The 272,165-nt window shown below is 45.3% G+C and overlaps 1 protein-coding gene across 1 annotated transcript; it reads left to right on the top strand.

Moving 5' to 3' along the window:
• The first annotated feature begins 58,911 nt into the window (after positions 1-58,911).
• Positions 58,912-242,216, top strand: CLN8 (CLN8 transmembrane ER and ERGIC protein). Its single transcript, XM_085610809.1, has 3 exons — positions 58,912-59,237; positions 112,081-112,729; positions 235,235-242,216. The coding sequence occupies exons 2-3, from the start codon at positions 112,184-112,186 to the stop codon at positions 235,556-235,558; spliced, it is 870 nt and encodes a 289-aa protein (XP_085466935.1). The 5' UTR covers positions 58,912-59,237; positions 112,081-112,183; the 3' UTR covers positions 235,559-242,216.
• The last annotated feature ends 29,949 nt before the right edge of the window (positions 242,217-272,165 follow it).

Below are 272,165 nucleotides of genomic sequence, written 5' to 3' on the forward strand. Positions count from 1 at the left end.
AGTATAGTGTTGTACAGTGGCATAGAGCATAGTACAGTGTTGTAGAGGGGAGTTGATTAGAGTATAGTAGAGCATTGTATAGTGAAGCGGCATTGAGTGGAGTGTCCTACAGTGGCACTGAGTGGGGTAAAGTGTTTTACAGTGGAGTCTAGTGGAGTGGCATAGCATAGAGTGAAATAGAGTGTCATAGAGTGGAGTGCCATGCCATACAGTACAGTGCCATAGAGTACAGTGGAGTGACGTAACATAGAGTGTAGTAAAGTGTCATAGAGTGGAGTGGTGTGGCATGTCATATAGACTAGGAAACTCATAGAGAGGAGTGGCATAGAGTCTAGTCTTGTAGAGTAAAGTGATGTTGAGTAGAGTACAGTGTGGTGGAGTGTGGTACAGTGGAGTTGCATAGAATGTCTTAGAGCTGAGTGGCATAGAGTGGCATGGAGTGGCATTGAGTAGAGTAGTACAGTGGAGTAGTGTGTCATTGAGAAGCATGGAATAAATTGGGTCGGAGTGGTGTAGAGGGAGTGAAAGATAGTGGAGTAAAGTGTGGTAGAGTGGCATACAGAGGACTACAGTGATCTACATTGACATACACTGGAGTACAGTATTGTACAGTGGAGTAGCATACAATGGAGTATTTTGTGGTAGAGTGGAGGGGCATAGAGTGTCAGAGTGTAGTAGAGTGGTGTAAAGTGACATAGAGTAAACTACTGTGGTGTGCACTAGGATAGACTGTAATACAGTGTTGTACACTGGAGTAGCATAGAGTTGAGTTGAGTTTGGACATCAGGTGGCAGACTCCCACATCCTTAAGGCTACTCAAATGAACAGCATGATAAACCAGGATGGTGAATATATGGCTTTGTCAGTTGCAGACTCCATGTACCACTACAGCAGTGATGATGGCTCTCACAGGTTGTACCACAAATTGGGCAGCAACTGGACAAGCGCCTCAGGCACACTGCAAGACTGCTGGTTAGCACACCGTTGGCTGTCTTGAAGTTTCTTGATGCGATTCCACACAAGTCGCACTGGGAAACAGTTGACATCACACAACTTCAGACAGCACAGGCTTGGCTTCCAGTGTCATTCAGCCTCTTTTGGTCTTCTCCTCCTGGACAGCCTCTCCTCCAGTATGGCTAGGTCTAGGCTCTCTCCTTCACTCTCTGAGCAGCCATACAGTCTTCCTAGTGCTAGGCGGACCCATGGCTTCTCCAGCTAGTTTTAAAGACTTCTGGTGATACAGACTCAACTCTGGGAGACTGGGAGACATGCAGATACCAGCCCTGCATCATAGCACCTCTGTGAGTACTCTGGAAAACTTTCTCTTTCATGGTCAAGAGGAACTGGAAACTACATACATGTTTTTTGGACACAACCATTATACTCATTTTCCAGACAGGACGTGGATCTACTACCTAAGGTGTTCCTTTTTTGATGTCTTCTTTGACTGTAGTACAGGCAAAAATGCAGATACCACATAGCCTTTGTTGAAGGTAATGTCTCTCACAACACGTAGTTAAGATGCTGGATCAAAGCAGCAGTATCCAATACACTGGCATCGTGAAGTCTGAAGTCTCTTCACCTGGCTATCATCCATCATCCTCTTTCCTGAAATAGCAATAAGGACATACAAAAAGGCAGACCCGGCCTTGAAACGTGCTCACCTTTAGAATCTCCTGGCACACTTCTTCTCCCCTACTAACCATCAAATAGTAGTATCCAGGATGAGCAACCCCTTCGTAAAAGGTCCTCATAAAATTTCCATGGGTATCTCAGTCTCCATCCTCCCACGTGTCATTGTGTGGGTCTGCACTCTCCAGCCTCATTAATGCAGGCAATACACTCAAGCAAGTACATTTTGCCCCAAACTTTTCTGTGAACTCCTCTTCCTTTACTCTGTGCCCTATAACCTGGTTGTCCAACTAACTAGTTGCCGTGAATAAGGCCCTAACTAGAGTCACGTTCTATACCAGTATTGGATACTGGTCTGCAGCTGAAAGATGAGTGCAGATTGAAGAGAGAAGAAGGGATTATTGCCCCAGGTTTCTGATAAAACTGGCCCACATGACAAGTCAGGAAAACAATTCCTCACCAGCTCACTTCATATCCGAAATTCTAGTTTAATTTCACCTTCCTCCATACATTCTCAAACATAAAAGAAACTAGGCTGTGTTATGCAACTTTCATCCTGTATTCTGCCAATAGTTTTTCCATTTATGTTATACATTTTGCATGCCATACACTACATTTTTGCTTTATCATTTACAGACATTTTCTTTAAATGACTCTGATAAATCGAATGCAATATAACTTAAATTGAAATTCAGTGAGAGATGCTTCCACTTATGCACCCACAGTTGTCACGTGTACCCATGTCATTGATTTTACTTAGCAGAAACAAATTATTCCAGGGGCCACATTGTACAAAGTGCCCCAGGGGAGCAACGTGTGTTTGCGCCAGGGGACTTTGGTATTACAGAAGGGGCCACAGACAATTGTGCGGCCCCTTCTGTACCACAGATAGCCCAGGTGCACATATAGCGCCGGCGCTATCATCAGAGGGCTATCTCTCATTTGCATTTGATGGGCATCCCCAAATGGGACTAAGGGTCCAACCCTGTGCTATTTTTTTAAACATGGTTGGCGCAAGAAGTGGCACCTGTGAAACTATAAGCTCAATACATTGTGGAGCACGCCGATCGAGTGGCGGCGCGGTGACCGCCACCACAAGCTGCTCCCAGGCCGGTGGTGGCCAGACTTATGAACTACAGTGATATAAAGGCCATTCAAAGAGCAGTAGGGCCACAGAGCGATTATTCTATGACAACATACGTATATTCCTGTTCCCAGATCACACTCTAGCCATCTAGTGACGTAGGGCCTCCTTCCTGGGAGTAAAGAAATGCTTGAAACAGGCGGGACTGGGCTACTCGCTATTCTTCCCAGCAAAATTAAAGATAATGGTGAGCAACGCCAACTATTTCTTCACTGAAACAGCCAATGCTGGGGACTTGGTGGAGCAGATTCTTATATTACTAACTATCACTAAGCTGCAATGGGTCACTGTACCACCATGATGGCGAGCTGATTTTTGTATGTACTGTATCTGATCACGGTATGCCAATCGCCCCCTAGGCACTCTCCTTAAATATAAGTTTGCATTCCAATATGCCACAAGGATAATCCCAACTGTGGGTCCGTTTGTTGTTTGTTTGGACAGTTGGGGTTGGGATTTAGTGGTTCTAGTTTACTTGTTTGCAAGGTCACATAATGCGTACTGCCTTCCTCACATACTACCAACCACCATAATTATGAGGGGACCCTCATTCCACTGGTCGGTGCCTCCCCTCCATTTTTATCGTTTGACAGAGACGGATACACAGAGAGGGCAGCAGACGGACACATGCGGGGAGCTTCAAGTAAACTGGGAAGTTGCTTCCCCTTGTAAGCTATTGTTAGAACTCTTGAATTTACCTGGGCCCTTTCATCGTTTTCAATATTTATGATTGATTTCCCTGCATTATGGAGTGATTTACAGCAGGGTGGAACCTTCAAGAATTATATCCAGTGCCATCCTTTTGTTCTCTGACCTTGGAGCTAGTGAGCCCGCCTACCATTTCCACGCCATCCATTTGTGGTTAGCACATCCTCTTTGTCCCCTCGCCCTGACGCCGTTTGGCGTGCCCTGGGGATCTCAGGAGTTGAACTATCGGTGAGTGTCCACAGCCCCCCCCCCTTCTTCTTAGGCAGGGCTGCTAAGCCCGGCCATCGCCTCGGCTGCAGTCTGTCTTGGGAGGGTGGGTAAGTCAGCTCCCGGGGCATATGGAGCCGTGGGCCCTTTCGGGGTAATGGCCAAAGCAACCAGGATCCCCTCTGCCTCCCCGAGGCGATGGCAGCAGAGTCGGATCCAGGGCTCCGGCCCGCTTGAGCCGGATGTTGCCTGGGTTGGGGAGGGCTAGACACCCCCTCTCCGCTGCCATCGCCTCGGGGATTGCCCTTGGGCTTAGTCGGGGTAGGCCCCATGTCGGGGTGGGGGGAGAGCTGCAGGCTCTGCGAAGCTCCCCCTCACCTGGGACTGCAAACATACACAAGCCTCGCAGCGACGGGGAGAGGGAGCAACCGCGTCACAAGGCCCTGTACAGATCCCGTGCCAGACACGCCGTCGTGTGGGGTCGTCCAGCCTCTCCGTCGTGTGGGGTTGTCCAGCCTCTCCGTCGTGTGGGGTTGTTGCGCGTCGTCCGGGCCTGAGCCACTCACAGTGGAATACTGATGGTGAGTCGTCTCTGGAAGTGATGGGTATCCCCCCTCGGGCATGCTCCGCTCCCGGGAGTTCCTGGTGAATGTGTGGGCAACGGGGGCGTGGGATCGAGATGGCTGTCCAGTGGCACCTGGTAGACTTGGGGGCATGTGATCTCAGGCCAATCCTCTGCTGGTCGGCATGTTTGGCCTGTGAGCTTAGCGGCCCGGTACAGGGGGGGGGGTGACCCAACCAGAACCCCGCCCCCCCTTATGGGTCTACCTGCTCTCAAGCAGCTCAACGGGATCCTATAGTGCTTCATACCCTGTGGGGTGGCTGCAGCAACCTGGGTTCGGACCCCAGTCACGGCATTGTCAAGGGCTATGTCATGGCAGTAGGGCACCTTTCTCGGTCGCACTCTCAACTTTTACATGTGGGGAGCGAGGTTAGTTGCAGTCGTTAGGGCCGGGGCATGTCACGCTGAGGCACGATTGTGGCGTAGGGTTAGCGCTACCGCCTTTTGAGCCTGAGATGCAGGTTCAAGCTCAACATTTGCAATATCAGGGGAATTAAAGAATGTTTACATCTGGATGTACTGGAAAAGGGGCTCATGTGTGGGATAAATTTAAAAGTCGATTCACTTTGAAGTTACAACAAATGCACGGCGAGTGCTTCTATTTTCCAATCGCCCTCCCCCTTTGTTCTTGGCATAGGGGGCCTTTTGCTCGACGAGGAGCCATGGCTGGTTCACAGTGCACCGTCAATTGATAACATTCAGGAAATAGGGGACGGTTGTTTGAAACAGAGAGGCCGTATCCTGTGTTTGTTTTGTGCGTGAGTGTAAGCTGTAAACACACGGGTTAAAAGTCCTGGTCTGCTTTCACTCTGACCCCTCCAGCTGGGCTTACACAGCGCACGTGGCTCCATGGACAGTTACCCTGGATTCTGGCAGACTGCTGTGCTGCACACCGATGGCTATCTCTATTATTATGTGAACAGTGACTGGAGGCTTGGTTGCAGAAATCACGCCAAGACTCTTGCCAAAACCAGTTTTATCCCCCGGTCTAGCTCTTTTGTTTTGCTTCTTAGGTTCCCACTACGGGTATAGGACATGGCGTAATGGCCAGAGCTGCAGTCCTTGAAGCAGAAGAACCGAGTTCAAATCACCCACCCCCATGTGCCCACTAAAAATGAATGTGTGCTCGTGTGAAGTGCTCCAATCCAGTCGGGGCGAGTTAGCGCTATACATTTTCTTTGTTTAAAAAATTGCCCAGGGTGCAATCGTGTTAGCAGAGTTCACCGCTGCCCCCCTCCTCCCGCCTCTGTTGCGAATAAAGTTACCCGGGTGAGGGGGACAATGTGCCGAGTTAGGGTAGCGGGCCGTGTGTTGCCACTAGCGCAGGTCTGAGGCGTCATTGCTGACAAATGCAGGGGTGTCTGGCCTCGCCAGTAGCCAACCGTCTCGGGGGTATTGGCGCCTCATGACCCAATTCAGACTATGATCCTCCCGCTTTTCTAGGACCTGCTCTGGGTAGTTTACAGACCTGGCCCTCCAACTGGTTGGGCCGTCTCCGTGTCATGGTCCTGGGTCCTGGTACCGCAGGCACCTGGTTACCTTGGTGGGTGCGGCTTTGGTGAGAGGGCATCGGAGGGGGGGCATTGAGCAGGGAGATTCGGCAGCAGTTTTTGTGCCTCCCGGTACGACAGCGGGGGTGCAGGGTCACGGCAGTGGGGGGATTTGGAAGTTCGGTGTGCGTGCTTGGCATCGGAGGCCCGCTCCAGCCGACCCACGCCGCACGATTTGGGGACCAAGATCCTTTTCTTTGACCGAGTGTGACCCCCGCTGATATCCCCCTCCCAAGCACCTTCTATTACCACATGGGCAGGGAGCAAGCCCCATTTTCAATGAAATCTTAAGCAAGCGGCCAGGCAGCAGTAATATCGGATGCCGCTGCTGCTGGCGGTGCGTGACTACTGGTACAGCAGTTACGCTTGTTTTGGAGACAAGATGGGGGCACTAGCACCCAAACAGGTGAGTTTGGAACTGCGAAATCTTTATTGAATCCCGGCTCTACATCTAGTGATTCGGTGTAAATCACTTATTTCCCCTAGCAAATTCGAATCGTATCTGGCAGTGCGCCTGATCCGATTTGCATTGCAACCGGGACTTATTATTAAAGTGCTCCAATCGGCTTGACGGCGTTTGTGCTTTTAAACCTGCCAATAGTAAGCACTCTGGGGGATCAGACTGATGACCTCTTGATGGACTTTGCCAGGTTATCCCCTTCCATGGCGCCATCAGTCAGGTTGATGCTCCTTGCTGTTCTGAGCTGGCTCAGTGCTCCTAAAAAACAGAAGCACCCAGCTCAGAGGGAAGAATTCATAGTGCCTGTTCCCCCTTTATCGCGCCAAAAGGTGTAACTCTAAGGTATCTTTGCAAAGGTGGCATCACAGGACAATGGGTGTGCATCAGAGCAGGGGTGCTCTGGATAGGAAAGTTGCGGACGACACAGACCATTAATTTGGGTGCCGCACCAGAGATATTTACATGTTGTTCTCTCCTCTGAAGTAATTCTGCAAGTTTTAGGTCGCACCGGACCTGCCAGGACCGACTCGCGCCGCCGGGCAAAGCGAACGGTAAAAGCATTAAGTAGGGCAGTGCTGTCCATGCCAAAGGGGCAGAGTGTCTAGTTTGGGATAGCAAACCAAGGGTGGGTCTCCCTGGTGCAGTCAGCTTGGTATGCCTTACAGGGGGGCATTAAGGGTCGGATGACTGGGCGAGTAAACCTTGGTCCGTGATGCGGGCCCGAATAATTAGGCATTGTGTGGCTGTACTAAGTACCTTTAAGCGGTCAGGGGTACATTAGGATAGTTGTGCTCAATATGTAATGTAACTGGTGTTCATGTACAGCGTTTCAATACCTTTGCATTCACATACACGTTACATTTGTATAGCACCAGTGTGCTGGTGGCCGGTCTGAATGCCATAGTCATTGCCTGAGCAAGCTGGGAAGCCCTGCAAATTAGTTTTAACTCTTAAACAAAACAATCTTTGAAGCTTGCTCAGGGCTCCCTCAGATCTGTTGGTGTCTTTTATATTGGCCAGGTCCTTCTGGAACTCTTCACCGCTGTGTCCGGGACCAGGTGGAAGGTGTACACATCGCCTTTATCACCTATGCTAAGCAAAGATTTATGCTTAAGTGTTGAGGGTGATATGATGTTCCCTGGTCTTTCTGAGGGGCTCCAATAGGGTAGGATGACCCAGCGGCAAGGGGAAGCTAGGGTTATGTGTGCTTTATAGACCATGAAGCCAAGTATGCATCGCGGGGCTCTGCTCACACTAAAGTAGGCCAAGATCACACAAAGCATAGGATGAGAGTGCGGTGTCAGTCATATATGGCTATTTATGAGAATATGCCAGAGGTAGCGACTATGACATCACGGACTTGATCAATGATAAAATCATGGTTCATCTTTTATACGAATATAGAAAATAGTTACGGACAGGCTCTCTTTCGCACAGATTAGTTATTTTGTCTCATTCGAGTGCCGCACGTGCCTCTTTCGCAGTATAACGAGGACTGACTCTTTAAAAGGATGAACCCTTCCCCCCTCCTGGGGCATGCATCACCAGAGGAGTCCTCTGTCCTGAGGGAGACCCTGGCGTAAGGATCTAAACAGCCTACTTGATTTGGGGGTCGAAACGTCGACATACATTCCTTTGTGTGCCATTCTAACCCACAATTTGTTCGACTGTCCTACTAAAAACAAATGGCCTTGTATTCATTATTTGTTTAACTGTGAGGCTAAGGAAAGCCCTCTTTTTTACTGTAAATAATGGTTATGATATATTTAATGTCACCGTCTTTCTCTTTTGACTCTATCCTCACTTGATGCACAATACTCTTTCCCCTTCTTCTCCTATTTGGTGGGGCACTTGCGTGATACATATTTGTATTTTTTCCGTTGATATATGAACCTGCGTTCAATGTGATTAAATAACAGTGAACCTTGAGTTATCCACCGAAAGTAACAAGTTTCTATTTTTTTTTTTGACAAATGTACTAGTTAGAATTGTTTCACTGGGACCAGCTTCCCTAGTGTACTATGTAATACCCAGGTCCCAGTGACTTTGTTTGGGTTCACCCTATTTCTATAACCCCCCTCCATTGCCTACACATTGTGCTATGGTCAGACTGCGTATCCTAACATGGAATGTCCGAGGTATGGGGACAGCAAGCAAGTATCACACAGTACAAAAATATATTAGAAGGTGTGAAGTCCAGATAGCCTTTTTTTGAAGAAACCCATAATGCAGGAGGGGAAGACGCGTGTATCCAGAAACATTGGTGTGGTCAATGTTACAGCACAACATATTCAGGCTTTATAGGGGTTAGTTCTGCAGTTCCCTTTCTATGCATGGCCATGGAAATAGACCTTGAAGGGCGATATGTTCTGGTGGAGGGACAGGTAGATGGCAGGCCCCTTTTATTAGGCAGTATGTATGTGCCGAACATAGCACAGCAAGCCTTCTTGGCCAACCTCACTGTCATCCATACCCGATTTGAGCATATCCCTTGGATTATTAAGGGTGATTTTAACTGTATCTTAAACCCACAATTAGATGGCTCTAACCAGAAGTGTAATTCTTTAGTTATAACTGCATACCAAATGTTGCGCTGGAAAATTGGAAGTTGAGGCACGCCCACTGGGACGGCATCCTGTAGCTCCTTATAGCTTCAGAGACTCCTGTGCCTAGCGCAGTAAATTTCAAATACTATGTACATGAGAGGTGAAAATGATGTCCAGTTTTAAACACAAGGGACATAAGGGATTGAAAGCTTTTGGGCAAAAGTTATGCCCTATACGCATATCTAAATTGTTCACGCTATGGTGATTAGGTCTCATGAAATTATGAGCAAGTGCAGTTGGCAGACGCCACCAGACATGTCAGCATGACATTAGGAATTGCCATTACTTCATACCACAAGAGAGATAAATGTTCAATTTGCATTTATAGTATTTATTGTGAGATGTCACTCAAAATGGTACTGCATTTGTTTTCTAAATGAAACGCGATGGGAAGCTTGCATTATTTTCATTATGTTATGGCTTAGATCACACTTATGTTAAAATAGTGCCCATACTTGCAGACCCTCATATACACTGAGTGCTCTTTCGATGTGAATTGTAAATCAGTGAAAGGAATAAGTAACAAGCAGAGTGTCTGCTTCCTGACGTGTGAGCAAGGAGACTGATGTCTCAGAAACGTGTTGGGATATTCGTGTATATCCTGAATAAACTGTTGAACAGCAAAGTAGACTTGTGGATTATTGTTGTGCGATGCAGCACTAAGGACTGGTATAATATATATTACCTACTGGCGGTTGCCAATAGGTAGTTATAGTTAGGACCTTGTTTCTATTCAAGAAGTGTTTTTTCTTTTGCCAATATCTTTGGCGCCGTTTGACGAATCTTCATGAAATTTTCAAAACTAATTGGACGCTCCGGTCGGCTCATGTCTTGAAAGTTTTAGGGTTAATCGTCATGGGAGGGCCGAGATAAAAAAGGGGGGTCCCAAAATGCGTTTTCTCCATGTTGATTTCCATAGGAACCTTTAGACAAGGCTACAGCCCGAACTGCTGAACGGAATTACACCAAGTTTGGCAAAAAGGTAGCTCTATGTTCAGAAAGCGACCTTTTTGTTAAATGGTGTAAATTCGTTCAACAGTTCCTGAGAAATTCATATATTTAGAAATATTAGTATCTGGTGACCGCGGTGGATCCGCGAACGCTCCCGATCTCGAGCTTGACTCTATATTTCAAACCAGGAAGTGTTGGCAACCATCTTGTGACTCGGTTAAACCGAGTCACAAGAAAAAAGGTAAAAACACAAGAAGAGGGGGCAGAGTAGGTACACCCTGACCCCCTAGGCCTGCTCAGGGGATCCCACATGGACCCCGAGGGCCAAAAAAAGGTTCTTTTTTTCTGGCGGGATTCACGTAGGGTCGGCAAATCGTGCCGAATATTTTTTTTAAAAAGAAGTGCGATCTCCCGCGCATTGTTCATTAATCTCCTGGGTGGGCTAGGACCTGGGGGCAATGCCAAAATAGGATGCAGGGGCCTGCTGGGCCCCCACAGCCCCAGGGACAACTACCTCCCTGGGGCAGCTTTAATGATATGCTGGGTGCAATCGGGCCCCCGCAGCCCTGGGGACTGCCACCTGCCTGGGGCTTTTTATTAAAAAAGGGCATGGGGGCTCCTGCCCGCCCCCACGCTGCCCCAGGGACTGCCACCTCCCCCGGTCTCTCATCGTCAAATGCGGGAGGCCTCTCTCCCCTGCCACCTCCCCAGGGCTTTTTTAAAATAAAGGTTGTGGGGGGCTCCTGTCTCCCCACACTGCCCCGGGGGCCACCAAATCCCCGGGGCATAGATTATGTAAATGCGGGGGTTCGTTGCGGGCCCCAGAGACCCCCACCTCCCTGGGGCTATGTAAATTCCCCACATGGCCCTAGATGACCCTGTGGACTGTGACCAACACAGGGCTGGCTCCAGTAATGTCCCAGGGTAGCCACCCCCGGGACATTGCAGTTTGCTATGGCAGGAAAACTGCTCTCACTTCCATGAAGCAAAGCAGAATTGCTTTTGGGAAAGGGGAGCTGCAAACAAGCAGCTCCCTTTACCCAAAAGCAATGTCGGCTTCCGCAGGAGGCGAGGAGCTGGCAGGGACTGCAGGGGCATTGGGGCTCCCCCTGCGGTTCATCAGCATGGCCTTGCTCTGGGGGATGGGGTACCCAGGGCCAAAATTGGCCTGAGGTGGAGGGCCACGCTGCCCACCTCCACAAATTAGTTTTTTTAAAGCAGGGCAGGCCCGGGGGATGGGATACCAGGGGCCAAAAGTGGACCAGGGAAGGGGGACCATGCAGGCCCCTTCCATAAAAAAGTTTTTGCTGGGCCCCTGAGGATGGGGTCCCTGGGGCCGAAATTGGCCTGGGGAGGGGGGCTGTGACCCCCCTCCCTTTTCAATAATATATATATTTTTTTAATGGCTCATCCCATCCCCGGGGCCCAAAAGGGTCAAGGGAAGGTGGGCCACACAGCCCCCTTCCTAAAATAAAAATAGAATAAAAAAAAACAGCAACTCACTGGAGGCCCCGCCCCCTCCCTGCACCACTCTGCAAATATGCCTCCTGGTGCGCTCTAGGTTGGGGGATGAAGTCGAAGTCCCCTTCGCTGGTGTGGGTGCTTAGGGGTCAACTAACCCACCAGGTACCTCCAATAAGCCCCACACAGTGGGATTGCTGAGAGGTGGTCCGAGACCATGTCCCTTTTTACACCACTCTGCAAACGTGCCTCTTGGTGCACTGCTGGTGGGGCGATGAGGTCCCCTTGTGTCCTGAGGACTTTAGGACTATAGTGGACTTCATCCCCCAGGCAGCAGTGTACCAGGAGGCATGTTTGCAGGGTGGTGTAAAAAGGGGGCATGGCCTCTGACCACTCTCAGCAAACCAGCTGTGTGGGGCTTACTAGAGGTAACAGGAGGGCTAGTTGACCCCCAGGGACCCTCAGGAGGCAAGGGGACTTCACCCCCCAACCAAGAGAGCACCAGGATGTGCGTTTGCAGAGTAGTGGAGAAAGGGAGCATGTCCTGTGTCCACCTCTCAGCAATCCCACTGTGTGGGGCTTATTGGAGGTAACAGGTAGGCTAGTTGGCCCTTAAGGACCCCCAGCAGCGAAGGGGACTTCAATCCCCATCCAAGAGCGCGCCAGGGAGCACATTGGCAGAATGGTGGGCAAAGGGGGAACAGCCTGCTATGAGAACTAAGCAATTCTGATGTGTGGGACTTACTGGAGGTAATAGAAGGGTTAGTTGGCCCCAAAGGATGTCCTTGGGGGCCAACTACCCCTCCTGTTACCTCCAGTAAATCACACACAGTGGGATTGCTAAGACGTCTTTGGAGGCCACGCCCCATTTTCTCCACCACTCTGCAAATGTGCCTCCTGGCACATTACTGGTTGGAGGATGAAGTCCACTTTACTCCTGAGGGGCTTAGGGGGCCAAGAAGCCCTCCTGGTACCTCCTGTAAGTCCTACGCATCACAGTATTGATGTCAGCAGTGCATACCTGCCTTTCACCAAGGAACATCATAATTTTGTAATCCCATTGGTAAATTGTGATCTAGGGCAGCTGATGGCTGTGCTGGGAGATGGGCAGGCTAACAAAGTTCAGGACAAACTTTAGAATGTCGTGGAGTAAATTAAAAGTGCATAGCCTAATGTTTTTATCAGTTTTCACTGAACTGAAACCAATAAGTCTGGGCAATGAACTCTGCGGAGTATGCAGATTTTTCTGCACTCCGTGTTACGCTAAAAACGGAGTGCAGCAGAGCAGAGTTTTTTTCCTTGCTCACATTCATCAACATCAAGTTAGCGACTGCGAGCGAGGAAAATCCACCTCCTGGCGAGATTTTTCCTTATTTGCGATCGTCAACATCAAGTTGGCGATTGCGAGCGTGGAAAATTAACCTCCCAGCGAGATTTCTCAACGCAGGCGGTCAGATTTTTCATTGCGAGTGGTCGCGCATGCTCGTGACGGCTCGCACTGAGAAACGGTCCGTTCACTTTGAGAAAGTTGCCGCTCGAGTTAAAAAATATACTCGAGCAGCAGAAAGGAAGCAGGGCCCGGTTTTTTGCACTTTGCGGAGTTCCACGTAGGGGAACTCCGTGAACTCTGCCCAGGCTTAGAAACCAGTTGAAGCTGTCTATAACACTGCCTTTACGTGCTTGTGCCCTGGGCCCACCACAAACTACAGTCACTGTCAAACTCGGTGCACATGTGCTGCTCTGCACTGCCACTGTCGAAAAACTGCTAGCACTCTAAGTGCTGTGCTGCGTGAGCCTGGCAGTGGCAGCATGATGGAAAGCAAGCACAGCAAGCCAAGCAGAACTGTAGACAGTAGCAACCGCCTGCCTGGCCGCCACAGATTAGAGCATGATGGTGATCTGCTGTGACCAGCCAGCACCACATCATCCCTCTTCACTGAGCAGGTAAGTGGAGGTGGATAGGTTATTGGGGGATGGTGTGTGTATGTGTATGTGTAATTTGCCGATCCCGTAAGGCGGGGCATGTATGTGTGTATCCTCACCCTAGATTGACATTAGCAAAGTGCATTTCCCCTTGGTAGTGTCTGCCATCTACTTTTTTATGTTATGTTTGTATTTACTATCTTTAAAACACCCCTTACTATGCACTTTTGCAATGTTACTACCCATTTATAACTTTATGTCTAAGTTGGCCCATTTTCGTAGCTTATTGAGCCACAAAAAATAAAAAGAATAAGCGAGTACTTCGAATGCTGCCAGGCATGAGCAAGAGTACGTACTAGAGCAACTGGCTCTAATCCAGCACGGGCACCGAAAAGAGGCTTTACAGCATATCTATTAAAGCAAACTTTTGTTGTGCAACTGGCCAGCCAAAATCCCTGCCAACCACTCTCATTAGATCACGCCTGCAAGGGATGTGTCTTCAAGTCATGAGGAACTGTAACTAGGTTATCCATGTGTCCCTTTTCATGCAGCACTGTAAATCTCCCTACCAACCTCCCCTCCTGGCCATATCATCAAAAATGTATGCTGGCACAACTCAACAACCATATTGAAAAATACAACCTGCACAACACCTTCCAATCAGGGTTCACGAAATGCTGCAGCACAAAGACTGCAATACTGAACATTGTAGATGACCTACACAGATCACTGGATGAAGGCCAGAACTGCCTCCTAGTCCTAGTCCTCCTGGACCTCCCAGTGGCCTTTGACTCTGTCAACCATGACATCCTCCTTAAACTCCTCTTACAATGTGCAGGTATCAATGACACTGTCCTTCAGTGGTTTGCTTCCTCCCTGAATGAATACTCACAGTTAATCAAATAAAATAACTCCATCACAAAAGTAACACCAGTCTCACAAGGAGGTCGGCAATGGTCAGTCCTGTCTCCTGCCCTATTCAACCTCTATATGGAACCCCTTGCAATGATCCTGAAACAAGCCAGAATTGCCCACCACCTCTAAGCATATGACACTCAAATCTACAATAAAATCTCATAAATTAAAGACATCCAGCATTTGGACAGCACTCTCTCTATGGTTCAATCCTGGCTGCCCAACAACCATTGTAAACTTAATCCCAGCAAAACCAAACTACTGTTCATACAGCCAAAAGAAAAGTCATTCCCTGTTGATATCTGGTTCGACAGCCTCACCGCATTAAACTGCAACATATCCATCTCCAACTCTGTATAGTCTCTCGGGATTAAACTTGACAAAAACCTGACCAGGAAAGAGCATATTAACGCCTCAGCTAAAAGTTCCTTATATATGTTAAATCACGTAAAAAAATAAAAACCTTTCATCCCCATTGAATACCTAAAGACTGTGGTACAATTCTTAGTCCTCTCCAAACCGGACTATGGTAATGCAACGATCACAGATACCTCAAACACACACTTAGCCCCTCTGAAAGCTACACTCCTGTTGGGGGATAGCCGATTAGACCACATCACAGTACCTCAACTGGCTGCCAATCGAGTCAAGATGTACATTCAAAATTGCTTGAACAATGCTCAAAGCTTTCTACACTGAAAAAACGGTTTACCTTGCAAACAATCTATCAAAAGCCAGCCAAAAGAGACCTCTTTGAAGCTCCAACAGTTTACTCCTGATTTCGCCCAAATTCAAGAAAGAACAATTATGCACCTGTTTATTCTCTGCTAATGCTCCCAGAATCTAGAACTCGTTGCCTCAGGATTTACATGACAATCACTCATTCCCTCACTTCAAGAAGAAACTTAAACTTCTTCTTATTAATAAATACCTAAACCGTCCCCACTAAACGATTTGATTGGCCTAATGCTCCTACCCCACAACCGCCATTGAAATATTAGTACCAGTGCCTTGGGCAAAAACTGTTTCTCTATTCTCTCCATCTTCGCAACACCATACCATAACTACCTCATAACTATATAATTTGCATATCCTACTGCCTAGTATATATATTTTTTAATATGGTTACTATGCACTTCTTACTCTTTTTATGTAACTCGGGTAATTGCCGCTATATCATTCACATATTCTACTGTGTATTGTATACCTCTTTTTATACGGTTATCATGTTATTATGTATGGTTATTTACTTTTTATGTAACTTGTGTAATTGCTGCTATGTCATTCACATATCCTGCTGTCTATCGTATGCTACATTTTATATAGTTACTATGTGCTTTCATTTGCCTTTTATGTAACTCATGTAATTGCTGCTGTGCTAACTCTGTAAAGCATTCAGATGCCTTTGGGTCAGGTTCGTGCTGTACAAAACTCAATAAATAAATAAATACATTCTAAAGTTGGACTGGGAGTATTTACCCGCTTAACCGTAGCGCAAATTTGGGCTGGGCCGTGTCGGCCAACGGACATGAGCAGCACTAGCCAGGTAGTGCTTGCGACGGCCGTTGGCCAACGGGAGCACGGAAGGGGTTAACATCCATTTTTAGCACTATACTGTTATACTTGGGGTCTCTAGTTGGCCCAGCTATGCACTTGTGACAAATAGGGACCCTTGCCTCTAGTCAGGGTAAGGGGGTACACTCCTAAAACAACCCCTGCTCACCCCCTTGGTAGCTTGGCACGAGCAGACTGGCTTATCTCAGAGGCAGTGTGTAAAGCATTTGTGAACACATACAGTAACCCAGTGACAACACTACAGATGGACACCACACAGGTTTTATATCAAAAATAAGTATTCTTTATATAGATTTACCACAAGACCATAAACGAAAAAAATACACAATACTGTTACTTTAGATGGTAGAATTTAGCTTTAGTTCTCCTTAGTTCTTAAATGCAACACTTTAAGTCAATGTACCTTTTAGATGCGACACGCAGGGCAACGAAAGTGTTGCAACGATGTTGATGCGTTGAAGATTTTGGTGCAAAGAAATAAAGACGTGAAGATCTTCCAGATGTGGCACGCTTCTCCGATGTTGCGAGAAGACTCGACTCGATGCGTCAGCTACAGCGGCGACATCCCTTTACGTGATGCGACGACAGCGGCCTTGGCGGCGACACTCTTCTCCGACGTTGTGAGACGCTTCCGCTCGATGCGATACTGTAGCGGCGACACCCCTTTACGCGATGCGACAGCAACAGCTCCGACGGCGGCATGCTTCTCCATGGATGCGAGGCGCTTTTCTTGATGTGATGCAATGCGAAAGCTACGATGGCTGCGATGGCGACACGCTTCTTTCTCGATGCAAGACTCTTCTCTTGATGCGGTGCAATGCGTCAGCTACGATGGCTGCGATGGCGACACGCTTCTTCGGCATTTCGAGACACTTCTGCGATGATGCGAGACGCTTCCGCTCGATGCGACAACTGCAGCGGCGACACCCCTTTACACGATGCGGCGACAGCGGCTCCGACGGCGGCAGACTTCTCCTTCTTGAGTCGCGCTTCCAGCTCCTTGCGACACGCAGTCCCTCAGAAGGCCCCAAACCAGCAGCAGGCACTTCTAAAGAACTCTGGGGAGCTGGTGGTTGAAGTCTGTTGTCCCTGAGACTTCAGCAGGAGGCAAGCTCTTTTCCAAGCCCTTGGAGATCCTTCGCAAGTTGAGCAAAAGTACACACAAAGTTCCTTTCTCCTCTCTTTGACAGTAGGCAACCCCTGCAGGCCAATCCCCCAGTTTCAGGGATAGTCTCGCCTCAGTTTCGTCTTGTTTCCTCTCCTCAGCAGAGGTTTCTTCTTGTTTTCCCAAAGTGATCTAAATTCTTGGGATCAGGGTCCCAATACTTACACCCCAAAATCCTTTGTCCTCTGAGGGCAGAGGGACCTTTGCCTTGTTCAAACCAGTTCTGGTCAGTCCTGGAGCACTTTGTTTACCTGACTCCTTCTTTCCTTTCAGAGTGCAGGGCAGAGACATCAGACGCACCACAGGGGGCGGAGCCAGCATTGTGGAGGGAAGGCACAGCCCTGTTCAGGTCCCAGGTGCAACTTCTCCCACCCATCTAGATGCAGGTCTCTCTATTCACCACTGGGCCACCTCACCCTGTCTCCTGGAATTCCCCCGCCATGTTACTCAAGCTCCAGACAAGGAATACACAGTCTAGCAGAGGCAGGTTTGAATGGTTAGACAAGAAAATACCTACTTTCTAAAAGTGGTATTTTCAAACACAGAATGTTAAAACCAACTTCACTAAAAGATGTATTTTATCATTCTGAGTTCAGGCATACTGAATTCGAATTTCTACCATGTTCCCTGAGTCAGTTAAGATTATAAGATGGAATAATCAAACTGCCCATTCTGGCCTATGGAGAACAGGTAGCCTTGCAATAGTGAAAAACGAAAATGGTTGTAATTCACTATTAGAAAATGCCACACACACCAGGGCATGTCCTACCTTATCCTCACAATGCACCCTGCCCTTGGGCCTACCATAGGGGTGTCTGATATGAAGAAAAGGGAAGGTTTAGGGACTGGCAAGTGGGTGCACTTGCCCAGTCAGCATGACAGTACCAGACTGCACGCAGGCTCTGCAATGGCAGACCTTAGACACACTTTTAAAGGCTGCTTCTGTGGGTGGCACAACCAGTGCTGCAAGCCCACCAGCAGCATTTGGATTTTCAAGCCCTGGGCACTCCTAGTGCACTATACTAGGGTCTGACAGGTAAACCACATCAACCAATCATGGAATCACAAATTCATACATCAATTTGCAATAGGGAGCACTTGCACTGTGGCACTGGACAGCAGTGGCACAGTGCCCTGAGCAACTAACACCAGCAAAAACACATGAGGCAACAGAAAAAAATGGAAGGGAGACCCACGCCAAGGTGCCAGGTCTAACATATACCATCAAAGTCCCTGCTGTGAATGAAGCGCCACAAAGTCACCTAAGCAAGAATTGTTTAAAGCAGCTGGTTCTGGCCAGGGGAAAGGACATGCTGCAGGGAGTTGGCCATTGAATGAGGATGTGCTGTTGTCGTGTAGTTCCTATACGACCTATATAGGATCTGCGCGTTTAGACAACATACACTGTAGGATTGGTGCCAGACTTATTCTGAGAACCCCCACCGGGTATGTTAGCTTGTATACCAGCTAGCTCACAGTGCCACAAGAAACTCTTATTACCAAGGAATAGTTATTGGCAACTCTCGAACATAACTACCCTGATCCCTCAGGACCGTGGAAACAGTGTACTACTTTTTACTCAATCACTCGCGCTCACTTAGTCTCAGAGGGATACACAGAATAAACGGTAGGGACGTTTTCAATAAGTATTTATTGAACAGTCATTATTCTACTGTAAAATAGATGTGCTGTAACAATTATTAGACAGCAGATATAAATGACTAGAAACATTAAGAAAGTAAAAGGATGGTAGATTTCTACCATTCTGCTATAATCTTGAATACAGGCAAGTATATAAAATACATGAGAAAAAAAGTGTACTCCTACGATGCAATCCTAACTAGATGTATCTAGGTGTACCTAGCATGTATGTAGGTGTTAAGCCAAGAATCCCTCTAGGATAAAGTCAACCCCCAGTACCTGAAGTGTTAGACTGTGGGACCCCATCCTGGTCTCAGGTTGGACACCCCGCAAAGGATGTCAGACCACTGCGAGCTGGAGTATCTGCATGCAGGGAGCTTCAGCGTCTCGCATCAGTGTGATGGCATGGAAGTCCTGATCTCCTCTCTTTGTCTCAGCAAGATGTGGTGTTTTTATACCCAAAGGTCTCCCCGAGGGTTCTACCTTGCTGTTTCAGTGTTGGACTTAGGATGACGTCGGGAATTAACTTTATACATAGTTATTATGCAGGAGATGAGCCCTGCCTAGTTTCCAAGAATCCTCATGCATAATGTATGAGGCTGCAACAAGGGAAACCCCACGTTCTGTGTGCAGGGTCGTATCGAGGTAAAAGGTCAATCCCCCAAGAACCGTTGTGTATGTAATATAGGGGAAAATATAGGTGAAAGTTGAAATGTTACCTGAGCCTATATCTAGGTACCTATATGGAATATAACAATGTGTGTTCGACAATAAATGATTGTGTGCACAGGATCAAACTTTTTAGTAAAGTTAAAAGTCAAACACAGATCTAGCTCAGCCAGGGCATATAAACATTGTGCCGTTGGGGTATTTTTTACAAACGTTTAGCCCCAAAACCTTGGAGACTCAATCAAATACAACCACACAGCCACTACCAATACACCGCTCAGCTGTCACATGGGAATAGGTTTCAAGTTCTATCTGGCTTGGTAGATAACGATTGACAACTGATGGGGAAGTGTGACCTGGCTACTGTTCAGATTAGCGGGGGCTTCGTACGACAATCTTGGACTCCACCTAGAGTGCCCCCTGTTACAAGTCCCCGAACAAGTATTAATAATATAGGGCTATCCCAAGAAGTGCTGACTCTTTCACCTACGGGCGACCTATTCAGAGGCTCTCAATCCTCTGGATGTAAGAGTATTATGATACAGCTTTGGGCCCCTGCTCATCCATTTTTAGTTTTGATACACAGTTTGATGATTGTTTTGCGCCCTGGTACCATCCATACTAACTGGGTCAGCTTGAATACTCACAACTTATCTACCCACTCCCAAATTGACAATGTTGGCATACCAGTGTTTTTCTGTGCTGGTCATGATTCTCCAGTTCTTCAAGTCTCAAATAGCATACTCACTGATTTCGAAGGCACTTTGTCCCTGCCCAAGAGCTCCATTAAAAATCATGACTTACCTTTGATCTCCATGGTTTCTTGGAATGTGGCTGGCCTCAAAGCCAAGATGATGCAGCCATTGTGGGGTAAATTCATCGACAAGTATGACTTATGCCACTTCCCAGAAACTTGGTCAATAGAATCTCTACATAAAGTGGGGTACTTGTCCATTCAATTTCCAGCTAAGCCTAATAAGTTTGAAATACTTATGGGTGGTCTAACAATATGGGTGAATTCCTTCCTAAATTGTAAGATTTGCCAATTAACAATTGATTGTACTGACATACCCGGAATTGAAGTAAGTAGGGCGAGGGACCATAGTGTGATGATCTTCAACATATATGCCAAAGTTATACCAGTATATATGAAGGGCGAGAAGACTTTACCTGCCTATTATAGGTTCATTAGCCTCATTGATTGTGTCCAAAAAGTCTATTCTTATTTGGTCTGGTATAAAATCAAACGTGGATTTGAGGTTGGGATATTATAAGCCAACTTCAAGCGGGATTTAGAGCCAAAACCTCTACGATAGACCAGGTATTTAGGTTTATCCTAATTTTCTGATCGGCAGGGGCAACTTATTTGTTGCTTCTGAAATCTGCCTTTGACCTGGTTCCATGCTTAGGGCTGTAGCAGGTTTTGAAGGTGATGGGTATGCCTCACAATATTCCGTCACTACTGATTAAGCTACATGAGAATAACTTCCCTTGTGTCAGATGGGGGTAACAGGGCCAACTGATCGACAAGATCCCAGTGCTGAAAGGTGTTCTGCAAGGGTGTGCACTAGTCCCCACTCTCTTCACTATGTATCTAAATGGATTGGGTAACTATATTTCTGACTGCCCAGTGGTTGTCCCAGTTATAGCTAACAGCAAAATCACTATATTGCTATTTGCAGATGACACTCTTTTAATATCGAAATCTCTGAGTGGCCTGAAAATTCTTCCTAACAATTTTGCTGCTTTTTGTCATGTTCGTGGCTTAGAAATCAATGCAGGCAAAACAAATTTATGCTGTTTAGCAACCATAAAAAAGTTAAGGGAAAGATGATGCAAGGGGATAAGGCCCTAGAGCGGGTTGATTCATTTGATTACCTAGGGATCAAATTGTCAGCCAATATGTCATGGAGTCCACACATCAATAGCCTTTGCTTGAAGCACAGACAGACTATTGGCACCATCCTGAAAGAACATCAGGCTTCTTTCACTAAGCCAAAAGTGCCAGCTCCACAGGTGTATGAGCCCAAGGCCTTTGGCTCAGCACTAAAGGGTGCTGAGCTGTGGGGCTTTGGTGACATCTCTGTGTTGGAGCAATCGGAGAACAGTTTTTTAAGATCAATGACCTCCCTTTCACAAAGTACACCATTGCGCCTTCTATTTTTGGACATGGGAGTTAGAAAGGTAGCCCTAATGTCCCCCTATAGTCCATGCTATTCAGACTAAGGTCATGGGCTACCCCAGTGCTCTCCCAGTATGCTGCTGCCTTACAAGACATCATTAAGTTAGATAGATTTCAAACAACCCTCTGGTTGACCTCAACCAAAAAAGTGTCCGTTTATTTAGGCTTTGGGGATATTTGGCACCACCCTACTGACCATAAATACCCTCCAAGGAGACACTAAAAAATAGTATTGGACATTTATGCTGCAGAGGGAGGAGCAAAATGTTGCAGGCACTTCACTGACGGGTGGATTTTTGATGTTTAAATTGGTGTATGGCCTAGAGAAGTACTAGTACTTAATTATGGGGCCTTTAGACACAATCACTTTAAAGTAGGGACGCTCCATCTAAAATCATTCACTACAAAATGGTTGGAACCTGTCTCTGGGAATTGCCTTTTCTGTCTTGATCAAAACGAGTCTTTACCACATGTGCATGCTCGTCTTATGTCCAGTCACACTCTGCATGTCTGTCACCCATTTGCAGACAACTGGGCACATCTAGCCACTGTACTGCTTTGAGGCTATTGAGATCGGACCCTTCCATACTGTATACCTGTGCAGTAGCAACATTGTTGGGGCTGATGTGGGAGAAGAGAAGAACAGTCATAAAATGATGATGTCTTTTATATTGACTTTAGGATAGTGATGTACTGGTACTGGTTTTATCAATTTTTGAATGTCATGGTCTTTTTAACAGATTGTGTGTTCCGCTGTTGATATTAACTTGGCATTCTAACACTTCCTCATTAAAAATGTAAAAATGTGTTGCACTTTTCTTTACCTATATATTTATTTTATTTTATCAAACTTGTATAGCTTTTCCAAAATAGAGTTATATTTGACTTGAAAAGTCAGGTTTACAACTGAGGTGATCTCTCACAAAGAAGTGACTGTTAACCTTATCACTGACAGAAATGATGTGATACTGTTGATTATTGAGATTTTGTATTGAGTATTGATCACTTCGTATTTCCTGTTTGATGAAAAAACAGAGCAAAGGCAGAGGATCTGGCATTACATCATAGTACTGACTTTGCAACTGTGAACCAGCTGCGGGTCTTGGCATCATTGCACACCCTCCTGTGATTCTAGGCACATCTCTTAATCTACCAGTGCAACCTCTCCCCCCAAAAAAATGTAATTGGGTAATACAGATGGAGTTTACGCTACTTAAAACTGCCAGAATAAAAATAAAAAAATTAACGACATTGGAAGTGGTTTACAACTGCAATATCAGTAATTGATGCCTGGCTGTAACTTAAGGTCTATAAAATACATTGGAATACCCTCAGTTACCAGATGTTTTTCATGTCTGAGCATCATCTCAAGTCTCTTGTTTCATGCGTTTTGTCTTTGGCATTCTGATATAAGTTTTCAGGATAATGATTTGCACAGAAACCTACATCATTTATTTTTACGGAGGTAGGTTTGTTTTTGCCCGAATATAAAGGCTCTAAGCTACAATATGGGAAGTTTTACCAACAGCACTTCATGGTTGATGGGGGATGGGCCACGTAACACCTGGATATCTTTGGTGAGCTTACTGCTCACAGAAGGTGACCAGTTATAATACTAAGGAAAGAACTACTCGAGGACTCGGTGAATATGTTTTCTCAAATTGCTGGTGAGAACAAATGAAAGTTGAGATAATGTATATTGTAGGTGGTACCAATTGCACATTGCAATGCAGAAAAGAAAAGACAATTAAACAAAGTGGAAGCTGTTTATTATTAAACAGTTTGAGAACTCTCTCTTTTGATATCCCAGGATGAGAAAGTGAATGGCAGGTGTAGGAAGGTAGGATCTTTTTGCATGTGTACCCCGACTTTTTGCCTGGTGCTGTGCTGGTTTTTGTCTAGTCTGACTGGAATCCTGCCAATCAGGACCCCAGTCTATCTGCTTTCTCCCTAAATTGATTGTATTGAGTACTTAGGTACACTCCAGATTGAATACTGAGGTACCCTTGTCAGTCCCTAGTATATGGTACATATGTACAAAGGGCAGAGGCAACCGCAGAGGCCTCCCATGGGCTAAAGCATGTATTATGCCACCCATACAAAATGGAACTACAGGCCTGCCATTGCAGCCTGTGTAAGTTGGTGCATGCACCACTTACTTGAGATATAGGTTTACTCTATCTAAGGGTCACTACACTTAAAACCTATAAGTCACCCCACAGCAGGCCTTAACAATGCTAAAGGCAGGGTGCTTGGTTCTAGGTGGGAGGGTGCCAATGCATGAGCAGGACACCCCTGCAGCCTACAAAGTCCATTCTCCCGGGTTGTTAGTGCTGCAGCCATTTACAACATATAGAGAGGCATTAGGTCGACCGCGTAATGACCAACTCTAAAATGGCTGAAAGTAACCCTATCGTGTTTGGTGTCAAACATCGTGGAATCATACCCCCACACTGGTAACTGGTGTGGGAAGTATGATTCCACGCCTCAGAACCGAGCTTTGTGAGGTCCCTGGTGTTCCTGGTACCAGCCTTCTAGTCCCAGGTAGCCCAAAAGGGTTGCTGCCGACCAGAGCCACATTTCTGCCCTCCTTCTGCTGAGCCAAGCTCGAGCAGGGGAAGGCCGAACAATAGGCATCCTGTCACAGGGAGGTGTGGCCACCTCCCATACAGAATTTAGTGTATTAGGCCTGGGTGGGTGCGCTTGCCAGCGACCGATAGTCTGCATGGGGGCACATTTGGTGTCCCTGTGCATAGTCCAGTTCAAACCAGTCCTGGGAGCCGTTGGCTCCTGCTCTGGTACAAAACTGGACAAAGAACATGGGAGTGACCTCCCCACTGTCCAAACCCTCTCCTGAGGGTCCCCTGAATCTGTCCAACCCTCTCCCATGGGTATTTAAGGGTTTACCTTGCTGTAGGACCCTAGATTCGATGTGGACAAGATTCTGATCAAGAAACCACTGAACTTCGACCGTCTGGACACTCTGGACTTCGCTGGACTTCGTTTGGGCCTGACTTCGTCTCCCTCTCCATCCAAAGCATCGTCTGTGCCCATGCACCATACAGGCTCCATGCTGGACCTGTGGAGCATCAAGGACAACTGAAGACATCTTCCTTGGAGTGAAGGATTCACTCCCCTGCAACCGCAGGCATCACATCTCAACTGACTGGTGTGCTGCTCCTGAGCTCCTATGGACTCTGAAGACTCCAGCAACACAGGCAGTGGGTTTTCAAGTCCCTCTAGGCCCGAGCTGCCCTCCTACCAAGTTTGAGGTCAGAATCCCTCATGGGGGCTGCAGTATCTGTACCCCTGTGCACCGTGCACTTTTAAAAGTGCATTTGCTTGTTGGCATTTCCAATGCAAGTGCAATGGTCTCCGAGTAGCCCCAACCACTGGCACCATTTCCACCAAAGAACTTTGGCCTCCTCACACCGAGTGCTCCGTTGGCTGTTGCTTTGCAAAACTACTCGTGGTCCCCTTGTGATTCCTGTGCCTCCGGCCTGCAGGTCCTCTTGAGGGTCAACACTGCTTTTCATGGGCTCCCCTGGTTGCTCCAGGCCTGCCCTGACATCCCTGTATTTGGTAGGTCTCCTGGACCTTGCTGGTCCAAACAGTAACCACCCTTGATCTTCTGCGTGGGTTGCCACTGCCAAGGCTTGTTGGTGCTTTGGCTGGACACCGACCCCTCAGCACTCGACATCCCTTGTAGGACAGCTCGTATCCAACTCGTATCCAGCTCCTGTTTGTCCTCAACATCTCCTGGTCCCTGGGGCTGAAAAGTTAAAGACCCCCTCAACGCACCTGAAGCACCCGACATCAGTGGGCATTGGTCTAGCCGATGCCACTTCAGATGTATGCACCCGGCTTCCCTGGGATAGGTAACTCTGGTACAACAGTATCCATGGGTGGGGTGGCTCTCCAACCTCCTAAGTTCCACAGGGTTTAATTGAAGTCCACTTAGTAGGGTCCTTAAACTCTAAAACTTCAACCTCGACTTCCCCATAGAATTGTACGGAGCACGCGGCCGTATTCCCACACTGCACCCGTCCTCCGTGGGGTCCCTACTTACTCACCTTGGATGGTTCCTTGGGGTCCCAGCAATTCTACGTACTCTAGACACTGTCTCGACTCAAGTTGTGGTTCTTATCCCACTATTTTAGTATATCGTCTGGTCTCCCCCTGGAGCCCACTGTGTTAGTGCTATTTACTATTATTTACTATTGTTTCTTTGCTACAGTATTGTGTGCTTTGTGATTATCTGTGTGTGGTTGATACCTTATTGTACTAGAGAGTGTTCTATGATTAAATACATGTTTTTATAACTACTGTGTAGTTCTCCTTTCATTTAAGCAATACTATACGGCTGCATTCTTGTAAAACAAGCTGCTTAACATTCCTTCAAGACTAAGCCTGAAGGCTGCTCTCCACAGCTACCACTTGGATAGCTTTCTAAGGTTATCTTTGACCTCTTACATCACCATAAGGGTTGTTTGGACTGGTGCAAGGTGTCCACTTTCATTAGTGGACAGCATATACCTGGCCAACTTCTCACAGCAGGGAAAGCGCAGTGCATGCCCCAGTGTGAGATTCAGACCCTGACTGAGTTCCAGTCTGTACCCAGCAATGCCTGCTTTCTCAGCCTTCCAGTCTCTAGTTCCTCTCTCCCCACCAGTGGTTGCTCTCACTCTCTCCATTCTCTGCCGTCCTGGACATTCTTTTTTCAGCAGTCATTGCTCTCCCTCTTCCTCCCAAAATTCTCGCTAACTAACCTCCTGCTCTAATCCCTTTCCTCCCTTTGACCCCTCTCTCCACATCAGCGCATGCTCTCTCACTATCCCTCCCCCTGGCCGCTCAGTTCTCATTATTGTGTTCTCTTAACCCCTGTCCTCTCAACAGTGCTTTCTTTCTATCCTGTCCCTTCTCCTGGGCACTCCTTTCTCTAAAGCTTTTCTCTACTTTGTAAAAGAGGGTGTTCCACTTTTTTCTGGTGAGACTGACCACAGCAGCATCCCAGATCTTGGTGTCGCATATCTACTAGATGAAAGTTATATGACTGTTGTGGGAAACTGGGTTGCTGGTTGAGGGGAAGGGAGGTGAGCCCTTCTGAAGGAACAGTCAAAATACCTGTCAGAGTGAACCTTAAAAGGTACTAAATTAATCTGTTTTAATCCACTGGTAGCTTGTCACAAAAGCAGTTAGGCTTAACTTCGAGGCAATATGTAAAGTATTTATGCAGTATACAAACAGTAATAAAGTGAAACACAACATAAGAAAAATCCCAACCCAATTTAGAAAAATAAGATACATTTTAATAAATGTAATAACACCAAAACAAATCCAATCAGTACAACTGAAGTTATTATTTTTAAAAGTTTTCAGTAAAATCTAGAGCCTAAAAGATCACTGTTTTTTGGTTGCGCAAGACCGGTACAAAGTCAAAAGTTATGGTGTACTGCAGTGCTGCACAAGTCAGATACAAAAGGTGTATTAGGCCTGGTCTTGGCTTACCTTTGGACTGAGAAGAAATTTAGAAGAAAAGAAGAAGGAGAAGGTAGAGCTCAAAAGGCAAGGCAGCAGGCTGTGCCCAAAGAGGATTCATCATCGCTGGGGAGTGCTGGACGAAGTCTTGGTATAGCAAATGTCAATGGCAAGGAAAAGCTCTGAACAGAAAAAGCAGATTTTCCAGGCTGATGAGTTTGTCATTGTTGATGGGGAGCTGGTCGACATTGAGCCCGGTGAAGACTTTTTCTGTTCAACTTAGACAATCTTTTGGGAGTCGAAAACCTCCAGAGGGCTCCACAAGGCCTGATGCCATCACTGAGAGGTACCGGTGAACAGGATATACTGCTGTGGTGAAGACCATAGCTGGAGCTACTGCAAAGTCAGACCAACTGCAATGCACCTTTGGCAGATCATATGGCAGGTAGGTTCCAGTCTTCTGGCACTTTTTGGTGAACGTTTTTTGAAGTCCAAAGATTTAAGGGTAGGTGGGAGCAGCACCTATAACACCACTTCCAAAGGTGCAGGATGGGGGGGCAGCATTTTGAGGCTGTAATGACTAACTCCAGCAGAGTGACCGGGTGCAGGGTTCAAGGTCTCTGGAGGTTGTTATGCTCCTGTATCTTATATAGGAGGCCAGCCAGTTAGCCCTTACAGTCACACCTGTTGGTCCTGCTTTCAAGGAGATGGTCCAGTTCTCTACTATCAGAAAGGTTGGGCTCTAGAAGCAGGGCAATCTTCTGGGGAGCAAAGTGGGTCTCAACCAGCAGGGCAGTCCCCTGGGGACCAATGCAGGCTTCAAGCAGCAGGGCAGTACTCTGGAGGTCCATGAAATCCTTCTGAAGCCTTCCACGGGTTCAGAAACGTACTGAAAAGATGATCCAATGTTCTAATAGTTATACCTGGTGCCGGATTTTGAAGTGGAGGCATTTCCTATGTTACCCATACATCTGGTTCTAAGGCTCTAAGAATTCTGGGGTGAAAAAGACTCAGGCCAGTCAGGTTTCATTGTGTGTGTATGTTGGAGGCAGTCCTTTTGAAGTATAGGTGGGGCAGGGAACAGCTCGACCCCCAGCAATCCCAGCAGCAAGGCACAACCTGACAAACACCTAATCCCTTTTTGTCTCACTCGGAGGAATATACAAAGCTAAACAGCTAAACTACTCACAGTCTTGTGACCCAGTACACTGGCAGAAGACACCAAATGGTCAGGACAAGAAAATGTCATCTTTCAAAAAGTGGCTGTCTGAATTTTAACTTAAAATCAAACGTTACCATTAAAGAGGTGTTTAAGTTACAATTCGTTTGTGTCCAAATTTGACATCATTATCTGTTCCCAATCGAAAGTTAACATGTAAATGTAATACAGTCAAACAATGTTATCCAATGGGAGAGAAAGGCCTAATAGTAGTAAAAAATGAATTTAGGAGTTTTTCCCTACCAGGACATGCAAACTTAAAAACACATGCCCTTCTTTTTATTAACAATGCACTGTGGGCTTTTTAGGGACTAGACAAGGAAGGCAATAGGTTTTAAAAAAGAAGGTTTAGGCCTGGCAAAACATGTATTTTTCCAGGTCGGATTGGCAGTTGAAACTGCAATGGCAGGCCAGAGATGTGTTTTAAAGTGCTTCTGTATTGGGTGGCACAAGGAGTGCTGCAGGCCCACTAATAGCATCTTGGGATAGATTTCTCAAAATGTTATGCAACGCAGTGGAGCAAGACACCTTGCAGTGCTGCGTGACAGGTAGGCGACAGGAATGCACCATATTTAACATTATATTGCGCATTCCTGTTCTTTCCTTGCGCTGGTGCACTTGTGGCTGTCTAGCACAAATGCAGATACTCTTGCGCCATTGTGCAAAGGGGCCTGCCCAGCAAGCAAGATTGTTTTTGTGCAGGTGGGGACATCTTCCTGCATAAAAACAATACTGTGAGGCTTATTCCAGATTTACCAAGTCACTCAGGGTCACCAAGCTGACCTTGCATGGCTTCATAAATATATATATTTTTTTTGTTGTGATTTTTCTTGTTTTATTTATTTAGAAATCTGTTTATTAGAGTTTAGATGATGACATATGTCATACCACGAAGCAGGATAATGTACAGTTACAATTGGTGTACATGAGAATGCACATGCTAATACAACGTTGACTGCAATGATGGGGAGCAACTCTTATTCCATGTCCATACTGAAGGCCCCAACGGCCATGGTCACATTTGTTAAATCGCTATGTATCTCGGGACCACCCCCCATGTGGAGAACTATCATGTGGAGGCATTACATCTGCATTTACAGTCCCACAGTTGTCCATCATAAACAGAAAAACAATTTTTTTTATGAAGAACAAAACTACGCAGTCGGGAGACTAACACCCCTGCAGAAAAACAACAATAGAACTCGATAGCAGCGCTCGGTGTTCATCCAGGCATCCCCCTCCCGCCACCTCCCGGAGCCCTCCCCCAGCCCCCCATCCTCTCTTCAAGATAGTACACAACCAGCAGTGCTTGCGTTCCTATGGCTCACCAACACTGCCCGAGGTATGACATCAAATATTGCTGCACCTTGTCAGGCGGGGCAACCCCTCGCCAGCTAGCGTGACTTCTCCAAGTCACCCCCCATTTTCCTCTGCGACAGTCTCTCCCAGTCGCATCATGGACTGTACCAGTGACTCCCACTGTGCCGCTATGGGGGTCGCCCTGAGCCCTAATGTTTCCTCTCTCTGGAGGGCTACGCCCTCCGCCTTCGCCCAGACCAGGAAGGAGCCGCGCCACGCCTTCACATGTGGGGGGGCGTCTGCCTTCCAGCACCTAGTGAGAAGTTGCTTTGCCACCACCAACCCCAGATCAAGAAATCTAGAGGTGACCTTTGTAGAGGGCGTTCTGTGAAAAAGATGTAGCAAGTGGGATGACCACTTGAAGGGGATATCACGCCCTGTGCATTCGCGGAGCGCGTCTCGTATCGCCTGCCAGAAGACGCCCAAGACGGGGCAGCTCCACAACATGTGGATCAGGTCAGCGTCCAGTTCCGCGCAACGGGGGCAACAAGCATCCGCGCAACGAAAGTATCTGTTGATAGAGGCAGGTGTAAGGTATGCCCGGTGTAAAATGAAGAATTGGATTTGTCGAAAGCGCATGTTTCGGGGGAACCCTTCTCGGACCCTGTAGCACCCTATCCCACTCATTGTCGGTCATGGGACGGTCTAAATCCGCCTCCCACTTTCCCCGCAGTGGGGCCAAGCTCACTGCCGCGTGCGCTCGTAAAGCCGAAGCAAACCACCTGACCAGGCGCCTCCCACGCAACATCATGTGAAGGTACTGTATCACTATATGCTGTTCTGGCTCCTCCTTTAGGTCTCCCCACCGCCCTGCCAGTGTCTCCACCAAGGCCCGGTGTCAAAGGAACTGACCAGGGGCCAATCCCGTTTCCTCCACCAGAGCGGTGAACGAGAGAAGACCCCCATCCCGATAAAGGTCCCCTAAAGTGCACACGTCTACTGCGGTCCAGTCCTCCAGCTCCGAAACCCCAAGCACCCCGCGTCCACCAGGGGAGCACTGCAATGGTAAGGCCGGTGCATAAGGGACCCCCGGACCGGGTGAGACGAAGACATCGGCGAAAACATTTGTAGGCCACCGCCAGTAGGAGTGGTGCAGGCCTCTCCACCTCCGCCGCCGGGTGAAAGAGCCCGAGAAGGTTAGTCAGCGAACGAGGGGGGGTCGTCGCAGTTGCGGTATCCTCGCGACCTCTGTCTGCCAACCAGCGTGCTATCCATTGAAGCTGCGCCGCTAGATAGTAATGTTCAAAACATGGCATAGCAAGTCCCCCCTGTCCGACGGGGAGGTACAATTTGGGCAGCGCGACCCTGTGCCCGCAGCACCCCATAGGAAGTCTCGATGGGAGCGCGTTAAGCCCGTGAAAAAGGATACCGGGACATAGATGGGGAGGTTAGCGAAATAATACAGTAGTCGGGACAGGATCACCATCTTAACTAACGCTATTCGGCCAGTAACCGAGAGGGGGAGGGTACTCCAGAATTTCATCTGGGCCCTGACTCCAGCTACAGCCCTCCCCAGGTTGCCATCCAGGAGATCCGCCGGTTGGCGGTATACCTGGATACCCAGATAGCGAAAGGTGTCCGGTCGCCACTGCACCCGTACTCCTCCAAGGTGATAACTGGGATCTGTGACGTCCGCACCGAACGCGTAAAGACAGGACTTGGCGGCGTTCACCCGGAGCCCTGAAAGTCTCTCAAATTCGCACTAAATGCGCTCCAGCTCAACAGGGATTCCGGCCACGTCCCTGACAAAGATCAACAGGTCATCCGCATAGAGGGACACTTGGTGCACCGCATCCCCTAGCGGGATGCCATCGGTCAGCCCTTTGCGAAGCGCACCCGCCAATGGCTGCATTGCGAGCGCAAACAAGAGGGGTGACAGTGGACACCCCTGCCTGGTGCCGCGACCAACCGGAATGGCGTCAGAGATGTACGGTCCAGTCCGCACCCTCACTGTGGGCCTCTTGTACAAAAGGGCTGCCAGCTGAAGAAAGCCGAGGCCCAGTCCAAAGTGCGATAGTGTTGCCACCAGGTACCCCCACTCTAGACAGTCAAATGCCTTTTCAAGGTCCAGGACCAAGCAGCCCGCCCTGGGCCAGGGCCGAACACTGTCCTCTGCCACTCGGAAGAACCGTCGCAGGTTAAGAGAGGTGCTACGTTTGGGTACAAAACCATTTTGGTCGGTATGTATCATTGCTGGTACCGCCAGCGCCAATCGCTCCTCCAACACCTTCGCCAGGATTTTGTAATCCGTATTGAGTAGGGCAAGGGGGAGGTAGGACCCCAACTGGGTGGGATCCTTCCCAGGTTTGAGTAGGGATACCAGGTAGGCTTCTCGCATTGACCCGGGTAGAGCGCCTTCCTGAAGGGCGGCCAGGTAAAGAGTGTGGAGTTTGGGCACTAACGTTTCTTTGTAGGATTTACAGTATTCTGCCGGGAGCCCATCTGGACCCGGCGCCTTCCCAGTGGCCAGAGCGGTGACCGCATCTCTGATCTCCTCTGCTGTGAGGGGCCCCTCAAGTGACTCCTGATGTTCATCTGGAACCACCGACAAACCAGCAGCCTCCAGGAACCGATCTAGCTCCCATGCCGGCCGCTCTCCCGTTGACCTATACAGGGACGCGTAATGAGACGTCAGTGCCTGGTGGATCTCCCACTGTGAGTACGCCCGTGATCCATCCGGACCACGTATGGCGCTGATCGGAGCGTGAGCCGTCTCCTGCCGGAGCAACCAGGCCAATAACCTCCCCGCTCTGTCCGACGTAGCATGGACACGAGCCGAGTGGGCCGCGTAAATGTGGCACCGCAGACGTGCCAGCAGTTCAGCATGGCGCGCCCGGAGTCTCAGCAGCTGGTCCGACTCTCGACCGCTGCCCTCTCCGTGCAGTTCATGCGATAGTAGGCGAGACTCCAGGACAGTAAGGGCCCCTGCAAGTTGTCTGCGAATGTTCCACGTCGTGCCCAAGCAGTGCCCCCTGATGCAGACCTTATGGGCGTCCCACTCCAGTAGTTCACTGCTCGTGGTGCCCTCATTGAGATCAAAAAACTGTTCTAACGCAGAGCCTAACGAGGCCCGAAATTCTACATCCTCCAGGGCCGCTGACTGGAGGCGCCACGTGGGGACCGGAGGTCGATCAGGCCTCCGCTCGAGACACACCCTGAGGGGGTTGTGGTCCGAGTGCGTCCGACCTAGATACTCTGCCTGGACTACCCGGGAAAGCAGCGAGTGGGAGCCCACCACCCTATCGAGGTGAACATGAAGGTCATGTACCGCCGAGTAGTATGAATAAACTCGGTCGTTCGGTGCAGACTGCGCCACACATCCACCAAAGCCCAGCGGGACATCCAGTTGGTCAATTCCTGTGCGTTGGAGCCTACCCGCGTACCTCGAAGGGGTGGGATGGAACGATCTAGTTGCACGTCAAGGACAGAGTTAAAGTCCCCTCCCAATAGCCAAGGGAGACCCACATATGGTGCTAGCACCGCAGACAAGTTAGCAAGGAATGAGGGCTGCTCAATATTTGGAGCATTCAGTGAGCCCAGTATCATCTTCTGGCCATCAAGCCGCCCGTGCACCAGGGTATACCTCCCATTCGGGTCGATCAGCCTCTCCAGGCATGTGAATGGTGTGCCCGCCCTTATCCAGACCAGTGTGCCCCTGGCGCGCGCTGAGTAAGTGGTGCCGAATACCTGACCCCTCCAGCGAGCGCGTAGCCGGCCCAGCTCCCCAAGTGTCATGTGTGTCTCCTGAAGGAGGGCTATGGACGCTTTGTGTCTCTGCAGGTACGCAAATGTTGAGTATCTATGCGCTGGCATGTGCAGACCTCGAACATTCCATGTGATTACGTTTGTGGTGGCCATTGGGAACTATCACAGTCGACAAGTGGGGCGAGGCCGGGGAACACCCAGTCGGCGCGGGGCATAGAATCTCCATAGATCCATCCGGAGCGCTGCATTGAAAACCTACAAAACCAAGAAACACTAACGTGGAACCATGCACGCGAACTAGTTAACAAGACCAATAGAACTGCCAGGGCAAACTCCCAAGTGGGCATTCGTCCAAACTATAAGCCAATGCTTATGAAGTACAACTCAGCCCAATGATGGCTAATAGGGGTGATTGTGTAACGTTGGCTACCATGGATTGCTCCTGTCTCAAGGTGCCTACGCCTACGCGGCACAGATGTTCCTTGTGGCATGGGCTCAGGACAGCGCGGGCAGGGGGACTCAGCCTTTACTGTCTGCATCTCTAAGCTCAAGTAACACCTAGCATGCCATCTACCCAACTCAGAGGAGCCACCTGCAGACCCTCCCATCTTCTGTCTGCACCATATCCTCCCATGCGACACCCCCCCTTATCATCACACCGCACCACTCACATCATACTTCAGAGTCATTAGGTTGCAACCACCAGTCCCCATCAGCAGCCCCCGGAGGGCGTGTCCAGCAGCAGACACTTTCTCTACCTCACCTCCGGTTCATATGATCAGTTCTGAAGTTTGAGGGGTCACCAGCGGCATCAGCAGGTCGTCCGAGAGTGCGGTGAATGGGGAGGACGAGCCACTGGTCCCTGGGCCGGCACATTCATGAGTGATCACATCTCCCCGGCCATCAGGAGATCCAAGTGTCGCTACCGCCGCCAGTGCTCCCTGGCGCTCCAGGCGCATCCTCTCCGGACTGGGAGCCACCCCCAGGCTCAATTCCCCATCTCTGCGGGGCCCTCCTCCCCTCCTCCGCCGGGATCTCCTCCCTCGACGCGCATCGGGCTCCGAGTCCGGCGGCCGCTGCCCGCCACCTCGCCCAGTCTCTTCCAGCCAGTCCCAGACCTCCGACGGTGCATCAAAGAAGCGGGTCCCCTCCTTAGTGACTATTCAGGGGCAAGACGGGAACAGCAGGGAATAGGAGATCTCCAGCGCCCGCAGACGGCGCTTCACCGCTAGGTAGTTGCTCTGGCATTTCTGCACCGCTGCCGTGTAGTCCGGGAAGAACAGCACCTGACCATTTCCCACCTGGATGGCGCCCAACTTCCTGGTTTCGCGCAGCACCACCTCCCTGTCCCGATAGTTGAGGAGCTTAAACAAGAAGGGGCGAGGACGGGCCCCCGGCTTGGGCCGCTGTGCTGGGACCCTGTGGGTGCATTCCACCACGAATTGCGGGGACAGGATTTCAGAGCCAAGTAAGTCGCGCAGCCAACCCTCGACATACTGTTCCAGCCGCCGTCCCTCCTCGCCCTCCGGCAGACCCCCCACACGGATATTGCAGCGCCGGGAACGTCCTTCGACATCCTCAGCCCGGTCCTCCAAAACATGGACGCGATCTATGAGGTCTTGTAATGAGGTTGTATGGGTGCTCACCACTGGTTGGATCTCCTGAAGGGACTGTCGCTGTTGAGTCACCGTGTCTACCAGTTTGCGGTGATCTGCATGGAGGAGTGTGAAGTCTACAGTAACCTTATCAATGCGGGACTCCAGGGAGGCCTTTGTTTGCTCCAGCGTGGAGCCAATCCGCTCCACCGCGGCAAGCACCGTGTCCAGCTTTGCCGCCAGTACCTCTGTTTGTGAAGCGGCGGCCCCCCCACTGTTCTCCGCAGCGGGGCCCGAGTTCCCAGCCAGCGTCTGGCCGTCCCGCGATGCGTTCCGCAGTCGGCCCATGACCAGTTGTTGTGCTGTAGGCATCCGCCGGAGGGTCGTGTCGCCAGGCAGCCGGACCAGCCCCAACTATCGCTGTCTGCCACCCATGGAGGTGGCCAACGCTACCGGTTGCCCACTTACTCCGGGATCCAGTAGCTGAAAAAGAGCATCGAAAACCTCACCGGCCACACCACCGACACACACCAGGAGATCACCGTTCTCCGCCGGTCTTGGGGTCCACTGAGCCACAGCAATGGCCGTTTTACTATTCTCTGTAGCTGTGCCCGAGACCTTTCGAGACCTCCCCCCCCGTCCAGGCATTAGCTTTTCTCGAGGACTGGGGAAGACTCGTGGCGGTCACCAGATCTCTCAAAGTTGCTGCTGCGTTCTCGCCCGCTACTGGGTAGTGCAGCGGTGCCGCCAGTATTTTATCTATGCCAGCACATCCCAATCAGACTCAAGCGCCCACGATGTCAGGCCTGCACTCAGGGCGACCGCCGTCCCCTGTGCTCTGTGCATCCAGTCGCGTGCTGGGGGGCTACGTTGTCTCCCGTGAGCGTCAATGCCAGGTATTGGCGTTCGGGGCCAGAATTATCCCCTTACCAGTGTCCATCTGGGCGTCCTTGTCCCCACTGCCACGGTTAGTTCAGTGCAGCACTACTATGCCCATCAGTTGCTCCTCAGGGCTCCGGGAACCCACTCCCCAGCATCATGGCAACGTACTTCCACACTACGGGTCTCCCAGTCTGTATCGGCGTGTAGAGGACTGCAACCAGGTCACCGCCGCAGCCTCACATTCTCCCTCCACTCTGGTGCGCCCCTCTGAGGGATCCGCCGACCTGCACACCGACCAAACACTCCCCGGGGCACCTCCGGCTCCTGGATGGGGGCTCCATCGGATCACGCGACTCTGTGGTGGAGTCCGCCTCGCGTGGCCGCCTGTCCCACAGCGTCAATGGAGAGCCACAGCCTATTCCGCCGTGGGTCGGAACGCGCTGGGGGCAGCTCACCCCGTTTAATCCGCCCTGCTCACTCGCCTCATCGCCAGCCAGCCGACGCCGTCACCTCCTGACCAGGACACCTCAGGTAGGCGCTCCAGCAGCGCCCTGACATCAGCACTGCAGGCCCCGCGGCCTGGTGCCCTCGTGGCCAGCCGCGGGCTAAAGTAGCAGACGCGGCCGGCCGCCACTCCTTCCCTCTGTGTCGCGTCTGCCGGTTGCAGCTGTCACTCAGCGGCGCAGCGTCTTCCAATCACCACTGCCGCCAATCTGCGCACCGCTGCGCTGGGGGGGCTCACGGGCTTCACCCCCACCAACGGCCGATGCCTGAGAGGGAGCCCAGCCAGGAGAAGTGCCAGAATAACGGCACCTGTCTTCCGGAGCTTCACTCGATAGCGGCCATCATGTCCCGCATGGCTTTATAAATCTTAGTGTAGGTTTTGCTTCACTCTGTGTCCCATTGTGTGGCTCTAGGATGACTCAAAACCATTAATAAATATGCCCCTTAATATACAGGTATCTAGTACCATATACTCAGAGCCGGACTGGCCAAAGTGGGCACAAGGCATTTCCCCAGTGGGCCGCCAGGATGGGGGCCGGTATTGGACCCCTGGGAGGCCGTTTTTGTTACCGGGGCTGATTTCGCATTATCAGCCCCCTGTAACAAAAGAGACCGAAACCGGCCTTGGGAAACAGCTCAGCCTACCTCCCTGGGGAGCTGGCCAAGCTGTTTGCCAGGACCGGTTTCCGTTCACTGTCCGGCCGTAAATATACTAGGGACTTAGAAATAAATTAAATTTACCAATCAGATGCATGGTGTTTCATGGAGAAATCACAAGCATTTTAACACTGGATGGAAGTAGTAAAGTTGGGAGTCCTAACACCAACAAAAAAACGAATTAAGGAAACATAAGGGATAAAGCAAAAAGTTTGGGAGTGACCCTACAAAGAGGGCCATGTCCAACAGATACCTTGATTGAGAGAGGACTTCAGTGAAGTCATTACGCGGCTGACCATACTTGCTTTCTCAATGCGCAAGGGCAAAGTTCTAGCAGAGGACCAGATTTCATTCTCAAAATAAGTTTGGTTAGAGTCTCAATGTCAACTGGATGAAATGCTGATAGTAATAACATAGGACAGATCAAGCTTTAAATTCACTTAAAAAAATCTTTTTAAATCCCACTTCTGATGCCATTGATTTTTCATCCTGTTGCTTGAAGAGCACCCTAGCAGTAGCTTGTAAGAAATTGAGTTACTGATTAAGTAGGGGGTGAAACCATTCTCAAGCAGCAACCACAATTCTTCTCAGGGTGAAGTCACACGCAAACCCTAAATTAACCTGCCGCACTAGCTTCAGCCCCGGAGGAGGGGCCATGACACCTGGATTTGCGGCAGAACGCCACAAAAAGTATTGAGGCTTCCCGCTGTGCTGGAACACCGTAACCTGTCGCACTAGCTCCAGCCCCGGAGGAGGGGCAGTGACACCGGGATTTGGCTCCGGAGCACCACAAAATACATCTGGGCTTCCCGCTGCATGGAAAACACGCACGCCCGGCCCGGGCGAACACCAGGCCAAGACGGGCCTGTCTTTGCCCGGGTGAGGCTGGGCTGGGCCACCCTCCCGAGACTTGACCTTGGATATCCCAGGTGCATGAACAAGGGCACATTTTGAGCTTTTTGCCCTTCCATCTTCTTCTGCTTGGCCGCTCCTTATATTTTGAACTGTGTTACTTGCTGTATTCAAGCATGGGCAAAAGACAGGGTCCCCCGGTGCTACTAGTGCACTGCCACCACCATGTACTCGCTCTAAACATTGACAAATATTTAACTCGGGCTGTGGATATGGTCACTAATGAAATAAGACTGGTAGAACGACACCTCTCCCTTACACCTGAGTGAGGAGCATGCCCTAGTGTTACCTCCGCTCCAGTCTAGTACTCAAAGTCTACCTGAACTTGCCCGGTTGAGTACACCTAGTACTTCGGCTTCAAGCCCGCCTGCTGGCTTACCTGGAGATGTTCTACCAGGGAAGAGAGGGCTGTCTACCAGCGTTATGATGGCCTGTCCGGAGAGGGGTGGTGGGTGCCTCCAGCAATAGGAAAGGGAGTTGAGTCCATTGCTATTGAGCGTAGTCCTACTGGCATGGTGGATAGCGATCAACACTGTAAGTTTGACCCAAAGAGCAGCCCAAAACCTAAGCGTAGAAGGACATATGTTAAAATTACAAACATTAATATCCCGCTGCTAAAGTTAAAATGGCCCCCCAAAATAGGCCCTGCAATGAGGAGGTACCTGTGCCAGCATCTGCTGCCGTCGAGGACATCTCGGCCCAGCTTACTTGTCACATAGGCGAGCTATTGGATGTGAAACTGTGCCCCATTATTGATCGCTTGGACTAATTGGAAGCCAAAATAGTAACACAACCAGCCTTCAGGGCATTCACTTGTTCTCAGGAGACACAGTGCACCCCCATTCCCCATATAAATCAGTCTTCCAATCTTAGGGGTGGAGGGGTAGCTGATAACCAAGTCCTTGACTTTGACACTGGCCCGGTTCTTATCAGAACATCCAGGAACAATTAAGCACACCTCATCAGGGATAAGCAAGCTGTCCAGCCACCAGTAGCATGTGATTCCAGCATGAACACGCTTCCTGTAATTGACTTACCTCCTGCCTCTGCCCCCTATGCTATTGTTCTGGCGAATGTTCCCAGACTCACAGTTGGCAGCCTGGAAAATACAAAGGGACTTAGAGGCCTTTTGGGAAGCTGTGCATTCTGTTTTATCTCCTCCATCACAGCAAGATAAAGTTACGGTTCACAGCCCGGGGGAGGCTTGCCTGGTGCATTTTTCTCAGATGTACTCCTCTGACGGTGGGGCCGACGATGTATTTCAGTCACCCGTCCCACTGGTGTTAAACCTGGAGTTTAATGAGGATGAGGTCCTGAAAGCAATTGTTGATAGTAGGTGTAAGAAGGCTCCAGGACCCGATGGTGTCCAGCTTGATCTGTTTAGGGAGGACCAGGAGTTCTGGAGTCCTGTCCTCAGCTGTGTATTCAACTCTGTTTGTAACTTAGGGGTGCCCAGGTCTTGGCGTTCATCCATAATAGTACCTATATTTAAAAAAGGTAATGTGCACAACGTTAAATGTTATAGCCCAATATCCCTCCTGGACTCCACAGCCAAAATTATTGGGAGATTAGTCCTAGATCGCTTACTCAACTGGACTAATAAAAATAGAATACTTGCCCCGTATCAGTATGGGTTCAGAAAGGGGCTTGGGACTATTTAGCAGTGCCTCAACCTTCACTTCTTTGTGGCCAAATATAAGTATGCTAAAGGGGTAAACAGCCTTTAGTGCGCGGCTGCTAGTGCGCATACCATTACTTCGCAAGCGTTACTACGCTTGTGATGTTACAACGTGTACCATAAGAACGCAAGTTGTTACATTGCAAGCGTTGTTACAACACATGCGTTGTAATGGTATGCGCTATCCACATCGTTGTTTGGAAGGCTCTTCCGTTTCCAAACAATGACGTGCAGATCTGACGTCACTGGATGCTGGAGAAGAGAGGAATCACAGAGGAGGGACAGGTAAGCGTAGATTTTTTGGGTCGTGCAGTGGTAGTCTTTTAGGCTGTAGGGTTTTGGTTGAGTAGTGTAGAGTAGTGTATTTGAGTTTAGGGTAGTGTCGGGGGTCATGAAGGGTAGTGTTGGGGAGTAGTGATGTGGTGTTTGTGCAGTGTAGGCTAGTGTTTTAGGGTTTAGGGTAGTGTCGGAGGGTCGTGCAGGGTAGTGTTTCAGTGTAGGGACCTGACTGGGGGTAAGGGCAGGGTCATGCTGGGGCTAGTATTTTAGGGTTTAGGATAGTGATGTGGTGTTTGTGTAGTGTAGGGTAGTGTTTTAGGGTTTAGGGTAGTGTTGGGGGGTCATGCAGGGTAGTGTTTTAATGTAGGGAACGGGCTTGGGGTAGGGGCAGGGTCGTGCTGGGGGTAGTGTTTTAGGGTTTAGAGTAGTGTTGGGGTGTCGTACAGGGTGGTGTTTGGGTGTAGGGACAGGACTGGGGGTCAGGGGAGGGTTGTGCAGGGGGAAGTGTTTTAGGGTTTGGGGTAGTGTTGTGGTGTGTGTGTCGTGTAGGGTAGTGTTTTAGGGTTTAGGGTAGTGTTGGGGTGTTGTGCAGGGTAGTGTTGTAGTGTAGAGAGAGGACTGGGGGAAGGGTGAGGGTCGTGCAGGGGGTAGTGTTTTAGGGTTTAGGGTAGTGGTGTAGTGTTTGTGTAGTGTAGGATAGTGTTTTAGGGTTTAGGGTAGTGCCGAGTGTATGGGCCAGGCAGGGGGAAGGGGTAAGGTCGTGTAGGGGATATTGTATTAGGGTTTAGGGTAGGGTAGTGTAGTGGTGTTTAAGTAGTGTAAGGTAGTGTAGTGTAAGCATGATTTTAGTGCGATGTTTTTAATTAGCATAAACCATAGTACATTTATAACTATTTGTGTTATAATTGCATGCGCAGTTAAAACTTGCGAAGTAATGGTTTATGCTAAGTAAAAACATTGCACTAAAATCATGCAAAGTATCGACATACATTCTGCTAAAGCAGTCTCCACACAGTTGGCTTTAATAGACCTGTCAAGAGCCATTGACTACGTATCTAGAACAAAGCTGTGGTCTATTTTAGAGAATATGGGTGTCAACGAGGGGTGAGTTTCATTTTTAAGACTTCTTCACCATGATCTTACGGCAACAGTTAGGTATGCTAGTACTAATTAATGCACAGAATCGTTTAGTATTAAGCTACGGGTGCGCCAAAGATGCGTGCTCGCCCCAATGCTTTTCCTCCTTTACACAAATGATCTAGAAAAAACTCTGGTATCCGTTGGGGCAGACATGCAGTGTGTGGAGAAAAAGTCAGTTCCAGCACTTCTATATGCTGATGATGCGATGCTCCTGGCAAGGACTGCCACCAGCCTTAAGAGACTTATTTTTAGTTATGTCAGCTTCATGAAAGAGCTGGGCTTGGAGACAAATCTTAAAAAAACATTTACTATGGTCTGCGGACCCTGAAACACGAAAATGCACACCTTCAATATCGCTGGCTAAACATTAGACAGGGTTAGTTCCTTCCCTTACCTGGGTTTTGACTTTGATGATGGCTGTTCTTGGTGTACCTGTATCAAAAATAGGATAATGCGTTTTACTCAAGCTGTTGGTACCACTTCCTCGCTTGCCATGTCCATCGGCAAAAAACCCATTGCACCGATTCTAGAGATCTAAAATCGGAAATGCTTGCCAATCTTGACATATGGAATGGATATTTGGGGATATAGGGATGCCCTTGCAATGCAGACGGAAGAGAATAGATTTTGTTGCTGGTTACTAGGTGTCCCTCCCTCTACCCCGCATTTTCCCACTGCATTTGGAGTTAGGCTTGGGTTATGCTCAAGACACTATTAATGCCTTAGCCTTGCCCCTTTGGTGTTTTATTTGGTACAAGAAAGAAGCCGAACTTAATCAGGCAGTCATCGGAGATTGCTTATCCTGTGAGCAAGGCTCGGCCATTCCGTGGTTAAAGACAAGTGCTGGGATGTGCCCGCCTGTTTGAGCACCCTGACATAATCATGAAGAAAGATAGAAACTGGGTCCTGGACTGTTTTTTTTAGCATAAACAAGAAACTAGAGAACTAACAGAAGTGGCCAAACCTGCAGTCTGAGATTATTGCGTCATTCAAATGATGCAAACTACTGCCCCATACTTATTATACATGTTTAATGTGTATGAGAGAACAGTGCTGGCAAGGTTCAGGTAAGACTCCTTCCTCTGGCTAATTTGTTTTCCCCTCGGCCAGCATTCTTCAGATTCTATTTGTACTTGTCCATGTGATGCGCATTCAAACCAAACTATCTTACTTTTATCTTCTTATGTCAATTTTATTTGCATACACAAGGATATTTTTATTGCCCTTATTACATAGATATAAATTTTTGATTTGTAAAGCCGCTCTGTTTTACCTGCTGCAACTCAATGACCACTGTGTATGCCACGCAGTTGCTAGCTTCTTGAAGTGTGTCTTAGCTGAAGGTGCATATTGTTTTGAAGAAATAGTTTCTATTTTCCATTTTAAAAAGTGTTGCGGGTATTGTAAGGCGTACGTTTGTCCTTGGCATCTTACTTTTTACCCCTTTTATTGTCTTTTTAGTTTGGCTGTGCTTGGATTTAAAATGTTACAACAAACAAATGATGGACGGAATGCTGACAATGCATACATTTTCCCCCAGTCAAGAGATCTGGGTTAAATCCATCGTTCTTTTGCCCACTACACCACCCCAGTTTAGACATGGCCATATGCAAATCAGTCTTGACCCTGTGCCTCATGGGAACAGTCCAGCCCGAACTGCCAAGCCATATCTTCCCTGGACCGGAATCAAGCATCCTAGGACCGGTTTCTGGCTATCAGCCGTCATCAGCCAGGATAGCTTGACTCCAGTGGCATAGTGAGCATGGGTCCCACGTCTGGGAATAACCATCCCACTTAGGGCGAAAAGCGTTACAACAAACAAATGATGGACGGAATGCTGACAATGCATACATTTTCCCCCAGTCAAGAGATCTGGGTTAAATCCATCGTTCTTTTGCCCACTACACCACCCCAGTTTAGACATGGCCATATGCAAATCAGTCTTGACCCTGTGCCTCATGGGAACAGTCCAGCCCGAACTGCCAAGCCATATCTTCCCTGGACCGGAATCAAGCATCCTAGGACCGGTTTCTGGCTATCAGCCGTCATCAGCCAGGATAGCTTGACTCCAGTGGCATAGTGAGCATGGGTCCCACGTCTGGGAATAACCATCCCACTTAGGGCGAAAAGCGTTACAACAAACAAATGATGGACGGAATGCTGACAATGCATACATTTTCCCCCAGTCAAGAGATCTGGGTTAAATCCATCGTTCTTTTGCCCACTACACCACCCCAGTTTAGACATGGCCATATGCAAATCAGTCTTGACCCTGTGCCTCATGGGAACAGTCCAGCCCGAACTGCCAAGCCATATCTTCCCTGGACCGGAATCAAGCATCCTAGGACCGGTTTCTGGCTATCAGCCGTCATCAGCCAGGATAGCTTGACTCCAGTGGCATAGTGAGCATGGGTCCCACGTCTGGGAATAACCATCCCACTTAGGGCGAAAAGCGTTACAACAAACAAATGATGGACGGAATGCTGACAATGCATACATTTTCCCCCAGTCAAGAGATCTGGGTTAAATCCATCGTTCTTTTGCCCACTACACCACCCCAGTTTAGACATGGCCATATGCAAATCAGTCTTGACCCTGTGCCTCATGGGAACAGTCCAGCCCAAACTGCCAAGCCATATCTTCCCTGGACCGGAATCAAGCATCCTAGGACCGGTTTCTGGCTATCAGCCGTCATCAGCCAGGATAGCTTGACTCCAGTGGCATAGTGAGCATGGGTCCCACGTCTGGGAATAACCATCCCACTTAGGGCGAAAAGCGTTACAACAAACAAATGATGGACGGAATGCTGACAATGCATACATTTTCCCCCAGTCAAGAGATCTGGGTTAAATCCATCGTTCTTTTGCCCACTACACCACCCCAGTTTAGACATGGCCATATGCAAATCAGTCTTGACCCTGTGCCTCATGGGAACAGTCCAGCCCGAACTGCCAAGCCATATCTTCCCTGGACCGGAATCAAGCATCCTAGGACCGGTTTCTGGCTATCAGCCGTCATCAGCCAGGATAGCTTGACTCCAGTGGCATAGTGAGCATGGGTCCCACGTCTGGGAATAACCATCCCACTTAGGGCGAAAAGCGTTACAACAAACAAATGATGGACGGGATGCTGACAATGCATACATTTTCCCCCAGTCAAGAGATCTGGGTTAAATCCATCGTTCTTTTGCCCACTACACCACAAAAACGATGGATTTAGGCCCAGATCTCTGTACTGGGGTGAATGTATGACATTGTTCTGCATTCTGTCCATCAATTGTTATTTTTGCATTTGTCACCCCGAGTGGGAAGGGTATGCTCAGACGTGAGTCCCTTGCTCTCCATGCCACTGGAATCAGGCTATCCTGGCTGATGAGGGCTGAAAGCCCGAAACCGGTCCTAGGATGCTTGTTTCCAGTCCAGGGAGGACCTGGCTTGGCAGTTCGGGCTGGACTGTTCCCATGGGGCACAGGGTCAAGACTGATTTGCATATGGCTGGGTTCAAACTGGAATGGCATGGTGAGCAAAAAAACGATGGATTTAGGCCCAGATCTCTGTACTGGGGTGAATGTATGACATTGTTCTGCATTCTGTCCATCAATTGTTATTTTTGCATTTGTCCCCCCGAGTGGGAAGGGTATGCTCAGACGTGAGTCCCTTGCTCTCCATGCCACTGGAATCAGGCTATCCTGGCTGATGAGGGCTGAAAGCCCGAAACCGGTCCTAGGATGCTTGTTTCCTGTCCAGGGAGGACCTGGCTTGGCAGTTCGGGCTGGACTGTTCCCATGGGGCACAGGGTCAAGACTGATTTGCATATGGCTGGGTTCAAACTGGAATGGCATGGTGAGCAAAAAAACGATGGATTTAGGCCCAGATCTCTGTACTGGGGTGAATGTATGACATTGTTCTGCATTCTGTCCATCAATTGTTATTTTTGCATTTGTCACCCCGAGTGGGAAGGGTATGCTCAGACGTGAGTCCCTTGCTCTCCATGCCACTGGAATCAGGCTATCCTGGCTGATGAGGGCTGAAAGCCCGAAACCGGTCCTAGGATGCTTGTTTCCAGTCCAGGGAGGACCTGGCTTGGCAGTTCGGGCTGGACTGTTCCCATGGGGCACAGGGTCAAGACTGATTTGCATATGGCTGGGTTCAAACTGGAATGGCATGGTGAGCAAAAAAACGATGGATTTAGGCCCAGATCTCTGTACTGGGGTGAATGTATGACATTGTTCTGCATTCTGTCCATCAATTGTTATTTTTGCATTTGTCACCCCGAGTGGGAAGGGTATGCTCAGACGTGAGTCCCTTGCTCTCCATGCCACTGGAATCAGGCTATCCTGGCTGATGAGGGCTGAAAGCCCGAAACCGGTCCTAGGATGCTTGTTTCCAGTCCAGGGAGGACCTGGCTTGGCAGTTCGGGCTGGACTGTTCCCATGGGGCACAGGGTCAAGACTGATTTGCATATGGCTGGGTTCAAACTGGAATGGCATGGTGAGCAAAAAAACGATGGATTTAGGCCCAGATCTCTGTACTGGGGTGAATGTATGACATTGTTCTGCATTCTGTCCATCAATTGTTATTTTTGGATTTAAAATGTAGCACTGTCACTTCACATACTGTAAATTATTTTATAATTTTTAGCTTTTTAAAACATATGTGTCTTATATTAAATGATTATTTTTATTGTATGTATCTTTTATGATCTTCCTTCTGGAGATCGAATAAAGACGAATGGATAGATTGCACAGAGCAGTCAGGCTTACCTCAGAGGCAATGTGTAAAGTATTTGTGCAACACTTCAAACAGTAACAGAGTGAAAAGACTCGATAAAAGGATCCCACACCAGTTTGGAAAAATAGAGTACATTTTTATAAATAAAGGAAAATCAGGTCAACAAAAATCCAATCAATACAACTGGAGATATGCAGGTTTTAAGATTTCAGCTAAAATACCATCAGAAGTAACTAAGCGCCAACTGTTGATATCTGGTTGCGCCGGACTGGACAAAGTCACTATTTCAAGCCAATCCCGATGGAGCGTGGGCCGGCTACAGGGACACAGCTAGGCCTGCTGAACAAAGTACCTTAAATCCTGGTTTGCACAGCATTGTGTGTTTCTGAGTCAGAGATGCATCGCCCAGCTGAAGGGATGCGTCGGTTCTGAGGTGCAGCAAGGCTGCAGTGCAAGGCCCTGCACGGTCATTGATGATACCATTGATGAGGACTTGCATGCAAATTCCATCTTCAAGCAAGCGTTGCACAGTTAGGGCAATGCCTCGGTACTGAGGAGCTAAGAGGCTGTGATTCTCCGCTCGGCATTGTATTCGAGGCTGCTGTCGATGAGAGATGAGAAGTCCAGCACCTAGAATGCATCTCACATTGGCAGTTCTGATGCGTCATTGGGCTGGGACGCAATGCAGCTCTTTGTCGCGGTACTGAACCAAGCAGCAGTGGCAAACATTGGTTCTGCTTAGAGTTGCGCTTAGAAGCAATGAAGATGCATCCATTCCACTGGATTCACAAAACCTGGCAGAGCACCTTAGGCCCACTTACAAGGGTCCAGGACTGAGGTGGCACCATTTGGCAGGGTATACTCACAAATGGCACATTCCAGGCATTGAGCTCAAGATTATTGGAACCTTCTGTCCCTGAGGCCCAAGTCAGGATGGCTGCTAAGTAGCCGATTCAGTCACTTTGGGGTTCTGGGTTCAACAGATGCAAAGCTAGTCCTTCTCACTCAGGCTAGATGCCAGCAGGTCAGCACAGCAGGGCAGTAGTCCTTCTTCCTGGCAGAGTATCCACAGTTCCAGAAGTGTACTGAAGAGCTGATGTCTGAGGTCCCTTGACCCTGGACCCTGGTTCTGAGTAGGCCGCTCCACACTCCGCTGCTCATCTTGTGCCAAAGCTGCTAGCGCCTTGCTACTACCGTCGCCCCCTGGTACACTGTTGATTATTGTTAGTGTTATCGTGCCTCGTCTCCTTTTTACCGTTTTATTTACTGTTTCACTGTTTTTTTTCCTCCCCCTGGTAAACTGCTGTAAACCCTGTTGTGTTTTTACGTGCTTCTCTCCTTTTTTCCACCCTTTCCCGCTGTGCCCACTTCCGTCGCTTTTCCCGCCGCTGTCTCCCCTGCAGCCCCGCCCCCTCAGCTCCCATTCGCTGCCCCGCTCCCACCTCCCAGCTACTCCTCCCTAACCCACACAGCGGCCGTGCGCAGCGGCTGCGCCGCTGGCGTGCCAATGGCGCGCCTAAGACAAGCCCGTCTGCGCCCATCTGCGCCCAGCGCCAGGACCCCTGGCCCCCGCGAACACTGCGACGCTCGCCTCCACTACAACTCCAGCACCCTCCACGCACTCAACGCCGGACGATCACGCACCTGCTGCCTGGCTGCCCCGAAACGCACCCAAGAACCCTTCTCCTGCCGGAACTGCAGCTTCACCAGCATCCGGCCCGCCAACCCACCCACCGAAGAACCCAACCTCCTCAGATGCATCCTGCTCAACACCCGCTCCGCCCGCAAACAAGCCGTCGAACTCTGGGACCTACTCGACACCAACGCCCCAGACATCGCCTTCCTGATGGAGACATGGCTGAACCCCTCCTCGGCACCTGACATCGCCATAGCCATCCCAGAAGGCTACAAGATCACCCGCAAGGACCGCACCAACGGAATAGGAGGAGGAATTGCCATCATCCACAGAAACACTCTCAGAATCTCGACAGATGCCAACGACACCCTCAGCACCGCCGAACACCTGCACTTCCAGATCCACACCGACCCCAACACGACCCTCAGAGGCATCCTCATCTACAGACCCCCGGACCCCGACCGCAGTTCAGCGACTCCATCGCAGAATTCATCAGCACACACGCCCTCGCCTCCACAGACTACATCCTCCTCGGAGACCTGAACTTCCACCTCGAGAACAACAACGACCCCAACTCCTCCACCCTGATTGACAACCTCGGCAACCTCGGACTCCGACAACTCGTCACAACACCCACTCACTCCGCCGGCCACACGCTTGACCCCATCTTCTCAGCAAGCACCCACGTCTTCTTCGACCGCACCACCGAACTCCACTGGACAGACCACCGCTGCATCCACTTCACCTTCCAGAAACCCACCACACACCACCGCACCCAGCAGATGCCTCGCCGCAGCTGGGGCAAGATCACCCAGGACCAGCTAACCACCGCCCTAGCCCAGAGCCCACCCGCAGACCCGACCGACCCCGACGTAGCAGCCCGCAGCCTCAGGCAATGGATCAATGACTGCGCCAACACCCTCACCCCGCTCAAGAAGTCCCCCAACACCCAACGCAGCAGGAGAGCCAGCTGGTTCACCGAAGACCTCCAAGCCTCCAAGCGAACCTGCTAAAAACTAGGAAAAAACTGGACCCGCGAAAGAACACCAGAAAGCTACACAGCACCACAGGAACGCCACCCGCCGTCACCACCAACTCATCAGATCCGCCAAAAGGACCGCCTTCAGAGACCGCATAGACAACAACACACACAACAGCAAAGAGCTCTTCAGCATTGTGAAGAAACTCTCCATCTCCAGCTCCAACACCAACGATATCCCGGCGTCACAAGACCTGTGCGACTCGGTGGCCACCTTCTTCCATCGCAAGATCACACACATCCACGACATCTTCAACGCCGTCACCACCCCGGCAACCACCGACACCCCCGCTCCCACGACCACCACCCGCACCAACCGCCTGCTCACCTGGACCAACATCAACGACGTCGACACCATCAAGATCATGAACACCGTCCACTCCTGATCCCCGGAAGACCCCTGCCCACACCACATCTTCAACAAAGCCAGCAGCACCATCGCACCCCACCTCCGCAAAACCATCAAAATCTCCTTCGAGACGGCGACCTTCCCGGAGAGCTGGAAGCACGCAGAGATCAAAGCCTTACTAAAGAAACCCAAGGCAGACCCCAAGGACCTCAAGAACCTCCGACCCATCTCCTTGCTCCCGTTCCTGGCGAAGGTCATTGAAAAGGTCGTCAACAAACAACTGACCAGCTTCCTCGAAGAGAACAACATCTTGCACCCATTCCAGTCCGGGTTCCGCAGCAACCACAGCACCGAAACTGCCCTCATCACCGCCACTGACGACATCAGGATCCTGCTCGACAACGGAGAAACCGCGGCCCTCATCCTCCTGGACCTGTCAGCCGCTTTCGACACAGTCTGCCACCGCACACTAAGAGCACGCTTCCACGACGTCGGAATCCAAGAGAAGGCCCTGGACTGGACCACCTCCTTCCTCTCCGGGAGAACCCAGAGCGTCCGCCTCCCCCCCTTCCGCTCCGAAGCCACCAAGATCATCTGCGGCGTACCCCAAGGCTCATCCCTCAGCCCAATGTTGTTCAACGTCTACATGGCATCGCTCGCCCACATCGCCCGACGGCACGACCTAAACATCATCTCTTACGCCGACGACACCCAGCTGAGCCTCTCGCTCACCAAGGACCGCCTAAACCAACCTACAAAAAGGAATGAAGGCCGTCGCCGAGTGGATGAGGAACAGCCGACTGAAGCTGAACTCAGATAAGATGGAGGTCCTCATCCTTTGCTCCACCCCCTCAGCCTGGGACCACTCCTGGTGGCAGTCGGCACTAGGAGCACCCCTTACACCCACCAACCATGCACAAAACCTAGGGGTCATCCTCGACTCCACACTCTCCATGACGGAGCAGGTCAACACCGTCTCCTCCTCCTGCTTCTACACCCTCCGCATGCTTCGCAGGATCTTCAAGTGGATCCCCACCGAAACTAGAAGGACGGTCACCCAGGACTTCGTCAGCAGTAGACTGGACTACGGCAATGCACTCTATGCAGGAGCCCCAGCCAAACTCCTGAAGCGGCTATAACGCATCCAGAACGCCTCTGCACGCCTGATCCTCAACATCCCCCGCCGCAACCACATCACACCCCACCTGAGAGACCTGCACTGGCTCCTAATCAACAAGAGGATAACATTCAAGCTCCTCACCCGCGCACACAAGGCACTCCACGACACCGGACCAGCGTACCTCAACTGCCGACTCAGCCTCTACACCCCCACCCGCCAGCTTCGCTCCACAGACCGCGCCCTCGCCACCGTCACCCGCATCCGAAGAGTGACCGTCGGCGGAAGATCATTCTCCCACCTCGCCGCCAAGACGTGGAACACCCTCCCCATCCACCTACAGCAGACCGAAGACCTCCTAACCTTCAGGAGACTCCTCAAGACCTGGCTCTTCGAACAGTAGCAGCATTCCCCCCCCCCCCCCCTAGCACCTTGAGACCCTCACGGGCATGTAGTGCACTTTACAAATGCTATGATTGATTGATTGATTGAGGTCCAGTATTTATATCCAGCTGAGCCTTTAAAGTGGGGAGGAACTTCTAGAGGTTTCTCTTTGAAGTCCCCAGGCATCCTGCCTTCCCTGCCCTGGCTCCAGACTAACTACTTGGGGTAAGCAGCCCTTTGAGTGGAGACAGGACATGGCCTATTCAAGTGTAACTAGGGCTGTGTCCTATTGGGTGTGGTTATGTAGAAGGAACACACAAAGTCTATCAGTCAGCTACACCCAGTCATGTGACTAAGATAAATGTTACAGGTACCAAATGGCTAATGCAGGAGGAAAATGCCAACTTTCCAAAAGTGGTATTTTCAAAATTGTAAGCTAAAATCTGACTTCATCATAAGGTAGGATTTTTCAATACAGTTTCAAAGCCACCAAACACAAACTGGTAACCTGCTTCCATTTGGAAATTACAGCTTATTAAATGTAATAAAATAACACCAATGCTATCCTGTGGAAGAGGTATGCCTTGCAGTAGTGAAAAATGAATGTAAAAGTTGTTGACTACCAGGATATGTAAACACTGCACCCTGCCCTCTAGGCCGTCCAAGGTCTACCCTGGGGGTGGCTTATATATATTAAACAGGAAGGTTTGGGCCTGGAAAAAGGTTTATTTTGCCAGGTTCAAATGAGCATACACATTCTACGATGACAGACTTTAGACATGTTTAGAGGGCTACTTAAGTGGGTGTCACAATCAGTGCTGTAGGCCTACAAGTAGTACTTAATTTACAGACCATGAGCAAAGGTAGTCCCACTTTACAAGGGACTTAAAAGGATATTAAATATGCCAACTAGGGATAAGCCAGTGTGACCATGTTTTAAGGAGTGAGCCCATGCACTTTAGCTCTGGTTAGCAGAGGTATAGAGCTCAGAGTCCATGGAGGAGGAAAGCAAAATGTTTGGGGAAGACCACCCGACGGCTGGCAGATCTACCATAGTATGTCACTTCAGAAGTAATCAGCATCGTATCCTTCTGAGCTAAATAGAGTGTGCATCAGAATGCTGGCCCGATGGCCTGGCCAGCCATCCATCCTTCCAAGATTGATACAGTTTGTATCAGAGTCCTGGCACGAGAGGCCTAGTCAGCAACTTAGCCTTCTGAGCTCGATAAAGTGTGCATCAGAGTGCTGGCACGAGGGGCTTAGTCAGCATCTTATCCTCCTGAGCTTGATAGAGTGTGCATCAGAGTGCTGGTACGACAGACCTAGTCCGCCCTCCGCCCTTCCAAGGTTGATGGAGTATGCATCAGAGTGCTGGCATGACGGACCTAGTCAGCATTTTATCCTTCTAAGCTTGATAGAGTGTGCATCAGAGTGCTGGAACAAAGGGCTATTCAGACCCCCTTCATTCTGAGGTGCATGAGTATTCTGGCAATCTTCTGCATGCTTACAACAGGAAGATTGTCTGCAGGAGGGATGACGGAACTTGCTAGCCTCCCACCCTTCCGAGCTGGATACATTGTGCATCAAAGTGGCGGCATGATGGGCCTAGTGAGCCTCCCATCCTTCCGATTTCGGTACAGTGTTCTGTCGTGATGACTACATAGATAGACAGATAGACAGACAGACAGACAGACAGATAGATTGCTAGATAGACTGTATTGTATTGTATTGTATTTATATAGCGCTTGCTACCCCTGATGGGGTGTTGAAGCGCTTTTTTCGGCGAGTAGCACGCTACTCCGGAACCCATAAAGGATTAGTGGTGAATTAGTATAGTGAAATATGAAAGTCATTTGAGTGGTGGATTTTTGTCAGTTATTTGGATTGAGAAGGATAGTGGAGGGATAGAAGAGGGAAAAAAGTTTGCATTTATATAGCGCTTGTTACCCCTGAGTGTGCATCAGAGGATAGATAGATAGATAGATAGATAGATAGATAGATAGATAGATAGATAGATAGATAGATAGATAGATAGATAGATAGATAGATAGATAGATAGATAGATAGATAGATAGATAGATAGATAGATAGATAGATAGATAGATAGATAGATAGATAGATAGATAGATAGATAGATAGATAGATAATCTACCTGTTCTGCCTTATGACAGCCTATTTTGAACATGCCCACTCACAAAGCACACTGGGGTAGAGGTCTGATGTCTAGTAGCGTTTAACAAAAGCCCTTATTAAAATAACCTGCTTAAATATTTTACATATGACAATATACAACGTTGCGCTGTGCTACACAGATGTAAAACCCTCAAGTTAATTCATTAAAAAAATAATGTCTGCCAGAGAGTTTCAAAACTTGAGCAAGGAGCACGCATTTCACAGTGCTAATGTGAATTTCCCCTGTTGCTTTTTTTTAAATGGGTGATAAGCCTGTCCTAAATACAAGTTAGAGGGAAAACAACTCGTACCTGTAGCGATGCGCTATAGTGTTTGAGAGCGCCCCAGTGCATGCTGGGTAGCGGCGCGTGTTCGCGCCAGTTAGCCGCGAGGAGAGCTAGCGGGCAGATGCGTCCCGGCGGTCGGAATACAATAAAGTTAATCAACTTCACCACGAAGTGTAAGCGTCTTATATAAGCACATTAACCCGGCTTCTTACAAAGTGTTGACGAGGATGGGATGTCACCCCAGTGGGAGTGAGAAACTACAGAACCAGACACCCAAGACCGGGGAAGTACCGAGCGTGGCAGAGGAGCATCATTGAGACAGGCCGAGGCCGACACACTGCAAGGAGGAGTCCGGCACAGTTACCGGCACCCCGTTAAAACTGTGGGTGAGCAGGAGGTGCGACAGAAGGAGAGGCCAGGCAAGCCGCGAGGGTGAGAGTCACTGGGGGGGGGGGGGGGGCCGTGCAAGCACAGGAGGCCCTTGGCCTGGAGGGAAAGACCAGGCAAGGGGGAGCGCAGTCAGAAGCGGAGCAACAGAGCGCGCCAACCAGGGGTAACCCGCATCCGGCCAGCTACGGGAAGCAACAGATCTGGCAACCCCAGGGTTATTGCGGAGAGGGCAAGGAAGCCTTTCACCCACCCAACCCGGCAGATCAGGCGAGAGGCAGGCTCCAGTGAGTCCACCGGAGACGGACGACAGACGCAGCCTAGCCCAACGCGACAGGGGCAGGATGTGCGCCCAAGCGACGTCCCTCACCAACCTAGTTTCCTTCCTACCCAAGAGAGGAGAACCGGCGATGCCCTGGGAGGATTGGAAGCGGTACTTCCTGAACTATCTTGAAGCCTTAGAAGAAGAAGGGGAAGGAGGATTCTCAAGCTCAAGGAAAAAGAAAATCCTACTACACAACCTAGGCCCGGAGGGCATCAGGGTATACGATGGCCTAGTGAAGGTGACCAGACCAGCGGGGGATGCCGAAGTGTTCCAACACGCGCTGGAAGACCTAGATGCTCACTACCGCCCAGTCGTGTGCACGGCCATAGATAGATGCAATTTCTTCCAAAGGAAACAGAGCAAGGGAGAGTCTATAGATGAGTATGTGTCAGCTTTACGGAAGTTGGCATTGACATGTAAATTCGGCACGGTGCATGACGAACTCATCAGAGACCAGATCGTTATGCACACGGCCAACACAGCCATACAAGAGAAGCTATGGGTCAACGGCGATGCGCCGCTGAAGGAGGTGGTGGCATTGGTGAAGAAAGCTGAGCTATCACAAAGGTGCGCGGAAGCAGCCAAAAGAGAGAGTGGCGACAGAACACCGGTCTGTAGGATAACAGACAGAAGCAAACCAGAGACTCCAAAGCAGCAGACACCTACCAACACAAAGTATCAGAGAAGATACCCTTAGAAGACCACGAGAAACCAGAAACCACAAGGAGAGCAAAAACATGTGCTACAGGTGTGGCAGCCAAACACATACGGGCAACGACAGAGCATGCCCTGCATTTCGAGCCAAATGCTCCTACTGCAACATTATGGGACATTACGAGAAAGTATGCAGGCGTAAGCTCAGCAGGACGGAAGTGAAGTACGTTGCCCAAGATCCAGAGGGTGAGGAGGAAACCCAAGAAGAGGGTGAAGAGGAAGACGAAGTACTATGCATCGATGACCAGGTGTTGGGAGTAAACTGCACACGTTCCAAGAAACCAGCGTTACAGATGGAGATCGGCGGGGTACAAGTGAACATGGTGGCGGACTCTGGCTCACCATACACAATCATCCAGAGGACCATATAGGAAAACGAGTTCAGGCCCAGAGTAGGGGAAGAGCTACTACCCACAGACATCCACCCAGTCATGTTCACAGGTGAACCCATACCCATGGTGGGGTACCGAAGGCTACGATTCGAATTCAGAGGACGTAGAGCGGAAGGAAAGCTGTACGTGGCTGAGAAGGGACCGTCCGTGCTAGGATAGATGGACCAAGGAAATTTAGGGATACAGCTCAACCCGGGCGGGTCCACACAAGTGCTGATGATCGAAACAAAACAAAAGCACAAAGAAAGCAGGTGGAAGACAGAATACCCGGAAGTGTTCAAGGGTACCATAGGAAGGATGACGAAATTCACGCACAGAATCCGCCTCAAGGCAGGAGCAAAGCCAGTGAGCCACAAAGCTCGCAACATTCCCTTCAGAAGCAGAGAAGCGGTCCAAGAAGAACTGCGACGCCTGGAGAAAAACGGAGTCATAGAGGCGATCGAAAGTGCGGAATGGCTCGCACCGCTGGTGGTAGCCCAGAAACCGAATGGGAAGGTACGCCTGTGCGTGGACTTGAGGGAACTTAACAAGAACATCCTAGTAGACAAGTTCCCTTTGCCCCGGATAAATGAGATGTTGGCAAGAACAAAAGGAGTCAAGTGGTTCTCAACAATAGACCTCACCTCTGCATACCACCAAATCGCACTACACGCCTCCTGCAATCATCTGACGTCATTCATCACGCCGTTTGGGTGTAACAAGTTCCTCCGGATGCCATTTGGCCTAGCGTCAGCTGCAGCTGTTTTCCAAAAACTCATGCATCGGCTGTTCCAGAAGGTGGAAGGAGTCCAGTACTTCCAAGACGACATCCTCATCATGGGGAAATCCGAAGAAGATCACGATGAGAAACTGCACGCAGTATTGGCGATCTTAGCCCAAAACGGGCTCACGGCGGAATGGCAAAAGTGTAGATTTGGAGTGGACTCGGTGACGTACCTGGGTCACGAAATCAGTGGGAGAGGAATAGAGCCTAAAAGACCGAACATGGCAGCCATCAAAGATGCACCAACACCAACAAGGAAGGAAGATGTCCGATCCTTCCTAGGCATGGCGGAGTTCTACAGTAAGTTTGTCCCTCATTTCGCAACAACAACGCACCACCTGAGGCAACTCTTGAAAGAGAAGAACACGTTCAAATGGACACGGGAGGAACAAAAAGAGTTTGAGGAGATAAAACACGACATCTGCACAGCAATTCCCCTGGAAGGGTTTGATCAAGAAGCGTTACCTATACTAACCACGGACGCCAGTGACAAAGGCCTGGGGGCGGTCTTAATGCAAAAAAACAGGAACAGAGACATCACCATGGTCAGCTTTGCCTTGAGATCCTTGGCGGCCAATGAAGAGAAATTCAGCGTCATAGAGAAAGAAATGCTGGCGACGGTCTGGGCAATGGAACGATTCAGACAGTTCTTATGGGGCTCGAAGTTTCTGCTCCGTACCGACCACAAACCACTGGTGAAAGTCCTCACCTCAAGCGGACATGCACATGCGACACCCCGCATAGCGAAGATGAGCTTGAGGCTGTTGGATTACGTGTATGACGTGGAGTATCTCCCAGGGTCCAAGAATAAGGTAGCAGACATCTTGAGCAGAGCAGCCGCAATAGAGCCAGGAGACAATCGGGAACCTTCGGAATGGGAGGAATACATGGTAGCGCTCAAGCAGGACCATGAAGGAGCCGTCAGCGCACAAGAGTGGGAAGAGGCGTACGCGGCGGACAAAACCCTTGGTACAGTAAAGAGCTATGTGACCCAAGGATGGCCTGACAAACGGCACCTCGACAGCGAGCTGAGGAAATACTGGGAAGTCAGAGAAGAACTATCCCTTGGAGACAACCCAGTATTCCTACTGAGAGGGGACAAGGTAGTTCCACCGCAATCCCTAGTGAGCCATCTCCTCACCATTCTACACGAAGGGCATCTGGGGATCATGAAGACCAAGGCGAGAGTGAAGCAGGCATACTGGTGGCCAGCGATAGATGGACATGTGGAGAGACACGTCAGAATGTGCGAACAGTGCAGTAGGGCTGATAAAACACAAACCTTACTACGACCACCACTGGGAAAATTCGCAGGGCAGTCTAGCCCATGGGAAGCGCTTTCCGTTGACATTCTGGGTCCAGTCCTGAACGCAGAAGGTGTGCCCAAATACGTCATAGTACTGATGGACAGGTACTCTAAATGGCCGGAGGTGGAGGTATGTGAGACGGCAGACACCGAGGCAGTGTTAGCATTTCTCACGGCCACGTTCCTGAGGGAAGGAATACCCAAGGTGATAACGTGCGACAATGGCCCGCAATTTGTGTCAGCGAGATGGAACTCCTTCATGACCAGAAATGAGATAGAGGTTAAGCACACCCCAATCTACCACCCAGCAGGGAACGGACTCGCAGAAAGGTTCAATCGGGTAATAATGGGATCCGTACAAGCAGCGATAAGTGCTGGACTGAAGTGGGAGAAGGAACTCCAACGCATGCTGTGGGCGTATCGCATCACCCCGACCAACACCGGGTACAGTCCGTTCAAGATCCTACGGGGGCGCGACCCCTTCATGAAGGACAATATAGCGTGGAAACACCTAATAGTGCAAAGCAAATGGTCGCCCGCGGTGGTGAGGCGCAACCTAGATAAAGCACAAGCCCTGTACACTGAGTACTTTAACAAACGACGCAACGTCAAGGAGGTAACATTAGAAAAAGGGGAGTGGGTAAGAGTAAAACAAGCTACGCTAAAGAGGAAAGGAGACAGCAAATTCAGCCCACCACTACAAGTGATAGAACCCTATGCCAGGTCGGCGTTGTTGAGTGATGGGAAGGTATGGTCGCAAGACAGGATGGCGAAGTGCAATAAATTCATGAAGTGGGAAGTTCCGGAAGACAGAAGAGCACCGATTACAGAAGAGGGAGATGAGCCTGAGAGAGAGGTAAGTCCGGAGGTCGGAGAGCAAAGTTCTACTCCTCCCAGTTGGAATGGGGAATGCCAGAGCGCATCAGGTGAAAGCAGAGAAGGAGGAAAAAACAGACAGGTCTACCCTACGAGCGTGGGGGCCCCAGTAAAAGAAGAAGTGATGCAAGGAGAGTTGGAAACAAGAGGAGAGCTCCCGACCAGAGGTCAACGGTCAGCTCAAGAGCAAGGACAGAACTGTACGAGATCGGGCAGAGTGATCAAGATGCCTAGAAGGTTCGAGGACTTTGAGACGCAGAGCAAGTAAGACTGTAAACGTTTGGCCAGCTATGGGCCTTTGTGTTGTAAGGGGCTAAAGGGGGGAGATATGTAGCGATGCGCTCTAGTGTTCGAGAGCGCCCCAGTGCATGCTGGGTAGCGGCGCGTGTTCGCGCCAGTTAGCCACGAGGAGAGCTAGCGGGCAGATGCGTCCCGGCGCTCGGAATACAATAAAGTTAATCAACTTCACCACGAAGTGTAAGCGTCTTATATAAGCACATTAACCCGGCTTCTTACAGTACCATAAGGGCTCAAAGTAAAATAATACAAACATAGAAGACATGCCACCAAGCCTTTTAGGTCACATGCACTGTTTTCATCATCCTGTTTAAGGACAGTCACTATCAATCATACCATTTCTTGCATTTGTAAATACATTACAATGAACAGATTCGGTGATTTATTTTGACAATATGTCCCGAGAAAATCGACATTCGATGTCTTTTAACCCTGTATAAATTTGATGGCTCCTCGGCTTTAGAGCAGAAAGGTGCATTTCCAACAGCAGCTTTGCTCGGTGCGCAGCTGCTTCTGCCTGCTACAACCGAGGCTCGCTTCTCCCGGGGTGGGCGGGGCAGCTGGAGGCTCGTCCGAGATTGCCAATAGGCAGGACCTCCGGAGACTGCCGAAGGGCAGGGGATACCCGATCCCTTGGGGATACCACATATTATACAACACTGGCCGAGCAATAAATACCCGTGGTGCCGGTAGAAGACTTGTCAGGTGGCAACACTAAGGTGTATATGAAAGTTGACGTGCCTCTTAGTTCACTAACACCACCATTGTCATCAGGGTGTGGGCAGGAATGTTTTTCTGTACATGTTTAAAAACTCTTACTTTCAATAAATACTTCTCTATGCTGTTTTGAATTTCGTAGACACTGTATCATATTCTAACATGCTAATTACTTAAATGACAAGCTAATTATATTCAAAACTTCGAGCGTGCTCGGGCTCTTAGAGCAAGAGCCGAGCCATGGTTCAGCTCTGGCTCAGCTCTCCCTGTTGATTTGTTGGCTTGCCCACACTTCGCAAAACAGTGTGGGAGTAGTGAGTGATATGTAGCCAGCGGCGGAAAGAATAATAAACACTTAAACTTGTTTTCTTTTAAATAATAACCTGTTCTCAAGTATAGAGAATCGGATTAAAGCAAGAGGCTGGCGTACACTAAACGCAGCTTGGTTGGCTCTGCGTGCTGCTGATCTGGTCTGGTTATTTCAGCGGAGGCTTGTTAAGAAACTCTCACGTCAATTCAGAGGCAGGGACTAGGAAATGCACAACACCGGCAAGAGACATGCAGTCATAGTCCAGACTGAGTACTAATCATCTAAGGCGGAGACCTAGCGCACCGCCTCACACTCAAAGCAAGGCAGCGCAACTCCCGCCGACTGTGAGAAGACGACCCTTCAAAGGAACATGCACATTCCACAGCCAAACAGCACTTCGTACCTCTGTAGGGCGCACTAGGATTGGCTGGGTGCCCCCAACGCTCCAATCCTAGGTCATTTTACACATTAGCAGTACCGCCCATTGCCAGACGACTCCCAGGATATGCCCAGCCCTTGTATTGGTTACGATACATCCTGGCAGTACGGCCACATGACACCCGTCAAAAGATGGGCATCCTGTGACGGTCATAAGGCTGAATTCACGAATGGGCTTTGTAAGTAGTGGGCAGCTTGTCACCTTATTTCAGTACTGCTATTACTTAGACATTTTGTACTAGATGCATTGACTGAAAGATTATAGGAAGCTGCACGGCCTCTCTTAACTCGTGCTAGAGACCGTTTTGGAACTTTATTGCAGACATTCCTGAATGTGAAGAAGAGCTGGTCGTGTATGTTAATACATTTAAAATATGTTTCTGAAAGGCAGAAAAGTAAAGATAAGGAAGCAACTATGTATCTTACCCTGTTGGGACTGGCAGATGCCCCCGAACATATTAACCACCAAAAGAAAATAAATGGATTGTATTCTAATTGTATTTGTATAGTAGTGATTACGAGGTGTTGAAGCATTTTTCGGCGAGGAGCATGCTATCCAGAACCCAAAAAGGATTATTGGTGGATTAGAATAGTGAAAGTTGAGTTAATTTGAGTGGGGGACTTGTGAGTATGTTAGCTGGACTGAACAGAAAACAGGGGGGGGGGGAGAGATACAAGAGGTAAGAGCCTAGTAGTAACATTAGTTTTGGGGTGAATTAAAGGAGGGATAGTTGAGGGAAGAGTGTAGAAAGGGTTATTTTGGAGATCCTAGTCGTAGAATACGGTTTGGGACATATGAGAGGTAGTGGATATATTGAGAGAAGTATAGGGTGAAGTGCAGGGTAGTGCCTTAAAGAGATTGTTTTTTTTTACAGTAGGAGTATAGTAATAAATAAATAGAAACAAAAGTATAAATTATACATATGTATATCAAGATATACACATACCTAGATACATACATATAATCAAATTCAACGTTTATATACACAGGGATATACTGTACATTTGTGTTTTAGTATGGAGGTTATGTAGGAAAGAACCAACTCTTGAGTAGTCTTCTGAAGATAAGATAGTTATCTGTGGATCGTATGTTTGGGGTAATCAATTCCATAGTTTGGCTGCTTGAACAGAGAATATGCCTACAGTGTTGTTTGTCTTGTATGGTGGAATTTTGAGGTGAGGTGCCAATCTGATAAAAAGCAGCTTGAATGTGGATCTTCTGGCAACCTGTAACCAATGTAAGACTCTCAAGTCAGGGAAGATGTGGGCTTGTGGCTTCACTTGTAGGAGTAGTCTGGCAGGTGAGTTCTGCTTCCATTGTAGTTTTTTCATAGTTGATAAAGAAGATCCATGGTAGAGGCCATTGGCGTAATCAAGGTTAGAAAGTACAAGAGAGATAGTGGCTTGGACCTTGTGTGGAAATCCCCGTTGGGGGAAGTTGCGTCGCCGAGTTTTCATAGTAATGAAGCTTGCTCCTGCTAATTTGTCCATTTAGGCATTCATTGATCACTTGGAGTCCATAGTAATTCCAAGGTTTCTTACTTCCTTAGATAGTTTAAGAGGTGGTCCCAGATTGTCAGGCCAGGTGCAGAGTGGGTCATCATTTCCAATCGCCTCATGAGTATTTCAGTTTTGTAAGCATTCAATTGGAGATGGCTCTGTCATTCACTGATAAACGGCTCTGAGGCAACTGAAGATTTTGGAGTGTCCAAAGTCTTTGGGGCTTTCCAGTTTAAGGAGGATTTGTGTTTCATCTGCATTGTTATAGCATGTGATCTGAAATTCATTGATCATTGCCGGTAATAACTTCATGTAGATGTTGAAAAGCATGTGTGAGATGATAAAGCCTTCAGAGACCCCTGCTTTTCTGAAGTACGGTTTTTATGACAATGTTCTCTTTTGAAGGTAGGATGTGATCCAGTCAAGCGCAGTCCCCTCTATGCTGGCTTCATAGAGTGTTTGGATTAGAGTGTCATGGTCAACTGTGGCCAAGGCAGCTGAGAGGTCCAAGAGAAGTGGTGCAGCAACCCTGTTGCAGTCTACTTTGTTTTTAAGGTCATCCCAGATGACGATGAGGGCAGATTCTATGCCTCTTCCTAGACAATATCCCGTCAGAAAGTATGGAGTTATCTTCAATAAATTGTGACATCTAGGCGAATGCTGCTCCATCAGTTTGCCCAGGAAAGGTCCATTTGTAATTGATCTGTGATTGCTGGGGTCAAGGAGGCCTAGGTTAGTTTTCTTTAAAAATGGGCATATGTATGCCTTGTTTTTGGTCTTCTGGAAAGATTCCAGTAGTTAAGGAATTATTGATGATTCTTATTACTGGTGTGGCAGTCAGAAGAATGTTCTTAAATATTAATGGTGGGAAAGGATCAGAATGGCTGCCTGCAGGCCTGCTTGCTTTGACCAGATCCATAAATTCACTTAGTGATATTTGTTTGAAGGAATGGAGAGGTTGGGTAAGCCTACTCTTGGAGAGCATTTTTGGAAATGAGTGTGCTGGTGGTTTTCCTCTGTTTTAAATAGGAGTCCAATGTGTCTGCTTTGGTTGTGTAAGGACGGAGTTCTTTCTACGCATTTAGATTCATGAAATTCTGTGAGCATTTTGTCAAATTCTTTATTTGCTCATTTAGTATTTTAGAATTCTGTCTGGATAGTACATTTTTTTTTTTTTAGCTTTTTGATAGCTGACTTGTATAATCTGTTACATTTCTAGTGGTGAAGTTTGTCTTTATTGTTCTTTGTTTTGAACCATGTGCATTGCAGCTTTCAAATTTGCTGTTTAATCTCTTTTAGTTCTGTATTTCTCCAAGGTGCCTGTTTTCTTTTGTCCCGTTTTGTTGTTCTGAGTGTTATTACAATATCAAAAGTTTCCTGTAGCTACTCAGATAGTTTTTTTTTAATGTAATGTATTGTGTCTAGTTCTGTGTTGAATAATTTTTGTGTTTCTAAGTTTTCAAAATGTATTTTGTTACACGGTGGATAGGTGGATGCATGTAAGGTGGTTTTAGGTGTTTTACTTTGCGGTGTTTTATGTTGGAAAGCTAGCAGATGGTGATCTTACCATGTGACTGGAGTAATCGTTTGATAGGTAACTAATTCTGGATTTGCAAAAATAACATCTAGGATGTGTCCAGCGATGTGTGTGGGTCCCGGGCGATCGCTGCGAAAGCGGCCAATGCTTGTTCTTTAATGGTCTTGGCTGAGTGATTGAGCACTGTTTTCTTCTCCCTTTCTGCAAATTGACCCTCCTTAATATTTAATAGTTAAGAGCTTCAACATATTCATTGTCTCATCCAATTATGCATTGCTATATTTTCTTATTGATCCCTTCGTCCTTCAACATTCTTCCTACCATCACCACACTCTTTTGTTCATTCATCCTTATGTTGTCATTCATTTTTCCTTGTCCATTAATCTGTATTTATCCATAATTCATACGTTTATCAATTTGTCCTTACATCTTAACACTTTCATTGAGGGCAAAGCCAACATTTCACTTTCATTCAGTTATTCACTCGAATATTTTCTTTTATTTTTTTGCATTTTGTATAGTGAGAAATCGATGCGAAGGTATTGCAGCGCTTTACGTGAATATCGTTTACATTAAAGAAGGATGCGTTCATTTTTTTAAGCAGGGCTAGATGAAGTGGTTTGCCCAGAATCACAGGATGTTGAGCCTGCGCCGAGACTCGGACCTAGTTCCTTAGGTCCAAAGTCAGCAGTTGTGGGTATTGGCACTTCCTACGCACTTAAAAAGACACAACATACGCCCAAGAAAGAAACCCGTCTGCAAATACAGCCAAACTATGACTTTCTCAAGACTCCATTCTAATTCAGGGTGCAAAAAAATAGCTGTATCGCGGAGATCGAGCGAGGATAACCCCTGGGTTTGGCATTACTGAAAAGTCCGTCTTCTCTATGTATGGCGCTGAGGCGGGTGCGCGCTCTGTGCTTCCTTATGTATGTATCCTGTTGTCGTGGAGACACGGATGATGATTAAATACAATACAGGGAGGCTCTACGGGTGCTGCCCAGAGCTCACACACGATCCTGTGCTAGCCCTTCGTTGCCCTGGGATCCCGCGCGTGACAAAAGCATGAGCGAGATCAGCAGCATCGCCAGTGGGGCAGCAGCCAGGGGTGCAGTCCAAGACGAACCCCCCAGTGCAGCCAGGATCATCGATGCTAACAGTAACGCCGTCTTCCGTTGCTACTCTCCCAACACTTCTCCTTGGAGGAGCTACACCGAGGTAACACGCCGAGCAACCATTCCTACTTACGGCACCAATAGCATGCCCCTCGCATTCAACACCTGGTCACGTGCAGGCCAAGTCACAAAGTCTCAAGGCTGTGCCCTCTTCCACAGCACCCCACCCATCCCCCTTGAGTTGTGACCTCGGTTAACCCGGGCCTGGTTTGTTTTCATCCCATTCCGATACTTCTACTTTGTTTTTAAAAGAAGTTATGCTCGGGGCTTTACGTGGGCTGAAAAAACTGAGGGGGTGTCTCAAAGTGGCGTGGCTAATGTACGTAAGGGCATGGCTTAAATGTTGTTGCATCTGTGATTGAATCCAGATGGGTAATACAGCAAGTAACATCACACGTTCAACAGGCCAGGTCTATTGGCTTTGTCAATGGTTGTTCGTTGCATAAGACAAATAAGCAACTACTACGGTCACGTTGTATAGAACATTAAAAATGCTTCAGTTCTGAAATGATGAGACTGAAAGTACTTTAACGAGTCTCTCTGAAGTTGCATCAAAGGCAACAAGCATTGGCATAGCCAATAGGTCTCGCTTTTGGGACCTTATAAGTATTTAGTTATGCAGCACAATATCCTTGGTGCAACAACATCAACTGTTGCATGGCTAAACACTTATAAGGTCCCAAAGGCGAGACCTATTGGCTATGCCAATGCTTGTTGCTGATGTTTCACTGTTTTTCGACTTTAGTCTGGCTGGGGCCCTGCTATTCAGGATCACAGCCTAGCTGCTTCCTCTCTAAATTGATTCCATGTACCTTAGGTACACCACAGATTGGATTCTGGGGTGCCCTCATAAGTCCCTAGTATATGGTATACTATGTACCCAGGGCATAGGTACCCCAGAGACCTACCAGGGACTGCAGCATATATTATGCCACCCCTGTGAAGCCCTCCAAAATGACACCACAGGTCTGCTACTGCAGCCTGGGTAAGGTGGTGCATGCACCCCTTACTGAGATATAGGTTCACTATATCTCACCCTATCGCTGCACATATAAACCTATCAGTCACCCCTATGGCAGTCCTTATCAATACTGAAGGCAGGGTGCTTGGTTTTGTGTGAGAGGGTGCCCATGCATGAGCAGAGCCCCTCTGCAGCCTTCGGAATCTCTTCTCCGGGGTTGTCTGTGATGCAGCCTGACCATATACTCTTAAGTGCATTATAACTAAACGGTAAATGCTTACTTTGCACTGGCTGCACAGAAACATGTCGTGTTTGGTGTCAAACACCTTGGAATCATATCCCCACACCAGTAACTGGTGTGGAAGTATGATCCCACCCTTCTAGAGGGAGAGACATGACAGCACCGGTATACCCGGTACCAGCTAACAGAGCCCTGGCATCACAAAATGGATGCTGCCGGCCACAGACACGAGTCTGGCCTCCCGCTGCTGACCGAAACTCCGGCAGGGAAGGCCTGGACAATAGGTTTCCTGTCACAGGGAGGTGTTACCACCTCCCAGACAGGCCTTAGTGAATTAGGGCTAGGTGGGTGCACTCCAGGAGTGATTTGAAGTCTGCACTGGGGGCGCATTTGGTGTCCCTGTGCATAGTCCAGTTCAAACCGGTTGCAGGGGCTACCTGCCCCTGCTCTGGCGCGAAACTGGACAAAGGAAATGGGTGTAGCCACCCCTCTTTCCTGACCCTCCCATAGGTGGGTCCCCAGAGTATGTCCAACCTTGGGTATAAGAAAGGAACCCCTGGCTACAGGACTTTAGATTACACCTGGACGAAACTCTGCTACAGAAATCCTGGAACTTCGACGATCTACACGACTAGATGACTGAAGAATCTCCCTTGGAGTAAAGGAGTTACTCCCCTGCTTGGCAGGCACCAAAGACGCATCTGTCCGGTCTGCATCTCCGAAGCTCCCGCAGGACGCCGAAGAATTTGCAACAAAGGAGGTGGGTTTCCAGACTTCCCAGAGGCTGACCCGAGTCCCCAGCAAAGCTGAGACCCGTAGCCTTCGTGGGTGCTATGGAACCGGAACCCCTGGACACCGTGCACATTTGCAAGTGCATCATCTTCTCGACGTTCTTTGAGGCTGGGCATTGGGTTACTTGTAGCCCAGACCCCGAGCACCTTTTACACCTAAGATTGCTGGCCTACACTCCACAAGTGTTCCGTGAGCCCACTCTTTGTGTTTCCGCTCGAGGCTCCTTCGCGATCCCTTGTCCGTTGACTGGTGGGTCCCTGCGAAGGCACCTCTGACCTTAATTGGGCTTCCCTGGTTGCTCCAGACGTGCCTCGACTCTCCATCGCTTGGAGATTCCCCAGGACCTTGCTGGTCCGCACCGAAGCATCTTTTCTCTTCCTGCGTGGGTTGCTGTTGCCAAGGATTGTTGTGTCGAATCCGGACACCGATGTTGCAGCACTCGACATCCTTCGTGGGACAGCTCGAATCCAACTCCTGGTCATCCTCGACGCTTTCTGGTCCTCGTGGCTGAAGAGTCAAGTTTCCCCTCTTCGCACCTGAAGCACCCAACATTGGTGGGCATTCGTCTATCGTGCCCCTGGTCACTGGCAAGTGACCCAGACTCTGACTACTCTGCTTTCAGGGTCTTCACATCTTCGATCCAGACTTGGATCTCTTCGGACACTTCTCCTCTTCCCAGCATCAGTACTTTTCAGTCTCCTGCCATTGAAAACGACGACGCGACCCGACACCATTTGACACCTATGCACCCAGCTTCCCTGGGTGAGGTAACGCGAGTATTCCGGTGCTCCCGTGGGTGTTGGCCCTAGAACCACCTAAGTCCAAAAGGGTTTGTTCCTAGTCCACTCCTAAGTGTCCTTAAACTTAAAAGTTCTAACCGCAACTTTCCCCATAGAAGCTAACGGGAGCTCGCGGCTGTGTTCTCACACTGCACACGTCCCCCGTGGGTCCCCTGTGTCACTTCCTTGGGGTCCCAGTGATTCTAGTGGCTCTAGGCCTTGTGTGGTTCTTATACCACTTTCTTATATGGTTTGGTCCTCCCCTAGGGCCTAACCTGTATTGTGCTAATTTACTGTAATATTTGAAGAGTAACATATGTGCTTTTACCTCTAGCCTCATAAAGAGACTAGTAGGGCGTGTTTAGAAATACATACATATATTTTATATATATATATATATACCTGGTGTGGTTCCCCTTTCATTTGGTCATTCAAGAGATTATAGACTGGTAAAACAAGCTGCTTTACATTCTTTCAAGACTTAGCCTGAAGGCTGCTCTCCATAGCTACCACTAGGATAGCTTTCAAATAAGGTTGTCTTTAACCTATCATCAATAAGGGGTTGTTTGGACTGGTGCAAGGTGCTCACTATAACTAGTGGACAGCATATACCAGGCCAACTTCTCACAACTACACACCAGAAAAAATCATACAGTAAATATAATAGCGGTTATACATCTCATATGTTAGCTCACTGAGTGAATAGGCGTGGAGACAAAAGGATAGAGTGATGTCATTTGCAAATCAGATATTCAAATTCAGAATACCATACTAACCAAGGTTCAAGAAATCTGGAAAGCTACCCTCTGGCCATGAGAGTAAGCAAGATCCCTTAAGAAGAGTTAAGGAGCAAAGGTAAAGAGTCCGGATCAGCAGAACAGCAGCCAGCCCATAGATTTAGGAAACAGAAACACAGCTCTCTCCTCTCGCAAAGTACGGAAAATGCGCCAAACCACACCCTTTTTACAACTAATTATACTCCAAACTCACATAAGTTCAACCCCTATTCTATCCACCCCACATAGAGAAAAACATTTTATTGGCTAAAAGAAGGGGTGTCTGAATCACACCACTTCTATTTATGTTTATGTTTATGTTTTTAAGATTTTTATTGCGCACGAATACCCTTGGGTGTCTCGGCGCATTTAGAACTTCCCAGAAACAAAGACATCACAGAAGATTACTGGTTAAATAACCAAGTCTTTAGGAGTTTGCGAAACATCAAAAGGGTGGGGGCGATTTTTATGGTCAATGGAAGGGAATTCCACAGCCTGGGAGTTGCCACCAGAAAGCGTCTATCACCCCATGTGGAGGTTCTGGTGCGTGGCACCGGGAGCACGTGCATGGATGCTGAACGTAGAGTTCTTTTGGGAACATAGATTCGGAAAGCGTCCTTCAGGAACTTAGGTCCTAAATCATGAATAGCTTTGTAGGCGATACATAAAGCCTTGAACTTTATCCGACTCTTTACTTTCAGCCAGTGCAGTTGGTGTATGGCCGCGGAGGTAGGATGACGAAATGGAACCTTGAGCAGTAATCTGGCTGCCGCGTTCTGCACTGATTGCAGCTTGGCTAACACCTGCTCCTGAGCATTGAGAAAGAGGCCATTGCCATAGTCCAGTTTTGGAAAAACAAGGGTGGTAATTAAGGTTTTTCCAGCATTTGAGGGAAGGTATGGCAGCAACTTCTTGATTTTTCTCAGCATATAGAAGGAGGATGCCGCCACAGCGTTAACATGATGCTTAAAAGACAGTTTGTTATCGAACATGATGCCGAGATTCCTGACCTTGGTCACAGGAGTGGGGGGGGGACCCATATCACTGGGCCACCAGATCGAAGACCACTCAGGAGATGGCCTGCCAAAGGTCAGCACCTCGGTCTTATCCGAGTTCAATTTCAAACTGTTATCCGCCATCCATGAGCTGATGGCCATCATCCCTTCTTGGAATTTAGCGGCGACTATAGGACCATCTTTATGAACAGCCAGCACCAGTTGGGTGTCGTCAGCGTAGGTGGTTAACTGCAGGTTGTGAGCTTTTATAACCCTCGCCAGGTCCGCCACATATATATTAAATAGTGTGGGGCTTAGCGAAGATCCCTGAGGGACCCCGCAAGGGAGAGTGAAGGTAGGTGAATAGAAGTTACCCAGTTTAACCGCTTGAGTTCGGTTGGCCAGAAACGAGGCAATGAGATCTTTTGCGCGATGAGTTACCCCCATGGATGCGACACGGTCGACCAAGATGGCATGGTCGACCGTGTCAAAGGCGGCGGACAGGTCAAGGAGCACCAAGATCGCGGCCCCCCCCAGATCCATGATGGATCTGATCTCATCGGAAGCCTTTACCAAGGCTGTTTCTGTGCCATGATATTTCCTGAACCCAAACTGAGTATCATCTAATAAATTGTGATGGTCGATGAACTCAGATAATTGCAGGTTCATAATTGACTCAAATATTTTGGCCGGAAAAGGTAGGCAAGCAATAGGCCTGTAGCTGGCTGAGTCAGTGGGATCTAGAGATGGTTTTTTCAGTAATGGTTTAATTACTGCCTTTTTCCAGACTTCCGGGTAAATGCCTGAATGGAAAATGGAGTTACAAAGATCCGTGAGGGGAGGTGCAATGACCTCAGTAAGAGTGTTCAATATAACGGGGGGACAAGGGTCAAACGGGGATCCGGACTTGATGGAGGTGACCAACCTACTAATAAGTTCATTTGAGACTGGACAGAAGTTGGTAAACTCGGGCCTAGGAGAAAGAGAATCAGAGGTAGATGAGCGAGTGGGGAGGGAAAACGATGAGTAGATCCTGGAGACCTTAGTAAAGAAGAAGCTGGCCAACGCATTGCACAGAACTTGAGAGGGTTCCGTCGGAGGGCCTGTAGGGGGATTGGACAGGATGTCAACTACCTGAAACAGCTTTTTGGCGGAGTTTTGAGCTGATTCAATTTGGGCCAGAAAAAAGGTACTTTTACATTTCACAATGTGTTTTTTGTATAGTGCCAAGGCATCTTTATAAGTCTGTCTATCGACAGGATTATAGTGCTTTCGCCACCGCCTTTCCAGGTTCCTACAGTGTTGACGCTGTAAGCGGAGATCGTCTGTGAACCAGGGAGCAGATGGTAATACCCTATTTGAAATAAAAGATTTAATTGGGACCACATGGTTCACTGCATCAGAAATCCATTCCTGGTATCTGCTGGACGTTACTCTGGGATTAAGGGAAGCCTCGTACCGGGAGTCTATTAGAGTCTGGGAAAGAAGTAAGTGGTCGAAGTTTTTCCAGGCTCTAGAGCTGATGGAAATACGGGGCATAGGTTTGGAGAAATTGGAGTTGTTTGCCTGGATGGTGAAGATTACAGCGGAATGGTCTGACCATACCACAGGACTTACTAAGGATAAGGAGAGCTTGGGGTTGTTGGTGAACAGCCCGTCCAGCGTATGTCCGGCTTGATGTGTGGGGACGTCTACTAATTGAGATAAACCGGCCACTTGTAAGTCGGCTGTTAGTTGGGAGGTGTCTTTATTCTCAAGATCCTCCAAGTGGAAATTGAAGTCACCTAGGATGGTGAAGTCCGAATGGCTTAATGAGAATTCTACAAATTCTTCCAGGGCCAGAAGGAAGCGCGCATGAGGGCCAGGGGGGCGATATAACAGAATCCCCTTAAAGGCCTGATTATGGTTGAGTGAGATAGCAAAAAGAAACGCTTCACAGTATGGTCGACTTAGAGGATCAATTTTAACTCTTAAATTGGCTTTGTAAATTATGGCTAAGCCCCCTCCTCTCCCCGTGGTTCTGTCTTGTCTCACCACACAGAAGCCCTCAGGGGTGGCCGAACAAAAATCCGGACCCGAGGAGGCATCTCCCCAGGATTCCGTGATAAACAAAATATCGAGCTCCTGAGTGGTAATAAATTCCCTTATTTCCCAACAATGACTCGGGAGAGAGCGAGCATTAATGAGTGCTACTCGAATATGGCGAATGCGAATTGGACCCAAGCCAGTAGTGTGCCGTGCAAGGGAAGGAAGGGGGAGAACGAATTTGCACCCTGGACATGAGGCCGGTATAGATTGTAAACAGGTAGCAGGGGGCAGACATAAGCACCGATCACTAGGAGTGCCTAAATTGAGATCCATCAGCTGGGAATGAGAATAATATAACCTGCTACTGTGGAGGGCCGGTTCTACACGACCAGGGAGGGTGGCCCTGGGCCCGGACCTGGCGTGGACGGGCGCAGACGGGCTCGCCTTTGGCGAGCCTTCGGCGCGCCTGCGGCGCGCCCGCTGCACGCGTCCGCTGCGCGCTCGCATCATCGGCTTCTAATGATGCCGTCTGCGAGTCACGTGAGGGGGGTGTGTCAGGGAAGAGCTGGAGCAAGTGACCTGCCCTACCAAAATGGTCCGAGGAGCATTGAACACAGCTCCGAGTGCAACAATTAAAACAAACAGTACAGCGATATTAAAATAAATGTTTAAGCTTTTCAGTAGTTTCCCCAGACAATGCCAACAATACCCAGGACTTTGTTAAAGAAATGTCCGCCGCGCGCTCGCTCCTCGGCTTCTAATGATGCCGTCTGCGAGTCACGTGAGGGGGGTGTGTCAGGGAAGAGCTGGAGCAAGTGACCTGCCCTACCAAAATGGTCCGAGGAGCATTGAACACAGCTCCGAGTGCAACAATTAAAACAAACAGTACAGCGATATTAAAATAAATGTTTAAGCTTTTCAGTAGTTTCCCCAGACAATGCCAACAATACCCAGGACTTTGTTAAAGAAATGTCCGCCGCGCGCTCGCTCCTCGGCTTCTAATGATGCCGTCTGCGAGTCACGTGAGGGGGGTGTGTCAGGGAAGAGCTGGAGCAAGTGACCTGCCCTACCAAAATGGTCCGAGGAGCATTGAACACAGCTCCGAGTGCAACAATTAAAACAAACAGTACAGCGATATTAAAATAAATGTTTAAGCTTTTCAGTAGTTTCCCCAGACAATGCCAACAATACCCAGGACTTTGTTAAAGAAATGTCCGCCGCGCGCTCGCTCCTCGGCTTCTAATGATGCCGTCTGCGAGTCACGTGAGGGGGGTGTGTCAGGGAAGAGCTGGAGCAAGTGACCTGCCCTACCAAAATGGTCCGAGGAGCATTGAACACAGCTCCGAGTGCAACAATTAAAACAAACAGTACAGCGATATTAAAATAAATGTTTAAGCTTTTCAGTAGTTTCCCCAGACAATGCCAACAATACCCAGGACTTTGTTAAAGAAATGTCCGCCGCGCGCTCGCTCCTCGGCTTCTAATGATGCCGTCTGCGAGTCACGTGAGGGGGGTGTGTCAGGGAAGAGCTGGAGCAAGTGACCTGCCCTACCAAAATGGTCCGAGGAGCATTGAACACAGCTCCGAGTGCAACAATTAAAACAAACAGTACAGCGATATTAAAATAAATGTTTAAGCTTTTCAGTAGTTTCCCCAGACAATGCCAACAATACCCAGGACTTTGTTAAAGAAATGTCCGCCGCGCGCTCGCTCCTCGGCTTCTAATGATGCCGTCTGCGAGTCACGTGAGGGGGGTGTGTCAGGGAAGAGCTGGAGCAAGTGACCTGCCCTACCAAAATGGTCCGAGGAGCATTGAACACAGCTCCGAGTGCAACAATTAAAACAAACAGTACAGCGATATTAAAATAAATGTTTAAGCTTTTCAGTAGTTTCCCCAGACAATGCCAACAATACCCAGGACTTTGTTAAAGAAATGTCCGCCGCGCGCTCGCTCCTCGGCTTCTAATGATGCCGTCTGCGAGTCACGTGAGGGGGGTGTGTCAGGGAAGAGCTGGAGCAAGTGACCTGCCCTACCAAAATGGTCCGAGGAGCATTGAACACAGCTCCGAGTGCAACAATTAAAACAAACAGTACAGCGATATTAAAATAAATGTTTAAGCTTTTCAGTAGTTTCCCCAGACAATGCCAACAATACCCAGGACTTTGTTAAAGAAATCTTCTGTCATGACCTCAGTTTTAACGCGTCTTTATTATGAACTATACACTTCATTCAACCTTCAGTAGTAGAACTTCCATATCTATCTTCTGTGACTTGCACATAATCCTCATTCAGGCAAAAGTATCGAACTGCGGTAGAAAATGTCCTCATGCCCGCTCTTGGAGGAGTTCTGATTCTGTTGTATTCATTGTTTTGCTCTACACAACGTTGACCATTATCAGTGGCACACGAGGAACAGCTTGCAGCATTCAGTTTTCCCTTTCTACATTTTAAAACATCCCATGTTAACTGTAAAATGTCTCTTGGGCCTTCTGTGCAAAGCTGCAGGTTATGCTTCTAGGAAAGACAAACACATGCATTAATCTCCACTTTATTAAACTCTGTTATCAAGCGCGCTTTGAATGCTTTTCATTTGCTTTCCTTTTCTTTACGCACTGCACATTTATTCTCTATTTATTAGTGAAAGATAAACTCTCGACTTAGTTTTAGTTTCTACATTAGTCATGTGCATTTGCGGCCTACTCCATTTCTCCCAGCACGCGCTTCCGTAGTCTTTATGTTTTCCCTTTTAGTCTTATTTCTCCGTTAGTAGTTGTCACACTGCTCAATCTGAGCAGGTTTTATTTCACTCCATCCTTCTATTCATTACATGTATTGAGCAGCTTGCTGCAAAAAAAAAAAAATTAAACCGCACCCCCAAATGTGTAGAGCGGTTGTTCCTAACCTGTGAACGAGTTCCCCTGGGGGTCCGCAAAGCCTACTTAAGGGGACCGTGACTGCTTAGGAAATTGAATATTAACAGATTCATAAAGTGTATATAAATAAAGAAGCAAAATGTATGATTGAAATTTTAAAAACGTTCTCTAAATGTGAAGGAATTTGAAATTAGAGGTTAAAAATTCAATTAGTATCTTTAGACTGATTCATGGGAGCAATGCAGGTGCATCAAAAATATAATATGGATGAATAGTGGCCTCAATTCAATTTAGAAATGTTCCAACCTTCCTATTAACATTTAGCGGTTTATTTCAAACATTGAATTGTCGTTTACATTAGCAATTGAGCACAATGTCACTTTAAAAATGGGAGAAACCACCAGGCACGTCATGTGATCAAGGGCTCGCTGAAGCCTGAAACGCGTCATAGTGGCCAATACACAAATAAAATAACAAAGCACAGAAGAAGTGGTGTCCGTTCCGTTTTTCTTTGGTGAAGTAACATGGAAAAGGAGTATTCAGTACTATTTCCAAGGAGGCTTCCCTGGCTAATACGGACCCCCTCTCAAACCAGGGCAACGCAGCATGAAACCAAATCCGGTGTAAACTGGATTATGCAAGGTCTCCTGGAGGAGAATAGCTACAAGCACTCGGACGACAGGACAAAGCCACCAATTACGGGCTAAGCAGTCAAATTTGTGTCGGAGGACGCAGGCAGCACAGCGGATGCGGGAAAGGTAGGAAAAACCTGAGAATCGGTCCGGTGAGAGGTGTGCAGTATAGCGTTAACACTGGTTAAAGAAATATCAGTATAAACGCTTGTTTAAATAGTGCAAAACAATGGCAGCGGACGTGCTACGTGGGAGGGAGGAGGCGGCTGATGAAATGTTTTCGGACACTACTAGTGTACCAACTGCAACTCACAATAGAAGATTAGACAATGAAGGCACTAGTAGCAATTTAAAAGACATGTACAGAAAATTAGAGAAATTAATGAAATCTGAGCAACAGAAATGTTGGGAACATAGATCTCTGTCAAGATACCTGGAGGTGGGGCGCATCCCTAGGGGTCTTCGAATTATGTTAGCCCTGAGTTACCACAACCCCAATCCTAACATGTTAAGAGATTGGGGGGAATGTAACTTGGATTCATCAAGAAGACTCGTAGAAATATTAGCAAAATATGCGGAGATTGATCGAATCGAAATCCAAAAACAAATAGATGCAATGGAGTTACAAATCGGAACTAAGGAGGGTGAAGAACCAGGGCACAAAATGAGAGATGATATGATGTCACGCTTAAAGAAAGAAGAAGAAATCATTAAACAACGTAAAGCTTTTACATTTCAGTGGAACAAAAATGACTATGAGCAGGGCCAAATATTTACATTCTCAAGGAAATGCGGCAAAAGCAGCCACCAAAACTACCAAATATCGTAGTGAAACCACAGCAACAGCGGGAGCAAGTAATGAGTTACATGCTGCATCGTCAGTATCAGATTTAAGTTCAACCGTAGAAACTGAATCAGAAACTGAATCAGTTCCCTCAACATCAGGAAGTACAAAATTTGTGAAAAGAAAACACACTCTGGTAGAAGAGCTTAATTTTTTAAGAGAGGAGCGGCACCAAACCCTTCGTCCCAGGAAACGAAACTATCAAAACAAAGGAGAAACGCCAAGCGCCGCGACCGAAGAAAGAAGCGGCGAGAACATACCAAAATCCAAAAACAACAAGAAATCGAACAGAAAGGGTTGGCGCAACAACAAATAGTTGATCCAAAGTTTAATGAAAACTCCATCATCGATTTAGCAAATGTAAATCTAGACCTAGCAGAAAAACAGCTCTTGGCATTAGGATTAACCTACTGTGCGGAAAGTAACTTCAATTACCCTCAAACACGAGCTGATATTTAAAAAATATATCATGAAAATCAAACTTCAAAAGTTCCACTTAATAAATGCTCATAAAACACAAACACTCTCTTCAACAACAGGGCATTTAAGTGGAACAACCGCACTAAAAGCCGCTGACATCAATATACTATCAGATTTGAACAGACTAGCTAATGATGATGACGAATCAGAGAAGGAAAATAGCAACTCCACTCAACAAACCAGTGAACTGATTGGCATTAGTACCAACGCTGCTCCGGTAACACACTTCAAACATAAATCTAAGTTTGTGCCGGTAATGACCCGTGACTCAATTGATACGTTTAATGAGGCAATAACAACAGAAATCAGAAAATTAAACATCAAAATACAAAAGCAAAGATACAGATATAATCCACGACTGCAAAAATATCATCAGCTTATTAAAAAATTACAGGATAACGATTCCATTGTAATACGCAACTCCGACAAGGGAGGAAACGTGGTCATATGGCCAAAAAGTCAGTATCTGGAAGAAGCCCTTCGACAACTGGGGGATAGAGACTGTTACAAAATAAGCTCTAGAGGCATAATCAAATCAATACAGGAAGAACTGTGTAACAAACTTGTGGCATGGAAAAGCTTGGGATTGATAAATCCAGATGAATTTAGGTTTATGAAAAATGACTACCCCATAATGCCAGTCATCTACTTCATCCCAAAAATTCACAAGGATAAACTTCGACCTCCGGGAAGACCGATAATCTCAGCCAACCAGAGTCTAATGGAAAATGTGACAATCTATATAGACTCGTTCCTTCAGCAACACGTAAGGGCACTTCCATCATATATACATGATACAACGGATTTCCTGAGAAAATACAGGAAATTGAATGGCGAGAGGATTATCTACTAATTTCTATGGATGTCTCAATTTTTATACACATCGATCCATCACAGAGACGGGATGAGAGCTCTAGAATACAACCTAAACATGAGACCTATTAAATTCCAGCTACATAACAAGATGCTTTTGGATCTTACCAAGTTCTGTTTAAACAACAACTATTTCATGTTTCAACATCAAGTGTACCACCAGGAGAGAGGCGTAGCCATGTGCGCGAGTTTTTCGCCCAGCTACTCCTGTCTCCATATGGGTTGGTGGGAGGAGATGATTGTCAGAACACAATATAATAATGAATGGTCTAATAATATCGTGAAATGGATTCGATTATATAGATGATCTGTTTATTGTGTGGTGGGGACAAACAAAGTGCGGAGAATATCATTTGTAGCTTAAATGTGAATGATTTAAATTTGCACTTTACATATGAAATCAGTGCCAACAGAATTTGCTTCTTAGATGTAGAGACATTCAAGATAACACCATACAAACACGTCTCCACCGCAAACTTACAGCTGGCAACACGATATTACATTCCAGTAGTTTCCACCCCAAACATACCATCAGTAGTATTCCTTATGGTGAGCTCTTAAGAATACGTAGGATCTGTAGTACTGATGGCGACCTAGTCCTAGCACAACAAAGCTGTAAACAACGCTTTTGTGCTAGAGGATACTCAGAACGTAGCATAGACCAAGCCATACAACGTACTAAGGCTAAATCACGTGAAGACCTACTAGTCAAACCAAGTAAGAGCAAATTGAAACAAGCCATGAGAACTGATGAAACAAAAAGAAGTCCAAGGTTAATTTTAACCTACAGCAAACAAAGGGACAACATTAGACAGATCATGAAAACAAATTGGCACATGATCCTTCGTGACCCCATAATAGGGGATAAAATGCCTTTATCGCCTATAGTCACTTTTAGAAAAGCACCTAGTACTAGTGACTATTTAGTAAGTAGCAGCCCTGAGCTGTCTAAAAATACCAGTTGGCTCAGTAAACGAAAAGGTTTTCTCAGATGTACAAGCTGCAAGGCCTGTAAATATGGGGAGCATAAAACATCTTACAATACAGGCTTTAAAGACCAACCGATTACAATCAACAAGTTTCTAACATGCAAATCTGAGTTTGCAGTATACGTATTAGAGTGCACTTGTGGATTAAAATATGTGGGAAGTACCCGCCTCCCAGTGCACAAGAGAATTTTACAGCATCTAAGGGACATCTCTAATAATGACAGTTCATATCCGGTGGCTCGTCATTTCAACGAGATCCATAATAAAGACCTGACAGAGTTGAAGTACTACGTAATAGACAATGTTCCCCCTCTTCGAAGAGGTGGGAACAGAGATGCAACACTCAGACGATTAGAAACAAAACTTTATATTAGAATTAGACAGCAAACATCCACATGGATTGAATACCACCGAAGACCTATATACATGGCTGTAATTAAAGTAGTGACCATAAAGATATGAAAACAGTACATCAATTGATTTTAATACAGCAATGTTTATATAATTAAACAGCTTTTATTACATTTCTCTTCCCTCTTACAAAGGTTTCCCTGTCATTTGTGTTCATGGGCTCGTGACACATTGACACTACTTTACATGCACGGTGATATTTTACATATATTTTTTTATTATTGTGCGGATCAGCACAAAACACTTTGGCACTTTATTGCACTAATTTGCACTTTATCATTGTACTGTATAGGAGGTTGCAATAATGTTACAATTTCTATGTGAGCATAGAGCTGAGGCTTAAATATAGTGCCGGCATAGATAAATACGGTACAAAAGGGGGTGGTGATGGACGGAGCATCAGAACCAATCAAACACTCACACCCAGTCAACAGATCTGGGTTTGATCCATCACCGTTCTTTAGCCCACTCTGCCACCCCAGTTCAGACATGGCCATATGCAAATCAGTCTGACCCTGTGCCTCATGGGAACAGTCCAGCCCGAACTGCCAAGCCATGCCTTCCCTGGACCGGAAACAATCTTCCTAGGACCGGTTTCTGGCATTTCAGCCGTCTTCAGCCAGGTTTGCTTGGATCCAGTGGCAAAGTGAGCAAGGGACTCGCGTCTGAGCATACCCTGCCAACTTATGGCGAACAAAGCGGTACAAAAGGGGGTGGTGATGGACGGAGCATCAGAACCAATCAAACACTCACACCCAGTCAACAGATCTGGGTTTGATCCATCACCGTTCTTTAGCCCACTCTGCCACCCCAGTTCAGACATGGCCATATGCAAATCAGTTTGACCCTGTGCCTCATGGGAACAGTCCAGCCTGAACTGCCAAGCCATGCCTTCCCTGGACCGGAAACAAGCTTCCTAGGACCGGTTTCTGGCATTTCAGCCGTCTTCAGCCAGGTTTGCTTGGATCCAGTGGCAAAGTGAGCAAGGGACTCACGTCTGAGCATACCCTGCCAACTTATGGCGAACAAAGCGGTACAAAAGGGGGCGGTGATGGACGGAGCATCAGAACCAATCAAACACTCACACCCAGTCAACAGATCTGGATTTGATCCCTCGCCGTTCTTTAGCCCACTCTGCCACCCCAGTTCAGACATGGCCATATGCAAATCAGTCTGACCCTGTGCCTCATGGGAACAGTCCAGCCCGAACTGCCAAGCCAGGCCTTCCCTGGACCGGAAACAAGCTTCCTAGGACTGGTTTCTGGCATTTCAGCCGTCTTCAGCCAGGTTTGCTTGGATCCAGTGGCAAAGTGAGCAAGGGACTCACGTGTGAGCATACCCTGCCAACTTATGGCGAACAAAGCGGTGCAAAAGGGGGCGGTGAAGGCCCAGATCTCTGTACTGGGGTGAATGTATGACATTGTTCTGCATTCTGTCCATCAACTGTTGTTTTGGCATAGATAAATACAGCACAATTCTCAACATATAGACCATATTGTGGATAAGGAATCATATTCACACACATATATAAATAATGATTTTATTATGTGCGCTTTTAGGTGATATTTTTAATTGGTATTTGTACAGTTATTTATTTGCGTATTTGCACAATATATGATTCCTTTAACATGAACTATGTACAAAATGAGGTACAACAATATTGGACCGTTCAGCAACAAAACGCTGACAATTATGTCTGTGGCAAGACCTGCAGTGGTTTTATTTATATTGTTATTTTTGTACTGCAATTGCAACGTATTTTACGGATATACAGCTATGCCCAGCGGTTTATTACAAACATTGAATTGTCGTTTACATTAGCAACTGTGTACTAACACATGATACAGCATTTATGTTGGAAGTATGTTTTCCATGTTCATTGCACTAATTGAGCACAATGTCACTTTAAAAATGGGAGAAACCACCAGGCAGGTCATGTGATCAAGGGCTCGTTGAAGTCCGAAACCCGTCATGGCGGCCAATGCACAAATAAAATAACGAAGCACAGAAGAAGTGGTGTCCGTTCCGTTTGTCTTTGGTGAAGTAATAAGGAGAAGGAGTATTCAGTAATTAATTAATTTATTTATTTATTTATTTATATATGTATATATATTTGTTTGCTAATTAAATACTAATTTCATCATTTGTGTATTTGTTTGATGAATTTTTCTGTATTTTTTGTGTTTAGCTTTAATGGTTCAAATCATCGAAATACTTAGGTCGTGATCCCTGGTTTCCAATAGTGAGTTAGCGGGGGTCCCCAGATTCCAATGATGATTCAGGGGCAGTCCCTGGGTTCCAGTAACGATCAAGTGGGGGGGGTCCATAGAAGTCAAAAGGTTAAGAACCACTGGTGTAGAGCATGCACTTTGGATCCTGCTGCCCACTGCACCATTGCATGAGTAGGCATTGTGCATCATACTACTCAATGCATACTCTGAACCCTACCGCACAAAGTATACAGCAAGCCAAACCCCATGCTGCTCACAGCATGTCATCTGGACCATGTTACCCAAGAAATACAGTGAGCACCTTGTCTCTAAGTCCTTGCACTGTTTACATTGCTGCACAAAACAAAAATTAAGCGCAGCACAATGCTGTCCAGTGTATACATTGAGCTCATCACTGCCCAGTGCAGTTATTGATAGCACTGTTGCACAAATGATAAAGATTAAGGTGAGCACTGTGCTGTCCAGAGCGTTTGTACTCTGTTGCCTATCTAATACAACTAAGCCCCTTGCTTCCTAATGCCTGCATTGAATAACCTGGTAACCAATGCATACTCCGAGCACTCGGCTAGTTAACCAATAGGATATACACTCTGCTAGACAAAGCAAAACCTAACCTGAGCACCATGTTATCCAGAGCAGTCCGCGGTGTAGTATTTGTTGAACCAGATTAATTCGTTTTACCTGGGTGCCGCTTTTTTTTTCTTTTTTTATGATTAGTCGTTCAAAGATGAGTAAGGAGAAGCATAAGAAGGAGCTCATCCACAATGCAATTAAATATTAATGGTAGATAAAGACTAATAAAATTACATGTTTTTGCATATGTCTTAATTAAAAAAAGCAAAAATAACAATTGATGGACAGAATGTAGAACAATGTCATACGTTCACCCCAGTACAGAGATCTGGGCCTAAATCCATCGTTTTTTTGCTCACCATGCCGTTCCAATTTGAACCCAGCCATATGCAAATCAGTCTTGACCCTGTGCCTCATGGGAACAGTCCAGACCGAACTGCCAAGCCAGGTCCTCCCTGGACTGGAAACAAGCATCCTAGGACCGGTTTCTGGCATTTCAGCCGTCTTCAGCCAGGCTTGCTTGATTTTCAGTGGCATGGAGAGCAAGGGACCCACGTCTGGGCATACCCTTTCCACTCGGGGTGACAAATGCAAAAATAACAATTGATGGACAGAATGTAGAACAATGTCATACATTCACCCCAGTACAGAGATCTGGGCCTAAATCCATCGTTTTTTTGCTCACCATGCCGTTCCAGTTTGAACCCAGCCATATGCAAATCAGTCTTGACCCTGTGCCTCATGGGAACAGTCCAGACCGAACTGCCAAGCCAGGTCCTCCCTGGACTGGAAACAAGCATCCTAGGACCGGTTTCTGGCATTTCAGCCGTCTTCAGCCAGGCTTGCTTGATTTTCAGTGGCATGGAGAGCAAGGGACCCACGTCTGGGCATACCCTTTCCACTCGGGGTGACAAATGCAAAAATAACAATTGATGGACAGAATGTAGAACAATGTCATACATTCACCCCAGTACAGAGATCTGGGCCTAAATCCATCGTTTTTTTGCTCACCATGCCGTTCCAGTTTGAACCCAGCCATATGCAAATCAGTCTTGACCCTGTGCCTCATGGGAACAGTCCAGGCCGAACTGCCAAGCCAGGTCCTCCCTGGACTGGAAACAAGCATCCTAGGACCGGTTTCTGGCATTTCAGCCGTCTTCAGCCAGGCTTGCTTGATATTCAGTGGCATGGAGAGCAAGGGACCCACGTCTGGGCATACCCTTTCCACTCGGGGTGACAAATGCAAAAATAACAATTGATGAACAGAATGTAGAACAATGTCATACATTCACCCCAGTACAGAGATCTGGGCCTAAATCCATCGTTTTTTTGCTCACCATGCCGTTCCAGTTTGAACCCAGCCATATGCAAATCAGTCTTGACCCTGTGCCTCATGGGAACAGTCCAGACCGAACTGCCAAGCCAGGTCCTCCCTGGACTGGAAACAAGCATCCTAGGACCGGTTTCTGGCATTTCAGCCGTCTTCAGCCAGGCTTGCTTGATTTTCAGTGGCATGGAGAGCAAGGGACCCACGTCTGGGCATACCCTTTCCACTCGGGGTGACAAATGCAAAAATAAGTGGGATGGGTATTCCCAGACGTGGGACCCGTGCTTACTACGCCACTGGAGTCAAGCTATCCTGGCTGATGACAGCTGATAGCCAGAAACCGGTCCTAGGATGCTTGATTCCGGTCCAGGGAAGACATGGCTTGGCAGTTCGGGCTGGACTGTTCCCATGAGGCACAGGGTCAAGACTGATTTGCATATGGCCATGTCTAAACTGGGGTGGTGTAGTGGGCAAAAGAACGATGGATTTAACCCAGATCTTTTGACTGGGGGAGAATGTCTGCATTGTCAGCATTCCGTCCATCATTTGTTTGTTGTAACGCTTTTCACCCTAAGTGGGATGGGTATTCCCAGACGTGGGACCCGTGCTTACTACGCCACTGGAGTCAAGCTATCCTGGTTGATGACGGCTGATAGCCAGAAACCGGTCCTAGGATGCTTGATTCCGGTCCAGGGAAGACATGGCTTGGCAGTTCGGGCTGGACTTTTCCCATGAGGCACAGGGTCAAGACTGATTTGCATATGGCCATGTCTAAACTGGGGTGGTGTAGTGGGCAAAAGAACGATTGATTTAACCCAGATCTTTTGACTGGGGGAGAATGTCTGCATTGTCAGCATTCCGTCCATCATTTGTTTGTTGTAACGCTTTTCACCCTAAGTGGGATGGGTATTCCCAGACGTGGGACCCGTGCTTACTACGCCACTGGAGTCAAGCTATCCTGGCTGATGACGGCTGATAGCCAGAAACCGGTCCTAGGATGCTTGATTCCGGTCCAGGGAAGACATGGCTTGGCAGTTCGGGCTGGACTGTTCCCATGAGGCACAGGGTCAAGACTGATTTGCATATGGCCATGTCTAAACTGGGGTGGTGTAGTGGGCAAAAGAACGATGGATTTAACCCAGATCTTTTGACTGGGGGAGAAGGTCTGCATTGTCAGCATTCCGTCCATCATTTGTTTGTTGCAACGCTTTTCACCCTAAGTGGGATGGGTATTCCCAGACGTGGGACCCGTGCTTACTACGCCACTGGAGTCAAGCTATCCTGGCTGATGACGGCTGATAGCCAGAAACCGGTCCTAGGATGCTTGATTCCGGTCCAGGGAAGACATGGCTTGGCAGTTCGGGCTGGACTGTTCCCATGAGGCACAGGGTCAAGACTGATTTGCATATGGCCATGTCTAAACTGGGGTGGTGTAGTGGGCAAAAGAACGATGGATTTAACCCAGATCTTTTGACTGGGGGAGAATGTCTGCATTGTCAGCATTCCGTCCATCATTTGTTTGTTGTAACGCTTTTCACCCTAAGTGGGATGGGTATTCCCAGACGTGGGACCCGTGCTTACTACGCCACTGGAGTCAAGCTATCCTGGCTGATGACGGCTGATAGCCAGAAACCGGTCCTAGGATGCTTGATTCCGGTCCAGGGAAGACATGGCTTGGCAGTTCGGGCTGGACTGTTCCCATGAGGCACAGGGTCATGACTGATTTGCATATGGCCATGTCTAAACTGGGGTGGTATAGTGGGCAAAAGAACGATTGATTTAACCCAGATCTTTTGACTGGGGGAGAATGTCTGCATTGTCAGCATTCCGTCCATCATTTGTTTGTTGTAACGCTTTTCACCCTAAGTGGGATGGGTATTCCCAGACGTGGGACCTGTGCTTACTACGCCACTGGAGTCAAGCTATCCTGGCTGATGATGGCTGATAGCCAGAAACCGGTCCTAGGATGCTTGATTCCGGTCCAGGGAAGACATGGCTTGGCAGTTCGGGCTGGACTGTTCCCATGAGGCACAGGGTCAAGACTGATTTGCATATGGCCATGTCTAAACTGGGGTGGTGTAGTGGGCAAAAGAACGATGGATTTAACCCAGATCTTTTGACTGGGGGAGAATGTCTGCATTGTCAGCATTCCGTCCATCATTTGTTTGTTGTAACGCTTTTCACCCTAAGTGGGATGGGTATTCCCAGACGTGGGACCCGTGCTTACTACGCCACTGGAGTCAAGCTATCCTGGCTGATGACAGCTGATAGCCAGAAACCGGTCCTAGGATGCTTGATTCCGGTCCAGGGAAGACATGGCTTGGCAGTTCGGGCTGGACTGTTCCCATGAGGCACAGGGTCAAGACTGATTTGCATATGGCCATGTCTAAACTGGGGTGGTGTAGTGGGCAAAAGAACGATGGATTTAACCCAGATCTTTTGACTGGGGGAGAATGTCTGCATTGTCAGCATTCCGTCCATCATTTGTTTGTTGTAACGCTTTTCACCCTAAGTGGGATGGGTATTCCCAGACGTGGGACCCGTGCTTACTACGCCACTGGAGTCAAGCTATCCTGGCTGATGACGGCTGATAGCCAGAAACCGGTCCTAGGATGCTTGATTCCGGTCCAGGGAAGACATGGCTTGGCAGTTCGGGCTGGACTGTTCCCATGAGGCACAGGGTCAAGACTGATTTGCATATGGCCATGTCTAAACTGGGGTGGTGTAGTGGGCAAAAGAACGATGGATTTAACCCAGATCTTTTGACTGGGGGAGAATGTCTGCATTGTCAGCATTCCGTCCATCATTTGTTTGTTGTAACGCTTTTCACCCTAAGTGGGATGGGTATTCCCAGACGTGGGACCCGTGCTTACTACGCCACTGGAGTCAAGCTATCCTGGCTGATGACGGCTGATAGCCAGAAACCGGTCCTAGGATGCTTGATTCCGGTCCAGGGAAGACATGGCTTGGCAGTTCGGGCTGGACTGTTCCCATGAGGCACAGGGTCAAGACTGATTTGCATATGGCCATGTCTAAACTGGGGTGGTGTAGTGGGCAAAAGAACGATGGATTTAACCCAGATCTTTTGACTGGGGGAGAATGTCTGCATTGTCAGCATTCCATCCATCATTTGTTTGTTGTAACGCTTTTAATTAAAAAAAGAGCATACATTTTCCCAGGCTCAAATGCCATTCCTAAAGCCTCTCTCAACTTACTCACAGAAGAGTACAAAATCCACTTTAAGCCCGTGCCACAGCCTCCAAAACATCCTCATGGCACCTGTTGCCTGTGCACTGAGAAGGCCTAATGTATAAGCCTCATTAATGTTGTCCCACCACTTGGATAAAAGGTTAGTGACGGTGACCTTTACTTCCATCTTTTTCCTTTCAAGTTACATGCTCGCGAAAGTGCATGTAACATTATTGGGTGTGTGCCTACATAAGCAAATGGTTACAGGGTCAAGCTGACCGTCGCCCTAAGTCATATAGTTAAGGAACCCCATAGTTAAGGAACCCCATAGTTAAGGAACCCCAAGTTCTGCAACCAATCAAATAAAAATAACCAACCCTGAGAAAATGTAGACAAGACGATAAAACACCAATCACAAGTAATAAAACAAGATTTCATGTACAAACAAGCACTAATTCTTAGCACGGAACCAAGCAGCAGTGATGTCATCTCTTATGTCAGTGGTTTCATCAATGTTGTCATGTGTGATGCCATACGCAACACACAGGGGTGAGGCGAGTTAACTGGCAAATTTTTGTGGTTTTACGTGCTTGAACTAGTACTCTCTTTCTTACTGTAGTTATATCCCATGAAGATATATATATATATATACAGGGCTCGACAAATCCACTTGACCGATAGCATTTGCGAGGTAAATTTAATGAGGTCGAGCTATTTTTAGGTCCTACTCACCCTTTCTGGCGAGTAGGAAAACATACTAACTTTTGTCCTCTGTCTTTGAAAACGGAGAAAATGTGACAAGATAACAAGATTTAAAGGCCTTTTTACTGCTCACAAAGCAAATGAGCAATAAAGATGCCTTTAAATCTTGTTATCTTGTCACATTTGCTCCGCTTTCAGAGACGGAGGTCAAGTAGGTTACTGTTAGGTCGAGGAGATTTTTCAAGGTACTAGACCTGCAGGACTAGTACCATTTTTCAGATTTTTCGAGCCCTGATATACATTTATGTATTTGTACATAAAGAGGAACTTTCGGTCAACCTCTTTATCTATTGAGCTTTTGGAATATTTTTATTTTGCTTTCTTCCACCACATCATACGTTATGGGACAGTGGGTTAGCACACTTCTGCCATTTGCTGCCTTCAGTTTAAATGACTGCATTTCGCTTATGTACATCCTCACAACAGATCGTGTAGCATTAGAAGATTGAAGGCACGTGTATTTACCTATATTTATATTTTGAAATCAAACCCACTCTTTGTGTGAAGGATTCCTCAAGTGCTTGTTTCTGACTCGAGAGGGACAACTTGTAACGTCTTGTGGTACTGCAGCTTTGTGAAAGACTTTAAGAAGTTGCTTCTGACTTGAGAGAAACATCGAGTAACGACAAAGTACTACATGTTTGTGAAAGATTTTTCATGCATCTCCGATTTGAAAGTGCCATCTAGTAACAACACCTTGTATGAAACCTCGATGCGGTTACTATATATAACTAAAGGTGAAACATCTAGTTATAGCTTGCGGATTGTGGCTTTAAACATTTGCACTGACCTGAAAGGGAGATCGAGTTATTGCCTGAGATACTGCACCTTTGAGAAGTACTTTTCCAACTGCTGTGTTTGACTCGAGAGGGACATCAAGTAATACCTTGTGGGTCTTCAACTTTGTGAGAGACTTTTCTCAGCAGCTGCATCTGAATCGAGAGGATCATTTAGTACCAATTTGCGGTAAGACTTTGATAAAGACTTTTCAAGCAATTGTATCTGACTTCCAGCCATCTATTAGCTCGATACAGTAGTGCAGTTTTGCGAAAGGCCAGACTTTTTGGCATTTCCTGTGCTTGTATTTCTTTTTACGTTTTTACGTTTCATAACTCTCTTCTTTTTCCTATCTCCTCCACCAAAATGTCTCTTCATTGCCCTGCTTCTCAAAGTTCCCATCCACACTTCTGTCCCTCTCCCTTTACTTTCCCCGTGTTGAACGTATTGTTTTAAAAAAAAAAAATGTGTTTATTATGGCAACTGCAAAGGACTAATAGGCCACTCACATTCATTTTCTTTCTTTGCGAATATTTATTTTTCTTTACTTTAAAAAATAAACAAATAATAATTTACCATTCTAACAGAGTAGCCTGCGATTTTATATTGGTAAATGAAAAATGTAATACATGAACATAGACTTCCATTTTGGAATGAGTTTTGTTTAATACAAAACCCATTTCAAGATTTCCAGCCATGCAGGTGCAAACAGCAAACCATTGGCAAAGTCAAAAGCTGGGCTAAGTGGATACCTATTCGCTTTGCTAGTGCTTGTAAAGTGTAGGGGTAGCTAATGATTTCTTAGATTAATTACCTACTTTGCTGCCCTCAGACACTTGCCATTATGTTAAATATGATTGTCAGACAGACATCTAATCAAATTAATTGATATGTTTGATATGTTAACTCACTCTCATTCTCTGCCCATGAGTCAATGCGCTTCCCTCTGCCTCTCAGACTGTAACCACTATAAAACAAGCATTTACAATGCAATGGTCTCGGCATTGCTAAAGTTAGAGCTATTGGCATTGCTCATGACATTATTTTTGTTTATGTTTTTGTTTTTAAAACATTTAAAGAAATGGCTGCTCCACTTTCCTTCATTCACCGGGGTTGTCCATGGTCTCTTTGTCCGTTTTAGCCTTGTTTGCTATGGATTGGCCCCAGACAGAATGAGGGAAATGAAGGGAGAGTGAAGGAAAAAATAATGAAAAAGACGTGGACGGGTTTAGGTAGTGAGAGAGGAGATACTTTACTGAAACCCGAAAAGAGGAGATTATTACACTTGGGAACAAGAGCCCTGATGTAACATGACGTTTAGTGTTGCAGACGAGGAGATGCATACACACCTGCTTCCTTAAATCTCTTCTGCATCACTTACCAACGTGATAATGACTCTAATGTTTCTATACATACGTCTTCTTAAAACACTTTCATTTCTGAATCGGGGGTCTGCACCACTGATACATTTAAACAAGGTAATGAATGGCAGAGTAAGTTTGAGCAGTACACTAAAAGAGTTGAAGCAAGTTTGAGGGGTTGTTTTCTGTATCTTAAAAACACACCCTTTAAAGCTTTAAAAGCAGTGCATTGTGCTAACCATACGTGTCCGATGAAGGGACGTAAAGAGATAATTATCTGGATGATTTAATTGGGTATTTATAATTGATCAGTGAACTAACGGAAGGGAAACTTATTAATTGAATGTTTTAAACTGACAGCTTTGCACGGACAAGACGATCACGGGCTTTTTCTGGATTCCCAGCTCAAACCAGTACCGAGCAGGGCACACGCAGAGTAAATGTGATACCTGTCACACAGAACTAAGCTCCACTTTGAGCCCATGGCATATTTCCTGATAGGACAGTGCCTGCACGTAGCAAGCCATTCATTCTGAAGCAGGAGGCTCCCCAGGGGCATTTCCCGTCCACACCGAAGCTGCTGATCAGTGGAAAAGCATGAGGCCTGCGTGCCGATCGAGTGAACGCGGAGCCCGTGAGACCTGGGGCTCCGACCGGAGGCGAGCTGCTCCGCTATCGGCGGATGCCCACGCGCTTCACTGGGCCGATTCTCCCCAGTAGTGACAGGCAGTGGTGAAAATCCCTGGGCCCTGCCCATGATCCAGGGAACCAAGGAACATTGTCGTGGACACGGACATTGTTCGGAGTCGTCGGGCCAGAGAGCTGCGGCCCCCATGGTGTGCAGAGTTGTGCGGTCGGCGTCACTCCTGTCGGACGCACATCAGAGGCCTCATTACGGCGAGCTGTGAACACAGAGGTACCGGGGCACCCATACAGAAGCAACGGGGACGAGCAGCCGCGAGTGGGACGAAGTCGCCACTGGAGCAGCGCTCGGGTAAGGAGCGAGGGCATACATGAACTTTGCTGCGCCCACCCCACTGGGCTCCTGCCTCATACTCTGCAGCCGCTTTTCGAAAACCAGAACATGGCGGATGTGCTGGTTTAAAATTACCCCCAAAAACTTGTGCTGTGCTTTCAGAACACACTCGAACAATCACACCACTGCCTTTCTCCGAGGCGAAGCAGAAATGCCTCGGAGAAACGCAGTGGCGGTTTCGAATTCGGGGGCGTGTTTTCTTTTACTCTCCTCTTGCCATTGGCTGGAGGAGATAATTAGACTTCTTGAAAAAAACACGCCCCCGAATCCGAAAAGGACGGGGCCTGTTCAGAGTGACGGACCTCTTCTCCAATGGCTGGCCAGCATTCAAGAGGCCAGCCAATGGAAAACAGGGGAGAAGAGGGACGGGTTCAAGCCCCTCTTCTCCAAGTCATTAAATCTTGGATCGAGACTGCGCAAGCGCAGCCTTCGAGCCGAGACCTAAACATGTGCCTAAGAGATAGTCGATTTCATATTTGATTACATGCCTTTCTCAGACATAAAACCACATATTAATGAGTCCCTTATGATACCACAAATGAAGCAACTGTTTTCTTCCTACTTTGTAGAAATTGGATATACTGAAATACCGTACAAAATTTTTGTCAAATGTCTCTTATGATAGCGATAGCAGCCACTCTTGTGTACGGCAGTTCATACCGCACTTTTTTCAGAAAAATGTCCTGCGTAATTTTGTGCACATTTAATACCTATTCCTGACTTTATACTTTAGTACCACCTTTTGATTCTTTTATAATTCTTTCAGTCTTGTATTTTGGTACAGTGGGCATCGTCTGTGGTGGGTATCTCTGAAAAGGGCATGCCACAGTAATATTGTAAGTTTCTTCATTGGTCTTGTTTTTTAAGGGAAAGGAGCAAATGAAAATATGTAGAGATCTTTTCAGAGTTTCTGAGGATTGACTCTTGTGGCTTCGAGTGTCAATAGTTGCATGTGTGCTTTTCCTGCTTTCCTGGAGAGAAGTAATGCATGTCAGTTCTCTAGCCTCATTTGCCGGCTACAGAAAAGTGGTTCTCTCCTATTTAGAAGTGGGACAGGTTCCTAATTCCCAACCTGATCGTCCCATTGGTAGAAGCTATTGTAATTTCATTTATATAGCACTTACTACCCCTGACGAGGCGCCACAGCGCTTTTTCGGCGAGTAGCATGCTTCTCCGGAACCCAAAAGGGAATAGTGGTGAATTAGTGTAGGTGGCCTGCTTCTTTTGGGTCTAACCCTAATTGCTTCTCTCTAATGCCTACTCTTCCCTTATGGCTGCATCTCTGGCTTGCCACTTAATACAAGTCAGTAGTGGTAGCTTTCTTCCGCTCTCAATTTTGCAGTATTTCTTCGTCCATGACTGTAATTTCCTTAACCTCTTCAGCACTGCGCGGATTCCCGCGCGGTGCTGAAAGTTCTGAGCGCGGGCCATGACTGAACGGTTCCGTCATAAGCACAGCCCAACCGACGTGCATGACGGAACCGTTCCGTCATCGGCGTCGAAGAGGTTAAGTCAAGCAATCAGAGTCCTACTGACTATTTTCTTTCGGGAAGCTGCTTTGCAGTGTGCCCGCTGAGCCACCTCTTCTCCAACAGCACCTGCCTTCTTTTATGTCTCTGATCCGGGTTCAGCAATGGCCTGCATTGCAAACCTCCAATGACCTTTTGCACATTATCCACTGAGTGTCCCCTCCTCCCTAATAGTTGAGCCTATTTTTTGATGTTCAGAGAACTTGATGCTTAAGCCTTCATAACATTTTTCTGCAGATGGTATCCAGGCCAAATTTGCTTCGTTTTTCCATGTCGAAAATTTTGAAAGCACCCAGAACTTGTGAATTCCATTAAAGAAACAAAATTGGAAAAATATAGCAGCGTTTATGTTTGTTTTACAAACGTAAAAACGCGTGTGGTTTTATTTTGTAAAAATGGCATAAACAATTGTTTTGCTGTGCTAAAATCTCCATCTTCACAGCTTATAGTAACATGCAAAGTGGAGTTGATTTGTCCCTTTTTTGTGTGATTTCTACTTACTTGCAATTTGTGATAGAAACATGTGTTGAACCCATGTTAAATGTATATGTTTCTGAAAAGTGGACAAAAAACTGAATTCAGCAATGGGTCGTTTACATGGATTGCTCATGGTTTTCTCAAAGAAACTAATCATTGAAATAATAAAATAAGGAAAATAAGTAGGATAAAACAGGAATTTTTATCAGCAGTATTTTGCCTTGATGCCTTATTTACAAAAGTAACAAACCACTATGTCTGTCTGACCATTCTAGTCGCAGGGATATGGATATATAAATAGTGCTGGTTGTGAAAAATTGGCAATACCTCTAGCCAAAAACTGAACTGCAGCTTCTAGTGATGCCTCATTGTTTACCGACAACACATCAATTCAAATGGTAAAATCTAATGAATGTAAAAAATGGGTTTGAAGGAAACCTATGAATTTTTCAAATGTGTCTATGATGCTGAATTTAGCGATACTGGGTATTTGTGCACCTCTGAATTTGGAGGTACCCATACTGTCATGTGATTCAGAGGGCATTTTGTAAAATGTATTCTTTCTTGCACACTGGTTTATATTTGAAAGTTGAAAATGTAAATAAATCCATTTGATGATATATGTTCTACTATTATTTGTTCCCACACTGCTCCTGATAAAATAGTACCCCACTTGGTTGGATGGGAGGCCTCAAAATGAAATGTGAAAACATAAAAATGTTGCCTTGCAAATTTGCCTATTCGGGTGACGTGGGTAGCTGCAGCATTTGGGCCTGGGCTCTGACACTACCTAGGGAAACCCACCAAACCTAGACATTTCTGAAACCTTTAACACAAGGGGGAGTGTGGTGTGAATTTTCTGCAAACTTCACACGTTAGCTAGCATCTAGATTTTAATCAAAATTCTGTGAGGGGAGAGTTTTGAAATCTGTGGGGAGTCACAGAATACTCACTAGACTCCATTCTCACACTTCTGCTGATGAAAACAGTACACCACATCTGTGTTAATGCCTGTCAGCCATGGCATGAACTGTTCAAAGCTTGGACAATGTGAAGTCAGTGTGGTGGCAGTAAGGTTGTCACGTGGTTATAGCTTTGGTCGGTTACAAAGGCACAAGTTGGCACCCCCCTGCATGGAATCCTGTGTCCTTTTCTCACATTTTCCCTGAGTAGCCTGTGGACTTTCAGACCCCTTGCTGTTCAGAGTGAGGCTTTTACCTCCTACCTGCCTATCCCAGGGGGGGTTTCAAAGCCCACTAGAAATCGGGCAAAAAATTGAGAAACAGAATGGGGTGCAGGGTTTACCATGCTGGTGCTGCACTTCACCCCCGCCCCCAGGCACCAGACAATTTCTGCTAGCCAGGTAAGATAGAGGGTTAATTCTACTCTCCACATTCTATCTGTGGCCCATATGTCCAAACTACACCCAAAATAATCTGGATTTCCTCGCAGTTGTCATGAGGGTGTTCTAGGCCTGGGTTGTTGAAGAAAGAGGGGCAGAAAGACTGTTGGAGCTGTAGTTTTGAGCAGGTCAGCATTGATAGCCAGGGTGGGCTGCACCCACTCCAATCCTTTTTAGTATTGTGGGATTTCTGCTCTATTGCCGAAGGGCAGATTAGGGGTAAATCCTCTAATCACTCTCACTAGGGGGTGGTCAGAATGGTTGAATTATATTATGTTTTTGAGGGAGGGAGCTCTTGCCATATTAGGGGGCTGCTTCCTCCTCTCCCTGCTATCTAGGTTCTCATTCATCCCTAGCTGTTACAAACTTGTGTGGAGTAAAGGCAGTCTGTTGGATATTAATTCAGATGTTTATTCTCACCTTAATAATGGGTATTAATAATACATGTGCATGTGATTCCACTTCTAATTGTACCGGTTTATCTGCCAAGGTTCCAGAACAGCTTGAGCATGTGTACATGAAGGGATAAGATATTTTGGAATTCGTGAGCTTTGAGATCACTTGTTGAACTCACACTTTGAATGACGTGTCTAAGGCAGCCAATTGAATTAGTGACTTCCCACAGAAGGTATGACCGACATTGAGAGAGATCTGTGGCTCAGCAAATAAGCTATGATCAAATGAAATAAGCTCTGATTAGACTGTATTGAAGCCAACTCAGTACTTTCAGAGGTTTAAAGAAAATCAGAGGGCAGGTGGGCACTTGATGCAGGATTCATAGTGTAGTAGGTGACCGGGACAGAGGTGAAGCATGTTCCTACCTTAAACCAGTTAATGGTGACAGAAATACTCGAGGAGCAGTGCTCCACCCCATGTAGGCAATCGCTACCAGAGGGGATCCAAAGAAAACTGGTGGTGTTTGCTAACAAGTGGTTAGCAAACAGGGTTAATAAAAGGTCCATTTCTCTGACTCCATAAAGAGGGCGAAGGGAGCCCCAGAAGTGGAACAGATGTAGTAATCATGGTAATTGCTGGAGCTGCAGGGGTATTTGGCTCCTGGAGGACCTACTTGGGAGGAATGCCGCAAGGCACAAGTTGAGTGCCTTACACATGTGGGACTTTGGAAGGAAGCCCCAAAACAGGTCATCAAGGGAGTAGTGGAAGGCATTATGGGCTAGATGTACAAAGTGTTTTTGAGGTCACAAACAGCCTAATTTGCAGAATTGTGTCACTTGTGATCGCAAAAATGCTATGTAAATGTACCACCACCGAATTGTGAGATTCAGTAACTTGTTATACAACTACAGTTTGTGATTGCGACTCACTTCTTAATCAGTATTCGGAAATGGCATGTTTAAGACATCCCTTCCAAATACCGCCTGGCAGTGATATGCATTCATGGTTTGCAACCAAATTCCACTCACAAAACTGTAATACTGTACCACCAATACCAAATTGGCGATAAACAATTTGCAAATGAGAAGGGGTCCTCAAGGCACCCCTTGCCCTCTGAGAATGTCAAACAAAATATTTGTTAAGATTAGGAACTGGTGTCCCGGACCACTGCCTACTCTTAAAAAAATGAAACTTAAATGTTTAATTTACTTTTTTGAAACGCATCCCAATTTCCTTTAATGAAAATGGGCAAAAAAAGTTTGCTTGATTTAAAAGCAATCACAGACATGGTAGCCTGCGGATCTCAGCAGTCCACAATCCCTGTGATGGCTATCATTCCTAATGGGTTGCAAACTGCAACCTACCTCGTTCATATTATGAGGTAGGTTAATTTGCGACACAACAGGAATCTCTAATTAAAAAAGAAAGTTACATACATTAGGAATATAGATTTTCTAATTGCGATTTAGAGATAATTGCAGTTAGGAATTTGCTGTTCCAAATGTTAGTACATCTGGCACTACATTGGTTGGGAGGATAAATTACTCTACAGTGAGCTTGTGAATCCTGCACTAGGTGCTAAGAAAGAAGCTGGTGATTACACTAGTGAAGATAATCTTTCTGTTGGCACTGACCCAAAAAGTGCCCTTAGCAGGGCACCTGAGCATTTGAATAACCCAGGATAGGTTGAAATCTTTGTACTACTGAGCAGGAGTGTACATGGACCTAGAGGTATTGTGGAACCTGTTGCACTTTGTCAATTGAGTGGTAAGCCAGGCGGTAAGACCAATTCACTGTTAATGCCTCTGTTAGTGCTAGTTGTTCTGTTTAAGCAGGTGAGAATAAACATTATAGGTCCATGTGACCTCCTACCCCCACCACTATTGCACAACAAATAATCTTGGTTGTGATGGATCATGCTACCACGTATCTAGAGACTGCCCCGCTGAAGAGCACAACTTCAAAGATGGTAGCCATGGCTGTCTCAGGAATCTTTTTTAGCTTTGGATTTCCAAAGACTGATTCGCAACTGGGAAGCGAACTTAACTTCTCATTTGAGAGAGATGTGGTAGCAAGCTAAAGTGACCTACTACTTCACCACAGCATACTGTCCACAAACCCATAGGTTAGTGGAGAGATTTAACAAGACCTTTATGAGCATAATGGGAACTGTACCAGAGAACCTCTGAGGAAATGTATTTACATGCATTGAAATTACACAGAAGGGAGCATGTCTCAGTCCCTTTGAACCTGTGTGTGGGCTCCAAAGTGCTTGGCCCAGTTACCTTTGACAGAGAAGGTTTGACAGTAACTTCTGAATCCCCTCAAGAGGAGGTGGTGAACTGTGCGGTTGACCTCAAGAAGGTGAAGGTGAAGTACACGGAACAAGCAAAGAACAAGCAAAGAAAAACCTTCAGACTAGCAAAAAGAGGATTTAGGAATGGTATGATCTTAAAACCAATGCGGACTGTTAGGACATGTTGTTCATTTATCATAGAGCTTTGGGGAATTGGGGATGTTGATGCAAAAGGTTTGTGATGTGAACTACTTGGGAACACCACTGTCACAAGGGAACCCAGGAGAGTGTTTCATATGACTGGCTTACGTCTTACCTTTGGAGAGATTACACAGTGAACATCATGGCTAAAACAAAAGAAAGTGAGGAAGACAGTGAGCCTCTTCCTGGCATATTCCATGGTGACCTGAAGAATTTCTCTAAGGAAGAGGCACATCTTGCCCTCTATCGTGTGACTGTCTGGAAGGAATTCACAAAGTCTGTCAGCTTCTCCCAGTCATGTGACCCTAGACCGGCTACAGGCGCAAAAGGGCTAAGAGCAGAAAAATTACAGCTGTCCAAAAATGCATTTTTTAAAATTGTGATAAAAAAACCTGACTTCACCATTTTGAAAATACACTTATGAAATGTAATACGGCAACTTCAATGCTATCCAATGGTCGAGATAGGCTTTGCAGTAGTGAAAAACAAATTTAAGAGTTTTGCACTTCCAGGACACGTAAAACTTGAAAGTACATATCTAACTTTTTAAACACATTGCACCCTGTCTCCTGGGCTGTCCAGGGCCTGACCTTAGGGGTAACCTATATATATTAAAAGGCAAGGTTTGGTCCTGGCAAAGGGTTTATTTTGCCAGGTCGAACTGGCAGTTTAAAACTGTACGCACAGGCTATGCAATGGCAAGCCTGCGCGATTTTGAAGGGATATTTAAGTGGGTGGCACAATAAGTGGCTCAGACCCACTAGTAGCATTTAGTTTACAGGCCGTGGGCATTTGTAGTGCTACTTTAATAGGAATTTACAAGTAGATTAAATATCGCAGTTGGGAATGAGCCAATGTTGCTATGTTTTGAGCAGAGAGCACAAGCACTTTAGCACCGGTTAGCAGCGGTAAAGAGTCCCAAGGCCAGCAAAAATGAATTCTGCAAAAAGTGTAAGGCAAAGGCGAATAGTTTGGATATGACCCTGCGGAAAGGTCCAAGTCCAACAGCATTCATTTGTGATTTTTAAACAAGGATTAAAACATCACTTTAACCTTACGGAAACAGGTGAAGGGGCCACGTGAAAACACACTGCACAGGAGGACTTACAGGTAAGTTCAATGGGGCTCCTTGAGGGAGGAGGTCACAAGAACTCGGGGACCACAGGAGCACAGTTGGTTCATCGGTGCCCGTCCGTGTGACCCTCCTGAGCTGATGTATCTTATCTTGCTTCAGTGCTGCATCGAGGAGCAGCAAGTCGACAAACTGGACTTCACGGTATCAGGGCCTGCGTGTGCAGGGGAGTGTTATCTTCGCTCCAAGGGAGCTTCTTGGTGATTTCTTGAAGGCTCGAGGTGCTCCGGGGTTCTTGGAGTCCTTTCAGGTTCAGGATGACAAAGCAAGCAACGATTGTCGAGTCCTTGAAGCAGCAGGCAGGGTTTGGCTGCTTATTCTTCTGCAGCAGGGCTTTAGTTTTTGTGCAGCGGGTCTTCTTTGTCCTGGTCTTCTCTTGTCCGTCGAATTTAATGTTTAGGTCTCGGGGTACCACCTAAATACTGAATTTAGTGGCGTTACAAGGGAAGACAGATAGTAGCCAATGGCTACCTACCTTTAGGGTGTCTACACCCTCTATTGACTACTTCCTGTGGGAAGGGGCACTCCTCCTAATCTAAGTAAATTTCCTGCCTTTCCTCCTGCCAAAAGTGGAGCAAGAAAGGGGGCTTGGCTTTCCCCCCCCTATCTGGAGGTTCTTGGGTTGGATTTCAAAGGTGACATCACCTTTGAAGCATCCCGCCCAAGAAGGCCATGCTGTCCTGGAGGAGGTGTAAAGCACCTCTGCCCAGAACAGGCTTTGTCTCTCCTCTGAGAGCACTGTCTCTCACCCCATGAGGTCAAAACATGTCTGGTGGTGGCAGACAGGCAAAAACAAGTCAGAGACCACAGCAGTGCTTGGTAGGTTTTCAGGGGACCCTCTAAAAGGGTCTCCTGTGTGACTTTATTAATAGATTCAACACTGTCATCCGTGAGGATTTATTAAGACAAGATGTTTGGTACCAAACATCTTTGAAATCAGGGAAGCCGTCATGGAGGTAGGAAACTCGTTTTGATAAGTATCCAGCCCATGTACTCCTTATGGCTTCCCTGTGCACAATATCAGAATAGACTGGACATTGTAGGGGCATATCTATCATTCAGATATGCCTTCACATAGGATATAGTGCACCCTGCCTTGGGGCTAAAGGCCTGCTGTAGGGGTGACTTACCTATATCTTATGCAGTGAATAAGTGGCATGGCACACAGGGCTGCCGAAGACGGGCTTGCCTTTGGCATGCCGGTGGCTAGCCCTGCTGGGCATGTCAGCGCATCGGCCATAGTAAAGTAGGGCGCCTCTGGAGGGACGTGTCAGTTCTCCTGCCAATCCAGACAGAGGAGGCGGACAAAGCAACACTAAGCGGTGCTCAGCAACCGCACGCACGTCAGGAGAGCTTCTTCCCTTGCACGGCGCTACTGGTAAAGAAAGAACAAGCTAAAATAATAATAATAGCAACTAAAAGGGGAGAAAAGAAATCCTATACAGATTAAAAACAAATGGGAGTAAGGCATCTCCCTACACTTAGAAGTGCTACAAGGAAAAGAAACATACACTAAAAACAGTAAGTAAAACAATTCACTCCAGACCGAGTGATGAGACCCAATCTGAAGGGAGTGGAATAAAACAATAGTGAGGGTGATCTCCTACCGGAATCACACCAGGCAGAAAATGGGGGTTAACCAAGCAAAAAGAGGTGTTTGCTTCCCAAGTGATAATTCCACTCTAGAGACAGCCTATTTTCATCATGGTCCAACCCCATGTCTTTTAGCCCTAGATTATCTGGCCCTTCTGAAAGTAGTCAATCCTAAGGATCCAGAGGGGGTTGCTTGCAATTAGAGAGATTCCCATGCCCGTGTCGCTTGGTATTCTTACGCCTCTGATCTCTTCCTGTTGGTCACATGCAGTCTCCACCTGCCCTACCTTCCCCCGACTTCACTAGCTCTCTCCTGCTCCAGGATCCCAGGGACCGTGCCTCTCAAGCCCTTCCGCACACCTCAATCGAAGGTTTGCAAACCCCAGTCCTAGCGGCCCCACCACGAAAAATCACCATTGTCGCTCGCCCCTGATTAGGGCATTCTGAGCTCCCCTCCACCCCTGACGCACAGAGGTCACTGCCCCATGTCTCCCACATACCTCATAGATGGGCCTCCACTCCGCTCCCTAATGACCCGGCGCGCCCCTCCAGATGCAAAGCCCCCCTGTCCGATACATATATTCTCTCTCCTACATTCTTATGTTCCAGCTCACCCACCCTCCATAGGAAACTTGCAACAAATTGAATCCATCACCACGGATCCTTTCAGGCAACCTAGGCATAACACCAGAGCCCTAAATGAGAACAACCTCACGCGAGTCACCACCACGCTTCCCGCTCCAACAGACGCCATCACTAGTCTCAAATGTGTGCTTCTAAATTGTAGATCGGCAGCGAAACATGCTGCGGACATTGCCGATCTCACCCTGGCGCAGGATCTTGACCTTGTAATGCTGACGGAAACCTGGCTTAATGACTCCGCTACCCCCTTCTTGGACCTCTTAATACCTCCCAACTATGATATCATTAGGTTGGACAGATCCTTAGGGCAAGGTGGAGGCATTGCATGCTTACATCAGACCAATCTTACAGTGAAGGTACTTCAGACTGACCTTCTGCCGTCCTGTGAATACCTATGCATTGAAGTGACTGGGGGCAACAATCACTCCTGCAAACTGCACATATTTTACCACCCCCCTCGCGACAACCTTCCCTTCACAGACCAGATCATGGACATTATTTCAGCTAACGTAGACTCCCATGGCTCCCAAATCTTCCTGGGAGATTTCAACCTCCATTGCAATGATGCAAATGATGGGGTGGTCAATAGCCTTAAATCCTTCCTTCTTGACCTTAACCTAATTCAAATCTGTGACAGCCCCACACATATCAAAGGAGCTACCTTAGATCTCGTCATTGGTAAGCCCAACACCCTCTTCCTCGATTCTATCCTCCCGTGTGATTGGACAGATCACTATTGCATCACTTTCCGTATCTTGGATTTGGTAAGAACAAGTAAAGCCCAGCCCAAGAACCCAAAGCAGTTGAAAAGATGCCTACGGAATGTCAACCCGCCTGATCTGACCGCTCTCTGTGATAACATCTTGCCCTCACTACCGAACATGTCAGATGTCCACGAACTGACGGCCCATTATAACCATGCAATGCTGAATGTACTAGACTCGGTCGCCCCTCTACAGCTCAAAAGAATCCCCTCCAAACTCTCCAAACCATGGTTTACCGATCGTCTTAATTCAGAAAGAAGAAACCTAAGACTTGCTGAAAGGCTGTGGCGGTCCAATCCATCCCTTGAGCATCTGTACTACCTAAGATCCCTGAGAAGTTCCTATAATAAACGCATCAGATGCTCGAAGGTCACCTTTTTCAGAACTCAGTTAGACCAAGCAAAAAACCGTCCTAAAAAACTGTTCGAACTCAAGTCCCAAGCCAATAGTCATCCGAACTCTGGATCACTGGGTCAAGGGACATTACCCAATTGCGAAGAATTCGCAAATTTCTTCATAAATAAGACCAGTAAGATTGAAACAGATCTACGAGCGGCCTGTAACCACCTGTCGATCAGCCCACCAACCCCCCTATGCCCACCTAGTACGGAGTCCATGGTCCCGGCGTTACCACACTTCCCCAAAAACAACGCCTCCTGGAGTCTCTTCCAAACCTTGGATGAATGCACTATACGCAAAACGCTGTCGATTCTGAAACCTTCCAACCTCTACAATGACCCGTTGCCATCGACCCTTTTACCGGATGTTAGATCCTCCCTACTAACATTGTGGACTACGATAGTCAATGCATCACTGCGGCTAGGTGTTATTCCAGATTGCCTAAAAATGGGTCAAGTTACTCCGATTCTAAAGAAACCTACTGTCGATCCCTCGGACCTTCCTAACTTTCGCCCAATCTCCAACATCCCCACCTTAGCAAAACTCCTAGAGAAATGTGTGCTTGCCCAACTCTAACCATATCGACCATTTCCAACTCCTGGACCATTGCCAATACGGCTTCCGCTCGGGCCATAGCACAGAGTCGGCCCTAACGCACATTGTGGATGACGCGTTAAGAATGTTGGACCACAATGAGTCGTGCCTACTGATCCTTCTTGACCTTTCGTCAGCATTTGACACTGTCAAACATGATACTCTTATTGACCTCCTGGAACACAGGATGGGGTTGTCAGGGCCTATGCTTAATTAGTTCTCCTCATTCCTCCTGTATAGATCCCAACGCTTCAAGGTGAACCAATCCCTGTCCCATCCTGCACCAGTTTCGCTGGGGGTTCCCCAAGGTTCAGCACTCTCTCCCACGCTCTTTAACCTGTTCATGGAGCCTCTAACAGAAATGCTCAAATCATCCAGCATTCACTATCACATGTATGCGGATGATACTCAACTATACCTGAAGATTGCCTCCCCTGAGGACATTCAGTCCCTCAACTCAGTCCTACTGGAAATACAAAGCTGGATGACAGTTAACCACCTGAAACTAAATGCTCTAAAAACAGAATTCCTCCTTATCTCGCCCCATAAGCAATCACCGGACGTTGAACAATGGTTGAATCAGCTTACGGCTCTTAACTGCAGACCTCACCTCGTTGACTCGGCATCCTCGCTTGGTATCATACTAGACAAGAGTTTGAACATGCAAAAACACATCAGTTCCCTCACCAAAGGAGCAAACTTCCAACTCAGTATCCTTAGGAAGCTCAAACATTATCTCCCTACTCATGACCTAAAGGTTGCAGTGCAATCATTGGTGATCGCAAAGCTAGACTATGGCAGTGCTACGCTGTGTGGCTTGCCCAGAGTGATAACGGCTCCCCTTAGGGTGAGCTTAAATGCTGTGGCCAGGTTTGTTACGCGCACAAAAAAATTCAACCACATCTCTCCAGACCTGCTAGCTCTGAAATGGCTCCCCTATGAAGTTCGGATAAAGCTGAAAATTGCATGCATGACACACAAAGCCATCCACCTCAAGACCCCGATGTACCTCGCTCGGAAACTGGAGCTCTCATGTGGTTCAAGAGCCTCTAGAAGTGCCAGCACCCTATTACTCAAACCACAAAAAGTCAAGAAAAAAAAGACCTATAATCGATAATTTTCAGGTATGGCGCCAAGGATCTGGAACTCTCTACCTCCCCCCCCCCCCCCCCAAGTCAGGGTGATCCCTTACTCTGCCCTGTTCAAATCAGAAGTTAAAGAGCTCTTGATGAAGAAATATCTGCCTCAGTCTTCCTTTCCCTCTTGACTTCCGTAACATTTGAAGCTGTTCTGTGCCTAAGATGCTAGGTTCTTGAGAATGTTGGACAATATATATGTACCTGTCGTTATGCTGATTATTTGTGTTTCCAAGTACTCGTCCTACTGCATAATCTATAAAGCGCTCTGATACCCTCTGTGGTCATGTTCGCGCTATATAAAACTTTCTAAATAAATAAATAATACAAGTAAGTAAGCAGGCTTGGATAATGTTGCACTAACATTGAAACAAGGATGTTGTACCTTTTCTAGATCTGCCCTCCAGACAGCTTTTTGTTGTCTTTTGTCGAAAACCTTTAGTCCACAATATCAATACTGAAAATTGACTTTGTCAACCCATTGCTTATCATTGGTTGGGTTTCTTGTGAATCTGATTTGCTTATTTTGTGTTCAGTAGCTTTCCTTCCTCTACTTGTGATTGTCCCCTCCCATCCCCTGGAGCATCGCTTCTTTACCATCTTTTTGATTGGTTGACTTGTATCCTTCTGCTCAAATCTGGAAATTACTTTTTTAAGCACTCCATTGGGTTGTATGCTTTCTTACTCTCTCTTTCAAGCGCTGCTTTCCCCATCACTTGTGTTGTGTTGCTCCTCCAGCCTCCTAACTTGTCAGTACAATTACAGAAATGTGTATATTTGTGTCAGGGTTTGACTAAAGAGCAGCCTTTATTTGAGTTGGTTTTGAATCGTCTCTTGTGTTCTACATTTTGCCTTAAACTCTAGACCTTGATACACAAAAGCAACATTTATGTGGTTGGGGGGAGATAAGCTGCTGCAGTCTTTTATTTGGCACTTAAGGCAGAAGGTGTTCTTAAAAAGATTGAACAGCAGATCTCTTTTCGGCAAGAGGCCCTTAAATTGCTCCGTGAGCTGATACTGAGCACCACATGGCTGTGGCATTTGTTTCAGTTTAGAGCCCTGTAGTAAGTAAATTTGACCTCGGTTAGCATTTTTGTTAAACTGTCACACTACTTTATTCTTTTTTAATTCAACTCAGAGTTTATTTTACTGCATAAAATATTTTAAAAGTAAACTGTTCTCTTTATAAAGATTTACCATTTTGAATTTAATGTAACATTTTTATATTCCCTAAGACTTTTTTCTTTTCATGCAGTATTTTCAGTTCTATTTTCCTTTTACTTTAAAAAAACCAATGCTCTATAAACAAGTATTGTCAAAGCTGACACTTGCTGCTCACATTGTAAAGGCAAGGCCTATTGGCTTTGCCAGTGTTTGTTTCACCTCTTATCCTGTGTTTGCTAAAGTGGTTTTAACACCCATTCAGTGTTACTAAATTCAAATTCAAATAATCTTTATTCGGATATTAAAAAATAGCCATAAAAGATACATATTATACAATCGGGCCTTCAAAAACACAGTATTCAATACATTAATAAATAATTCATATTAAAACCAACATCTTAAAAGCTAACAATCAACATCGTCCTTAAACGGGGGAGCTGTGCACTTGTGCACTATTCCTTTCAGGGTTTTAAATCTTTTATTACTACTCCTTTTTAATGCGGTCAACCCAATTACTCCTCTCCCCTTGTTTTTTTCAGCTTAACTGCCAGACGCAGGAAATGTACCATGCTGAACAATGTGAAGGGATCAGTGGCAAGCTTGAGAAATAAAAGGGCCACCTTGACCTGTCCAATATTGGCACGTTTAAGTATTGATTTTAAAAACAGTGAACGTGGGTAAGCAAAATAGGGACATAGTAAGACAAAGTGCAGGGTGTCTTGCGGAGATCTACGATCGCAGCCGCAGCACCCTTTTGAGCTTACATCATGTACAAAACCTGCTGGAACGGCCAAAATGTGGTGCAGCAAGTCTAATCTAAATCTAGACATTAGAAATCTATCATGTCTATTGTACATGTTGGCCAAATAGAATTCCATGCCCGGCTTAGTTTTGATGAGCTGGTGTGATCTCACTGTACTTTTGGGCCCTTCTGTTGCCTCTCCGGTCCTAGCCAGGTACTGCCTACAGGCTTTCTTTATGCTACCCTTGTCTCTATTGGCCAGCGTGCTTGGATCATTAAAGCACTTTTCGTGACCCAGCCTGGTCAGAGCATCCCTTACATATCTTAACCATGGTATTCTAACCCACTTATCCCCTTTCATGCAATCCTGTATGATTAATCTACTCAGGGTTGCCTCAGGGTTAGTCCATATTTTTACCCAACAGGAAATTGGGTTAGAGGCAGCCTGATCAGTGAGATAATCTATGCCCAATTCCTCGTGGGCAACATACGAAGAGACGCTTCTAGGCACCTGCAGGAGCCTTTTTAGAAATGTATCTTCTTCTTTTTGAATGTTCCCCATGTCACGAAAGCCCCAAACCTCGCTTCCATAAAGGGTCTTTGAGCAGCATACTGAACTATATAATTGGATAATTTCGTGAGGGGACCAGCGACCCAGTCTTGTTGTGTAATTCATAATGGATCCCACAGCACTCGGGAGTTGCCTGCATTTAAGGCTTACTAGGGGTTTGAAGCTGAGATCTTGGTCAAAGACAATCCCCAGGTATTTAAAAGTTTTTACTTTTTCCAATGTGTGGGAACCTATTGAGAAGCTATAGTTCTTGGCCGGTTTTTTACCTACTTCCATGACATAAGACTTGGATAAATTTGGCACTAGGTCTAAGTCCGCCATGAACCTGACAAATCCATTGATGAGCAACTGCAGGCTCCTTCCTGTGCGGGCCAGGAGGACTGCATCATCTGCATACAGGAGGACTGGTATGCTTCTCTTCCCTATAGAAGGGCAGTCTGCCTCCAGCCCTCCCAGTGCTTTATCTAGCCCATTTACGTAGAGCGTAAATAAAAAAGGGGCCAGGATGCAGCCTTGCCGCACCCCTCCCCGGCAGTGGAACTCCTCTGTCAAATCACCCTCATCTGTGAATCTCACCTGTGCCGTGGTTTCAAGGTAAAGTGACTGTAGTGCTCGTAACAAACCCAAGTCTATGCCCATCTCAGCCAACATCTCCCCCAGCTTCCTTCTGTTAACGCAGTCGAAAGCTGCTGAGAGGTCCATGAACGCTAAATACACAGTGCCTTCCCTGGCCAGAGTATATTTGGCCACTAGATGATAAAGGTTAAGGCACTGATCTATTGTCGAGCGCCCACTTCTAAACCCATACTGGAGATCGGTAATGATATTGTATTCTTTGGCCCATTCCAAAAGGCGATTAAGAATGACTCTCCCCATGATTTTCGCCGTGACATCTATAAGGGATATTGGGCGGTAGCATTGGGGGTCATTTCTATTGCCCTTTTTAAATATTGGGACAATAACCGCCGTAGACCATGATCTCGGCATGCCCCCCTGACAGGCAACATTTAGTACCCTGGCCAATATTGGTGCCTAAAGTTCCACCTGAGTTTTGAATAAGTCTGGCGGAATCCCGTCTGGTCCAGGCGCTTTTCTTAAAGTTAGGCCGTATATTCCAAGTTTCACTTCTTCCACCGTGAATGGAATGCACTCACCCTCGACTAGTTCCAGCGATTGGGATTGCAGCGTCTCTGGGTTGCCCCGATTTATATAATTTTGTAAAGTGCGCTACCCACTCCTCCGGTAGGATGTGGGATGCTACCTGAGGCTTATTCGAGTCTTGGAAACATGGGTCATTTATTGTTTTCCAAAAGCTTGTCATGTCACGATGTTCCGCTGCTTCTTTTAGCGACTCCCAAGCTTGGGATTGAAGGCAATACTTCCTTCTATTAATGGCCTTTTTGTATTGTTTCCTGCATTCCATAATCGTATCTCTATCCCTTGGAACTATTTTGAGCGCCTGCTTCAGGTTTCTGTGGGCCTTCGGGCATTCCTTATCGAACCATCTCGGGCACGAGTCAGTCTGCTTTTTCATCTTACGCCATAAAAGACTATCAATGTGTTGGGCAGTGCCCTCAAATGCTGTAATCAGGTCGCTCCCCTCAATACTGCTATCTAAACATTTCCACATATGGCTATCATTGTCAGCCAGGAGCGCTCTGTGTAATGCTAGCCCATCAATTTTACACCATTTGATTCTCCTGCCCTGGTCCATTACCTTGTATTGTACCCCGGTGATCCTTTTATCTGTTTTGGCACGCCAATCTAAGATCACTATTGTTAATTCCAGGGGATTATGGTCACTAAATGTACTGGCGACTATCGAAAAGTGACTGACCCTACCAATTAAGGCATGAGAGACAAAGATGTAGTCGATGATGGAATCACATCCCCGCCCCTTAAACGATGGGGTTACTGAATCTGGTGATCCATCCTCGACTAGGTCCATTGTGTGTGTTAGTGCCGATTTGCCTAAAATTGTGCCTAATGCCATGCCTTCTCTGGAGTGCTCTATATGCCATCCTTTTGTAGTGGGACAAGTGTCCCATGAGCCTCCTTCCCATTTCAGGTATGGGCACGGGTGAGTGTTAAAGTCCCCCATTAAAATTAACTGGGCACTGGGGTCCCCCACATCATTTAACCCAGTTAATCTTTGGTCTAACTCCGCCAAATTTGCCATCGATTGTCCTGCATTATAAAAATTAAAAAACAATAACCTTAAGACCCTTTGCAACGTATCTTATGCCCTGGAGGCATTCAGAATCCCACCCTAGGTCTTGCCAGCTTCCTTTCAGCGTCAATGCCGCATACATAATTAGACCACCCTTGGCTCGACCCCTAGGCGATTTACAGGCAGGGACAAAGAACAGTTTATAACCCTCCAGGAACAGGCCACTGCAGTCCGTTTCCCATGTTTCCTGCAGGCAAATAATTTCATATTCTTTAATAAAACTTTGCCATTCCTGATTTGCGACTTTAGATGTGAGTCCCGCAATATTCCAGGACAGCAGCCTCAGCTCAAAGGTTGTACGAGCCCTTCCACAAGTTCCCTCTCTGGGCCTCCTTTGTGTTGGGTTTATCTCTATACTAATTTCTTGTGAAGGTGCATCTCCCCCCACCCTAACCTGTCCAGTAAGTATACCAGCGTTAACATCCTGATTATTAGTTCCTATTTTACTTATTGTTCCCTGGTTTCTTACAGCATCATGTACTCTCTCCTCCACTGTGCTCATTACATTTCCCAGTCAATCCTGTTCATCCAAAGCAGAGTAATCAGTGAGGATTGCAAATCTATTTGGGGCCAAGCGTATGTTATCCAATCTGCTTTTCATGGCTGTTCTTGGCCCTTGCATGGTCTGCCCGGGATTAAGGGCACTGTCCCTATAAAAATAATACAAAGGGAGCATCCTTACACACGACCCTCTCTTACTCTCCCCGTGCCGGTCATCTAAGAGTTCTTTTACTAGTCCCGGGAATCTTAAATTTACGATAATACAGTCGCCAGGGAACTTTTTCTCACCGCCACCAATCCAGGCTACCCTCCTTGCCATAAGGATGTGGTTGTGCTGGAATCTATTGACTGGTATATTGTTATTGACCCAGTGCGCTACCTTGTTAATCAAGGTACTAGTCGATTCCTCAGCTCCCTTGCTCAGTCCCGTAACTCCTACAAGCACCACTGAATAAGGACAGGAGGCCGGGGGTAGGTCTAATGTCTGGAGCCCTGGAGTGGGCTGGATGCAATCTGTATGGTCTGTCCCGCGTTGCCTCGTGTATTCCCTATGTATCAAGCCATTGTCTGTGGTCTCAGATCGAGTGCCTGAATGGTCCCGGATTTCCCCACTCAACTTCTTATTACCCATGTTGCCCGTATTAGCTACATTTGATGATGATATGCTGCATTCAGTTTGTTCAGCCCCCCTATTATTTGGCTCCTTGTTGCTACGATTCGTCACTATACTACCCTCCTCCCTCTCCTGCCCGGGGTCTCTAGTGTATTGTGGCTGGGTTTGGGCCATGAATTTGTTTATGGCACCTTCCATATTCGCTATTTTTGCCATTACTGGCCCTAGCAGACGCTGAAGGAGTAGTTCCATTTTGTTTTCTAACACTGAGGTAATATGTTCGGTCCCACATGACCCCTTTTCGTGGCAACATCTAGGGCACACTATTTTCTCCGGGTTTGTAATACTGCCTTTGGTAGGTTTGGCCGCTCCCTTCCGGCTAGCTTTACTAGCACGCGTAGAGCATTTTGAGCCGGCCGCCCCTGAGGGCCCCGCTGCTGCTTGATGTGTTTTGGAGCGTGTGATTACCTCTTCCCCCCCAAGCTCCATTCCACATCATATAAAAATTCAGAAGAGAGGGGCCCCGTACCACAAAAGGGGTGGAGCACCACCAGACAAAAGTCAAAACAACGATTCCCCTTTTGGAAAAGCAAAGTGTGTCAACACATTCACAACTTTATACAATCGATCACCAGGACAAGACACCCAAAAATCCTCTCCATCACAAACTGCGTGTAAAAAATTTTTCATATATTTTTATTATTATAAAATTGATCATATAGGAAGACACAAAAATTCATAAAAGTACACAATAAAACAATGAGAAAAATGTTTTTGTTTAAAACAGCAATGCACAGTGTCCTACCTATACATAGAACACACTACACATACATTAGTGCAAAATAAAGGGAGACTCAGTAAGGAACATTTTTTGATCTCTTATCAACAGGGGTAAGGAGACATATGATCATGATCTGCTATTTTCCTAGTTGATTATGTCAACATTTAAGTAATTCGGAAACTAGGAGTCACAACAATCTATACTCTCCCTCCTACGAATGCGTCGACGCGTTTCGGTGGAAATTTGAAGATAACCGACCACCTTCTTCAGGACAAGTAATAATATTCTCCCATGTCGTCAGAAAACAGTCTAAATCAAATCATAAAGTATACATATTAAAACACTTCTTACAATCATCAATTAAAACACAAACATTACATTTAAAACCTAAACAGTGTCTGGAACATCAGTCCTATAAATAACCCCTTCTAAATCATATGGAAATTAACAAATGGTATTAAGTAAAAAATAGGGATAGAACAGGCCAAAATGGCATAGTGTTGTTCTCCTGGTGATCATCCATGCGATTCTTCATACACACAATACACCAAAGTGATTTCACACTCATCGTGGTTATAGTAGAGTCCCATCGAACTACATTTAAGTACCTTATATACACGAGATGAGTAGACAACGGCTACTGAAGGGATCCTAACCTCCTCCTTGTGCCTCATCCAGATTACTCAACAGGCCCAATACTATAAAAAACGATAATTTCAGGCATTAGAGTAGCCTAAAAGCTAGAATGTATTCTCTAATCTAGCTATGACAACAGCACCAAAGATTACCTGATACAATCTTTTATAGCCTTATTCTTTCGACACAAATATAGGCGTTTGATGGATAGTTGGTCTAAAAGAAAAGACAAAAAACTTCTATCTTATTCGTCTAATATAGAGTAGATTCTTTCTTGGTATATCTCAGGGACTCTAACTCAATAGTATATATAATTTACCTTAGATGAATTGATGGGTCGAAACCTCAAAAATGATTTCAGTTAGGTCGTAAACGGTGGGAGTATCTATTTTTTTCTCCTCATGGATAAGTACACTTCTTGAGCGGTCGTGGCTTGTTTAGCCGTACCACACTACAGCTGACTTTAGTTAACTCGGGTCTACCGAGTATAAATAACGAGTCATTTGGTTCTACGTAGTCGTGCTGGTGGGACCCGGAGAATTATTTCGTGACGCGTACGCGCCTATTCACGGTGAGACAGACGAGGATTGTTCGTTCGTGTTCTATCACGTTTGAGTGCAAACTTTATGACAGGGTTTAGGTATTCTTTGGGTGGACTTTTAAAATTGTGCAATAGGCTCTGAAGTTAGAGTCCTTAGCTCGGGATCTTTAGGGTCCTGATAATACGAGGATAGACTATGAATTCAAATAGGGCTCTATTTGGGTGGCTATCACATACTGGACGAGTTTTGTAATAAGATAAGATTGTCATGCTTTTCGCAGACTATATGGTCGCTAATATTGGGGTTGACCTGGAATGAGGAGTCTGTTAATATGCCTACAATTATGTCCTTTGACTTAAAAAAAATGCTAAACTTTGGGTTTTATGGGCTTCATTATTGTGGTTGACCAAATATAACGAGCAGGTAGAGAAAGATATAAATGTATATACAAAACATGTTTTTTGTTCTTAGGCTATAGGATTATATCCACCGTGTACTTATCCATGAGGAGAAAAAAATAGATACTCCCACCGTTTACGACCTAACTGAAATCATTTTTGAGGTTTCGACCCATCAATTCATCTAAGGTAAATTATATATACTATTGAGTTAGAGTCCCTGAGATATACCAAGAAAGAATCTACTCTATATTAGACGAATAAGATAGAAGTTTTTTGTCTTTTCTTTTAGACCAACTATCCATCAAACGCCTATATTTGTGTCGAAAGAATAAGGCTATAAAAGATTGTATCAGGTAATCTTTGGTGCTGTTGTCATAGCTAGATTAGAGAATACATTCTAGCTTTTAGGCTACTCTATTGCCTGAAATTATCGTTTTTTATAGTATTGGGCCTGTTGAGTAATCTGGATGAGGCACAAGGAGGAGGTTAGGATCCCTTTAGTAGCCGTTGTCTACTCATCTCGTGTATATAAGGTACTTAAATGTAGTTCGATGGGACTCTACTATAACCACGATGAGTGTGAAATCACTTTGGTGTATTGTGTGTATGAAGAATCGCATGGATGATCACCAGGAGAACAACACTATGCCATTTTGGCCTGTTCTATCCCTATTTTTTACTTAATACCATTTGTTAATTTCCATATGATTTAGAAGGGGTTATTTATAGGACTGATGTTCCAGACACTGTTTAGGTTTTAAATGTAATGTTTGTGTTTTAATTGATGATTGTAAGAAGTGTTTTAATATGTGTACTTTATGATTTGATTTAGACTGTTTTCTGACGACATGGGAGAATATTATTACTTGTCCTGAAGAAGGTGGTCGGTTATCTTCAAATTTCCACCGAAACGTGTCGACGCATTCGTAGGAGGGAGAGTATAGATTGTTGTGACTCCTAGTTTCCGAATTACTTAAATGTTGACATAATCAACTAGGAAAATAGCAGATCATGATCATATGTCTCCTTACCCCTGTTGATAAGAGATCAAAAAATGTTCCTTACTGAGTCTCCCTTTATTTTGCACTAATGTATGTGTAGTGTGTTCTATGTATAGGTAGGACACTGTGCATTGCTGTTTTAAACAAAAACATTTTTCTCATTGTTTTATTGTGTACTTTTATGAATTTTTGTGTCTTCCTATATGATCAATTTTATAATAATAAAAATATATGAAATTATTTTTACACGCAGTTTGTGATGGAGAGGATTTTTGGGTGTCTTGTCCTGGTGATCGATTGTATAAAGTTGTGAATGTGTTGACACACTTTGCTTTTCCAAAAGGGGAATCGTTGTTTTGACTTGTGTCCATTCCACATCAGCCTCACCTACTACTCTGTGATTGCTAGACTCCTCCCTTGTGGTGTCCTCCTGCGTTACTCCCTGAGGTGTGGTTGGCTGTAATCCCTCTCTGCCATATGGGCTCAGTACGACGGCTTGATTATCAATCAATGTCCCTATCCCGCCTGTACTCGTTGTGTCTCCCTGTAGGTTATGGACTATAGTCAGTGATGTGTCAGTTGTGTCGGCTTGGGTGTGATGCTCCAAAGGGGACTCATTGGGATCCGCCCAGCCGCCGGGCGTTAAACAGGACGCTATATTACCCAACGAGGATCTTTTCGTTGCTAATTGGGGGTCCAGGGACAATCTACGCTCAGCCAGTTGAATTTCATGTACTAACAGTGATTCTGCTCTAGTAATAAAGGCATCCAGGGTCCCTTTAACTCCTCCCCCTACCCTCGTTTTAGCAGTCTTGTTTTTAACCATAATGGCACAATCTGCTACCTAATATTCCTTCTTCAGCCCCCCTGATTTAGAGTAACACTTATATTCTGGCATCAGTCTGATCTTATGACCATCCAACAGAGGAGCCGTCTGCTCTAAATGTCCTGCGTTAGCGTGTTGTCCCCCAGTGAGATAAGCAAGCAAAAGCAGCCGGGTCAATATAAGTTCCAAGAGTTCTCCCAGGTACCAGCATCCAATGTATCTTAATGATTTACACAATGCACAGTTCAGTTGTTACAAATTACCTCTGTAGACAGCGTAACCAACGGCGTTCAATGCGAGGTGTACGGGACCTGGCCCGGCCCGGCCTTCGTCGGCCCGGGACGGCCCGCCCTCTGCCCGGGCTCAGCCCGCGCGCGGTCCCGCGACGTGGAGGATGGGCTCGATTTTAAATCGCCTCCAGGTGCGTCCAGTGGGCGTAAACTTCCGCCCCGCCCCAGGTGCTGCCGGAAAGTGTAGTCCCCCTCCTGCCCGCTACCGCTAATGTTCCAAGCGCGGCGGCGGGAGGGAGACACAGGTACGGGCACGGGCAGACAAGCAGGCAGGCGGAAAGCTCCAGAGACCGAAGGGCAGCACACAGGATCCTCCCTTGCACACCGCAGCTTCAGGTAATAAACCCCCTTACTAAATCTGTTGGATCACTTGGTTCTTGCTATTTTACTACTGAATACTGGTACATATAGTAAAAACATATGTTGCCCTCTTAACAGCGGTGCTCGCACTTGAATTTATACTGGTCCCAGTACATGCTTGACCAAGCTGAGCACTGCTTGCGCAAAGCAAAATTATTTGCGTGGCACGTTATACAATATTATACAATATAACCCTGGCATTTTCATTTAGCATCTTCCAGTAATTAAACTGTTACGCTGAAGTGGACTATCTAGTAAGGAGGTGACTTGGTGTGATTTAAATTACGAATGGTGATAATAGGGTAGGTTAAGCACGTCATCAAAGTGTGTACTTGTAAAGAAACGAATATTTGATAATGGAATAAACTTTTTTGAATAGAAATGTATATTTTACAACCCCTGCAAAATTGAATACATAACTCAACATCTGGTGACTTGCTAAATTTGGAAGGTTTTCCTTCAAGTAACATTTAATTTCCGAAAAAAAATGATTGGCTTAAAGTAACAAATTTGCTTGAAATGAAGTAGCTTTCATGCGTAATGCGTTACCGATTGTTGTTTATTTAGGTGTGGTTGGCATAGTATCTTTGGAAAGACAATACAAGTATTTACACTCTGCCGGGAAAACCTTGCTAATTTCAGTGCACTTCTGTCTTTCAGATGAAAGTTTGGCATGGGTTACATTACTAGATGTACAATCGCCCAACGTGTCAGAAGAAATCAAACAAACTGAGCCGTGAACCTTCTTCTAAAATTCAAAAGCATGTTTCTTTTGGATGATGAAACAACAACACCTATTTTTGATAATGATTTGCCCTATTTTTCATGGCAAGTTTGTGTCAAGGTGATAGCTGCCGGCTTTGCCATTTACTTGGTAATATTCATTTTTTCACACTGGCTATCTTTTTGTTTCAGTTCTACTTATCGCTGCTTGTCGGCCAAAGAGCAGGTCTTTTGGAATTTGGCTGCCACCCGTGCAGTGTTTGGAATTCAAAGTATTGTCGTTGGCTTGAGGGCTCTGCTTTTTGACACGGACTTGTATGCAGACCCAATACGATCACAGCATGATTGGACATGGGTTGCCATTCTGGTGTCAACTGGCTTCTTTCTCTTTGAAAATGTGGCCCTCCATACATTCAATATCTTTTTCTGGACATGCGATATTTTCTTAGCCATTCATCATTTTTTTGCCTTCGCTGGCTTCTTGGGTGCTGTGGTTTGCAGCACAGCTGGACATTATATACCAGTGATAACATTGCTCATGGAAATGAGCACTCCTTTCACCTGTGTGTCATGGATGCTTCTTAAGGTAAGAATATAAATGCAGTTTTATACAAACTACGAGGTAAAGTTGAAGTGTAATAATAATTTCACCTGTGACTGAAAAAAAACTAAAGAATATGATTTCTTGTGGGCATTTTATTTAGCGCACATTTACATCCAGGGAGCAATTGAGCTCTTTACAGAGAACCTTTTATAATTATCGTCCACTGAATCCTGCCCTGTCTGGCACTTACTGGCCTTGATAGTCAGGCCTGGTTGTTTCAGAGCCTAAAACACTTCCCTGCGGTGGATCACGTATTCGTCCCAGCTGGAGCTGAAGACAGCAGTGTCATTTTGGGAGGCTAGACTGGCGTTTTCCAGCCTAGCTAGGACCAAGCTGACCAACCTCTGGAAGGTGGCACGGGCATTCTTTAACCCAAAGGGCATAACCATCAATTGAAAATGCCCTTATGAGGTGGAGAATGCTGACCGCTCCTGGACCCCCTCTGGACAATCTGCCTATACCCTGACATCGAGACAAAGGTACTAAGGAACTGTGCAGCCCCAAACCTGTCAATGAGGTAAACGGGAGCTCATCTGCTCTGGAAATGGGGTGGGCATCAGTCCTGGTGACTGAATTGAGCCCCCTGTAATCCTCACAGAACCTGATTTCTAGGATGCTGCCTGGTGGGGCAGACTTGGGTACCAGTACCACTGGGCTGGAACAGGGACTACAGGAGGGCTTGAACACCCTCAGACCCAACATCTTAAAAACCTCATCTTAGATACATACTCTTACCTGGTCTGACAGACTACATTTTGTTGTTGACAAGCATGCTGCCCCTTTACCAATGTTATGGATACACCAGTTGGTGAACCCAGGGGTAAGGGAGAAAAGAGAGGAAAACTGTCCCAGTAATTTGTGATAGTCTCTCTGCTGCTCTTCTGTCAGTGTGGGGACAACTCTCTTCACTGAACCATCTTGCTCATTGGAAGACAATAGTTCCTGGAGGGGTTCACTTTCATCCCTCTCACCACCATCTATCACCATGAACATTGTCAGTTTAGACTTCTTGAAGTGAGATTTCTGTTTGTTGGCATGCCGGACCCTTAAGGGTTTCCTGGATATCTGGAGGTCAGACAGGAAGGTGACCTCCCCTATACTATCTTTGACGTCATTGGACACTGTCCATCAATCCTGTAAGGCTCGCGACTCCACAGGCTCCATCACCCACACCTTCTCGCCAGGTTGGTATTCCACCTGAGTGACCTTCTGGTCGTACCACTGCTTCATCATTTCCTGGCTAGCCTCTAGATTTGCAGTGGACTCTTTCATGAGATGCCTCATCCGAGCTCTGAGGGCTATCATGTAGCTCAGAACATCTTGTGGGGTCTTACTCCCACCCCTCATTCACAAGACTTAGAGGTCCTCTAGCAGAGTGTCCAAACAGAGGCTCAAAGCTTTCTGTGGCACTTCCATTTACACAAAGAGCAGGCATGGTAACAGAATGTCCCACTTATGTCTCAGGGGCTTGGAACCTTTCAACAAGCCTATTTTTGGGGGTGGGGGGTAAGTTATGGAGAACGTGTCGATTACCCCCACACACATCACAACAGATCTTCATGTAGGCAAACATGAAGTTGGTACCCCTGTCAGACACACCCTCCGTGGGGAAACCCACTCGAATGAAGATCCCATTGGTGCCCTGGCAACCAAAGGTGCTGACCTCAGGGGTTTGACTTCAGGGTGCTGGGTGGCTTAATCTACCAAAACCAGAATAAACCTATTCCCTAAGGCTGACTAGGGCCCATAAATGTGGCTAGCCAGTCAGTCAAAGGTTTTGGCATGTCCCAGATGTCCTGCCAGTGGGATATCATGAGCCAACTCCATTAGGAAGGCCCTGTGGCACTGGCAGATCACCAACACTCTGACCAAGACCTTAGACTCACTATAGAGGAGACCATTTGTCACAATAAATGTAGTGATCGCCAGAGGTGTCCTCGTTGGCTTGGGCCTTGGCTTGCTGCGGTAGACCCTCAAGAGTGGGTCAATCCTTCTCCATGCAGAACTCTGCCTGGGACCGTCCTCCTGCAACTTGCAACTGGCTGGCTCAAGCAGGTCTACCAGGCAGCAATCATTTCCTTTGTAGGTTCTAGGGCCTCTCTTTCAGGATCTACTCCCAGACCATGGTCACTTACAGGGTGGGTTTCCCATGCCCCTAGTTGCCCCTCCTCTTCCTGGCAGGCACATGGGGAACTGTTTTAGACTCCAGCTCTGTCTGACTTCCCTGCTGGCCTGCAATAGACCATATGGTCATAAGCATGCACCCAAGCAATCCCAACATCTCCATATGAGACATAAGCTCCACCTTCTTGCAGATGGTGTGCTCCAGGTAATTCCTCAGCAGACAGGCTATAGGTATTGCTGGACTCATGGCTACTCTCAGAGAATCAAAGACCCCACCCACTCCAGGGGAATCAACTTCTAAGATAGTGATTTACCTGGTTGTCTGCTGTCAGAACCTGGCAGACTACATCAGGAATAACTTGCTCTGAAAACACCAGATGTCACCTTGAAGTAGTCAAGTTGGCTCCTGTGTCTCTCAGAGCCCATTGATGGAGAGCCACTGCCTGCACTTCTTAGTGTTGTCAGGCATGTGAGCTTTAGGCCCATTCTCCTTCACCCGGGGACTCTAGGGTCACCTATGCACTACCCCCTAAACTAACTGGGGCAACCCTGCCAGCCCCAGCACTACACTACAATACCTAGTGTGGGCGCACCAGTGGGATCGGCTTCTTTTTGGAGCATTTGGCATCTCATTTCTTGTGCCATGACTGGCAACAGTCATATCACTGGGGATGGTAATGCCCCATGGGTTTCTTCCCACTAATAAACCCTTCCTAGGGTAAGAAGATAAATGGGACTTCCCATGAATTCTTTTGTGGGCTTTTAGAGCACTGCTTTTGGTTTTCCTTAATCGCCCCATCCTTCCATTCAGGTAGACCTAACCCACTTCTTGTGGTTCAATACCCCCGCCTCCAGGTACCTTCTTTGACACCCTGGTTCTGACCCAGAGGTCAGCCTCTTTACCAAGCTTGTTGGGCACAGTTACCTTTGACCTAAGGTACCTAACAAACTGCTTGCTCTCTCCCTTGCCCTGCCAAGAGACAGTTCCTCTATCCAGGGGTCATCGCAGTTTTTAAGGTTCAGGTAACTCTAGCTACATGTCAAATCAGACGGGGCTCCACTGCTCCTGGGTTATTAAACAGGGCATGCAGAAGGGCTTTCAAACTTCCCTGTGACTTCAGGAGATGTGATTGGCTCCTGAGTGTTCAGGTCTCCAGGCTATGAAGATCTTCTTCACCCACCAACATTGGGACCTTTGCCTATTGACACACTACATCGAACAAGTTGAGATCTGATTCACTGTCCCTTGTTCAGGAAAATCCATGGATGGTTGTCTCTGTAAATAAGGGTGTCTTGCCCTTCACTATGCTCCAACAAAACCTTGCAAGTTTCCATCTTCCATAAGCCTTAAGCAGCTGATCCCTCGGGAAATACTGTCAGGTCCCTTCCTGGTGAGTTCTATAAGTTTTACACAAACTCAGATTTCTAGCTGTATTGGCAAGGCAAGATGGTGAGTCTTGCAAAATCCTTGGGGACAAGTCTAGACTGTCCCCTGATTGGACTATTTATTTTCAAGCATGTATTCCAGACGATTCCTCTGTGGGATGCTTATCGTGGGTACTGTGGTATCAAGCTAGGTCAAGCTTCAACAAGCTCAGTGCAAGTACATCGTTCCCCAGGAAAACTCTGCAGGAAGATAATCTTGGACTCCCACAGGAACTTTTTCAATTTTAGCTCTGACCTGCAAGTCCACCAAAGCTATGGGAGCATAAAGGCCTTCCCTACAACAGTACTTGCCTCACCTGGGTCTCCTTTGTATGCACTTTTCAGGGACCACATCAACTATCATCCTGCTGGCTTCTCTGTCACGGTGGCCATGTAGGTGATATCTGTAAATTTATTTTGAATATTTCTGTTTGTGGGTCTTTGTACATAACTCCTGACAATGCTTATTAACAAATGAGAGGTACCATGTCTACTTCCAGAGGGGCCCTTCTGGGCTCCTTTTTCATATGGAACAGGGTACTAGCTATATACATTAGAGAGGGATTCCACTCTGATTAATTTCTTCTAATGTGGCCCTTCAGATCATATAGAAACCAGCTATCTGCTGACTTATTCTGGGAATCTTTGGCTATGACTGGTCCCCAGCTCTGTAACAAGGACCCATTTCCATTGGGCTTTTGTCCCTTCTCAAAAAAACGGGAGATGCAATTGCCATTTCTGTAGGCTTCTGTCTTTCTTATTTTCCCTCCTAGGATAGAAACTGTGAGGCTTCTTGACCCTTTTGTAGAATCTCTATTACAACCCTGTTGACAGCAGCTATTGTTACCTGCTTAGAGTAATTATCTTTGTAGTGCTGCCTGAGAGCCCTCCCTGAGTCAGTCATTCAGTGACTGAAATATGGTTTAAGGATTAAAAATTCTTTGCCTTCATTTCTTTTACCCAACCATGCCAGTTTTGCTTTGAAAATGAATGAATGAGGATATTTCTATAGCACACGGCTACTCGTAAGAGTGTCCCAGCACTTTTAGACCTGCCAAAGTGTATTCTACAGAGGATAATTACGCCCATGTTCACCACTAGAGTCTGAATTAAAATGTTTTCAATTCCTTTTTTGAATTTGCCTTCCTCGGGTATAAGTCTCGGATATTGAGGAAGTTTATTCCAGAAGCTTGCTGCTTTAACGGTGAAAGTGGAGCCTCCCCTACTCATGTCTCAAAGGAAACCTCATTCCTCTTGCCATAATCCTTGGATTTATACCCTATGCTGGACTAAACATTAAACTGACCTCTGAATTACAGACTCTTTTATACATACAATCTCTGTGTCACTGAAACCTAAAGTGGTTTAATTTGCACCCGATGAAAGTTGGCACAATCAAGCATCCCTCTGCACAGCAGAACCTTTTTTTCAGAAATTCAAATTTCTTTATTGTTTTCAACAATGTCATAACATCCAACACTGAGTCTTCCCTCCCCACAAACCATGGAAGATCTTTCAATCCGCATCATACAGAGTACAAGTAAGCTGCTAGCGGCACATATTCATCCTACAGGTTATCCATAGTGATAGTTAAGCTCAGCCCACCCAGGAGTCCCTAGAAATCCCCTAACCAAGCTGTTCCTCCACGGCCGTGCATCATTCCCCACTGTAGAATCCTCTACCACCTGTTGTAGGTGAAACTCCAGCATGTTCCTTTTCATAAGACCTCCCCATTTCCCTAAACTTACCGATATTGGCTATCCATGCTTTTTCTTCTTACACCAACTTCTCTTTGTCCAACTCCTGCACTCTTGTTATCCTCTTTCCCATTCCTCTTATTTTCCTTAGGGTCCCGTTCCCTAGCTAAAACTGCATAGCTTTTCATGATCTTGGCCTCTGCTTCATAGAGGGGTAGTTCCATTTTCAACCCTATTGTATCAGAGAAGGATAACCACCGATCTTCTGGAGCACTGGAGAAGGGGGATCAGAGAAAGAAATAAGGTGGCAGGTTAAAAAAAAATGATCAGGGGACACTGCCCTATAGACCCTTTGTGTGGAAACCTGGACTGCCATCAATTTCCATCTGGAGTGTCTGTGCTAATAGTGAGACTGTCCGCAAAGTTTGACGTACTCGGCTGCTGAGTCGCATGTTCCATGGAATCTTGTATGTGGGTTCCATGTAACGTGCAAGAGAGGCAGTTGTGGAAGCAATGTTTGAGGGCTGGAGATTGTGGTGACCGGCGGTCGCTCGTCTAGAACAAATAAAGAAGACTACTCACCTATATCATTCGTTGGTCTTCTTAACATCGATCCACTGGCCTAGGACACTTTGATATTGGCTATGAGGAGTCCTCTGCCAGTGTTAAAGTGATTAAACCCCAAGTGTGTGCTAAGCCCCTTCTGCTCAGCCGTCTTTTTGCCATGACGTTCAGATTCTCCCCAAACTGTATTCATCAACAGGTCTGGCAAAACCAAATTCCTGATGTCATGAACAATAAACTGAGATAGGATTTTGGTCAGATCCCCTCAACCATTGATTGATTGAACTGTTGAGCGGTATCACATTTTAATAATTATAACACTATAAAAAAAGGAATCAATTTCCGGGATATCCCCATGTTGGGCACTGTGAGTGGTATTGCAGAGATTTGCATGGAGATAACGTGTTGCCTGTGATTGTTTTAAATGTATTGCTGTCAATGTTTTTCTGAGAGTAGTGCTTTTTGAAAGTAAAGCGAGGTTTTGTTGCACACGTGAAGGCTGGGTGCCTTACACCTTGTTAGAAATGGGATTTCTGGCTGGCTGAGGCTTGCGCCAAAGCCAGGCAGAAACCACCACTCTAGTCAGGGCAAGGAAGTTACACGCCAAAGATAACCCCTGCTCACCCCCTTGGTAGCTTGGCACGAGCAGTCAGGCTTATCTCTGAGGCGATGTGTAAAGCGTTTGCGCGCGCACCCAGCAACAACACCCAAGGCCCACCACAAAGGAAACTCCACACAAGGTATTCTATAAAAATAGCCTTTGTATTATACACAACACATTAGATAAAAACACACACTTTACAATGTGCCAACAGGCACGGGCAGAATTTACAAGGGATTATATATACAGGGGACAGGGCCACATGGACCACTGTCAGGAATTAGCACTTTGTAGAAATAGCACTTAGAACGTAGGAATAATATTTTAGAACATAGCACATACAATCACTGTAGCACTAAAAATAGAACATATAGCACACAACCAGTAACTACTGGTAACCAGGAAGTACCACCTACGCAACCCTAACCACCTTTAGGAATACCACGCAGGGAACTAGGACCTCACTAGTACCACCTGTACTAGGGGAAAAACAACCACCTAAGTATCACTCTACCTGTAGGGGTCTAAGCACATAAACACAGGATGCATAAAATACATTTAGGGGTGTAAGGAAATAAACACATGATGCATAAAAACATTTCAGGTGCAGGAAAGGAACAATAGCGCCAAAACTCACATTAGCCACTACTGTGGCAGTCCCTGGGCCAACTGGCCTAGTAGGGGCAAGGACGCCCTGCGTCCAAATGTTAGGGCAAGGCTGCGCAAGCTGCGCCAGCCAACACACCGAGGCCACAACCTAAACGTTGCAGCTGCCCACTAAGTGCTGGGCAGCTGTAGGACAAGGAGTGAGGGCACTACTGTGCCTTTGGAGCCCTCTCTGAGCTATGACAATGGGGCTGCCTTGTGGGCCTCAATCAAACAACCACGGCGTTGTTGGAGTCCTGCTCAGGGACTCAAGATCATCAAAGAAATGCCCCCGTCGTCGGAGCCTTTGTGCTCTACACAACTTCTGCCCCCGTGGAGCCTCGTGGGCTCGTGAACCAGGAAATGCCTCCTAGAGCCTGTCAGGGCTCTATTAAAATATTGCCCCCGACGTTGGAGCCTCACGGGCTCTAGAACAAAGTTGGGGGCGACGTTGGAGCGGCCTGCTGCCTTTCGGGGCCGCTCTTACTTGCAACAGAATGCCCCCGTAGTTGGAGTCCCTCTGGACTCTTGGATTAAGCAATCCCAAATTGGAGCGCCTCGCGCTCTAAAGACAATTGCTGCCCAAGTCGTGGGAGCCTCACGGGGCTCGTGAGCAAACAAATGCGGCCCTCGTTGGAGCGCACACGCGCCCTTAGGAACCTCCTCGGTCCCCCACACCGCTGCCCACTGTCAGGCGGGGCAGCGAAAAAGAGAAATGAGCACTGCCCCCGCAGTGCTCTGAACGCGGTACGGGGCGGGCACCGAAGCTGTGCCCCGACACTCCCCCCACCACCTCAACACAGAGCCCCACTCACCGGGACTCCGGCGGCGCTTCCTCCTCGTCTTGGTGACCTGCAGGGTTCCCTCCACACGCGGGAGCCCTGCGCGAGGAGCCGCTGCCGCCGTCCTGCTTTCCCGATCTTCTTCCTCTGTGCAGGAGCACGGGGTAGGCTCCCGTCCGCTTCCTGCTTTTAGGTCAGGCTCCGCCCACGTCCTAGTCAGCGCTGCCTGACTTCCTGTTTGAGCCCGGACCGGGCTGCAGCGGTGATTTTTCCCGTCACAAGAGGGGTAGGCTCCCTCGTTACAGTGGATGTACGGCGGGGTGGGCACCCGCCGTAAAATAAACAAATAAGCGGGGTGGGCACCCGCCAACGAGCACAGCAAGGTCCCTGGCAGGGTGGGCACCTGCCAGGGGATTTCAGGATCTGTATAGACGGGGCAAACGCCGGGTGGGCACCGGTTTGTAGAATTAAAGCGCTCCTAGCGCTAAGGATAAAAAGTAGAAGCGCTCTCAGCGCTAAAGGCCAATAAAAGCTCCCAGACGCTCTGGGGAGAATAAGTCCAAAGTCCAGCAATAAAGTCCTTCAAAAGGCAGGGGGGCAAGGCTGGACCCAGAGCCAGCTCACTGGGCCTCCAGGCAGGGAGGTAATCCAAGTGGCGGTCCTCTGGTCCAGCAGCAGCAGCAGCCCCCCTCAGGTAAGATCCTGGCAGAGAACAGTTTCTGTGGGGACACAGCCCCATTTTTATACAGCCAAACCCTTTGTTCTGGGTTCAGGGTGAGGGGGAAAACCAGTCGCAGCTGGTTGGGGAGCACCCTTGATGTGCTCAGCCCCTCACTCTATTCACTGGCAGGGCTAGGGTCGTCAGTCGCACCACAGGGGGCGGGGCCAGCATTGTGTTTGGAAAACCCTGTCCTATTCAGGACCCAGGTGGACTCCTCCCACCCATCTAGCTGCTGATCTCCCCATTCACCACTGGGTGACTCATCCTGACACTGGGGAATCCCTAGCCCGTCACATGACACGACCAGCCAATCACGCGACAGACACACTGCACACCGAAGTGCCCACTTCTAGAAGTGGCACTTCCACACTAGGTACATGCACGCCGCACACATCATCGCGCAGCATTCACTCCCACGAGTCCGCACATACCAAACTCGGGCCTGCACACCCCACGCATCAGGAACTACTAGGGACACATACATTCCCCATGCATTCCTATGGGAGGGCAGGCCTATCTCACCACATGCACTCAGAGCACGCACGCACTTTACCCTGGGACACAGGGAAAGTGCGCAGAAACCAAACAATCACCACACCAAGTCACCAGTAAAAATCAAAAAAGTTCAGGGGTGAACCTGCCAGAAGGGCCAAGTCCAACACAACCCCCTTCCAGCCAAAACGCAGGGCAGCCCAATCACCACCGTGATGGACTTCCCTGCTTGGGGCGATAGAACACGGACGCGGGCCCGCAACTGCAGGGACACCCTCCGGTTCTACGCCACGGCGAACCCATGGAATTTTTCCTAACACCACTGTCTGGACCAACTGGGCTACCCCACTGGTACTCCCAAGTTGTCCGCGGCCAAGACCAGGCCCTAGGCCACCCAGGTGCCACTGGTCTTTGCCTAACCACAGAGTGGGGGGTAGTAACCCCTGGCACATAGCGGCCATTCTCCACTCTTCCTCTCTGAAAGACAGGACTAGACTGCCACTGGTTCTCCAGCCTAGGGTCTACACCCTCAGGCGGACCAGGAGTCTCAGGGAAGGCTCTCCTCCCCCTACCTCTTCTCCTAGGGTTCCTCCTCCTCTGGCGAGGGGTACACCTAGAACGCCATTCCAACCCAGGGTTTAACCCCTCAGGTTGTACCGGGGGCAGAGGTGGGCTCTCCCACCCTCTGCACCCCCTTCCAGAACCCTGCTCCCTACCAACTGGGGCGGTACCTCTGGAAGAAAAACTGGTCGGGACGCTGATTACAGACGACCCACCCTTCAGGTCAGGCTGATCCCAACCTGGCCTTCCAACCTCCGGCCTAGAACCTTTGGTGGAATAATTGCCTGGCACTCCAGGACTTCTGGGGATCTCCACTCCATCCCCCTGAGGCTATCAAATGACACATATGTCGAGCGACTGTCTGTCTGGCGCTGATCTCCCGTCCCCTGTCCACCTGACAGTGCGCGGAGATCCCCCAGAACAGAAGTGGTGTCACCCTGGTCACTACACGGGAACCTAGCCCAACTGGGAAGTCCCTGACCCACCGGCTCTTCCACTGGGGAACTCATCCCCCAATCACTCACGCTGGACTCCTGTACCCTCCCTACCGGAGCGGTACCGCCAGACTCCAGAACCACAGGAGCCCTGGTTACAGGTGCCCCAGGTCCTCCACTCACTAAGAGATCTTCCTCAAGTGGACTAACAGGACAGCCTAGGTCCCCAACTTGGTGTTCCCTCATGAAACCATCCAAGTCCTGAGGCAGGGTTTCGGGCGTCTGGGGACCCTCGGTCACCCCCTCACTCCTGCTCCACTGAGCCAGGCAGCGAGCCCCTACACGCTCCTCGCTATCCTGGGACCTAGCTGGGCTACACTGAGCCTCCTCCACCACGCTGGGCTGGAGGATCTCTGACCCACTATTGTTGGAATCACTCACTAATGACACTAGAGAACCTCTGGCCCTTTCCCAGCGCTCTGCTTCCTCTGCAAGTTTAAATGGACAAAAAGAGTTATACCTCAACAGGTGTTGGCGCAACCCTGGAGAACAACTACTGAGCATCTGCTCCTTGATAATCATATTTAGTACTCCATCCAAATCCTGCTCCGGGTTAAACACCAACCAGTCCACCAGTGCATCATGACATTCCTCCACAGCCTCCTCCCAAGACTGGTGAGACAGCTTCTTACTGCCCCTGAACTTCAACCTACATTCCTCCTCTCGGGAACAAGGTACCACACTCGGGGGACTGGGACTCTCTGTACTGCACTTTATATCGCTGCCCCCCCTGGACTCCACCCTCACTGGGGAATCCAGAAAACTACCACTATACTCAGGGGACAAGGAAAGGGATGAGGCGCTATCTCCTACGCTGGACCCAGCAAGGGACTCCCTACCTACGGGGTCCTCACTCTCTACTGGAGTCCAGGTACTGTCATCTTCTTCTAAATCTTCAGGGCTCCCCACGGACCCACCACCCTCCAGGTGTGAGGCCCGGGCCCTTTCTTCCTCACTGCGCTCACGTTCCCATTCATCTGCTTGCCATCCAATCATGTAGTTCCTCAATTCGTACACCGTGTCTGACTCGCTCACCCCTATGTTTCTCTCTCTACAGAACCTTTCCAACTCCTGCATACTGTAATAAACTAGATCACTGAGATCAAAAGCAGGCTCCATTCTGGCAGACGTTCTAGAGAAAAGATCACACAGGGAACCTAGGGGTCTGAGCTTAACAGGAGTACACACTTCACAAAAAGATTCAGCAAGCTCTCTAACCCAGAGAACTCACACTCACTTGCCTAGTGCCACTCACCACTCATCCACACACAACCCTCCCCTCGGACTGGTAAGGCAGTTTCTACCACCCCTGATTCCTCAACCTGACCACCACGTGACACAGGTACCAACTCTGGGCGCAGGGCGGGGGACAAATGTACAGGACACTATTACGCTGCCACCACTGGATCCCACCCTCTGGTGAATCCAGAAAACACAATGCACTAAGGGGGATGATCTACCCTCCCGAGCTAGGGACACCTAACTCACAGTGCACAAAAACACATTTCCAAGGAAATGACAATTAAAAACAATTTTAAAACAATAATCCCTATACCATGTGATTTATCTAAATGCAGAGTTTTGTAGTGCGGCCAGTTGCCGCTGCGGTACAGCGCAAACGCAAGTCCAAATCCCACCGCTGATCACCAATGTTAGAAATGGGATTTCTGGCTGGCTGAGGCTTGCGCCAAAGCCAGGCAGAAACCACCACTCTAGTCAGGGCAAGGAAGTTACACGCCAAAGATAACCCCTGCTCACCCCCTTGGTAGCTTGGCACGAGCAGTCAGGCTTATCTCTGAGGCGATGTGTAAAGCGTTTGCGCGCGCACCCAGCAACAACACCCAAGGCCCACCACAAAGGAAACTCCACACAAGGTATTCTATAAAAATAGCCTTTGTATTATACACAACACATTAGATAAAAACACACACTTTACAATGTGCCAACAGGCACGGGCAGAATTTACAAGGGATTATATATACAGGGGACAGGGCCACATGGACCACTGTCAGGAATTAGCACTTTGTAGAAATAGCACTTAGAACGTAGGAATAATATTTTAGAACATAGCACATACAATCACTGTAGCACTAAAAATAGAACATATAGCACACAACCAGTAACTACTGGTAACCAGGAAGTACCACCTACGCAACCCTAACCACCTTTAGGAATACCACGCAGGGAACTAGGACCTCACTAGTACCACCTGTACTAGGGGAAAAACAACCACCTAAGTATCACTCTACCTGTAGGGGTCTAAGCACATAAACACAGGATGCATAAAATACATTTAGGGGTGTAAGGAAATAAACACATGATGCATAAAAACATTTCAGGTGCAGGAAAGGAACAATAGCGCCAAAACTCACATTAGCCACTACTGTGGCAGTCCCTGGGCCAACTGGCCTAGTAGGGGCAAGGACGCCCTGCGTCCAAATGTTAGGGCAAGGCTGCGCAAGCTGCGCCAGCCAACACACCGAGGCCACAACCTAAACGTTGCAGCTGCCCACTAAGTGCTGGGCAGCTGTAGGACAAGGAGTGAGGGCACTACTGTGCCTTTGGAGCCCTCTCTGAGCTATGACAATGGGGCTGCCTTGTGGGCCTCTATCAAACAACCACGGCGTTGTTGGAGTCCTGCTCAGGGACTCAAGATCATCAAAGAAATGCCCCCGTCGTCGGAGCCTTTGTGCTCTACACAACTTCTGCCCCCGTGGAGCCTCGTGGGCTCGTGAACCAGGAAATGCCTCCTAGAGCCTGTCAGGGCTCTATTAAAATATTGCCCCCGACGTTGGAGCCTCACGGGCTCTAGAACAAAGTTGGGGGCGACGTTGGAGCGGCCTGCTGCCTTTCGGGGCCGCTCTTACTTGCAACAGAATGCCCCCGTAGTTGGAGTCCCTCTGGACTCTTGGATTAAGCAATCCCAAATTGGAGCGCCTCGCGCTCTAAAGACAATTGCTGCCCAAGTCGTGGGAGCCTCACGGGGCTCGTGAGCAAACAAATGCGGCCCTCGTTGGAGCGCACACGCGCCCTTAGGAACCTCCTCGGTCCCCCACACCGCTGCCCACTGTCAGGCGGGGCAGCGAAAAAGAGAAATGAGCACTGCCCCCGCAGTGCTCTGAACGCGGTACGGGGCGGGCACCGAAGCTGTGCCCCGACACTCCCCCCACCACCTCAACACAGAGCCCCACTCACCGGGACTCCGGCGGCGCTTCCTCCTCGTCTTGGTGACCTGCAGGGTTCCCTCCACACGCGGGAGCCCTGCGCGAGGAGCCGCTGCCGCCGTCCTGCTTTCCCGATCTTCTTCCTCTGTGCAGGAGCACGGGGTAGGCTCCCGTCCGCTTCCTGCTTTTAGGTCAGGCTCCGCCCACGTCCTAGTCAGCGCTGCCTGACTTCCTGTTTGAGCCCGGACCGGGCTGCAGCGGTGATTTTTCCCGTCACAAGAGGGGTAGGCTCCCTCGTTACAGTGGATGTACGGCGGGGTGGGCACCCGCCGTAAAATAAACAAATAAGCGGGGTGGGCACCCGCCAACGAGCACAGCAAGGTCCCTGGCAGGGTGGGCACCTGCCAGGGGATTTCAGGATCTGTATAGACGGGGCAAACGCCGGGTGGGCACCGGTTTGTAGAATTAAAGCGCTCCTAGCGCTAAGGATAAAAAGTAGAAGCGCTCTCAGCGCTAAAGGCCAATAAAAGCTCCCAGACGCTCTGGGGAGAATAAGTCCAAAGTCCAGCAATAAAGTCCTTCAAAAGGCAGGGGGGCAAGGCTGGACCCAGAGCCAGCTCACTGGGCCTCCAGGCAGGGAGGTAATCCAAGTGGCGGTCCTCTGGTCCAGCAGCAGCAGCAGCCCCCCTCAGGTAAGATCCTGGCAGAGAACAGTTTCTGTGGGGACACAGCCCCATTTTTATACAGCCAAACCCTTTGTTCTGGGTTCAGGGTGAGGGGGAAAACCAGTCGCAGCTGGTTGGGGAGCACCCTTGATGTGCTCAGCCCCTCACTCTATTCACTGGCAGGGCTAGGGTCGTCAGTCGCACCACAGGGGGCGGGGCCAGCATTGTGTTTGGAAAACCCTGTCCTATTCAGGACCCAGGTGGACTCCTCCCACCCATCTAGCTGCTGATCTCCCCATTCACCACTGGGTGACTCATCCTGACACTGGGGAATCCCTAGCCCGTCACATGACACGACCAGCCAATCACGCGACAGACACACTGCACACCGAAGTGCCCACTTCTAGAAGTGGCACTTCCACACTAGGTACATGCACGCCGCACACATCATCGCGCAGCATTCACTCCCACGAGTCCGCACATACCAAACTCGGGCCTGCACACCCCACGCATCAGGAACTACTAGGGACACATACATTCCCCATGCATTCCTATGGGAGGGCAGGCCTATCTCACCACATGCACTCAGAGCACGCACGCACTTTACCCTGGGACACAGGGAAAGTGCGCAGAAACCAAACAATCACCACACCAAGTCACCAGTAAAAATCAAAAAAGTTCAGGGGTGAACCTGCCAGAAGGGCCAAGTCCAACACACCTGCTCAGTGTTTGGACTCATATGGGGTGCTTCCAGGATTGGCTTTTCCCTTCTCTGGCACCCACACACAGACTTCTCCGGAGAACTAGGCCACCTTCTGTGAAGGGTTAAGTCTTCAAAGCTCCTATGAAGTAATGGAATTGCTACGGGTCTGTGCAACAAAACATGGAAAATGTTGTTGAGCGCAGTACACCTTCCTGTAAAGTAAATATGTTATTCTTAAATATTTAGACTTACCCCAGACTTTGTACAACAAGGCAAGGATAGACCGTAACAAACAGTAATGTACATACGAGGATAGGGATGAGCACTTCTGACACCTGGCCTAGGAGTTCTGGACTCACACTTCTAAAGGATTGTGGAACAGCAACACCACTACCAAGTCTAAACCTGTCCCTACCCCAAAGATAAAATGCATTGTAGGCAAGAAAGGCTAACGCTGAAACTTCGTGTTCTGTTCAGGCGTAGCAAAACATCATCATAGTTTATTGAATCATTTAAAACTTAGTGATCACACCTTGTGAAATGAAAATTTGTGAAAGCAGCATGCAAATAGCTACCAAACGTTTCTACTGCACACATCCAAATGGCACTTTTCAAGAAAAGCTTCTACATGATGAGATGCCTGCACCATGTTTTCCTGTGCATAGGCTCCCCTCAACAAGTTAAAGCGTCAGTCTTTTTAGTGCTTTATCACCTCGACTTTGCCAACAGATTACTCTTCAGTGTCCCTCTCTTCCTATTTGTGAAACTATAGAGAACTCTGAATGCAGTCACCACACCATGCCCCCCGCTCTACCTAATCAAACTATGGTCATACCAGCCTTTGTAACACTTGCTGTCTGTAGCTAGACTTATCGCTTTAAAAGCAATATGCTTCACACATCAAGCAATTCATGCTATTGCACCACTCTTCCTGAACTTACTAGCTGTACCTTTTGACAAACGAGACCACTGAGGGCTAGTTGGACCCTCTGCTTTTTTCAGGAAGTCACAAACTAGTGGAAGCTTCTTTTCTGCTCCAGGAATTCGATTCCTGCAACACAGTTGTTACGAATGGTCAATACACTCTAACTTTGGACAACACTAAAAACCTTTCTTTTCCAAACTCCATAATTACATATGATAGTTTGTTGTCAATGATGATTCTGATGTTTCGCGCGTGGTCGGAGGGAGTGGGTGCGTGTTCTAGGTCTGATGGCCAACAGGAGTCGTTCAATGTGCTACTGCTGTTGCCAAAGATCAGTACTTCCGGCTTGTCTGCAGGCAGTTGTTCTTCATCCAGTTGGCGATGTTTGTCATGCAACTGTGGAAGTTGGTTCTGGTGGTGGTGGGGTCATCGGTGAGTGAGAGGATGAGTTGGATGTCGCCTGCGTAGGAAATTATGTTGAGACTGTGGAATCTGCCACTCACACGGAAGGGGCCCCTTGAGGCAGATAATGGGCAGAGAGAGAAGGGGAAATAGTCTCAATAATCACAACGAAAATCACTCTGTCCACAATTGATGCATAAAAAGCTAAACAGTCATTAGTAAGTAGAAAGCAGTCCGACAGCTCAGACCATCCCAGTTATGATTTACACAACATAATAGGCTGACAAGTCACATTTATTTGTTTAATTTGATCAAATTGATGAACATGGTGAAAAAAAGGGATTGTCTGAGCTGTCGGGCTGCTTTCTATTTACTAATGACTGTTTAGCTTTTTATGCATCAATTGTGGGCAGAGTGATTTTCGTTGCGTTTATTGACACTGTGGAATCTGACGATGTTGGCCAGCGGGATCATATATGCGTTTGAAGAGTGTGGGACTGAGGGATGAACCCTGGGGGACACCCCCACCCTTGGGTTCAGAGGTGAAAGGTGGGAGGTGGATCCTCTGGTTTGGTTTCTTCCGGTGAGGAAGGAGGTGATCCATCTGAGCAGTTCCCCTTGGATGCCAGTGTGGTGGAGAATTTCAATCAGCGTGTGGTGGGATACGGTTTTGAAAACTGCAGAGAGGTCAAGGAGGATCAAACTGCTGTTTCTCCTCGGTTTTGGTGCTGTGATTGCTGTGGAAGCTGGATTGGGAGGCATGGAGTAGCTGGTTCTGCTCCAGGTGTGTCATGAGTTGATTGTTGATGATCTTTTCCAGTGCCCTCACAGGGAATGGACACAATATAGATAAAGCTGTATGGAGGAACAAATAAACCAAAATTATTCGGAGGAGGATACTTTTAATTATCCTTTCATGTGTATATAAATTCACATCTCATTCTTCATTTTTTTTGAGCATGTATAACAGACATATATATTTACAAAACACAACCTAAATACAAAAAACGCAAGTACGCTACTATCCAAAACTGAGTATTCATTTAAGGATCCACCTTTCAATAGTGTGGACATCCATGAGAGCATATACATTGCATAGGAAAAACATTATCTCCAAAAGTTCAAAAGCAATGTAAAACTCATAAGTCCCAACACATTCCAATTTTTTAGGAGCCCTCTGCGAAACCAAAATGTCGACGCGGTCGCGTTTCAGCCAATTAATTCCTTTTGGCCTCTTCAGGACAAGGAAAGCAGCAGCAATCTCAAGTCGATAGAACAGCTCAGCAAGCCAACAATACTGGCAAGTGCGTGAGTCCAGTCCGTCTGTTTAATGTTTCTGGGTCTGGTGGCAATAGAGCCCCCCTGGCCATGTACACAATTCTTCAACGGGGAGCAGTCCGACGCCACTCCACTCGAGCTGCGGGAGAGGTGAGAGGAAGAAAGAGAGAGAATTCGCTTCATAATCGGCAGAATATTTAGTTAGTCACCACGCCGGACTGCTCCCCGTTGAAGAATTGTGTACACGGCCAGGGGGGCTCTATTGCCACCAGACCCAGAAACGTTAAACAGACGGACTGGACTCACGCACTTGCCAGTATTGTTGGCTTGCTGAGCTGTTCTATCGACTTGAGATTGCTGCTGCTTTCCTTGTCCTGAAGAGGCCAAAAGGAATTAATTAGCTGAAACGCGACCGCGTCGACATTTTGGTTTCGCAGAGGGCTCCTAAAAAAATTGGAATGTGTTGGGACTTATGAGTTTTACATTGCTTTTGAACTTTTGGAGATAATGTTTTTCCTATGCAATGTATATGCTCTCATGGATGTCCACACTATTGAAAGGTGGATCCTTAAATGAATACTCAGTTTTGGATAGTAGCGTACTTGCGTTTTTTGTATTTAGGTTGTGTTTTGTAAATATATGTCTGTTATACATGCTCAAAAAAAATGAAGAATGAGATGTGAATTTATATACACATGAAAGGATAATTAAAAGTATCCTCCTCCGAATAATTTTGGTTTATTTGTTCCTCCATACAGCTTTATCTATATTGTGTTTGCCTTACCCAGGTATAGGAGGGTGATTGATGGGTATACCCCCCAACTTTTTGGAATTTTTTCACTGGGAATGGGAGCAGGAGAGATTGGCCTGTAGTTTTTGAGTTCGCTGGGGTTGGCATTGGGTTTTTTGAGTGGTGGTGTGACTTAGGCGTGTTTCCAGGCATCAGGAAATATTGCGGTGGTGATAGAGGTGTTGAGTAGGGTGGTGAGTTCCTGGCCGATCCTTTTAGTTTCCAAAGTTGAAGATGTGGTGTGGGCATGGGTTTGTGGGAGCTCCCGCATGAATGGATTTCATGGTGGAGGTGGTGTCCTGGTTGGAGAGGATGTTTCAGGTGGTCAGTGTGTGGTTCGTGTTGGTTACTTTGGTGGCATACCTGTCAAGGAAGTCCGCAGGTGTGGGTTGGGGTTCGAAGTTTCTGTAAATGGTCGCGATCTTGTTATGGAAGAACTGGGCGAGATTGTCGCACAGCTCCTGTAAGGGTATGATGTTGTTTTCCCTGGCAGCCGGGTTGTAGAATTCCTTAACAATGTTGAAAAGTTACTTGGTGTTGTTGCCGCTGGTTTTGATGTGTGCAGCAAGGGCAGTCTTCTTTTCTGCCCTCACCAGACGGAGGTAGAGGTTGAGAGAGGCCTTTCGGAGGTGTCCTTGCTGGTGTCCTATCTCCTCTCCTACTGTTTGCTGTCCCGTTTTGCTGTTCTGAGTTCTTGGGTGTACCAGCTGTCTTTTTTGGAGGATTTTCTCTGGATGTTGCTCTTGATAGGGACGATGCTGTCTGCACAATTAGCGATCCAGGCGTTAATGTTTTTCATTCCCTGTTCGAGTTTGGTGGTAGTAGCAGGGTTGTAGGTGTCGAGGGCATTTGCCCAACTGGTCTCTGAAATTTTGTTCCACCCTGATAGGGGGGGGGGGGGGGGAGTGTTGGTCATCTTGGGGCTGGAGGTGCGGGGCCTGTAGATGCTGAAGTGGACAATGGAGTAATCGATCCATGCGAGTTCTGTGACATGGCTGTATTTGACACGGTTACTGGAGGTGAAGGTTTGGCCCAGCGTGTGTCATGCGGTGTGTGTTTAGGTTCGTGGACGATCTGGGTCAATCCAAGGCTGCTCATACTATCGAAGAGGTAGGTGTGCAGTGTTTTCATCATTGGGGTCATCGATGTAGAAATTTAGGTCGCAGAGGAAGATGTAGTCCTTGGAGTCTAAGACTTGGGACGCAATGAAGTCTGTGATGATGTTACAGAAACTGGATCATGTGTCTGGGCGTCCGTATGTGAGGATGCCTCTGATGGTTGTCTTGTCCGTGTAGAGCTTGAAGTTGAGATGTTCCATGGGGTGGTGGTGGTGGTCTTTTTGTTGTGGTGGTACACTGTATGGTCTCTTTGTGGATGATGGCTGTTCCTTCTCCCGGCTTGTTGGTTCGGTCCTGGTGAGTGATTTTATATCCATCGGGGATCGCTGTGGCAGTGTCTGGGGCAGATGTGAGGTTGAGCTAGGTCTCAGTGGAGAAGATGATGTCATGTGCGAGGGTGGTGATGAAGTCCCATAATTCAGTAGAATGCTTGCATATTGAGCTTGTGTTGAGATTTGTTCAGATGGTGTCTGTGGTATGTTTGGGGTGGTTCTGGTCGGTGGGCTGGTATCTGTGCAGTGGCAGATGAAGTGGCAGTGGGTGCAGGTGTAAGTTCCTACCGTGTGGGTCAGCACTGTGGCAGTGTTTGTTGCGGCATCCGGGGTCGAGGACGTAGAGCTCGCGATAGTGTATCTCGGCGGCGAGAGGGCCATGGGTCTTGGCACTGGGCACGGTCCAGGTGCAGACGGGCGCAGGTGGGCTTGTCTCTGGCACACCTTCGGAGCACCAGCGGCATGCCCGCTGTGTGCGGTCACGCTGTGGTCTGCATTAGGTAGGTCCTGGGGTGGGCGGGACTTCTGTTGGTGGGAAGAAAGGTGAGTGGGAAAACCCACAGCTGCAATGTCACTGGCTCAGTCTGGAACCAGCAGGAACTGGAGTCCAGACGCAAGTGGCAAGGTAGGTGTCCAGGTGCCTACTGATAAGGTCGTGCTGCGGCCTGCATTATGTAGGTCCTGGGGTGGGCGGGACTTCTGTTGGCGGCAAGAACGGAGATTGGGAAAACCTAGCTGGAGGCCATTCCTGGAGGATGACTGTTTTCAGCTTTCACTCTAGTATGATAGACTTGTGTTTGTTAGTTGAAATGGGTAGTTGTGAAGTATGTAGATGATTTTAGGGAGGAGTATAATTTTGATTAATGCAGTTGTCCCAAGTATTCACATTGGAAGCAAAGGCCAGTGGATATTTGCTCTAATAACGGTTGGGTGTTTTCTGTTCTAGCTACAATCTCATTTGTGGCTATCTGCATGCCTAGGTATTTAAAGCACCGTGCACTCGTTATTATCATGGTTAGATAAGGTATCACTTCATCTTCTGCCTAGAGGAAACAGTCTGGTCTTGTTCTCATTTACTTTGAGTCCGGAGTATCCCCTTAATTCGTTTAGAGTCTGTATTGTCTTGGGTCTGGATAACTAAGTTACTTAACTAAATCAGTAAGTCATCAGCATAGAAGTAGATTTTGACTTTGATAGTATCAGATCATTTAAATGCTTTTCTGTTCTCATCCTGTGGTAGCGGTTTGATGGTTATAACAAAGGGCCAGCTATTAAGGACTCGCTAAATTGAATGTAGGTAGGAATTGCAAAAATATTTGCGATTCCTTAATATTCCTTAATTGCGAATCGCAAATTGAGATTCGTAATCAAGGAATACCATCCCATTCATTCCTATGGGCCAAGAGGAATGAATAGGATTTGCGCCCGCAATTTGAGAGTAACCAAGAGTCACTCGCAAATTCTGGGCACAATTTCAAGGGTGCAAGGGTTCCAAAAGGACACCCTGTTGCACCCCTGAAATGTGCATGTGTGCACATGTGGCGCACATACCCTAAGGGCATGAATGTGTGCCACATGGCACTTTACAAAAAAAAAAAAAAAAAAAAGTCCTTTTTTTTAAAGGAACTCGCTAATTACCACCAACTTGAAGTTGGTGGTAATTAGCGAATCCTTAAGGCCAAAGTGCACTTTCTTTTGTGCTACTTACATTGCATTTAAGGAATCTCAATATGTGATTCCTTAAATGCAATCGCAAAATAAGAAATCACAATTTTTGCGATTCTTACCTACATTGCTCAAAGCCAAATTGCGATCGCAAAGGCTGAAATTCTGCGAATTTCGGCGTTTGCGGTCGCTATTTGGCTTCCTACATCTGGCCCAAAATCTTATGGCAACTGTGGGCATCTGTGCCTGCCTTATCTCCCTCTTTAGATCAAAGGCTTCTGATCGGTTATCCTTGCTCTTACACTCACCACCAGTCTGTTGTATACTTGATGTCTGAGATGTAAATTGGACCAAATCCAAGTGGGAGAAGAGGTAGTCCCATGATAAATGGTTGAAAACCTTCTCAAAGTGCATGGGCAATACGATCAAGCAGTTCATGCAGCCGGTGTGATGGTGTTGTGTACTCTTCCTCTCGTTGATCAGTTTAGCATAATGCCACTCTGGTCTATGGGGGCCAAGTCAGTGATCACTCTGGAGAGGTGACTGGACAGTATTTTGGCTTCCAAAAGACTAGGGATATTTGACTATATGATGCTCGATGCACTTATTTCTGTTTATAGTACTGTGAAGCAACATGATGCCTATATGAAGCAGAACTATGTGCATCATAAAAAGTTACCTGGTAAGACCTGTTTTTACCCTTTAATACCACTGAACATACCTGTTTGCCCATTGAGGGTCATCAGCTGTTCTGAGTAACCTATTGCAACCTTGAAGGCATGCATTGTGCTCCAGTAATGTAGTAAACTTAAATTTACAAGAAGACGGATGGTTGACTGATGTATTTAACTAAACAAAAGTAAGTGGATGAACTGGTAATTTATATCTTAACTGTTTCATTACACCAGGAATGCTGTCTACCTAACAAGGCAGTCCTCACGCAGAGCACCAAGTTATTTAATAAGATATCTCTTACCTAAGGTATGCTTTGCATTTGCTAGAATCTGAATGTAATTTGCATAGCCCTATAAACCCTCATTCCACTCCCATCCGCTCTCATCTGGCACACATAGACCAGCATTCATGGGCAAACTGCCATTCATGAAATGAGGAAACCTGTTTCAAGAATTAGTAGTTGAGTAATTTCACACACTTCACAATCTGCAACAAATTGCATATTATGCACCACATGGTTGTGCATCACTAGTAATGCATGAAGGACTTGTACCAAAAAAACACCAGTCTGATCATTACCTATGTAGACCCAGGACCAGAACAAAGACACATGACTGTGAACCTACGTTTATTAGATTTTGCTTCATGTTGATAGGAGAGTAGCCTTGGTCAGCTCTCAGTCATTGCATGCCTCATCGATCAGGCGAGGGCGAGTGGAGTTCTGAACTGGGCTCCTCCACACGGATGTCGACAGACTTGGGTTTTCCAGTGAAGATTACTTTGTTCATTGTGTATTCCAAAATGGCCCTTGTAGCTGGACAAGCAAGGCACACAGCCCCTTGTCTAAGATCAAGGTGTGCTTATACACTAAGGATAAAATAAATCGAGTTTATGTTGTTTTTTTGTTATGGGGTCAGAGATTCATAGTCGCTCAGATTGCATTTTATGGATCTAGTGGTTGTTTTGGCACACATGTTTCTGGCTTTTTTGCTATATACCACATTAACTTCAGTTAACTCCCTTAAGTGATTCCTAATTTCAAATCCGCTTCAGTCAGTCACTTCCAGCCCAAAGAAGTCTCATGTAAGAACCCCATGACTACCATTTAAAACCACTGCCATTTAAAATGTAAGACTCCGCTCATCTGTAATTCCAAATAGTTAAATGACCCCATGTCTTTGTAATAGTCTAAGTGTCGTTTTGTTAAAGCGTTTTGCAAGTGTTTTGTTTTAACAAATAATTTCTAAATAATGCAAATGAATAAATAACTCTCTTAAAAAAAACTGAACAAACCGGTTTAAGGTCATGTCAGGTCATATGCAATGCTTACACAATTTTAGATGCATAACTTGATGCAAAAGGCTAGCCCTGATCTTTCCATCGTTGGAATGTGCTTTTACAAGCCTGTAAAATTTGCCTGCAGCAATGTGATCTTGGTGCTAATTCATTTTCCTTGTATTACTGATAACAGACCTACTTTCATGCACTTTTATACAGAGTAGGTCATTTTTAAAAAGAATGGGTTTACACCACTCCGCTCCTTTTTTAAAATGTTGTAAAAAAAAATTACGTTGTTTTATATAGCGCGAACTTGACCCGGATTGGGTATCAGAGCACTTTACATAGCACCAGTTGCGTTACATGAGGACACATTCATTTCTTTTTGTTAGGCACGGGGAGATTAAGTCATTTTCCCAGAATCACAGGATGTTCAGCGTCGTTGCCGAGACTCGAACCCAGTTCCCCAGATTCGAGGACGACTGCCCTAGCCGTTAGGCCAACTCCTCTCCCCAATTCCTTCACCATGTTCTCAATTACCACTTACATGGCATTACCCAAACAATGTGTCCGGAATATTTTTTGTTTTTGTGAATGCTTTCTTTGATATTTTACCGGTGTTAGACATGACATCCTTAGTGTGGAATTCCACCAAACCTTTTGCTTTCACATCCTGTTTATTCTTTTTGTTGCTGAACTTGTTTTTGTTGGTATTAGGACACTTTGACCCTGCTAATCAGTGCAAAAGTGCGTGTGCTCTCTCTTTAAGACATAGTAAAATTGGGTTGTACCTAATATTCAAATGTAATTTTCATGTATGTCCCCAGTGAAGGGAACCAAATGTACCCACGGCCTTTAAATTAATTGCTCCTAGCAGGCAGCAGCACACATGGCTAAAGTAGCCTTTTAAAAACATGTCTCCGGTCTGCCACTACAGTGTGTAGTTTCGTTGTTGTGTTTTTTAATATTTTTTTTTTCATTTAGCGTTTTTTGATTGTAGCCAATTTGAAATACAAACAACATTACAAGATATGCTGAGAGTCAAACAGTGGCACGTCTATCTATGCAAGATCTCTAGGGTGCATAAGCGCCAGCTCCCAGTCCATATCTTCTAGTTCTCCCAAATCCCGTACCCATCGTACAACCTATTGTTATTCTCTGTTTTTTTTTTTTTTTTTTTGTAACCTATTTGTATTAAATTTCCATGATATTACAGTTTACACACATAAACGTGCATAGCTCATACAATACACTATAATATCAAATACAAACCTAACACTATTCTACCCACTCCCACCCCCTGTACAGACTCAGCCATATGTTAATATGCTTTTCCGGCAGGCAGCCCCACAGTATGAACCTTAGTATATACAAGCTTAATTATATTCCGTGGTCTTTATAGTACATATCAAGTGTACATCATCCCTCAAGCTTAATTATATTCCGTGGCCTTTGTAGTACATATCAAGTGTACATCATCGCGCTTCCCGCCTGACACATTCTAGCAATGAACACCAAAAAGTGAGGTGGGGATCTCCTACTGCATCTCTACATCCATGGCTTTAAATTCTTCTAGCATCGCATTCCATTCTAATTAGATGTTTTTTTTGCGCAATCCTCTATGTTCCTCCCATTTAAGCTCTGCCCCTTCTGCCCTTCCCCATCTAACCATTTCATTGTACCAGTCTATTAGCAATGGTGATCTGGTAGATTTCCATCTCATAGTAATCTTTCTCTTTGCCAATATCAAAGCCAGGTTTGCAAATTTGCGGACAGGGCCACCTTTCGTACCACCCGGCCCCAGTCCTAATATACAATACTCCAATGGGTCCCTGATCCTCACTGGGACAACCTCATTCACTATTCTGTATACTGCTGCCCAGTAATGTGTCAATCTCGGGCAGCTCCATGTCATATGTAGGAAAGCTGCGTTTGAGGAATGGCATCTAGGGCAAGTATCTGCCGTATCCGGGTACATTAAATTTAATTTGCGCGGAGTCAGATAGGCACGGTGGATGATCATGAGTTGTATGAATTTGAATTTTGGATTCCTGGAGATCTTCCTGGACTACCCCAGTAGGTCCTTCCATTCCTTATCATTGAGGACCCGCCCTATATCCGTGTTCCATTTGTCTTGAGTGTTCTGAAGTGAAATTACCATCAAGTATTGCATATGTGTCAGCGCATGCGTTGGGGGCTCCGCACCCTCCGGAGCCCAGACAGTTCGAATGTACCATGTGATATTTACAAGAATGAGAAATAAGGCATTAGACACACCTTGTGCGTCCACGAATGTGTCGTGGTTCATCGGCGTACCATCTGTAAATAGCATGACCACCGTGTTCACAGCCAGCTCGTCCCAAACCTCTATATGCCTACGCGTTATCGTCCCTAATGGTAATAGGAGTCCCACTAGAGGAACGTTGGGAGCATAATGGGATAGTACCTTTGTGTATCGTATTGCCCTTTTCCAGTGCATCAAAGCAATTCTGAGTAGTGGTACCGTCTGAGGAATCCTGCTGCTTGGTAATAAAAGCGTATGTAATCCACCCTGTTCCCATGCACGGCGCTTCAGGAAATTTCTTGTAAATTGCGTCCTACAATCCAATACACCAGCCACTGTAGCTGTCCTGCATAATAATAAGCCTTCAGGTCCGGTACCCCCAAACCTCCGTGCATCGTGTCTAGTTGTAATTTAGTGAGTCATATTCGCCTCCTTCCCACACCAATTCTTTGAGTAAGGAGTCCAATATTTTTAAAAAAACGGCGCTGATATCATGATCGGCAGATTGGTGATATAGTACATCAGTCTGGGAAGGACCACCATTTTTGCAATGGCTACACGTCTCGACACCAATAGTGGCAATGAGGTCCAGAATCGTATTTGCGCTTTAAGTGCCGTTATAGCTCGGTTCCGATTTCCATCTAACCTGTCCTCTGTCTCTCTATATACCTGTATTCCCAGATAGTTAAAGGTAACAGACGCTATGGGAAATGTCCAGCGTCCAAAGTGTATCGGGCCACTCGTGCCATGTCGTTAAAAAAATACACATATGATTTGGTTTCGCTTATGGAAAGACACTGAAATGTAGCAAAGATCGTGGGGATCGGATTATAATTCCCATTCAAATTATTGAAATATAGTATGAGGTCATCCGCATAGGCCGAGACAATGTGCGACTCACTTCCTATCCGTATCCCCTAATGTCCTGCCAGTGCACGTAATTTAAGAAGTAGAGGTTCAAGGCCTAAAATAAATAAGAGAGGTTGAGAGTGGGCAGCCCTGTCTGGTCCCCTTTGCCACCACATATGGTTGAGAGACGTGAGCACCTGTGCGTGCCCGTGCTGTGGGGTTCATATAGAGCAGCTGTATCCATTTCACAAACTCCTCTGGAATTCCAAACTTTGGGAGGGTACATATGCCATTGCAATGAATCAAACGCTTAACAGAGGTCTAGAGAGATACAACCTTGTGCCTTGGCTTCAGTCGGTGTACAGGACATTACTTGATGAAGCCTCCTAATATTAAGAGCCGTGCATCTACTCGGCACAAACCCACACTGGTCAGTGTGAATCAGTCGAGGGATAAACTGAATAATTCTATTTGCCAGTAATTTACTCAAAATCTTATAATCGGTATTTAAAAGTGAGAGTGGGCGGTAGCCTGCTATGTCTTTATTATCCCGGCCCGGTTTGGGGAGTGAGACCATTGTCGCTTGCAGTGTAGTGCTAGGAAGCGAACCGGTGTCTAACGAAGCCTGATATAGTCTCAGCAGATCGGGGATTAACAATTCTGAGCATGTTGCATAGAATTCTATGGGTAATCCATCATTCCCTGGAGTTTTGTTGCGAGGGAGAGCCTTTATGGCCGCTCTTATTTCCATGTTAGTTATAGGCCTCTGTAGATCTGCCTTGTGATCGTTTGATATCTGCGGGAAGTGCAGTCCCTCAAAGAAGGATTCGTATTAATCCTCACCTATCTCTTCCGGTGCCGCATATAGACGTTCGTAATAATCTTTAAAGGCACTGTTTATTTCTAATTGGGTACGTACCACATCCCTGTCTAGAGTGCTAATTTCAAGAATAGGAGACACTGCTAGTGCATCTTTAATAATACTAGCAAGTAGTGGGCCAGCTCTATCCGCTGTTGCATGCTGCTTCTGTGTGTAGGAGCGGTAGTCTAAAATACGAAGTTCTTCTAGTAGTGTAGCGTGTGCTATATGTGTATCTTATAGCTCGTCTTTGTGTGCATCGCTAGATGCTGCTACCTGTTCTAGCTTACTCAGTTTTTGTTCCACGTCTGTGACTTTTCCCAGCAAGACAATGCGCGCTCCCACCCTCGTGCTAATCGACACCCCCGTAACACAGTTTTAAAAGCGTCCCATTCAATTTGACGTGTACTAGCAGGGTCTGTGTTATCATGAAAATAATTAACTATGGCTGTGGAAACTGCTGCCTGATACACCGGATCTTCCAATGGTGAGGGGTGTAGCCTCCAAGTTGGTATGGGTGTGGGTATTTTGCCCCATATTAATGTAACTTCAATGGGGTTATGATCCGAGTAGGTTTTGCCTAAATACGTGGTGTCTGTAACATTTGCAATCAAATTTAATGAGCAGAGTACTCTATCTACGCGTGTATGCAGTCCATGCGGTGCCGAAAAGAAAGAATATTCTTTATCATTTGGATGCGTCAAACTCCACACATCTCCCACACCCCATCCCTCTGCCCATCCCTTAAGTGCATTTGCTTGCTTCCTACATCCTGTGCCTTGAAGTGGGGGGGTGCGATCTGTCCAGTTCGATATCCATCACTGCATTAAAGTCGCCACCCAAAACCCAAGGATATTCCTCCCACACCATCAACACATTGTTATCTTATGTTATGTTAATTCTTTTTATATAGCGCACACAGCTGCCTCAGCGAAGAGGCAGCCCGGTGCTAGTAGCAGTGTCAGTAAGGAAACTAGGGACTAAGCCACGGTAAAAACGTAGGTTTTGGCAGCCTTACGAAAGGGCAACAGGCTATCCAGACAGCGAATCTGATTAGGCTAGGAGTTTCACAATTTAGCCGCTAAGCACCGAAAAGACCGCCCTCCAGCTCGGAGACGCTTCACTCGAGGGACCATACCCAAATATTGCCCAGCCGATCGTAACTGGCGTGTGGGTACGTAAGGTACCAACAGATTGGACAGAATCTCAGGGGATGAGAGTTTTCAAGTTTTAAAAGTTAGACACAGGGTTTTAAATTCGATCCTTTTGGTCATAGGTAACCAATGTAGGCGTCGAATAGCCTCCGTCGAAGAGCAGGTTCTGGGAAGCCTCAGCAGGACTTGGGCTGCTGCGTTCTGAACATGCTGCAGAGGAGTCACTTCTGCCTTCTTTGCCCCTAACAGGAGCGAGTTTGCATAGTCCAGTCTGGACAAAATGGCTGCCTGTACTATCATCTGGCGGGTAGATGAATCGAAAAACCCCAACAGGGGCCTTAATCCCGAAGTAGGCCAAAGCAGGTGCTTGCTACTTTCTTAGTGTGCTCCTCAAACTTAAGAGTGGCATCCAGCCAAACCCCAAGATTTTTTTACTACCAGCTTGGTGGGGGGGAGGGGGGGGCGCAGCCTAAGGTTTTAGGCCACCATTGCTCAGTCCATAGTCCATTCTCTCTCCCCACCAACAACACCTCAGAATTATTGGCGTTGAACTGAAGGCAGTTGGCGGTCATCCACTCCGCAAACGCCGCTAGGCTGCTCCGGAATTTGGAGGCGCCCTGCGTAGGGTCGTCGGAGAGGGCCACCACCAACTGCGTACATCAGCATATGCGACCATGGTAAGACCATTGTCCTTGGCCACCGCGGCTAGGGGTTGGACGTACATTGCTAAGTATCTCAAGAAATTTATCTTGTTCTGTATTTGGGGCGTAAACACTCCCTATCACTATGTGTTCCCCATCTAGTAGCCCATGTAACAGTACATACCGCCCATTGGAGTCCACTTTTTGTTCTATTAACTTAAAGGGGGTGCCATTTCTGATCCATACAGCAACCCCATGGGCAAACGCGGAGTACGTTGTGTAAAATAATTGCACCCTCTATTTCTTTTGTAACTTAGCAGCTTCAGTACTAGTTAAGTGGGATTCTTGCAGAAATACTATGTGTGTCTTCCTACGATTCAATTGTGCTAAGATTCTGCGTCTCTTATGTACGGAGCTCATTCCCCTAACTTTCCAGGATGTGTACGTATATTTACTAGGTTGTGACATTGGTGTCACTAGAAAACGGCCTATCATGGACCTCAGTCCCTGTTTGCTGACTGTAAGACACCCAAATTGCGGCTGAGTCCCTATACCCCAGCAACTCTACCAATACTAGGTTCCCCCATAAAACTCTAGCGGACCAAACCAAAAAAAAAATATAACCTGAACTCCACTATTTCTATAACTTGGTGCAGTTGCTACGGGGGGGGGGGTTGACAACCACCATTTTTACTTCACACTTCAAACTATACACAATTCTGTTATTCTGCAGAGCTCCCGCCAGGAGTCAACGCATGGTCATCCAAGCCTTTCGACTAACTCCTGCTGCTCACAGACACAGAGAATTAGGCAGAGAATTAGGCGCAAGACCTGGCCAAGAGTGAGCATTTGGCAGTTGAACGTGGTACACCATAATAAACATGACATCAACAGAAAAAACCCAGTTGAAAATTAGTTATGGTTCAGTGAACACAAACCCAAAAAGCTCTAATATTCCCGACTTTAGGTGTAGAATGCATACCATAACTCACAACAATAGCATGCACTAAAAACGTATCTACAAAGAGTTAAACGTGTTGGGAGTGCGAGGTCTGATGTGATTTGTTTGTTGCACAAGTAACTTCCAAATTTCTGGGCGTTTGCAGATTTGTGTTCACTGAACCATAACTTAACCGTTACCTTGTTTTCTGTGAAATGCATGTGCTATGTTCGTGAAAATAAAAGTGGCCAAATAACACCATTTGTGTACTAATAAACACATAATTATTACACATGTATTACTACAGTGCAAAGCTCAAATTCTAGATTATTTCCAGAGTATAATGAAACAGATGAAAGGACAGATATTGATCTCTGAATACAGCCTCCCAACTCAGTCATACAACACTAAGATATCCCAAACCTATTCGCTAGAGGAATGGTGAGATGTTCGAGACTAAAACTATCACATACCCACCTATTGTGTAAAAGGGCCCTGTTTTTATCATAGGATTTACTAAATACCATGAAGGGCTCCACCTCTTTGCAGGGAGAATTTTATAATGCTTGGGTGTAAGGGGATCTAAAGGTGCTAAAAAAATGCCTCGATGCTACCCTGATATTTCTTTATTTTAGGGTGCCCCTCAAATTGTTAAAAATACGAGGAAGTGGATAAAGATGGATTTTATGTATGTAGGAGGACATTGTTTTGACCAATATGGGTAGGAAACAGTCAACAAAGCTAGACAATGGTTAAAAGCGGATCTTATCCCAGATACAATTGGGCATCCCGGAGGAGACATGTTTTGTGTCTCCTACATACAAGACAAACCAAACACATGCTGAATCTATTAAAGGATTTAACCTTTAACTCTTACCCCAAACTAAAGATAGTACTTGGTGTAGAATCGCTCTATAAATGTATTTCACAAAAGGAGAATAGTTGGAAACCAGTTGTACAACTCCAATTAAACCTACGAAATGTCAATACAGTTCTTCATGAGCGTAGCACAATAGGCTGTCACCAGGGATTACTTCCAAGTTTGCATATAAGCTATTCCTACAACAACTCAGGACATTCATTGCAGCACTTTCTGATGGATACATCTGCCAGTGGATTCCTCACCTTGTGAATATCCCCTGTGCAAGCAACATTCGGAAACTATTGTAGCACTCCACGCCGATGAGGTCGAAGACGACGTCACAGAGACAGGGTTCCGCAGGCGGCTCCGCTGACGTCACCGGATACATAAGAAGACCTTGTCGGCGTGATGACGTCCGTTCCCTTTCTTCCGCGCCGTCGACGATAACGGTTGTCGGGACTCTCTCTGTAGCTTTAGCTGGATACTTTGTTTTTCTGCTGGTATCTCTTTCTTCTTGTCTGCAGCTGAAGATGTCGACTAAGAAGTCCGGGATTAAGCCTTGCAGGGATTGCGGTAAGCACTTGTCAATTACGGATCCGCATGAGGACTGTGTCTGGTGCCTTTCATCGGATCACGATGTCGAAGGATGTTCTTGCTGCCGCAAGATGAGCACAAAGGCTCTGAAGGAAAGGGAGGCCAAGTTATTCATCGCCAGGATGAAAAAGGAGAAAAGAGGTCGGAGAAGATCAAGATCGAGGTCGGCGTCAAAGTCGACGTCGGGGCATGCTTCCAAGTCCAAGAAACCTAAGAAAAAGAAGAGGCACGGATCTCGACATCGCTCGGACAGGGATGCGGCTCCGAGATCGACCTCACCTTCTCGACGTCGTAAGGACTTTGTATCTCCTTCTCCTGTCTCTGTTCCTGATTCTCCTGTTGGCCTGACATTGCCTGCAGCTTCACCGGAGCATTCTCCGGCTCCGGCCCCGGCTCCATCTCCGGTTCCAGTTGATGATCTTCCAGCTCCTGATGAGTCTTCGACTCCGCTGGTTCTACCGTCGGCGCCGATCGGCCCGAGTCCGGTGATGCCTCAGCCTGAGCCATATCCTGCGTTTCCAGGCCCAGGTCAAGATCCGACGCATTATTTGAATGCGATGTATGGCATCTTTTCCAGAGCCTTATACCCCTCTGGTGCGCCTTCGGGTCCCATGGGTCCTATGGCTTTCAGCTTGGGAGTTCCTCAGGCTTACCCTCAAGCTCCCTTCATGCCATTTTTCGCGGCGACGCCGTCTTGGCATTTACCGGCGCCAAGGACATTGACGCCGCTTCCATCTTCACCGGCGCTGGCTCGGCCTCGTTTGACGCCGGCTGCTCCTTTGGATCCGGGCTTGACGCTGGCTCCGGCGCCGTCGGATTAGATTACGGCGCCGCCGACTCCTGTGGTGAGAATCAGATCCAGGAGGGAGGCTCAAAGGGTACTGGAGGAACAGAGGTACCAGATGGAAGAAGTGGAAGAAGGTGAGCTCATGGAATTAGACGATCTCTTTGAGGAGTTAAAGAGGCTAGTGGCCTGGACTTATCACCTGAATGGGAGATTACTCCTCCTGCTGATGCTCCTTCAAAAGATGTGGCTCCCTACCACTCCGTAATTAAAAAGACAGCTGAGCTTCTGGATCTGCAGTTACCGTCTGCAAAGTTCACAACAAACATCCTCACAGAGTTTTTACATTCTCCTTCCTCTGTATCGGAGCCCTTGCTTCCTTTTAATGACGCCATTATTGAACCTGTAGTGGAAGTATGGCCTAAGCCCTTCTCTGCTCCTGCGGTCTCTAAGGTTGTTGCAAGGAGGTATAGGGCAGCTCCAGGGGACCCAGACTTTCTGACCTCCCATCCTTCTCCAGAGAGTCTGGTGGTTCAGGCTGCCTGTTCCAAAAGATCTTCAGGTGCTTTTCCTCAAATACCTAATGAAAGGGATGCAAAGAAATTAGACCAGTCAGCCAAAACTGAGCCTCTTCTCTTCTACCAGTATGGCTTTAAAATCGACTAGTGCCACCTGTCTTTTGGGCCGATATATCTGTGCTCTTATGGATTCAGCGAAACAACTGGCCCCAAAACTATCAGAGGAAGATAGACTGAACTTTAATGAGGTACTATCGAACACCCAGGCGGCTGCACGTCAAGTAATCCAGAGCGGCCTGGATACCGCTTATTCTGTCGCAAGGATTATGGGCTCTTCTGTTGCCACAAGGAGGAGTGCATGGCTCAAGCCATCCGAGTTCTCCCCTGATGTGCAGGCAACGCTCCTGGAATTACCTTTTGACGGCTCTGGTCTTTTTGGTAAGAAAGCTGATGCTGCACTGGAAAGATTTAAAAAGAGCAAAGCCACGGCCAAATCTCTGGGTCTGCAAACTCAGCCTAGGGGTTCGTTCAGGAGGTACAGGGGCTTTGGAAAATCATTCTTTCGTACTAACAGGCAGCCCGCAGCAGCAACAGCAACAGAACACCATGTATAAGAGCAACAGGGGCAGAATCAGAGGTCGTGCTCGAGGTCGGCAGCTCTCTTCCTCCGTCCCTCCCACCACTGCAGAGCAGCCCTAGATCCGCCATTCTGGATCATGCTGGTCCTGTGGGGGGCCGGCTTACCCATTTTCTACAAGATTGGGAATCGGTTACTCCAGACCATTGGGTTCTAGATCTTGTAGAAAATGGGTACGCCCTTCCCTTTCTGGAATTTCCTCCAAATTACCCTCCTTGCCAAGGTGCTTGCTCGAAGGACCATCTTCTTCTCCTCCAGGAGGAGGTCCTAACGTTGGTAAAGAAAGGTGCGATAGAGGGGGTTCCAGAGCAGGAAAGGGGTCGGGATGCTACTCCCGGTATTTCCTGATTCCAAAGAAGGATGGCAGGCTGCGTCCAATCCTGGACCTCAGGATCTTGAATCTTTTTCTGAAGCAAGAGAAGTTCAAGATGCTCACCCTTGCTCAGGTTCTTCAAGTGCTGCTACAGGAGGACTGGATGGTGTCGATCGACTTGCAGGATGCGTATTTCCACATCCCCATTCTGAAATCGCACAGGAAGTATCTCCGGTTTACGGTAGGGTCGCAGCTTTATCAGTTTGTGGTCCTTCCGTTTGGTCTTACTACTGCACCTCGAGTTTTCACAAAGGTGATGGCAGTGGTGGCAGCCCATCTCAGAAGATCGGGGATTCTGGTTTTCCCCTATCTGGACGACTGGCTGATCAAAGCAGAGTCGCCAGAGAAGATGCTTCATCATCTGCAAGTTACAACCCAGCTGTTGTACAAATTGGATTTCTCGATAAACGTGCCCAAATCTCACCTGGTGCCTTCTCAGCGCAACCTGTTCATAGGGGCGGTACTGGACACTACTGTGTGTCGAGCATTCCCGCCTCCACAAAGGATTCTCGACATACAGGAAATGATTCCCTTATTTTACAATGGAGCGGCTGTTCCAGTCCTGAAGGTCCTTCGTCTGCTCGGTCTGTTTGCTTCCTGCATTCTGTTGGTCAACCATGCACGCTGGCACATGAGGGCTCTCCAGTGGTGCCTTCGCAGGCAGTGGTATCTGCACAAGGGAGATCTCAGGGAGTCTGTGAGGATCTCCAGAGAAGCTGCAGCGGATCTGTCTTGGTGGAGTGTAGAGGGCAATCTGTTGCAAGGAAAGCCCTTCCATCTACCTCCATCGGTGGCCACGGTGATAACGGATGCATCCACTTTAGGGTGGGGTGCGCATCTGGGGGATCTGGAGATTAAGGGTCTTTGGTCTCCAGAGGAAAGGTTGCTTCACAGCAACCTTCTGGAATTACGGGCGATACGTTTGGCGCTCAAGTCCTTCCTCCTTTCCCTTCGCGGTCCGTCGGTTCAAGTCCTGACGGACAACACTACAGCGATGTGGTATGTCAACAAGCAGGGAGGAGTGGGGTCGCATTGTCTCTGCAGAGAGGCTCTGCGTCTCTGGTCCTGGGTTCAGGATCATCAGATTTGTCTGATGGCAAATCATCTGGCCGGAGTTCTGAACGTGCGTGCAGACAGTCTCAGTCGGCAGTTCTCCGCTGACCACGAGTGGAGGCTTCATCCGGAGGTGGTTCATCACGTCTTTCGGGCGTGGGGAACTCCTCGGGTGGACTTGTTTGCCACTCACGAGAACGCTCACTGCCCGTCATTCTGCAGTCTCCAGTATCTGATGCAGGGAGCTTTGGGGGATGCGTTTCAGTTTAGTTGGAGCTCACAACTCCTTTACGCGTTTCCTCCCATACCCTTGATTCCTCAGGTTCTGAGGAAGATTCACCAAGACCGGGACCAAGTCATTTTGATCGCCCCGGATTGGCCAAGACGGGTGTGGTATACAGATCTTCTCCACCTCTCCTCGTGCCCTCCGCTCAGTCTCCCTCTCAGGGCAGACCTCCTTTCGTAGTCGGAGGGGCAGGTTCTACACCCCTACCTCCAGAGCTTACACCTTCATGCCTGGAGATTGAACGGGGCAACCTGAATTATTTTTCTCTCCTGCCAGATGTGGTAGATGTAATATTGTCTGCCACATGTCATTCCACCAAATCTATCTATTCCTATAGGTGGTCTAAATTTGTTCTTTGGTGTGGAGAGAAATCTATTGACCCTTTGAGGGCTCGTTTGTCTAACATTCTTCAGTTTGCCCTTTCTCTTGCTCAGCAAGGTTTTGCTGTGGCCACTGTGAAGGGATATCTTTCGGCCTGGTCGGCTTTCCTTTGTTTGCCGGATCAGCCGTCATTGTTCAAATCACCTATTGTTTTACGATTTCTTAAGGGCCTTACAAACAAGTTTCCGCCTACTTCTTTTATTGTACCTCAATGGGACTTAAATCTTGTCTTAACTTACTTGATGGGTTCTCCCTTCGAGCCCTTGCACAAGTGTCCCTTGAGGCTGTTGTCTTTCAAAACAGTCTTTCTTATTGCTATTACCTCGGCAAGGAGGGTAAGTGAGCTTCAAGCTCTGAGTTCAAAACCCCCGTTCTTGACCATTCATGCTGAAAGAATGGTACTCGGGACCAGGGCTGCTTGTCTGCCTAAGGTGGTAACTCCTTTCCATCTAGGGCAGTCCATTACCCTTCCTACCTTCTATCCTCCCCCTCACCCTTCCAAGGAGGAGGAGCGGCTTCACCGCTTGGACCCTAAGAGGGCGGTGAGCTTCTACCTCGATAGGACTAAGGACTTTCGAGTGGACACCCAGATCTTCGTGGGTTTTGTTGGCTGCAGGAAAGGCAGAGCGGTGCACAAGTGCACCCTTTCCAGATAGATTGTCTTGTGCATCAAGATATGTTACTCTTTGGCCGGTAAGGAACCTCCAGAGGGTTTAAGGGCTCATTCTACGAGGGCAAAGTCTTCTACGTCTGCTTTGTCTAGAGGTGTTCCTGTGGAGGACATTTGTAGGGCGGCAACTTGGGCCTCCCTCCACACTTTTGCGAAGCATTACTGCTTGGATTCCGAGGTGAGGAGGGACGGGCACTTTGCTCGTTCCGTCCTTCAGGACTTTCTAGTATAGTAGGGTGGACACCCTCCTCCGGGAGTGGGACTGCTGTGGGAATCTTTTCACAGGTGAGGATTCCACTGGCAGATGTATCCATCAGTAGAACAAGTTACTTACCTTCGGTAACACTCTTTCTGGTGGATACGGTATCTGCCTGTGGATTCCTCACTGACCCACCCGCCTCCCCGTTGTCCACCCTTGTATACCTACATTTCTAATGATGGTGTTTCAAAATGTATTTGTTACTGTCAAAGGCATTGTGTTATTTCTTTTGCCTTCCTATATTATCTCCACACTGTGTGTGTTGCTTTGTATATTATGTACTGTGTGTACCGTATATGTATTGCTGTCAGTCCATCCGTGTGCCTCGAAGGCACGGAAAAAAGGGCAGAACTGATGTTGTCACGCCGACGAGGTCTTCTTATGGATCCGGTGACGTCAGCGGAGCCGCGTGCGGAGCCGTGTCTCTGTGACGTCGTCTTCGACCTCATCGGCGTGGAGTGCTACAAAAGTTTCTGAATGTTGCCGGCGCAGGGGATATTCACAAGGTGAGGAATCCACAGGCACATACTATATCCACCAGAAAAAGTGTTACCGTAGGTAAGTAACTTGTTCTTTGCACCCAGCCTAGCTTGCTTAAGTGTTCACCATTTTGAAATGGAATTCATTTCGGCAGGCAACCTTTTCCATGAGCATGTAAGGTTATGATGTTGTTATATTGATGTTTTTGTAGACAACATATGACAGCTGACAGGGCGGGCCCCTTTTGGAGTGGTTAATTATTGACACTCATGCGACCAATCCCATTCTTGAAGTTAAAACGTTGGAGGGCACCATGGTTGGTACACAACTTGAAATAATCGCTGCTTTTCAAACATATTATAAGAAATTATATGAGTCCCCGGGAGAACCAAAATATAGGGATTATGATAACTTTTTTCAAGAGGTGCAATTACCACAAGTATTAGTCGATTGTAAGGCGGACTTAGGGAAGCCCGTGACTGACATGGAGATAAGAGATGCAATAAAATCACTACCACGGAATAAAACTCTGGGAAGTGATGGGTTCCCAGTTGAATTCTACAGGGAGTACATAGACTTGCTGACCCCAAGGTTAAATCAGTTATATCAAACATCTTTATATACTGGCTCATTGCCAGACACCACACTTCAGGCGATAGTGGTACCATTGCCCAAGCCAGGCAGAGATTCCACGGAGATCAGGGGTTATAGACCGTTATCACTAATAAATACGGACTACAACATTTTAAGTAAGATACTCGCTAACCGTCTGACCTACTTGATTCCACGCCTGATACATATTGATCAGTGCGTATTTGTGCCGGGAAGGAGTACTGTATTAAATATTAGAAGGCTACATCAGATAATGCAGAGCACTGCCACATCGGAGGGTAGGCAGGGATGTATTTCGTTGGACTTACGACAGGCTTTTGATTCTCTGCATTGGGACTATATGTTTTATGCACTTAGAAAGTTTGATATACCTGCGGAATATATACAATGGGTGAAGCTGCTATATACTAACCCCACGGCTAGAACCCGCACAGGCCCTTACATCTCGAGTCAATATTTGGTTGCACGAGGCACCAGACAGGGATGCCCTCTGTCCCCGTTGTTTTTTATATTAGAGTTGGAACCATTATTGCACACTATCAGACAAGCTGCAAGACACAAGGGCATTCACTTAGGCACAACCACCCATGTAGTGTCAGCATAAACTGACGATGTAATACTCTATCCGAATAGCCTAAATGACACATTTGAGCCGCTGCTGTATATCTTTGATACCTTTCAAAGGATTTCAGGGTTGTCCATCAATGAGAACAAATCTTACATCTATAGTTTCAAAGATAATGAGAGAAATGAGGTGTTTAGGTTTGGGCAACTGACGTTCCAACTGGCATCGACAACCTTCCGGTATTTGGGTATTCAATTTTTTCGGGACACGCAAGATTTATTAGATGGTAATCTAATGCGAGCTATAGCAATGATTAAATTACATTTTGTATCTCCCTTCCTATCTCAGTAGCGGGCAGAGTAACGCTTAGCAAAATGGTGTTGCTCCCTAGATTATTGTATTATTATACAAACCTCCCAATATTGCTACGCGTGTGTCAATTACAGTGGCTTATTGGATAGTTGGGAAAAAATTGCAAGAAATATACATGTCGCAGCAATCATGGGAGAATGGTGACCTACACAAGCTATTGCTGCCAGGTGTAGGGTCTCCTGGCGGCGCTCCCCACTTATTAAAAATAGCGTTGGCATATTGGAAAAGAGCATTACGTTACACCAGGGGGATGCCTGCGTATGCCCCTAACATTCCATTATTGGGACTACCATTGAAGTCGGGAATTTTTACAATTAGGAAAATGAAGGCATGGGTGGATGAGAAGGTTCATAGTATAGGCGACTTCTTTGTGGATGGTATGCTGATCACACACGAGGCATTTGTGAGGATTCACGGTGTGCCACAAATATTATTTCCGACCCATGCACAAATTACACATTATATACGAGCGGTATGGACTCCGTCAGGACAAGAACCCTTGAGGCACAGGTTAACATGTATGCAGTACCTGATGGGGAATGGCAGCCATATAACAAGATGGTTGTATGGGAATGTGCGTTCGGCAGTGGGGACTCCACTGCTATCCACGCAAGATAAATGGGATATAGAATTGGGCCGTGAGCTCACTGACAAAGAGTGGGAGGCGATTATAGAATACCCAAGGAAGATTTCCAGAAACCCCAAGTTCAAGTTCATTCAGTTAATGATTCTACACAGAGCATATCTAACGCCACATAGATTACACAAGATGTATCCCAAGGTTTCAGATGGCTGCCCAAGGTGTCATGCACCACAAGCAGAACTGCTCCATATGGTGTGGAGCTGCCCCAGATTAAGGTATTACTGGTCAACAGTACATAAAATACTGCATGAAATTGTCCCATTACATAATGATGGTTCTCCCGAATACTGTATATTGGCTCTGAGACCTAAAGGCAGGAAATCTGGCCCCGTACGCAGATTGATGAACCTTGCCCTCATAGTAGCAAAACGGAATATCACAATGAAGTGGAAGGCCGCGAAGCCACCTAGCATAACAGATTGGCACAAAGAGGTGGTGCAATGGGTAAGGGTGGAGGGGGCCGAAATCAAACGCGAAGAACAAAGGGGGTTACGGAAAAAAATTATCTCTCTAGACTGGAATGTGATGATGGAAGAATTTGGTGCGGTGGATATTCACACGAACTGATCTGAGGGAAATGCTGGGAAAGGTATGTTAAGTACAGTTGTGTGGGGATGACCGGGGACACATAGTATCTCCATTATATTATTATATTATAATATTTAATGTCGGTTTAGGCAGCATGGAGAGATGAGAGGGGAGGGCTCCCGGTATTAAGGTTTGTGCCGGTGATACTGGACAGTATTGGCAAACCAGCTGTGTTGTTGGGTGGGATGGGAGGGGGTTGTATTGTTAATTCGTTATGTCAAAGGATAATTCGTTGGTACGGTAATTGCTGGAACCAATAGAGGATTTAATACTATGTATATGAATCACAAGTCTTGCTACAATTTCCATAGAGGTATACATTAGAGCTCTGCGGGATAGAATATAATACAAGAATGTGTCCTGTACAACATATTTTTTGTAATTACAGTATGGGACGGCGAGTGCCGAGATGTATGATGGTACCATGTATACAATAATGTAACAGGTTGTTATGTTATAAAATGCAATAAAATATGTTGGAGGAAAAAAAATGTTGATGTTTTTGTAGTATGGCAGAACAAACATGGCAAGGGATGTAAATTCATAGATTGGGTCATTAGCCATAACACTTATCAAATTCTGTGATACGAACAACAACCGAGAAAATCTTTTTCTGGACCTCTTGGATATTTACACACCACTACGTTCAATAAACCTACAGGCAAAAACAATATTTTACACTTTGATAGTCCCACCTGTGCATTCTTAGAGAAAATCTAGCATTCGGACAATTTTTAAGACCCAACTGCACAAATACATAGGACTTAGACACACAGGCTAAAAAAGCCTTTTCAAATAAACTGGCAGCTCGACATCATCATGATAGGTTTATAGATGAGAGGAAAAAACAAGCACGAAACACCATCAAAGACTCTTTGCATTAGGACAATAATAGACAGGAACTCAGTCAGCTGGTCTGTGTAACAACGATTAGCATGTGTTCAATGAAGTTAAGAGCCATCAATCCACACTTGTGAATACTGACATCCAATGATTTATCTATTGGTAAAGCCATGTTTTCCTTCAAACAAAATAAAAACTTTAGACATTTTAATAATTACAAGACTCTAACGCCAAATACGTACCTTTAAAACCACTCTGTGGGGCCTGTCACCTATTGAAGGACATTATTTGCGTTCATTCATTGTTTTTTTTAGCTTTACTAAAACCACTAACACATTGGATTTGAGTTTAAATACACCATGAAAATTAGAACACCACGCCAACTGTAACGCATCTGATGTGGTTTACATGATCACTTGTCCACGTTTTTTTAGGTACATTAAATGACTTCACATAAAATTTGCACCGGCATCTTTGAACTCTGTAGCAGTATTAGGTTCAGCGGTAACGCAATAAAAATGTCAATTCATTTTTTTGTTACAGCAAACAAATGATGGACAGAATGCTGACAATGCAAACATTCTCCCCCAGTCAAAAGATCTGGTTTAAATCCATTGTTCTTTTGCCCACTACGCCACCCCAGTTTGGACCCACCCATATGCAAATCAGACTTGACCCTGTGCCCCATGGGAACAATTCAGACTGAACTGACAGGCCAGGTCCTCCCTGGACTGAAAACAAGCATCCTGGGACCGGTTTCAGGGTATGTCACCCTTCTTCAGCCAGGCAAGCTCACCTTGAGTACTTTTGATGTCGCTGATAATACATACTAAATGTGACCATTATAAAAGAGCAAATGTATCAAGCAATAACATAACTCCTGACAGTTTTGGTGTTGTGACCCCTAACGCTTCTGAGACCCAATGCAACTGCACCTATTGCACTAATGATAGCTTCAGCCCTGCGTAGCACACTGTGTCTGTGTCTCTTTTACATCTGCCCCTCCGTGCTTGGCCATCACTCCAATCTTGGAACAGATCCTCTGTCCCTTTCAAAATAAAATGAGCTCCGGCATGTTGCCCACCACTTTGCAGCATGGTTGCCCCCATCGCTAATGCTAGGAAGAAAAATGAGCCTCTGACCCTCTTTTATAAATGCAGGTAGTCTTAATTGTTATGCAGTGGGCCTCCCACTCTGCCCCTTATTGAAAAAATGGGTATCCATCTTGCCCCATTCCTCTGTCATCACTCTGAGGCTTAAGCTAATGTGTCTCCCCTGATTCAGTTTTCCCTTCTATAGGGCCATTGGTCCGAGGCCAAATGCAACACTGGCACAACAATGGTTCACCCATCCCCAACGTAATCAAGAAAAGATAGTAAAACAATACTATTGGGGTTGATTTGATGCTTCACACCCCTGGGTCCCCAAGCTACTTTATCTGTGAGTAAAAAACAAAAAGAGTAAATCCCACATCTTGCCACCTGTTGCTTTGGACCTGTTCCCTCCACAACAAGGGTAACCTGAGCCCTAATGCTAACAAGGAAAAAAGGGCTCCCTCCACCATTTTGCTAGTAGCACAGATAAAATAGGGGTGCACTACACTAGTGCCACTGCACCTGCTGCACTAATGGTAGTGATGGCCATTTAAAATCCACATGCCACATAATCCACCATCTGTTGCCCATTCTACTGATTTTAACAAACAAAAATGTGTTTATAGCTCAAACGGATCAAAAGTTAAGAAAAAGGCAACAACACATGTTGCTACGCAGTGGAAGGCCCATCGCAAAAGGTTGACCATCAGCTTTCTGTTGCTCACTGCTAAATTTGGGTATTGATCTGGCACTAATGAGGGGAAACATTTGCCCACACTGTGTTAGCATGGGTAAAATTGATAAAATAATGAAGTAACAGTAGCATACATAGTACTGCGTTAAGCCACATATGGTGGCTCTTTTTCGCCACATAATTTGGTCAACTCTGCCACATAATGTTACCCTTTCCAAGGTATAATTTCAGCAGCCCTGCTTATACAGTGTATAATCATTTTGTTAAATAATGACTTGCATATTCACTGTGCTTTGTAATACAGGCTGGGACTTCCTAGCATTGTAGATACACAAGTCAGGATTCCATTCTGTGGAATCCAGGATTCAATTGTGTGACTCTTGTTTAACTGACAACTGCAGTGATCGCATTAATGAACTGAGGTTTGATAACATGAAAGAAAGCGTTCACAAGGATTAGTTCAATTTGCATTTATTTTTCGTTTACAATATGTGCATTATTTTATATCCAACTGACTAAATGTGAAAAATCAACAAAATACTTACCGAAAATGCTGTTCTTTTCTATTTAGCCACTTAGCCACGTCTTTGACCTCGCCACCACAGCGCCAAAAATAAAAGTTGCCATAGCTTTATATGTCCTCTACCTTCTGGATGTAAATGAAGACAGACTGAAAACGCGATAAATAGAGAAAGTCACTGTTGGACTTGGCCCTTTCTGCCTTCCATAGGCTTACATTAGGACCCCCCCCCCTTTATGGGATATCTCCCCCATGGTAGGAAATATGTATGCCATGTTTGGTATGTGTGAGATGGAAATATTAAATGCTGCGCAATGGTGTGCACAGATTTATTTTCACCATTGTGGAAAAACCACTTTTAAACCTTGGTATTTCGGTGTACCGTGTGCCTGCCTTGTGGAAGGCTGGCTGCGCCCCCTGGGTTGTGTCTGTCTCCCAGACCCCAGCTCAAGAAGGGAGGAGGGAAGTCTGGCAGACAGGGTGCTCTGCACAACCCCCAAAACTAGTTCGGACCGGTTTCCCCAGAGATCCTTCCAGAAGCTTCTGGCCCTTTCTAGTAGGTGGGGTGAGGGGTGTATATATAGAGGAGCTGAGACTTCAACAGAGCGGGAGCGCACCCCGCTCTTATGTTATATCCAGCGGGAGCCCACCCCGCACTCTGAAATCGCTGAAGAAATCACCGCTGCGGCCCGGGGAGAAGAAGTGTTGCAGATGCGAGGAAGCTGGCAGCCTGCCTGGAGGTGGGTGGGGCCGCATAACGGAAGCCACAATGGAAGCCACTGCCGGCCGAAGTCAGGAAGTGCGGGCTGAAAGGAGGACGGGAGCCTACCCGGCCTCCACAAGCTGAAAACAGAAGTCACGGGTCCCACTAGGGGTGGCCCGGGTGAAGAGAGGCGCAGAGCGGGGCTCTCGTGTGCTGGGGAGAGCCCCGCGAGTCGAAAGCAGTACCAGAGGAAGTCCGGTGGCCCGAGGCAAGTCGAGGGAGCTTTGGCCGGTGGACGAACGGAGCTCCCATGCATTGGAGAGAGCCCCGCGAAGCTGTTCAGAGAGGTCCTGACCGAGCAGGGGACTGCCGAGGCACATACCGGTGCCTGTCCCCTGCTGGAGGAAGTCCGGTGACCAGGGGGGGCAGCGCGTGGAGTCCCCGGGAGCTCCAGTGAGTGTGGAGCTTCCCGTTTGCAGCGCCGGTGTTCCTGGAAGCATCGGGACACCAAACCAATCTTCTCTTGTGGCCGTGTGCTGAGCCTGGTGCAGGGAGGCCCCAGAAGAGACTGGCGGTGACAGAGGAGAGCACGGTGAGTGGGGCTCATTGGGAAGCTGGGTGTGGAGGGGGCATCGGGGTACATTGTCGGTGCCCGCCTCCCCTTTGCTCCCTCTGAGGGGACCATAGTGGTCGTGCTGGTTTCCCAGCTGCCCCACCTTGTAGTGGGCAGCTGCAACGTGCGACCACCTTTATGTTGGAGTCCACGTGGGGCTCCAGCGTGGACTGGGCCACAGTGTCCCGTGGGCTGCACAGCTGCGCTGCAGTTGCGGGGCCCGCTGCAAAGTTTTTGGGGGGGGGGCAAAACTATTTTTAGAACCCAAAGGTGCGTCTCCAGTGCCCTGCTGCTCATTTTTGGACCGCAGCTGCAACGTGGGGGCTACACCAGTATTAATTTCAGAGGGACTCCAATGTGAACAGTGCTTTGTTGGCCCTGAGTCCACAGCTGCACCGCGGGAGAGAGCGGGCAGCTGCAACTTGGCACACATTTGTCGTAGGGCCCCAGTGAGGACTCGAGGGTTCAGAGGTGCCAGTGCCTCATGGGTATGTGTCCACAGCTGCACCGCGAGAGCGCGGGCAGCTCCAACGAGGGGCATGTTTGGGTCACCTACCAAGGGGGACCCTACAGTACAATGACAGTAAACTGTGTGCACTACTGATTATGGTATGCCCATGCTAATAGGGGTTTGCATGGTATACTTTTATGCCTAAAGCTGTTGCATTCATGCTCCTGTGATCTCTCCTAAAGGTCCTGCTATGATGCTTGCATTCCATGTCCCATGATTGTGGTGTAAAGTATTTTGATGCCCGCTGATGATGATGCCTCACGCAGTTAGAGAGTGTACATGGGGTTACGGTGATTCACTAGGGGTATAATGTTTAGGCCTCATTATTTATGCATAATGTATTTAGGCTGATGCTGTCAAATGTGTTTTATGCCCCATTCTAATGTGGTTATGCCCAATGTACTTATGTTGGTGCAGTGCATAATGTGTTTCTATGCCTGACCTGATGTTTTCATTCTAGGCCTACTGCCAACGTGATTTATGCTAATGAAGTATGCCTAATGTTATGCTTAAGGTGTTGCTCATGCTTTTATTTTAATGATGATGCCTCTATGTTCACGTGTTTATGCCTACTTTTATTTATGCTAACGTGATGATGCTAGCTAGGTGCATGGACTCGCCAGTAGGTACTGGCTGTTATACCTTTACTACTGATGGTTGCATTTACTATTTGTACTTTGTGATGGTTCTGGCAGCGACCCGATTGGTGCTGCCTTGTACATAATCCCCTGTAAATTGCTACCTGGTGCAGGTTGGCACACTGTATATGTAACTGTGATGGTTCTATAGTGTGTTTTACCCAATACACAAGTTATTTTTATATAACCTGGTGTGGAGTCTCTTCTGTAGTGTGCCTAGTGTGTCACCTGCGAGTGTGTGCTGCGCAGATGCTTTACACATTGCTCCTAAGTTTAGCCTACCAGCTCCGCGCCAAGCTACCCTGTTTCTAACAATCACACTTCCAGACCATAGTCATTTACAAGTATTTACAAAGGCATTTGCGCCTCCCTAGGAACATAGCCTCGGCCCCTCAAGGGGCCTCTCCACAGTTTGAAGACCTCTGCAAGAGAACAATGATGGGTGTTCTGCTTAAAGTTCAACACAGTGGGTATGATCGATGAGAGTCAATGGAACTAACTTAATACCATGAAAGCATATCTTAGTATATACATTAAAGCCGTACGTACAGCCCCTCTGCCCACCGCCCAGTGATCTAACACTGTAGTTTACCTCGTAGGACACTAGGCCACTATCACACATTTTCACATCGCTCATGTCAACTTCCCTCATCTAAAGGTGCCATTATCATTCTTAATATGACTCTACGTCCCCGTCTTACAAATGTATGCAACCTTAGTTATACTTTAGTTTTAGTTCGTAATATAAGATGCACTATCCCCTCCAAGTTTTGTGCAGTTATATTCACTTGCTCAATATATAACAAACAGTTTCCAAGGTATACAGGACTTTTATCTCAGTGTGCAATTACATTTTTTAGCCAAAATGTAGTACAAAGCTGAGCTATCTTTTACGCCCAGCAGCGCGAGCAGGAGAAACTACCTTTCAAATGAACCTGCGATAGACACGTTTAGTTTCACATGTATGACATGACGTGTATGCGATGAAAGGGACTATGCTATGCCTCCGTGCACCCTCCTCCCACTCTCACACACCAGACGAGGACGGTCGATCACACAGAGCTATAAACAAGAACTTGGAATCAATACAGGAGAGGGGTAATTAGTAGGTGTTTTGCGGTATGGCACCCTTGAAGAAGTAAGAGGAATGAATTGAAGTTATGACAAATGACCATTTTCGCTCATTTTGAGTTCAAATTATTCACCTAAAGTGATTATGTAAAACCTTCAGAGACTTGACATTATCCTTGATGTAGTGTCAGACTTCAGGGGCGTTTATAATTATAGGCGTAGGGTGAGTACCAACACGGCAGTGGCTCAAGCGCTATCATTATCACTTTGGCTTGCAGTGTAACGTGCTACCCTTATCTACATGCACCCTACGTGTGTTTATATAAGGTCGGTTATATTGTGTATCCCTTGGGCTACCAGGCCTTGGGATATTTTGCAGTGGTCTAAAACGCTTCAGTGTATACGCACAGTGCCGCACCTATTAATTTGAATGTTTCGCGTGGTGTTTTTAAAGGTGTTGTGTTACGTATTAAAACCCTTGTTTGATTGGGCAAATACAAAGGTGCATATATAGTGTTTGGATACATTAATATATGGTGTTTCTATCTGCTACCCACAGGTCATACCACTCAGTGGCGCAACTAGAGCCAAGTTTTGGTGGGGAGGGGGTTAATTCTTCCAGCAATAGAGTGGAGATGCAGGGGCTCTAAAATGGGGTGAAAAACAACAAAGCCTCGTTAACAAGTAAATGGTCTTTTAAAGACCTGTGTGAGAGCCGGGAAGCTGTCCCAAGCTGACACGCGAATTTGCCTGATTGAATCCTGGTTAAAGTTGTGGACACTGAGGGGCTGATAATCAAACTGCTCAAACATGTTGACGAGCAGGATGCTTGGGTCAATAAAATCCAGTGGCATTGACTTTTTCATATTTTTAACTGGTACAGGGGCATCCCCAAAAAAATGATGCCAGGTTACACTCGAGAAACGGTTTTTAAGCATCTTTAGATCCAACCAAGCATTATCAAAGTACTCCCTCCACTCGGTCGAGCTCATCCTGATATACTTATACCAGGATGACTCCCAATGATAAAGCATGCCGCTCATAGAGTGGGTCCTTGTGCACAATAGTTGTAGTCTTAAATGTCTCCCACCATTCCTGTAGCTTTTAGAGTTTTAATGCCTTGGTCTTCTATAAACCATATAACACCATTGTCGAGGGAGGGGAGGTGCGCCATACCCCATTGATGTTGTGCCTCTTGAGTCGTGCCCCTCTCCACACTCGACAATGGTTAAGTAACATATTGCACTAATAAATATAAATAATGACCAATATTTCACAGGTCCCAGTGAAATGGGTTTCACAATTATACTGCGTACCCTATATCTATATATGAAGAATTCTGTTTCTCTTTGGTTGTTTTGGAAAACAGTGGTAAGCTGACACCTATATGATTTGTATCAAGTACTGATATTCTTATCAAATATAGTGGTTTTCAGACTCATTTGGTAAGTTGTTTAGTAGTCTTTCTTTCTCGTATCTCTCCGTTGCACTTTTTTATTGTTATAACAGAGAACGGCCGAACACAAGTCCTATTCTGACATCTACTGGTTAGCCACAGAATCTGTCTCATTTACTTTCAGATACATGTAATTTCCATTAAGCTTCAAGTACATCCCGATGAGCATTTGATTTTTTTGTTGTGATGAATTATTTATAACCTGTAATTTTTTCAGAAAATATTAAACATGTTTATTTTTATTTGATGTTTTATCAACATCTTTCTAAATGTTAATCGTCGGTTGTTTAATGTACACGAAAATAACGTTGAAATTGGTACCAGACTGCATCCAACACCTTACATTAGGCAGAACACTGACCACACATACAACACATCTCAGATATTCCATATATTGTATTGTAGTGGAATTGCATTTATATAGCGCTTATTATTCCTGATGAGGCGTCAAAGCGCTTTTTCGGCGAGTAGCACGCTACTCCGGGACCCATAAAGGATTAGTGGTGAATTAGTATAGTGAAATATGAAAATAATTTGAGCGGTGGATATGTTAGTCTGTTATTTGTATTGAGAAGAATAGTGGAGAAATAGAAAAGGGAAAAGGTTTGCATTTATATAGTACTTCATGAGGTGTTGAAGCGCTTTTTGGGGAGTAGCACGCTACTGCAGAACCCAAACAGGATTAGTAGGGAAATATGAAATTAATTTGAGTGGGGGACATGTTAGCCTGTTATTTGGATTGAAAAGGAATAGTGGAGGGATAGAAGAGGGAAGTGTCTAGACATTACGGTGCTTGTAGTTGAGTAGGTAGGTTTATTGAGGTATATGTAGCAGGTTATCAACTATCTTACAATGGTACAATGACACAGCTTTTCATAAAACAGCATTGCCCTTAAAGATAACACTCCAAACCAAGAAACCACAGCTAAAATGATTGAAGCTAGCTAAGAAGTTTTTGTTAATCAAATGATGTAAATGGATGTTGGACCCCAACTAGACACAGTAGTTTGTTACCTTACAGATACCTCCAGCCGTGCAATGACCAGACTTTTAGGTGGCATGTCCTCGAATTGGTAAAGATCTCTAGCCTCACACACTACAACCGTACACTGACACACACTTTCAACGGCTCCCACACTACTGATAATCCTACTCTTACATAAAAGAGGCTCAGTCTGCAGGATAATCCTTTAGACCAGGGCATGAAGGTAGCTGAATCCGACAGCACTGAGAGGCCAGGCTAATGGCAAAACAGTCCTGTAAAAATGTCTGTTTGCATACTATCGTTATAATTTCATGCTTTTCCTTAACATTTTCCCTTTTATTGCCCTGTCCTTTTCTTTCCTAATCTTACTTTTTTTCTTTTTTAACTTTCGAAAAAATTCTATCTTATATTTTGCATATATTGTCCCTTATTTTCATTAGTTTATGAACATTTTTGTAATTTGTTTTATCACTTTATTGTTCTTTTTATTTTTAATGCTTACTTTTTGATTTGTGTCATCTTGTTTATTCCTTAATTTTTCGAGAACTCTAATGTTTAATAAAAATAATAAGCATCTAACATCCTGCTGATCGTGTCAGGAGCCATTTGCAAAATTCGTGTGTTCTCGTATTTATGTTCTTTGTTATAAGAGTTTAATTTACTTTTTTACACATTTCAGTATGAATAAAACCTTGGTAGACCAGTTCACAAAAACAAACAACACTGAGAGCGCACAGTTAAGTCTGCTCTCTGATTACATCACCGAAATAATGCACGTTTAACTACTTCTCAGAGTTTTCCATGCATTAGCCTTCTTCACTGCCTGTGCTGCTGGCAGATTGTTTGCTGGTGGTCACCCCTCCTGGTTTAGCGTTTGGTGCAAAGTCCGTATGTTTTCAGTTGATTTTCTCTAATCGCCAACACTTTGCCTAGTACAAAACCCATGTAATCCCACTACTCAGTATTTTGTAGTTTTCTGTTCCGATTTTCAACTTTGCAACAACAATCCCACTAACATTTTCCAAGGTCGAAAGTGTGCAAGGACGTTTTTGTTACTTCCTCAAGTTTTCACTTTGTGGGACTCTGAAAAGTTTTGCTTGGCTAGCACTCGTTCCCCACCCATTTTAAAAGCCCACCAAATTGGTGTACAATTGAGTACGGGCAGGCTCAGTGGAAATCCTTAATTTTTATGAATTGGAGAGGCCATTTTAAAAATCAAGTTTGTGGTCTAATAGAATCACACAGTTCATATAGTTAATGCCCACAACTGTTCTTCTTAAAATTATTTTCCCTTAGTCATTCCTGGTTTTGATAGAAGTGCTTTATTTCCACAGCTTCTGTTGCTTTAGATAATTAGTTGTTAGCCAACAATATGAGTAATGCATACATCAAAATAACAAGAATACAAACAACAACATTGACATAAGATCATATAGAATTTTACTGCATTAAAGAGAAAGGTATCTTAATGTTGTTTTCATGTTAGCAGCGTGGCTGTTAATGGTACAGCTTTGAATATTCTGACAGAAATTTTGGAGAACGAATTGACATTGTTTAAGGGAAAATGAAAAGAATTTCCGAAGACTGACTATCTATCTATCTATCTATCTATCTATCTATCTATCTATCTATCTATCTATCTATCTATCTATCTATCTATCTATCTATCTATCTATCTATCTATCTATCTATCTATCTATCTATCTATCTATCTATCTATCTATCACAATCGTGGCAATTAAAAGTTATCAGATGTTATGATATATATATCAGAGGCCCCCGTATCACAAGCTGGCCTGGGCATTACTGGCTTTTGCTACTGCAAAGACTGTGTATTTTCCGAGGGATTGGATGGTCCCAGGTCCACCTCTATGTTCGGAAGGAGATGGGGCGGTGTTGGAGTGACCTACTTCACGCTGGGTGGGATGGATTGCCATTGATGCCCCCGCCGAAAGGATTTCCGAGCCTGGGGGTTGATGCGGTGTGGGGACCAGAGGAGGCACCAAAATTCAAGCAGTCACACAGGGAAATGGCATTAAACATCATGGACTGTCCTGCCAAAATCCGCACAACCACAAGGTATGATTAAAGCCCCCGCATTACCTACCTGGATTTGAACTGAATTCTGGGACTTGCAGTTTATAAGTAATATGTGACCTGCTTTGGGTGAGCGAACACACTGGGGGTGCCATGATCAATCATCATGAGGCGGGACTTCATTTAAGCGATGTTTGTAATGCCTCCTGAACACCTGGGCGCTGATGAAGGCCGACTGGGCCGAAATGCATTTGCCGCAGCTATAGTGAATAAAGGTGTCTCCGTGGTTTCCCCCATTGCGGCCTCTGCTCTTTCTGTTGGAGGAGGTTCTTGGATATATATATATATATATATATATATATATATATATATTACCTACTGGCGGTCGCCAGTAGGTAGTTATAGTTAGGACCACGTTTCCATAGGAAAACCTCAACATTCTATTTTGAATAACTTTGGCGCCGGTCGACGAATCCTCGCGAATTTCTCAAAATAGGTGGGGCGCTACGCTCCGCTCCTACCCTGAAAGTCTCGGGGGGATTCGTCAAGCGGGGGCTGAGATAAAAGGGGGGTCCCAAAACGCGTTTTTCCCATGCATTTTTCCATAGGACCTTTAGAACGAGCTACAGCCCGAACGGCTGAACAGAATTACTAGAAATTTGGCAGAGAGGTAGTCCCTAGGTCAAGGAAGTGCCTTTTGTAGGTTTGGTGTAAATCTGTTCAGTAGATTCTGAGAAAATAGCCTTTAAATCAATATATATATCTGAGCCCGCTTACGGTACGCTTACCGTACGCTTACGGTAAGCGTACGGTGGCGTGCGCGAGCGCGATTCTGATTGGCTCTTAGATCTTAGTAAACATTCGAATCGGCAGAAACCAGGAAGCGGCGTCCGCCATTTTGTCTACCGCACTGAGTGTTATGTATCAAACATGATGGCCAAAAACATGTTACGGGGATGTTTTGACAACTCCCTCTCACATAGTCATGTTGAGGGAGTCCCCAAACATCCCCCAAGAGCAAAAACGGCATTATTTTTTTTTTGGCAATTTCGCGGGGTACGCTTACCGTACGCTTACCGTAAGCGTACGGTAAAAAAATAAAAATAAAAAAAACACTATCCACACTTTCTCCACCCCTTGTGCAAATGGTGGCCGAAGACCACCATTTGTGCATGGCTTATCAGAGCACAGAAATTTCCCAAAAAATTTCAACAGATTACCTATCACAAGGAAGCGCATAATATGTCCTCCATGTGCGCACGGTGCGCGAAGCGCATCGTGCGTACATGGCCCATCTAGCGTAACGTGGGCACGGCACTAACTGCGTAAAGTGGGTGCGCGGTGCGCGAAGCGCACCGCGTGCTCACTGTGCGCGCACGGTGCGCGAAGCGCACCGTGCGCGCACGGAACGAACTGCGTTAAGTGGGCGTGCACGCCACGAATGGCGTAAAGTCACTTAGCATTTAAAAAACCGTACAAATTCACTGAAAAAACCATAGGTTTCACACACGTTATAGTTAGGAATTAGCATTTAAAAAACCTTGCAAATTCACTGAAAAAACCATAGGTTTCACACATGTTATAGTTAGCGGAAATTTTACTGATAAAAAACCAATGAAATTGCCCCGTTATAGTTAGTGCTGGCAACTATAACTCACGCGACCGCAATCTTCTGCTGATGACATATGTGTCTTTATGAAAAAAAAATATTTGTAATATATGTATAGCTAAAAATGTATGGAAGAAGACATGGGCAAATAAGTGTCTAAATACAGTATTAGCATCAGCAGAGGATTGCGGTCGCGTGAGTTATAGTTGCCAGCACTAACTATAACGGGGCAATTTCATTGGTTTTTTATCAGTAAAATTTCCGCTAACTATAACATGTGTGAAACCTATGGTTTTTTCAGTGAATATATATATAGACATATATATATATATATATAGACATATATATATATATATATATATATATAGACATATATATATATATATATAGACATATATATATATATAGACATATATATATATATATATATATATATATATATATACATATAGACATATATATATATATATATATATATATATATAGACATATATATATATATATATATATATATATATATAGACATATATATATATATATAGACATATTACCTACTGGCGGTCGCCAGTAGGTAGTTATAGTTAGGACCCCTTTTCCATAGGAAATCCGCAACATTCTATTTTGAATAACTTTGGCGCCGGTCGATGAATCCTCGCGAATTTCTCAAAATAGGTGGGGCGCTACGCTCCGCTCCTACCCTGAAAGTCTCGGGGGGATTCGTCAAGCGGGGGCTGAGATAAAAGGGGGGTCCCAAAACGCGTTTTTCCCATGCATTTTTCCATAGGACCTTTAGACAGAGCTACAGCCCGAACGGCTGAACAGAATTACTAGAAATTTGGCAGAGAGGTAGTCCCTATGTCAAGGAAGTGCCTTTTGTAGGTTTGGTGTAAATCTGTTCAGTAGATTCTGAGAAAATAGCCTTTAAATCAATATATATATCTGAGCCCGCTTACGGTACGCTTACCGTACGCTTACCGTACGCGTACGGTGGCGTGCGCGAGCGCGATTCTGATTGGCTCTTAGATCTTAGTAAACATTCGAATCGGCCGAAACCAGGAAGCGGCGTCCGCCATTTTGTCTCTCGCACTGAGTGTTATTTATCAAACATGATGCCCAAAAACATGTTACGGGGCTGTTTTGACAACTCCCTCCCACATAGTCATGTTGAGGGAGTCCCCAAACATCCCCCAAGAGCAAAAACGGTTTTATTTTTTTTTCGGCAATTTCGCCGAGTACGCTTACCGTACGCTTACCGTAAGCGTACGGTAAAAAATAGAAATAAAAAAAACACTATCCACACTCACCCCACCCCCTGTGCTTTTGGTGGCCGTAGGCCACCAAATGTACAGTGCTTATTACATCAGTAAAAAAACTATATTTTGGCAACATGAAATTATAAAATCGAAATAAAAAAAACACTATCCACATTGACCCCACCCCCTGTGCTTTTGGTGGCCGAAGGCCACCAAATGTACAGGGCTTATTAAAGTTGATAAAAACCGTGCACGGAACGCACTGCGTTAAGTGGGCGCGCACGCCTCGAATGGCGTAAAGTAACTTAGCATTTAAAAAACCGTACAAATTCACTGAAAAAACCATAGGTTTCACACACGTTATAGTTAGGAATTAGCATTTAAAAAACCTTGCGAATTCACTGAAAAAACCATAGGTTTCACACATGTTATAGTTAGCGGAAATTTTACTGATAAAAAACCAATGAAATTGCCCCGTTATAGTTAGTGCTGGCAACTATAACTCACGCGACCGCAATCTTCTGCTGATGACATATGTGTCTTTATAAAAAAAAATATTTGTAATATATGTATAGCTAAAAATGTATGGAAGAAGACATGGGCAAATAAGTGTCTAAATACAGTATTAGCATCAGCAGAGGATTGCGGTCGCGTGAGTTATAGTTGCCAGCACTAACTATAACGGGGCAATTTCATTGGTTTTTTATCAGTAAAATTTCCGCTAACTATAACATGTGTGAAACCTATGGTTTTTTCAGTGAATATATATATATATATATATTCACTGAAAAAACCATAGGTTTCACACACGTTATAGTTAGGAATTAGCATTTAAAAAACCTTAGAAATTCAGTGAAAAAACCATAGGTTTCACACATGTTATAGTTAGCTGGACATTTTACTCATAAAAAACCAATGAAATTGCCCCGTTATAGTTAGTTCAGCTAACTATAACTCACGCGCCCGCAATGCACTGCTGATGACGTCACATATTACATCACTCATGACATGGTCAGTGACATCACTCATGACATCACTGATGACATCTCAAATGACATCACTGATGACCTCACTGATGACATCATCCTTGTGATAGAGTGGCAGACCTCCTCTCACCTTAATATAAGCTTTGATACACACATTCAAAAATAGAGACTAAAATTTTCAAAACAATGGACATACCAATACCAGTTACAACAACCTCTTCAGTAATTCTAAGATCCACATACACATCCACTCATTCACCAACAGTCCTATACAGTCACTCATACATGTACTCACTCATCATATGTACTCATACACCTATACATCCTGTTACATAATGCCACTCATCCATAGAGTTACTCACACACATAGTCACTCATGCTAATAAAGAATCAAACATACATTCACCTGCATATACAGTTATACACACACCACCACACTTACTTCTACGGAAACTTACACATTTTTAGTCTTTTAAACAATCACTTATAGAAACACATACTTATTCATACAGGAACTCTTTCAATCTCTCCCTCTCACATATACTCACATATATACACCAATAGTCACATATACTAGTTTAAAACATATGTAGTTACTCCTGAAGACACTATTGGGACAGTCATTCACTCACTAACACACCCATACACACACTCATCCACCCATACAGTCCTGCACACATGCTGTCTTCAACACATACAAACAGTGAGTCACTCATTCATGCACCTATGCACTACGTAATACCCCCCACCGAACCATACAGACACTCAGACTGATACTCAAAAAAACAACTACTAACCTATATAGACACCCATGTAGCTACTCACCAACCCATGCAGCCACTTATACACAAAGTGAGAGATACACTTAATCAGTCAGTTACACAATCAATTTTTTAAAAACAAATCATCCATTTAGACACTTATATACCCATTTATTCTTCCATCGACCTTGAGATATACATATATAAAACATATTTAATTTTCAGAAAAACACACATTCACTGGATGATGTCATCAGTGAGGTCATCAGTGATGTCATTTGAGATGTCATCAGTGATGTCATGAGTGATGTCACTGACCATGTCATGAGTGATGTAATATGTGACGTCATCAGCAGTGCATTGCGGGCGCGTGAGTTATAGTTAGCTGAACTAACTATAACGGGGCAATTTCATTGGTTTTTTATGAGTAAAATGTCCAGCTAACTATAACATGTGTGAAACCTATGGTTTTTTCACTGAATTTCTAAGGTTTTTTAAATGCTAATTCCTAACTATAACGTGTGTGAAACCTATGGTTTTTTCAGTGAATTTGCAAGGTTTTTTAAATGCTAATTCCTAACTATAACGTGTGTGAAACCTATGGTTTTTTCAGTGAATTTGTACGGTTTTTTAAATGCTAATTCCTAACTATAACGTGTGTGTAACCCATGGTTTTTTCAGTGAATTTGCAAGGTTTTTTAAATGCTAATTTTTTTTTTTATTCTTCATTTTTTTCAAACATATTTTTAATTTAATTTTCTTTCATTTTATAAAGACTATGCTTAAATTTTTAAAATCCTTAAATATTTTTTTTTAATATATTTTTTAAAATAAACATGTAAAATTTATTACCAGATTTTTTTTTTTTTTTTTTTTTTTTTTATAGTACGCGTACCGTAAGCTCACGGTAAGCGTACGGTTTACGCAACGTCCGTAATCTATCTACGCTGCTTGCGTATAGTTACGCACTTTGCGTAGCCGCGCGTACTGCGCGTGGGACGCGTGCGCGCTTACGCCACACGCGCACGTTACGCGGAAGTGCCGGGGAGTGACTGTTATGCGCATGCGCGCAAGCGCGTGTCTTTTTTACGCGCACGCGTACTTTTTGCCGTAAGCGTACCGTAAGCGTACCGTAAGCGTACGGTAGGTCATGTGATCATGAAACACAACTTTTGATTGGTTGAAACTACTTTCAGTTCTAGAACTCTCCTACACCACACCCATTCCCCTCATTTCTGCTTGTGATCCCTTGGGAGAAGGAGCTGGTTTGTCTTTGGGATACGATGGCAGAACAGCAGAGCTCTTCTGAGAGTGAGGCTAGCACCAGCAGCACTGTCTTGAGGCAGAGATCGAGGAAACAAAAGCCTTCTTATGTTTGGGATTATTTTACTTTTCCAGAAGGCCAGCAAAAGGTGAATGCACCCTTAGTTACTTGCAAGCTGTGTAAGCGTGTACTTTCTAGAGGTAATCCTAACAGGAAGTATTCCTTTGGGAATCACACCATGAAGAGACACCTCCAGGATGTACACAGAAGGACACATGGTCATCTTTTTGGAGGTAACTCTTCAGAAAGACGAGCCAGTACATCCACAGCAGCTCAGCCTGGACCATCACCTGCAGGGCTTACTCCTTCTTCTGCAGGTCAGGTGAGCCCTTCATCTGTGGGGGGAGAATCTCCTTTTGCTGGCCCTCTGGAAATGAACCTTCGATTTCGGAAGGTTGATATTCATTGCACATTTTGTAAAGGTCTAATTTGTCATAGGGAGACCAGTGTTTCCCTAGTGAACAACAAAATAGATCAGCACATTTGTAGCTTTGAATGATTTTCCCATGCTTCCTTTCCTCTGTCCCTGCATGAACACAACGGTTCTTTTAAGAGCCAACCTTATCTTTCATCTTTTTTTTACATATGTTTTTTAAAACCTTTTTTTTTTTTTTTTTACCGTACGCGTACGGTGCGCGTACCTTTTTTTTATTTTTTAAAAAAAACACTAAAAATCAATTATCACATTACAAGGTCCTTGAGAGACTACAATTATTATTATTGACTTACCATACTCACTCAAAAAAATATTTATTCATTTGTTTTTTTAAAAAATAGTTTTAAAAATGGTTGTAGTTTTCGAAAATTTTCTATATCGATCTGAAAAAAAAGAAAAAAGTATTAATATTTTTTTAACAATTTATAATACAGTATACATATTTACATTTTTTTCAAAAAAATATTTTTGCCTTATTTTTGCTGTTTTCAGAATATATTGCATTTCACTATAAATTGTGAAAGCAATTGCATTCATCATTTTACAGCGGGCAAAAAAAAATAACAATCTCAAAGATTGTATTAAAAAAGCCCAGAATCTCTTCTCACTTAAACTTATCATTACAGAAATGCATATTATTCTAAAAAAATATCATCTAAAAACAATACTTATTTCTTTAAAATACCGTCTGATATGTTTGTTTCAGAAGTATAATCACAATATTATATCTCAAATAACTCCAAAATACATCTGATTTCATTTCCTTTAGGCCAAATAGTATTTTTTTTTTTTTTTTTGGAATAAATTTCCAAGGGAAATCCATTAAAATTCTAAAGTTTAATCTGTCCAGATCTCACCGATTCTCTGTAACATTTTGGTTCACGAAAATTTTTTGAATAATTTATTTAGTCCACAATAGAATTGCTTACTTTTCCACATGGCCAAATAGTAATTTTTTAAATCATTTTTGAAAAAATTTCCAATGGCAGTCCAATAGCATTCCAAAATTTAAAATGTGCAGAAGTTACCGATTATCTATAAATTATTGGTTTTTCAAAATTGCATTAAAAATTAAAAAAGTCCACATTACAATTGGTTATCTTTCCTTTAGGCCAAATGATAATTTTAAAAATATTTTTTCTACAAAATTGCAATGGTAATCCAGTAAAATGGTAAAATTATTTTGTCCAGATCTTGCCAAGTCTCTCTAAAATTTAGGTTTCAGGAAGATTAGATAGGAATTTGCTAAATCAAAAGGCAAACGTTGTTTGAAAATCAATTGGGAATCATTACACAGTGTCCAGCCTTTTTCACATTTTAGATAAACTGTGTAATGTCCAGAAGTAACAGTAGGTCCATCATGGAAAATTATTGCAACAGTTACAAAAGTTTTTCCTGAAATTGATAATTGCTGTCCTGTAAACTTCTTTATTAAAGTATCCAATTTTGAACCATCAGCTCTACATCGTTGCATCATTAAAATTACATACTGTCCGTATTCCCTTAAAATTAATGTTGAAAACATGTCAGAATTACACTCACCACATTTCATGCTATGATTAGCATCTTTAACTAATTTTGCAAAAGTGACTGTTTTACTCTCTGGCAATGTCAAATAAATAAACCTTTCATTATCAACAATAGAGCCACATATATTATAACAATTATCACAACTATGTTCCCATTTATAAGAGAGACCAAAAAAAATGTCAATGGGAACTCCTTCTTCTTCCACTACCTCAAGAAAATACATCAAAAATTCGTGTGCATCTTGCTGTTCATTTTGAGAAAATTGTGTTCGTCCTGAACATACATCTAAAAGTTTTCTAATATCAGTAGCACTTTCTATTTGAGTTTTATCTTTACTCAGCTTTTGAAAAAGGAGACTCAGCTCTGAACAGAATCTTTTTCCCTGATTTACTATTATCTGCTCTTGCAAACTTTCCAGATAAAATGCAACATTCAGCACTACATTAGCGTAGCAGTTGACACCAGAGCTATTTTCAAAATGACATCCTACAACCTGTTCTTCATTGTCCTTTTTCTTTTTGCTTGCAATTACATCACTCCTCTTTTTTTTCCTCTTCTCTATATCTTCATTACAGATATTCTCATTTCTCCTTTTACGAGAAACTACACGTTTCTCCAACACAGGATACTGACCTAAATGAGGAGCATAGCTTCTTCTTAATCTATTATACTCCTTTACACAGTTTGTATCAGCACTAACTTTTGAGTCATCAAAGTCTATCATGAATAAACCTGATAATGTTTTGACTCGTGACAAAGCTACATATGCCATACCTTCTTTGAACACAGTTGAACCAATGTTCACAAATGCACAATCTACAGTCAATCCTTGAGACTTGTGGATAGTTACAGCATATGCTAGAGAAAACGGAAACTGCTTCCTACGTACATACAAGTCTTTCACAAGCATAAAACGAACTGTACAACGACAAATATCTTTAACTTCATCTATCTGATCAAATTTTATCTGTAAACATTCAATTCCTTCTTTTTTCTGATAATTAATAAAACCCACAACTCTTCCCATCGCTCCATTCACTAAGCCTTTCTCAACATCCAAATTTCTCCTTAAAAATACTCTACAGTTCATGCAAACATATAGATTTTTTTCTAATCCTGCTGTTTTGGAGATTTTCTTCTCTAGTGAGTCCAATTTATTTTTCAGTTTGCCTGTTACTGTGACAGTAATTCTTCCATCCTCAATTTTGTCCACTGCTTCCAATGTCCTTATCTCTTCCTTTTCCAATTTCAAAAGCTCCTCATTAAATATTGAGCATTCACGTAGAGTTGGCATTAAGCAGATGACACTTTTGTTTTCTGCAATATTCTTGTATATTTTCTCTGCAACTATTTCTTCCTTTGGAAATAAATTATGTAGCAGCCGACTCTGTAATGCTTTTTTCCCAACTTCTGTGAGTAGTCCAATTCTGATATCTTTCAGAATACTTCCATATTCTTCATCGTTTGCTTGCCTCATATTAGTTGTAAGTTCCTTGTACTCAAAGAAGGACCAAATATTTGTATTTCCAATGCTTCCCAATGACTTCTTCGTGTCTTCATGTGTCACAGTATTAAACACTGGTTGTCCTTTAACTGGAGTAAGTTGCAAAAGATCCCCAAAAACTATGACGTGTTTTCCACCAAATAACACGTCATAGTCTGTTTTCAAAATTTGCTGCATTCTTAAATGCACAAAGGCAAGCATTAAGTTTGATACCATGCTCACCTCATCAATAATGAGAACTTGCATCTTCTTCAATACTCTTGAAACTTCCAAGGATGCTTCTCCAGTTAGCTTGTTGAATTGTATTTTGTTCTCATGCTCCACTGGTAACATTAGCAAACGATGTAAGGTGATTCCTTTTATGTTATATGCTGCTAACCCAGTTGGAGCAGTAACCACACAAGACAAAGTAGAATCCGTTTTTTGCTTTAGGTAGCTTCTGATGACTTTAATTAGGAAACTTTTTCCAGTGCCAGCTTGTCCGCTTACATACATCCTGATTGGATGAAATGATGTGCATGAGCACTCTTTTTTTATATGTAGAAATCCGTGATCAATTTTGTTTTTGATCTCTTCATAAATGTGTTGCTGCTCTTGATTCAGTTGTCTTTCCAAATTTTGTAAGTCTATAAATTCTTCTTGAGCTTGATTCATAGCCGTTTCCACTTCATTCATGGCTATTGATGCTTCATTTTCAACGATTGGTTGTCCTAGGGGATCTTGACTGTATGTTCCTGAACTTTGGCTGTCCTGAGAACTGTCTCTAGCTATTTCTGCTGCAATTGTAGTTTCCTGTTCAATTTCTTCATTTAACATTTGCAGATAAGTTGAGAATGTACTGCATTGTATGCTGTCTTTGCAAGCATTAAAAGAATCTTCATAGCTCTGGAATTCTCCCAGTAGTTCATCCTCTGTACGCCATGGTTTAAACAACTGTAAAAGAGCCAAGTAGTAAAATTCTTTCTTGTCGGTTGTGTCGCAACTCAGCTTCCGGTGATTTATCAAACTTCCTTTGGTTTGCTTCACCAAACATCCTTCTTCACCAACAACTTTATATTTTCCACTGTTGATGTCTTCTGCAGCTTTCCGTGAATAAATGTAGTTCTGCAGCACTTCATAGAGACACATGTTCTCCAGATGATGACTTCTCTTGGGATAATATGTGTCCAACATGTTTGTTTTCAATATATCTGTACTTTCTGGGTCATTCTCGGCCAAATATTCAATTTCTCCAACAGATTTCAGTACCCGATTTCTCATTGCTGCAAGGCCTAAACTTGCCCAAATTATTCTTCTTGACTTCGAGTAGAGACTTGCAGAAGATAACCTATCTGAACATTCGTAGGATCCAATTTCTCGATGCGATAACATCTTCAAACTGAAACTGTACAGCTTCTTACTGACAGTCTTCTCGTGAGAAATCTCTTCCCACATTTCCTTCAATTCTGTTTTTTCTGATTTCGTAATGTAAGACGTTACATATCGTGCAACAGCAATGGAATTGTCAGCTACATACTGTATATCCATGTTAGCGTTCCACATGGATAAAATGACTGGGTTGTAGTCATTTATATTTTTTGATTCTTCTTTTCTTTTAAGGTTGTAGGTATTCTTAGGTGATTTTCTTGTGATAGTATGTCTCACAGCTGACATAAAACTGTTGACTCTTCCATTTGAAAGAACAGGTCTAGGAAATCCAAATCGACATTTAGTGTAGTATTTTTCTTTGCTCTTGTATTTCCGTCGACAGTATTTTCCACACCGATGACTTTGGAAACGTAGAACTTGCTCCTTTAACTTGTTCTCTTCTTTGCTTTTTGGTATACCACATGTTGCATATTCTTCAATGTAAGATAACACTGCTTCATCAGTATCTGTTCCAAACTTTAGGGCATCCTTGATCCACAGCAGCATATGAATATGAGGAGCACCTCTTGCCTGGTACTCTTTTCTCCAAAAGAAATCCACTACTTCTCCAAGGGGTGGATTTTTTTTATTGCAGATGAAGGACATCATAGCCTCAAATCTATGATTGAAATATCTGCAAACATTAACCGGATCCAATGAGCACAGTTCTCCTGCTGTCTTGTATTCGATGTTTTTAATGTTTGAATTGGCCTCTCGTAGAAAATCTAGTAAATCATCCCAAGCGTACTCGGCACAGCTTAGGGTAAGGAACCATGTTGGTGTTCCTAAATTGCGTAACATGCATTTTAGTTCACCATGGCGTCGGTACCAATATTCATTTGTCCCACGCTGACAAGCCATCAGATTGATCAGTTGTGTTTCCAAATGATCATCTCGGTGCTGCACTTTCTCCATAAAATCCTTAGCAGACACATTTTGTAAATGTACTCCACTTTTTAAAATGTGATTTACTGCATAAGACAGTGCAGACAAGTCGCTTTCAAATAAAAGATGGAACAAATAAGGAATACTTTGTCGAAATCTGGGATCTTCAGCATATAGTCTTGTAGTCCGATACTCTGAAGCTGGAATCTGTTCTGGACGTTCATCGTATCGTCCTCCTTTTCCTTTAGGAAACAGCTGGGGAAAACATCGAGCTTCCAAGCTCTCCTCCCATACACTCACGGGATTTCCTTTTGCTTTCTTCATCTGAAAGAGATCAATATTGTCTCCCATAACTTCTTTCGAATGGAGAGGATGTATGCTAAAATGTTCATAAATTTCTTCTTCCTTTGACTTGTCCACTTTTTCAATTTGTCCAGTTGGTGTTTCTGTGTGTTCTTGAAAATCTTCTTCTTCTTCTTCTTCTTCTATATAAATTGATTCATACCATTTGTTATTTTTTTTCAAATACAAATTTGCTCTTTGTACTTTCCGCACATCTACCAGCTCCTGCCAAATCTTCTTATTCTTTGTAGGTACACCATTAACCAGAATAATTAATGGTTCAGTTTCCAAAGTATCCGCATCAATAGTTTCCATATTTTTTTTCAAATCCAAGGGCAAATACACCACTCTACCTTTTAAACCTCTCAGTAAATCTGAAGGAGGTAATTTACCAGTTTTGGGCTCCATACGTACTATGGTCTGGAACGGATGAACACATTGAATGAGTATAGACTCATATGTATTTAATTCAGAAAGTTCAGCAGGAATAGCATCCAATTCTAAATTATTATGTACAGCTCTGGTCGGCATTCTATTTTCCTCTAACTTGTTGTAACAGTATTTACAAATACGCTGATCTTCACCCAATTCAAAACAATTTTCAAGAAATATATATGTGGCAAAATCCATCCACTTATAATTATCTTCATTTTCACTCTTTCTGTAGAGATCAACATTCCTAGTTTGTTTTCTATAATGAGTTCTGCGGCAACAAATACAAGTAACATTTGGTCTTTCATTAGAGACTATTGCAAATTTTGTTATGTGATCATTAAATGTGTTACTTACAGAGGGTTCTACATTCTCTTCCACTTCTGCCTCATTTACTGTGTCCTTCTCTGCACTGTTTTGTTCAGGACCAAAGTAACAAAACTGAATTTCATCAACAACCTTCTCTACATCTGATACCGTTCCTCGGAACAGAGCCCTATTCAATTCATTTAACTTTATTGCTGGACTTTTGGCAAAATACAACCGTCTCACAAACTTTCTCATTTCAGTATGATGAACAGCCAGCATCCTAAAATGATGGAAAACACTATTGCACACTTTTCTAGATAGACAAGCAAGAGAATGACCCTGCAAACCAGTATTCTCTCTCACTCTGCATGGATCCAGACTTTGAAGCACCTTAATCTTTTGTTTTACACTTTTTTTACTATATTCTCTTAGAAACTCTCGAAATCTGTCAATAGATTCCTGACGCACAGTGCAAATACTACTACAATTCCAAGTGTACACTGGGGCTTTAGGACGTCTCCCCATTGCCTCATCTGCCATCACTTGTACCTCATCTCTTGGAACCATTATCTCCTTCTCCATTATGCAACCATTTTTTACTTCGTATGAACGACCTCTGGTGTCAACTGCATGCAGCAAACTATTACTTTGAAAATAGCTCTCTTCATTAAAAAAAGGTTCACTACTTGAACTATGCATCCACTTTCCTAAAAACACTTTACAAAAGTTTGTTCTGTTCACTACTCTTTTGCTTTTGCTTTGTGATTTCAGTACATTAACCATTTTATCTAATGTACGCATCCTATTCAAAATTAATATGAATAGTTTCCTTTTTAATTCTAATGCTTTTGCTGCAATGGCTTCAATTTCTTTTTTTCTCTTGTAATATTTTGCCTTTTGCTTATATTTCTTTACATCCTTTATCAAATTGGACATAACTCTTCTCTGAAACATTTTTCTACGTATCTCTTTAAACGCTGTTTTTCTGTTTATGTTAAACTTTTCAATTGCAGAAGGTATATTTGCATTAACTAAATTCTCAATTTTTTGCTGTTCTCTATGTTTTGTTACATTTTTCCGAGGACAGACATTTTGTACATTTTTCTTTGTTTTGAATATTTTGTTAAGAAATTGTTTTTTCTGCTTACCAGAAGATTTTTTCTTTTTCCCAACATGAGCATCTTCTACTAACTTTGGTCCTCCAGTTGTCTTCAAATATAGTTTTTTTTTTAGCGTTTTTTGAGCTCGAGATTTTGTAGGCATCTTAAATTTTGTTCACTGTTCTTCAGCAATACCTGAAAAAAACTAAAAAAAAAATCCTTTATTGTATTTAAATATATTACTACATTTGTTTTCACAATAGTCATAAAACAAAATTTCTTTGCCAATTTGAATGCACACAAACTGCTCTTTTTTTTGGGCAAGTGAAAATCTCTTTTACAAACTGTCACATTATGAAACCACTTTTCAGATTTTTTAAAAAGCCCATGTCCACAGTGCTACACTCCAGCAAGGGCAACCAGCCTTAGTGAAGCTCAATGTATTTGCATTACAGACTGAAACCTGAAAACCCCACTCGCTTGTAAATACTTTGCATGACTATACACGGCAAGCACATGGGTGTGTGCTAAGACTCTGCTTCTTCCCCCAAAAATTCGCTCCCCCTTTCCATCTAATGCAACTGTGAAATCACCAGAGCAAGACGCAATAAATCTCTGCCTATAATTCCTCTATGCACAGAGAGTCATGTTTTCACATTAGTCCCAAAACGAAATTTCTTTGCCATTTTGAAAGCACACTTACTGCTCTTTTTTTTTCGGGCCGAGTGAAAATCACTTTTACAGACTGACACATTATGAAACCTTTTTTAAAAATTTATTTAATTGCACATGTCCAAGCTGTTTTTTTTTCAGACCACCACCATGTGTATTCTCTGTGTCTGCCTACACTCCAGCAAGGGCAACCAGCCTTAGTGATGCTGAATGTATTTGCATTACAGACTGAAACCTGAAAACCCCACTGGCTTCTAAATACTGTGCATGACTATACACGGCAAGCACATGGGTGTGTGCTAAGCCTCTGCTTCTTCCCCAAAAAATTCGCTCCCCCTTTCCATCTAATGCAACTGTGAAATCACCAGAGCAAGACGCAATAAATCTCTGCCTATAATTCCTCTATGCACACAGAGTCATGTTTTCACATTAGTCCTAAAACGAAATTTCTTTGCCAATTTGAAAGCACACTTACTGCTCTTTTTTTTTAGGGCCAAGTGAAAATCTCTTTTTACAATTTGAAATCACTTTTACAGACTGACACATTATGAAACCACTATTTTTGATTTATTTAATTGCACGTGTCCAAGCTGTTTTTTTTTCAGACCAACACCATGTGTATTCTCTGTGTCTGCCTACACTCCAGCAAGGGCAACCAGCCTTAGTGAAGCTCAATGTATTTGCATTACAGACTGAAACCTGAAAACCCCACTCGCTTGTAAATACTTTGCATGACTATACACGGCAAGCACATGGGTGTGTGCTAAGACTCTGCTTCTTCCCCCAAAAATTCGCTCCCCCTTTCCATCTAATGCAACTGTGAAATCACCAGAGCAAGACGCAATAAATCTCTGCCTATAATTCCTCTATGCACACAGAGTCATGTTTTCACATTAGTCCCAAAACGAAATTTCTTTGCCATTTTGAAAGCACACTTACTGCTCTTTTTTTTTCGGGCCGAGTGAAAATCACTTTTACAGACTGACACATTATGAAACCTTTTTTAAAAATGTATTTAATTGCACATGTCCAAGCTGGTTTTTTTTCAGACCACCACCATGTGTATTCTCTGTGTCTGCCTACACTCCAGCAAGGGCAACCAGCCTTAGTGATGCTGAATGTATTTGCATTACAGACTTAAACCTGAAAACCCCACTGGCTTCTAAATACTGTGCATGACTATACATGGCAAGCACATGGGTGTGTGCTAAGCCTCTGCTTCTTCCCCAAAAAATTCGCTCCCCCTTTCCATCTAATGCAACTGTGAAATCACCAGAGCAAGACGCAATAAATCTCTGCCTATAATTCCTCTATGCACACAGAGTCATGTTTTCACATTAGTCCTAAAACGAAATTTCTTTGCCAATTTGAAAGCACACTTACTGCTCTTTTTTTTTAGGGCCAAGTGAAAATCTCTTTTTACAATTTGAAATCACTTTTACAGACTGACACATTATGAAACCACTATTTTTGATTTATTTAATTGCACGTGTCCAAGCTGTTTTTTTTTCAGACCAACACCATGTGTATTCTCTGTGTCTGCCTACACTCCAGCAAGGGCAACCAGTCTTAGTGATGCTGAATGTATTTGCATTACAGACTTAAACCTGAAAACCCCACTGGCTTCTAAATACTGTGCATGACTATACATGGCAAGCACATGGGTGTGTGCTAAGCCTCTGCTTCTTCCCCAAAAAATTCGCTCCCCCTTTCCATCTAATGCAACTGTGAAATCACCACAGCAAGACGCAATAAATCTCTGCCTATAATTCCTCTATGCACACAGAGTCATGTTTTCACATTAGTCCCAAAACGAAATTTCTTTGCCATTTTGAAAGCACACTTACTGCTCTTTTTTTTTCGGGCCGAGTGAAAATCACTTTTACAGACTGACACATTATGAAACCTTTTTTAAAAATTTATTTAATTGCACATGTCCAAGCTGTTTTTTTTTCAGACCACCACCATGTGTATTCTCTGTGTCTGCCTACACTCCAGCAAGGGCAACCAGCCTTAGTGATGCTGAATGTATTTGCATTACAGACTTAAACCTGAAAACCCCACTGGCTTCTAAATACTGTGCATGACTATACACGGCAAGCACATGGGTGTGTGCTAAGCCTCTGCTTCTTCCCCCAAAAATTCGCTCCCCCTTTCCATCTAATGCAACTGTGAAATCACCAGAGCAAGACGCAATAAATCTCTGCCTATAATTCCTCTATGCACACAGAGTCATGTTTTCACATTAGTCCTAAAACGAAATTTCTTTGCCAATTTGAAAGCACACTTACTGCTCTTTTTTTTTAGGGCCAAGTGAAAATCTCTTTTTACAATTTGAAATCACTTTTACAGACTGACACATTATGAAACCACTTTTTTTTCTTTTATTTAAATGCACATGTCCAAGCTGTTTTTTCAGACCACCACCATGTGCATTCTCTGTGACTGCCTACACTCCACCAAGGGCAACCAGCCTTAGTGATGCTGAATGTATTTGCATTACAGACTTAAACCTGTAAACCCCACTGGCTTCTAAATACTGTGCATGACTATACACGGCAAGCACATGGGTGTGTGCTAAGCCTCTGCTTCTTCCCCCAAAAATTCGCTCCCCCTTTCCATCTAATGCAACTGTGAAATCACCAGAGCAAGACGCAATAAATCTCTGCCTATAATTCCTCTATGCACACAGAGTCATGTTTTCACATTAGTCCTAAAACGAAATTTCTTTGCCAATTTGAAAGCACACTTACTGCTCTTTTTTTTTAGGGCCAAGTGAAAATCTCTTTTTACAATTTGAAATCACTTTTACAGACTGACACATTATGAAACCACTTTTTTTTCTTTTATTTAAATGCACATGTCCAAGCTGTTTTTTCAGACCACCACCATGTGCATTCTCTGTGACTGCCTACACTCCACCAAGGGCAACCAGCCTTAGTGATGCTGAATGTATTTGCATTACAGACTTAAACCTGTAAACCCCACTGGCTTCTAAATACTGTGCATGACTATACACGGCAAGCACATGGGTGTGTGCTAAGCCTCTGCTTCTTCCCCAAAAAATTCGCTCCCCCTTTCCATCTAATGCAACTGTGAAATCACCAGAGCAAGACGCAATAAATCTCTGCCTATAATTCCTCTATGCACACAGAGTCATGTTTTCACATTAGTCCTAAAACGAAATTTCTTTGCCAATTTGAAAGCACACTTACTGCTCTTTTTTTTTAGGGCCAAGTGAAAATCTCTTTTTACAATTTGAAATCACTTTTACAGACTGACACATTATGAAACCACTATTTTTGATTTATTTAATTGCACGTGTCCAAGCTGTTTTTTTTTCAGACCAACACCATGTGTATTCTCTGTGTCTGCCTACACTCCAGCAAGGGCAACCAGCCTTAGTGAAGCTCAATGTATTTGCATTACAGACTGAAACCTGAAAACCCCACTCGCTTGTAAATACTTTGCATGACTATACACGGCAAGCACATGGGTGTGTGCTAAGACTCTGCTTCTTCCCCCAAAAATTCGCTCCCCCTTTCCATCTAATGCAACTGTGAAATCACCAGAGCAAGACGCAATAAATCTCTGCCTATAATTCCTCTATGCACACAGAGTCATGTTTTCACATTAGTCCTAAAACGAAATTTCTTTGCCAATTTGAAAGCACACTTACTGCTCTTTTTTTTTCGGGCCGAGTGAAAATCACTTTTACAGACTGACACATTATGAAACCTTTTTTAAAAATTTATTTAATTGCACATGTCCAAGCTGTTTTTTTTTCAGACCACCACCATGTGTATTCTCTGTGTCTGCCTACACTCCAGCAAGGGCAACCAGCCTTAGTGAAGCTCAATGTATTTGCATTACAGACTTAAACCTGAAAACCCCACTGGCTTCTAAATACTGTGCATGACTATACATGGCAAGCACATGGGTGTGTGCTAAGCCTCTGCTTCTTCCCCAAAAAATTCGCTCCCCCTTTCCATCTAATGCAACTGTGAAATCACCAGAGCAAGACGCAATAAATCTCTGCCTATAATTCCTCTATGCACACAGAGTCATGTTTTCACATTAGTCCTAAAACGAAATTTCTTTGCCAATTTGAAAGCACACTTACTGCTCTTTTTTTTTAGGGCCAAGTGAAAATCTCTTTTTACAATTTGAAATCACTTTTACAGACTGACACATTATGAAACCACTATTTTTGATTTATTTAATTGCACGTGTCCAAGCTGTTTTTTTTTCAGACCAACACCATGTGTATTCTCTGTGTCTGCCTACACTCCAGCAAGGGCAACCAGCCTTAGTGAAGCTCAATGTATTTGCATTACAGACTGAAACCTGAAAACCCCACTCGCTTGTAAATACTTTGCATGACTATACACGGCAAGCACATGGGTGTGTGCTAAGACTCTGCTTCTTCCCCCAAAAATTCGCTCCCCCTTTCCATCTAATGCAACTGTGAAATCACCAGAGCAAGACGCAATAAATCTCTGCCTATAATTCCTCTATGCACACAGAGTCATGTTTTCACATTAGTCCTAAAACGAAATTTCTTTGCCAATTTGAAAGCACACTTACTGCTCTTTTTTTTTCGGGCCGAGTGAAAATCACTTTTACAGACTGACACATTATGAAACCACTTTTTTTTCTTTTATTTAAATGCACATGTCCAAGCTGTTTTTTCAGACCACCACCATGTGCATTCTCTGTGACTGCCTACACTCTACCAAGGGCAACCAGCCTTAGTGATGCTGAATGTATTTGCATTACAGACTTAAACCTGAAAACCCCACTGGCTTCTAAATACTGTGCATGACTATACATGGCAAGCACATGGGTGTGTGCTAAGCCTCTGCTTCTTCCCCAAAAAATTCGCTCCCCCTTTCCATCTAATGCAACTGTGAAATCACCAGAGCAAGACGCAATAAATCTCTGCCTATAATTCCTCTATGCACACAGAGTCATGTTTTCACATTAGTCCTAAAACGAAATTTCTTTGCCAATTTGAAAGCACACTTACAGCTCTTTTTTTTTAGGGCCAAGTGAAAATCTCTTTTTACAATTTGAAATCACTTTTACAGACTGACACATTATGAAACCACTATTTTTGATTTATTTAATTGCACATGTCCAAGCTGTTTTTTTTTCAGACCACCACCATGTGCATTCTCTGTGACTGCCTACACTCCACCAAGGGCAACCAGCCTTAGTGATGCTGAATGTATTTGCATTACAGACTTAAACCTGAAAACCCCACTGGCTTCTAAATACTGTGCATGACTATACATGGCAAGCACATGGGTGTGTGCTAAGCCTCTGCTTCTTCCCCCAAAAATTCGCTCCCCCTTTCCATCTAATGCAACTGTGAAATCACCAGAGCAAGACGCAATAAATCTCTGCCTATAATTCCTCTATGCACACAGAGTCATGTTTTCACATTAGTCCTAAAACGAAATTTCTTTGCCAATTTGAAAGCACACTTACTGCTCTTTTTTTTTTCGGGCCAAGTGAAAATCACTTTTACACACTGTCACATTATGAAACCACCATGTGTAACTACAACAAAAACAATTCCCATTTCTATTATTCATTTCTTAAGTTACCACATACATCCCCTCTCAAACTCTAAACTCACCTTTAAAATTAGTTAGTTGTGAAAGAAATGTGACACTCAAACAGCAGATTATCAGAGCCAAGATCTCTGTTGTGTTCACCTCTCTCCTCTCAGCAGAACCAGATAATGGCAAACTTTCCCTCTATTTTTCCACACATATACATGTAAGTTTCAAATCTCAGTGCTTCCCCCTTTTTTTCAAATGTAATCACACATTTCTATTGGTTGAAAACCAACCCTTTTCCAAAAGTACCCTGCCCCCAACTTGACTTCTGCCTAGTACCCTTCCCCCAACTTGACTTCTGCCTGCTACCATAGCAACAGCTCATGGAACACTGCTGTGTGCAGTTAGGTCAGAAGTTCGACACACAATGTTTCAATTCCACAGAGCAAGAGTGCTTGACTTTTCAAACCTTACAGCAAATCCATAGTACTGTTCTTTGGTTACACATTTTTTTGTACCAATACAAAACATGCTTCTATTAATTTTCACATACAGCCTAGTTTTTATTCTAGAATGGTATGAAACAGCCAATCAGTTCTTTTTGTTTTAAAAAAATATGTATGCCTCCATTTCCAAACTGTCTTTCTTTTCATATTGCCATTCTACTGAAAGACACCTCCTGAGTGCATCCAGTTCTCCTTTGAAGATGTTCACAGTGTGGATTGTAGGGCACAGCTATGTCTTCTGGAGTGAAAAGTTTGCAGAGAAAACAGATATGGTGAGAGACCTTGCTTTGCCAAATGTAGACATTAAATGGATTGGTCAGAGAGGGTTAAAGTGGCACCAATTGATGCCATTGGTGAAATCCTTCATTCAAATCCAACACCCTGACCTCATAATAGTGCACTGTGGTGGCAATGACCTAGGCACTTTGACTGGGGTAGGTCTGGAAATGCTTATGAAGGACACCTTTGCACAACTGTTTACACTTTTCCCTAAAACTGCCTTTGTGTTTTCCAACATATGCCAAAGGCAAAAATGGAACTGGTCCAATCATTTCTGTCCACAGATTGACAAAGCAAGAAAGCACGTCAACAAATCTGTTTCTGCTTTCCTCCGTGACTATGGTATGGGTGCCATTTACCACAACAACTTGCGTTATGACATGCAAGACATTTATAGAGGAGATGGTGTGCACTTCAATGATGAAGGGAACAGAGTCTTCCTCTTGAACCTTAGACTCTGCATCGGTACTTACTTGTAGGTACCACTAAAAAAATGACTTCATAAACACAACAGCTCTTTTTAGAGCTCCCTAATTTCTAAACTCTTAAATCTGCTTTTCATTTATCTATTTTTATTTTTTTACCGTACGCTTACCGTAAGCTTACCGTACGCGTACCCCGTGATTTTTTTTAAAATCAATAAATGTTTTTTGTACTTTTCTGTCCTTCTTTGACCCCCTTACAAATGTTAGGGGGTCTGTAACTCTCCTCATTGCCCCCTTTCCTTGTTTTCACTCTTTTTTTTCAGAGTGAAATACACAAAATGGCGGCCGCCGCTTCCTGGTTTCGGCCGATTCGAATGTTTACTAAGATCTAACAGCCAATCAGAATCGCGCTCGCGCACGCCGCCGTACGCTTACCGTAAGCGTACGGTAAGCGTACCGTAAGCGGGCTCAGATATATATATTGATTTAAAGGCTATTTTCTCAGAATCTACTGAACAGATTTACACCAAACCTACAAAAGGCACTTCCTTGACCTAGGGACTACCTCTCTGCCAAATTTTGAGTAATTCTGTTCAGCCGTTCGGGCTGTAGCTCGTTCTAAAGGTCCTATGGAAAAATGCATGGGAAAAACGCGTTTTGGGACCCCCCTTTTATCTCAGCCCCCACTTGACGGATCCCCCCGAGACTTTCAGGGTAGGAGCGGAGCGTAGCGCCCCACCTATTTTGAGAAATTCGCGAGGATTCGTCGACCGGCGCCAAAGTTATTCAAAATAGAATGTTGAGGTTTTCCTATGGAAACGTGGTCCTAACTATAACTACCTACTGGCGACCGCCAGTAGGTAATAATATATATATATATATATATATATATATATATATATATATATATATATATATATATATATATATATATATATATATATATATATATATATATATATATATATATATATATATATATATATTCACTCGAACTTCGAAGGCTTGCGCAAACTTTTACCAACAACGAAGCACAGACCACAAGGTATACCAGCAAAGGTTTTATTCTTTCTTCCCCTCGACCTCTACAGCCATGACGCGTTTCAGCCCGGAAGGGCCTTGATCACATGACACGCTCTGTCAGGTGATTGGTTTTTTTATAGCTTTTTTTTCTTTTTTTTCCTCTCTTTTTCTTTTTTTAGGCAATGCTTTAAACAATGCTTTATCAAGTGCTTAACAGTGCAAGTGCTTATATAACCTTATATGCATAAATAAATAATTAATGTTAGCAGGAAAAACAATTTTGTGTCTAAAACAAATGTTAAAACACGTTATAAATAACTCATATTGTTTACAATTCGGACAAATTAAATAAATATTTCGACTTTGTTAGAATGACGTATTTTAGTCACATAACATTTTTAGTAAGATTGCAATTGGAGTGTTGTCTGCATAAATGCACTGAAAGTGACTGGTCGTTGGATTGTTCATAGCGAAGTAAAATTGCAGTATAAATACTAAAACTTCAAACCAACAATTCAATAGCCCCTTCAATAGAATTGCAAAGTATACTTATTCAGAAACAAGATGTTACATAATAATTTGCTAAAAAGGTTTCCTGTCTTAAAGTACATTAATAAAGTGCAAGTGCCAATTACTCTATAAGATCCCCGAATCTAATAAAAGTGATAATAATAAAAACGTATAAAATATCTATAAAAAACCTCTAAAATCACCCCTATGTGCAAAATAGTAACTTAATAGAATTATATATATATATATGTGTGTGTGTGTGTGTGTATATATATATATATTCACTGAAAAAACCATAGGTTTCAGGGGTGTTATAGTTAGCTGGACTTTTCACTTGTACAAAACCATTGAAATTCCCCCGTTATAGTTAGTTCAGCTAACTATAACTCGCGCGCCCGCAATGCACTGCTGATGACGTCACATATTACATCACTCATGACATGGTCAGTGACATCACTCATGACATCACTGATGACATCTCAAATGACATCACTGATGACATCACTGATGACATCATCCAGTGAATGTGTGTTTTTCTGAAAATTAAATATGTTTTATATATGTATATCTCAAGGTCGATGGAAGAATAAATGGGTATATAAGTGTCTAAATGGATGATTTGTTTTTGAAAAATGGATTGTGTAACTGACTAAGTGTATCATAGTGAATACATGGCTTAGTGAGTAATGTTTAAATATGTAAATATCTGTATCAGTCTCTCACTTTGTGTATAAGTGGCTGGATGGGTTGGTGAGTAGCTACATGGGTGTCTATATAGGTTATTAGTTGGTTTTTTGAGTATCAGTCTGAGTGTCTGCATGGTTCGGTGGGGGGTATTACGTAGTGCATAGGTGCATGAATGAGTGACTCACTGTTTGTATGGGTTGAACACAGCATGTGTGCAGGACTGGGGGTGGATGAGTGTGTGTATGGGTGTGTTAGTGAGTGAATGACTGTCTCAATAGTGTCTTTATGAGTAACTACATATGTTTTAAACTAGTATATGTGACTATTGGTGTATATATGTGAGTATATGTGAGAGTGAGAGATTGAAAGAATTCCTGTATGAATAAGTATGTGTTTCTTTAAGTGATTGTTTAAAAGACTAAGTATGTGTAAGTTTCCGTAGAAGTAAGTATGGTGGTGTGTGTATAACTGTATATGCAAGTAAATGTATGTTTGATTCTTTATTAGCATGAGTGACTATGTGTGTGAGTAACTCTATGGATGAGTGGCATTGTGTAACAGGATGTATAGGTGTATGAGTACATATGATGAGTGAGTACATGTATGAGTGACTGTATAGGACTGTTGGTGAATGAGTGGATGTGTATGTGGATCTTAGAATTACTGAAGAGGTTGTTGTAACTGGTATTGGTATGTCCATTGTTTTGAAAATTTTAGTCTCTATTTTTGAATGTGTGTATCAAAGGTTATATTAGGGTGAGAGGAGGTCTGCCACTCTATCACAAGGATGATGTCATCAGTGATGTCATCAGTGATGTCATTTGAGATGTCATCAGTGATGTCATGAGTGATGTCACTGACCATGTCATGAGTGATGTAATATGTGACGTCATCAGCAGTGCATTGCGGGCGCGCGAGTTATAGTTAGCTGAACTAACTATAACGGGGGAATTTCAATGGTTTTGTACAAGTGAAAAGTCCAGCTAACTATAACACCCCTGAAACCTATGTTTTTTTCAGTGAATTTCTGAGGTTTTTTAAATGCTAATTCCTAACTATAACGTGCCTGAAACCTATGGTTTTTTCTGTGAATTTCAAAGGTTTTTTAAATGCTAATTTCTAACTATGCCTACAGAGATAGGACATGTGAAGAAAGAAGAAAAAATGCACAGAAAGAAACAAAAGAAGTGCAGAAAGAAGCAACAGAAGTCCTCAAATACGAAGATAAGTGCAGGAAAAAGGATAACGTGCAGAAAGAACAAAAAGAAGAGCAGAAAGAAGCCTTGTTGCAAAATCATCCTGTACCCTCAACTTTTTCAGACGGATACTGGTGGTAACTGAGTCTGACTAACCAGTCCTAGAGCCAGTGCTATGTTAAAAGACACTTAGAATACAGTGAAAACACCTACATACACTAGGGAACATTATGCGTTGGGGTCCCCCTGTGATTAGCATGACCTCCTCTGTAAGCCCCTAGTATATAATAGGGCATGGGGATTAAAACTACCTCTTAAAACAGGCCACAGGGCGTTTTTGCACACGTTAACTCAGGCCCCGTCCCCTCCATTCACCACTGTGTAAACACGCCCTGTGTCCATTTTTAGTTGGGAGATTAAGTTCATTTGAATCCTGAGGGTCCCTAGGGTCCAACTAGCCCACTAGGTACCTCCAGTAAGTGCCACAGAGCTGCGTTGCAGAGAGGTGTAAAAAGTGGCACGGCCTGGACCACCTCTCTGCAATGCAGCTCAGTGGCGCTTACTGGAAGCACTTGGTGGGCTAGTTAGCCCCCAGGGGCCCTCAATATTGAAGGGAAATTATATCCCCAATTTAAAACGTGCCATAGTGCGTGTTTGCACACGTCACCTCAGGCCCCGTCCCCTCCCTTCACCACTGTGCAAACGCGCCCTGTGGCTGTTCTAAGTTGAGAGATTAAGTCCCCTTGAATCCTAAGGGTCCCTAGGGTCAAACTAGACCACTAGGTACCTCCAGTAAGCGCCACAGAGCTGCGTTGCAGAGAGGTGTAAAAAGGGGCTTGGCCTCAGAACACCTGGCTGTAGCGCAGCTCCCTGGCGCATACTGGAGATGCCTGTTGGGGGCGCGTTTGCAGAGTGCTGCACGGAGGGGGCATGGCCTCCGGCACGATGCCAGTCTTTTATTTATTTTAGTTTTTTAAGAAGGGGGGCTGTTTGGTTCCCCTTCTTATTCTAATTTATTGGCCCTGATGACCCCATCCCCCAGGGCCAGTCTCCTAATTATATTTTTTTGACCCCAATCCCCAGGGCCGGCCACTGTTTTTAATTATTTTTAAAAAATATATATTTATAGACACACCTAGGACATGCTGGACAAACCGTACGTACCTATCACCATGACGATTTGCGTGATATTCATTAAAAGGCGACTATGCATGCAATGAATCCACGTGGAATGTATTTACACCACTAGTGAAGCTCTGACATGTCTGATGCCCTACCGTGCCTAATCCTGGTAGACACCCTTGTCGTTTATTTATACAAACATGGGTAGCTATTGACGGGCACATTTAATACACATGCACACCAAGCCATTCAAAGGGGATTCGACAAAAATTCGACCAAAACTATGCAAGAAACCCCCCTCACGGTTAATAAAACACACATCCACTGCCGGATGTGTAATACTTTTTATTTTACTCTCTGGAAAGGGGACGAACATCACTTGAGAGTCACAGCGTGCTCCGGACAGAGCCCAATGCTGTGTTACACCCACCATTGCCTGCCGAGTGCCACACACCTCTGTGTTGTATTCCACTAGCTAGTGCATATGCTATGACACTCTCTAGCCCATGTGCACTGTAACACCACCCCGTGAATATGTCATGCCACACTTGTCTTTGCACGGGTTATATTGCCCCATCTAACGTGCCTTTCTCGATGCCTATGTTATAACGCACAGTGCTATGCCATACATATTACAATCTGGGATCCATATCTTTGTCACAGTGCATATGCAACGTTACACTCCCCAGCACATATTTTATATTACAACTTTAGAGACTAGTTAGGTTACACAACACTGCCCTGTGCATATTACACTCCAAGGCGCATATCGCATAGCACACGCTAGTGCCTGTGCTATCTCGCGCTCTCCAATGAATCTGTCATTGCGCACAATGTATTGCATATTATATTTCACGCCCGGTTCATCTTATATCACACTTTTTGGTGCATAGTTTATACCATACACTATATCTAGTTTTCATTTTCAATCGTGCTCTCAGGACTATGTTCTATATAACACTGTGTTCACCTACCCTTTTCACGGGCATTACATTTTGCGATAGGGGGTGGAGGGTCAGGGGGTGTTTCTGCCAAGTGAGCCCGGAGTCACAGTCACAAACGTCCTCTTCTTCCTGAATAAAAGTGAGATTATGCTGCATACTTGTTCATATTTTAAGTAGTTCGCACAGACACAATGTTTTAAAAACAATAAAGTTCCTAATACCCGCCTTCTCTGAACAGTTAGCTTGCTGCCCCATCCCCTTCCTCCCTATCCTCTGTTGTGTGAATCCATGGACTAGCCTCCTCCCTCCTGCCATGCATGGTCTGATGTGCTGCCACTGCCCTCAATTTAGTATGATGTACCAGTCCACTCCTCCTGCCCTCCATTGCCCAATTCTATGCCCCATCATTGACCTCCTGCTTAAACTCTGTGCTTAGCTTGCTGCCCCTGTTCTCCTTCCCCCTGCCCTCCGATGTCTTTGTGCATGCCCCTGCTCCATCCTTTTTGCCCACCATGTCCCATGGACCTGCCACTCCTATCTACTCTGAGTGTTCTGTTGAGCTGCCACTCCCCTCCCACCTGCCTAGCATTGTCAGATGACTGTAACCTGTCCCTGCCACCTCCACCCTGCCTGTCCACATGCCATGCCCCTATCCTCTTCCTCCTGTCCTACATGGTCCATTGTACTGCCACACCCTTCTGCCCTCCCTGGTCTGTTGTGCTGCAACTGCTCCTCCTGCCTGCCCCGTGTGGTCTGTTGTGAGGTCCCTTCCCCTGAACTTTCTTGTCTGTGCACAGGTCCTGACCCTCCCTTCTATCCTCCATCGTCCTTTGTGCATGCCCCTCCACCCTCCTTCTTGCCCATCATAGCCATTGTGCTGCCACTAACCCTCCCACTTGCCATGCATTGTCTTCTGTGCTGCCATGGACCCTCCCACCTTCCCTGTGTGGTCAGTTAGCTGCCCCTGACCCCCTCCCACCTTCCCTCCATGGTCTGTGTGTATGCCATCACAGTCTCACTGTTGCTCTTCATGGTGTGTCTTGCTTCTAGTGCCCATCCTGCCTGACCTCCATGGCTATCTTGCTGCTCCTGCCCTGCCCCCTTGCCCCCAGCCCTACTCCCTCCCTCCTGGCTTGTCTGTTCCATTGTAATGCCCCTGATCCGTCCCTCCTGCCCTTTATGGTCTGTTATGCTGCAGCTTTCTCTCCTGTCTGTCCATTATGGTCAGCTAGCTACCATTGCCTCTTGCCCCTGTTGTCCATGTGCATGGTCCTGTCCCCTCCCTCTTGCTTTCTATGGATTGTTGTGCTGCACTCCCGTCCTGCATGCCCTGTGTGGTGTATTGTGCTGCTGCAAACCCTGATGCCTGCCCTGCAGGGTCAGTTTGGTGCACCTCTCCATGTCCCTCCTGTCCTCTGTTATCCAAGTCCATGTCCCTATCCCATTTCCTTCCATGATCCAATGTACCATACTTGCGAACATTTTGAACTTGGTAAGAGGGAGATTTTGAAAAAAAACTGGGGTATTGATTTTCCCCTTTGAGTTACATTGAAAAAGAGGATATTGTAGACAGGAGACAGATCAAATAAAGCCCATTTGAGCTTAAAAACATTGGACGTTTCCTGGCTGAATCGGGTCTGTTGGCATGTATGGTTGTACTACCATTGCCTCTTCCTTCTGCCCACAATGGTCTATTACATTGCCACAGCCTTGAAGGAGGGTAGATTTTGTATCACAGGGGGCCCCTGGCCCGTTCTGTCCACACCTGAAGTATGAGACCCTTGTCCTTGCCCTGCCAGCTGCATTTGTAGGCCGTATTAAATTGACCAGCGGGTCCTGTGTTGCTATATAATTATCCTGAGACATCCTTACCACTCAGCCAGCATAAAACCCCTGTGTAGGCCCTTCTGTTCAATATGTAGGCCTCTTTGTTAAATTGACCATAGCTCTGCAATTTTAGTGTATAGCAGTCTGAAGGCAGGTCTGCGAGGCCTTCTGATCCAAACTAGTAGCCCCCACCCTACCCGAGTGCTCCGTGCTCGGTATCAAAGTTCAACATCCCCCTGAAGCTGTCGACATACAGTAGGCTGCATCCTGGACTGGTACTTGCTTCCTGGGCAGGTTTCCCGCTTTTAAGGAAGTGGCAACCGCAGAGCGTCAAGTTAGGAGAACTGAGGAGATTTTATACATGAATATATTGAATTCCCGTACAATACCCATTATTTTCTGCTTGCTCTATGGAACTTACGATAAGCGATTGGCCTGACAGACTGACCTTTTCACCCAGTCCATTGTCAGCATTAAGTGGGTAAATGACGAAATGTCTGGTAAAATCTGCAGACGAAGCTTTTGGGTAGCATACGTAGGTAGATGTAGCGTGCAAAGGAGCCCACAAAATGATATAAAAAGGGAGCACCCACAGATATCGACGGACTACCTCGCCGTCTGTATGTAGGTTAACAGGCAGTGCAGGTTTTCCCCAAGAGCTGGGAGCTCTTGTCTTCCTTTGCTTAAAATGTTTTGCTCTGCTTTGCTTGAAGTATCTTATTCTATTTAACCTATATGAAATGTCATGTTATGTTTAACCATTGTTCTCTTTACTTTTGCATTTAAAAGATTTTGTATTGTAATTGCAGGAATGCTTGCTCTAAGAGTAAACGTGAGTGTTCCTAGGTAACATTTTCCTTGGTGTAACTTGTTTCTCATGATGCATTTATAGATGTGTTTTCTCTCTCTCTCTGTCAGTACATTAATTGAGATACAGAGAATATTATGACAGCTGTATGATTATCTGGATTCTGTATTTTGTACTTTATGTCTCTATTCTGCGGTTTCTTTGAAGTTGCATCTTCTCATTAAACTGCCATTGTATTCTGCCTCCAATTCCATGTCTCATATGTCTGTTTTCTTCATTTTTGGAGCAAGCGTTCCTAGGCACCCCGGCTCAAATTAAGGTGCCCCTTTTGTCCCTGACTCACTCTCCTGCTCAGTTCTGTGGTGGCTCCCGGGGACTGGGGACCGCCCCTAGCTTCCTTGACCCGTAATAGATCTTCCCTCCAACAGCCTCTCTTGCAAGTCCTGTATTGTTGGTTTGTTGCCCCTGCCCCCCTTTCCACTGCCCTCCATAGTCTGTTGTGCTTCCACGGCCCTTCCTGCCTGCTCAGTGTGGTTAAATTGTTGCCTTTGCACCCTCCTACCTGCCTTCAATTTTCAGAGTCCGTGCCCCTGGCCTCTGCCTCTCAACAGTATCCTAATGAACAACTAGATTGCTAACATTCTATATTTATTACAAAAGTGTGGAACGCCTGACATCATCTTGATGTAATCAAAACTGTAATACCTAGAGCATTTCCTTTAGAAATTACATATATGAGAGGGTCTTATTGGCATCAAAATTATGGTTAGTGCTCTAAAAGACTAAAATAAGGACATATTTTCTGAGTTTTCAAATAGCGACAAAGCACTTTTAAATTATTTGTTATCTTTATGTTTTTTTATCCAGTTGACCACTTGATTAAATGTTGCACTTAGGGGAGAGGATGTGGTGTTACTTCCAGAACTGCAGACTTTGCAACTGGGGAACCAGGTTGAAGTTTCTGCTTCAGCTCGACATTCTGTGATTCTGGTCAAATCACTTAGTCTCCCCATGTCTACAACCAAAATGAATTTGTTCTTGTGTGATGTAACCAATGCTCATGTAAAGCACTCCAATACCTGACAAGTCTGCACTATATAACACTGCAAAAACACAAAATAATAAGTGTTTTGCACACTTCTGTCATTGGGCTATATTTGGGCTACATCTGGGTGATTTTGGGCTACATTTGGGCTCTTTTGTCTCCGGTGGCCATCTTGGGAGATTTATTTGTTATGAAGTTTCCTAATTTCCTCATGTACTGCAGTCTCCTCAGTAGGAACTGCTTTCAGTTTTTTACTTTGATTCCATCATGAAGGTATCCAGATATGTCACACATTTGCCATAAATTCTGAATGTTAGCACTCTAGTTGCTCATTAGATCACTGTAGTAAAACTACTGCACCATGGAAGTCTGCTCCTGGTATTAAAAGTGCATGTTTCAGTCTGCATGTCAGAATGTTTTAATGAAATAGAAGAGGATTTGAGAAGTCACTCAAAATGTGCCCTCATTTTCTTTCTTCAGCATTAATCATAATTTCTATGGCAAAATGAACCTCCTCATTGTGTTCCTTTTTAAATTAAATGTTTTAAGTGTTACCAGTTTATTCCAATCAAGATGGCTTCAGGTGTGCCATACTTTTGTCATAATGAAGACAGTAAGCGCTCTAGTTGTTTTTAAGAACATTCTGGGACATTCTGTCATTGGGCTATACTTGGGCTACATCTGGGTGATATTTGGGCTACATTTGGGCTCTTTTGTCTCTGGTGGCCATCTTGGGAGACTTATTTGTTATGAAGTTTCCTAATTTCCTTATTTACTGCAGTCTCCTCAGTAGGAAATACTTTCAGTTTTTTACTTTGATTCCATCAAGAAGGCATTCAGATGTGTCACACATTTGCCATAAATTCAGAATGTTAGCACTCTTTTTGCTCATTAGATCACTGTAGTAAAGCTACTGCTCACCAGGGAAAACTGCTGCTGGTATTGAAAGTGCATGTTTCAGTCTGCATGTCAGAATGTTTTAATGAAATAGAAGAGGATTTGAGAAGTCACTCAAAATGTGCCCTAATTTTTCTTTCTGCAGCACTAATCATACTTTTTATGGAAAAATGAACCCCCTCATTTTGTTCCTTTTTAAATTAAATGTTTTAAGAGTTACCACTTTAATCCAAGCAAGATGGCTTCAGGTGTGCCATACGTTTATCATAAGTAGGACTGTTAGCGCTCTAGTAGTTCTTTGGAACACTCTGGGAAGCTGCAGTAGAACACAAAGGAATCAACTGACAGTCTCTGCCCTTGTTGGATGTACATGTTTTACTGAGAATGTCAGACTTCATTCTCACATGACTGAGAAAGATAATGTGAATTTACAGAAAATAAGCTCTCAGTTTAGCCTATAGATCACCTTCCAAACCTCTGTGGTAAAAGCATGAGAAAATATTTTTCTCTCAATCATGATATCCCAGCAGAAGGCTTTTTCACATGGTGAAATCACCTTAGAACATACCACAATTCCTAAAATGAGTATGGTACCATCAACAAATGATTTATAATGTAACTAAAGTCTTAAAACCTTCTATTAACTGCAATGCTTTTTAATGAGGTGCTATCATGTATATTGGTCCCAAGATGGCGGCCAACACTTCTTGGATGAAGTGCTGACAGCCAATCAGATCTCAGGATGAGATGTGTGGTTAGGCTCCGCCCACATATATATATGCTTTTAAATGCTATTTTCTCAGGAAATACTGAACAGATTTACACCAGACCTGCAAAAGGCACTTCCTTGACCTTATGGCTACCTCTCTGCCAAATGTCAAGTAATTCTGTTCAGCCGTTCGGGCTGTAGCTGTGTCTAAAGGTCCTATGGAAAAATGCATGGGGAAAACGCGTTTTGGGACCCCCCTTTTTTCTCAGCCCCTGCTTGACGAATCCCCCCGAGACTTTCAGGGTAGGAGCGGAGCGTAGCGCCCCACCTATTTTGAAAATTTCGCGAGGATTCGTCGACCGGCGCCAAAGTTATTCCAAATAGAATGTTGCGGATTTCCTATGGAAACAGGGTCCTAACTATAACTACCTACTGGCGACCGCCAGTAGGTAATATATATATATATATATATATATACATATACCTATATTTGCTCCAAGGAGCCCATTCGAATGTAGGAGCACTCGAGAACCAGTGTAACGCTTCAAGCCTTTATTGGGTATGCACTCGATCCAGCATGCCAAGTAAAACAACAGCTCCGTCGTGATACAAGCCTTCAGAGTACATTTAACTCCTTTCTCAAAGGCTACGGCAGTCCCAAATTGACGCGTGACCAATCCCCTCAATTAAATGCTCAATAGTACGTCCTGGATGGACATCTCAGCTGCGTCTTACCGCCGGGCATTATGGGTGTTGTAGTGTCACAATATTAAAATCTCAGATGGTTACAAGGGTAATGAAACTGGAAAATTCAAGTCCGTAGATGGACCTCAGCAAGCCGGTGAGTGCTCAATCTGCTACTGGTGCTCCACAAATGTGGCCTGGTCAATACCAGACCCACGTGGCCCCCATGTATCTCGGGGTGGTGCTCCTTAGCGGCAGGGTGGCCGCTACATATCGCTGCTCCAAGGTGCCCATTCGAATCAAGGAGCACTCGAGAACCAGTGTATTGCTTCAAGCATTTATTGGGTATGCACTCGATCCAGCATGCTAATTAAAATAACAGCTCCGCCTTGATACAAGTCTGACGCGTTTCAGAGTACATTCAACTCCTTCCTCAGAGGCTATGGCAGTCCCAAATTGACGCTTGACACAGCCTCTCAATTAAATACTCAATAGTACGTCCTGGATGGACAGCTCAGTTGCGTCTTACTGCCGGGCATTATGGGTGTTGTAGTGTCACAATATTAAAACCTCAGATGGTTACAATGGTAATGAAGCTGGAAAATTCAAGTCCGTAGATGGACCTCAGCATGCCGGTGAGTGCTCCTGGAGCCCTCTATGGCCCTGGGGACCGCCAAGGGGACAGCCACCCCCCAGGGGCAGCTCCTGCAATGTCCCGGGGTTCCCACTCCCGGTACATTGCTGTTTGCTATGGTAGGGCAGGATCATGGCTCCCGCCCTGTCATAGCAAACTCCTGTTTTGCTTAGTTGAAGCGAGAGCAGGATATCTGCTCTCGCTTCAATGAAGCAAAGCAGATTGCTTTTAGGCAAAAGGAGCTGCATGTCAGCAGCACCCCTTGCCCAAAAGCAATGTCCGCTCTTGCAGGAGGCGGGGAGCCGGCAGCGACCGTGGGGGCATTGGGTCTCCCCCCACGGTCCCCATCAAGAAGGCAAGGCCCCGGGGATGGAGTCTCTGGGGCCAGAACTGGCCCAAGGGAGGGGTGCCACGAGACAAATGCCTTGGGAAGGGGTCACGCGGCACCCATCCATAAAAAATAAAAAAATATATTTGTGGCCATACCCCGGGGGATGGGGTCCCCGGGGCCGTAATTGGCCTCTTGCCTCTTTCTTCACCTCTGTTGGTTCTTTCTGCACTACTCTTGCTTCTTTCTGCATATTTTTTGCAAATTTATGTATCCCTCTTGCCTCTCTCTGCACCTTTCCTGGCTGTTTTTGAACCTCTCTTGCCTCTTTCTGCACATCTGTTGTTTCTTTCTGCACTTCTCTTGCCTCTTTCTGCCCCTTTCTTGCCTCTATCTATATCCCTCTTGTGAGAAGTTGGCCTGGTATATGCTGTCCACTAGTTATAGTGGGCACCCTGTACCAGTCCAAACAACCCCTTATTGGTTATAGGTTAAAGACAACCTTTATTGAAAGCTATCCTAGTGGTAGCTATGGAGAGCAGCCTTCAGGCTGAGTCTTGAAGGAATGTAAAGCAGCTTGTTTTACCAGTCTATAATCTCTTGAGTTCCTAAATGAAAGATATCCAAACCAGGTATATATATAAAATATATGTATTTATTACTAACCACACCCTCCTAGTCTCTTTATGAGACTAGAGGTCAAAACACATAAGTTACACTTCAATAATCACAGTAAAATAGCACAAATACACGTCAGGCCCTAGGGGCGAGCCAAACCATATACTAAAATAGTGATATAAGAACCGCAACTTAACTAGACACATGGCCTAGAGCCTGTAGAATCGCTGGGACCCCAAGAAACCACCCAAGGTAGTGACACCGGGGACCCACGGGGGCCTTGTGTAGTGTGTGAACACAGCCGCGAGCTCCTGTTAGCTTCTATGGGGAAAGTCGCGGTTAGATTTTTAAAAATTAGGGACACTTAGAATTGAGTCAGGACCAAGCCCTTTTGGACTTAGGAAGTTCTATGGCTAGCACCCACAGGAGCACCGGAGTACTCGTGTTACCTCACCCAGGGAAGCTGGGTGCATAGGTGTCTTTTGGTGTCGGGTCGCGTCGTCGATTTCAGTGGGAGCTGGAGAAGAAGTGCTGCTGCCGTGAAGATGCGAAGTGTCCGAAGAGATCCAAGCCTGGATCGAAGATGAGAAGAACCTGAAAGCAGAGGGGACAGAGGCTGGGTCACTTGCCAGTGACCAGGAAGGCGATAGCAGATGTCCACCGATGTCGGTTGATTTCAGGTGAAGAAGGTGAAGCTTGATTCTTCAGCCACGAGGACCAGGAGGTGTCGAGGACGACCAGGAGCTGGATTCGAGCTGTCCCACGAAGGATGAGGAGTGCTGCAGCTTCGGTGCCCGGATTGGACACAGCAAGCCTTGGCAACAGCAACCCATGCAGAAACGAGAAAGATGCTTCGATGCAGACCATCAAGGTCTGTGGGACTCACCACTTGGTTGGGAGTCAGGGCAAGTTTGGAGCAACCAGGGAAGCCCAAGGAAATACAAAGTTACCCCCTCAGGGACCCACCAGTCAACGGACCAGGGATCGCGAAGGGACCTCGAGACAAAACACAAAATGGCGGCCCACGGGTCACTCGGAATGACCAGGCTGACAATCTTTGGTGGATTCAGTGCTCGAGGTGGGGGCTACAAGTTAGCCCAAGCACAACTTCAAGTGATGTCGAGAAGTCAATGCACTTGCAGAAATGCATGGTGACCAGGAGTTCCGGTTCCATGCTACTCACGAGGGATGCGGGTCTCAGCTTTGCTGGGGACTCAGGTTGGCCTTTGAGATGTCTGGAAATCCTCTTCCTGGGTTGCAAATACTTCGGAGTCCGGCGGGAGCTTCGGAAATGCAGACCGGCAAATTGCTTAGTTGGTGCTTGCCAGGCAGGGAAGTCACTTCTTGACCCCAAGGGAGATTTCTTCAGTCCTCTAATCTTGAGTAGAGCGTCGAAGTTCCAGGATTCAGCTTCAGAGTTTCGTCCAGGGATATCTAAAGTTCTGGTTACAGAGGTTCCTTACTTATACCGAAGGAAGGGGTTGGACTAGCTCTGGGGACCCACCTATGGGAGGGTTTGGAAAGAGGGGTGGCTACACCCATTTCATTTGTCCAGTTTTGCGCCAGAGCAGGGGCTGGAAGCCCCTGGACCGGTTTGAGCTGGACTATTAACAGGGACACCAAATGTGCCCCCAGTACAAGACTTCAAAGCACTCAAGAGAGGCCTCCCACCCAGCCCCAATACACACAAGCCTGTCTGGGAGGTGGTTACACCTCCCTGTGACAGGAAACCTATTGTCCAGGCCTCCCCTGCCGGAGTTTTGGTCAGCAGTAGGAAAATGGACACGGGTCTGTGGCTGCAGCATCCATTTTGTGATGCCAGGGCATCTGTTAAGTTTCACCGGGTAACCCAGTAATGTCATGTCTCTCCCTCTAGAAGGGTGGAATTCTACCCTCGCCGCCAGAACGTTTGACACCAAACACGACATGTTTCTGTACAGCCATCCCAAAGTTAGCATTTACCGCGAGGTTATAATGCACTTAAGAGTATATGGTCAGGCTGCATTGCAAACCGCATCAGAGAAGGGTCTCCGAACGCTGCAGAGGTGCTCTGCTCATGCAGGGGCACACCCTCACATAAGAACCAAGCACTCTGCCTTCAGGATTGATAAGGCCTGCCATAGGAGTGACTTATAGGTTTATGTGTGTGTGCATATATATAGTGATATAGGTAACCTATATCACAGTAAGGGGTACATGCGCCACCTTACCCAGGCTGCAGTAGCAGACCTGTGGTGTCATTTTGGGTGGCTTTCCAGGGGTGGCATAATACATGCTTCAGCCCCTGGTAGGTCTCTGGGGTACCTATGCCCTGGGTACGTAGTGTACCATATACTAGGGACTCACAAGGGTACCTCAGGATCCAATCTATGGTGTACCTAAAGTACATGCAATCAATTTGGAGAGGAAGCAGCTATGCTGGGGCCCTGAATAGCAGGGTCCCAGCCAGACTAAAGTCGAAAAACCGTGAAACACCAGCAAAAAGTGGGGGTATACATGTGAAGTAGATCCTACTCTCCTACTCAACCCCCCCCAAACGCAGGGACATTAACACATTAAACTAACCTTGACCAGTTGAGTCTTCATGTTCTAAGTGGAAATATCTGGAGAGTCCATCTGCATTGGCATGGTTACTCCCAGGTCTATGTTCCACTGTATAGTCCATCCTCTGTAGCGAAATGGACCACCTGAGCAATTTGGGATTTTCACCCTTCATCTGTTTTAGCCATAAGAGGGGCTTATGGTCTGTCTGAACAATGAAGTGAGTACCAAACAAGTATGGCCTCAGCTTCTTCAGAGCCCAAACCACAGCAAAGGCCTCCCTCTCAATGGCTGACCAACGTTTCTCTCTGGGGGTCAACCTTCTGCTTATGAAAGCTACTGGTTGATCCTGACCTTCATCATTCAACTGTGACAGTACAGCCCCTACCCCCAACTCAGATGCATCTCTTTGGACAATGAACTTTTTGGAGTAGTCAGGATTTTGCAGAAGGGGAGCAGTGCACATGGCCTGCTTCAGGTAATCAAATGCCTTTTGACAGCTAACTGTCCACTGAACCTATTTTCTTAGAGGTTAAGTCATTCAGGGGTGTCACTATTGCTCCATACCCCTTGACAAATCTTCTATAGTACCCAGTCAAGCCTAAGAAGGCTCTCACCCGAGTCTGGGTAGTGGGAGCAACCCAGTCCATTATGGTCTGGATTTTGCTCTGCAATGGTTGAACCTGGCCTCCACCTACAAGGTGGCCCAGGTATACAACCTGACTCTGCCCTATCTGGCACTTAATAGCCTTGATAGTTAAGCCTGCTTTTTGCAGGGCCACCAAAACATTCCTCAGTTGGACCAGGTGATCCTCCCAGGTGGAGCTAAAGACAGCAATATCATCTAGATATGCTGTACTATAGTCTTCCAGGCCTGTAAGGACTTGATTCACCAACCTTTGGAAAGTGGCAGGTGGTTTCTTCAAACCAAAGGGCATTACCACAAATTGATAGTGCCCACTAGGGGTAGAAAATGCTGTCTTTGGCTTTGCATCATCAGCTAGTCTGATCTGCCAGTAGCCAGCTGTCAGATCAAATGTGCTTAGAAACTTGGCTTTGGCCGAAGTATTTATTAGCTCATCTGCCCTGGGGATGGGCATCAGTCCTAGTGACTGCATTGAGACCCCTGTAATCCACACAAAACCTCATCTCTCTCTTGCCATCTTTGGTGTGAAGTTTAGGTACTAGAACTACTGGACTAGCCCAAGGGCTATCTGAGGGTTCAGTAACTCCCAAATCCAACATCTTTTGGACTTCTGTCCTTATACAGTCCCTGACATGGTCAGGTTGCCTGTAGATCTTATTCTTCACAGGTAGACTGTCCCCAGTGTCCACTTCATGAGTGCACCAGGTGGTCTGACTTGGAGTCAGAGAAAACATATGTCTGTACTGATTGAGAAGTTTTCTGCCGTCAATTTGCTGCTGGTCAGTGAGGCTGCCTGCCAAGGCTACACCATCAACTGAGCCATCATCCGGGTTCTGAGAAAGCAGGTTAGGGAGTGGGTCACTCTCTACCTCCTGTCCTTCATCAGTAGCCATGAGCAAGCCCATGTCTGCCCTGTCAACATATGGTTTAATGTATGTGTGCGAGGGGAAAGAGATCCTCATCCCTTACTCATCATATAATAAGCGAGAAGCCTTCATGTGCTGGTTCCGGCCCAGAGACCGGGGGAGATGCCCCTTTCCCCCTAAATTGAAACTAGTTTTGCAATGGTGTGTCTGGGCTAGAGTTTGAATTTCCGTTGTTTGGGATAAAATCCAATTGATACAAGTAGATCCGGTTGATATTTGTATTTTTTATTCTTTTTGGTAGCTGCAAACGAAAAAAGGATGGCACAGTCAACACGTGTTTCGCCCCCTAGTTGGCCATCAGGCCTGGGGCTTCCTCAGGGCTGTACATAGACAATGTCAAACCAAGGTAGGATAAGGACATAGTGTCGTAAGTCATGTGTATATTATATACATAGTGAAGGTGATTTGGGAAGAATTATTAAATCGTAGGGAGACGCAGCGTGGAAAGGCAAAAGGTAAGTGAGGGAACAAAGAAAGAAAGTAAGGTGAGGAAGGGATCAAGGTAAGCGTGCGGCAGATATGGATAAATTTAAGGAAACAAAGTGTGTTGTCAGTGAGGGAGACAGAAATATAGATAAGAATATGTTACAGAGTGTAATCGGTTTAGGGGGAGAGGATAAGTAGTTGTGATTAGATAGTGAGAATTAGAACACGAAGGTGGGTATATTTAGTGGGGAGTGTTACACAAGTTTCAGTTGGAAGCACATTTGGCAATTAAAAACAGTACCCGGTATATGTTTAAGCGGGAGAAAACAAAATATCAGTTACATTGAAATCAACAACCGTTCATATGGGGAAAGAATATAAGAGGAAATGTGGATCACATAGTAGCATAATGAACAATTAAAGTCAGCATTTAGAAATTAACATGGCATAGAGCAATTTCAATGGAAAAAATGGAATTTACGCGATTTCAGAGGACGTGTAGAATCAGTTATTAACAGTTTTAAAGACAGTAATGCATAACCACAGTCGGTGTTGCGAATTATTGTTTAAGAACATAGTGTTATCGAAAAGTAGAATGAAATTATAGTTACAGTTGGGATTTTTTGAGAAGGCCGCATCCGGTGACCGGGTCAAGCACGAAAATGAGGGAGGAAGGGTTCGCATTAGTCTTAGGAACGAATGGAGATTTAGCGCCAAGAATGAGTAAGTGACTTCGTATGTTATAAAGTAAGGTGCCTCCTGGGTCACATGGTCTAGTTCATAATTATTGTTTATTTAAAAAGGAATTGTGGCAAGGCATATGAATAGTATGTTGCGCCAAAATTGTGAATCAGTGACCTCGTGAGGTGTGAGGTACTGCTGTGTCATGCGTTATAGGAAAAGTGTAGGCATTTTAACGAGTGGGAATAAGGGGGCATTTAATTTCACAAGTGAAAGTTTGGACGGTGCAGGTAATGGTTCATTGATAGTGCAATTTGTAAAAATGAGTAGGAACTAGTTAATAAGGGTGCAACTATTGCCGAGTGCGAGTAGTGCTTTTAGGTGTTTGTAGGCTTGTAATTGTTCGAAGCCGCACGTGGAAGTTTATCTATACGGGGTCCAAGATCGTATTGATAATGATGTGAGGCATACGCATGCTCTAGGCGATAAAGTGAGCAAGTGTAAATGAAAGATTAGACAGGCTCAGGATTTCCTTACCGGGTGGTCAGGTAATTCGGTATATTTTAACGAGGGTTTAAATACCCGAAGATTTCTAAAGAGCGGAGAAAACACAAGGGGGAAAAAAAACAAGCAAGGAAAATTGTAAGCGGAAGGCATTATTTAGATGCTGGGTGACAGGGAGGGGGAGCGTGGGAAGGAGTCCCTTACCTCTGGTCTCGGCTAATGCCAGGTGCTGTAGTTGTCCAAGTCGTGGTAGTAGTGACAGCTCGTGGTAGCGAGCAGTGAAGAGGAGTCATGTGAGGGAACTTCCGGTTCAAAACCCGGAAGTGAAAGGGTGCTTTTGCTGAGCGCCATTTTGGGTTGGGGGTTTACATCGGGATTGGCGAGATTAAACAGTGACGATCATCAGTTATTGTAGGAACTGAGTAAAGTGCGAGGAGAGAGTATATATAAAGATTTTTAGAGATCAATAACAAGGGAGTAAGTGAGTGTGTCAGGCATTGTGATTACTTGAAACAATATGCTAGAACATTAATATAGGAATTATTGACAGCACATATATCCATAGAGTCTGATTCTATAGGCTGGGCGGTGGGCAGAGTTGTGTTAATTAACACAGAAGCGTCCATTAGGCACAATGTATGCTATCAGGTGTCCGTACATATTAATGTATAAATAACGATCATTAGTTATTGTAGGAACTGAATAAAGGTGAAAATAGATGGCGAGGAAAGAGTAAATATAAAAATCAATACCAAAAGAAAGTAAATGTGTCAGGCATTATAATCACTTGAAAACGATTTGCTAGAAAATTAGTATAACAATTAATGATAGCACATATATCCCTAGGCTCTGAAAAGCTGAATCTATAGACAGAGCGATGGGCAGAGTTGTGTTAATTCACACTGAGGCGCCCGTAAAGCACAAAGTATGCTATCAGAAATCCGTACATATTATTGTATATTCTGGAAGAATGGCAAAAAGTCAGGAGGGTATGCTGTATGTTTCTTGGTGGTATTTGGGGAAACTTAATTGGGGTTTCTGTTGACAGCAGACACGTTGTGTTAGTCCTTGGGTAATAGGTGGTGCGGTTGTAGCAATGTGTTGGGGCATCTAGCCGTCTCCCAACCATATATGCATTTCCGCATCCTTATTGAGCCCCAGATTGGTGGTTTTATAGTTCATTATTAGTTCACTTTCGCGTCTTCGGAGTTTGAGTTCGCGGTCTCCCCCTCTTTTAGCTTGGTGTACAATCTCCAAACCAAAGAAGCGGAAGTCTTTTTTGTGGGGATGATGGTCTTCAAAGTGTTCAGTAAGTGGATGGCCTGAGTGATGTTTGTGGATGTTCCGGTAATGTTCCTGAATCCTGGTCCGTAGTGGTCTGATTGTACTGCCGATGTATGGAAGATTGCAGGGACAGATTATCACATAGACACAGAATTTGCTGTTGCAGTCAATCCATTCTTTTATGAAGAATTCTCTTCCTTCAGTTAGTAGGACTTTTGTTGTTTTGTTGTTGCTAAGTTTGCAAATATTGCAATTTCTGCAAATGTGGAATCCTGGAGGTCTGTCCAGGAAGGTGCTGATCACGTTCCGTTTGTCCACAAATTCTGATTTGCACAGTAAGTCCTTCAGATTAGGGGCGCGTCTGAATGTTATCTCTGGATATGTTTTTAGGTCTTGAGTGAGGTTTGGTGTTTGTTGAAGCAGATGCCAGTGTCTCTTGAGGCTTTGTCTAATTTGGTGGTGGCCGTTATTGTAATCCGTTACGAAGCGTATAGCTGAATCGTTCTTTTGTACTTCTCCTTTGTTTTGTCTGAACATCTGTTTTCTTTCAATTTTGGCAACTGTAGTCATTGTGTTTTTTTTCCCCCTTGTGTTTTCTCCGCTCTTTAGAAATCTTCGGGTATTTAAACCCTCGTTAAAATATACCGAATTACCTGACCACCCGGTAAGGAAATCCTGAGCCTGTCTAATCTTTCATTTACACTTGCTCACTTTATCGCCTAGAGCATGCGTATGCCTCACATCATTATCAATACGATCTTGGACCCCGTATAGATAAACTTCCACGTGCGGCTTCGAACAATTACAAGCCTACAAACACCTAAAAGCACTACTCGCACTCGGCAATAGTTGCACCCTTATTAACTAGTTCCTACTCATTTTTACAAATTGCACTATCAATGAACCGTTACCTGCACCGTCCAAACTTTCACTTGTGAAATTAAATGCCCCCTTATTCCCACTCGTTAAAATGCCTACACTTTTCCTATAACGCATGACACAGCAGTACCTCACACCTCACGAGGTCACTGATTCACAATTTTGGCGCAACATACTATTCATATGCCTTGCCACAATTCCTTTTTAAATAAACAATAATTATGAACTAGACCATGTGACCCAGGAGGCACCTTACTTTATAACATATGAAGTCACTTACTCATTCTTGGCGCTAAATCTCCATTCGTTCCTAAGACTAATGCGAACCCTTCCTCCCTCATTTTCGTGCTTGACCCGGTCACCGGATGCGGCCTTCTCAAAAAATCCCAACTGTAACTATAATTTCATTCTACTTTTCGATAACACTATGTTCTTAAACAATAATTCGCAACACCGACTGTGGTTATGCATTACTGTCTTTAAAACTGTTAATAACTGATTCTACACGTCCTCTGAAATCGCGTAAATTCCATTTTTTCCATTGAAATTGCTCTATGCCATGTTAATTTCTAAATGCTGACTTTAATTGTTCATTATGCTACTATGTGATCCACATTTCCTCTTATATTCTTTCCCCATATGAACGGTTGTTGATTTCAATGTAACTGATATTTTGTTTTCTCCCGCTTAAACATATACCGGGTACTGTTTTTAATTGCCAAATGTGCTTCCAACTGAAACTTGTGTAACACTCCCCACTAAATATACCCACCTTCGTGTTCTAATTCTCACTATCTAATCACAACTACTTATCCTCTCCCCCTAAACCGATTACACTCTGTAACATGTTCTTATCTATATTTCTGTCTCCCTCACTGACAACACACTTTGTTTCCTTAAATTTATCCATATCTGCCGCACGCTTACCTTGATCCCTTCCTCACCTTACTTTCTTTCTTTGTTCCCTCACTTACCTTTTGCCTTTCCACGCTGCGTCTCCCTACGATTTAATAATTCTTCCCAAATCACCTTCACTATGTATATAATATACACATGACTTACGACACTATGTCCTTATCCTACCTTGGTTTGACATTGTCTATGTACAGCCCTGAGGAAGCCCCAGGCCTGATGGCCAACTAGGGGGCGAAACACGTGTTGGCTGTGCCATCCTTTTTTCGTTTGCAGCTACCAAAAAGAATAAAAAATACAAATATCAACCGGATCTACTTGTATCAATTGGATTTTATCCCAAACAACGGAAATTCAAACTCTAGCCCAGACACACCATTGCAAAACATATGGTTTAAGTCTGTTGACATGAAGTACCCTATGGGTACTCCTTGGGGTTCCAAGGTCTACCAAGTACGTAACCTCCCCTTTCTGTTCAATAATTGTATGTGGCCACTCCATTTGTCCTAGTGGGCTGCTGGGGCCACAGGCTCCAATGCCCACACTTTCTGTCCTGGCTGGTAAACAGTCAGTACAGCCTTTTGGTCATGCCAGGCTTTTTGCAGTTCCTGGCTAGCCTCAAGGTTTTTGGTTGCCTTTTTCATGTACTCAGCCATCCTGGAGTCCACTGTGTCCTGTTTAGGGGGTTTGAGAGGTAACTCCCATCCCTCATTCACCAGACACAAAGGACCCCTGACAGGATGGCCAAACAAAAGTTCAAAAGGGTTGTAACCAACCCCCTTTCGTGGCACCTCCCTGTAGGCAAACAAAAGGCAGGGCAAAAGGATATCCCATCTGCGCCTAAGCTTTTCTGGGAGACCTTTGATCATGCCCTTTAAGGTTTTGTTGAATCTTTCAACTAAACCATTGCATTGTGGGTGATAGGGTGTGGTGAACTTGTAGTTCACTCCACACTCCTTCCACATAGCAGTTAAGTAACTTGACATAAAGTTTGCATCTCTGTCAGATACTACCTCCTTAGGAAAGCCTACTCTTGAGAATACACCCAAGAGAGCTCTTGCCACCACAGGTGCTGTAGTGGTCCTTAGGGTAATTGCTTCTGGGTACCTGGTGGCATGGTCCACCACCACCAGTATAAACCTGTGCCCAGATGCTGTGTGAGGATCCATGGGACCAACAATGTCAATCCTTACCCTCTCAAAGGGAACCCCCACCACAGGTAGTGGTATCGGGGGGCCTTTGTGGTTTAACCTGCCTTGCCACTGTCTTGGCAGGTCACACAGGAGCGACAAAACTCCTTAGTGTCTTTAGACATGTGGGGCCAGTGAAAGTGAGGGACAATTCTGTCCCAAGTCTTGTTCTGGCCCAGATGTCCTGCTAGGGGAATTTCATGGGCTAGTGTCAATAGGAAGCCCCTAAACTTCAGACGTATAACCAACCTCCTGGATGCACCAGGCTTGGGGTCTCTACTCTCTGAGTAAAGGAGTCCATCATCCCAATAAACGTTATGGGTGCCACTAGCATTCCCAGCAGCCTCATTAGCAGCTTGCTTTTTGAGGGGTCAAGAGAGGGGCAAGTTTTCTGCTCCTGGCTCAGATCAAACCTGGAAGGGCCCCCTGTTCCCAAGAACTCAACCTGGTCAGGTTCAAGCTCCTCTGGGACAGTTCCTTTTTCAGGCTCAAGATCATCTCCCTGAGGAGACTGATCTGCATTCTGAGTCAGGTGGGAAGGCACTGCCTTAACCCTACTGCTCCTCCTCTTGGGAGGCACATGGTCCATGATTCCAGAATCCAGGGCCTGTCCAGTTTTAGACATTTTGGCCTGTGACCTAGTCACAGCAAAGACATGAGCAGGGATCCTTAACATTTCTGCATGTGTCCTGAGCTCCACTTCAGCCCATGCTGAAGTTTCCAGATTATTGCCAAGCAAGCACTGTACTGGTAGGTCTGCACTTACCACAACCTTCTTAAGGCCAGTTACCCCTCCCCAGGAGAAGTTAACAACTGCCAGAGAAATGGTCTGTTCTGACATTGTTAGCATTGGTCACTTGGTACATTTCACCAAGTATAATCTGCCCAGGATCCACAAGATCTTTTGTCACCATTTTGACACTTGCTCCTGTGTCCCTGAATGCCAAAGCCTCTATTCCATTTATTAAAGGTTGTTGTCAGTATTTGCCCAGATTACTGGGACTCACAAAGGAGGACATATCCATGCCTCCATCACAGACTAGAACAGCCTGAGTTGGAACTCTGACTAGGCCAGAGCCCATCTCAGAACCTAGGGTCAACCCTACTACACCCTTGTTCTGGACATTACCACCACCAATTGTAGATGTACTGGGGGAACGATTGCCTTAGGGACAATGGTGGCTGGAGTAGATTCTTTGGACTTGGTGCAGTCACTGGTCCAGTGATTTTTCTGCTTACAGATTTTGCACCATGGTTTCTTTTGGCATTTTCCCTTGTTAGACTGTGAATCCCCACCTGAAGAAGTTTTTGGGGGCCTTGTGAAGACTTCTGGTCTTTACCCTTCTCCCCACCCTTGCCAGAGTTTTTAGGATCTTGGTTCTTGGGTTCACCACCTTGGTTCTGTACCTTCTGCCTCACCTTGGTTCTGACCCACTTGTCTGCATTCTTTCCCAATTCTTGGGTAGAGGTCAGATCTGAGTCTACCAGGTACTAGTGCAACAGCTGATTCTGACAATTATTAAGGATCTGCTCCCTCATAATTAAATTGTACAATCCTTTAAAGTCATGCACTGTGCTGCCAAGTAACCAACCTTCCAGAGCCTTAGTAGCACAATCTACAAAGTCTACCCAGTCTTGATTCTGTGCCTTTTGGGTATCCCTGAACTTTAACCTGTATTGCTCAGTGGTTAGGCCAAACCCATCAATTAAGGCACTCTTCAGACTGTTGTAATCATCTGCCCCCTCCTCTCTAACAGTGAGGAGCTTATCTCTACCTTTATCTGCATAGGAGAGCCATAAGATTGCTGTCATCCCCACTCTGGTAGAGAGGGACACTCTTATTCAGGTTTCTATGGTCATGAGACCTCTCTCTATCTCTTGGGATGTTGCTGCCACCATGGGACTCTAGTCCCATCTTTTCTTTTGTCTAGCTCTGTAGAGCTCTAGGGCCTCCTTATCTAGGGCTACCTGCTTTCTTCTGTTTTCAAGCTGAGCTTCCTCATACTTGAGCAGTCTCTCCCCTCTCCCCTGAGAGGTTTCCCTCCTATGAGAGGAGATTGAGGTCCCTATTGATGAGGTAGAATGGTTAGACTCCACTGAGGGAGATCTTGACCTTCTAGGCCCACCACCAACTCTCCCAGGTGGGACAAAGAGGGGTCCATTGTGGTCCTCTCCATCGCTGTCTAGGGGAACTGGATTTTCCAGGTCCAGATCATTGTCATCTGCCTGGCCAGCCTCAGAGGTCAGGTCATGGGGAATTACACCCCTAGACATTTCCTCAGTTGTTGTCCCACCCACTCTGCCTACCCCTTCAGATCCTAAAGATCTGCTAAGGTCATCCAGCCTGAGTACCTCTATGAGATGCTGGGTAGTTGGACTTTTGCCTGTCTTCAGTTTCCTAGTTGTACATAATGCTCACAATTCCATGAATGGGAGGTTATCATACTGGGAATTTAGAAGCCCATTGGCTTCTGGCAGGGACCTACTGGTTCCTTGTCTTGAAGACATTACTAGTGTGGTGTGGTGTATTGCACTACCTACTCTAGTGTGGCCTACTAAACTCTCTTGAGTTGCAGAAAAGGTGTGCTAAGCCCTTAACACACAACTCTAAGTTCAGCAGAACTTACTGTTATTCTAAAGCTTGTATTATATGTACCTAGGGTACATTTAGTGGTTTTCAGTTAGTCACTCAATTGAGATTATCTGGTAAAACAATAGCAAGCTGGAATCCCACACGCTGCACACCAATGTGAGAAGTTGGCCTGGTATGTGCTGTCCACTAGTTATAGTGGGCACCCTGTACCAGTCCAAACAACCCCTTATTGGTTATAGGTTAAAGACGACCTTTATTGAAAGCTATCCTAGTGGTAGCTATGGAGAGCAGCCTTCAGGCTAAGTCTTGAAGGAATGTAAAGCAGCTTGTTTTACCAGTCTATAATCTCTTGAGTTCCTAAATGAAAGATATCCACACCAGGTATATATATAAAATATATGTATTTATTACTAAACACACCCTCCTAGTATCTTTATGAGACTAGAGGTCAAAACACATAAATTACACTTCAATAATCACACTAAAATAGCACAAATACATGTCCGGCCCTAAGGGCGAGCCAAACCATATACTAAAATAGTGGTATAAGAACCACAACTTAACTAGACACAAGGCCTAGAGCCCGTAGAATCGCTGGGACACCAATGAACCACCCAAGGTAGTGACACAGGGGACCCACGGGGCCGTGTGCAGTGTGTGAACATAGCCGTGAGCTCCCGCTAGCTTCTATGGGGAAAGTCGCTGTTAGATTTTTAAAGATTAGGGACACTTAGAATTGAGTCAGGACCGAGCCCTTTTGGACTTAGGAAGTTCTAGGGCTAGCACCCACGGGAGCACCGGAATACTCGTGTTACCTCAGCCAGGAAAGCCGGGTGCATAGGTGTCTTTTGGTGTCGGGTTGCGTCGTCGATTTCAATGGGAGCTGGCGAAGAAGTACTGCTGCCGTGAAGATGCGAAGTGTCCGAAGAGATCCAAGCCTGGAGCGAAGATGAGAAGAACCTGAAAGCAGAGGGGACAGAGTCTGGGTCACTAGTCAGTGACCAGGAAGGCGATAGGCAGATGGCCACCGATGTCTGGTGATTTCAGGTGAAGAAGGTGAAGCTTGACTCTTCAGCCACGAGGACCAGGAGGCGTCGAGGACGACCAGGAGCTGGATTCGAGCTGTCCCACGAAGCATGTCGAGTGCTGCAGCGTCGGTGCCCGGATTGGAAACAAGCAGCCTTGGCAACAGCTACCCACGCAGAAACAAGAAAGATGCTTCGGTGCAGACCAGCAAGGTCTGTGGGACTCACCACTTGGTTGGGAGTCAGAGCACGTCTGGAGCAACCAGGGAAGCCCAAGGAAATACAAAGTTACCCCCTCAGGGACCCACCAGTCAACGGACCAGGGATCGCGAAGGGACCTCGAGACGAAACACAAAATGATGGCCCACGGGTCACTCGGAATGACCAGGCTGACAATCTTTGGTGGATTCAGTGCTCGAGGTGGGGGCTACAAGTTAGCCCAAGCACGACTTCAAGAGACGTCGAGAAGTCAATGCACGTGCAGAAATGCACGGTGACCAGGAGTTCCGGTTCCACGCTACTCACGAGGGCTGCGGGTCTCAGTTTTGCTGGGGACTCGCGTCGGCCTGTGAGACGTCTGGAAATCCTCTTCCTGGACTGCAAATACTTCGTAGTCCGGCGGGAGCTTCAGAAATGCAGACCAGCAAATTGCTTCGTTGGTGCCTGCCAAGCAGTCACTCCTTGACCCCAAGGGAGATTTCTTCAGTCCTCTAGTCTTGAGTAGAGCATCAAAGTTCCAGGATTCAGCTTCAGAGTTTCGTCCAGGGATATCTAAAGTTCTGGTTACAGAGGTTCCTTACTTATACCGAAGGAAGGGGTTGGACTAGCTCTGGGGACCCACCTATGGGAGGGTTTGGAAAGAGGGGTGGCTACACCCATTTCATTTGTCCAGTTTTGCACCAGAGCAGGGGCTGGAAGCCCCTGGACCGGTTTGAGCTGGACTATGCACAGGGACACCAAATGTGCCCCCAGTACAAGACTTCAAAGCACTCAAGAGAGGCCTCCCACCCAGCCCCAATACACACAAGCCTGTCTGGGAGGTGGTTACACCTCCCTGTGATAGGAAGCCTATTGTCCAGGCCTCCCCTGCCGGAGTTTCGGTCCGCAGCAGGAGGCCAGACCCGTGTCTGTGGCTGCAGCATCCATTTTGTGATGCCAGGGCTCTGTTAAGTTTCTACCGGGTAACCCAGTACTGTCATGTCTCTCGCTCTAGAAGAGTGGAATTCTACCCTCGCCGCCAGAACTGGCGGGGGGGGGGGGGTAGGATTCCAAAGTGTTTGACACCAAACACGACATGTTTCTGTACAGCCATCCCAAAGTTAGCATTTACCGCGAGGTTATAATGCACTTAAGAGTATATGGTCAGGCTGCATTACAAACCGCATCAGAGAAGGGTCTCCGAACGCTGCAGAGAGGCTCTGCTCATGCAGGGGCACCCCCTCACATAAGAACCAAGCACTCTGCCTCCTTCTCCACCTCACTTGCCTCTTTCTGCACTTCTCTTGCTTCTTTCTGCACCCTTCTCCCTTTTTCTGTACATCTCTTGCCTCTTTCTGCACATCTCTTGCCTCTTTCTGCACATCTCTTGCCTCATTCTGCACATCTCTTGGTTCTTTCTGCACTGCTCTTGCCTTTTTCTGCTCCCCACTTACCTCTTTGTGCACCTCTTTTGCTTCTTTCTGCGCTGCTCTCTCCTCTTTCTGCACCCTTCTTGCCTCTTTCTGCACCTCTCTTGCTTCTTTCTTCACTGCTCTTGCCATTTTCTGCTCCCCACTTACCTCTTTGTGCACCTCCTTTGCTTCTTTCTGCACTACTCTCTCCTCTTTCTGCACCTGTCTTGCCTCTTTCTGCACCTCTGTTGCTTCTTTCTGCACCTCTCTTGCTTCTTTCTGCACCCCTGTTGTCTCTTTTTGCACCAGTCTTCCCTCTTTCTGCACCTCTTGCTTCTTTCTGCACTTCTATTGCCTCTTTCTGCACCTCTCTTGCTTCTTTCTGCACCCTTCTTCCCTTTTTGCACCCCTCTTGCCTATTTCTGCTGTTCCCTTGCCATTTTCTTTCTGCACCTTACTTGCCCCTTTCTGCCCTTCTCTTGCTTCTTTCCACACCTCTCTTGCTTTTTTCTGCACTTCTCTTCCTTCTTTCTGTACCCCTCCTGCCTCTTTCTGTATCTCTCTTGCCTCTTTGTGCACCTCTCCTACCTTTTTCTGCACCCCTCTTGCCTCTTTTTGTACCTCTGTTGGTTCTTTCTGCACTGCTCTTGTTTCTTTCTGCACCTCATTTGCCTATTTCTGCACTTCTCTTGCTTCTTTCTACACCCCTGTTGCTTCTTTCAGCAATTCTCTTGCCTCTTTCTATACTTCTCTTCCTTCTTTCTGCACCCCTCCTGACTCTTTCTGTAACTCTATTGCCTCTTTGTGCACCTTTCCTACCTCTTTCTTTACCCCTCTTCAATTCAACGGTGTGATTGGCTTAGAGGAGCTTATGTGTTTCCGGGACTTGTCAGCAACAATGGAGGAGAGATTGAGGCAGCCATGAGGAGGTAAGTGTTTATTTCTTTTTATTGTTCTATTTTCCCCCCTGCCAGCCACCCCTGTTCCCTGCCAGCCACCACTGATTATTTCACAATCAGGACATGTAAAGCACACTAGCACATGGCCTACCTTAGGGGTGCCTGATATGTAATAAAAGGGAAGAGTTAGGCCTGGCAAATGAGTGCACTTGCCAGGTTGTCAAGGCAGTTTAATAAACTGCACACGTAGGGCGTGGCTTGCCGGTGACCGAAGATGGCCACTGCCTGAAGCGGCTCCAAGCCTCGACCTCCCAATCCCCCACGAAATCAGTAATTAATCTGGCCCAAACCTGTGGCAGACGACAGCCGATGGCTGCGTGGAGCAAGTCTAACGTAGGAAAGCGATGAGCGGCGGTTTCTCTTGTGTCCGGCTGGGCTATGGGAGTGCCGCTCAGCCTACCACGCAAAGCCCTGACCTCGAGTTGGGAGAAGCGCCGGACGCTGGCGTCTGCACCTGGCGGGAGGAGCCACAAAACAATGGCTGCGTCCCTGGGCGGATCCACAGTGGTGTGCGCTTTGGCCCCCTGTGAGAGAACAGCGGACCGGACACTGGAAGGGTCCACCTGTACAAGAGTGTCGGGAACCAGCGCAACAGTAAACGGGTGCTGGCCGGGAGAGACCCCGAGCAGATAGAGAAAGAGGAGCAGCCCCGGATGGTTGCAGCTCTACTTATGGTTGGGGGAACGGGAGATCCAGCAAAATAAAAGCGTTAAGCCCAGTGAGCAGATTTCGAATACTCGGGGGTGAGGGGGCCCGCTGATGCTCAAGTGTGAGTAGGGGCTATGAATAGTCCCTGCTGGTCCGGAGTGGCCCGAGAAGAAGCCCCCCGGGTGGTGGCATAGCTCTATAGGGGCACGGACGATTTGCAGTGACCCAGTTGGGGAAAGATTGAGCAGTGAACAGCCAACTGTGCGCCATATTGGTAGCAGAGGAATAAACGAAGTGCGAAAGGGACAACCTGACAGGACGCAGGGAGTACTTAGTCAACCCCTGACTGGCGGCAGTGGTTCCCTCAGTAGCCAGACTGCGCAGACAGCTCCATCCAATAGTGGTCACACTACACCATGACAGGGGGGAAAAACATGAAGGCCTCACATCAAACGAAACTGGACAAGTTCACACTTCAGAGGGGCATGGAGGCAAGGGAGAGTCCTCAGAAATGCCTCCCCCCGGACTCTGGGGTAGCGGCGGACAGATATTCCCTCTTTCTCAACGATGTAATGGCTGCGATACAAAGAGGACAAACTGCTCTAGAGTCTCGATTGGACTCATTCTCGACCGAAGTGTCGTTGATCCGAGCGGAGCTGTGTAACATGGGAGCGAGAGTGCAAGAGGTGGAAAGTACTACTAAATCACTAGTGCAGGACACCACAGTGCTTAAGGCCCAAATGAAAGAAATCCAAGTGCTCAATTCCACCCTGGAGGCGAGACTGGAAGGTCAAGAAGGGAGATCGCGGCACAACAATGTCCGCATTCTTGGAGTCCCAGAGCGTGCAGATGGGCAGACATCTGATTTACTTGTTCAAAATTTTATCCAGCAGCACCTCCAGCCAAGTGGGCTTTCCAAATCTTTCTGTGGAGTGGGCCCATCGGGTACCAGGTGGACGCCCAAGGCCGGGGGTGCCACCCTGACCCATTATAGCATGTCTCTTTAACTATAAAGACCGAGACGCAAAGAGAGCATGGAAGATATAGGAGAATGGTGAAGGAAACGGAGGCTCACGCAACAGGGAACATACAGTCAAGAGAGGAAACATGAATGTATTGAAGTGAGACCTATGGATAGCGGATTGGGTGGAGTGGTTGGGGGGAGTTGTATGAGAAGCAGGATTGGGGAGAGGCAACCTCCACGTCCCGGACCTTTTGGGCGCCTGCGAAGGGCAGCAGAACCGCATATTGTCTCGGGGGCTAGTGGACCTATAAGGAGGTAAGATTCGTAAGTTTGGGTCGCATGGTTGCGGTCCCTTTTGCAGGAGGAAATGTCCAATGACTTGGGGGACGGGGGAAGGGAGGGTATAGTCTGCGGGCAAGCTAACGTTCCCTAAGTCAGTTATGTTGGGAGGGGTCGACAGGCTCTCTGTTGAGTTGGGGGGGCAGGCAATTGGGGCTCCATCTGGCAGGGTGGGGGGATCCAGGGGGTAGGGAGAATGGGAATTCAAACTGTTATAGCATGTTGGCTATGGTTGTTCTTATATTTGATGGAACAAGCAGTGATAGTAGTTCTACATGATCTAAGCTTAGCAGTGGACTTGAGCGCCTTTGTAGGGTCTAGGGAGGGCAAAGCTCTGGTAGGGATAAAATCTCCAACCAAGAGGGTATCTCCGGGCGTTATATACAAACCTGAGGCATCTCCCACTGGAGGGCACCACATTATTAACAGTCAGAGTCTGGCTCTCAACACTGGCTAAACTGGGGTGGAAATAAAAAATCACAAAAGTGACACCCCTATGGGATTCTCAGAAATTGGGCACATTAGGGTCGATAGTGGGGTTGGATAAGTGAGATTTATTCGGGATCTCGAGAGTGGGTGACCCTCACACAGTGGTAGGCATGAAATCGTTTAAACAACTGCAACAGTCGAATGAACTAGTCCCCACCGAGTTCTTCCGGTACCTCCAAATTCAACACGCCATAAGAGCAGTAGTTCTCCGGGGTTAGTCAATACCGGAGTCCTCGCCTTTGGAGTGTCGACTCCTCGAAGAGCATCTCACTCGCAAGGCTATATCTCTGACGTATCAAAAACGTATCAATAACATGCCCGATACTGGGACTAACTTGAGAGAACGCTGGGGACAAGACATCGGGGACTTACAGGAAGAGGACTGGCCAGAAATCCTGGCGTCCCCTAAAAAAGTGGTCATTCGGGCCTGTTTAGACTGATCCAACTCAAAAATCCTTCATAGGGCATACATTTCCTGCAATATATTCCATAAAATGGGCAGGAAAACAGACACCCTCTGCTATAGAGGCTGTGGCGAGGAAAGGTTGTTCTTTCATATTCTGTGGGAGTGTCAGAATCCAAACCTACTGGGAAGCCACGGTTGCTTGTATGACAGGGATAATGGGAATGGAATTATCACCTGCCCTAAAATGGTGTTTACTGAATGTGTGGGAAGACTCTGACTTGGGGGCAATCAGAACTGATCTGGGTTACCCGGGGCATTATGGTAGCGAAGCGTAACGTGGTCCACAGATGGGGATCGAGTGAACTGCTGACCCTAAGAGAATGGAAACGAGATATGGACTGGTGTATGGTGGCAGAGAAAGCAGTCTATGTTGGTAGGGGATGTCCCGAAAAATGGGGGGAAATTTGGGTACGGAGGGTATCTGTGCACTCCCTACTTGGGGGAATTAGATCCACCCACCCTTAGTACAGTTGCCCCGGAATGAAAAACAGAAACAGTAATGGAAATGTGGCCTAAGATGGCATGTATAAACATAAGAGTGAATCCTACTGGACATTGTCAGAAGTGAAATGATCATGTACGCAAATAACTGTATTACCGTGATACGTTATCTACCTGCTTGAACTTAATAAAAAGATCTATGAGTGGCAAGTCTGTGACACACTTGAAAGGCTACTTGTGTGGGTGACACAATCAGTGGTGCAGGCCCACTGGTAGCATCTGATTTACAGGCCCTGGGCGCTCACAGTGCACTTTACTAGGGGCTTACCAGTAAATCAAATATGCTAATCATGGATAACCAATCATAATCAGAATTTACCAAGAGAGCATATGCACTTTAGCACTGATCAGCAGTGATAAAGTACCCAGAGTCCTAAAGCCAACAAAAATAGTTCAGAAAAAAATAGGAGGAAGCAAGTAAACTTTTGGGGGATAACCCTGCAAGAAGGGCCAGGTCCAACAGTATGGTCCCATATAATATTGCCCACTTGCTTAACATATATATTTAGCCCCTGTCCAAATTACTCCATCACATTGAGGCCCAGTTCTACATGGATGCAGATAAAACCAAGAGGAATACCCACATGTCTTCTACTTTTGCTAATTGCTTTAATATCACCAAGTAGTGGATATTGGTTAACTTTGCTAAGTTAAACCCCACCAACAGTGACTTGCTACTAGCCATCCCCAATACCAGCTGCTACAATTTGCTGGTCACACGCAACAAACACTCCTCCATCTCTAGCAATGGTAGTATAGTAACAACGCAAACAGTGGCTAGTGAATAAGATACATTTATTCAAGAGTACATCTTTATAAGTGTACAGCAACCTCCAGCTTCTTCAACTGACTGTCTTTCTCAGAACTATTCAATGATGTCATTCTATTACATCACTGAGTTCTGCAATAGAAGAAAGAAATCTCCACACATCTCCCCCCTTACAAAGAATTTCAACACAAAATTGATAAACTAAGCATGTTAACAATAATGAACAAAGAGAACTTAACATGTAGTCCGGGAATATAGATTGATTCTAATTTGACCCTTGATACCAAAATAGTTCAAGTACCAATGCATGGTTTCTTTACCTTAGGTCTTTTGTTTTAATTGATTCATAGATTGGCAATCCTGTAATCAATGCCCTGATTCTATCTCGGTTTGTGTACAGAAATCTCGTGTATTTAGAGGCAGCCGAATGGACAATGCACTCTTCAATTTGTGCAAAATGCTAGTGCAAGGATGCTAACCGACCTTTCCAAGCATGAACACACCACCCCTGTGACGTGATCATTACTCTGGCCGTGCATTCGTACCTATGTTTGCTGTAAAGCTATGACAATGGTAACACGGTTATGTACTCAGTTTGTATTTGATTACCTACCAGATTTTGCAAGTATACCCCCTGCCACTTAACTTTCATACAGGTAATCAAAGTTGGAATGGTGACCTTGGAAACTGAGGGCCAAATGTACGACCCTATTTTGCATGCCCCAAAGGGTTTGCGACCCGTTTGCGAATGCAAAATACAGAAGGGAGATGTACTAACCCTATTTAGCAAGTCGCGGTGTATTTGCGACTCGTTAAATAGGATTAGCGAATCGCTATTAGGAAGGGGCGTCCCAAGGGCGTCCCTTCCCAATAGCTAGTCTGAGCCCTATGTATGAATGTTTTGCAATTGCGGTTGCAAAACAGTCGCTGTTTACCACCCTTCTCAAATGGGTGGTAAAACACTTGCAAAAGGGAAGGGATACCCAGGGGACCCCTTCCCCTTTGTGAATGCAGGGGAAAATATTTTTTAGGGGCAGGCAGTGGTCCCAGGGACCAAAACCTGCCCGTATAAAATGAAACAAAAAACGTTTCATTTTTCTTTTTTTTAAATGTATCCCGTTCTCCTTTAAGAAAAACGGGCTGCATGTAAAAAAAATAAACTGCTTTATTTAAAAGTAGTCCCAGACTTGGAGGTCTGCTGAGCCCAGCAGGCCATCATACCTGGGAGGACCAGCCATTCCCAATATGGGTCGCAAATTGCAAATGCCTCATGAATATTCTTGAGGCATGCAATTTGTCTGAGACACTGTTGTACATGGCACTTTGCGACTACAAATTGCCACACGCAATCGAGCGCAATTTGCGAGCCGCAAATTGTCATGGTCGTACATCTGGCCCTGAACTTCGAGGTGGTCTGTTCATTCGAACAGCCCGTTCTTGAGTCCTTTCCTGAATTGCCTGACTGATAGTGAGCCTACTGTCTCTCGACTTCTATACGTTTGTTTTTGTCTTACAGCCCTGTCTCAGGTTGTTCTGTTCCTGACCGTGCCAAGATCGTAACACGTTCATGCTGTTTAGAAATAAAAATGAACATAAAACAATAGAGTTCAGTCTCCATATCAGTTCAGACCTGAGAGAGGCTGCTGAGTCTCACAATAACAATGACCCTGTTATCATATTTAAAAAAAAGGTATAACAGTTTTTTGGACGAGGCTGTTAGTGTCACCTGTCCTGCCTGGTATTGCTAGTACTGAATTATACGTGCTTCAGCTCATCAAAGAATTGCTAGTACTGTCACAGTATCACAGTACAGGTTTAGTATACTTGTAGTGAAGTACTGCTGCAGTTTCATTAACTGTGTAGATCCACTTGTAGAAAATGCCAGTACTCTCATTTAAAAGCAGATAATATGGCTCATGGTGCTAGAGCTCATTCTCCAGGAACTGGCATGTGACCTAAAACGTTTCAACCTCAGGCATTCGTTATGCCTAGACTAATACATTGAGTACCACAGATTGGCTAATACTTACACAGGTTCTATATACTGCGATTAAAACCACAAGTAACAAGCACTTTAACTAGTAAAGGTGGAACAGCTTTAAGAAATCTGACCAACAGTGTGAGAGGTGAGGGTGTCAATCTCCCAAAGCACCCTCTTGAGTAAATCACGCAGAGACAAAGACAAATTTCTTAAACTGTTCTTTTATCAACCTTGGGTAGCATGAGATGAGCTCAAAACGTAAGGTCCACATAAAGAGTAAGATCGATAGCCACAAAAAGTAAAAAAAAAAACATCAGTAAAGTAGAAACTGAGAAAAATAGCTTTATGTAATTTAGAAAAGTTAATAGAAACCTGTGTGATCCTATGGGGAATTATAAAAATGTTGCTGTTTTTTTTTTTAAGAGAGAAGGGGGAAAAAGTGGGCTAAATATTGAGAGCATAGGACTTGAAGGTTTGACCTGGTGATCCAGCGGGTTGCCAACCTCAGGTACTCAACTACCATATACTCACCTGGGCCCATAAACACACACACACACACACACATTCACAATGGCTAGTAGATACCGCGGGGGTCAATTTGTTATACTAATACCTGTAAGATTAATTTATCTAATAATTTCTTACCAAACCTTTCTGACCAAATGTACTTTCCTCTGGTCAATAGACCTTATAGTTAACTTTGTAGGTAAAAATTTGACATAGAATAAAACCTTATTTAAATGACCACAGACTCAGGAGAGTTTTAAATGTTTATCTAGTTAATTCATGTGACCAAGAACCAAAATACAATTAGAACACCGTTTTCTCCAAGGAAGGAAATAACATTTTAAATAGAATAATCGTTAAACAAAGTTATTACGATGACAGAACCTGGAGAGGGAGAAAACCGAGAGAGCAGTACAATGACATACTACACAGAATTATAGTTACCTAGAATGGTGCGAAAACCAACCCCTTGGCCAAGGAACTGGAATGGGTACCCTGGGACAGATCAGGTGACAAAGACTCAGAACAGGATTCAGGGACAGGATAGATGACCTCTCCTAGATACAACGCCTGCGTCACACCCCTCTCTGACACTTTCTTCCTCTTCGATTCTTCCACGATCTTCTTCTATTATGTGCCTCCTCGGTTCTTCCGCAATGTTCCTCTAATAGAATGGCTCAAAATTCTAAGTCTGGAAATGGTTTTTGTGCCACCCCTAAATGTTTCAAATTTATGAAACTCCTAACTCTGATTGGACAGAAAAAGGGGAGATGATCATCACACCATGCTAAGTTTAATATTTTTCCTTAAGCTCATTGTTCTGTGTTCCCGCCCCTTAATTTACTTTCCCATGCTTTATTTCCCTCCCAAGTTCACATTTTTATCGATCAAAATTATACATTTTAATATTTTCTTCATTTATCAGTCATGAAGACAATTCTGTTCCCAGGACATGTAGAGGTCGTGGCCTTGGATGAATTTCACATTTATTTGTCATGGTCCCTGGCGGGTTACAAGTGCGCATGTGCGGAGGCCACATGGGGTATAAACATTGGTCATCGGTCAACCTTTGAGGTAAAAAATACGAACTAATAAAGAAGTCATAAAGAGACATATTAAATTCAAAATAGAATGATTTCACTGTATACCACCTATCTCTACTCTAACCCATTTTACTTATATAAATCTTTCGCATTAGCATTTTGCATGGTTTAGTTTCAGCAAAGGCATGCGCATTAGCATGTAAGTTCCAAGCGGCCATCTTGAAAGCGATTGCGCAGCTACAAAGATTTCCCTCCAAAGCATAGGTACGTCATTACTACGTAGATGTAGTTGACGCATGCGCAGTAAAGATTCCTGCGTTAGCAACCATTTTTAGTCACTCTCGGGTTTCTTGTTAGTATGACGCATATGCAAGCTTCCCCTAAGCTTAAATGTATTAATTTTTGATGTATTATTAGTATTTACAAACACAATTATTACGGTATTACGAGTTATCTGAGAAGATTGCATCCGACCAAGTCTCTTTTATTTGAGTCCTTGCTCCATCAATCCCCTCTCTGATGGCATTTTATGCCATCACTAATTTCCCATCACCTAATCGGATGCCAACTTTAGCACATTTCAATTCCCTCTTCAACCTTTTCATTTCCTTCCTTTTCATTTCTGTACTGTAAGCCCTTCATTCTTTTATATGGATTTCCTTTCATTTCTTCAAGTTGTATTTCCTCATACTTTCTTTTCTTTCCATTTTCATTCACTTCATACCTTTTTCTTTTCTTACAACATTTGAGCCATATCTTTATTGCTAAGACTAATAATGTTATTTCCCAGATTGGTAATATTATTTGACCTAGTATACTCTTACCTATGTTAGAAAACCAGCTCCCTAGGGTAGCAATACTATTTGGTAATTTTTTCCATACACTGTCAACTTCCAGTGGTTTCAAATCTTTCTTCAGTTTTGTGATATTTCTAATATCTCCTCCAATTTCAACACTTTTGTCTGGGATGTATGTGCAACAATGTTGCGCTTTCAGCATTTTACAGACTCCACCCTCTTTTGCCAATAATATATCAAGAGTCAGTCGATTTTGCAAAACCATAGATTTAATTGCTACCATTTCTGTGTTGATCATCAAAAATCCTCCATAAGTGTCAGTAGATAACCGATCCACTACTGTAGATAGCTGACAAATTGTTAGTGAATTCAGAATTACTCCCACTTCAGGTATCAATGCACTAAATATATCACCTACTATTTCAAAAAAACGAGCTCTTTTTATACGTGTTAGTTCTTTTGCGTCTTTATTGCTTCCCATGATTCTTTTCACATGGTACACCTTTGGGAATACTATTCCAAAATAGCAACTCCCGTACCAATGATCAGGCAGTCTGAAATAGGCTTTATTGCCACAAACGTAATAAACTCCAGGAGATACTGGATCTGTTCCACCTTTTAGTCCCAATCCCCCAATAACTAAGAAATTATGTTCACATTCACTGGAACCAATAAATGCATTGTTGTATTCAGTCTTTAATCTATGGAGGCAGATCTTCACTTTCTTTTCAAAGTCCAAGGACATAGCAGCATGAGTCTTGTCAGTTTTATAAATTTCATCTTTCTCAGCCCATTGAGGTATCTGAGGTTTTGGTTCAGAAGCCCTTCTTTGGAAGTCCTCTCTCCTCTGCTCAACTAAATTCAAAAATATATTTTCTTCTTTGTGTTATTTACATGTTAAATTCTGCTTGTGTGCTTCAGCTATATCTATTGTTTTCATAGTTAGAAAATATTCTCCCATAAACTGTGCGTCCTTAGTACTAAGAACTGGGTTCATGCTCTTTCGCATGGGAACCTCGGAAAAAATCACATCTACATTAGAATAATAATATTGTAACCTTCCTGTTCTCTAAAACAAACTTGCTAAAATACTACAAGAAATACCATAGGTTAATGGAATATGGTGATATGTTACACCTTCTGCTACTGATGCAGGTAATTTCATACACACATAACAATCACTAACTCCCATAGTATCCACGTATTGCAATAATTACTTTTTAAATACATTTCAAGCAGTGTCATTATTTGTCACAGTGTGGTGTACACCTAACTCCTCTGGTGCTCCTAAATCTACTCTGTCTCTTTTAGTCTTGGACTCATCTGGTGCTTCTAATGCTACTCTATCTCCTTTAATGTTAGCTACACTTAATGCTTATTTGTGTTATTCTTTTCCTTTTAACCATCAAATAAGGGATGGCTACTGTTAGTACTAACCAAATTATAAGTACTAAAAATATACTGCATATGCATATTCTACAACATCTTTGTACACAATTTTGTTTTGGTTTTCCAGCAGCCCTATCATCAGCCATTTTGGGCTAAGAAGATTTCTCTTCTTTACTTTCGAATTATTTGTGACATTTAATTTCTTGGGGAATTTTCAGGTTGGTCTCACTTCTTTGACAATCTGTTCTGCATTTATTTCTTCATCACTTTCTTCATTTAAATCTAGATTCTCGAATTATTCAAGAATTACATAGGTCCATTCAGGACCCTTGAACTCATTGTTCAGTATTTTTAATCTTTGACTTCTTTGTTTAGGCTTATCAATAGATGTCCCAGACTGACTAGAAATTTGGTTTACCTGGTCTAGTTCTTCATTAATTGTCTTGAAATGATACTTTAACCTTTTCACATCACCTGGCCAGTTATCACCTTTTCTGACCCTTTTTGCTTGCACTGCTCTGTCAATGTCTTCTAGAGCTCTTTTATGTTCATTAAGTTGTGGCACAATTTGGTTATTTTCGTTTTCAGAATCCCTTTCTGTCTGACCTTGTCCAGGGCTTATTTCTGTAACGTAATTTTGTGCCTGGATGCGTTCTTCTTCTCTGGTCTGACCCTGTTCAGGTTTTATTTTGGTTTTCTTTTCTTCTTCTACCTGAACTTGTTTTTCTTTTCCTAACTGGTCCTGCTCAGGTCTTACTGCACTTTGGTTTTCTGCAGCCTGAACGTGTTCTTCTAGAACTATCTGTCCCTCTTCAGACTCATGAATGGTTTCATTCACTTCTGTCTGAGTAGATTGTTCTCTCCTTGTCTGATCCTGCTCAGGTTTTCCAACAGCTGTATTTTAACTTTCCTGTGCTCGTTCTTCTATACCTATCTGGTCTGGTCTCTCTAACCGGATTTGAGTTCTAGTTCTCACATTTTCTTCAGGTATGTCAACTACTGGTATCCAGTCATCCTGACTTATGCTTGGTTGTTCTTGATCAGCTACTTCAGGATCTGTTATTCGAAGTCCTTCAGCCGCACAACCTTCTGCAGCCTCAACTGCTTGAGTCAGTTTGGGGTCCTTCCTCGTCAGGTGCTGGTACTCTTAGTGTGGCTTGCATGAATCCAATTAGGCAAGCCTGCACACTGCACTGCTGTTGTTGTAACCAATATAACCCGATGTGGTTTTTCCCACCTAGGTGCTAGGCATGACACTCGAGTGTGATTCTTCACCAACACCCAGTCACCGGTATTTAGATTATGTTCTTGATCCGGCTGCCTGGCAACTGCGTCCTCTCCAACCTGGTGAGAGATAGAATGCACTAGGTCAGCCAGTTCTTTGCAATAGTCTTAATACCGAATCATCAGTTATATTCAACAGTTTGTGTCCTGGTATACATGCCTGCCTCGTTGCTCTTCCCATGAGTATTTCATGGGGACTCAATCCTTTATTCTTGTCAGGAATACTTCTGAGTCCCATCAGAACAAGAGGTAAAGCATCAGGCCACTCCAGTGGGGTGGATCCACATACATTTGCCAGTCTTGTGTTTATAGTCCCATTTATTTGTTCTACCACTCCAGAAGCCTCTGGGCGATATGCACAGTGCAGTTTTTGTTCAATTTTAAATGCTTCACAGATTAGTCGAATTATTTCATTATTAAAATGAGACTCTCTATCTGATTCCAAAGTTACTGGAAAACCGAACCGTGGAATCAGTTCAATCAACAATAGTTTGGCAACTGTTATACTTTCATTTCTTCTAGTAGGGTATGCCTCCACCCACCGTGCGAATAAACAAACTATGACGAGTATGTACTTCAAACCTCTGCAAGGTGGTAATTGAATAAAGTCTATTTGTAGCCTTATAAATGGGCCATCTGCCTTTCCAATTGTTCCCATACAGACCACTGTTTTCCTGCCTGGATTAATTTGTCGACAGGTTAAGCATCTCTGGCATAGACTCTTTGCTACATTCCTGAACTTCGGATTAAACCAATCCTGCCTAAAGAGTCTGTTCATGGCATCCCTGCCTGTCTAAATGGGTGTCTCCGTGATACATCCTAGCCTATTGTGAAAGCATACAGTCTGGCATTACTGGCCTGCCATCTAGGTAAATCCATACACCATCTTCTGACCTCTGTTGGCACCCTACTTTCACCCATTCTTCTTTTTCTCTCATTTCTACCTCATCTTGCAGTTGTCTTACTTCTTCCCATGTTTCCAATCCTGAGAGTAGCTTAAGTTGGCAGCTATTTTCACTTGTTTCGATTTTCTTGTTTACCGCCAATTTATTTCGGGCACAGTATTGGGCAACCCGAACAGAATACCTATTACCGGCTGACACATAGTCATCTCCTGACTGATGTGAGGCACACTTGACTATTGACACTTCTTTTGGCAATTGTATTGCTTCAAGCAGTTCTTTTACAAAATTTCCATTTTTAATTTGGGATCCTGAAGAAGTCAGGAAATCCCTCTGCATCCAAAGCTGGCCAAAATCATACACAACCCCGTAACCATACTGGCTATCAGTAAAAATGGTTACTTTCCAGTTTTTCCCAATTTTGCAAGCTTTAATCAAAGCTATCAATTCAGCTACTTGTGCAGATTTGACTCCTGGTAAATAGGATGCTTCGACTATTCCATCTAATGTACACACAGCGTAAGCAGCACTTAGTCCTCCCTCTTCATGGCGCATACACAGCCGTCTACAAATAGCTCATGTTCAGCATTCTTCAAAGGTTCTTCCTGTATGTCTGGACAGGGTGTGGTGCAAAGTTCAGTCACATCCAAACAGTCGTGCTCGACTTCATCTCTCACCTCTTCTCCATATACATCTAGTAATAAGGTGGCAGGGTTAACCACAGTACACCTGAATATTGTCACATTTTCAGCTCCTAATATGATTCTTTCATACTTAGTCATCCGACTAGGAGTGAGATACTGAGTTCAAGTTCTTGTTAAAAGACTCTCAACTGAATGTGGAACATGCACCTTTACCAGATGTCCCATCACAATTGATTCGCTTTGTTCCAGACTCATGCAGGTTACAGCTACTGCTTTTAAACAACCTGGTAAAGCGGAGGCTACAGGGTCCAAAGTAGCAGAGAAGTATGACACTGGACGTCGCATCAAACCATGTCTCTGGGTTAAGACTGAAAGTGCACAACTATTTCTTTCACAACAAAACAGTGCAAATTCTTTAGAGTAATCTGGCATACCTAAAGCTGGAGCTTCACACAAACACTTCCGTAATTTCACAAATGCTCCCATGCTTTCGTCATCCCATTCTACAGGATCCTTTGCTCGCTTCTTTGTCATTTGTATTAGGGTTTGGCTAGCAGGGAAAACCCCACAGTATCCTACAACTCCAAGGAACATTTTTATTTCTCTCTGGGTTTTCAGCAATTTCATTTGTCTTATTATTTCTATTCTTTCAGGGGTCACTTTCCTTACTTCGGTCTATTTAATGTCCTAGATATCTAACCCCTGGTCTGCAAAACTGCTATTTTTCAGGGGACACTTTATGTCCACCATCAGCCAAATGATTCAACAAGGCAATTGAATCAGTAGCACAGTCATCTCTTGTTTTAGACGCGACTAGCAAGTCGTCAATATACTGTACCAATACTAACTTTCTGGACAACACTAAGGTTTCTAGGCACTTTTTCAATATCTGATTGAACATTTAAGGACTTTGAGTGTACCTTTGAGGAATGCGATTCCATACTAAATTACGGTCCTCAAACTTAAATGAGAAAAGATATTGGCTGTCTGGGTGTAATGGAATGGAGAAAAAGTCATGGCATAGATCGATCACAGTAAACTATCCAGCCTTCCATGGTATCTGGTACAGAATCACTGCTGGGTTGGGCACTACAGGGCAACAAAGTACAACAATTTTGTTAATCTTTCTTAGATCTTGAACTATTCTATATTTCCCGCTAGGTTTCTTAATGCCAATTATAGGTGAATTACAGGGACTACTCATTATTTCCTTTAGAATGCCTTGTTCAATCATTCGATCAATTTCTGCTGCAACACCAGCTTTAACTTCGGGACTCATTTTATATTGTCGAGTATTTGGGAAAACTGCACCTCAATTCACAGTTACTTTTACTGGGTCTACATTTGCCATTAGCCCTACTTCTTTTCCTGTAAAATCCCACCCATCTGGATTTACTGTCATTTTGACCTCATCTGGTAAATCGTCTTTTGTCATCATGGAATACATCTCGTCTACCTCTGTGCCTTGCTTAGCTAACATGATTTTGTAGACTCCGTCTTCATCTGGGGTTTCGATTGCAACACCATGTGCAAAATATTGTGCAATTTATTTTGCACAGTAGATCTCTTCCTAATAAATTTACAGGACTGGAGTCACACACCACGAATTTGTGCATTTACCTCAAATTGCCAATGCGTACCTCCATGGGTTCTGTAATAGGGGTTCTAATCTTTTTTTGGTTACTCCCACTGCTTGGATCGTTTTTCCCGAGAGGGGTAGGTTTGGAATGTCTGCTGTTCTCACAGTAGAACGGGTAGCACGAGTGTCCAACAAAAAGGTAATATCTTTTCCTTCTACTTTACCATCAACATATGGACCTGACTGATCTACCGGTAAGGATGCGTCAAGTCTGCACTCCTTTCCCCCCTCAGGCACCATCATTGGTTGCTGTCATCGAAATAAGTGTCCTGTAAAAGAAATTGCGATGTTACTGAATTTTTCTTACCACTTCCTCCTTGAAATCTGGTTACCGCACTGTACTTGGCCTGGTTCACAAAATTTGACATAGGGGCAGGTGGCAACTGACTCTGTAGATTTACAACCTGCTGCGGTTGACTCATTATCACCTCATTCTGCGTCTGTGGATTGAAATTTTGATTTGGACCATTATTATTCTGAATATTTTTACACTTGTTTTTCCAATGCCCCAATTTTCCGCACCCATGACAAGGATATTTCTTCTTTGCTTCCTCTCTACTCATTCGTCCTATTTGTTTTCCCCCATTATTTTCATTTTGGCCTTGCCCCTTTTCTTGATTTCCTGACTGACTGTTTAGTTGGAGTTCCTGCTGTTCCTCTAATTTTACTGGGGCCCACATCACCTTTTCTTCTAATTTCTTTCGTTTATTGTCAATCTCATCTCCGCAGAACTTTGCGTATTTGAGAATATCGTCTATGGGTCTCGCTTGCTAACACATGTGCTAATGAATCATGTCTCTAATTTCTGGTTTCTATCCTTTCACAAATCGATACACAAAATGTCCCATATCTTTATCTCCAATGTTCTCAAAACCACTGTACTGTTTAAATACCTGCAGGAAGCGTTCTTAATAAGTATGTACGGACTAATTTCTATCCTGGGTCGTTCGGTCTATTTTTACCCAATCTGTTTCTTTTAGAGGAATTTTAGCTTTCAAGAAAGTGATCACCTGGTGATATTTCTTCATTACCTCTTCTGAAGGGGCTCCTGTTTTCGCATCTCTCTGGTAATTATCACTAGGCCAATCAACAGTAATTTTACATTCTGTTCATAAATCAGCAGGTACCACCATGTCAAGTAAGCCATCCAAATCTTTTAACAATACTTTAGAAACCTTCACAAATCTTTCAACTTGCCGATACCACTGAACTGGCTTTTCTCTTAACTTCGGGAAATCATTTGTAAATGATAAAATATCCTGTCTGGTCCATGGAACATGTACATATTCTCCTCCTGGTATTTCTCTCATAGGACATAATCTTTCTACCTTTCCTGTGTCTTTCAACAAAAATTCAGAAGTGGTTTGATTGGCATGTACTTCTTCATTTTTTCACATCCATCTAGCTTTCCATTTGTCTAGGTCACCCCATTTTTGTAAAATGGTCATTAATTCTTTAACCTGTAATTTTCTTCCAGACACCTTCATATTTTCCAGGTTCTTATCACTGAATTCAGCTCTGTATGGTTTCTGTAATACCTTGGATTTGCCTAATTCAAATCCCATTTCAGAAGCTAGGTCTGACAATTTCTAATGGAATATTTTAGTTTTTCTAGTGATACTTCTGCAAATGAACAGTAACTCTTCTTCAATGTAAGTATTTAGCCTGTCTAGTCCCACGTTCCCAGCTATCATTTCTTCCAATTCCACTTTCAATTTGTAAATATCTAGAATTTTCATTGGCTGTTTTGGCTTGTCTAATACCTGTGCCCATCTTTCTATTTTTACATTGGGATACTATTGTGGCTCTCCTGACTCCTGTAGATGTTTCTATTTGTACTTCCTTTGAACAACTAGGTGTAAGTCTTCTCGGGTTTCATTTATCTGTCCTCTTATCGGTAAATCCATTAATGATATCACCAAATCACATTCACTGCCTTGATCATCAATTATTATATTCTCTTTTCTGTCTTTTCTGGGTTCAATTGTAGGTGTGGACATGACTGGTGGTTTGTGAGTGATTGTCTCATTTCCATATAATGGAACCACTGGACTTATAGTCACTGGTATAGTTAGCACTTCAGGGTGGGTACTCAATTGGGTTATTTTCTGTATTAATTCTTCTCTATTCTTGTTTATTGCCTCTCTTTCTTTTTCCTGAAGTACCCTTCCGTTCGTTGGGTCATGTATAACTTGGGGAACTAATGGTGTTCCCAAAACCGGATCACTAGGAGTAGTTCTACTTAGTCCTTCTTGGAAAGGTGGAGGGTTTTTCATTAAAATGTCCTCCAAAAAAATCATCTTCCGATTCTCCGCTACCTGTCATCGTTAAATGTTTGGTCTTCTCTGTGCACTTGCCTCCTGACTGTTCCTCAGCCATTAGTACAGGATATGTTCGGATATTTTTGAATATGTTCGAATGTTTTCCCTCAGCCACCATTGCTTGTCTCCTTTGTTTCATCTGATTATCTTGTGATTTGCGCGGTAATGTAGGATAAAAACCCTCTAAAGCTTCTGCTACTTCTGGATCTATCGTGCTCAAATGCTTCATTCTCCCATTCCTCTAAAGCTTCATATTGGGTTAATCTTGGTCGGGGCTCTAATTCATTCATTCTTAATCTCAGGTTATGTAGAATTCTCCCATTAAACGTTCCATGTTCTGGGAAAGCTAGCACTCCATAACTTTTTGTATATTCTATCCAATTTTCCAACCATACACAAGTATGATAGCTTCTTCCCATCATCATGTATGATGCTGGCGTTTTCGGAGGAGGGATAAGAATTCCCTCTCTAGTCTTAACGTGTTTATCCTTTTTAAAATAATGTTTAATTTTCTGCATAAATGTCATCTTTCTTTTTTCTCCGTATATTTTAGGTGTCAATCCTTTTATATATTGTTCTCTGGCAAACCCCAAATAACTTCTGTCTGGGCAATTCCCTATTAATGTTGGATAATGTCTCCACATGCAAAGCCCACTGTCAAATATTATTGTAGCTTCTATTTTACTAGCCAATCAAAGGCTTATTTTTACTCTAATATTTGACCGATATCAGTGCAGCTTCTATTCTTTCGACCAATCAAATTCTGTTCCATGCTATGCGCTTAGCCAATACTAGTGCGGCTTTTCTGTGACGTCAGTATCACTCCTTACTACTGACCCCTCCTTTACAATTTCGCGTCATTCACACACCCGCTGTTCCAACCAATCCCAGCACGGCTCTCTGTGATGTCAGTGCAGCACCTGCAGCAGACACCTCCTTTACAAGGTAACACAAATAGCTTATTTTTTCTTTCAATTTACATACAAAATTCATTAAATGACAACATAGAAACATTTGCTACTCTGTTTGCGTCGCTAAAATCAGAAAGTAGATTGCATTTTCTGTGAGTAAAACCTTTCCGCTTACTCTTCACACACTATGAGTAAAAACTCTTCCGTTTACTCTTCACTCAAGCGTCGATGAACCTGCTACTCCTTCGGGATTACTCTTTCTAGGTGCTATAAGACCAAAGTTTCACTTTGCTATCAATCACTCTCACTTTTATACAAATTAATCCCTAAATCAGCACTGTCAACCTTGCATATCTTTACAGTGCTATCTTTAGCAAACGAGTAACCTCACTGCAGTGTGGTTTCTATTTACCTCCCACTATTCAATATTCCAAGGAATTTCCAGACAACATAAAACAAAATACAAAACGGGTTTGTTAATACATAATCAATAATTCAAAATTTTCACCTAACTAGTTAATAAAAAAAACATAGCTCTGCTACCAGAAAACCTGATTCAGCAGGTTACCAACCTCAGGTACTCAACTACCATATACTCATCTGGGCCCATAAAAAAAAACACACACACACCACACACACCCCGCCCACACCCCACCCACACTCACACACACACCACACACACACACACACCCCACCCCCCCGGGTCAAATTGTTGTACTAATACATGTAAGATGAATTTATCTAATCATTTCTTACCAAACCTTTCTGACCAAATGCACTTTCCTCTGGTCAATTGACCTTTTAGTTAACTTTGTAGGTAACAATTTGACATAGAATAAAACCTTCTTTAAATAACCACAGACTCAGGAGAGTTTTAAATGTTTATCTAGTTAATTCATGTGAGCCAAGAACCAAAATACAATTAGAACACAGTTTTCTCCAAGGAAGGAAATAACATTTTAAATAGAATAATCGTTAAACAAAGTTATTACAATGACATAATACACAGAATTATAGTTACCTAGAATGGTGCTAAAATCAACCCCTTGGCCAAGGAGCTGGAATGGGTCCCCTGGGACAGATCAGGTGACAAAGGCTAAGAACAGGATTCAGGGACAGGATAGATGACCTCTTCTAGATACGACGCCTGCGTCGCACCCCTCTCTGACACTATCTTCCTCCTCGATTCTTCTGCGATCTTCTTCTGTTATGTGCCTCCTCGGTTCTTTCGCCATGTTCTTCTAATTGAATGGCTCAAAATTCTAAGTCTGGAAATGGTTCTTCTTCAGCATTTATTCAATTCTCGGAGAGCATCTCAGTCTCTCAGCGTTCTGGTCTCGCTGCGGTCTGTGATCTGTGATCTAAACTGACTAACTAAACTACCTCAATTATACCTTTCTAATGGCATGTACCACCCCTAAATATTTCAAGTTTATGAAACTCCTAACTCTGATTGGACAGAAAAAGGGATGATGATCATCACACCATGCTAAGTTTAATATTTTTCTTTAAGCTCATTGTTCTGTGTTCCCGCCCCTTAATTTACTTTCCCATGCTTTATTTCCCACCCGAGTTCACATTTTTATCGATCAAAATTATACATTTTAATAATTTCTTCATTCATCAGTCATGAAGACAATTCCGTTCCCAGGACATGTAGAGGTCGTGGCCTTGGATGAGTTTCAAATTCATTTGTCATGGTCCCTGGCGGGTTACAAGTGCGCATGTGCGGAGGCCACGTGGGGTATGGACATTGGTTATCCTTTGAGGCCCAAAATATGAACTAATAAAGAAATCAGAAAGAGACATATTAAATAATTCAAAATAGAATGATTTCACTGTATACCACCTATCTGTACTGTAATCCCTTTTACTTTATATAAATCTTTCGCATTAGCATTTTATTACATTTGCATGGTATAGTTTCAGCAAAGGCATGCGCATTAGCATGTAAGTTCCAAGCGGCCATCTTGAAAGCGATTGCGCAGCTGCAAAGATTTCCCTCTAAAGCATAGGCACGTCATTACTACGTAGATGTAGTTGACGCATGCGCAGTAAAGATTCCTGCGTTAGCAGCCATTGTTAGTCACTCTCTGGTTACTTGTTAGTATGACACATAGGCAAGCTTCCACTATGCTTAAATGTACAAATTTTTGATGTATTATTAGTATTTACAAACACAATTATTAAGGTATTACGAGTTATCTGAGAAGATTGCATCCGAGCAAGTCTCTTTTATACGAGTGCTTGCTCCATCACTGGTGAACTAAATTAGGTTGGGATGTAGTCATTCTTAACATGTTTGGAATTAATCAGCTTTAAATTATTTATTTGCTGAGGCCTTCACAAGGATAAATACAGTGGTGAAAAGGTTGCAGTAAAAAAGGCTGAGAAAGAACAAAAAAGCTCCAAGTGTAAGAAGATGCCCCTTGACTTCTTGTACTGAATACAAGGTTATCAGATATGCTATGGTTTTCTAGATCATTTCTTCTTTCGCAGAAAATAAATAATCATAACAAAAAGAAATGAATTAATTTTTCCAACACTGCTTGACTTAATTTAGGAAGGGAGACAAGTAAGCAATCCTTGGGTTGCAGCTACCACCAGCCACAGTCTTTTCAGTTGTGATCGAGGGGCATACTTCCTCCAGACTGCCTAGTTTGGGAGATTAATGAAGGATCTCCCCACAGTTCCTGGGTAGTCTCAGATCTGCAATTCAAGGGGCCCCTCAAGAAAAGTTCACAAAAATTGTGCTAAAAAGGGAAAATGGCACAAAGAGTCAAGGACATCCATCTTTAAGTGCTAGTTCTAGAAAGATGTTGACAGACAGTGTGATGTCCAAATCTTGAGCGATTTGGTTTGAGGTAAAGAAGCACTTTAAATTTCTTCCGAAGTCAAATATGGCAAAAATATGTTTCTGGGTAGGACCTGCTTTGTTTTTTGGTGCCTTCCCTTTGTACATCAAAGGACAGGTTTGAGTTGGGTGGTTCAAAACAAGGCCCCAACCTATTGGTCTTTGACACAAAATTTTGCTTTACACTGTCTTACATCAACAGTCCTACCATTTGGGGCTTACGTGCACAATAATATACATTTGAGTGGTGTTATTGAGCGTAGTCTCAGGTAAGGGATTGTGCATATTCTTTGTGTATGGTTAAGAAACTACCACTAACCAAACCAATTTCTGGTTTGGAAGTTTCATAAAAAGTTAGACAGATCATTACATTTCCAAGTATTTACCATCAGGGATATATTCAATTATTTGTGTTTCTTGTGGAGAAGTGAAAGGATGTGCTGAGATGTTAATCTAAAGCCGGTAGAATAAACCAATTTTTCTCCAGCAGGTGAATTTATCAATTTAACTGGATCCTTTTTCATAAATGTTACACAGGTGTGTGGAATTTGTGCTTCTTTGAACTGGTTAACTTGGAGCTTCTATTCTTCAAGGCAAAAAAAATATTCTTTATTGGCGTCTTCAGAGTGAAAGGTCTCTATTGTTTTGGATAAAAGTGTTGAGTTGCAACACAACTATTGGAGAACTATCTGTGATAACACAGGGTTAGAATGGAGTGGTCCGAGGCAGAAAGAGATTGTTTGAAAAAGAAAGCCTTGGGTACTGAGTGTATTATTTTCAGTGCAGACCGACAATCATCTATGATGAATTGCTAGTGCTTTAATGGCTGTGGTGTAAAAGAATGTAGGTGGCTGGTGTTTTGTGACACTAATTTAATGTATTTCTCCTTTTCAGGTTGGGTGGTCGCAGTCTTTGATCTGGAAAGCAAACCAGTGGATAATGATCCACATGTTTCATTGCCGTATGATCCTGACTTACCACTTGTGGTGGTTGTGCTTTTGTAATTGGGAACAACTTATCCATCATATCCCGATTTCCTACTTATTGGTATTCCTCTTTGGTCTGAGCCTTCTTACTTTCGTATTAAATCCATATTGGACACACAAAAAAACTCTGCAGCTCTTAACGCCTGTTGACTGGAACTTTGAAAGATCGTCTGACCATGACAAGCATTCGGTAGAAGAAAATAATGAAGGTATTAAAAAGAAGACATCGTAGAGCCAAACTTTCTACAACATATATTTTACTTGCCTCAAATTTAGAAGATCGCTGTGGTCTGATGGCTTACTGCTGCTATGCAACAGAACTGATTGAAGCTGAAACCCAACAAACCTACTGCACAGTTAAATAAGTCTTTGAAGGTCTTGAATGCACTCTCTTGAACACCAGAATGCATTTACAATATAACATTAGCATACATACCCAATTTGTAAGAGCACAGTGTTTTGTTACCTCAGTATACTATCACAGTTTTGGGATTTGCTCTAATTCTTCAAACATACTTTGATGGGACGGATCTGGCCTATCAAAGCAAAGGTCATTGCATACTCTATAATCTATAAAGTGGATATACACTATCGCTCACCAGAACTCATTTGACTAACAGTGCGCATTTAGTAAAAGTACCCAGTTTATGAGAACCCAGTGTTTTATGGTCTTTAGATGTACAGATGTTGTTTCAATTGCTCTAGTTCTGCTCACATACCTCTTACCTATTACCACATTTTAACAAGATGTGACTAAAGGTCTTGTGTATCAAAGAGTTTTACCAATTCTGTGTCTATGGGAGAATGTTCGTGCAAAGGGGCTTAAATGTTCTAAATCATCTCCCTCCATGCATCACTTGCTTTTGTGCCAAATATATGACTGTTACAGGTGCATAATAAAACTACTTACAAGGTGTAGCAATTTAGCAGTCCCTGACTTATAGAACCCATGCCATTCCTACTGTACTGCTTTTAAAGCCATGTTCTAATAGACATTCTATGTTGGAGCTCTTTAGATATGTTGAGAAAGGGAGCTGTCAAGCTAAAAGAAGTTGAAGTCAAGTTACTCACATTGTGAGCAATGATGGGTGTGCTTTAGAGTTCCATTAAAAACCTTGGAGATTGTTTGTTTTTATTTGCATGTAACTGTAGAAAAAGTGCCACATTCAGAAGCTAAAGTTTGTGACTTCCTTCAGGGGCAGTGTTAGACACTTTGCTGAGACCACAAGACTCAGCCAACAACGATTTTTACAACAAATGCTTTCCCCAGTATTAGAACTGATGCATGACCTGAAACAGTCTCCTTTCCATAAGAGTGACAGAAATCTAATGTGATTCGGTTAGTTGGTCACGTTTCTGTTTTTGCCCTTCTTATATCGTGTGTAGTGGTATTCATAGAATGCCCTGCGTATCACTTGCAGCTCATCAGATCTTCACATTGAGCCACTATGATAACCACAGTACTGAGTTAACTCAGCCAGCCATTAATCTGCTTTGCTGTTTCTCGGAGGCTGCATTCACTATCCAGCTTAAAATTAATGAGCACTTCTCTCTTAGAGTAACGCCACATTACTGGTGCAAATAAAAATGCCTTTAAAAAGTAAGTTGCTGCTACTGGGTGAGATATCCATTTCATCTTACTGTCCTCCAGCCTTATTCTCTGCTTCTTTCTCTTCCGCTAACCTTGCATTGCCTCCAACAGCAACGATACCGAGCTCTTGTCCAGCATCTTCAACTCCTTCGAGGCCATGCTGCCTGCAGGCTGCACCTTCTTAGCTCTCAGAAAGACATCTGCAAGGAAACTGTCAGCCCACCCATCACAACAAGGATCAGAAGGGGGTATTTCCTCAATGCAAGTCCTTTTGCAATGGGGTGGAGGGCTCAGAAGAAAAAGTCAGAAGGGGAATTGAGAGTTTGTAAACAAATCGAGGCAGAGTGAAGTCTGCATCCAAGAGACAAGGGTGTCTAGACATTGCCATTAAAGAGTCCTGCACTTTATTTTAAGCTGCATTATGATACTAATATATTTTTAACTGTCCCGTATTTAGTTGTTAGTTAATTATCCAAGCGGCATCATTTTGTAGGACTGCCCATTTTTCTCAGGCTAGTTTGGAGATCACAGTTATTTCTTATCATAGATCAAGCAGGATTGCCTTTAGGAACAAAACACTTCAATAGAATACAAAATATGATGTTTTTAAATCTATAACAATGCTGAAAATAGCACACTTCAGGCTACTGAATGCAGGGGACTACTAGCAACTGTCCATCATCTTTCCCAGGGAGCATTTGAGGCTTAACATTTGAAAATCAACTCACTGATCTTCCAATTTAAAATGTACAAATTGTCCACATTTATGTGTGTGCAACATGTCGCACTTCTTTGCAGCAGTAGTTGGTTGCATTGTGTTAACATTTGTATAGCACGTTCTACCCCTGTGTCGGATTCTGAAGCATTTACCTACACTGATGGGAAGCTGCAATGTGTAGAGTGTGTGGTTGGAAATATGGTGGTTTTGTTTTGAGCCTATGTTGGAAGTATTTTTACGTTCTGTGCAGCGACTGTTGAGGCGTGGTTATGTTATAGGTTGAGAGTATGTGAGATAGAGACTCCCAAATTATAATTGTAATAAGAACTAAAACATATTTATTCGTAGTACACTTTCCAAAAGAAAATCGAGGCATTCTTCTCAAATGTGTAGTTTTATGATAGTGCTACAATTGCCCAGAAACATCCATTCAAAGTATATTCAGACTCCATTGATGTTTTTCACCATTATGGATGCAAAGATTTTTAATTTTATGAAAATATGAACAGTACTGAATGTTGTTAGATGTATTTTTATTTGTAAGAAAGCAAATATGTAAGTATGTGGAGCAAGAGTGATATTATGGTGAGAGCAGCACGTTTTAAAAAAAAAACACCTTTACTATTTTTAGATTCTGCCAATAATCCTTCATTTTAGGGATTCTAATGTGCTATTTCCATACCTTTAGGTGCATTTGATGTGCTATAAAGACCATTAAAATATAAGATTTTTATATAAAAGGCAATCCTTTTCAGTACTGCTCCCACCTAGACCACCCACCCCTGCCTCTACACCCAATTGCCAGCTAAGATTTCCCTGTTTCTCAGCTATTTGTTTTTTAAATTGTGGGATCGTGAGGAGAGGGTACTCGAATTCTATTTTAGAAAAATCCTCTATTCTCTAACACAGAAATTCTGACTGTCGCAGCAATATAGTGGAAGGGAGGGCTGTACACACTCAGATGGATGGATGGAATGTATGAACCTGGGGCGTGGACTTGCCGAACCTGGGGCATGGACTGGGCCATGAACCTGGGGCAAGGACAGGCATGTGACCCTGAAAGCTAGGGATTGCTGTCTGCAATGAGACGACCAGGTGACATGAAAATGATTTGCTTGTGCCTTCTCTTCGTTTTCTTGGTGACAAGGGCCCTAACATAGAATCATCTCTACCTTGTTGCATTGTACATGGGAAATGTGATAAATTGTTCTGTTCGGGACCAAATAATATGATAACTTGCATGAGTAGCTTCTAAATGTGTTCTCATAGGGCACGCTCACAACATGCAGTAACAATTGAACACTCAATATAAACATTTTTTAAATTCACTCTATATTTTACAACCGATTCCACAAATAGCTGCACATGGGTGTCTGCACAACGGTTAGGTGCACAGCTCTGTAACCAAGACTGGCTTGTGCCATTTTTTGTGAGACTGGGTCATGTCATTGGCCATGAGATGGATCCCGCCATAGGTCATGAACCAGGGTTGTCCCATCTATTGTGAGCAAAAATCCTGATTCTCTGTTCTTGTTCATAAACAACCCCACAGAAATGTCATGCAGCTCAGCAACAAAGTCTTACAAAAGACCAAGACCCGTACAGAGTGCAGGCTAGAAAAATTTACTCGCCCACTCACTATGGTGAGTCAGATTTTATCAGATCGAGCTATATTTAGAACCCGCTCGCCTGTTCTGGCGAGTGGACAAATAACAGGTGTTCTGTTCAGTTAGAAAGTGAAGGAGCAATAAAGATGGCTTTAAATCTTATTTTTATCTTCTCACATTTACTCTGTGTTCAGAGACAAATGTCATTTCACAATTACGTTTCCTTCACTGACTGCAAAGTTCCAGGATTTTGTAAAGTGAAGTGTCTGACGTGCTGTGCGAAGTGTGAAATGAATGGGCCTTTCCTAACACACATTTAAATAGCTAATAAGTCATCTGAAAAAAACCAGTTCAAAATATATTTCAATAGTTACGAAAGTCATTTTTTTGTACTTCTGTGTCATGAAAAAAATATTTTAATAGGATAAAAAACAAATCAGATCTCTTTCCTTGCTGATGTGCAAATGATATGTGTGTTTTCTGAAACTCAATTTTCACAGATTATTGTTAATACACTATATAGTTTTATCAGTAAAGCTGCATGGTAGTGGAAAGGATTTGGGGCATTCCTTGGAAATTTACTGTATGTAAATGACAGTGCGCTTCTTCATCATGCATTACTAATAGATTTATTAAAAGTGAGATTTAAAACATGAACTGAGAAACACTCCTGCCCCTGCCCTTATGGCAATGCTATTAGTAAACTGACAGGCAAGTCAGGGGTCATGTGTACCTTATATGTGGGGTAGATTCTTATAACATGTGGAGCAAGCGTTCAGTCTATTGAATCAAACAAAAGAGGTTTTTTATACAGCAGAAATGCTGAACTCACATATTGGAAAGTGCACTCGTATGTGAGAATGAAGAAAAAGGCAGCTCAAATATATTTGCCAATGATCACACAATTTTGAGACCAGTTTAGAGATCAAGTACATTACAGTTAGGTCGAGTAAGTTATTCAAGTTACTCGACCTGCAGGTCTAGTAAAATGTTTATGATTTTTCAATGCCTGAGAGTGTATACAGGTTGTTTCAGAAATTGTGGGAAGAAGAATATCTTTTTGTGGGGTGTCCAACAGAGAAAACTACCTTTCTGCTCTGCAAACAGACGGTAAATGTCCTCAAATTGTATTACCTGGAGAGGCTTTATAGAAACCGTTCATCAGAATTCACAGACAACTTCCCATTGAAGTCTGAACTTCGTTCTGCTAAGGTGGCATCATGGAAGCAGTCCCTTCTATCACAGTAAAAGCTCTTTCTTTGTCAGATGCAAGAATCTGAGGCTGTAATAGGAACATCTTTCAAAATTAGCTAGCAAGTAGCAGAACATGAAACTCAATTTACAGAGGCAGAACTAATTAGGAAAGATTTCCTTTTGGCAGTAGAATTGTATTTGTCAACTATTCTAATAATCTATCAATAAGAAGGAAATAGGTGTGTTACACCTGTCTGATTCCACATGCACACATAAAATTGAGGCTGTAAGTGACAATGTTCAAAAGTAGGTCATCCACACAGTAAAAGTGATGTCTTGCTACAACACTGTTGTTAATGAATCAAAGGATGAAGGTGATATGGCTCAATTAATGGTTGAGGTGAAATATTTAGAACAAGCAAATATTCTTAATGAACTGCTCCTCTGTCTTTTACCACTGCACTGTTACCCAAAAGGAGAAGATGTATTGAACATCATGTACGTTTTCTTCCAGCCGCATCACCTTACATTTAACAATCTTTCAAGTATGATTACATATAGATCCCCTCCATTATAAACCACGAGGAAGGCTCTTTATCTTTGCTAAGAAACCAGCGTTCATGATCTTCTTTCATAGATTGTCAGTGTATCATCCATCAATCAGCTTTGTGCAAAAGTAAAACAAGGCAACTAAATGATGTTGTGGTGAAAGCTGTTAGATTTATTCATGCTAAATCACTCAACCATAGACTATTTAACATCACATAATGCTGCGTGATACAGAAACAGAATTTGCAATTTGGCTATTGCTGCAAACCAATGTAAGGCGGATAAGCAACGGGAAACTTCTTACTTTGCTTCCTGACACTGAACAGATCTTAATCACTCGAGGACAATCCTACCCTGCAGTGAATGATGTGAAATGTCTAGCCATGCTTCATTTTATTTGTGACATTCTGAATTCTACAATTTGGTACAAAGAAGACAACTTCGGTGGTCAGAGATGAGATTCTTTCGAAAGGAAACTCATACTCTTTAGAGAACGACTAGAAGATGGTGATTTGAGACACTTTCCCACACTGCAGGCTTTAACTCAGACAGTTTAAAAAGCATATGAAATATTGTGAAGCCTAAGCCTGTGGGCATTTCTGAAGGAATTATTGAGGCCATCAGGGGTGTTTTTTTTTCTGTTAAGAGTTCACATCCGGTTCTTCTGACTCATTGAAAATCTTTGTGGTCAGTGCATGGAGTTTTAAAGCTCTCAGCATTATTGCTTTGAAAAGGGCACAAGCTGAGATGAAACTTATTGACCTGTAACACAACTCTGATCTTGTAGACTCTCTTGGGTAGGTAACCAATAGAATTCTCGCAAATTGTGGCCTCCGAAAAATTCCCTCTGCTTTTTATATTGGCACAGAAAGCATTTATGTTTGGTTCAATGTATGTCAGTGTTCATTTTACACAATAAGTGTTCTTTCCTTCTCTTTGCCTTTGTATTTGATATGCCTCATTCCGCAAGTACATTCAGAGCAGAGTAACACTCCTTATGCAACAACCCTAGATCGGGAGGATTGCACTCCAATTCTACATCTTGGAGAACACTCAGCTTGTTTCCTGTCTCCTCCTTATAATGTATTCCAGTGTGTTAAGAAACTTGTTATGCTTCAGCTGCTTTCCTTTTTTGTTTTTTTAAAATATTATTAGATGTTTTGCTAACAGATCAATTAAGTTCCTAATCAGTATCCTAATGTATTATGATAATAAAATACTTTTTTTTAAAGTGCTGGGTTGATTAAACTTTCAAAGCTTAAAATGTTTTTGAAGGGTGGTACCAACTATTAATAGAGCTTGTCATCCTTAGATCAATGTGTGTGATTTGTACTTCAAAAGGCACCTTTTTCTATGAATTAATCAAAATTTTCTTTGGGGTGGGAGGACACTTGTACCATTGTAGTTGCAATGCAACCATATCCACATTTTTATTTTTGAAAATGCAGCTTTTTGTAGTCATTTGTAAAAAGTGTGTTAAAGATGTAAGCAGCCGAATCCCAACTTTTGTTGTCTCTGCATCCCATACATAGTGTCTCCCCTTCTTGCAAAATGTATCCCCCATACTCCCTTCAAGTAGCTCTTCCCACCCGGCACACATTAATACCACTCACTGTAATGTAATGGCCATTTACAGAGCGCACTGTTACTCCTGGGAGTGTCCTGGTGCTAAGCAACACAGGTGTGGACTTTCTAAGAGACCTGATTATACTCTTGATTGAAAAGCCAAGTTTTCAATTTCTTCTGGAACTGTGAGGTGGCAGACATTTTCTGTGACACCAGAGGGCGTTTGTTCCAATTTAAGGGACCTAAGAAAAAGAAGGACCTGCCTCCTGACATGGATCGCCGAATCCTAGGTACTTGGCCAAAAAAAGGTTGGCATGTCGCAGGCGTCTGGCTGGGACATAAAAGCAAATCCTTGCTGTGAGATAGCCTGCACCAGACTGATGGTGGGCCCTATGTACAAGCAAAAAGGCCTTAAAAAGGATCCTCTTCCTTAAGGGAAGCCAGTGCAATTCCCTTAGATGTGGAGAAACGTGTTCTCAAAGACATGCCAAGGAACGACTGGGCTGCTGCGTTTTGAACCACCTGCAGCTTACTAATCATTTAGTCAGAAAGGCCCAGGTACAGAGCATTACTGTAATCTAGCATAGATGTTATCAAAGCCTGGACTACCTGTTTCCTGCTGAAAAAGAGATGGAGTGAAGAAACGTTCGTAACATACGCAGCAGACCAAAACAAGTTACTACCACTGCATTGACCTGAGGTAGAAAAGAAATCTCTCCATCAAACTTAATACCTAAATTCTTGCTAGCCTTATGTAGTGGATGGGAGGTATCCACCGGCCAAAAGGATTGCCCGGGTTCTCGTGCCATTGTAGCAAAAAAGAGTATTTACGTCTATTCAGCAAAACTTATACAGTCATATCCAGACTGTATATTTTGGATCCTGAAAAAATGTTTGCAAGTACCCATGCCCTAGTGCTTCCTTCATCAGGACAGGACTACATTTAACACAAACAAAATGCATCAGATTAGTTAAGGGATGTACGTTCCTGTCCTTTCAGTTGGGTTATAATAACCATAGTTCATTATTTGTTTATGTAAGAAAATGGTTCATTTTGGGAGGATGTGAGTCCAAAATCTTATCCAGTCCAAAACTCAAATTCAATAAATAAACCTGGGCTCAATCCCCGGCCGCTGTAGCACAGAGAAAACAGGCATAACGAAAGGAAAAGTGTGTAAAGTATTTAGCAGTATTAAATCAATTGAAAAGTAAAAGCACAACACAATAAATAGCACGCAATCCGTTTCTAAAAATAGAGAAACTTTTAATTAGAATCATTACACAAGCATGATAAAAGTTTAATAAGGGACTAGAGATATAATTTTTTATTTTTATGGGCCAAAAAGTGCCAAGAAAAAGTAAAGCACCAATTGAAAATCACTGTTCGTGGTTAACTGGGAAATAGGGACGATTTCAGGCTGATCATGATAGAGCGGAGAATGGCTGGACTAAGCAGGTCGTCCTGGTCAAAGTTTTTACCTTCTGACTTAGTCTTTGTAATGGAAGTAGAAATTGTCCAGCAGGGCAGTGTCGGGGGCTGTATCCATTGAAGTCCTCTCGAAGTTGAATAGCCACTGTATGAAGTCCTACTGAAACAGCTGAATTTGGCAAAAAAAATTCTGAGCAAAAAAATTCAGATTTTTAGCCCACCAAATTCTTCTTGTTGATAAGATAGTTTTGCAGCTTGAATCTTTTCTGGATTCACATGCTGTGCATTATTCCACCATCTAGCGGTTGGGTCCAGAATACTCCAGTATCCTAGTGGTCCTTTTTCTTTCTTTTTTGTTTGGTGGCGTCGACGAGCCCATTATTTGGTGTCTTATTCAGCCTCTCCTGATGTCATAGGCTCTCCCCGGAAGCTCCCACGCCTGGTCACCATCTTCAGATTTTTTTTTATCGCCATTGCGTTTGAAGGCTCTCCAGTCTGCAAAAATAAAAAGTTTGGATGAAGTTTCATCGACAAGACATCGAAGAAGTTCACCGAAAAGGTACCGGAGAAGAGTAATTTGATTGCATACATAGAGGCCGTATTGGAGAATACTCGGGCCCCCTGTTCTGCGTAATATGTAGAAGACACCTTTCCAATTCTGCTCGAAGTACCTCCACAAATTCACCCAGAAGGACAACCATCAGGTGTGTAACCTTTGCCTTCCGCTCGATCTCAAAAGTGAGAACTGCGAGGCCTGTGTGGATTTCAAGCCGTAGACGCTGAAGGCAAGAGTCAAACAAAGGCAGGCCCACTATGCTATGCAGGGCAGAAGCAGACTCCAACGGTTAAAATGTGGGTTTGTCAAGCGACCAGAAGGATAACCTGGCCGAAGGGGCAAAATGAAAAGGCTCGGCCATCGAGATACGAATTGTCGATGCCTAAAAGGGATTTCACAATTCGAAAGAAAAAAGGAACTCAAGTAACACCGAGCAAACCTTCGGGGGAGAGTCTAGAACACAAGACTCTAAAACTTCGAAAGCTGCCTCGGTGCAGAGAAAATCTCTAACTGAAGGCAAGCAAACACAGCAAGGGTACCACAGACAGCTGAACAATCCAAAAAACAACAACGTTGAAAGATGATCTGTGTCGAGATGTTTTAACGTGGAAAGGAGACAGAAGTTGGAAGATGTAAAAAAAAATGGTGATGATTCCTCAGAAAAGGGGATTGACTCTTATCAGTCGTGGCCATCGCCTCCAGATGACATTAAAATCTATGGATAATTCATAAAAAAGGCAACAGATAAATATGGAGTAGAAGGGTGGGTGAAAACACAATTTAGCTTTCTTCTAGAGACATTGCTGACTTCCCAAACCAGGAATCAGTTCCTACCGATGTTGCCCAGTATTCAGGATCAAGGGAAAGAGGCCTTCAAGCAGCCTGCGATGTGCAGAGCTGTTACACTGAGGACAGAGAAAAAATACTAACATTCCTTAAAGGATCCTCTGTACAGAAGAGGACCAATCCAAGCTGATGCCATCATCGCAGCTACAGCCAGGAAGAGGGCAAACATGCCAACGACATCGGACCGCCACTAGATAAAGAGAGTAAGAAGATGGATATGGCGGGCAAGAAATTTGAGAGTGGTGCGGCAACCCAGTGGAGAATAGCCAACTCTAAAGCTCTCCTCAATAGATATGCCAACACTGGGATGAGATGGCAGAGCTGATGAAGCACTTGCTCGAACAGTATCGCAAAAGAGCAGCTTCCCTGGCAGAGGAAGGGGAAACCATTGCCAATACATGCCACAAGTTGGCACTAGATGAAGTTGACACTGCAAGTCGCCAGATGATGGCTAGAACAACACTAAGACTCAATGCTTGGTCAAGGGTGTCTAGTTTCAAGCCAGAGGTACAGGCGCACATCATCAATTCACCGATCAATGGGGAACAACCATTCTGTAGCACAGTGGATGAGACCCCTTAACAGTTGAAAAAGGACAACGAAAAGTCAATGGGAGCATTGCAATTCAGAGTAAACCTATGGAGAGGAACAATACCAGTCTGAAGACCAACAGGAAGAGGAGGTTTCTCAGGTACAACTTCATTTCAGGGGTTTCAGGGCAAAGCCAAACTTGGACACCATCACAACATTGGCAGTATCAGACATAGTGACGCCACCCCATTTGGGGACGTGTATGAGGAATAGCACAGCCTCTCAGAGGAGGAGCAGCCTCCTCCAGCAAGAAACGTATCACATCATCAAACCCTCTCACATACAACACTGGTGAGAGGCAGAATACAGGACTTCCTTCAGGAGTAGGGGAAAGTGACATCAGACAATTGGATATTAACAATCGTAAATTTGGATACTGCTTAGAACTTATATAAAACACCACCAGCAAAGGGACCAAAGAAAGTGGTCCAATCTGAAGAGGAAACATCCCATCTAGTCAAAGAGGTAGAGGAATTGCTGGGAAACGGGACACTTTAAAAGGTCCCCAAGAAAGAGATAAATCAGGGAAAATACTCAACATATTTTCTAATTCCAATACAGAATGGAAATCTACGTCCGATACTAGGCCTCCATTTTATATAAACAAGTTCACAAAGACTCAAAAATTCAAGATGACAATACTGCAGGGAAGTAATACCACACGTACGATAGGAAGATTACATAGCAACAATAGACCTAAAGGATACTTACTTGCACATCCCAATGAATCATAGACACCAGAGATATTTGCGCTTTGTAGTCAGCAAGACACTATCAATTCAAGGTACTGGCCTTCAACAATAAAGTCTGCACCCAGGGTGTTTACAGAGTACCTAGCAGTAGCAGCGCACTTAAGACAAGGGATACACATATATCCTTCCTTATATGATTGGCTAATAAGACCAAATTCTTTAGGCGAATGTCAAAAAGACACACAGACGATAATAGCAACACTTTTCAGTCTGTGGTTCACAGTAATCATAGAAAGGGCATCACCAAAGCCAGAACAAGAACAAATCTTTCTAGGAGCAAGAATCAACTCAACAGAGGCAAAGGCTTATCCTTGAGAGAAAAGGATAGTATTGGGCCTGGCCCTTTGGCAGGGTTATCCCCAAACGTTTTGCCTTCTTCCTCCTATTTTTTCTGACCTGTTTTTGTTGGCTTTAGGATTCTGGGTGCTTTACCACTGCTAACCAGGGCTCAAGTTCATATGCTCTCTGTCTAAATGGTAGTGGTGTTTGGTTTATCCATGATTGCCATTTTTGATTTACTAGTAACACCCTGGTAAAGTGCGCCAGGTATGCCCAGGGCCTATAAATCAAATGCTTCTAGTGGGCCTGCAGCACTGATTGTGCCACCCACATGAGTAGCCCTGCAAACATGCTTCAGGCTTGCCACTGCAGGATCTGTGAGTGCAGGTTTAAACTGCCATTTCGACCTGGCAAGTGCACCCACTTGCCAGGCCGAAACCTTCCTTTTTATTACATGCATGTCATCCCTAAGGTAGGCCCAAGGCAGCCCCATGGGCAGGCTGCAGTGTATTTAAAAGGCAGGACATGTAGTGGTGGTTTTTACATGTCCTAATAGTGCAATACTGCTAATTTCATTTTTCGCTACTGCAAGGACTCTCTCTCATATGGTAACATGGGGATTGCCTTTAAATATCTTCTAAGTGTATTTTCCCATTGGGAGCAGTTAGAGATTTGGGGTCTCTGAATTCAAAAATACATCTTTTCGTTAAGTTGATTTTTAAATTGCATGTTTGAAAATGCCCTTTTAGAAAGTGCAACCACGAGAGGGGTTAGGCCTGTAGGACAAAGGTCAGGTTGGGCCGTAATACTTATCGAATACAGGAGGGGGTACCTGACTCCTTCAATACTTCTGCTTTATCACTTAATGGCATCAATCAAACCACTGCCTTTTTTGTTTGATTGGGTTATTTATTAAACCATTCCTTTTAGGATTATTTTCATATATTTTTTAGCGAAATTCAAAAGTTTGAAAAGAAGAAACACATAAATTTCAGATGACGTGTACAAACAATACATTATACAATTCACAAAAAACATTCATAAACACACCATTGAAATGTGCCATCACTTATGTACAAAAATTCAAAAAGGCGTTTTTTTACACCATTTCATTTAACAAGAGGCAAGCCTTGGGACTATCAATTAAATCATACTCAATGAGATGCCTAACACAGGGAACTACTTTCTGCATATAGGTAGGGAAATCATTTTTCAGTCTGATTCCCACAACAGCAAAAGCATAATGTTTACCAGTTCCTCAGTGTTTCAAAATGCCAACGCGTTTCAAAGCACAGGCTTAAAGTACTGTGCCTATCATCAGGGCTTCTTATTCATGGATATTCACGATGTTCTGCAAAATAAATTATGCAAAAAACGGATGTGAATGTGAAACTAATCTACATAAATTTGTTAAAAACAACTCTTCTACTCTCCAACAGGATCAGGCACTTGCTAGACAAGAATTACATGATGGAAATTAGTTGAGGCCATCAGTTCGCATTCATCGAGGCAATAATGTAGCAGGTCTGTATCTACTATGGGATCGTGCAATGGGGCTTGTTGCTTTGACAAAAGTTGAAAGTTATCACATATTTATCTGTAACAACACCAAAAGCCGAGCGCCAGTAGTTACCAATTGCAGCTCAATTTACATTTCAACTGTTCATTTTGAATTGTAAAAGGATCGACATTTACCTTGACAAGTGCGGAAATATCGCGCACCATGCGGACATCACTCCGAAGTTTAAAGTCATCGCATATTTATCTGTAACGACACCAAAAGTCGAGCACCAGTAGTCACTAATTGCAACTCAATTTACATTTCAACTGTTCGTTTTGAGCTCTGGTGCCCTCCAGCAATAGACATTTTGCTTAATTCAGTACAGGTTGGACTTTCCTCCTGTATATAATGTCTGAAAAGCAAACACTATCATTCACAGAAGCTCACATTCAGAATTTCGTTGAGCACTTCGGCCAAACAACAAAACAAGGCTGAATAATTAACTTGTCTTTACAAAAAATATCCGCACTGACCTGCACGGGCATTTCTTGTTAGAACATTTAAAAGCTGGAACCATTCCCTGGGGCCTCCAGGTTAAGAACATACACGTTATATTCACTGACGACCCTGAGTATAGAAAAGGCTTTAGCTTTATAAATACCAAATGCAGCCGTGATTTAATGGTCCACACGATAGAAACAGCTCAAAGATTGTGTAAAAAAGAAGCTGATAAACTTGAACAACTAGGTCAGGCAGTTAAGGACAATCACACAGTCTCAGAAGCAAAGACCCTATTAGACAAAATCGAAAAAGAGATACTTACATTTAAGGACAATACTATCGACTTCAAAACAGCAAAGTTCGAGAGAGATACAAAATCTTTTAATATAGATCAGGTATATCCATTTCTAAAAGACAAATTTTATGCTTCAACTGAATCCTGAATCCCGTCGAGCCCTTTCTAACTACCAAGGGCGTTCCAGGAATCGATTCCTCACTTTTTCTGAAACATCATCGTCAGATTCCTCAGGGGTTTCGGATCCTACAGAACGTACATCAAAAAGACAGGTAGCTTTTTTAGACAGAGGCGATCAGAAACCAAGAGGAAGGTTCAAACCTCAGCCATGGGAGATAAGGACACGACGTCAGTTTTACAAGTCGTAAAACCCACGTCTATTGTCAACCTGTCTCAGAGACAACTGTTTAATGATGAAGAAGCGGTGTTAGAATTGGGCCTCAAATTTGTCCTGAATAAACAAACGGACTTTACTATACTCAAACTAGAAGCGATTGAATTTTGCCGCAAGATCCGGTTGAAGTCATTCTTTTCTGGAAAAGACTATAAAAATAATAGGAAAGTATCTGGTCTGTCTAATAAATCAAAGTTTATTCCACCAACTCAGCCTGTGCCAGAAGGAATTGTGGCCTATGAACAGGTTATTTTGTTCGCAATTAATCAATTGGAGAAAAAGAACACTTTCCTTAAATGAAATATATCTCAGAGACAACAAATGGCCATTAATGAGCTGAAGAATGACACAACTGTAGTCATCAAACAGGCCGATAAGGGCGGAGCCCTAGTGATTTGGCCCAGAGAGATGCATTTAGAAGAAAGCAGGAACCAAGTGTACAATCCTACACAAGAACTTATATTTGAAATTCCAAAGGTTGGCTTGGATAGTGGCTTTTTGGGACCGAAAGAGTTTGAATACCTCTTTAAAAAATGTGATAGGCACAGTACTTTAAGCCTGTGCTTTGAAACGCGTTGGCATTTTGAAACACTGAGGAACTGTTAAACATTACGCTTTTGCTGTTGTGGGAATCGGACTGAAAAATTATTTCCCTACCTATATGCAGAAAGTAGTTCCCTGTGTTAGGCATCTCCTTGAGTATGATTTGATAGTCCCAAGGCCTGCCTCTTGTTAAATGAAATGGTGTAAAAAACGCCTTTTTGAATTTTTGTACATAAGTGATGGCACATTTCAATGTTGTGTTTATGAATGTATTTTGTTATTGTATAATGTATTGTTTGTACATGTCATCTGACATTTATGTTTCTTCTTTTCATACTTTTGAATTTCGCAAAAAAATATATGAAAATAATCCTAAATGAAATGGTTTAATAAAGAACCCAATGAAACAAAAAAGGCAGTGGTTTGATTGATGCCATTAAGTGATAAAGCAGAAGTATTGAAGGAGTCAGGCACCCCCCTCCAGTATTCGATAACTTTTAGAAAGTAGGTATTTTTTTACTTATAAACAAAAATAGGGGGAGATGGAGGTAGACAGTAGGTTCATCCTCCAGACTGTGTATAGTTATTAACAAATCTGTAAATGACAGCTCAGAGAACCTAACCAAAAGGAAGGGCTTCCGCTAAATGTGCAAAACAACACCCCGAATCTAAGAAGAGAAAATTCTCTTCTTGAGTCCCCTCACTCACCAAGGGTTGCCCCTAGGTGACATGCTTCATCATTGGGGCCATCCCAGACAGCTACTGGCGTGCTGCAACTTGCAGAACTACGTAGGAGCACTTTTTGTGAAAAAATGTGTAGTGCAGTGTTTGGGGGAGGGTGATGGTGATGTTAAAAATACCTATCTAGTGAGCGATTAATTTATTCCTGCTCCTAGTTGGTATGGATAAAAAGGGGTTAATAGAAGGGAAGAAGTGTAACTGTTAGGTGTATACTATCCCTAGTATTTGGTCGACATGTTTTTAGGTGTCCCCTAAACCTCTTCTTCAGGACCACATAGGGACCAGCACCATGCGTACCACTCCATCAGAAAAACAATCCTATACTAAAGAAATAACATAATAAAGAACAGATGCACACCTAATGTGTGAGCATCAAAATTAAATACATACGGTTAAATACATGCAGTGAGAAGAACTCGAAAAATGCGATACTCCTACCCCCCAGCCCACTCTGCCGGCCACTGTTCAGCACACCATTTCCCTTGCCAGTAGAGACCAAAGCCCTTGCTTCCCGCTGCATCGGAAAATATCTGGACATTCCACACCATGTCCCCCTCCCGCATCAGCACAATGCCATTGAAGTTCTGCAAGAAAAACTGCCACATTCGCAAGTCCTCCCTCACACCCGCAGACAGCCGCACATGATGGTGTGTAGGTCTCTGTCCTGTCAGTGCCCTGCCCAGTCTGCAAAACATCCGCCGTACTCTCACTACTCTGCAAGCAAAATTAAGGTGGCCCAGCAGCACCTGAATCTCTTTCACTGTGACCTTGCCTTTCGACAACGTTGTCGCCAGCAGCCCGAACATCTGTTGCTTTTTGTCCTCCGGAAGGCGTGCCTCCATCAATTGAGAGTCCAACTCAATGCCCAAGAAAGAAAGAGCCGTGCAGGGCCCTATAGTCTTTTCCGGTGCCAAAGGCACCCCAATTTTCCCCCATGATCTCATTGAAACTGTCCAGCGCCATCTGGCAGTCGGTGGAGTCTGAGATGCCCACAAAGAAAAAGTCATCCAGGCTGTACGTTACCAGCTGGTGACCCGTCCACTCCGAGAACAACCACTGAAGAAACGCGTTGAAGCACTCAAACAATGCACAAGACATAGAACAGCCCATCGGTAATGCTTTGTCCATGTACCATTTACCATTGCAATGTATGCCCAGAAGATCACAATCATCCCGGTGGACTGGAAGCAACCGGAAAGCTGATGTTATGTTGCATTTTGCCATCATCGCCGTTGCGCCCGCAGTCACTACCAGTGACATGGCCATGTCAAATGATGAATAAGAGACCAAAGCCTCCCTTTCATCGATGAAATCATTCACTGAACCCCCTTCTGGCCACGACAAAGGCTGTATTGAACGGAACTGCCCTTATTCCTTTTTTGGCACCACTCCTATGGGTGACACAATCACATTTTTAAGTGGCCAATCCACGAAGGGTCCTGCCATGCGGCCCTCGCGCACGTCTTTGTCCAATTTCTTTTGTACTATTTCAGGATGTGCTTTTGCAGATTGTAAATTATCCGTCCACCGTCTCGTCCTAGGTCTCTCATACCATAATCTAAAGCCCTCCTGAAACCCTGCCTGCAAACGTTCTGCAGCCTCCCGGTTACCATAACCTTGTAAGGCTGCGAATAATTTATCTGTTCTAACTGGTGTACGAGCCCCATGGCCCAGGCCCCTTCGCCCCTCGCCCACCCGCGAAAGACTGCTGCTGCTGTCCCCCTGTCCTAAACCCCCCTGCTTGCCACTGCTGGTTCCCTTGTTGCTGCCCTTGCCCGCCCCTGAAGCAGTTAACCAAGGCGTGTCTGCCTCCACATTTCGAGCAGTCATGCCGAAATATACAATACTCTCGGGTGCACAGTCCCTTATTAAAGTCCCAGCAGACCCCCTTTGTTCCTGCCTGTCCTCTACCCATACTGCCCACCCCTCCCCGGGTGGGGTGCTCCTGAAAGGGCTGATATACGAGCGGTAGCCCTCTGGCCGTGAAAATAGTCTTGCCCGCTCCCAACAGCCCCATCGTATGTTGCCACAAGTCTGTATCTAATTCCCCCATTTTGTCTCCGTACCCCACACCATGTGTGCCCTAAATTCCTCGTCGTATTGTGCCCATGCATATCCACCTCCCGTAATCTGGGCCTTCCTGATCACATCCATGTACTTAAACAGGGCCACACACCTCTCTGGGTACTTCTCACAGTATACACTCTCGTATATCAAAAAGGCCGCTACCCAATTCTCAATTGTGAGAGGCACTTTCGGCCGCTTGGCCAATTCGTATTCCTCCTCCTTAGATCCCTCTTTTGCCCGTACTTCTCTGTGCGGAAGCTTAAGCATCGCAACATATTCGCCCTTCCATATCTGCGCCTTAGTTGCCAGCATTAAGTGCGCGCCCAACGGTTTGGTTACTCCCATGTAGGGTAACCGCTTTATTTTGAGCTCCTTACTCTCCAATTTGTTCTCTGCCTCCACTGCCATGCTTACCACTGTCTTTCTTGGCATTACCACTGCCTGTGTCCCCTAACACCTTACCTGCGTCTTCTATGCCCACTCCCACGGTCAGAACCCTGTCTCCCAAGCGCGCCGACGCCTTACCTGCGTCGTCAGTGCCCACTCCCACATCCATCACATATGTTCCTTGCCACAACCTGTTCCCCTTTCCCCCTCCTTATCCCCCTTCCAACCCCCACGGACACCATTAAGGGCCGCAGTCCCCCATCTCGTTAACCTAGCTCTAAGGAGGCCGCCCTTCGTCCTGCAGTCCGCCTTGCCGATGGGGCCGACCATTCGTCCCAACGCGATGTCCAACCCGTGGGCTCTGCCGGGCGTCGTGACATCTGTAACATACTAGACACAGCATTATTTGGCCCCCTGCGCCCTCCTCCTATATGTCCCTCACCTCTCCCTCCTCCATGCTGTCTTCCCCATAATCGAGCTCCTCCGGCTCACCAAAACCCCATGCCCTCTCAATTGGAGGTGCGGACTGCACTCTCCTGTCGCCTTTTGCCGAAGTTCCTCCGTCCATAATGTCCCCGTACCGTTGTGGCCCAGTGGGTGTTGGGGCCGGCGAGCCCGTCCGGGGCCTACTTATGCTGGCCGCGCCGTGATCCCTCGCCGGTACTGGGTACGCTGCACGAGGCTCCACCCTCCCTTCCCCTCGGTGCCATTGGGCCACTCCCAGCCCTGCCAAGTCTGGCGCCCGCTGGTGCTCCACATCCTGCAAGAAAAAGGAATGGTCTGGTGTGCTGGGCCTACCCATCTTCTCTCTCTCATCCCAACTCCTCTTCCTGCCTACTCCTAGCCTACTAGCCGCCCATGCCCACCCCACCACACTAAGATCCACCGCGTCTTCTCTTTCAAACTGGTCTTCCTCCCCGTCGCTCCACTCCAAGCCCGCCGCGCCCTGCACTTCAGCCCAACTCGACCCCGACACTGCTCCCAAAGGTTCCCTCCCAAACCCCCCCGCACCCTGTTGCTTGCCCCTGGATGCCCCCTGTCCTAGGCCTTCAAGCCCCCGGGCCCCCCCGTGACAAGGACCCCCCAAATGTTCTGCCCTATTCACCCTGCAAACTTCCTCATTATCAGAGAATATATCTAACCCCTCCCAGTCCCTGTTGCTCTCTACCGACTCCAAGTCAATAGGTGCCCCCCACCTCCTCGTCTACTTCCCACGGGGTGTCCCCCTCTGCCCCCCTCCCTTCCCCCTCTGTCCCCGAAATCCCCTGGCACACCCCCTTCTGCCCTCCTATGCTCCGCCGGAGGGGCCTGAGCCATGGCCTCCTTTTTTCCCTTTGTGCCCTTCCTGCCCTGCCTCCCAGTGCCTTCCTCATCCAGAAACCTGGTGGCTTCCAGTGCCTTGGGGACCGCACCTTTGCCCGTAGGCATCCCCTTCTTCCCCCTTGCTTTGGGGCTCTTTTTGCCACCTCTCTGCCCTCCAACCGTAGGGGAAGACAAGGCGTCCTTCCCACCCTCCCCGCGCTGCCCAGACCCGCTCCTCAGCGCTCAAGCCCCCCTGTGTGCCCCGCCCCTGCCGCACGTCGCCAGAGCCTCCACTAGGGAGGGAGGCTCCGCATCAGCATTTCCTCGCCTGGCCACTCTCCTCATATACAAGCAACCCGCGACACTGGTGAAGTCGGTGGGGAGGCACGGGCCGCACTCCCCCGCCGGGCCCTTCTGCCACGTAGCCCTTTGACCGCTGACACCTTCCCGCCCAACCGCGACACGGCAATGACCGCAGGGGCCGCGCTCGCAACACTCGTGCGGCCCCTAACACTCACCTTTTCTCTCCAGGCCCGCCGGAGGGGGCGAGCAGGCCACCACAGAGGCGGCCACCCCTGCCGACGCGCGCCTCACCGGGTGGTGCTCTCTGAGGCAACCGGCATGAGGAGATGTAGCCGGCCGGCCTCACATAGTAGACGAACCTCTTCCAGTACGCGGTAATCCTCCACAGCCATAATGCCTCAAACGCAGAAACACTCTACCCCTACACTCACAAAACCTAACTGCCTGCTCTACAACCACGCTACAATCAAAACGCTGAATCCTACAGCGCTCCCAGCCACCAGGTCACCCCTATAAAATGGTTGTGGCTGGGAGAGCGCGAAACCAGCTCTTAAACCCTTTGGGCTACCTTACAAAATTGGGCTACAATTGGGCTATTCCCAATGTAGCCCAAACCCTAAAATGGCCTCTATTCGGCTCCCCCCTACCCCCTCCCAATCTGCCCAGGAGGCAGACCTCACTGTGTTCGGCTGCCTCCAAACCCCCCATCTGAAAGGGTAATTTTCAGTTTTTGCGTTGCACGTACCCATATTCCAGGGCCTGAGCCCTGCTGCTTAATGGAGTATGGTACTCTCCTTGCCCGAAAATAAGTTCCAGTACTCAGGGGGAGAACACTGAGAAGTGCCGGTACTCAGTACCGGTGAGTACCGGACCATTTAAAGCACTGCACATTGGACAAGCTTGACCTCTACACTTCTGCACCCAGGCAATCTCTATGAATTCCTAACACCCACAGTCCCCAGGGCCAACCAAAAATACCTGATCCGAGCCCTGCCGCTTCAGGGTGGATTCGACGTTGTGTCTTACAGTCAGACACATACCATGAACAGGCAGCGCAGAGGGGCCAAAGACAGGCACACAGGAGAGTGAGCAGATCTTCGCAGCTTCCTTCCTGTGCTGAGTGAGTACAATGCACTATTTCTTACTTTAAACTGCATCCACTGTACAATTAAGAACGTTTCTGAAAAACTACAATGGCTGTCACATTTTCGCCAAAACCAGATGACCCCTTCCGGCTCGAACATCCATGGTGGGTTTCATGCTGTTTTTCAGATTATACTACTGTCACAACTCTATAAAGACACCTCTCCTCATCTTGCACAAACCTTGCTTACTCAGTGTCGTAATTCAAAATGGAGGTGTGAGGTCTGAGAAGTGCTGGCACTCTCCCATTAAAAGTATTAAAAGTATTAAATCCCCTCAAAGGAGTGCAGATGCTCCCTCTCGCAAATAAAAGAAGTGCAGGCACTCAGTTCTTGCCCTTTCACAGCAATAGTGAGTGCAGACCTTAAACGCAACCAATACTTGTTGGCAGATTTCTTTTTGGGACTTTCTATTTTTGAGTACTGCCAAACTTAACCATGGTGGAGAAAGCAGCATCCATAGTCTCTGTGAATACTGAGTTGGAATGGGAAGAAGAGAAATTGGAAAACTACACTGCCAAGCAGCTGAAATCCTTTTGCAAAAAGTTTAAAGTTTCTACAACTGGATGCAAAAACAATGCAGAGTTCTACAAGGCGCTGAGGGCCTGGGTAGAAGCAAGAAATGCCATTGATGATGATAATGCAGAGGAAGAGTTAGATGGGCCAGAAGGTCTAGGTGGAAGGAGAACCCCTTCCCCTGCCGGTAGCAGTGTTTCTGGTAAACGTCTATCTCCAGAGGAGCTGGCAGATAGAAGAGAGTGTAGGATGCACGAAATAGAGCTGACCAAGCTCAAGTTAAAAGGGCAGTTAGAATTGGAATGGCAAATTAGAAAGTTAGCCCTAGAGGAAATGAAAGTAGAAATGGAGCATGAGTTGAGTATGAGGAAGCTTGACTTAGAGCTCGAGAGGCTTGAGACCATGAGTGTTTCAGCCCAGCAACAAGAAATGTGTGTAGCTCAGAGATTGAGCTTTGCTGAGTGGGAGGAGGAATCCAGCTCAGATGGTGGTAGCAATATTGAATTTTCTAGTGCAGATAGAATAGTATACACACCCAGAGACATGGCACCTGACTTGAAGGAGGGGGTTAACATACACCAGGAGGTTCAAGGACATGAGGTAGCTCCAGTAGTGCGCAGTGTCCCTGAGAGGAATAGGGTAACTGGCGCAGGGGTTCATGGTCCTAGTGGTGGGAGGGACACTCTACCGACTCTAAATGAGAGGTGCAGGGAGAGGGGCTCCCCCAAAATTGAAGTCCTGGTGGGTGAGTGTGAAGACCGCCCAGAAGAGTGTGGGTTGTGTGACAGAGACAGCCAGATACTGTCTTGCCAGTCTCAGAAGAGTGGTGTGGAGTACGTGTGTGAGGCACTGGATGGTAAGGTGAAGGATAGTTTGGTTAACCCTGCTAGGGGGCTGTGTGATCCAATTGTGGGAGAGCATATTGTAAGTCCCTGTTTTCCAGAGCTATGCCAACACCTGTTGGGGAGTGAATTCTCTGACCGCGGGGAGCTCACATTGGAGGCAGACCTTTTGGTGGAGTCCAGAGGGTCTGGAAAGGCATTGGGGAGTGATCCCCAGAGGAGTGGTTCAGGTATCTTCAAACCCAGTGTGGTGGAAGTGGCTCAGAGTAGCCCAACTAGGTCCTGTAGTAGTGAGAGGGGTGTAGGGCCTCACGTCCTGTCTTTAAGGGGAAGGAGTGAGAATGGGTTATGTCCCGGTAGTGCCCAACCTCCGTCTCGGAGCCTGGATGGTTCTTTAAGGAAACACCAGGTGGAGAGCCAGTCTGTCCTGAGGGGCTGCCCGTTGTGCAGGATCCCCTAGTGTCTGGTGAACGGGGAGTGTCTGTAAGCAGGCCCCCATCAGTTCTGGTGTCTGGCAGTACCACTCCAGTTGGGAGGGTGCAGAGGTCCAGAGTGAGGGGTGAGAGGGGGAAGGAGTCCCCAGTGGAAGAACCAGTGGGTCAGGGGCCAGCCAGAAGGGCTGCGTCCCCAATGAATGACCCTGGTGACACCACTTCTGTCCTGGGGGATCTTCGCGCACTGTCAGGTGGACAGGGGTTGGGAGATCTGTGCGGGAAGTCCTGGTGCACCAGGCGAGCGTTCAACCACATGGGTTGGTCCCAGGGTTGGGAAGCCAGGTTCAGGTGTTGTCTGACCTGGAGGGTAGGACAACTGTAATCCGTGTCCTGACCCAGTTGGGAGAGTACAGCTATCTGGAAGGGGGTGCAGAGGGAGGGAGTCCTTGCCTCTGACCCCGGCTCAACTGAAGGGTTTAGACCCTAGGTTGGAGGGCCAGGTTCAGGGTGTCCCCCCTGACCTGGAAGCCCAGTTGCAGGATAGAACCCCTGAACTGGTGGGCGAATTGCACAGGACACCTGCCACAGGTGCCCTGGCAATTCTGGAAGGGGGTACCACTCCAAGTGGGAGGGTACAGAGCCCCAAGGAGGAGGACCGGGTATGGGAGAGGCCACCCCAGTCTTTGGCCTAGCCGCCGGATACAGGCCTGGGGCTGGTGGGTCAGTGCCAGGATGTCATACCTGACCTGACAGGAGGGAGAATGGACCAAGGTTGCCAAGCACCTGGGGCTACTGCCCCCCGCTCCCTGGCGCCACAGAGGTTTGAGAGCCCTGAGAGGCATAAGGCCTGGGTCTCATCCCTGACTACTGTCAGTGGCCACTGTAGCATTTTGCTATCTGTCTGTTGGGACACACCTGTGAGCCAGTTAAGGTTAGGTGCTGCACAGGTGGTGTCCACAGGTGAGGAGAAGGGTTCCCCATGGATTGGCTTGGTGGGCCCTGAGAGTATGGACAGTGGGATTCCAATAGGTTCAGATTGGCGTAGGAATGGAGTCTGCACCTGCAGTTGCGGGCTAGGTCCTTGTTCTACCGCCTGCAGCAGGGAAGCCCATCAAGGTAGTGATTGGTCTACCCTGCGTTTTGGCTGGAAGGGGGTTGTGTTGGACCTGGCCCTTTTGGCCGGATGGTCCCTAGACTTTTCGCCTTCCACCTGTACTTTTTCTGACCTGTTGTTGGCTATTCTATGACTCTGGGCACTTTACTACTGCTATTCAGTGCTAAAGTGCATATGCTCTCCCTATTTAAAATGTATATGTTGGTTGGATTCCATGATTGGCTTATTTGGTTTACTGTCAGACCCCAGTAAAGTGCACCAGGAGTGCCCAGGGCTTGTAAATACAAATGCTGCTGGTGGGCTTGCAGCACTGGTTGTGCCACCCACAGAAGCGGCCTGGTAAAATGTATCTAAGGTCTGGCATTGCAGAGCCTGCGTGCAGTCTGGTACTGTCATGCTGACTGGGCAAGTGCACACACTTACCAGTCCCTAAACCTTCCCTTAACTTCATATCAGTCACCCCTATGGTAGGCCCAAGGGCAGGGTGCATTGTAAGCATAAGGTAGGACAAGCCCTGATGTGTGTGTCATGTCCTAATAGTGAATTACAGCCATTTTCGTTTTTCACTATTGTAAGGCTACCTGTTCTCCATAGGCCAGAATGGGCTGTTAGAATTGTTACATTCTATGATCCTAACAGACCCAGGGAACATGGTAGAAATTCGAGTTTAGTATGCCTGAACTCAGAATAATAAAATACATCTTTTAGTAAAGTTTATTTTAATATTCTGTGTTTGCAAATACCACTTTTAGAAAGTTGGTATTTGCTTGCTTGACCATTTCAGCCCGCCTCTTCTATGATGTGTATCTGCCTGTCTGGTTGTGTGAGTGACAGGGCTGGGGAAACCCAGAGGGGCAGGGCTAGGTAGCCTGGTGGTGAATAGGAAGATTGGCAGTCAGATGGGTGGGAGTAGTACACCAGGGCTCTGAATAGGGTTGTGCTCTGCTACCACAATGCTGGCTCCACCTCCTGCGGAGCGGCTGATGTCTCTGCCCTGAACCCTGAATAGAAAGGCAGAGTCATCTCAACAGAGTGCTCAAGAACTGGTATGGACTGGGCAAAGGCCCCTCAACCCCAGAGGAACAAAGGAATTAGGGGTATAAGTATTGGGACCCTGCTCCCAAGAAATTAGATCCTGCTGAAACAAGAAGAACCTCTGCCAGAGGAGAAGGAACTGGGAAAGCTGTAGGAGGAGTAACTGCCCCTGACCTGGGGGATTTGCCTGAAGTGGTTGCCTTGCTACTGAAGGAGAGGAGAAAGACTGCTAAAGACTTTACTTCAACTTGTGCTTTGAAAAGATCTCCAAGGGCTTGAACTGAGCTTGCCCCCTGAACGAAGTCCCAGGACCAGTGGACTTCACCCCCAGCTCCCCAGAGTCTTTTGGAAGTGCCTGCTGCTGTTTTTGGGCCTTCTGAGGGACTGCGTGTCGCAAGGAGCTGGAAGCGCGACGCAAAGAAGAGAAGCGTGCCGCCGTCGGAGCTGCTGTCGTCGCATCTCGCAGAGAGTGTCGCCGCTGCAGCATCGCATCGAGCGGAAGCGTCTCGCATCATTCCGGAAGTGTCTCGCAACGCCGAAGAAGCGTGTCGCCATCGCAGCCATCGTAGCTGTTGCATTGCACCACATCGAGAGAAGAGTCTCGCATCGAGGAGGAAGCGTGTCGCCATCGCAGCCATCGTAGTTGTCGCTTTGCACCGCATCCAGAAAAGCGCCTCGCATCCACGGAGAAGCGTGCCGCCGTCGGAGCCTCTGTCGTCGCATCTCGCAGAAGGGGTGGCGCCGCTGCAGCATCGCATCGAGCGGAAGCGTCTCGCAACGTCGGAGAAGAGTGCCACTGCCATGGCCGCTGTCGTCGCATCTCGTCAAGGGTGACGCCGCTGTAGCTAACGCATCGAGTCGAGCCTTCTCGCAACCTCGGAGAAGCGTAACGCATCTGGAAGATCCCGTCTTCATTTCTTTTGCACAAAGAACTTCAACGCATCTGCATCGCTGCAACACTTTCGTTGCCCTGCGTGTCGCATCTAAGGTACATTGACTTAAAGTGTCGCATTTAAGAACTTAAGAGAAACTAAGCAATCTTCTACCAACTAAGCAACCGTATTGTGTATTTTTAATGGTCTTGTGATAATCCTATATAAAGAATCCTTATTTTTAATATAAATACCTGTGTGGTGTCCATTTGTAGTGTTGTCACTTGGTTACTGTATGTGTTCACAAATGCTTAACCTAAAACGCTCTGAGATAAGCCTTGTCTGCTCGCGCCAAGCTACCTAGAGGGTGAGCAAGGGGTTGTTTTAGTAGTGTAATCCCTTACCCTGACTAGAGGAAAGGTTCCCTCCTTGTCACAAGTACCTACCTGTGCCAACCAGAGGGCCCGGATTCTAACAGGAGGTCATATAAGAAGGGGTTTCTTCAGAACACCTGTAATATAAACGATTCCTAGAAGTAGCAAAAAGGATAGTGCCTCCTGGGCGGGTTCCAGCCACTACATGGAACTTAAACCTGGTACAAACACAACTAATGAGGAAACCTTTTGAGCCTTTACACAAGTCCTCCCTAAAAATACTCACTCTGAAAACAGCATTCCTTGTTGCAATGAAATCTCTTCATAGGGTGAGTGAACTGCAGGCACTTACAATCCAACAGCCATATTTGCAAATCCACATGGACAGAATAGTAATTAGGACAGTTCCTCAATTCTTACCCTAAGTCATTTCACATTTCCACATAAATAAATCAATTCAATTCCAAACTTTTTCCGGGAACCTAAAAATCAAGTGGAAAAAGTGTTACAAGCACTAGATGCAAGAACAATCATGTACTATATGGAAAAGACAAAGGCATTTCACGTCGTGGCCTAGTCAAGATTTCTATCTTTGAGCTAGTCTCTTATTTGGAGCTCAAATACTCCATTGGAACAATGCTGAAGCTATACCGCATGAAGTTCTCTCAAATCCAGATGCCTTTCCTGTGATGTCCCGCTGAAGCTAAGGAGGTGTTTGAAGTCCAAAAATGTTCTAAGTCCCAACTTTTCACATTTTCAGGAGCAGCTCCTCTTGGTCATGCACAAGGCTCTCAAGTCCTTAGGAATAGTACTTTGGGGCCAGGACTCACTCAGGCAGAGCCCACCAGTAGGGTCTAGTACAGTAACAGCTGGTCACTGTAGAAAAAGGACTCTTGTAGAATGGTATGTACTTGTAGGAACAGAGGAAATCTGAACCTTGCAGGTCACTTCTTAGTCCAAGACACACAAGGGAACCGGTCTAGCCCTTCAGGTCTCCACACAGGTTAGGAATAGCAGGCCCAGTCCTCAGTTCATCCAAAGGTCCAGATGTGTTCTGTGGAACTTGGGGTAAGGTGCCCCGTATTTGAGAAAGGACACAGGCAAGTGGGACAGGGGACTCCTCAACACTAGCTAACCAATGAGCAAAAAGCTCCCAAGGGTGAATATTGCAGCACATCGTATTTGCCTTACTGCAAACTATCCCACAGTGAACAATTCTTTTTTTTTACTTACCTTTTTATTAACAAGGTTGCACATAGAACGTTTACAGCAAATATTTGTCCTGCCATTAGTCATACATCTCAGCTCTGAGCCATCTATATATGGATTCAAGAGAGCTTGGATTTACATTTAGGTGGCATAGATTTTACTGTTACTTTCACTCGGACTCTCAAAGAACTTGTGGCTGCATTCGGGTGTCTATTCATCTCGGAATTTTGTGCGCAACCATTTTGTTTCAGGTATAATAAACAATAACAACACTACAACTTCTTATTTAGGAAAAGGAGAAAAGAAAGAAGTGAAATATATAACAGACAAGAGGGGGCGGCAGTGACCTGGCTCTGCATCATCTTATGTAGATCATAGAGATTTTTCTAGGGCATGGGCATTAGGTACTTAAAGCGAGAACCTCATACGGGAGGTAGAATTATTTGGTCAGTGCTTCATTTTACCTGTGTGTGTGTGTGTGTAGGAAGTGAGTGAGGGGTATCTGCATTATCTAAACTTTGTATAGGTGGCATTCTATCTGGTTTCTCAGCCATATCCTCCCCGTCTGGCGGTTTGTTAGCTAATGAATGGAGGGCTTCCAGCATATGTTTCCACTCATCCATATCTCTCTCTGCATTCTCATCCGTACGTACCCTTTTTAGGCGAACTTCCACCGCTACACCTCATTCCCGCATATCTGCCCTCCATTTATCTATATCGGTGTGCGTTATGGGTCCAGTGAATTGCAATTCACAGGGACATACGTGTCCCTTTTTTGGGGACTGGAAGTACTCCCAATAGGCAATGTTTTAGGGAGGCTTCAACACCTAACGCTGTGGCTGCACGTATCTCCTGTCTCACCTGCTGCCAATATGCCTGGAGGCGGGCGCAGCTCCAGAACATATGGAAGAACGTGGCTGGATCTGAGCCGCATCTGGGACAAGCGGCAGACCTAGCAGGAATAAAAAGTGCCAATTGCTGGGGCTTCAGATATGCACAATGTAAAAAATAAAATTGAGTAAGTTTAAATCTGGCTTTACTGGCTACCTCGCGGACCTGTGCAAATGCTCTTGTCCACTCACCCTCCGTAAGCGGGGTGGGTAGGTCCGCTTCTGACCTATCTTTAGTTTGAGAAAGCTCAACAGTACGGTCTGCCTTTAAGGATTTATATAGACGCAATATCAATCCTCTAGTGGAACCGGGCTCAAGAATTAATACCAATGTATGGGATTTTACCTGTTCGTCTGGGAACGAGGTCCATATCTCTGAGGCCGTGCGTGTTATTTTTGCATATTGCAAGAACTGGCCATCTGTGACCTGGTACTAGTCTTTCGCCTCCTGAAACGTCAAAAACGTTCCATTTGCATATAGGTCTCTGGCCGTCAGACAGCCCCCTTCATACCACTTTGTGATATCCATTACAGTTTGGATTTGAGAAAATCCCTGCAACCATTGCAGGGGGAGTGCTGTGGCGTATGGGGCCCTCCGGATAATCAGGGTGACTACTGTTGCCATGCTCTCGCCACTTGCCAGACTATGTGAGGGCCGTCTTTAGGGGTGCGAGAGCCCATCATGAGGTAGCCTGGGAGTATCATACTGTTATTCCGACTCGCCAGCGGTTCTTTCTCTGTGTTCCGGCCCTCCGCGCACCATTGTTCCGCATATTGTAAAAGTTCTGCCAGATAGAGCCGAAAATCTGGGAGACCCAGGCCACCCGATTCTGTATCAAGCTTAAGGACATCTAGTTTGACTCTGCTTCTCCCTCCAGCCCACATTAAGGAGATCAAGAGGCTGTTCAGCCAAACGTGGCTTTTGATATTGTACAGAACGAGTTTTGGAGTACATACCGACATCTCAGGAGCATCACCATCCTTGCCATAGCTACCCTGCCAATGGCTGAGAGAGAGAGTTTATTCCAGAAATTCACCGACTCATTGAAGCCATCTATAACTTTACCTTCATTCAAGTTGTATTGCGCTTCCAGTTGGTGTGTCACCTGTATACCGAGGTATCGAAAGTGACTACTCTCCCATTGAAATATGACTTCTGTGAGATTTGATGCCTCCTCTGTCGCTAGAGCCGCTAGTGGGGAAACAACTGTTTTTTGACAATTCATATGTAGGCCCGGCGACAATCCAGAAGAGGCTAGGATGCCCAGGAGAACTGGGATTGCCTCTTCCTGTTGTCAAACATACAAGAGCACGCCATCTGCATATAATGAAACTACATGCATACGTCCATCTATAGGCATATCCCATTAATGTATGTCCTGTCGTAACCTGACTGCTAGTGGCTCCATCGCCAGGGCAAACAAGAGCGGCGACTGCGGAAATCCCTTTCTTGTGCCCCTTTCAATAGTAAAGGCTTCCGATATCAGTCCCCCACTTCCACAGTGAACAATTCTAAGTGAAATCCAAAATGGCAGAATACTTCTACCCCTAGAAGACACCGGTAGCCTAGTTCAACACAATCAAGCTAGTTCTGGACCACAGACCAGTTTTCACACCTCAAGGGGAAAGCACTGCTAGGGGGTAACTGCTTCTGGCTAATTAGCATTAGTCTGCCAATTAAACTAATTTAGCCTAATGGAGCTTCAGGCATGCAAAGTCTATCTTTTTAAAAGTTAGCTTCCTTGTATATTTATCAAAAATTCAACTTCTACTATTTAATTTAAATTTCAAGGATATTACAAACAGTGGCTGAATTACTCTGTAGCTTATCCTAAACCAGAGTTAATAAAAAATAGTTTTTATTTGCACTTTAGTGTCTATCATAGGATCAGCTACATTCCTTTACTATGAAAATAGCTTTGGGGGCTAGATATTGTTGAAACATGTCATCGTAATTTTTGCATATACCACTTTTAAATGCATTGCACACTAACATGTAGGCTAGAAAGCCTATTTAGGGTTGACTTGCCTAATCTTTAAATGTAGGGTTCTTTCCTGTCACAAGAGTTATTTTGACAGGCTTGCTTGCAGGTGTAAAAGCTATAGCAGTCTTATATGTTTTCTAGTGCCCTCTAGAACAACAGGATTCAATATTCTAGCCCCTTGGCACTAAGGACTCAATCAGTGTGCCAACCAGAACCAGAAGATCAGTTGGACTGCTCCCAGTACACAACCCACAGGACACTGCTATAAAGAGAAAAGGAAGGTGGCTGGGTATGTAGGCGCACTGTATATATGCATAAGAGTCAGTTTCATGAATCTCAATGTATCATTTGGTGCTCTGGAGAAGGGAGAGCCACCTAGTCTTCCTCTATTGGCAAGAGAATTTTCCAAATTGAATTCAAGAGGGTTCTCTGAGCACTCAAACAATCGATCAGATGTCGAGGTCGTTGTGTCAATAGTTCCTTTATTTGCCTTGTCCACTTTCAGTCCTTATAATAGGACTTTCACTTGCCCACTTGCCAACACATGTTTCATATGTCACTGCAATCATAACAGCAGACTTCCCCAGGGCTCGTTCTCAATCTATTCAATTAAGTCCTTTTTCTTTTAAAGTTATAACTATCTTGTTTGTTACGTCCAGATGGTCATTGAATAAGTAGTCTGCTCTTAATATTGTGTGGAGACCGGGTATGTTTATGGAGTGGTGGTCTCCATGGTAGGAGTGGACCCGTGCAGTTTCGGGTCCCTGGCGTGCCTGAGATAATGTGCACAACCATGCTTTTATTAAAACAGCTCTGCTCAGTGTGTTTTTCTTTTTACTTATTTGCTTGATTTAAAGCTAAGAACAATTCAACTGACCCAGTCAGTTTTAAAGTACACCAGTATAGTGAGCTGCCTAAACTGAATGTAGAAAAGTGCCCCTTTTAGTATGGTTGCCCCCACTTTTTGCCAAACTGTTGATTTACTTTGACTGAGTGTGCCCTGGGTTCCTGCCAACCAGGTACCCAGGGCCTATGTTCTTTCCCTAAATGGTACTGTTGCAAAACCCAATTGGCAACTCTCTGGCCACATGAAGTCCCTTGTAAAAGGTACCATAGGCACCAAGGGCCCGTGACCAGGGAAGGCCTCTAAGGGCTGCAGTACTTATTGTGCTATCCTTAGAGGCCATGTACCTTTACATACACACACACTGCCATTGCAGGCTGTGTGTTTTGGTGCAGAACAAAGTGAAGAGTCGACATGGCACACATCCACAAGAAGTATTTACAATACCCCTGAATAAATGTTACTAGGATAGAGGCCCTGAGGGATACAGGTGCCAATGTCACTATGGTGAGAGACACACTGGTTTCCCCAGCGCAGTACCTGATTGGGGAATCTTACCAAGACACCAACGCTGACAGTGTTACTACTAACCATGCCATGGCTATGGTGGCATTAGTCTGGAAGGGGGGAATTACTGGCCTGAAACAGGTAGTGGTCTCTCCAAAGCTTCCAGCTGCATGTCTGCTTGAAAATGACCTGGAGACCTCAGCATGGGCTGAGGTAGAATTGAAAACCCATGCAGCAGTGCTGGACATCCCTGAGATTGTGTGTGTCAAGACTAGATCACAGAGCTGAAAGCAGGGTGAAAAAGAAGTAAGGTCAGAAGAATGTGAAACCAGCTTCTGGATAGCCAAAGACTCAGGACACCTCTCCTCAGGGAGAGGACTTGGAAGCACCAGAGGTAACTGAGCTCATGGAACTTGACCCTCACCAGGTTGAGCTCCTATGCCCATATGCCCAGGGGGACCCTCTAGGGAAGAGCAGACCTGTCCAACTTTTGACAGCCTGAGGCAGCAAGCTGTTGCACAGGAAAAGGGAGAAGTCAGTGGTACCCACAGAGCATATTGGGAGGAGCCACTCCTGTACACTGAGGCCAGAGACCCCAACCCTGGTGCCACGAGGAGAGTGGTAATGCCTAAAATATACAGAGAGATTTTACTAATTTTGGCGCATGACATCACCCTAGCTGGGCATCTTGGCAAAAACAAGACTAGGGAAAGGCTAATCAGTCACTTTTATTGGCCCCAGATGTCCCAGAATGTAAATGAGTTTGTCAGCTCCTGTGTCACCTGCCAAGCCATTGGGAAAACAGGTGGACACCCAAAGGCCCCCTTAATTCCACTACCAGTGCTTGGGTTCCATTTGAAAGGGTAGGTCTGGACATAGTGGGTCCACTTGAACCTCCCACAGCATCGGGAAACAAGTTCATTCCGGTGGTGGTGGATGATGCCACCAGGTATCCTGAGGCAATTCCCCTTAGGACTACTACGGCTCCTGTAGTAGCCAAGGCCCTCATTGGTGTCTTCTCCAGGGTAGGGTTTCCTTTGGAGGTAGTTTCAGACAGGAGGTCAAACTTCATGTCTGCATACCTCAAACATATGTGGAAAGAGTGTGGAGTGCATGTTATGGCAGGGTTTTTGGCTTTATTTAGCAGTGATAATAGATCATTATTCTTGCTCGCATCTAGTATAGGCATTCTTAGCCTGTGTTGGCCCTTTTAAGCCCTTTTTCCAGACCTAGAAGAGGATAGCTGCTTAATATGCCTTTATTCTTGACTTTAACCTGTCTATTGCCTATTTGGCTTTGACATATTAGACATATTGGTATGGTTCATGTAGGTATTCTGACAGAGCTAAGGAGCATTTCACCCCTTTCAGGCCTAAAGCTAGAGAGACTCCATCTTGATGGAAGCAGAGAGGCTTTTTAGTGCAAAAGCAATGTTTATAGTTATAACTGTTGTTCGCCCTAAGCGGACCGGAGAGAACCGGCCAGAGCTGAATCTAATCAGGAATTGTTCCCGGGCTCAGGTCTCTAGACGAAACAAGCAGACTGGTCACTGTGGGAGCGTCTAGCGCAAGGAGCCTGGTGCATGGGATTGGTGGGAAGAAGCTGCTGGCTGGAACTTTCCATGAGGAAACAGCATTCTATATTTGTGAAGTGCAGAGGCGGAGTCAGTCAGTCAGTCAGAGGGCAGTCGAGGAGAGAGTCCAGCAGAGAGGAGAGCAGTGGAGTGGAGTTGGCAGAGAGAGAGAGAGAGAGGGTTCAATCTGGAGAAGAGCTGAGTTGAATAGTGAGCTGGAACTGAAGGAAGCAGTCAGAAGCAGTTGCTTATCAGGAGGAGGTGTGAATAGCTGGAGTCTGAAGTAATGCCTTTTAGAAGAGATAGAGGAGAGCTTGTGGATTAACCTATGGGAGCAGATGGAATTGGACATTGGCGCAGAGACAAAGCGAATAAGATAGTAGAATGAACAGTGATCAGAGCGGCAGGAACCATTAAGAGTGAAGACGCAAGGTGGAGAGACAGTTCGTGTGGGGGAGAGGAGTCCAGAGACAGAGCGATCAGCGCAGAGGTGTATCCAAGAGTGCAGGAGAGAGAGAGAGCATGAGATGAGCCAAGGCACAGACGAGAGAGGAACCCAGATGACAGCTAGAACAAGACTTCACACTAATCAGGTGATATTGTTTTCATCACATTAGCTACACTTAATCTTTTCCCTTTCAGCGGAGTGTTCCTGTTATGTGTAATCCTTCTCTTTTAAGTAGTGTGTTCTACCTATAGCCTTTGTTAGATTTGTATTAATGTTTATATTACTGTAATAAATGACCCCCAGTTTATAACAAACTGGTGTGTAGCCCCTATTCTTGTTCACTGAAGGTAAATGAAGCTCCTAGGTGAGCACTAGGCGCGTGAATGGATGAGTGATCCCAATCAGGTAAGTGGTGATCACATAAATAGGGAGTGAGTGGACCTTTGATGCCAAGAGCAGGTAATACACAATAATCTGGACCCACATTCAAAGTTATTATTGTAGTTTCATCCCGAGTAGACAGCTGAGATAATATCCCAATATATATATATATATGTATAGGTGTTCATAGGAATGTGGTCGTCGTTGATATGCGGCGTTAATGAGAGCACTGGGGGGTCGAACCAGTGTGGATACCCACAAGATTGTGGCTTGAGTAAATGAGAGCACTAGGTAGTGGAACTAGTGTGTAAGTTTCGCAGGATCGCGAACGGTTTGGAAAAGGGAGCATTGGGTTCTGCAGGCCCGTGTGTAGACGCACCAGATTGTGTGTCAGATCTGCCCTAGGGTAGAACGGTCTGGGTCAGGGTGGCCGCGAGACCAACTGATGTGAATAAGTGTGGTGTAGGGTATGGATATCCCTAGTAATCAGTGAGTATTCTTAGTATCCCTATAGATTTAGTGGTGTTCTTAATAATATGAGCTTGTATATTGCGAGTTCCCTATCCTCAGGTAGGTACCAGGTGCCTGGATATAGAGGAGTCCTGAGGACGGAAGGTGAGTACGTTTTGGCTGGGTCACAGGGGCCCCTGGGGGCTGATCCCATCTAAACAGAAAATCCAGCCATTACAGTGCAGTACAAGTTTACTACACCCTATCAGCCCCAAACCAATGGTCTTGTTGAAAGGTTCAACAAGACATTGATGGGCATGATCATGGGGCTTCCTGAAAAACTCAAAAGGAGATGGGATGTCCTATTGCCATGCTTGCTTTTCACCTACATAGATGTGCCTCAGAAGGGAGTAGGGTTTTCCCCCTTTGAACTTCTGTTTGGCCATCCTGTTAGGGGACCACTCTGTCTTGTTAAAGAGGGTTGGGAGACACCTCTCCAGGAACCCAAACAAGACATTGTGGACTATGTACTAGGCCCAAGGTCCAGAACGGCAGAGAATGTGGAAAAAGCTTCCAAAAATCTTGAGGCCAGCCAGGAGCTCCAGAAGCACTGGTATGAGCAAAAAGCTGCACTGGTGGAATTCCAACCAGGGCGAAATGTGTGGGTCCTGGAACCTGTGGCACCAAGGTCCCTCCGGGACAAATGGAGTGGTCCTTACCCCATCTTAGAAAAGAAAAGTGAGGTCAGCTAATTGGTAGACCTGGGCACAAGCAGGACCCCCAAAAGGGTGATCCATGTGAACCACCTAAAGCTTTTTCTTGACAGGGCTGACAAAACTATGCTGATGGTCACTGATGAGGATCAGGAGAAAGAGAGTGAACCTTTCCCTGACTTCCTCTCTTACAGCCCCAAAGATGGGTCAGTAGAGGGAGTTCTCTATTCAGGCACCCTTACTGCCCAACAGCAGGCTGACTGTAAGCAAGTCTTACAGCAGTAAACAAAGCTTTTCCCCTTGACCCCTGGTCAGACAAACTGGTGTACCCATGATGTGGGCAGCAGTGTGGGCACTTGGGACAGTGTACCTGTCAAGAACAAAATCTATCGACAGTCTGATCAAGTTATGGAGAGCATCAAAGCTGAGGTCAGCAATATGCTGGAGTTAGGGGTTATTGAACCCTCTGATAGCCCCTGGGCTAGCCCAGTCGTTCTAGTCCCCAAACCTCATCCTCAGAGTGGAAAGAGAGAAATGAGGTGGACTATACAGGACTCAACTCTGGCTAGCGGTTGCAGCACCCAGCGGGAGACGTATCCCTGTGTAGCTGCCACTGCCCCAGGCACACATTGGGAACGTTCCCACCGGGGCTGATCGTTGAACTGTAAGACATCGATCAGCTGGGTTGGTCAGAGCGTGCCGATGTGAGGCCTTCCATACCGGGTGCGTCCGTTCGAGTCCCCTGCCTATCTATGGTGCCACCCTGGGTGTCCAATGGAGGGTTACCACGGCACCATGAGTAAGCACATCACAATGTGGGTTTCAGCCCTGTTGAGGGAGGTCTGACCTGATGGGGCTTGCGGCAAGATTTAAATGAAAAATGCTGATTGTTAAATGAAGAGACAATGTGTATAACTGTACAATTCAGTCTGTTTGCACAATGGTACAGCAATTACATTGCCTGCCCATTTTGAACGTCAAGGCTGCCCCTCCCCACTGCCTCATTTCTACTCTCCACAAAAAGGGCAGCATTGGGCAAGAGCAATAGAAAGAGGACTGCACTTTGGACTACAGCTGCAGTCTGTGACAGGTTCGACAAGGTGGCAGCCATCTTTGAATGATTCGGTCTAATTGTAGTTCCCAATGAAATTCGTGTTGGTGTGTGCAATTGGTACAAGGATTTCCTATCTTCCGTATTGCCTAACCATTTCATACCATCTAGTTCCTCTTTTGGTTCCATCCAAACTGGTCATGGTCATAAGTAAACAGAGGATAGTAAAAGCTCCAGCTGAGACTACATTAAGACTCTGACCTTCTGCAAATGGCTGGCAACGCCAACAAATGAATGGGAAGATCTCTTAACACCTTCCATGCCCCACGGATATCTCACTGTTAGAACAGGGGGTCTCTAGTTGGCAGAGGTTGGTACATTTGACCAAATAGGGACCCTTGCTTCTAAGTCAGGGAAAGGGGATTACACTACTGGATAACCCCTGCTCACCCCCTTGGTAGCTTGGCATGAGCAGACAGGCTTATCTCCGAGTCAGTGTGTTAAGCATTTGTGAACACATACAGTAATACAGTGAAAACACTACAGATGGACACCACACAGGTTTTATAAAAATAAGTATTCTTTATATAGACTTAACACAAGACCACAAACAAAAATCCACAATACTGTACTCAGAATTGACTTAAAGATGGTAGAATTAGCTTAGTTCAAGTTGTTGGTAAATGCGACACAGTTCTCACAAAAGTACCTGGATTCGTAACGCAAAATAAACAAAAGGCTCGCAGC

This window comes from Triturus cristatus, chromosome 6, assembly GCF_964204655.1.
Source record: "Triturus cristatus chromosome 6, aTriCri1.1, whole genome shotgun sequence".
NCBI lineage: Eukaryota > Metazoa > Chordata > Amphibia > Caudata > Salamandridae > Triturus > Triturus cristatus.

Excerpts from the sequence above, each read along its gene's own strand:
- CLN8 (XM_085610809.1), top strand. The coding sequence starts at position 112,184 with ATGTTTCTTTTGGATGATGAAACAACAACACCTATTTTTGATAATGAT. Across the intron at positions 112,730-235,234 it reads TGTCATGGATGCTTCTTAAG|GTTGGGTGGTCGCAGTCTTT; the intron begins GTAAGAATATAA and ends TCTCCTTTTCAG.